The sequence below is a fragment of the Amblyraja radiata genome, chromosome 9 (genome assembly GCF_010909765.2).
Source record: "Amblyraja radiata isolate CabotCenter1 chromosome 9, sAmbRad1.1.pri, whole genome shotgun sequence".
Lineage (NCBI taxonomy): Eukaryota > Metazoa > Chordata > Chondrichthyes > Rajiformes > Rajidae > Amblyraja > Amblyraja radiata.
In genome coordinates, this window is record NC_045964.1 from 4902202 (window position 1) to 5190559 (window position 288358).

Below are 288358 nucleotides of genomic sequence, written 5' to 3' on the forward strand. Positions count from 1 at the left end.
GACAACGACCCTAAACATACAGCCAGAGCTACAATGGAATGGTTTAGATCAAAGCATATTCATGTGTTAGAATGGCCCAGTCAAAGTCCAGACCTAAATCCAATTGAGAATCTCTGGCAAGACTTGAAAATTGCTGTTCACAGACGCTCTCCATCCAATCTGACTGAGCTTGAGCTATTTTGCAAAGAAGAATGGGCAAAAATGTCAGTCTCTAGATGTGCAAAGCTGGTAGAGACATACCCCAAAAGACTTGCAGCTGTAATTGCAGCGAAAGGTGGTTCCACAAAGTATTGACTCAGGGGGGCTGAATACTTTTGCACGCCACACTTTTCAGTTTTTTATTTGTAAAAAAATTTGAAAACCACGTATCATTTTCCTTCCACTTCACAATTATGCGCCACTTTGTGTTGGTCTATCACATAAAATCCCAATAAAATACATTTACGTTTGTGGTTGTAACGTGACAAAATGTGGAAAAGTTCAAGGGGTATGAAAACTTTTGCAAGCCACTGTATATTGTAAATAGCTGCAGTCCCAGCACCGAGCCTTGCGGTACCCCACTAATCACTGCCTGCCATTCTGAAAGGAACCCGTTAATTCCTACTCTGTTTCCTGTCTGCCAACCAATTTTCTATCCATATCAGCACTCCACCGCCAATACCATGTGCCCTAATTTTGCCCACTAATCTCCTATGTGGGACCTTATCAAATGCTTTCTGAAAGTCCAGGTACACTACATCTACTGGCTCCCCCTTGTCAATTCTCCTAGTTACATCCTCCAAAAATTCCAGAAGATTCGTCAAGCATGATTTCCCCTTCGTAAATTCATGCAGACTTGGACCAATCCTGTTACTGCTATCCAAATGTGCCGGTATTTCATCTTTTACAATTGACTCCAGCATCTTCCCCACAACCTATGTCAGGCTAACTGGTCTATAATTCCCTATTTTCTCTCTCCTGCCTTTCTTAAAAAGTGGGATAACATTAGCTACCCTCCAATCCACAGGAACTGATCCTGAATCTATATAACATTGGAAAATTATCACCAATGCATCTAGAGCCACTTCCTTAAGAACCCTGGGATGCAGACCATCAGGCCCTGGGGATTCATCAGCCTTCAGTCCCATCAGTCTACCCAACACCATTTCCCGCCTAATGTGATTTCCTTCAATTCCTCTGCCACCCCAGATCCTCTGGCCACTAGTTGTTTGTGTCCACTTTAGTGAAGACAGATCCAAAGTACCTGTTCAACTCATCTGCCATTTCCTTGTTCCCCATAATAAATTCACCTTTTTCAGTCTTTAAGGGTCCAACTTTGGTCTTAACTATTTTTTTCCTCTTCACATACCTTAAGAAGCTTTTACTAAGCTCCTTTATATTCTTCATACCTCATCTTTTCTCCCCGTATTGCCTTTTTAGTTATCTTCTGTTACTCTTTAAACATTACCCATCCCTCTTGCTTCCCGCTCATCTTTGCTATGTTGTACTTCTCTTTTATTTTTATACGGTCCCTGACTTCCCTTGTCAGCCACGGTCACCCCTTACTCCTCTTGGAATCTTTCTTCCTCTTTGGAATGAACTGATCCTGCACCTTCTGTATTATTTTCAGAAATACCTGCCATTGTTGAAAAGAAGAGTGAAAGCACAGGCAGACTTAACTCAGAGCTCCCGTGGATTTTGAAGAAACAGGACCAAAGAGAAGCAGGGAAAAGCACTGATTGGCTGTAGCCCAAGTGGGAGGAGAGTTAGAAGTGAGTCAGAGGGGGAAAACAGTTAAAAACTGAGGAATTTTGTTTGTAAATTGGTAAATTAGGCCATTTATCAGTCAATATAAGCAAGACGGCAGTGAGTGAGCGACCCTGTGAGTAAAGTGTGAGTCTTTGGCTCGAGAGTCTTCGGTGAGGAGGCTGAGGAGAGGAGGCTACGCAAAACGCTGGAGAGGGAGAGACGAAAGAAGGAGATGTCAGGCAAGCTGATTCAGTGTGATGCTTGCAGTATGTGGGAGGTCAAGAACACTGCTGGTGCCTCTGGCTGCTACAAATGTGAGAAGTGCATCCAGGTACAGCTCCTGAAGGACCGTGTTGGGGAACTGGGGAAGCAAGTGGATGACCTCAGGTTCGTCCAAGAAACTGAGTCGTTCCTCGACAAGTCCTACAGTAAGATTGTTACACCTAAGGTACTGGAAGAGAGAAGGTGGGTGACGGTGAGAAAGGGAGGGAAACATGGAATGCAAACGTCCCCGCGTGTTGTACCTCTTGTGAACAGGTTCACCCACTTAGAAGCTGTTGGGACAGAAGACGTTATCACACTGAGCGGCGGACTGGCTTGCGAAGCAAAAAGGGCCCAACGTCAGGCAACGCCATTGTAGTTGGAGACTCCATGGGTTTTTGCAGGAACAGATGGGATTCGAGGATGGTGTGCTGCCTTCCTGGTGCCAGGATCCAGGATGTCACGGACAGAGTGCAGAAAATCCTCGACGGCGAAGGTGAACAGCCGGAAGTGGTAGTGCATGTCGGCACAAATGATGTCAGAAAGAAGGGGATGAATATTCTGCAGCTTGATTTTAGAGAGCTCGGAAAAATAATGAAAAGCAGGACCTCCAGGGTGGTTACCTTCGGTTTACTTCCAGTTCCTCCTGCTGGCGAGAGCAGATACGGGACCTGAATGTGTGGCTGAGGAACTGGTGCACGGGGCAGGGATTTAAGTTCTTAGATCACTGGGATCTGTTTTGGAGTAAGGGGGAACTGTACAAAAGGGACGGATTGCATCTTAACAGGTGGGGGACCAGCATTCTGGCAGGCAGGTTTGCCACTGCTACAGGGTGGTTTTAAACTGAATAAGGGGGGTGGTGTGTCAAATGGAATAGTCGAGGATGGAGTTAAAGGGAAAGAGAGTAAAGAGATAGTTAATGACGCCAGAATTAATGGGAAAGGAAGCTCACAAAGGAATAGGAGAGTATGGCCAAGTATAATAGGGGTCGATGTGAAAGGTGAGGCGCAAGGAATTAAAAGTATTGTATATGAATGCGCGAAGTATAAGAGGTAAAGTAGATGAGCTTGAGGCTCAGTTGGAGATTGGTAGATATGACATTGTGGGGATTACTGAGACGTGGCTGCAGGAGGATCGGACCTGGGAACTTAATATTCAGGGTTATACATCCTATAGAAAGGACAGGCAGTTGGGCAGAGGAGGGAGGGTAGCTCTGCTGGTGAGGGATGGAATTCAGTCGCTTGCAAGAGAAGACATATGGACTGACGAGGTAGAGTCACTGTGGATTGAGTTGAGGAATTGTAAAGGCAAGAAGACACTAATTGGTGTTATTTACAGACCCCCAAATAGTAGCCGGGATGTAGGGTGTAAGTTGCAGCAGGAGTTAAAACTGGCATGTAGCAAAGGTAGTGCCACTGTGGTGATGGGGGATTTCAATATGCAGGTAGACTGGGAAAATCAGGTTGGTTCAGGACCCTAAGAAAGAGAGTTTGTAGAATGCCTCCGAGATGGATTCTTAGAGCAGCTTGTAATGAAGCCGACCAGAGAAAAGGAAATTCTGGATTTAGTGTTGTCCAATGAACCAGATATGATAAGAGAACTCGAGGTAAAGGAACCGCTTGGAGGTAGTGATCATAATATGATTTGTTTTAATCTGCAATTTGAGAAGGAGAAGGTTAAATCGGAAGTGGCAGTGATGCAGTTGAACAAAGGGGACTATGAAGGCATGAGAGGGGAGCTGGCCAAGGTAGACTGGAAAGGGATCCTAGCAGGAATGACAGTGGAACAGCAATGGCAGGAATTTCTGGGCATAATCTGGAAGACGGAGGATCATTTCATTCCAAAAAGGAAGAAAGATTCTAAGGGGAGTAGGAGGCAACCGTGGCTGACAAGAGATGTTAGGGATAGAATAAAACTAAAAGGTTGGGTAAGGGGGAGGTGCAGCGAGACCTGGGTGTCCTTGTACACCGGTCACTGAAAGTTGGCTTACAGGTACAGCAGGCAGTGAAGAAAGCTAATGGAATGTTGGTCTTCATAACAAGAGGATTTCAGTATAGGAGTAAAGAGGTTCTTCTGCAGTTGTATAAGGTTTTGGTGAGACCACATCTGGAGTATTGTGTACAGTTTTGATCTCCTAATTTGAGGAAGGACATCCTTGAGATTGAGGTAGGTTCACGAGATTGATCCCTGGGATGGCTGGGACTGTCATATGAGGAAAGATTGAAAAGACTAGGCTTGTATTCACTGGAGTTTAGAAGGATGAAGGGGTTCTTATAGAAACATATAAAATTATAAAAGGACTGGACAAGCTAGATGCAGGAAATTTTTTCCCAATGTGGGGCTAGTCCAGAACCAGGGGCCACAGTCTTAGAATAAAGGGAAGGTAATTTAAGACTGAGGTGAGAAAAAACTTTTCACCCAGAGAGTTGTGAATTTATGGAATTCCCTGCCACAGAGGGCAGTGGAAGCCAAGTCACTGGATGGATTTAAGAGAGAGTTAGATAGAGCTCTAGGGGCTAGTGGAGTCAAGGGATATGGGGAGAAGGCAGGCACAGGTTATTGATAGGGGACAATCAGCCATGAACACAATGAATGGCGGTGCTGGCTCGAAGGGCTGAGTGGCCTCCTCCTGCACCTATTTTCTATGTTTCTATTGTTGTTCCACTGTCATCCCTGCTCGGGGGTCTCTTTCCAGTCAACTTTGGCCAGCTCCTCCCTCATGTCTCCAAGGTCCCCTTTGGTCAACTGTAATACTGACACCTCCAATCTACCCTTCTCCCTCTCAAATTGTAGATTTAAACTTGCCATATTGTGGTCAGTACCTCCTAATGACTCCTTTACCTCAAGTTCCCTTATCAAATACAGTTCATTACACAACACTAAATCCAGAATTGTCTTCTCCCTGGTAGGCTCTAGTACAAGCTGCTCTAAGAATCCAGCACGGAGGCACTCCACAAACTCCCTTTCTTGGGGTCCAGTACCAACCTGATTTTCCCAGTCTCCCTGCGTGTTGAGATCTCCCATAACAACCACAGCACTACGGTTACGACATGCCAATTTTAACTCTTGATTCAACTTGCACCTTATATCCAGGCTACTGTTTGGGGGCTTGTAGATAAGTCCAATTGGGGTCTTTTTAACCTTACAATTCCTTAGTTCTATCCATACTGACCGCATCTTTTGTTTCAATGTCACCCCTTGCAAGGGACTCAATTTCATTCCTCACCAACAGAGCTACCCACCCCCTCTGCTCACCTGTCTGTCTTTTTGATAGGAGGTATACCTTGAATATTCATTTCCCAGCCCTGGGCCCTCTTGAGGCCATGTCCCTGTTAATTCCCACAACATCATACTTGCCAATTTCTAACTGAGCTTCAAGCTCGTCCACTTTATTTCTTATACTTCGCGCATTCATATACAACTTTGATTTCGTTATCCACCTCCCCTCTCACACTGCTCACAATTGGCCCTGACCTTACTCTCTTTATCTCTTATTGAACTTTCCATCCCATTAATTCGGGAGTCTTTTGTAACTTTTCCTGTACTCAGTTCCCCTTTAACTCCATCTTTATACTCCCAATTTGTCAAATCCCTTTCCTCCCACTATTTAGTTTAAACCTAAACGTGTAGCCCTAGCAAACCTGCCTGCCAGAATGTCGGTCCCCCTCCAGTTAAGATGTAATCCGTCCCTTTTGTACAGGTCACCCCTACCCCAGAAGTGGTCCCAGTGGTCTATAAATCTAAATCCTTGCTCCCTGCACCAGCCCCTCAGCGAGACATTAAGACCCCTTATCTCCATAAGGGTGCGTCGGCCGCTACCACGTTGTATAACAGTCATTTCACTGCTTTTCCATATAGTTGATTTTTTTTTTTCCCCTGCAGTCCCTTCCTAAAGGGGGAGGGATGAACCATATTGTCACACAGTCCGTCGGTGTCGGTGCGCAGTCAGAGCGGGTTCTTTGCGCGTCACTCGTTCGGGGTCCGTCTGTACTCACGCACATGGTCCCCGCCGGAACTCTCACACGCATTTCCTTCTTTGCTGTGACTGAATAAACCAGCATTTTCATACGTGGTAGAAATGTTCACATTTTCCACCAAAACCACATCTTCATACGTGGTTTCACCTGCACCTCCTCCCACCTCATCTATTGCATCCGCTGCTCCAGGTGTCAGCTGCTCTATATCGGTGAGACCAAGCGGAGGCTTGGCGATCCCTTGGCCCAACGCCTCCGCTCAGTCCGCAATAATCAACCTGAAATCCCGGTGGCTCAGCACTTCAACTCCCCCTCCCATTCCCAATCCAACCTTTCTGTCCTGGGCCTCCTCCATGGCCATTGTGAGTCCCACCGCAAATTGGAGGAGCAGCATCTCATATTTCTCTTGGCTAGTTTACACCCCAGCGGTGTGAACATTGACCTCTCCAATTTTAGGTAGTCCTTGCTTTCTCCCTCTTTCCCCTCCCCTTCCCAGCCTTCCCACAGCCCTCTGTCTCCGCCTCTTCCTTTCTTCTTCCCGCACCCCCCCCCCCCATCCCCACATCAATCTGAAGAAAGGTCTCGACCCGAAACGTCACCTATTCCTTTGCTCCACGGATGCTGCCTCACCCGCTGAGTTTCTCCAGCATTTTTGTCTACCTTTGATTTTTCCAGCATCTGCAGTTCCTTCTTAAAAATATAATGCAGCCTGATACGAGCACTCATTTTTTTTCTATTGTAGCCCGTGTTAAACATTGGTATTTTGTGAAAGAGGCATGCATTTTGTATCATAATCATCCAGAAAATTGCCACTATTAGATTTTTCATATACAGTGGCTTGCAAAAGTATTCATACCCCTTGAACTTTCCCATATTTTGTCACGTTACAACCACAAACGTAAATGTATTTTATTGGGATTTTATGTGATAGACCAACACAAAGTGGTGCATAATTGTGAAGTGGAAGGAAAATGATACATGGTTTTCAAATTTTTTTACAAATAGAAAACTGAAAAGTGTGGCGTGCAAAAGTATTCAGCCCCCTTTACTCTGATACCCCTAAATAAAATCTAGTGCAACCAATTTCCTTCAGAAGTCACCTAATTAGTAAATAGAGTCCACTTGTGTGTAATCTAATCTCAGTATAAATACAGCTGTTCTGTGAAGGCCTCAGAGGTTTGTTAGAGAACATTAGTGAACAAACAGCATCATGAAGCCCAAGGAACACACCAGACAGGTCAGGGATAAAGTTGTGGAGAAGTTTAAAGCAGGGTTAGGTTATAAAAAAATATCCCAAGCTTTGAACATCTCACGGAGCACTGTTCAATCCATCATCCGAAAATGGAAAGAGTATGGCACAACTGCAAACCTACCACGACATGGCCGTCCACCTAAACTGACAAGCTGGGCAAGGAGAGCATTGATCAGAGAAGCAGCCAAGAGGCCCATGATAACTCTGGAGGAGCTGCAGAGATCCACAGCTCAGGTGGGAGAATCTGTCCACAGGACAACTATTAGTCATGCACTCCACAAATCGGGCCTTTATGGAAGAGTGGCAAGAAGAACGTCATTGTTGAAAAAAAGCCATAAGAAGTCCCGTTTGCAGTTTGCCACAAGCCATGTGGGGGACACGGCAAACATGTGGAGGAAGGTGTTCTGGTCAGATGAGACCAAAATTGAAGTTTTGGGCCTAAATGCAAAACGCTATGTGTGGCGGAAAACTAACACTGCACATCACCATCCCCACTGTGAAACATGGTGGTGGCAGCATCATGCTGTGGGGATGCTTTTCTTCAGGGACCGGGAAGCTGGCCAGAGTTGATGGGAAGATGGATGGAGCCAAATACAGGGCAATCTTGGAAGAAAACCTGTTAGAGTCTGCAAAAGACTTAAGACTGGGGCGGAGGTTCACCTTCCAGCAGGACAACGACCCTAAACATACAGCCAGAGCTACAATGGAATGGTTTAGATCAAAGCATATTCATGTGTTAGAATGGGCCAGTCAAAGTCCAGACCTAAATCCAATTGAGAATCTCTGGCAAGACTTGAAAATTGCTGTTCACAGACGCTCTCCATCCAATCTGACTGAGCTTGAGCTATTTTGCAAAGAAGAATGGGCAAAAATTTCAGTCTCTAGATGTGCAAAGCTGGTAGAGACATACCCCAAAAGACTTGCAGCTGTAATTGCAGCGAAAGGTGGTTCTACAAAGTATTGACTCAGGGGGGCTGATTACTTTTGGGACGACAGATGGCACAATGGGCTAAGTGTTCGGCTGGTGACCGGAAGGTAGCCGGTTCGAATCCCGCTTGGAGTGCATACTGTCGTTGTGTCCTTGGGCAAGACACTTCATCCACCTTTGTCTGTGTGTGAGTGATTGGTGGTGGTCGGAGGGGCCGTAGGCGCAGATTGGCAGCCACGCTTCCGTCAGTCTGCCCCAGGGCAGCTGTGGCTACAGAAGTAGCTTACCACCACCGAGTGTGACTGAGGAGTGAATGAATAATGCGATGTAAAGCGCCTTGAGTATTAGAAAGGCGCTATATAAATCCCATCCATTATTATTCATTATTATTACTTTTGCACGCCACACTTTTCAGTTTTTTATTTGTAAAAAAATTTGAAAACCATGAATCATTTTCCTTCCACTTCACAATTATGCACCACTTTGTGTTGGTCTATCACATAAAATCCCAATAAAATACATTTACGTTTGTGGATGTAACATAACAAAATGTGGAAAAGTTCAAGGGGTATGAATACTTTTGCAAGCCACTGTTGTTGCTTAACAGTAATGCTCAGCATGCCAGAAATGTTTATATATCTAGGAATAGCCATCTCAGACAAAAAGATGATCCTAAACGATTAAAATTCTGAAGCGAGAAGGGAGATGAGCAAAACAAAGTATTAATGTACTGAATAAGGCTCCCGACCTGAAATGTCACCTATGTTCTCCAGAGATGCTGCCTGACCCTCTGAGTTACTTCAGCTTTCTCTGTCTCTTTTGTAAACTAACATTTGCAGTTCCTTGCTACAATTACCTTTTATGCTACGATGTCGCAAAATACCTAACATTTAAAAAAGTGACTTCTGATGTGCTATCACTGTTATAATGCAGGAAACGACCTACTAAATAGATGACGAGAAGGAAAAAGGGATGCAGTGAAATATTTGCTGGCTAGATAAAGCATCAGTAAGAATGTTTTCAGTGTCTCAAGTATAAGTGGTTAGGTTAGGAAAGCAGAGATATAATCAAAATGAGCTTCTTAAATAAATTATGAATGACATACTAAGAGGGATCCTTGCTGAATTATATATGCAGTATCATTTAAATATATATATACAGTATTTAATGTATTTAAGGCAAGACCAAGCGCAGGCTCGGCAATCGTTTTGCTGAACATCTCCGCTCAGTCCGCCTGAACCTACCTGATCTCCCGGTTGCTGGACACTTTAACTCCCCCTCCTATTCCCACTGACCTTTCTGTCCTGGGCCTCCTCCATTGTCAGAGTGAGGCCCAGCGCAAATTGGAGGAACACCTCATATTTAGCTTGGGCAGCATACACCCCAGCTGTATTTAATATGACTTCTAACTTCAAGTAACCCTTGCTTTCCCTCTCTCTCCATCCCTCCCTCCCCCCTTCCCAGTTCTCCGACCAGTCAGACTGTCCTTGTTTACATTTTGTTTGTTTGCTTTGCTGTTGCCTTCTCCTATCTAACAATGATCTATTTAACATTTTCCTTGATCTCATCCCCCTTTGTCCCAATTTCACAACTTAAGTCTGTCTCCCTCTCCCGCCAACTCAGTCTGAAGAAGGGTCTCGACCTGAAACTGTATTGAACAATTTGTATAGCCTCCGAAAATGTCGGATGAATTTTTCGCACGGTCCACGCATTGTATATATTTATTACTTGAATAAAGTCTATTTTGAAATTTAAAAAATTCCTTCTATCCAGATATGCTGCCTGTCCCGCTGAGTTACTCCAGCGTTTGGTGTCTATCATCACAGCATTGTTGTAAATTGATGATTCAAGAGGAGTAAGTTGGAGGGCCAGGTCAGAAACTAAGAAATGACAAAATATGTAAGCAAGGAGAAAAACGCAGATGCAGTACAATCATATTCGAATACATCCCAGATCCAGAACTACCTTTATAGTTTTTATTTTTTGCCAGCTGCAGAATTTCCCTTGATGCTTTCTGTTACCGATGTGCGGAGCAAGAACGATCAAGTGCTGAGCCACCAGGAGATCAGGTTGATTATTGCGAACTGAGCGGAGGTGTTGGGCGAAGTGATCGCCAAGCCTCCGCTTGGTCTCACCGATGTAGAGCAGCTGACACCTAGAGCAGTGGATGCAATAGATGAAGTTGGAGGAGGTGGAGGTGAACCTCTGTCGCACCTGCATTAAATGATCTGTTGGAAAAATATGGTGTGGCAATATTCGAAGGCACATGAGGGAAGTAAATACATAGAAACATAGAAAATAGGTGCAGGAGTAGGCCATTCGAGCCTGCACCGCCATTCAATATGATCATGGCTGATCATCCAACTCAGTATCCTGTACCTGCCTTCTCTCCATACCCCCTGATCCCTTTAGCCACAAGGGCCACATCTAACTCACTCTTAAATATAGCCAATGAACTGGCCTCAACTACCTTCTGTGGCAGAGAATTCCACAGATTCACCACTCTCTGTGAAAAATGTTTTCCTCATCTCGGTCCTAAAAGATTTCCCCCTTATCCTTAAACTGTGACCCCTTGTTCTGGACTTCCCCAACATCGGGAACAATCTTCCTGCATCTAGCCTGTCCAACCCCTTAAGAATTTTGTAAGTTTCTATAAGATCCCCCCTCAATCTTCTAAATTCTAGCGAGTACAAATCGAATACTTGTTTCATTCACCAGTTTCTGTTCCCTGGAAGAGACAGCAGGCTTGCCTTATTGGGTGTAGTCATAACTTTATGTAATTGTGTAATGCAGTAATTATGAATCAACTGCCTGTTAACATCTCTTTCACTGACTGAGGTAATTGGTGGCAGAACTGTTTAATCTCTCTGACTTTACTTGTTGAAACCTGAACTCTTCTTTGTGAGAGGCCAGGAATGAGGACAGTTTGAACTATACTTTTACATTTCAGGATATCATGTTTCTCCTATTGAAAATAAACTATTCTATACTTTTGTCACTTAGCAATAGACTCGAGAGTCAACTTATTTTATGAGTGTGCATTACGAGAAATATATTACAGATGCAACTGTGGTGAACTAGATAAACTGTAAAGACCAGATCCAGGTTTGACCCTTTATCTTGAATGATGGCTTCTCCCAGTACATATGTGGAACGAGCTGCCAGAGGAAGTGGCAGATACAATTAACACACTTAAAAGGCACTTGGACGGGTATATGGATAAAAAAGGTTTAAAGAGTGTTTGGGCAGGCACGTGCAAGTGAGACTCAGTCAGGCAACTTGGTTGACATGGATGAGTTGGGCCGAAGGGCCTGTTTCCATGCTGTGCTGCTATATAACTCTATTCCCCAATACGTTGACCAATAAAGTCATGCTACAAGTACATTGCCTTCTCCTACAGTTGCTTCAGCCTGAGTTTGTAACAAAACCTGACCCCCTGTTGATTTGAGGACCCCTCCCCTCTTCACTAAATTCCCTGCGATTTTATTTGTGTCAAAAAGTTGGGGTGTCGCTGTTGCCCATGTCCTGACAGCACTGCCAGATAACTTTGGAATAATTTCTACCCTGTCCAGCTCTTGTACGCTTCCCCTTTAAGATGAGCAATTTGGCTTAAATCTGCAGAAAGCTATCTTAAACTCCTGAGTCATACAAAATTGGGTCACTTGAGAGACCCATTTGGCAGAACACCTTCCCTCAGTGTCCGCCTGGACCGATGCGATCTCCCGGTTGCTGAACACTTGAACTCTCCCTCCCATTCCCACACTGACCTTTCTGGCCTGGGCCTCCTCCACTGTCAGAGAGAGGCTTAATGCAAACTGGAGGAACACCACCACATATTTAGCTTGCGTAGCTTACACCCCAGCGGTATGAACATTGATTTCTCTAACTTCAAGTAACCCTTGCTTTCCCTCTCTCTCTCCATCCCTCCCCCACCCCCGTAGTTCTCCGACTAACTCTGTTGAGTTCTAGATTTCTCCCAGTCCTCCGGTTTGCTGCTTCCTCTGGCCAATTTATAATACTCTTCCTTAGATTTAATACTATCTTTGATTTCCCTTGTAAGCCACGGCTGAGCCACCTTCCCCGTTTTATTTTTACGCCAGACAGGGATGAACAATTTTTGGAGTTCATCCATGCGGTCTTTAAATCTTTACCATTGCATCTCCACCGTCAACCCTTTAACTATAATTTGCCAGTCTATCCTATCCAATTCCCGTCTCATACCTTCAAAGTCTCCTTTCTTTAAGTTCAGGACCCTAGTCTCTGAATTAACCGTGTTACTCTCCATCCTAATGCAGAATTCCACCATATTATGGTCACTGTTGCCCAAGGGGCTCTGCACAACAAGATCACTAACTAATCCTTCCTCATTATACAATACCCAGTCTAGGATGGCCCTCTAGTCAGTTCCTCTACATATTGGCTTAGAAAACCATCCCGTATACATTCCAGGAAATCCTCCTCCTCAGCGCTAACGATTTGGTTGGCCCAATTTATACGCATCCCTAATTTCCTGCTTGATGCTATTCCCAACCTCCCTACTGTTTGGTGGTCTGTACACAACTCCAACAAGCGTTTTCTGCCCTTGGCTATTTTGCAGTTTTACCCAAACTGATTCTACAGCATCCAAGCTTACGTCTCTCCTTGCTATTACATTAATCTCCTCTTTAACCAGTAATGCCACCCCACCTCCTCTTCCTTTCTGTCTATCCTTCCTGAATATCGAATACCCTGCATATTGAGCTCCCAGCCTTGGTCACCCTGGAGCCATGTCTCTGTAATTCTAACTATATCATATTCCTTAACTACTAACTGCACATTCAATTCATCCACCTTATTTCAATGCTCCTCGCATTAAGGCACAAAGCTTTCAGGTTTGTTTTTCTTATCTCCCTTCTACCTTTTGCTTCTGTCCTTTTGTGTCCCCCATCTCCTTGCATTGGTTCACATCCCCCTGTTGTTGGTTTAAATGTGACATTTCCTACACTCTCATTCCCGTTAACTGCACGCATACGCTTCCAAGTTATAGACTCCACTCTCCCACTGTTTTGTTTAAACCCACCCGTGTAAACCTGCCTGCCAGAATGTCAAGTACTTAGAAGTTCACAATAAAACAGGCCAAAGCCACCATGGCTTTGTGAAGGGGAGGTCTTGCTTGACAAATTTGCTGAAATTCTTTGAGGAAGTAAATAGGAAGACAAAGGAGGCAGTAGATGTTGTTTACTTAGATTTTCAGAAACCCTTTGATAAGGTGCCACACGTGAGGCTGCTGAGGAAGATGAGAGCCCATGGTATCAAAGGACAGATACTAGCATGGATAGCAGGTTGGCTGGATGGCAGAAGTGTGGCAATAAAGGGGGCTTTTTACTGGTTGGTTGCCATTGTCTAGCAGAGTTCCGCAGGGGTCGGTGCTGGGGCCGTTACTCTTCACGTTGTATAATAATGATTTGGACGAGGGGATTGCAGGCTTTATGTGTCCAAGTTTGTGAATTATATGAAAATAGGTGGAGGGGGAGGTAGTGTAGAGAAAGCAGGCACTCTGCAGAAGGACTTGGACAGATTGGGAGAGTGGGCAGATGGAATATAGTGTAGCAAAGTGTGGAGTCATGCATTTTGGTAGTAGGAATAAAGACAGACTATTTTCTAAATGGGCTGAGAATCCAGAAATCAGAGGTGCAAAGGGAGTGCTGGTGCACGATTCCCAAAAAGTTAATCTGCAAGTCGAATCGGTAGTAAAGAAAGCAAACGCAATGCTAGTCTTTATTTAAAGAGGGCTTGTATACAAAAACACGGATGTCATGCTGAGGCGCTAAAAGGCGCTGGTAAGGCCGAATTTGGAATATTGTGAGCAATTTTGGGCACCATATCTGAGGAAGGATGTGATGGCTCTGGAGAGGAGGAGGTTTACAAGAATGATCCCAGGAATGAGTAGGTTAACCTGTGATGAACGTTTGTAAGCATGGGGCATGTACTTGCTGGAGTTTAGAAGAATGAAGGGGGTCCTCCTTGAAACACACAGAACAGTGAAAGGCTTGGATGTGGAGAGGGTGTTTCCACTAGTGGGAGAGTCTAGAAGTCATAACCTCAGAATTAAAGGACGTTCTTTCAGGAAGGAGATGAGGAAGAATTTCTTTAGTCAGAGGGTGGTGAATCTGTGCAATTCTTTGCCACAAGGCTGTGGAGGCCAAGTCAGTGAATATTTTTAAGGCAGAGATTGATAGATTATTGATTAGTACAGGTGTTAGGGGTTATTGGGAGAAGGCAGGAGAATGGGGTTAGGAGGCCGAGATAGATCAGCCATGATTGAATGGCGGAGTAGACTCGATTGTCCGAATGGCCTAATGCTACTCCTATTCCTTATGACCTTGTGTAATACTGGAATTGCAGAGAATTGAAAGGAGAGTTTGGATTTGGGGCAGAACTATGCGGTAAGAAGAGCAATTGTTGGTGTGGGAAGGATCATTCACCGAAATGTCTGTATTTACCCTGAAGATTAAGTAGATTTTAGCACTACTTAGATTTGTCTACTAAGGTGACAATAGTTACTAGATTCTTCCAGTGGTGTTCCCAGTGAGGCACAACTTTTAAGGAAAGGACTGATGACTGATTGTCATGGGGGGCAGGTGGGGGAAGGACCTGATTCTTGATTTAATTCCAATGTGAATTTGCTAAATATAGTCAGTAGAAAATAGATGTGCATGGCAACAATAGTCAATCAGGATCCATCACAATTCTCTTCACGTCTATCCTACTACCTTCTCAAAATAAATAAATAGCAGGTCTTATCAAAGTGATTAATGTATGGGGAAGTCAAATTATTTCCTTGGAAAAAGTGATACAATTTGAAACTGAAATGAAATATAAATACACTTTAGAACCATTTTGAGTATCTCTTCTTTTTGAGTAACCATCTCTTCAGTTCACAAAAAGAATGGGATTTTCCTTTTATTTTAGGAGGCTGTACAATGAAATACAAAAAAAAAAATCCAACCAAGGCATTTTTATCTTTTAAAGTGTGGAGTTTCAGAGGAGCAGCAGTGTCTCAAACTCAGTGCATGAAGCAACACCAGTCAAGTCAGATGAACCCTATTAAATGCAATCACAGGGAAAAGGCATGCTGGTTATTTTAGACACAGTTGCCAACATATAAACAAAAACATTGCACTGCAGTAATATTTACAGATTTGCCATTTAAAGAACTGAACAGTTCCGTCGCCAAGATGTCAATATAGTAACATTTTCACATAGCCATTCTTTGGGTGTTTACTCTTTACTATAACTTCAGGAACTGTATAAAGCTTCATCTGTTTCCATCTCTGCAGTATAGTTGCAGATTCTGCTCTTGGATCTCTGGGTGTTTTGAGGGGTAAGCACTTTGAACTGCACAATAAAAGCACTTCCAGTTGCAGTTCAGCGCTTGCAGCAGAAGTAGCCTGGGTGATAAATTTATGATAATCACTTATACCACACATTAAGGCATGTTTAAAAAAAAATACAAAGACACTAAACAGCAGTGACAATGCTGGGTTTGTAAGCATCACTTGTAAAGTAAACCAAAATAAAGACAAATAACCTTTACAGCATTTGACTTCTTTGTCATCATATACCGTATTTCCCGGCAATGTCGAAGTCGCATCCCCATTTTGAGTCGCTAAATTTTGAAAAAAGGCTGGCGGGACAGGATCAAGGGTTTGGTTTAGTCAGTAGACAGGAAGATGTGAAACTCCTTCAAGCAGGCAATGAGGACTGGGGAGCCTCCATCTTCGCTGTCCCACAATGTGCTATGCGGTTCAGGTCTGAGGGACAGGGACTTCTTGGCTCAGGGAGATCACATAACGGGGAGAGAGAGAGAGCCCGGGGCAGAGCAGCCAGCCTTCCACCCAGTAGCGACCCGCCAACCACCACCTCCACTGGTTGTGCTGTGCCGAATGACACCGTGGCTGGCTGGCAGAAGGCGCTGAGGTAGCGGACCGGTTCTGCTGTCCGATCCCGGCGGGAGCTCGTAGCCACCCAAGCTACTGAGTGATTTGCTGGCATGATCCCCGACCCCCTCCTTCTCAACGCTCCTGCCCGCCCCGCAACTTTACCCATGGCGGCCCAGCCAAGTTTGGCGAACAATTTAACCTTCGGCCTCCAAGACACAGGTACATTTTCGGACCTTATTTTAGGTTAAGAAAATAGCGTCTTCATTGCCAGGAAATACAGTAGTTGCTTTCCCTCCTCTTCAATCGCCAGAACACATACAATAGGTTCAAGGAGCAATACAAAGAATGGCAACTCTTGCTAAAAGGGCTTGTTCTTTAAAAAGCAAATAAAAAACATTCGCTTTCCAGCTTCTTTTGTAAAGGCATTGACCGGCATACATTGTACCAGCATTCCTCCAGCACCTTATTCTTATCATCCAATGGTAATGGCAAGTGCCAAAAAGCTACATTGGCACGGGGACCTGAATGTTTCAGGCTTCATCAATTCTGCTCTCTTGTATAGTTGCTGACACTGATCAAAAGTGTATCAGAGGATGATGAATCCAATTGTAATATCCCCTACTGCAACCTTGGTTGGGACAAATTAATTCGAGTTAGGCCAAGCCCAGGACCCCCAGCCCATAATCTTCTATTGTATTTTAAATTTGAGCCGTAGGAGCAGCCACTTTTGATTGAAATCCAAAGATTGCATCACACAGTAGTTTGATTTTGTAACAGGGGAAATCTAAACTATCATAAACATGATATGGCATAAAATGTATCACATAATTACTGCAACCGACGATAACTTGCACAAAGTTCATGGTCCCTTATATCCCCCCAACCTCCATTTTTCACATGTGGAGTGATTGCACCCAATGGATAGACTTTGCTTATTGTCATTGTTTCTGGGAACAAATGCTGTGCATTGTTACTTAGAATTCTGTCTATTTTAGAAATTTCAACAGAGGGTGTGCAAGCTTTCTTGTGATGCATGCCACAATCACCAGAGTGGAAAATGCGAGGAGCTTCACAAACCATCACCTTCCAATACCGAGGCAAACAAGATACTGTTAGGTGCTGCAGTGTCCAATCCCAGTTATAGTCATCGTATTTGCAGAAAGCATCTGTGCATTCCATCAGTTTCTGGTAAGTCGCCCTGTCCATGGCCATGCCCATGTTATGCTTCTGTCGATCGCCAGGTTTTCACTTCAACTTTATTCGATTTGTCTCCGTAATCACCAACCCGCGCGTATGTGCCGAGGGACAGTACGTCGCAGTCGGGACAGTTTTCAGTCTTCAAGCTCCACATGGCTTTGAGGGCTGTGGTAAAAGTCGGGCGAGAGGTAGTGGTCCTCCTCAATGAAGAGCACCAGGCCCTTGTAATCCTGCAAGGCCTTGACTTTGTCCCAGACGAAGTGCAGCTTCCACCACCAGTGGTGCTTGGTCTGACTGAAGTGTGCCTCCCGGTAGTGTCCGAAGGAGTCGGGGAACTGGGCGTTGTTGCAGCCCATCCGCAGGGCGGCGGTGCGGCCCACATCCCGCGGGCAGTCTCGGGGGTCGTGGCCCGGGAACTCCCCTGGGTAAAGCTGCAGGCTGAAGGGGAAGAAGATCTGCAGCACGGGGCAGAAGTCGACGGAGTCCACGATGCGGTTGATGCGGGGCGACCACAGGTCGTGGCTAAAGATGAGGAGCAGACGCTGCAGGCCGCGGGCCCTGCGCAGTGACTCCACCAGCAGCTGCAGGTGCTCAGGCCGGTCGTGGACCTGGACCACCATCACCAGGTCATGGCCGGCGGCGGGAGCGGCGGCCCGCGTCCCCGGGGGCACTGACCCCAGGCCGTTCCTCACCACCTGGTCGAAGTTGAGCTGGTAGACCAGCGCCCGGTAGGTCAGCGTGTGGTTGTCGGGGGCGTCCGCCCGCGACTCGTTCACCGCCGGCCCAGGCCCTGCCCCTGCCGCGTCGCCGCCGCCGCCTCCTCCCGCACCACCGCCTCGGCCTTCCTCTGGCGGCCGCCCGTCCACAGGGCGCAGGCGGCCACCAACATGACCAGCGCCAGCAGCAGCACCTTCCTCTTGTACACGCGGAGCCTCATGGCGGCAGCGGCGGCGGGGTCGGGCCCCGCAACCGGCCGCCCGAGGCCCGCTGCCCAACCCGGGCAAGTCCCGCTCTCACCTGCCGCGCTTCTTCTTCTTCTTCTTCAGCAGCCGGCGCTCCCTCCTCTCCTCACCTCACCAGCGGACTCCCACAGCGCGCGCTCCCTCCTCTCCTCCGGTCTCCCGCTGTCCGTGAGCGAGCGAGCGGGCGCGCGCTCCCTCCTCCCCTCAACGTTCGTCCGCGAGCGAGCGCGCGCTCTTTGCTCCCTCCTCACCAACGGAATCCCACAGCGCGTGCTCTCGCTCCGCCCCTTGCCCCGTCCACACGAGGCGCCTCCTGATTGATCGGCCCGCCGGCGTACGCCGCGCCCCCTGGGACAGCGCATCCAATCACCGGGCCGACGGCTCATGGCGCGTCACGCCCTCCCCCCCACCCCGCCATCGGACACGCCCCCCCTCCTCATGTGCCGGTAGGAACTGCAGGTGCTGGTTGAAACCGAAGATAAGACGCAAAATGCTGGAGTAACTCAGCTGGAGGGAAGGGATGGGGCGACGTTTCGGTTCCAGACCCTACTTCAGAACAAATCTGCTGGAAAAAGTCTGGATGACCAGTCTGAGGAAGAAACGTCAGACAGTCATGTTGTCCAGAGTTACTGCTTGGCCCGCTCCAAGACTGTGAAGACACAAAGTGTCCACGTGACTGTTGGGTCCGGTATAAGGGGAGGGGTTGTAGCGGATGCCGGTCCAGTGTTCGAGTCAGGCAGCAACTCTGGAGAAATCCCCAGGGCCTGGTGGTCTGCATCCCAGGGTACTTAAGGAAGTGGCAGTGAATAAATCGAATGGTATGTTGGCCTTCATAGCAAGAGGAGTTGAGTATAGGAGCAAATAGGTCCTGCTGCAGTTGTGTAGGGACCTGGTGAGACTGGAGTATTGTGTGCATTTTCGGTCCCCAAATTTGAGGATGGGCATTCTTGCTATTGAGGGGAGTGCAGCATAGGTTCACAAGGTAGAGATGGGGACTGTCGTATGCTGAGAGAATGGAGCAGCTGGGCATGTACACTCTGGAGTTCAGAGGGATGACAGGGTATCTTATTGAAACATATAAGATTATTAAGGGTTTGGACACGCTAGAAGCAGGAAACATGTTCCCAATGTTGGGGAGTCCAGAACCAGGGGCCAGTTTAAGAATAAGGAGTAAGACATTTAGAACGGAGATGAGGAAGCACTTTTTCACAGAGTTGTGAGTCTGTGGAATTCTCTGCCTCAGAGGGCGGTTCTCTGGATACTTTCAAGAGAGAGCTAGATAGGGCTCTTAAAAATAGCGGAGTCAGAGGATATGGGGAGAAGGCGGGAACGGGCTACTGATCAGCCATGATCACATTGAATGGCGGTGCTGGCTCGAAGGGCCGAATGGCCTACTCCTGCACCTATTGTCTATAACATGGATAGGTGACGTTTCTTCTTCATAATGAATCCGTTTTGCTCCAGATTCCAGTAACTGCAATGTCTCGTCTCTTTTCATCCGCTTTCCATTTTATATTTGCCTCTCTGTCATTTTTCTCTATAACTTAGGACTGGTTTCCACTCTTGATCTGATTGATCTGAAATATTCATCTGTCCTTGGATGTTATGTAATATGATGAATATTCTCAGCAGTTTTTGTTCTAAATTGTAACTCTTTAAATAAGCCTACCTAACCACTCATGGGAAAGTGAGGGCTTTACATATACTGAAAAATATACAAAATGTTGCTGATGGAGCTACGACCAGAATGATTATGCAATTCTAGAAAATGACCGGCATGATCATCAGCTGATTTCAGTTGCAGCAGTAAAAAGGTAGAATTAGTTTTTACCTTTGAAGCTTAAATTATTTGCAGGCGCTTTTATACAGTAATGCACCTGTCCCACTGTGCGAGGTAATTCAAGAGTTCTCCCGAGTTTAAAAAAAAAACTTGTGGTAAGTACACAGAATGTACTTACGGGAACGTCGGAGCTCAGGACGTCTCTTAGCGGCTCGTAACGCTAACGGCAGGTACCCGGGAAACGCTGTAAACTCGTGAAGATTTTTCAACGTTGTGAAAAATTTCCACAAGAGTTTTGAGTACCCACGAACAGCCATTACCGTAAATCTCCGATTTCGAATCAGGGGAAACTCGGGAGAACTCTAGAATTACCTTGTACAGTGGGACAGGGGCTTAACTAATAATTGTCTACCAATTTAAGGTAAAGGACTGAACTTTATTGCCTTCCCTCACAGGGGAAACATTGAGTCTGCTGTGGGGATGTTCATGTTAAATTCTATCGTGTATTGTGTTCTTTTTTTTATTCGTATGGCTGTATGGTAACTCAAATCTCACTGTACCAATTGGTGCACGTGATAATAAATGTCTCTTGAACTAAAGAGAACAACCTTTTTCCTTTCAGTAGGATGTCTGACTTGGTTTCAAATATTAAATTAGGGTGCATTTCAGGTCTTTAAATAAATGATCTGAAGTAAATACCAAGCACATGTGCACATTTTTCATGTCCATGCTGACACTTTGTATCATCCTTTTATCTTAAGACACTTTTACATAAAACTTGTACATTCAGAACAATCTCCCTATACCATTTTGGCCAAATAGGTAACAAATACCAAAAGATTGGAATTTCCTCTATCCACCTTTACAGGTGCAGGAGCTAGAGTGTGGTTACCTGGTGTGGTTACTGTTCACCAGTGGAGTGCACCTGCCTTCACCAAGACTTCCTGTGAAATGTCACGCTTTGGTCAATTGACAAATCCAACGCAGGTGTCGCTGCCATTCACAACCTGGCGGTCGTTCATAGCTTTCCTGCCAATGTCTATGTTTCATTCATCCATCATCTCTTTGCTCGTTGACTCGCACTGGTTCTTAGTTACGCAATTCCTTGATTTAAAAAAATCTCTTCCTTGTTTGTAAATCCCTTTACCTCTTTCTTTCTTCAAGATGCTCCTTAAAACTAAGGCTATTGATCGTGCCTTTGTATATGTGGTTCATTGCAAATTATCTGATGCATTACATTTTATTGAGCTCAGAATTGGGCAGTTGCCTTCGATCTACATAAAAATTCAGATCTAGACCACATTGGGCCCAATTATTTCTTTCCCCACGAAATTTGATTAAATAAATATGCAAATTGTCATAAATAATTTTATGTTATTTGACAACCAAAGTGGCCCCTTGGTTTTGTGATCCATGATTAAAAATCGCTCCCCCAGGATCTGGGCAAAACAGTCATTGCAAAGGAGGAAGGATTCACACACACACCTTAATACAACCAACTCTTAACCACAAGTGCCTTTGAACTGGAAAATACAGAATGTTTTAGCACAGAAAGTAGAGCACAGGATGAGGGCCTAAAGCTCACAATGACCAAGCCAGCCATGATGCCAGAATAGATCAGTCTCCCCTGTCTGCATATGATCATATCCCTCCATATCCAAGCGCCTATCTATGTTTTTTTTAAGCCACTATCATGTCAGTCTCCACCACTACCTTTAACACCATGTTGCAGGCTTCCATCACTGTAAAATAAATTGCCCCACACACTTTCTTTAAACTTTGTTCTTGCACCTTAAAGCTATGGCCTCTAGTCTTTGATATTTCCACCTTGTGAGAAAAGGTTGACTGTCCATCTCCCATAATTTTATCACACTCCCCGCAGCCTCCAGCATTCCAACCTCTTGTTATAGCTAATACCTGCTAGATGCTTCTGCACCCTCCCGAAAGCCTCCACATCCTTCCTGTAATGATGTGCCCAGAACTGCGCACAATACTCCAAATGCAGACTATCAAAAGCTCTATAAAGCTGCAGCACAACTTCCTAACTGTTATATTCAATGGTCTGACTATGAGGGCAAGCATTACATATACTTTATTTACTACTCTATCTACTTGTGTTGCCACTTTCAAAAGTTATGGATCTGGACCCCGAGATCCCTCTGCACATTAACATTGAGGGTCTTTCCATCAACCATCTACCTTTCTCTTACCTTTGACCTACTAAAGTGGTCACACTTGCTCAGATTAAACTCCATCTACCATTTCTTTGCCCTTATCTGTAACTGATCCACATCCCACTGTGCATTTTGACAACCTTCCTTACAGTCCACAACCCCAGCAACCTCCCCATATATCATACACCAACACATTTAACCTCGCCCATACTTTGACAACTAGGCACCTGTCAAAGCAAAGCCACTGTTCGGTCTGAATGTCTGTTTTTATTTCAATTTTTAGGCCTATTTTAGATATGACAATTTTAATTTCTTAAAGCTATATGTATTTATTCTGTTTTTATTAACCGCACTGATGGGAACTGATTAAGAAACAATTTTTTCGTTTCATCTGTGAATGTAAGTACTCAGTTAAAATGACATTAAATTAAATACTGAATACTGAATTGATGTCAACTGAAAACCTACTATCTTCTTCTTCCTTCTTGTGTATGGCATGCACAGCCTAAAGTTGTACGACAACTTGTTCTATTTGATCTTATTTACCTACTAACTAAATCAACATTTATGTAGAAGACCTCTAGCCTCAATGTTGTCCTTCCACCGCACCCCTATCTTCCATCAGCAAACCATTTCTGAACCCATATCACCAAGTCAATGAATCCTGTGCATCTTACTTTGAGATACAGCGTAGAAACAGGCAGACCTTTGATCACTGGCATACTAGTTCCATGTTATCCCACTTTCTCATTTTACACATTAGGGGTAATTTACAGAAGCCAATGAAACCTGCACGTTTTGGGGATTTTGGAGGAAACCGGAGCACCTGGAGGAAACCCACGCAGTCACAGGGAGAACATATAAACTCTGTGCCGACAGCACCCAAGGTCATGATGGGACCCAGGTCTCTGACTCTGCGGGGCAGCATCTCCACCACTGCGCCATTGGATCAGTGAAATGGTCTTGAAATTGGGTGTCACTAAAGAACAGTAGATTGCGAGAAACAGATTTTCTAAAAACAAACGTGAAAGACAAAATTGTTAAAAAATAAATACAATTTCCAAGAACATACATTTTAACATACTGCTCTGATAATTTTAGTGAACACAATAACAATTTTTTTTAAATTAAATATAAATGAAAATACCACATATTGGAACAAATTCCTTTATACGTCAGTCTTCTCAATAAAAAAGATATGCATATTTAAGAGTTGCTATTGGAAAAAGGCAGCCAGCATTCTATATACACAGAATACTGCTGTGCCAGTTTATTTTAGAAACTTTAAATGTAACGTAATCTAGTCTCAAGGCCCACTTAAATTACTATGTTAACTAATGCAAGTTATCCTATCAAAAAATTATCGAAAGAGTACAAAATATGGTAGCAAAACTGCTAAACATCATATTATGCTTAAAATGGAAACCTTTTCCAGTTAAAGGCATTGTCCCGAAAAGACTGCAATACTGATGTGTGGTCCCAAACGACAGTGGTGTTCTTAGAGTGTACATTTTGTTTGGCCACTAAAGGAGTAAGCACCAATGTTAGATAAACTTGCCAACGTGAACATTGATTGTGGTGTTTGCGCATCACTTGAAATCGTTACACATTAACACAATGGCCAAATATCCCACAGCCTACCACGCAGCTTGATTATCTGTTGCGTTGATGGTACTTATCAAGGAACTCAGAGTAACAAGTTAGTGAACAGAAGTAGCAGAGAATGGGGGCCTCTGTGCTGCCCATGTTATCCACCAGGACGACCGTGTGGGAGACCTGGTGCAAGTTCAGATTGACAACGACTTGAATGAAGGAGTCCAGGCAAGGTCTTCGGCAAGGGCACGTTTTGATCAAGTCCAGATCTTGACTCAAGTGAGCTGGAAGGATGTGTGGTCCATAAGCAAGTCTTTACAAAAAAGGGGGGGAAAAAACACGTAATCAGTTAAAGCAGAAAGAGCCTGAACAACATACACAAACACAACACAACCATTTAGGTGATGGAAATAATTGATAAAGTAAATTTAAGACATTTGATCCTGCATAATATTAGATTTTACATAGTAAAATGCAGAACACTGACGGATTAGTAAATAAATGCAGTAAATTTTCATATCTATGTCTTGTTTTAAAAGCATCTATTCTTTTGAGACATCGGAGTGTCATTTGAAGATCATCCAAGCAGTGTATTTGAATCTATGTTTCTTCAAACTTTCAAGTTCATCTCTTTCATATCAATGTCATTAGGCTGCAGCTGAAAATGTAGGCACAAAATGCTGGAATAACTCAGCGGGACAGGCAGCATCTCTGGATAGAAAGAATGGGTGACGTTTCGGGTCGAGACCCTTCTTCAGACTGAGAGTCAGAGGAGGGGGAGACACGGTGTGAAAAGTAGAGATCAATGGGGAAAAAGTTCAAAGATCTCCCGTTTTCACACTTTACCCATCCATATCTCGTGTCTTCCTCTCCACTGACTCAATCTGAAGGGTCTCCACCCGAAATGTCACCCATTCCTTCTCTGCAGAGATGCTGCCTGTCCCGCTAAGTTACTCTGGCATTTTGTGTCCATCTTTGGCGTAAACCAGCACCTGCAGTTCCTTCCTACATTCAAAGTTGGATTGATGGTCAGCTCATTGCTTTGGATTATCGTTTCTCTTTGCTAACTTACATTCGTTGGGCATATAATCTTTCATCGGACTTTAACTTGCATTAGACATTATTCCCTTTATCCCAATATCTGTACTGTGAATGGCTTGATTGTAATTATGTATAGTCTTTTTGCTGACTGGATAACGTGCAACAAAAAGCTTTTCAATGTACCTCGGTGCACATGACAACAATAATAACAAACTAAACTATTCCACAGAGTATTTCTGAGGTTTTATCATTAAGGCGGCTTACTGGATGATAACCAAATAAATATATGCTTGGAATCAAACTGCAGGGAATTCGTGGAAATTTGTGAATCATTTGACCAAAGTTCGATAGTACAGAACAGTTGGAAACAAAACTAATGTTTGATGTTTTCCCAGAGCACTGCAATATTGCCTGTGTGTTCAAATTCTGTTCTTGGCTAAGCCCAAGGGAATCACATTGATAATGTACTACCTGTTCACTTAAAACCAACTGATGTTGCTGCTAAACTAATGGGAGATGCATTGGTAATCATTGTAATTTGAAAGAGTGTGAAAATATACCTGTACTTTATTGTTGCTCTTGCTGCAACCTCTAAGAGAGTCATTGGAATCTGTAAATGAATAGTCGGAAGCAGAGGGTTGGGGTGGTCAAATAGGTTTCCAAATAGATCCACATTCTCAAGGCACAGCAGTTGGAAATCGCACGGGAGGTAAGGCAACTTGTTGCGTGCTGCTGTAAGGAATCGCAGTTTGGTTAGCTGTCCGATCTTGGAAGGAAGCCGGAGCAACTCATTGTCATCAAGCTTTAGGTGAATCAGTTCTTGCAGTTGACAGAACTGAAGAGGGAGAGCGCGCAATCGGTTGTGGCTGAGGTCCAAAAACTGCAGAGATTTCTGCAACGTGGAATTACACAATCCAATGCTGAATATTTCTAAGTAGTTATTGTGCAAAACCAGCTCAGATAGGCAAGCCAGGTCCCCAATGATGGCTGGAAGTTTGCGTATGTGGTTGTTACTGAGATCCAGCTTCCGTAGTCTTCGTAGGCAGAGCATACGCATATCCACACGTGTCAGCCTGCAGTAGGACACCTGCAGCAACTCGAGAGAGTAAGGGAAATTTGTGGTCAGGGGATAATCCTTCCTGGATGTTATTACCATTTTGGCTTTTGGTTTTTCAATCTCAGAGGTTTTGGCAGGAGCCAGGTTTGACAATGGTATACTGTCTATTTCACTACCTCGGTGAGCCAGCCTTAAAGCGGAAAGGAAGTTCTTCAAATTATTCACATCTGCCTGTTAACAACAGAAAACAGTTGATGAAAGATTTGTTTGCGGTTTACATTGCACAGTTACATTTTTTTAAATGTCACTTTTGTTTGGTGATAAGACATTTCTGTTTAAGCTGTGTAATCAAGTAATTATTCTCCCAATAAAATACAATAGAATCTCAATGTAACAATACTGCCAGTTTATATCATTTGAGTTTCCCCAAAGCCGGGGAATTCCCCAAAGCCCCAATTCCACAAATTGGATTTTGTGTAGGAAGGTACTGCAGAACTGCACTGAAGAGAGACACAAAATGCTGGAGTAACTCAGCGGGACATCTCTGAAGAGAAGGAATGGGTGACGTTTCAGGTCAAGACCCTTCTTCGGACTTGACCCGAAATGTCACCCATTCCTTCTATCCAGAGATGCTGCCTGTCCCGCTGAGTTACTCCAGCATTTTTTGTCTACCCTTGGGATTTTAGTGTGCAGGATAGGCAGATTTTCCAATCATTGGATTTTGCTCCCATTTGCACACCATTTTGTTTTAGACATTGCATGGTAGCATAATAAATGCTCCACTGAACCAGGAGTTAAAGGGAACACAGGAAATAGTCACAGATATTTGCACAGACCACAGGCAGAGATCTGACCACCTGACCTCCCGATCTCCAATGAGGTAGATGGGAGGTCAGGACCTTTGAACTATCTTTAATCGGACTTTATCAGACTTCAATGTTATATCTTTGCATTTAAATTGTACCCTTTATCTTTGCACTGTGGACAGTTTGATTGTATTCATGTATAGTCTATTTTAAGAACTGGATAGCGTGCAAACAAAAGCTTTTCACTGCATCTCGGTACACGTGACAATAATAAACAAACAAATGGGGCTCTGGTGAGCTGATGCAAAACAATTGGGACTTCTGAACAATTTGATAAAGGATTATCAGAGCTTTATTGTATGGCAAAAGTTTAGTTTAGTTTAGAGATACAGCGCAGAAACAGGCCCTTTGGCCCACTGAGTCCGCACCGACCAGCGATCCCCATACACTAATACTATCCTACACACACCAGGGACAATTACATTTATATTAAGCCAATTAACCTAGAAACCTGTTGGTCTTTGGAGTGTGGGAGGAGACCAAAGCTCTCGGAGAAAACCCACGGGGTCACGGGGAGAACGTACAAACTCCGTACAGACAAGCACCCCTAGTCAGGATCGAACCAGGGTTTCTGGCGCTGTAGGGCAGCAACTCTACTGCCCTAAAGTTATTAATAATCTTGACATCATTTCTTAATATAACGTGCAACTGTAAAAACTAAATGGTTTAACCTTTTCTCAGAGGTGGTACATGACATCCAACACATTCAAGGCAGGAAAGCTGGCACATATTGATGAATAAATTATGTTACTTTCAAAAATTATCTGCTGGAGGAACGGCAGCATCTAAGAGGGTGGGGGAGGGGCTGAATGAACTATCAATTTTCAGGTCGAAATCTCTTCCTTCCCCTGCTGTCCTCTCTGTCAGGCAGCATCTCTGGAGAAAAGGAATAGGTAACCTTTTGGGTTGAGACCCTTCTTCAGACTGAGAGTCAGGAAAAGGGAAACAAGAGATATAGAGTGTGGATGTAGAGATATAGAACAAATGAATGAAAGATATGCAAAAAATTGAACGATGACGAAGGAAGAGGCCATTGTTAGTTGCGTGTTAGGTGAGAACGGGTTACAAACTAGACGACTTTTGTGTCTATCTTCGGTTTAAACCAGCATCTGCTGTTCCTTTCTTCACCACTCCCTCTCTGATGCCGAGACCCGTCCTCGGTGGGGGCCCTACCTTCCCACCTCTTCTTCCGATCCCTCCGCGCTCAGCAGACACACATCTCATTCGCTCTTCTTCCTCCGACTCTCCCTTCACACGTTCTGCCCGCTTTCTACCATTTCATTTCCAATTGCCATGGGAACATCACACCTTTCAGCTTCTCCGCACTGGCTCCAACTCACTCTTCCAGATGCACAGCACTCCACTCACATCACATCAATCCCAACCTACACACCCAGATCTGATGCTGGTTCTCCACAATTCCTTTCACCCCTTGGATGCTGTCTGGCCCACCCAGTTCCTCCAGCACTTTGTGTTTTGCTCCAGATTCAGCAGCCGCAGTCTTGATCTTTACTTTTACACCAGCTGAGCACATAATTAAACGTCCTGTTTCAAGTCTGCTTTGGCTACTGTGGTTAATGTGGTAGGCACTGAAGACTTGCACTGAAATAAAAGCTGATCTCAATGTTAACATAGAAAATAGGTGTAGGAGGAGGCCATTCGGCCCTTCGAGCCAGCACCGCCATTCATTGTGATCATGGCTGATCGTCCCCTATCAATAATCCGTGCCTGCCTTCTCCCCATATCCCTTGATTCCACTAGTCCCTAGAGCTCTATCTAACTCTCTCTTAAATCCACCCAGTAACTTGGCCTCCACTGCCCTCTGTGGCAGGGAATTCCACAAATTCACAACTCTCTGGGTGAAAAAGTTTTTTCTTACCTCAGTCTTAAATGGCCTCCCCTTTATTCTAAGACTGTGGCCCCTGGTTCTGGACTCGCCCAACATTGGAAACATTTTTCCTGCATCTAGCTTGTCCAATCCTTTTATAATTTTATATGTTTCTATAAGATACCCCCTCATCCTTCTAAACTCCAGTGAATACAAGCCTAGTCTTTTCAATCTTTCCTCATATGACAGTCCCACCATCCCAGGGATGTTAAAGCAGGATTAAGGCTAAGTAGGAAGTTTACGTAAATGTATTTAAAATAGTAATGAAGCTGTTTGTGTTGATCCTTTACTACACTGTAATAATAGAAATTACCAGCATCAAAATGGTTGGTGTGCACTTTCTATTTGTGAATCAAAATAAATACGTACACACCAGTTACTATAATTCCTTTCATCCCCTCCTGCAATGGATGTATCCACACTCAATCCTTAGAATGATTGGGTTAACATATGATGAGCATTTGACGGCACTGGGCCTCTACTCGCTTTAGTTTAGAAGGATGAAGGGGCGGATCTCACTGAAACTTACTGAATAGTGAAAGGCCTGGATAGAGAGGATGTTTCCACCAGTGGGAGAGTCTAGGACCGGAGGCCATAGCCTCAGAGTTAAAGGACGCACCTGTAGAAAGATGCGGAGGAATTGCTTTAGTCAGAGGGTGGTGAATCAGTGCAATTCATTGCCATTGACGGCTGTGGAGGCCAAATCATCGAGTACTTTTAAGGTGTTTAAGAAGGAACTGCAGATGCTGTAAAATCAAAGGGAGACAAAAGTGCTGGAGAAACTCAGTGGGTGCAGCAATATCTATGGAGCGAAGGAAATGGGCAACGAAGGAAATAGGCAATGAAGAAGGGGTTCGGCCCGAAACGTTGCCTATTTCCTTCGCTCCATAGATGCTGCTGCACCCGCTGAGTTTCTCCAGCACTTTTGTCTTCCTTCGAGTACTTTTAAGGTGCTGATTGTCAGATACCCGATTAGTAGGGGTGTCAGGGTTTATGGGGAGAAGGCAGGAGAATGGGGTTGAGAGGGAGAGATAGATCAGCCGTAGAGTAGATGGCAGAGTAGACTTGATAAACTGATGGCCTCATTCTGCTATCACTTATGAATCTCATTTTATGACATTCTGTTAATAATTTAGGCATGCCGGTTCATTTGATTTAGTTGGAGGCAAAGTTTTCCAATTAGGGTTAGGGTTGTAAATAGAGAACTGTGGAAGGCAAAATAGGTGGAATTGGTAGCAGAGGACATGCCAATATTCAACTTGCACGAATCATGCAGCAGTACAGTGGTAGACAAAAATGCTGGAGAAACTCAGCGGGTGAGGCAGCATCTATGGACCCTTAAAGGGCCTTTTCACGGGGCGAGTTGACGCAAGATGTCACCAGAGTGAAGAGGTCGTGGTCCAGCACGAGTCTCGCACGATATAACGGCAGTAGATAAAGAGTTCCCACGGTACTCGGCATTTATGTTATTCGTGCGAGTGACTTGGCCGTTTCCCGAGCTGTCGCGTTAAATCTTGAATGAACATCGTGAACTACACGTGACACAAATGAATAATTTGGGACCTCTGCTGAAGAAGGCTGACACTGTAATGAGAAAAGCACTGGAACCAGGGTTGCGCATAGCAATCACCCTCCGCTACTTGGCCTCAGGCGATTCTTATACTGCGACTTTTTTACTTTGCAGCTGCAGGGCAGACAGACAGACTTATAAGAGAAATTTAAGTTAACTGCAAACACAGCACTTTTACATCAATAGCAATGTATGTTTTTAAATCTTGGATAACATTAAATGGTTCTCCTCTTGATGAACTTATATATCGTTATATAAACTCACATGAGCACTCGGGAAACTCGGCAGCCTTCGTCTCCAGCAGGTTCCTTTTTCTCTCCCTGTTTCTATAATCCTCTCTGGATTTATCGTACAGAATCTCGTTAAATTGGAACCATTCTACAAGTTCCCCCTCTTGTTCCCTGGTGAAGTTATATGACTTTACCTTCTGCCATCTTCCCTTTACGTCTGTAGAGGCTATTCCTACAACGGCTACTGGGGAGGCAATCTGAATTGCACCTTGCTCACCCTCTCCCTGCTCCAAGGAGCCCACAGGCAGTGTTATCTGTGGCATCTCCTGTTGCCTCTCCACCTGTCTCTCTTGCTGCGTCTCCTCCTCATTCTCCTGCATGGCAAAAACATCTCTGACCCGCTTTACCCCCTTCCTTTGAGATTTTCTGGGAGCCATCTCTGCAAGTGTTCCTGTTAAAAAGATTATCCAACAATGACAATTAGGTGGGACGTCCTCGAAGGACACATGTTCCCATGTGTCCTTTTGAGACCACCTTTTTTAGTCACCCTCTGTCCCCTCTGTCCAGCTTCCGGGTTTACCGTTCGCAGGAGTTCCCACGCGCAATATCTCTAAAATCTGAAGTTATGTAATGTCTAAAGGAACTGCAGACGCTGGTTAATGCTGGTTAATATGCACAGAAGGACACAAAATGTTGGTGTAACTCAGCAGGTAAGTCAGATCTGGGAAGAAAAGCATAAAAAGCTGGAGTAAGTCAGCGGGTCAGGCATCATCTCTGGAGAAAAAGAATAGGTGACGATTCGAATCGGAGCCCTTCTTCAGACATCCTAATCGGAATTGAGTCTGAAGATGTGTCTCGTCCCGAAACATCAGCTTTTTTTCTCCAGAGATGCTGCTTGACTCGCTGAGTTACTCCAGCTTTTTGTGTCTGTCTTCGGTTTAAACCAGCATGTGCAGTTCACTCCTTACACGGGTCTCTGCACAACATTGATTGGTAGCGTTCCGGACCCCTGGACCCGAGGACTCCGACCTGTATCTCTCAAAGAAGTACATATGAAAAATATCTCACGGACCATAAAAATGCGTAACCTTTCAGTAAAGTCCCTTTTAAAGATTATAGTTATTTTCTTGAATCTCATTAACATAACTCATGAATAAGTTGATGTCCATATGCGGATGTAAATCTTTATTTTGATTTATTTTTTAAATTCAATCCCACTGAAGATAATTTGTAATCACCTTCTGTCCCCTCTGTCCAGCTTCCGGGTTCACCGTTCGCAGGAGTTCCCACGGTACCCGCAAGAGTTATTACGGATATCGCACGGATATCGCACTGGCCACTACGTTCATATAATGTTGCAATACTCAACCACAAGTGTACAAGTCACTCTTGGAGAAATTCAAATTTTCTTTAATTTTCTCCCGAGTGACCAAGTTACACGATGACCTGCCGTTAGCGCTACGGTGGTCCACGGTGGTCCACGAATGCCGCACTGTTATCGCACGAGGTTCCCACGATGTTGAACTCTGGTTAACTCTTGCGTCAAGTCGCCCCGTGTAAAGGTGCCATTAAGGGTGTCGACCTGAAATGTCGTCTATTTCCTTCGCTCCATAGATGCTGCCTCACCAGCATTTTTGTCTACCTTCAATTCTCTAGCATCTGCAGTTCCTTCTTAAACATGCAGTACAGCGAGTCACTTTGGAGCAGAGATTTGTGTTCAGCTCCTAAACAAGAGCAGCATACATGTATACAGATTCCTCACTATCGTAATACAGAGCCAAACAAAGAGGTATAAATAGGGGATATTAAAAGCTTACTCAGAATTTTGGGTGCTCTAAAGAACACAAGAGGCAAATACCTTTAAGAAAGCAATGTATGATCTTATGCAAAGGAGTTAAATTCATTTTTTACAAAATAATATTTTGGGCATTGCAGGAGGGAAGATGTTTGGTTTAGGGATAATTGGCCAAATCTTATTGTCCACAGTTTTATACATCAAACCCAGTTTTTCTCAGTGGACCTTTTTGATGCAAATCCTCTATCAAAGTTCATTCAGTGTTGAGACTCCATGTTAAAGTAATGCAGCCATTCGTCCTAGAAACTTATTTGGTTTACTTGTAAAATACACAAATGCTGATGAAGATCTGTATTGCAGAACCAGCCATCATGGTTTGCTTTAAATGTAGAGCATGTATACTTTTCTGTATGACATTTGGCTGTACAGTGACATATTATTTGCCTGCAACCAGGTACCCAAGGAAATGCTTCTTTCCAAAGCATCGAGATCTAGATTTTGCAGGTAAAGCAAGTCCATTATGAAGTGCGGCAAAGTGGCACAGCGGTAGAGTTGCTGTCTTACAGCGACAAAAACCCGGATTCGATCCCGACTACGGTGCTGTCTGTACGGAGTTTGTACGTCCTCACCGTGACCGCGTGGGTTTTCTCCGGGTGCTCCAATTTCCTCCCATATTCCAAAGATACGCAGGTTTGTGGGTTAATTGTTTTCTGTTTTCTGTAAATTGTCCATAGTGCATTGTATGGATGATCGCTGGTCGGTGTAGATTCAGAGGGCCGAAGGGCCTGTTCCCAAGCTGTATCTCTAAACTAAATTCTTATTCTTAAAGAAAAGTGTTGGAGTAACTCAGCAGGTCAGGCAGCATCTCTGGAGAATGAATAGGCAATGATTCAGAGACATAATTTATCCACGTTCTCCAATGATGTTGCCCAACCTGCTGAGTTACTCCAGCACTGTCTTTTTTTTGTAAACCTACACCTGCAGTTTCTTGTTCCAATATCACTCATTCTTTTCCATTTAAATGTATAAGGCAGCACGGTGGCACAGCGGTAGGGCTACTGCCTTACAGCACCAGAGATCCGGGTTCGATCCTGACGACGTGTGCTGTCTGTACAGAGTTTTTACGTTCTCCCTGTGACCTGCGTGGGTTTTCTTCAAGATCTTCGGTTTCCTCCCACACTCCACAGACGTACAGGTTTGTGGGTTAATTGGCCTGATATAAATGTAAATTGTCCCTAGCGTGTGTTAATGTGCGGGGATCGCTGGTCGGTGTGGACTCGTTGGGCTGAAGGGCCTGTTTCCACGCTGTATCTCTAAACTAAACTAAACTAAGTCTGCTAAATCTTTCACAATAACAAATCCACAATTTCACAAATAAATCTGGTGAAGTATTCTCTCTATTACATTTACTGCATTGCTCAGCATGTGCATAATATGTGAGATGTGATCTCATTGAAGCTCTTTAGAACGCAGTAAGACAACTTTATCCTTGTGTTCACACCCTTCTACAACACACACTAACATGCCGACTGTCTTCCAAATTGTTTGCTGTTCTTCACCAGCATATCATCTACAAGGACACTCTGGTCCCTTGGAATATTAATTCTGTTCAATTATTCATTTCAAACATAACTCTGCCGTTCTATTTTATCTACCAAAGTGGATGAGCACGCTTTCCCATCTGCCATGCATTTCTTATTCATTATTTTTGCCTGAAACCTCTCTACATCCAAGCATCACCTAGTTTTTCTATCAGCAACAAACATGGATTTTTTTTTTTTCAAACGTCATCCCTGAAGTCTGTTCATCCACAGTCACACTACTGTAACTCTAATCCATACAGTCACCTTGCCTTATCAATGGTTTCTTTATAGACACATGTACCAGGTCCAGTGAAATGCTTTTTTTTTTTTTGCATACAGCTAGCAAGACTATCCCTTTACATAAGTACAAACTCCCCAGTCAGTGCAGAACAGGCCACTGAGTTCACATGCAAGAGGCGCAATTTTACAGTCCCAGCTGCAGCTGGTAACAGAGGCCCGTTGTAGCCGTCACCTCCATTTCAGTCGTTCCCCTACCTGAGGTCCCTCTCCACACCATGATCCTCTCCACGCTTATATCGCTTAATATTCTTTTTCTACACACAGGGAACTGCAGATACTTACTCACTAAATAAAAAAACAAGGTGGTGGAGTAACACAATGGGGCAGGCAGCATCTCTGGAGAACAAGGGGATAAGTGATATTTCAGGCTGGGAGAAGATTCCGATCCGAAAAGTCACCTATCCATGTTCTCCAGAGATGCTGTCTGACCTGCCGAGTTATTCCAACATTTGTGTGATTCTTATGTTTTGTTTGAACACTGGCTTAGAAATAGCTGTGGGTCTGAGAGAAGATCAAGAGACGTTGGAGTAACTCAGCGGATCAGGCAGCATCTCTGGGGAGAAGGAATGGGTGATATTTCGGGTCTCGACCTGAAACGTTACCTATTCCTTCTGTCCAGAGAAGCCGCCTGTCCCGCTGTGTTACTCCAGCTTTTTGTGCCCATTTTCGGTGTGTATAACCTGCATCGGCATGTTCCTTTCTACGGGTGTTTCTTGGCTCAGGCAAGGCAGAAAGTGACTAGTTTAGGGTCTGTGCAAGACAAAGTTAAATCCTTCAGATAAGCGGGTTATTCTTGTCAGCAGATTTGATGACAATAACAGGTTTCTCGGAGAATGTGTTGAGAGCCCAAAAGCACACTGGCTGAAGCGCGTGGAGAAATGGGGACAACGAAGATTTAACGTGGGCAAAGGGTGAGAGAGACCACAGAGAATGGTAATCCTGAAGTGGGGATATGCAGGTCTGGTCTTCAGAAGAGCAAGTGCAGAGAATGGATGTGAATACAACAGAAGATGACTGAGCATCAGGTCAGGCTCAAAATATTGAGCTGGGGGGGGGCACGACCGAGGACATTTCATATCAAAGAGGCAGCTGAGAGAGCACGACAAAGGGCCAAGCAACGCATTGGCATTGCAGTGTAGGAAGGTACACAAAAATGCTGGAGAAACTCTGCGGGTACAGCAGCATCTATGGAGCGAAGGAGATAGGCAACGTTTCGGGCCAAAACCCTTCTTCAGACTGATAGGGGGTGGGGGAGGGGCGGGGTGAAGAAAGGAAAAAGGAGGAGGAGCCCGAGGGCTGAGGTAGGAAGGGGAGGAGACAGCAAGGGTTAACAGAATTGTGAGAATTCAATGTTCATGCCACCAGGATGCAGACTCCCCAATGCGAGGTGCTGTTTCTACAATTTCTGGCGTTGTTCACTCTGGCTGTGGAGGAGGCCCAGGACAGAAAGGTCGGATACGGAATTGGAGGGGGAGTTGAAGTGCTGAGCCACAGGGAGATCAGGTTGGTTAGTGCGGACCGAGCGGAGGTGTTCGGCGAAACGATCGCCAAGCCTACGCTTGGTCTCACCGATATAGATCAGATGACATCTAGAGCAGCGGATGCAATAGATGAGGTTGGAGGAGGTGCAGGTGAACCTCTGTCGCACCTGGAACGACTGCTTGGGTCCTTGAATGGAGTCGAGGAGGGAGGTAAAACGACACGTGTAGCATCTCTTGCGGTTGCAAGGGAAAGTGCTCGGGGAAGGGGTGGAGCGGGAGGGAAGGGAAGAATTGACAAGGGATTTGCGGAGGGAACGGTCTTTGCGGAAGGCAGACAGGGGGAGAGATGGGAAGATGTGGCGAGTGGTGGGGTCACGTTGGAGGTGGCAAAACAGTGCAGGAAGGACTGGTTTACACTGTTGCTAGACACAAAATGCTGGAGTAACTCAGTGGGACAGGCAGCATCTCTGGAGAGAAGGAATGGTTGACGTTTCGGGTCGAGACCTTCTTCAGACTCAGCATTGGTATTACAGTGTGGGGTAGTTAATGCCTTTGCATTTTTTTTTTTTAAATGGCACAGTGCATATTTATTTTATTCGCACAACCCACGTTAGACAAGTGGAACAGTAAAAATAAACCACACCCCCCTCCTTCCCCCATACAATCCCTTCTTCCCCCCCCCCCCTGTGCTCCACCTGGACCCACATCTATTTCTCCCCTCCCTCGTCCATTCCACCTAGATTTATTTCTCCAGCTTTACAATTTGTAACTCTTCAATGCTTTTATCTCACATCCTCCTTTTTTTAGCCTTTGTCCAACCATCTGTCTATCAAACATGCTCCCCCCCGCGTCTATGGTTACCTATCACTCGCCAGGCTTTGTCCTGCCTCTCCTCTCTTCCAGCTTTCCCCCTGTGCTCAGTCTGAACGAGGGTTGCAACCTAAAGCATCATCTATCTGCGTTTGCCAGAGATGCTGCCTGTCCCGCTGAGTTACTCCAACACTGCCATCAAATGGAGACCACTATTTTTTCCATCTGACTTTTCCAGATACCACACAGTGCATTGTGCAGGAACAGTCATGGGTAGTTTATTTTTGACTGACTGCTTTCCCATGTGTAAAGGATGTCCAGCACCATTCCACTCTTTCCACTGGGTGGCGCTGTCAGCAATGTCAGCCTCGCCTACTGTCTGTCTGTCCTTTTCTTTTTTTGTTGTTATTTTTAGTTAGTTTAAAAAGTATGTGTTAATGTTATCTGGTTTATTTTATGTGGGGGATGGGTGTGGGGGGGGGGGGTGGCAGGAGAATTTTTTCCCCCAATCTTTGACCTTGCTGGAGATACGATTGTTTTCCGGACCTTATCTCCGGTCGCTCTGTGGCCTCATCATGGAGCTGTAGGCCTTACTCGGGACTGACTTTAAGCCCCACCGTGGGGCGTGGACTTACCATCGGAGCCGATCCCTTGCTTGGGATCGATGCTCCAACTGCGGCCTGCAGACTTTAACATCGAGGAGCTCGCAGTCGGGGAGCTCCAAAAGCCGCACGACGTTCGACTAGCCCCGACCAGGGGTAGATCAATCGGCGCGGGGGAGCTGAGAATTCCCCCCCCCCGCCCGATGCAGGAGCTAATTGCCCCGACGAGGAGGCCCGCCGCCGGCTACGGGTGTAAGATCGTCCCTTCAACAGAAGGTTAGAAGCCCCCGACCGCTGGAGGACAAAGAAGGGAGATTGAACTTTTTTTTTTGCCTTCCACCACAATGAGGAATGTGGAGGAGTCACTGTGGTCGATGTTCATGTTAAAATGTATTTTGTGTGTTCTGTTACTTTTTATTGATATGACTGTATGGCAAATCAAATTCTTCGTATGTTGCAAAACATACATGGCTAATAAAGTATGATTATGATTATTAAATTATTTTCGCCTTCCAGATTCACTGCCTTTTCTTTTAGCAAATTCTGAACTAGGCAAATCTTTTCTCCTTTGTCTGCTTGTGCCACATTAAAACTACTTGGAACCATTTCCAAATGCTGTCTTCACCATTCTACTTTCACTGAAATATCTCAGCAATAAAAGTGCTGACTACACGGAAGTCAAGTGACTACATCCTGGAACACAACAACTTTCCCTTGTATCAAAATGCGTGCCGAATACTCTTTCATTTGGGAACTGCATAAATAACAAAAGATACAATGCCCAGTGAGTAACTACCAGACTACACTAACACACTTCAGATGTGACAGAATGAACTCATGTATTACATTTCGTACATTACTGAGAGATCGTGCTAGGCTAAATGAAGTCAGAGCGATAATGAAATCTTTCCTTTGTTTAAATCGTCCTAGTTCAAAACCAAAACCCGTAACAAGCAATTTCCAGCATTTGTCCCTCAATACACACTGCCGAACAACATTGTCCAAAAATGAAACTTTACTAATGACATTTGCTTAAATGTTAAAGAAGAATTAACGTTCCAGTTAGGAGCGGGAGAATGCCTTTGGCCCCTTGAGACTATTCTATTAAGATGCAACGGAGCAATTTCAACTTCACGTTCCTGCTTGCTCCCAGCGACTAGACTTCAGATACAGCGCGGAAACAGGCCCTTAGGCCCACCGAGTCTGTGCCGACCAGCGATCACCCCATAAATTAGCACTGTCCTACACACTAGGGACAATTTCTATATTTTTTTTACCAAAGCCAATTAACCTACAAACTGTACTGCTTTGGAGTGTGGGAGGAAACCAGATCACCCGGAATGTACAAACTCCCCTTACAGACAGCAGCCATAGTCAGGATCAAACCTGGATCCCTGGCAAAGTAAGGCAGCTCCACTGCTGCGCCACACTACTGTCCTCCTTGTTGTTCATCAGGAAGCTGTTTTAAGTCTTTCTCAAAAGGCAGTGGAGTTGAGGTGGTGTTGAGGTAAAGACATCGGAAGAGAATGGCAAAGTACAGGTCTGAAGTCTCCACCATTGTTTTATGAGTCACAGGCAGTCAGGAAGGAAGAGCTTGTCTTGGGGCAAAGCAGCAAAGATGTTTGGAGCAGTTATGAAAAAATAAATCAATGATGTAAAGCTTATGGCTGATATCTTGGGAATGTCAACATTCGGCTTGGACTACGGCAAACAACTTTGTAGAACAGGTTTTGCTGCACAAGCTGAAAAAGTTTAACTTATTTGAAATGTGTTTAATTGTAGAGCGGTTGCAAGTAAGAATTTTGAAGGAACTAGCTAAACTATGAATTAGATTGTCACGAATATTGCAGAATATTGCAGAATATTGCAGGGTGTTAAAACGGAGAAGTGAAAGTTTCTGCCGATATATGATATGAACATTGGCTTTGGTGGTTTAAAGTATGATATGAAAATCGATAAGTTCTCTGCACAAAATTAATAAAGTGGTGGATGAATGTAGTGCCTAAGGATGCCTGGTTTCTGAAATAAAGTAGAAAATGCTGGATTTATTCAGCAACCGTAGAGAGAAAAACTCAGTTGATGATCTGTCAAATAGGAAAAGCTGGACACTAAACATGTTTTAAGTTACAAAGAACAAAAGGGATCATCCATAATAGGGTGGAGCCTCAGCGAGACTGAATGGCACGTGGTGGAAAGAGGCCAACAGAGACTGATTAACTCCAGCCAACACTGGAAGAGATGTAAATAGAAGGACAAAAGTGTTCAGAAGAGGGAATAAAAAAACTGAAACAGAGAGAAACTCAGCAGTTGCTGGATGCAACTAAATAAAAAGAATGGCGTAAATATTCAACAGGTCAGGAAATATCTCAGTGGAGAGAAAACTCCAATTAACCCATTGATTAAACAAAAAATGAAAACATTGGTTATCTAAAATTGTTGAATTTAATTACAGACTCTAAAGGCTGTAAGGTACCAAGTCAAAGAGTGAGATAGACTCAAAAACCTGGATTAACTCAGCAGGTCAGACAGCATCTATGGAGAAAAGGAATAGGTGACATTTTGGGTTGAGACCCATCTTCAGGACCCTTGGGTCTCGAGCCAAAATGTCACCTATTCCTTTTCTCCAGAGACCTGCTGACTTACTCCAGCTTTTTGTGTCTATCTTCGGTTTAAACCAGCATCTGCAGTTCCTTCCTACACATCGAAGAATGACATACTGTTTCCCGAGCCTCCGTTGGGCTTTCCTGGGGCACTGCTGTAAGAGACCGGAGTGAGAATGGGATGGGAACTAAAATGACAGGTAAAGGAGAACACGGCCAGTTTTGCAGACTGCTCAGATGCATTCGCAGAACGGTGACACCGACTGTGCTTGGACTGGGTGGCAAGGATTCATTGTGAGCTCCACATACCAATCTTCTCGTGGACCTCTGCAATCTTGCTGATACCATATTTACCACTTTTAAATCACAGCACCAAACTTCTGAACACGTGCACAATTGCTTCTTGAACTTGGCCTATTAGCATTGGTCAGCAATGATCCATTTCAATGTACAGTCACACAACACAACAGAGAAGGGAGAGCTACCACAGGGTTGACTGTATAACGTTTACATATTGAGAAAATCCCAGCTTCTACCTTATTTAGACAGACGTCCACTGCTGGTTCTTTAAGTCGGATGGTCGCTTTTCCTTCGTCCACGAATTTAGTGAAAAATTGCTCTATATTTTCTTTTAGCTGCGAAAATATGTTTAATTAAAATGCATTGCAAGCTTCATAAAGTTAAATTGGTAAGTTGGGGGGGGGAAAGAGTGACCACGCACCTTGTATTTGCTACCCGATTTGTCTTTCAAGGTGCAGATCAAGAGATGTATGGTTGCCGCGCTGTTTTTGATGCCCCGGTCGTGGTGTTTCCCGATCGACAGAACGGCTCGGTTGCCTTTGCCCCTGTTCCTCATACCGAAGGTCGGCAGCATCCGACTGATCACTTCCACCTCGCACTGCAGCTTCATGGTGTCTAGGATGAAATAATCGCCCACTGTAGACATAATTCTGGTCTGTCGGGAGAGCAGCATTCCTCGGGCGCCCAGCACATAAACAAGTTGGCAGTGTGGATGCACGGTGTGTTTTTACCATCGCAATTGGCCGATTCCGCGTTTAAACTGGTCGTGTCACACAATAGGGAGAACGCCCCTGTCCTGCCCCTCGCCTTCACTCAACCCACTAACGCTCTGACCCATTGGCAATTACACCAGGCAGGCAACTGGCAGCTGGAAACACATGCGGGGAGGGGGAGAGAGATCCTGCAGGAGGGAGTGGAGCTGAAAGGCGGCCCCGCAGTGATGGGGGGGGGGGGGGGGATAAATAACATCGGGGAGGTGGGGGAAGTACTCGCTGAAGTTCACGTCATTCACCTTAAACCGTGCGAACTGCGTTTCTTTTTTTTTTTAAATGATGTACAGGGTTCAGTGTAAAAGTGTGGGACGCGCCAACTGGGGGAAAGGTCACATGCATCCATCTATCAAGGATTCATGTTCCCAGTCCCCAGTCTCTGTCGCTGCAATGTTGCTGTTTTGCCGGTGCGACAGACAGGGTTTTAATCCACTAAAGTTTTAATCCATTCCCGCACATATAATTATTATTTTTTAATGCAGGTTTGGTTATTAAACGGCAAAGATGAGCTGGTTTGTTAGCGAGGGGTTAGTTGTGCAGGCGGCCGCGTGTAGCAGTGTGTGTGTGAGGCTGGGATGTGTTTACAAGCTACGCCGCCATGAGCAGCAGGCGCCGAGGCACGTAGTGTGTCCCAGCCCACAGTGGCAGCTCCAGGGGGCTGGGCCAGCTCTGTACTCTACTGTACCAGGGAACATCCTGAACGGCAGACAGTCACGTTCAGCGTGTTCCACACAACACCATTGGAAATCAGCGTTGGGGAGGAGCGGAAAACAAACCAGTTCACCATCCACACGCACAATGCAAGCGAGAAATCATTCTGCTGCTACTACAATTCACCCGTGACCATGTTTACCCGCATCAATCATGACCCATTTATGGCTACCACACCGTTGCGCCATTTCCCAGAATTATTTGAGAGTAGAAATACCGAAGTGTATACACAATGTGACAATGTAATCGTTATATCCGAGGAGGTTTCGAAGCGAAATGACAATGTAATTCTGTTGTATCGAGGGACGTTTCGATGCAAAATGGCAATATCATTCTGTTATATCCGAGGAACTTTCGACGAAAAATGACAATGTAATTCTGTTATATCGAGCCAGGACGTTTCGATGCAAAAGCCAACATTTCCTGCAAATGGTCCACATGTTTTAAAGCGCTACAAACATGCAACAGGAAGGATTTACCTCAAAGGTGCCTTTATCCCCTGAATAGAACATCTATACATTGCACACTTAGCAAGGGAAATACTATAGAACAGAAATTTTAGCTATATAACATGCATTTCCAAAAAAAAGATTAAAATTTGTATATTTAAATATACACCAGGCAACGATTAGAAATGCAATATTTCTGGCGCGAGTCAGATTCAATCCGTGAACAGCCAGAAACCTGCTTTGTTCAAGCAATTACAGCTTTGCTACACTAGCTTCAGTGATTTGCCCGTAGATACGGTAAATACTCAAGCGAAAATCTGCTTTACATTTCAATCTTTTCACAGGAATTATTGTTTGGAGACAAATATGGGAACATTTTACAACATGCTTTTTACTCTTGGTTCGTGAATCTTTGCACTCAGCGAAATTAGTTTTATTTCCAAATTGACGTGTTTTTGCACATGGATGTTGCAAACACGCACTAAAAGACATGAGGACTGTCCATTTGCCATACACGCCGGATATGAGCCAGAACAGTGAAACACAGCAGCTGTGCAAATGACATGCAGTGTAGTTCAACAAAACGTCACGAATTGCCCTGCAATAAACTTGCCCTTTGTCTTCAGTGTCGACACACTATAGAGTTACTCCAGCTTTTTGTGTCTATCTTCGGTTTAAACCAGCATCTGCAATTCCTTCCTACACATTTTGTCTGCTTCACTGCTAAATCTCTAGGTATGCCCACACTGAAGAAGTTCTTCTCCTCTTTCCAACCACTGCTTTGCAACAACTTATTTTGCTGCCTTCATACATTTGTTCTATATCTCTCTATATCTCTCATTTCCCTTTCCCCTGACTCTCAGTCTGCTGAAGGGCCTCAACCCAAAATGTCACCTAATCCTTTCCTCCAGAGAAAATGCCTGACCCGCCAATAGGGTTGCCAACTGTCCCGTATTAGCTGAGACATCCCGTATATTGGGCTAAATTGGTTTGTCCCGTACGAGACCGCCCTTGTCCCGTATTTGACTGCTACTACTCGGGTTGAGGGGACTGTCGGGTCGGAGCGCCGCGTCCAGCGCCGCGTCCGGCCCCGCCTCACCCGGCCCGACGTAGTGCAGCCCATGGAGTGCAGCAGCAGCGCCTCGCCCGTGGCCCTATCGGTCGGCAGCCCGGCCAGCTGTCCGACCTTCGGACCTTCGCTTACCGCCGACACCACCACCCCTCCTTCTCATGGCCGATCATCGGTTCATGAGTTGGACGGGGCGCCGGACTTTGCGCACGATGTCGCGCTGGCCAAAACTCCTCAGCTGGCCCGCCGGCTGGGCTTTGTGTACAGTCCAGCACCCGGGCCAACTCATCATTCACCCAGACACGGCCGAGTCGGTCAACGAATTGCCGTCGGGAATTTTCCCTTATTTTGACCGTTTGTCCCTTATTTGGGAGTGAGAAAGGTTGCAACTCTACCCGCTGAGTTACTCCAGCTTTCAGTGTCTATCTTCTAATTAGAGGGTGTTTTTGTTTGGATAATATTGGAAATTTGGGAGCTCTGTTAAGAGTCCATTCCCGGAGACTCGGAAACATGCACTCCTCTTCCATGACTGATGAGCAACGGTGTGGTTGTTAGAAATGCAAAATAAGAGTGTAAACACTGGAAGCATGTGTGGTGAGAGAAAAACAGTTAACATTAAATACCAAGATTCTGACTGTGTACCCTATCTATGCAGGGCTCGAAATTAATGCTTGCCCGGGTTGCCCGCCGGGTAACCTAAAAGCCGTGCTATTTTGCCCGGCTTGGCAAGTACCCGGGACACCTGCCGTTCAACTCTGAGTGGCCCCCCCTCTCTATCTCTCTCTGTCAATCTCCGTCTCCGCCCGCCGTGTCTGGGCTGCCGGGCTCTGCTCTATGATCTTTGGCTGGGTTTCGGGTCTCGGGCCGCTCCTCATCTGCCGGCACGGCCGGCCACCTGGCACATGCGCACTGCCACAGCCTGCACATCCTCCCCCTGCACATGCGCACAACCACGGCCAGCACATCATCGGCCGCCCTGCACATGTGCACTGCCACGGCAACTGGTCGGCGCTGGGCACTTTCTCCCTCCTTTTGCATTGTGGGAGATCTGGCCGCCATTGTTGTCCGGTCACCGCCTCGCCGCGACCGCTGAAAACCAACGCAGAATCACTCCCTGCAGTAACTATTGCTTCCTGGTTTCCTGGAAACCAAGAAGCAATAGTTACTGCAGGGAGTGATTCTGCGTTGGTTTTCAGCGGTCGCGGCGAAGCGTATGGTATATAGACACACTGAACTTTTATCTCCTGTTCTGTATTATGTTTACAAATTCTGTTGTGCTACAGCAAGCAAGAATTTCATTGTCCTATCTGGGACACATGATAATAAAACTCTCTTGACTCTTGATTTGGTCTTAAGCAAAAAAGGGTTCTTGGGATTAAAGAGCTACCTTAAATGTAGTTGCGTCTGGTTGGGTAACTATGGTAGGGTGAAGATTATTACTTGCTTTAATTGTGCGGGGGAATTCCATGGAGCAGCCAGGATCTCTGGATAGAAGAAATTGGGTGACGTTTCTTTAGACTCCCTCTGGCTTTAGTGTTTTTAGTTTAGTTTAAAGATACATCGTGGAAACAGGCCCTTCGGCCCACCGAGTCCACGCCGACCACCCGTACACTACTTCTATCCCACACATTAGCAACGTAACTCAAGAGTCAAGAGTGTTTTATTCTCTCACGTACTAGTTAGAACTATGAAATCCTTACTTGCAGCAGCACAATAGAATATGTAAACATGGTACTCTGTAAACAATGTTATAAACGAGAAAACAAAACAGTGTATATTTATATATGAATATATAATGTGTGTGTGTGTGATATATATATGCCCACACACGCACACGTTATTATGTGTGTAGGAAGGAACAGCAGATGCTGGTTTAAACAGAAGATAGACACAAAAAGCTGAAGTAACTCAACAGGTCAGACAGAATCTCTGGACAAAAGGAAAATATAACGTTTTGGGTTGGGTCTGAAAAAGGTTCCTGCACACCTTTAGAATGTGGAAGAAAATAAACCTGGAGAAAACCCATGCGATCAAAGGGAAAAGGAGCAAACTCCATACAGACAGCACCCATATTCAGGATTAATTCCGGGTCTCTGGCACTTTTAGGCAGCAACTTTATGGCCAATGTACTGCCCCATAGTCTTGAACTGAATTAAAACATACAGTAGCTGTAATGGGGGACATAGCGTCACTTAGAGATTTAAGACTGAAAATGGATAGTTTTTTTTAGTAACCAAAGTTATCAACGTATAGTTTTTGTGTGTTGGAAAACATAATATAGTGGCACAGCTGGTAGACGTGCTGCCTCACACACCAGAGATCTGTGTTCGATCCTGTCCTCGGGCACTGTCTGTGTTGAATTTGCACATTCTCCCTGCAAGCGTGTGGGTTTCCTCCCACATCCCAAAGACGCATTGGCTTTGTAGATTAACTTATCTTTGTAAAATTGCCCCTAATGTGTAGGGAGTGGGTGAGGAAAGTGGGATAACAGAACTTGTGTGAATGGGTAGACAAAAATGCTGGAGAAACTCAGCGGGTGAGGCAGCATCTATGGAGCGAAGGAAATAGGCGACGTTTCGGGTTGAGACCCTTCTTCAGACTGATGTGAGGTTGGAGGTGCGGGGAAGAAGAAAGGAAGAGGCGGAGACAGTGGACTGAGGGAGAGCTGGGAAGGGGAGGACAAAGCATGGACTACCTGAAATTGGGGAAATCAATGTTCATACTGCTGGGGTGTAAACTGCCCAAGCGAAATATGAGGTGCTGCTCCTCTAATTTACAGTGGGACTAACTCTGGCCATGGAGGAGGCCCAGGAAAGAAAGGTCGGATTCAGAATGGGAGGGGGAGTTGAAGTGCTGAGCCACCGGGAGATCAGGTTGGTTATTGCGAACCGAGCCGAGGTGTTGGGCGAAGCGATCGCCAAGCCTACGCTTGGTCTCATCGATGTAAAGCAGCTGACACCCAGAGCAGCGGATGCAATAGATGAGGTTGGAGGAGGTGCAGGTGAACCTCTGCTGCACCTGGAAAGACTGTTTGGGTCCTTGAATGGAGTCAAGGGGGGAGGTAAAGCGACAAGTGTAGCATTTCCTGCGGTTGCAAGAGAAGGTGCCAGGAGAGGGGGTGGTTTGGGTGGGAAAGGACAAATTGACCAGGGAGTTACGGAGGGAGCGGTCTCTGCGGAAAGCCGACAGGGGAGGAGATGGGAAGATGTGGCCAGTGGTGGGATCCCGTTGGTAAACAAAAATGCTGGAAAAAAATCAGCGGCTGAGGCAGCATCTATGGAGCGAAGGAATAGGTGACCTTTCGGGTCGAGACACTTCTTCAGACTGATGTCGGGTGGGGGGGGGAGGAAAAAGAAAGGAAGAGGCGGAGACAATAGGCTGTGGGAGAGCTGGGAATGGGAGGGGAAGGAGGGAGAAAGCAAGGACTACCTGAAATTGGAGAAGCCAATATTCAAACCGCTGGGGTGTAAACTACCCAAGCAAAATATGAGGTGCTGTTCCTCCAATTTACTGTGGGCCTCACTCTGGTCATGGAGGAGGCCCAGGACAGAAAGGTTGGATTCGGAATGGGAGGGGGTGCTGAGCCACCGGGAGATCAGGTTGGTTATTGTGAACTGAGTGGAGGTGTTTTGCGAAGCATTCGCCAAGCCTACGCTTGGTCTCACCGAGGTTGATCATTCGCTGAATAATCCAACCACATTTTTGTTTGGAAAGAAATAATAGAAATTGCATTCACTGCAACGTGTAAAAAGGGTTGAGATACTGTATTATAATTTTGCTGCATGTCATTGTGGTATATATCATGTCTTGATTGGTGAATATGTTTAGTTTGTGACTTTATTTGAAGCAGAAATAATATGTGAATGCTTCATTGAGTATAATTCCGACAGGTAACTACACTCTTTGTTCAAGCACATTATCGCACGCGTTATGCAAGCCATCTTAGATGACCACCTACTGTCATTTGGCAACTTACAAAGCTGCCTAAGTTGTCCAGCTGACAACAGAGAAAAAAAGTTAAGTGAGAGCCCTGTCATACTATGCCTTTCATAATTTTGTATATCCAATTTAGTTTAGAGATGCAGCACGGTAACAGCACGGTGCCCACTGAGTCCGCACCGACCAGCGATCCCCGCACACTAATACTACCCTACACACACCAGGGCCAATTTACAATTATACCAAGCCAATTGACCTACAAACCTGTACGTCTTTGGAGTGTGGGAGGGAACCAAAGATCTCGGAGAAATCCCACGTAGTCACAGGGAGAACATACAAACTCTGCACGGACAGCACCCGTAGTCGGGATCGAACCCAGGTCTCTGGTACTGCAAGCGCTGTAAGGCAGCAACACTACCGCTGTGCCACCGCACCGCCAAATTATGAGAGGGTGCCTGGAATGCGCCTCCAGGAGTGGTGGTGGAGGCAGTTTCAAAAAGGGATTAGGAAAGCAAAAATGTGAGGTATAATAGCGGTGGAGCTATTGCCTTACAGCACCAGATCTTGACTACGGGCGCTTGTCTGTACGGAGTTCGTACGTTATCCCTGTGACCGCCGTGGGTTTTCTCTGAGATCTTCTGTTTCCTCCCACACTACAGGACGTACAGGTTTGTGGATTAATTGGCTTGGTATAAATGTTAAATTGTCCCTAGTGGGATAGTGTTAGCGTGCGGGGATCACTGTGTGGTGTGGACTCGGCGGGCCGAAGGGCTTGTTTCCAGCCTGTATCTCTAAAAAACGAAACTAAAAGAAAACTACAGAATTTAAAAGGAAATAAGCATTACAAAAGAAAGTAAAAGCCCTGTCCCACGGTATGAGTTCATTCCAAGAGCTCTCCCAAGTTTGCCCTGATTCGAACTCGGAGATTTACGGTAATGGCCACTTGTCGGTACTCGGGGCTCTCGTGGACATTTTTCAACATGTTGAAAAATCTTCACGAGTCTTCCCGTGCTTACCTGCCATTAGCGAGTCTTCCCGAGTATCTGCCGTTAGCGTTACAAGCCGCTAAGAGACGTCCCCGAGCTCCGACGTACCCGCTACGTTCATTCTCCGTGCTTACCACGAGTTTGATTTTTTTTAAACTCGGGAGAGCTCTTGGAATGAACTTGTACCATGGAACAGGGCTATTAATATATTAGAATGATAAAAGGCAACAGAGATGGCAACATGAGCAAGTCGGTAATATTTATGATACAGACACTGCAATTAAGGAGGAAGAGTGCAAAATGGTGGATATGCCAGAGATTAGTGACTTGGAAATTGGAAAATACAATTGTACAAGAAATGTAAGCAAGCTGTATGATCTATCAGCACCTTGAATACATTCAGTAATCCACAGGTACACAAAAATGCTGGAGAAACTCAGCGGGTGAGACAGCATCTATCGAGCGAAGGAATAGGTGACGTTTCGGGTTGAGACCCTTCTTCAGTCTGAAACGTCACCTATTCCTTCGCTCCATAGATGCTGCCTCACCCGCTGCATTTTTGTCTACCTTTGATTTTTCCAGCATCTGCAGTTCTTTCTTAAACATTCAGTAATCCACAACTCTCTGGATAGAAAATTGTAAAGAATTGTAAAAAATTCCTCAATCTCATATTTTAAATGCACAAAATTTAAAACTGTGCCCTCAAAGAAACAATGCCCCCTTGTTCTAGATTATTCCACAAAGGGAAACATCCTCACAATATCTACTTTGTCCCCTCAGAACTTTTAAGGTTTCAATGAGACCACCTTTCATTTTTCTAAATTCAATGAACATGGCCCAGTCTTTCTGCACACAACAATTTCTTCATCCCCAGAATCATCTGGGCAAATCTTCTCCAAAGTAAATATATTTGCTTTTAAATAAGGAGGCTAGCGCTGTACACAATACTCCAATTGTTGCCTCACTAGGGCCTCTATTCAGTGGTGAGTGTCAGGGTTCGGTGCTGGGCCCATTACTGTTTGTCATCTATATCAATGATTTAGATGAGAACATTCACGGCAAGATTAGCAAGTTTGCAGATGAAGTGGGTGGTTTTGCAGATAGTGAAGATGGTTGTGAAATATTGCAGCAGGATCTTGATCAATTGGCCAGGTGGGCTGAGGAATGGTTGATGGAATTTAATGCAGAAAAATGTGAGGTGTTGTATTTTGGGAAGTCTAACATGGGCAGGACCTACACAGTGAATGGTAGGGCTCTGTGGTGTGTTGTAGAGCAGAGGGATCTAGGTGTGCAGGTGTATAGCTCCCTGATGGTGGAGTTGCAGGTAGATCTGATGGTCAAAAAAGCTTTTGGCACATTTGCCTTCATCAGTCAGAGTATTGAGTATTGAAGTTGGGAGGTCATGTTGCAGTTGTATAAGACATTGGTGAGGTCACATTTATAGTATAGTGTTCAGTTCTGGGCACCATGTTATGGGAAAGATGTTAAGCTGGAAAGGGTACAAAGAACATTTACAAAAATGTTGCCAGGACTAGAGGGTCTGAGCTATAGGCAGAGGATGAGTAGGCTGGGACTATTCCTTGGAGCGCAGGAGGATGAGAGGCGATGTTATGGAGGTGTATAAGCTCACATGAGGAAATAGATTGGGTGGATGCACAGAGTCTCTTGCCCAGAGTAGGTGAATCGGGGACCAGAGGACACTGGTTTAAGGTGAATGGGAAAAGATTTAATAGGAATCTGAGGTATAACTTTTTCACACAAAGGGTGGTGGATGTGTGGAACAAGCTGCCAGAGGAGGGACTATCCCAACATTTAAGAAACAGTTAGACAGTTACATGGATAGGACAGGTTTGGAGGGATATGAACCAAATGCTGGCAGGTGGGACAAGTGTAGCTGGGACACTTTGGCCGGTGTGGGCAAGTTGGGCCGAAGGACCTGTTTCCACACTGTAACACTCTATGACTTCCTTAGTTTTATTTGCAATAAATAACATGATTTCCCATATTAATTCCTTGCTGGACTTGCATGCTAACCTCTATGAGAATACCCAGACCCCTCCTTCCCCACAGAGCTTTGGCGTTGGCTGCACCAAGCAAGTACTCAGCATGTACTCCTGCAGTCTGGAGCGGGCTAGGCAGCAACATTCCCTGATGGACATCTCGCTCTGCTGGGAGGTCAACATAGTTCTTGCAGACCACAGAGCGTCTTTCACAGAGTTGATGACCTTCCAGCAGCACTTGATGTCCATCCCTGAATGCGTCCCTGGGAACAGTCCGTAGATCAGAGAGTCCTCTGTGACGGAGCTCTTTGGGATTAACCGTGAGTGGGATCCTTGCAAACTGCTCCAGACTCTCTTTGCAAAGCCACACTCTGTGAAGAGGTCTCCTCGCCGTCCCGAGGGCAGCGTGCGCTGGTAGTGAGGTTCCGACGGTGCGGGAAAGATCTGACGGAGAGCTCCCCTCACCGCCAGCCAAGCCAGGTCTTGGTGCTTGTTGGGGAGTTGTGGCGATGAGGTAGTTCGCCAGACAAGCTGGGCAGTCTGCTCTGGGAACCACACCACAGGATCCATGGAGTCATTTCCCTGCAGTGCCTGCAGGATATTCCGTGCTGACCACTGCCCGATGGACTTGTGGTCAAAGGTGTTGGTTCGGCAGAATCTTTCCACAAACGGCAGCCATCAAATAAGGGAAGGGATATCACCCCAGGGGGGCACATGAGTGGCAAGGGTGTCAGGTTAACATTTTGTGAACACTATGAATCGACGCAAATCCTCAGCCTCCGAGTGTGTCAGAAGAAATTTTGCAGTTGTATATATTCTTTACTATGAATTATGTTTATTGTGATTTTTTTTTTTTAAGATGGGAAAGCAGGTTTTGAGAGGCATGTTGACTGGGTGAAAATTTGGCAAGTCAAGAACAATGCAGTTAACTGCAAAGTTTTCGTAAAATAGAAAAGCAGAATGCATAAATGCAGAGATTTAAGAATACTGCTGTACAGGAGGGTCTGGGTGGTCTCGTAGAGGTTAGCATGCAAGTACAGAAAGGAATTAAAATGGTAAATAATGTTATTTAATGGCAAGTGTCGGTGCTTAAAACTAAGGAGGTCATGCTAGCAGTGAATAGAGCCCTAGTTAGGCAACAGTTGGAGTACTGCAGAATGCAGACAGGACCAAAGGCCCCTTGGGTTCACTCCAGTCATCAGCACACACTCAAACCAATCCCACTTTTATTCTCTTCACACACCCTTCATCTCCCCTCACATTCCACCCCTCACCCTACAAATGAGGGCAATTTACAGAGGTCACTTACCAACCCACGTCTTTGGAATGTGGGAGGAAATCGGATCGAACGGAGGAAACCCACACGATCACAGGGAGAACATGCAAATTTTCACACAGACTGCACACAAGGTCAGGATTAAACCTGGGTTCTCTAGAGCTGTGAAGCAACAGCTTTGTTAACTCACAACTGCGCTGCCAAAAACATGAACAAATTTGGTTACAAGCAGCCCATGACTTTCATTGGGTCAATGGACATAGGATATTCAAATGTACGGGGATCTTAAATGCATGCCAGAACCTTGTCAAGAAGATAATTAATGGGGCATATGAGATTCGTGCTTGTATTGGAGGGTGGTAATGCTAGAGCTGTTAGGCTAATAAAGTACTTAGGTTTTCAGACAGAGAACTGTGTACCTTGCCAGTCCATATGTTGTAGGAGAGAAGAGATAACACCCAGAAGGTTGCAGAAGACATTTACCAGAAATAGACACAAAATGCTGGAGTAACTCAGCAGGACAGGCAGCATCTTTGGAGAGAAGGAATTCTTCATTCTGAAAAAGGGTCTCGATCTGAAACGTCACCCATTCCTTCTGCTGCCTGTCCCGTTGAGTCACTCCAGCATTTTGTGTCTATCTTCGGTGTAAACCAGCGTCTGCAGTTCCTTCCTTCATATTTAGCAGATTGTAGCAATGGCTGAAGCCCAATTCTATGAATCGGAAGGAACTGCAGATGCTGGTTTACACCAAAGATAGACACAAAATGCTGGAGTAACCCAGCGGGACAGGCAGCATCTCTGGCTAGAAGGAATGGGTGACATTTCGGGTCGAGACCCTTTGGAAAGGTTGGGAATGTTTCATATCGTATAACGGAGACAAGGAATATATTTAATCAAGATGTATTAGAAGTACAACATCCCTGGGAACGCTCAAAAATAAAGGATTATTCGTTTTGCAAAGAAGACAACAAGTTGTGAGCACTGGAAGGAAGAGGGGAGATGAGAAATGTTTCTTTCTTCTTCTTCCTCTTGCGTATGGCGTACACAGCCTAAAGTTATAGGACAACTTGTTCTATTTGATCTTACTTGATTGTGCATGCCAGGTTGATTGCATTCGTCGAAACAGGGCGGACCACATGGAGGTTGCAATCTCCCACCCCAGAAATGTTTCTTTCATCTGAAGAGTAATGCTAATGCAGAAACCTTCACCACATTCACAAGCACTTGGATCAGGAGTTGAGTGAGCTCTCTCACCTGCATTGTTATGGACCCAGTGCTGAAAAGGGTGATTAGACCAAATCATTTTTTTCTGGCCAACATGAGCACAATGGTTCAAGCTGCCTCCTTCGGTGGTGGTGTACCAAAGGAGAATCTAAGGATTGTAGGGTTTAAGATTGTAGAGTTTAAAGAAGGATATGAAAGGAAAAATAGTATATTATTTTGAAAATCAAGGAATCAATGCAGGTTCGGACCACAAGTTGAGGAATGAATGAGATTGTGCAAGTGGGTATCCAAATTTGAAAATACTAGTTCAAAAATTTGAAAATCACGAGTGAAATCAACAGCTTGAAAAAGGGACGATTTTATTTCACTGATTTGTGTAATGGGCTGTCCAAATTTACTATAGTTTATATTGTAAAACTAATTGGCTACTGTAAAACAAACAAACGAAGCCGTCTCTTTAAAAAAAATAATTCTGCTCATTAAGAATCAGTCCTGACGTTGTCTTCAAACTTGCCAACACGTAGAGGCCAAATATCAGATCCTAGACATCAGATCCTAGACACCCTCATACCTCCCTTTGGACCATTGGTACATCAAACATTTCCTGGATGTGAAGAAAGAACTACAGATGCTGGAAAAGTCAAAGGTAGACAAAAGGAGAGTGGGATCAGCCATGATTGGATGGTGGAGTAGACTTAATGGGCCGAATGGCGTAATTCTGCTCCAACGTCTTATGAGCATTAAGGCATTTCTCCCCAACAGTCACAAACTTTGTTTCAGTACAGTTTCCCTCCTTTACCTTCCAAATCAGACAAGTCCCACATTTTCCTTCTGCTCAAGATGCACAAGCAGGACCAATGTTTCTGCCGGCTCTCGTCCCATCAAACTTACTTTTCCAACCGTGACTCCATCCTTTCCTCTTTGATGCTCTTCGATAGTTCAGTTCCCTGGCCACAACGAGTTCAGCTTCACCTCCATTCCCTGAAGGCTCTCTGCTCCTTCCCTGAACAGAGAGAGGCCCAGCCAGTTCCCCTCCTCCAGCACTCAGTCACCTAGTCAAAGTGAACTATTTCTCCTTCAACTTCTCTCACTTCCTGCAGATGGACAGTGCAGCTGCAGATATTTTTTGTGGGCTCAAGCTATACTTGTCCTTTCCATACGTGGCAGACCACTCCTTCCACTCTGTTTCCACTGCATCGACCATTGCATTTGATTGACGCTGCCTCCAGCACTCAGAATTCAAAACGTTCTTCACTGATTTCCACTCTGCCCTCATTTTGATGTCCATGCCCGACTGCCCTTTTTTCTCTCAGTCTCAGAGGCAGACGAGACAGAAACATCCATTTCAAGCCTGCAGATGCCGTGCGATCCTGACACTACCTCTCCCATCCCACTTCCCACAAGGACTCCATTCCACTTTCCCCACTTCCTCAGTCTGTTGCATTTTAGACATCCCTCAAAGATGCCTTGGGAATCCTCTGTCTTGCATATCCACATACCATTGGGCAGGGGGTACAGAAGTCTGCGGTCCCACACCAACAGATTCAGAGATAGATACTTTCCTACAACTACCACATCCCTGAACTAACCTGCACTACTCTAAAGATAGACACAAAATGTCGGAGTAACTCAGGGGGACAGGAAGCATCTCTGGATAGAAGGAACGGGTGATTTTTCTGGTTGAGATTCTTCTTCAGACTGAAGACACAACCCCAATTCCATCTCAGTAACAAAACACCTCTGACACTGACTTGGTCTCGTTTCCCAATAGCGTTTTAGCTCAAATATTTTGTTGGTTTTTTTTTTGGCAGTCTTTGTCTACTGTCTACTGTCTTATATAATTTGTCTTGTGCATTGTCAGAGTTTATGTGCCTATAATGCTGCTGCATGCAAGAGTTTTCATTACACCTGTACCTCATCTCTTTGGAGTACTTGTGTCTTCTGACCATCAAACAAGAAACAATTTGCTCTTTACTAAACCATCGTTCATCCTTAGTACTAAATCTTAGTTTGTCTGTATTAGCAAATTGATTGCATGTCCACAAAGCAATCACCATAATCACAATGAGATGATAATTTAATCTGGTAAAACAAATCTGGGACTTGCAGATATTCCATTTGCCACACGTTATCCCATGAGCCTTGGTCCTGACAATCTATAGACGAGTATGAATCAGACAAGGTCCAGAACATCAAACATTGACAGGGCTTCTACTGAAACCTATCTTACTAAAACTTGATTATATAGGGGTGTATAAAATCATGAGAGGAATAGATCGGGTAAATGCAGTCTCTTGCCCAGAGTAGGTGAATCGAGGACTAGAGGACATACTGTAGGTTTAAGCTGAGGCAGGGACTATCCCAACATTTAAGAAACAGTTAGTCAGGTACATGGACCAAACACGGGCAGGTGGGACTAGTGTAGTTGGGACATGTTGGCCAATGTGGGCAAGTTGGGCCAAAGGGCCCGTTTCCACGCTGTGTCACTCTAGGGCTCCATGACTCTAAAACCAACAGTTTAAGGAGTAGCAACAACCAGTATCACTCACTGCACATTCTATTCAATCTCTTCATCACCAGCGGAGCTTGTCTTCAGTCCGCGTCATCTACGAAATGCACTTGTCCTTCAGCCAGATGACTCTAATAGTCCTTTGGGTGAAGGCACCCCATGAAAATGAGGTGGTGTTGGGGATAGTGAGGAAGATAGTTATAGGCAACAGGATGATATTGGATACATCATGGATGGCAAGGCCATCAGCATGACAGTCCAAGGATCCACACAGTGAACAGCACAAGGAGATAAGGCAATGGGTGCATTCATGAACAAAGGCATTGAATCTACAGCAGGGAGGTAATGTACAACTTCACAAAACATTGGTTAGGCATCAGCTGGAGTACTTGGGACAGTTCTGGTGACCAGGCTGTGTGACTTTGAAGAGACCGCAGAGGAAATTCACCATGGTGTTGCCTGGAATTCCAGGGTGTTGCCTGGAATTAAATATTTCAGTTGTGAGGAGAGAAGGCTGGGAAACCTTTCCCCTCACAGTAGCATCTACATTTAGATGGTATAGGTTTCGGGGAAAAGGTTTTGAGGAGATGCAAGGAAGAATCTTTTCACCTAGAGGGTGGTTGGAATCTGGGGAAACTGTCTGATGGGGATTAGTACTCTCAATATTTAACAAATTAGGCAAACACTTCAATTGCCAAGGCACTGAAGGCTGCAAAGTCTCAGTAATTGAAATTAGTGTAGATGGGTACGTAAAAACAAGGAATTGCAGATTCTGGTTTACAAACACAAAAGACACAAAGTAATGGTAACTCAGTGAGTCAGGCAGCGTCTGAAGAAGGGTCCTGACCCTAAACATCACCTATCATGGTTTTCCAGAGGTGCTGCCTGACTTGCTGAGTTACTCTAACATTTTGTGTGTCTTTTAGTTTAGCTTAGTTTTAGTTTAGAGATACAGCATGGAAACAGGCCCTTCGGCCCACACTGACCAGCAATCCCCGCATATTAACACTACCCTACACACACTAGGGACTATTTTACATTTATAACAAGCCAATTAACCTTCAAACCTGTACATCTTTGGTGTGTAGGAGGAAACCAAAAATCTCGGACAAATTCCACTCAGGTCACGGGGAGAAGTACAGACTCCATACAGTCAGGATCGAACCTGGGTCTTTGGCGGTGTGAGGCATTAGCCCTACTGCTGCACCACACGTCGCCCTTTAGATGAGTACTTAATGGGCCACATGTACTCGCTAGGCTGAAAGGCTCGATTCTGTGCTGACTCTATAGGGGGGTTGCACGTAAGGTCACTGGGTCAGAGGGCTTGACGCACGGAGCCGCTCAATCCATCTGGAGGACATCCGTCACATGTTATTAATGCAAGAAACGCGTAATTTCCTGCCTGTTAAAAACCGCCAAAATGTTGATGTTTTACGCTGATAAAAATTGTGGAAGCCGGGGTAAGTGTGAGAGACATGTACCCAACTTTAGAATTCCAAACGTGAAGTGAAATGAAGGTAAAGAGAAGCAAGAGCTGAAGGGACAACAGCAGCTAAAGTGCTTGGTAAACATTGGCTGTGCAGATATCGTAATTGAAAATAATGGGAATTATCGCGTTTGCTCACTGCATTTCATCAACCGTAAGGCATTATTTGTGTTTTTTCTTGATTCCTTTGGTATCTAAAAAGTCTCAGAAGTGATCAATCTGGCTGTAAATTTTTCTTCAGATGCATTTTCATTTTGTATGTAAAAACCCACTTGAGAACCGTGAGCGATTTAAATAAATTTACAGCCAGATTTATCACTTCTGAAACTTTTTAGATGCCAAAGAAATCAAGAAAAAACACAAATAATGCCTTAGTTGATGAAATGCAGTGAGCAAACGGCCAATGTTCGCTAAGCACTCTGTCTGTTGTTGTCCCTTCAGCTCTCACTTCTATCTACCGCCATTTCTCCTCACTTTTGGAATTCTGAAGAAGGTTAAATGTCTCACACGCTTATCCCGATTTCCATAATTATTTGCAGTGCAAAAATTGACATTTTCGGCGGGTTTTAACGGGCCCGCTACGTTGGAAACAATGGTAAGTACCTACCTGCAGTACATCGCCTGTACTCCATTTGGAGTAGCGTAGCAACAGTACAGGTCATGGGTCATGACCCGACTGCCGTGAAACCCCCCTATAACAGCACCTCCCAAACTTGCAACCTCTGCCATCATGAATGCCAAGGAAGATCACCATCATCAATTTTTCCTCCAAGTTACAGAAAATTCTGACTTAGAAATATCACTGTCACTGAACATGAGTCTAAATAATGGAACACCGTCCCCAACAATAGTCTGGGGGGCTCAATCATCCATAGTTCATGACCAGCTTCAAAGACAATTAGCAATGGATAATAAATGCTGAATGTGCCAGCAAATATCCATATTCTAAAAAAAGAAACGAAGAAACATACTTCTGAGGCAAACATCATAGAACCGGACACTGGATATCTGAAGAAGCATTCAGCAGATTGGGGAGCACCTGCAAGCTCTCTCACTTGTCCGGGTGTTATACAAGATCACTGACTCAAACCGCCAGTTGTTTCTCTCTCCACAGATGCTGCCTCACCCACCGAGTAGTGCCAGCCTTCTGTCTTTACTGACATTTTGTAACACATGGGGCAGATTCAAAGCCCTGTCCCACGGTACGAGTTCATTCCAAGATGCGGAGATTTACGGTAATGGCCACTGGTCGGTACTCGGGGCTCTCGTGGACAATTTTTAACATGTTGAAAAATCTTCACGAGTCTTCCCGAGCTAACCTGCCGTTAGCGAGTCTTCCCGAGTACCTGCCGTTAGAGTTACGAGCCGATAAGAGACGTCCCCGAGCTCCGACGTACCCGCTACGTTCATTCTCCGTGCTTACCACGAGTTTGATTTTTTTTAAACTCGGAAGAGCTCTTGGAATGAACTCGCACCGTGGGACAGGGCTATAACTCCAACTTTGGGGAGAGAACCTTATTGAAATGTACAGAATAATGAAAGGCCTGGATAGAGTGGATGTGGAGAGGATGTTTCCACTAGTAGGACAGTCTAGGACCAGAGGTCGTAGCCTCAGAATTAAAGGACTTTCCTTTAGGAAGGAGATGAGGAGTAATTTATTTAGTCAGAGGGTGGTGAATCTGTGGAATTCTTTGCCACATAAGGCTGTGGAGGCCACGTCAGTGGACATTTTTAAGGCAGAGATAGATAGGTTGTTGATTAGTGCAAGTGTCAGGGGTTATGGGGAGAAGGCAGGAGAATGGGGTTAGGAGGGCGAGATAGATCAGCCAGTGTTGAATGGCGGTGTAGACTCGATGGGCCGAACGGCCTAATTCTATACCTGCCAGTTATAAACTTTGTTCCCTTCTGTAAGGAGAGCGATGGGATGGGGTTAAGTACATGGAGATTTCAACCAGGGACCGGCGGGGCAATGTCCTCCGCAACCGAAGGCCGCTTACCGTGAGGTCCCGGAGCCCCGGCACTGAGCTGACAATGAAAGCCGGGCTCTGGCGATGCCGGTCACTCGCCGACAACAAGCCGCCGGCCTTCCGGCCTTCCAGTCTCCCGCCCAGACACACATTGGTCCACACACCGCCACCAATGGCAGCAGCAGTAGCAGTGACTGGCCGCGGCCACAGGCGGCGCTGTAGTTGGTGTACTGACCGGCCGCGGCCACAGGCGGCGCTGTAGTTGGTGTAGTGACCGGCCGCGGCCACAGGCGGCGCTGTAGTTGGTGTAGTGACCGGCCGCGGCCACAGGCGGCGCTGTAGTTGGTGTACTGACCTGCCGCGGCCACAGGCGGCGCTGTAGTTGGTGTAGTGACCGGCCGCGGCCACAGGCGGCGCTGTAGTTGGTGTACTGACCTGCCGCGGCCACAGGCGGCGCTGTAGTCGGTGCAGTGACCGGCCGCGGCCACAGGCGGCGTTGTAGTGGGTGTACTGACCTGCCGCGGCCACAGGTGGCGCTGTAGTTGGTGTAGTGACCGGCCACGGCCACAGGCGGCGCTGTAGTTGGTGTACTGACCTGCCGCGGCCACAGGTGGCGCTGTAGTTGGTGTAGTGACCGGCCGCGGCCACAGGTGGCGCTGTAGTTGGTGTAGTGACCGGCCGCGGCCACAGGTGGCGCTGTAGTTGGTGTAGTGACCGGCCGCGGCCACAGGTGGCGCTGTAGTTGGTGTAGTGACCGGCCGCGGCCACAGGCGGCGCTGTCGTCAGGGTGTAGTGACCGACCGTGACCACAGGCGGCGCTGTGGTCACACAGATTCCAGATTCCAGATTCAAGTGAGTTTATTGTCATGTGTCCCAGATAGGACAATGAAATTCTTGCTTTGCTTCAGCACAACAGAACACAATAGAAGGCATAAATAAATACAGAACAGATCAGTGTGTCCACATACCATTGTATAAATATATAAACATATCAATAAATAAAACAAATAATGTGCAAATAAACAGAAAATGGGCTATTAGTCTGAAGAAGGGTTTCGGCCCGAAACGTTGCCTATTTCCTTCGCTCCATAGATGCTGCTGCACCCGCTGAGTTTCTCCGGCATTTTTGTGTACCTATTAATGTTCAGAGTTTTGTTTGAGTTGAGTTCAATAGCCTGATGGCTGTGGGGAAGGAGCTGTTTCTGAACCTGGACGTTGCAGTCTTCAGGCTCCTATACCTTCTACCTGAAGGTAGCAGGGAGATGAGTGTGTGGCCAGGATGATGTGGATCCTTGATGATACTGCCAGCCTTTTTGAGGTAGCGTGGGTTTTTTGAGACAGAGTGGGTTGTGGGCAAAGATCTTGCTCTAGTATCTTTGGTTGTGGGTATCCGGAACAAGGAGGAGGTAGTTGATATGCATAGAAGGAACGGCAGATGCTGGTTTAAACCGAAGACAGACACAAAATGCTGGAGTAACTCAGCGGGACAGGCAGCATCTCTGGAGAGAAGGAATGGGTGACGTTTCGGGTCATCACCCATTCCTTCTCTCCAGAGATGCAGCCTGTCCCGCTGAGTCACTCCAGCTTTTATGCCTAAGGAGGTAGTTGGGGCAGGTACTATAACATTTCAATGACACATAGACAGGCACATGGATAGGAAAAGTTTAGAGAGATATAGGCCAAATACAGGCTGGTCAGAGTGGTGTAGGTGGAGCAACTCGGTTGGCATAGGCAAGTTGGGTCGACACAGGTTTGCTTTGGTACCCTACATCTAATTCGCTCTTTTAATGTAATGAAACATTCCAAGGAACTTCATGTACATTATCAAAAAGCTTTTCACTGAACCTCGGTACACATGACAATAAACAAAACTAAACTAATCAAATACATTCAACACATGGATCATACTGTATGTGGATGGATGTTTAGTTTAAAGAGTTCCTTAAAGGAAGGAGAAGAACAGAAATGGCTTAAGGAAGGGATTCCAGAACTCAGGGGAATCAAGTCTTGTCCAGCAGTGGTGGAGTGACTAAAACAGGGCGAGCATGAGGACAGTAATGAAAGTCCACAGATAATTTGAAAAACAATTATGATCTCAATTTCAGTTTAGATTATTGTCACGTGTACCAAGGTACAGTGAAAAGCTTTTGTTGCATGCTATCCAGTCAGCAGAAAGACAATACATGATTACAATCGACCCATTTATAGTGTATTGATACATGATAAGAGAATAAGTAAATGTCTCGATTGTAATCTTTCTGTTGATAAGATAGCAGGCAACAAAAGCTTTTCACTGTACCTCAGTACACGTGACAATAAACTAAACTGAACTGAACTGAACACAAGAGAGTGCAGATGCTGTAATCTTGAGGAGAAAACTGCTGGAGGTACTCAGCAGGTCAAGCAGCATATGGGAAATGAAATGGACAGATTACTTTTCTGGTCAGGTTCGTTCTTCCCATAATCTTGTCTGTCTATTTCCCTCCACAAATGCTGTGTAACCCACTAAGATTCTCCAACAGATAATTTGAAAGTCTGTAGGAGCAGATTTCCAATATGAATTAGAAATAGGACACTTGGAGACACGAGAAACAGCTGATGCTGAAATGTTTGTTAAAAAGCAAATGCTTGGAGGAACTCTGCGAGTGAGGCAGCATCTGTGAAGTGACAGTTGATGGTTCTGGTTTGTGTCTATCTTTGGTGTAAACCAGCATCTTCAGTTCACTTCCTATGTTCACATGATCTTTTTTGGACTGTGTCTTTGGCTACACTATTGACTTTTGTTTTGCACTGTTTTGGTCACCTGGCATTACTGATTATTGAGTGATTGTATTATTGATTATTGTATATTTATCTATGTGTTATTGTGTTTATGGGCCTGATAACCTGTAGAAAGTAAAAATGTCAAAATTCCATTGCCATTACATATGACTATCTTCGTTGGTGAATCTGCAGAATTCTTTGCCACAGGCTGTGGAGACCAAGTCAGTGGATATTTATGGCACAGATAGATTGATTTTTGATTTGTACGGGTGTCAAAGGTTATGGGGAGAAGGTAGGAGAATGGAGTTAGGAGGGAGAGGTAGATCAACCATAATTGAATGGCGGAGTGGACTTGATGGGGCCGAATGGCCTAAATTCTGCTCCTGTGACTTTTGAACTTATGTGACTTTTGAGCAAACCAAAGATCATATCAAGAAAGCACATCAGCGCCTCTACTTCCTGAGAAGATTACGGAGAGTCGGTATGTCAAGGAGGACTCTCTCTAACTTCTACAGATGCACAGTAGAGAGCATGCTGACCGGTTGCATCGTGGCTTGGTTCGGCAACTTGAGTGCCCAGGAGCGGAAAAGACTACAAAAAGTTGTAAGCACTGCCTAGTCCATCATCGGCTCTGACCTCCCTACCATCGAGGGGATCTATCGCAGTCGCTGCCTCAAAAAGGCTGGCAGTATCAAAGACCCACGCCATCCTGGCCACACACTCATCTCCCCGCTACCTTCAGGTAGAAGGTACAGGAGCCTGAAGACTGCAACGTCCAGGTTCAGAAATAGCCACTTCCCCACAGCCATCAGGCTATTGAACTCAACTCAAACAAAACTCTGAACATTAATAGCCCATTATCTGTTTATTTGCACTTTATCTGATTTATTTATTGATGTGTGTATATATTTATATAATGGTATATGGATACACTGATCTGTCTTGTATTTATGCCTTCTATATTCTGTTGTGCTGAAGCAAAGCAAGAATTTCATTGTCCTATCTGGGACACATGACAATAAACTCTCTTGAATCTTGAATATACCGCTTGTGGCACAAACCAAAGATACTATAGGATCTTTGGTACAGACCAAAAATACTAGAGGAGCTCCTCTAGTATCTTTGGTATAAACCAAACCATCTGTGGTGCAAATACAGGCGCTGCATCTGACGTCAGCACGCATGCGGGGTCAGGGTCCCGACGTGACGCCACGGCGCAGGGGCGTGCGTGGTATGCAGATGGCGCGGGCGGGGTAAAGCGCATGCGCGGGCCCGTCCTCCCCCTCTCTCTCTCGCCGCCATCATGGGTCACCAGCAGCTCTACTGGTCTCACCCGCGCAAGTTCGGACAGGGCTCCCGCTCCTGGTGGGTCCTCGCTCCCCCCCACCTCACACCCCCTCACACCGTGCACGGCCACCGGCTCCCGCCCCCGACCCCGCGGCCCGGCCCGGCCTGGCCTAACGCGTGGAGCCCGGGGCCCAGGCCGCGGTTTGGCGCCCAGTCCCGGGGCCCAGGCCGCGTCTATCTCTCTCTATCCATCCCCGGGGGCTCTCTCTTTCAACAGCGCGTTAGAGGAAATCCTCGCGGAATCAAGGATGCGGGGAGAAGGCAGGGACGGGGGGAGCAGTGTGTGTGGGTGATCACAGTGCATGGTGGCGCTGGCTGTGAAGGGCCGAATGGCCTCCTGCCCCAGCCCCTGCTGCTGCTGCCCCTGCTGCACCTTGTCCCCGTCTGGTCTGTTCTATCCCTGGGGTCGGGCCTATCTCTGGCCGCCGCTAACTCACTCTCTCTGTGTCTCTCCCGCAGCCGGGTTTGCGCCAACCGCCACGGGCTGATCCGCAAGTACGGCCTCAACATGTGTCGCCAGTGCTTCCGCCAGTACGCCAAGGACATCGGCTTCGTCAAGGTGAGTGAGCACCGGCCACTCACTCACACACACACACACACACACACCACGGCCACTCCTATATACACTCACCCCGCACCCATCCCCCGCGTGTGGCCTTCAGCCGGCTCCCCGAGGAATCCATCCCCCGTGGGCAGCACAAAGCAAAACGCTGCCGTGGAGATGGTGGCCTCTGATCCCATGTCTCTGGGGTACCTCTCATCTGGGTCCCCCTCCGTCTTGTAGAGGTTAGGGCAGGCTAACTTCTCTCAACATTACACTGTAATTGCACCCCCAGGTTATGGTAGGCTAACTTCTCAGCGTTATACTATAATTGCACCGGTGTTCATAAGTGACAGGGGCAGGATTAGCCCGTCAAGTCTACTCTGCCATTCAGTCATGGCTGGTGTATTTCTCCCTCTCAACCCCAATCTCCTGCTTTCTCCCTACAGCCCCTGACACCCATACTAATCAAGAACATCTATCTGCCTTCAAAAAAAAATCTACGGACTTGGCCTCCACAGCCCTCTGTGGCAATGAGTTCCACAGATTAACTATTCTCTGACTAAAGTTCCTCTTCAACTTAGTAGCCCCCTCACCTCCTAAAAGAGAGCCCTTTAATTCTGAGGCTCTGACCTCTGGTCCTAGACTCTCCCACTAGTGGAAACATCCTCTCCACATCCAAGCCTTTCACTATTCTGTATGTTTCAATGAGGCCCCCCCCCCCCCTAACTCCAACGAGTACAGGCCCAGTGCCATCAAACACTCATCATATGTTGACCCACTCTTTCCTGGGATCATTCTGGCAGCTGCATCAGCTCCTGTTGATGGCCATTACAGTGGGTGCTGGAAATGTGTCTGCCTTGTGCTGTTGATTTGACATGAATGCCTTTGTCACAGAAATGTCTAATCTAGCATTTTCTTTTTAACAGTTGGACTAGATTATGAATGGAGCTGAAATGAGAAAAGGAATACTCAGTGGCACGCAGCTGTGATCATCTGACAAGCAAACTTTGTAATGCTCCAATTTTGTAAATAAAGTTGACTTGCCATTAGCACTCAGACCTGTTTTTCATGATATGAGATATATTGGATGTGACTGACATTTCCTTTCAAACATAATATTTTTCCAGGCAGCTACGGGGCTTCCCATAAAACGTGTTAATGTGATAAACAAAATGGAGTGATGCCGCTCCATTTAGATGCCATTAAAACAACGTTGATAAGGATGAGGGGCAGCATACATGGGGCAACATGTACACAGTGGCGCAGCAGTGGAGTAGCTGCCTTACAGCGCCAGGGAGCCGGGTTCGATCCCGACTACGGGTGCTGTCTGCAAGTTCTCCCACGTCCCAAAGACATTCGGGGTTGTAGTTAATTGGCCACTACATTTTCTAGAATAGAGCTGGTGTATAGGTGATTGCTGGTCGCCGTGACTCGGGCCAGAGGGCCTGTTTCCGCACTGTATCTCTAAACTAAACATCTTGGCATGAACATCGTTGTGGAACTGTCAGAATTGGGGATAGACATAAAATGCTGGAGTAACTCAGTGGGACAGGCAGCATCTATGGAGAGAAGGAATGGGTAACGTTTCGGATTGAGACCCTTCTTCCTAGATGCCAGTCGATAGTCTATCTCAGGGGTGGGGAACCTGCAGTCTTTTGAATGAATCCAAATTTTGTAGAACAAAACCTTTTTTTAAATTAATGTTCGTCTTATTGTTTTTATTTTAATCTTAAAATGAACGTATTTAAAATACCAAAGAGTAAAAGAAGATTTAACTAAATAATCCTTACTGCATGAAAAATGCTTTCTTGCTTTTCAACCACTTATTGTTGCGAATCTACATTCTCCTACCTAACCCAAATCAAGAGGCCCTTAAGGTCACAAATGACAGATACCCATCCAGAGGATCAGCTGAAACTGCGTACCTCCATGTTGCAACTAAATATTCAAATGCTTTCCCACAAAAAGCAGTCACACAAGTCATTAAAAAGTTAGTTAACTTTAGAATGAACCATTTTTTTTTCATTTTCCTGAAGTTAGTAGATAGTAGTTAGATTTTTACAAAACAATATACATTTTGAAGTATATCTAATTGAAGTTTAATGGATGCAGCCTTATTAGATTACAGCTAACTTAATGCGGCATTCCAACATGAAAAGGTTCCCCACCCCTGGTCTATGTCCTGTCATTGCCTATGACAATCAGACACTGGAGGAAAGCAGGCAGAGAAGCTGGTTTAATGTCTAATCCATGTTCAGGTGCAAGTGTGTGGGTTGGTGGTTGGCTGGAGCATGTATCGAATATGCGACCCAAAAAAACTGACACATGGGCACCCGACCGGAAACTACGCCTGTCCATTCCCCCCTCCCCCCGATGCCTGACCCAGTGAGTTCCTCCAAGCACTCAGCGTTTTACCCAGTAACAGGATAGAAATTGGTAGTGAAGTTAATGAAATCCATGAGTACTACATGGGTGCAGGAGGTAGCCCCGATGCAGTCATCAATGTAGCAGAGCTAGAGGGCCAGTGTACACCTGGAACGGATTGTTCAACGTACCCAACAAAAAGGCAGGTATAGCTGGTGCCCATGGTTATGCCTTGGATTTGGAGGAAGTGTGGAGTCAAAGGAGAATTTGTTGAGAGTAAGGACCAACTCTGCTAGGCGGAGGTGAGTGTCAGTAGAGGGAATTTGGCTGATTCTGTGGAAGAAACAGGACTTTAATGTCTTCCGGGTGGGAGATGGATGTGTAGAGTGACTGAACATCCAGATGAGGGAGTGGGGGCTCGGAAAACGGAAGTAATTGAAGAGACAAAGGGTGTGTGAGTTGCCTTGGATATAGGTCAGGACGGATCGGACAGGTGGGATAGGATTGAGTCGAGGTACGTGTAGGATATATTTGCATATGTTGAATATGCAGATTCCACACCTGCAGTTGCTTGTGTGTCTTAACAATCGGCCAACAATGGGATGGAGGGGTTAATGGGGTTAGGAGGGGAAGAGATAAGCCATGATTGAATGGCAGAGTAGACTTGGTGGGCCGAATGGTCTAATGGTCCATCTGGTGCTGGCTCAGTCCCCCTGCAAGGCAGCCGTTGGTGAGCCGGGTGGGTCCGCTGGTGTTTCACAATGCAGTGAAAATCTGTTGTGTCAGCACAGGCGGACAGCCGCATCGGTAGAACCGCTTTGACAGCCCATGAATCTTTATCCTTGGCCTATGCTGCTGTAAAAACAGTCACTGGGAATTTGCTGAAAACTATTAGACGTTGGTGCCACATATCTGGGGAAAAAAAGCTCACAATGAAGTTGCAGTTGTTACCTTTTCTCCATACAGTATGTACTGACTTTTAAAGCTGTTGGCCAGGGCTGACAGGTTCTGGGTTGACTTGCAAACGGACATTACCTTGTCTCCCTGTTACTTCAAAGCTGACATACTGTAAGCAAGACTTTAAAACTGCCTTGTGCCTACTGTGCTTTGGGATCTGGATCCATGCGAAGCTTCCAGTCACGGTAGATCCTCAGATCCACACTGAACTTAAAAACATATAAGAAGGTACACAAAATTGCTGGAGAAACTCAGCATCTATGGAGCGAAGGAAATAGGCGACGTTTCGGGCCGAAACCCTTCTTCAGACTGATGGGGGGTGGGGGGGAGAAGGAAGGAAAAGGGGAGAAACATATAAATTAGGTGCAGGAGTAGGCCATTCGTCCCTTTGAGCCAGCACCACCATTCAATATGATCATGGCTGATCATCCAGAATCAGTACCCTGTTCCTGCTTTCTCCCCATATCCCTTGATTCCGTTAGCCCTAAGAACTACTGTAAGACACTGAAGAAGGGTCTCAACCCAAACGTCACCCATTCCTTTTCTCCAGAGATGCTTCCTGTCCCGCTGAGTTACTCCAGCACTTTGTGTCTATCTTTAGTGTAAACCAGCATCTGCAGTTCCTTTTGATAATCCGTATCAATAGTTGGGCTGCATGGACAAGCGCGATATTCGGAGGAATCTTTTGTTTCGGTCATGTAACTCTGCACGTGAAAGGAGTCGAGAGTGTTTTAATTGTCATATGTCCCAAAAGGGAACAATGAAATTCTGAAAAAGGGTCTCGACCCAAAACTTCCTTCCAGAGATGCTGCCTGTCCCGCTGAGTTACACCAGCACATTGTGTCTCTAACTTCAATACCATTCTTACTTGCAGCAACTTAACAGATAGGTAAACACAGTACTGAATAGACATCATAAAAAAACAACAAAAATAAGTTCAATATATAACAAAAAGGATTCAGTGCCAATTCCAGTAAAAACAGAAGATAAACTGAATGAATTGTGTGTGCATGGCATTTTAGGTGAGCTGCATATAATAAAAAATGTTGATAAATAACATTCATTTGTATCATGGCCTGGTGTGTCAATTACAACGCACGAGATCACAAGAGGTTGCAGAGAGTGTGGACTCAGCCCGGTCCATCATAGGCACAGCCCTCCCCACCATCGAAAGCATCGACACCGGGCGCTGCCTCAAGAAGGCAGCATCTATCATCAAGGATCCCCACCATCCGGCCCGTACCTTCTTCTCACTGCTACTGTCGGGCAGGAGGTACAGAAGCCTGAAGCTCCACACCACCAGCTTCAGGAACAGTTACTTCCTTACAACCGTCAGGTTCCCGCACAACTCAAATCCCACCACGTCCACGGAACACCACGGACTTCTCGCACTCCCATAGACATTTTGTGCAGTTATTCTTTGAGAGATTTTTGTGTGTAATTTATATTATTGTTTGTTTGTTCTAGTTTAAGTATCTGTGATGTTACTGCAAGGAAGAATCTCATTGTACCTATACCTCAATGTACTTACCTCACACTGCCTCGGCAAGGCCAGCAGCATAATCAAGGACGAGTCGCACCCTGGCCACTCCTTCTTCTCCCCTCCCATCAGGCAAAAGGTATAGAAGTGTGAAAATGCACACCTCCAGATTCAGAGATAGTTTCTTCCAAAGATCCTATAGCAAGCAAGATAGACCACTCCTGCTAAATGCAATGGGCTGACGTGTAATACGCAACGGAGCGGAACGTGGGCCTTTTTTTCATCCATTTCCGTAACCCGACCCGACTCGCAGTGTAATCAGTTTGTGTTAATAAATTATCATTCTGAAAGTGAGGAGAAGATTTTTCCTAGATAACTTTTATTTTTACGAGGATGTTTCCGTAACCGGCTTCCGTCTCCGCACTAGTATCTTTGCTCCGCTACGGGAACTTTTTTTTAATTTTTTTTTAAATATTTTATTTTATTAGAAGTAAGTACAGTCATATGGCACCAAAGTGCCTAATATATATTTTCATAATACATTTTATGTACAACTTCTTTTTTTTTTTTTGTTACATTGAAAAAAGATTAGAATAAGAAAAGGAAGTTAGATAGTAAAGGATAGAAAGATGTGAAATATATAGTGTGTGAAAAAAGAAAATGAGTAAATGAAGAAAGTTGAGAGAGAAAATAGAGAAAATAAAATAAAATAAAAAAGAAAAGGAAATCATTATTTATAATCTTGACCAACCCTCGTCCAGTCCTGAAACAGTTATTTTTTACAATTGTGTTGCACCATATGATTCCAAAAAAAACGACGAATGGAGACCAACTCGTTATGAATTGGTCTGATTTTTCCATTAGGAGGAATCGCATTTCCTCAAGATGAGCGGTGTCCAACATACTTGCAATCCACATTTTAAGCGTTGGTATTGATGTACCCTTCCAAAATTTAAGAATTAATTTTTTTGCTATTATTAAACCATAGTTAAGGAATAGATTTTGAGATGTGTTCAATTTATTCCCATCTTCCATTACGCCAAATATAATCATTTCAGTATTAGGTTCCATTCTTGTCTTGAATAATTTTGTAAATATTTCAAAAATATCATTCCAAAATCTATAAAGTTTTATGCAGGAAACTAAGGAGTGTGTTATAGTTGCCTTTTGGGCTAGACATTTATCACAAGTGGCGGATATATTTGGATAAAATTTGTTCAATCTTGTTTTTGAATAATATAATCTATGTACAATTTTAAATTGAATTAGATTATGTCTTATATTGATTGAACGGGATCTTTGGTGCGGAGACGGAAGCCGGTTACGGAAATGGGGCCGAAAATTACCCATGAATCTGCCCATGACCGTACTACGTCTTTTTCGTCGAGTGATCCATCTTGCTTGCTATAGGATCTTTGGTTTCTTCCCAGCTGTTATCAGGCAACTGAATCAGCCAGAGAACAGTGCTGAACTACTGTCTACCCATAGGTGACCCTTGGACTATCCTTGTTAGGACTTTGCTGGCTTTACCTTGCACTAAACGTTATTTCCTTATCATGTATCTATACACTGTAAATGGATCGATTGTAATCATGTATTATCTTTTCGCTGACAGGATAGCACGCAACAAAAAAGCTTTTCACTGTACCTTGGTGCATGTGACAATAAACTAAACTGTAAACTGTTGTGCATCTAACATATGGAATGGCACATGGATATGGAGGGATGTGGATTATATGCAGGCAGATAAGTGTTGATGTTGGCATAATGTTCTGCACAGACATGGTGGGCTGCACTGTCCTACGTTCTGTAATAAACTCAATAAGCTTGTTTTACAGGAAGTAGTTTGGCACTCGAAAATGCAATGTATTTGAGTATAGGAGCAGGGGGGTTCTACTGCAGTTGTACAGGGTCTTGGTGAGACCACACCTGGAGTATTACGTGCAGTATTGGCACAGTCAATTGACACAGTCAATCTGGCCATTCATCACACTCTGCAACACCTGGAAACCGCCAACACGTACGCCCGCATCCTGTTCATGGAATTCAGTTCGGCATTTAACTCCATCAACCCGGTTAAACTCTTCCATAAATTAACGGACATGAACATCGACCCCTGCATCTGTCACTGGATCTACAGCTTCCTTTGGAACAGACAACAGAGGGTGAAGATACATAACACAATATCTCACCCCCTGCACCTCAGCACAGGAGCCCCTCAGGGCTGCGTCTTGTCACCCTGGTTATTCTCACTCTACACAAACCAATTCACATCCCAGCATAGTTCAGTTAAAATTTATAAATACGCAGATGACACAACCATCATAGGTCTCATCTCGAACAATAATGAAACAGAATACCGCACTCAAACACACAAAGCAGTCACTTGGTGCACAGATAATAACCTCTTACTCAACACATCAAAAACACACAAACTCATCATTGATCTCAGACGTAAGGCACAACCCAAGACCCCCCTACTCATCTCAGGCGAACCCATATCCACCACTGACTCATTCAAATTTCTTGGCACTCACATAAGCAATAACCTCAAATGGAAAATCAATTCAAATCACATCTACAAAAAAGCCAACCAAAGACTCTTCTTCCTCCGCCAGCTCAAGAAGTTTAGAGTAAGGAAACACCTCCTAATCAAATTCTACACAGCCATCATCCAAAGCATGCTCACTTCATCAATTACAGTCTGGTTCAGCAGTTTAGACACTCACTCCCGTAATAAATTACAACGCATAGTTAACAAAGCATCCAAAATCATCAGCACTCCCCTTCCATCAATAGAATCACTCCATCACAAACGGTCTGTGTCAAGGGTGAAGAAAATCATCTCTGATCCCTCCCACCCAGCTCACCACATCTTCCACCTGCTGCCATCAGGAAGGCGCTACAGCTCACTGCCCGCCAAGACATCTCGATTTAAAAACAGTTTTTACCCACACGCAATCCGAATTCTGAACACACTATGATAACAGCACATATCCTCCCCATGCATGTACTGTATATTGTATGATGTTGTGTTTTATGTTATGTTTGACGGGAATCAGCCTACCTTGTAACATCCTGTACTGAACCTGAATTCCACCAGCTTGACTGTGTGGTCATTAAATAATCTAATCTAAATCTAATCTAATCTGAGGAAAGACATTCCTGCCATAGAGGAAGTACAGAGAAGGTTCACCAGACTGATTCCTGGGATGTCAGGACTTTCATATGAAGAAAGACTGGATAGACTCGGCTTGTACTCGCTAGAATTTAGAAGATTGAGGGGGGATCTTATAGAAACTTACAAAATTCTTAAGGGGTTGGACAGGCTAGATGCAGGAAGATTGTTCCCGATGTTGGGGAAGTCCAGAACAAGGGGCCACAGTTTAAGGATAAGGGGCAAATATTTTAGGACCGAGATGAGAAAAAAAAAATTCACACAGAGAGTGGTGAATCTGTGGAATTCTCTGTCACAGAAGGTAGTTGAGGCCAGTTCATTGGCTATATTTAAGAGAAGGTTAGATGTGGCCCTTGTGGCTAAAGGGATCAGGGGGTATGGAGAGAAGGCAGGTACAGGATACTGAGTTGGATGATCAGCCATGATCATATTGAATGGCGGTGCAGGCTCGAAGGGCCGAATGGCCTACTCCTGCACCTATTTTCTATGTTTCTATGTATTATGTAACGTTTTATTTGGACACTTGGTGGCGCTGCTGAGCTGAAAATCCTTCCTGCTGAACTAATTAGCAGCCAGCTAGTGAACTAATCACCAAAAATCATAGAGCGGAGCAAGATGGTTCACTCCGCAAAAAAGCCGTAGTAGGTGATGGCTAAACTTCAGCGCCATTTCTGTAACCGGCTTCCGTCATGGCGTCAAGCTAATTCAGGGTGATTCTGCTATATCAGGCTGAGAGATTAAAGGATAGACACAAAATGCAGCGGGTCGGGCGGCATTTCCAGGACAAAAGCAACAGGTGACATTTTGGGTGGAGACCCGTCCTCAGACTGAGTTGGGGGAAAGAGGAACTCAAACCATCCTCCTCCTCCTCCCCCCCCCCCACCCTTCCCTCCGACACGGACACGGAGCGATCGCTGGCCCCCCTTTTTCTTTGGGTATTTTAAAAATTTCCTCTTACCATTTCCGTACTTTTTCGATAGCTGCCATGATTCGTTTGATGCCATCCTTCGCCCTGCGCCTGGTCTCGGCCCACACCGATCTGCCGGACATGCTGTGTGTGCGTGTGTGTGTGTGCCTGATCCGCTGATTTACTCCAGTCTTTTGTGTCTGTCTTCGATTTAAACCAGCATCTGCAGTTCCTCCCTGTACAAGGTGTGTGCTGTTTTTGTGTGTATTAGCGTCTGTCCAGTCAAATTTGGCTTCCACTCAGATTAACAATCGCGCAAGTTTCCACACACGCACTTACTTCAGCAAATAACGACCAAGGCAGTGCTGACTGATGGGGGAAATTGATGAGGTTTTACTGTGTTTAAAAAGAAAATTAAAAAAACATTTAAAAACACACAAACTGTTCCCCCGCAACGCTCATTACACAGCAAGAGGCATAACTGAAGTCGGGTCGGGGTTACTGAAATGGCGGAAGTTACGCTCCAGTGCGTACTACACGTCAGTCCATTGGATCTCGCAGGAGTGGACCATCTTGCTCCGCTCTATGATCTTTGCTAACCACTGTGCCAAGAATGGAAAAGCATTTTAGTGGAACTGTAAGAAGATCAACAAGAATTGTCTGAGCAAAACACAAAGTGCTGGAGGTGGACATAAAATGCTGGAGTAACTCAGCGGGACGGGCAGTGTCTCTGGAGAGAAGGAATGGGTGACATTTCGGGTCCCTTTTTTGGGACTGGGAGTCGGGGGAGAGGGAGGCACAGAGATAAGGAAGTGTAAAGTGTGAAAGCAGGACATCAACGACAGATGGCACAATGGGCTAAGTGTTCGGCTGGCAACCGGAAGGTAGCCGGTTCGAATCCCGCTTGGAGTGCATACTGTCGTTGTGTCCTTGGGCAAGACACTTCACCCACCTTTGCCTGTGTGTGAGTGATTGGTGGTGGTCGGAGGGGCCGTAGGCGCAGATTGGCAGCCACGCTTCCGTCAGTCTGCCCCAGGGCAGCTGTGGCTACAGAAGTAGCTTACCACCACCGAGTGTGACTGATGAGTGAATGAATAATGCGATGTAAAGCGCCTTGAGCATTAGAAAGGCGCTATATAAATCCCATCCATTATTATTATTATTATCAACAGAGATGAGGGTCAAGGAAAATGTGGAATAGATCATTGTTTGCTCAAGGAAGGTGATGATAACGCACAGAGATAAAATGTAATCGGGGCGACAGTCAGACTGGTTGGAGAACTGTGAAGAGGGAGGTATAGAGAGTGAGAGAGAGAGAGAGAAAGCAAGGGTTACTTGAAGTTAGAGAAGTCAATATTCATACCGCTGGGGTGTAAGCTGCAAATTGTTCCTCCAATTTGCGCTGGGCCTCACTCTGACAATGGAGGAGGCCCAGGACAGAAAGGTCAGTGTGGGAGGGGTAGTTAAAGTGTCCAGCAACCGGGAGATCAGGTAGGTTTAGACGGACTGAGCGGAAGTGTTCCCACACGTACACACTTCCTACACAAAGTGGTCAAGCAGCGTCTGTTGAGGGAATGGACAGGTGACATTTTGGGTCAGGACACTTCCTCAGACTATGCAGCCCAACTATGGACAAGGTGTGTCGGAAGGAACTGCAGATGCTGGTTTACACAAAATGCTGGAGTAACTCAGCGTCTCTGGAGAGAAGGAATGGGTGACGTTTTGGGTCGAGACCTGTCTTCAGACTGATGGGGTAGTGGGGAGAGAAAGCTAGAATAAAAGTTGAGGGTGGGACACAGCTTGGCAAGTGAAAGGTAGATATAGGTGGGGGGGGGATTAGTAGATGGGTGGAGTAAGTAATAAAGGCTGGAGGTGTAATGCCCCTGTCCCACTTAGGAAACCTGAACGGAAACCTCTGGAGACTTTGTGCCCCACCCAAGGTTTCCGTGCAGTTCCCGGAGGTTGCAGGTGGTTGCCGGAGGTTGCAGGTAGTGGAAGCAAGTAGGGAGACTGACAAAAACCTCCGGGAACCGCACCGAAACCTTGGGTGGGGCACAAAGTCTCCAGAGGTTTCCATTCAGGTTTCCTAAGTGGGACAGGGGCATAAGGGAGACAAAAGGGTGTCTGAAATGGAGAGAAAAGGAGTAAAAGGGGAGGGGAGGGCAAAATATATCCTGTGATCCTTAGTCCACACCAGTATATTACTTCATATCAATTATACTCTCATTTTGTTTAGTCATTTATAGTGCGGCACTTTATTGAAGGGTTTCTGAAATTGCAACTGCAGCACATCCACTAGTTTCGCCCTCATCCACTCTGCTGGTTGCAACTTCAAAGTTATTCTAACGGATCCGTCACAAGTGATTTCCCTTTCATCATTCCACATTTTAGTTTCGAGATACAGCGCGGAAATAGGCCCTTCGGCCCACCGAGTCCACGCCGACCAGCGATCCCCGCACAGTAAAGGGCCTGTCCCACTTTCACGACCTCTGCCGAGTCTGCCCTTGACTTATACTCGCAGCATGGTCGGTATGAGGTCGTAGGGAGGTCGTAGCATGCCGTGATGCTAGTCGTAGGTACTCGTGGCATCAAGTAGGTCACGGCGTTTTTTCTAACCTGATGAAAAATGTCCACGAGTAAAAAAGGTCGTGAATTAGGTCGTGAAAGTGGGACAGGCCCTTAACACTACCCTTTCCGCACTAGGGACAATTTTACATTTATAACCAACCCCAATTAACCCACAAACCTTTGTTTAAGAAGGAACTGCAGATGCTGGAAAATCGAAGGTAGACAAAAATGCTGGAGAAACTCAGTGGGTGAGGCAGCATCTATGGAGCGAAGGAAATAGGCAACGTTTCGTGCCGAAACGTTGCCTATTTCCTTCGCTCCATAGATGCTGCCTCGCCCTCTGAGTTTCTCCAGCATTTTTGTCTAACCCACAAACCTGTATGTCGTTGGCGTGTGGGAGGAAACCGAAGATCTCGGAGAAAACCCACACAGGTCACGGGGAGAACGTACAAACTCCGTACAGACAGCACCCGTAGTCAGGATTGAACCCGGGTCTCTGGAGCTGTAAGGCAGTAGCTCTACTGCTGTGCCGCTCAATTTTCATCAGTACTGCTGTTATTTTGTCAGTGTCCTACCATCACTTACTTACTAATAAATTCCAGCATTTGCTTCCTACTGACCACGTCACTAGCTGGGCGCTGTCACCCCAGTTCCTCTCTTACTCCTTCCTTAAACGGTGAGGGCTTGTTTACTCTGACAATCTGCGGGGAAATAATCACCAGTGTACCCACTCTCTCACCCACTAATTCTTTCTCGCGCTGTTCAAATCTCCTTTCAATGAGGAAAGTGCTCTGTCATGGGAATCACACAGTACAGAAACAGGCCCTTCAGCCCTTCAGCCCAACTCTTCCATGCTGACCTACATGCCCCATCTAAGCTCATCCAATTTTGGCCACAACCTTCTGAACCTTTCCTATCCATGTATCTGTTCAAGTGGCTTTTAGACAATAGACAATAGACAATAGATGCAGGAGTAGGCCATTTGGCCCTGCGAGCCAGCAACGCCATTCAATGTAATCATGGCTGATCATCCCCAATCAGTACCCCGTTCCTGCCTTCTCCCCATATCCCCTGACTCCGCTATTTTTAAGAGCCCTATCTAGCTCTCTCTTGAAAGCATCTAGAGAACCTGCTTCCACCGCCCTCTGAGGCAGAGAATTCCACAGACTCACCACTCTCTGTGAGAAAAAGTGTTTCCTCGTCTCCATTCTAAATGGCTTACTCCTTATTCTTAAACTGTGGCCCCTGGTTCTGGACTCCCTAAAACATCGGGAACATGTTTCCTGCCTCTAGCGTGTCCAAGCTCTTAACAATCTTATATGTTTCAATGAGATACCCTCTCATCCTTCTAACCTCCAGAGTGTACAAGCCCAGCTGCTCCATTCTCTCAGCATGACAGTCCCGCCATCCCGGAAATTAACCTTGTATTTAAACACTGTTATAGTACCTGTCTCAATTGCTTCCTGTGGCAGGTCGTTCCATAAACCCCCTGCCCTCTGTGTGAAAAAGTTGCCCCCCAGGTTCCTATTACATCTTTCTCCTCTCACCTTCAAGAGTTCAAGGGAGTTTATTGTCATGTGTCCCTGATAGGACGATGACATTCTTGCTTTGCTTCAGCACAACAGAATATAGTACCTTAACACCTTAAACCTATGTCCTCTAGTTCTTGATTCACCTACCCTAAGCAAAAGACAATGCCTGCCCCTCATGATTTTATACACCTCTATAAGATCAATCCTCATCCTCCTGTGCTCCAAGGAATTAAAATCCTAGCCACCAAACCTCTCCCTGTAGCTCAGGCCCTCGAATCTTGGCAACATCCTCGTAAATAAATCATCTCTGCAATCTGTCCAGCTTAACAACTTCCGGTCTATAGCAGGGTGACCAAAATTGAACATAAACTCCAAATGTGGTCTCATCAGCATCGTGTACATCTGTAACATAATGTCCCAACTTTTCAGGTCATAAGTGATAGGAGCAGAATTAGGCCATTTGGCCCATCAAGTCTACTCTGCCATTCAATCATGGCTGATCTATCTCTCCCTTCCCTCAGTTCCCTGACTGATGCGGGCCTATCCTCCAAAAGCCTTCATCACCACCCTGTCCATGAGAGCTCTCAGAATAAAACAACTTCCCTAAAACCTTGGGATGCAAGTCATCGGGAACGTGGATCCATTGGAATATGGTTACCTTATAATAATAATAATGGATGGGATTTATATAGCGCCTTTCTAATACTCAAGGCGCTTTACATTGCATTATTCATTCACTCCTCAGTCACACTCGGTGGTGGTAAGCTACTTCTGTAGCCACAGCTGCCCTGGGGCAGACTGACGGAAGCGTGGCTGCCATTCTGCGCCTACGGCCCCTCCGACCACCACCAATCACTCACACACATTCACACACATTCACACACAGGCAAAGGTGGGTGAAGTGTCTTGCCCAAGGACACAACGACAGTATGCACTCCAAGCGGGATTCGAACCGGCCACCTTCAGGTTGCCAGCCGAACACTTAGCCCATTGTGCCATCTGTCGTCCCAAAACCTTAGGGTTCTCCTTTCTTAAAAACAAATCAAAATTTCTTTTTATGCCCTCTCTGGAACTTTTACATCCTTCCTGAAATGAGATGCCCAGAATTAGTTGCTGTGCTCCAACTATGACCTAGCCAGAAAAAGACACAAAGTGCTGGAGTAACTCAGCGGGTCAGGCAACATCTCTGGAGAACAGGGTGGCACGGCGGCTCAGCGGTAGAGTTGCTGCCTTGCAGCGCCAGAGACCTGGATTCAATCCCGACTACGGGTGCTGTCTGTACGGAGGTTGTACGTTCTCCCCGTGACCGTGTGGGTTTTCTCCGAGATCTTCTATGTCCTCGCACACTGCAAAGACGTTTAGGTTAGTAGGTTAATTGGCTTGGTATCAATGTAAATTGCCCCTAGTGTGTGTAGGATATTGTTAATGTATGGTGATCGCTGGTCGGTGCGGACTTGGTGGGCCGAGGGGCCTGTTTCATCCTCCACTTCAAGGGCCTGCACTTCATCCTTCAGCACCTAGACCACCAGGGGACCTATGCGAGGATCCTGTTTGTTGATTTTAGCTCTGCATTCAACACCAATGTGCCAGAGCTACTATGCACCAAACTTTCCGAGTTGACTGTGCCTGAACCCCTCTGTCGGTGGATCACCAGCTTCCTGACAGACAGGAAGCAGCATGTGAGGCTGGGAAAGCTCATCTCGGACCCGCAGACCCTCAGCATAGGATCACCGCAAGGCTGCGTACTCTCTCCTCTCCTCTACTCTCTCTACACCAACGACTGCACCTCAACCAACTCCTCTGTCAAGCTTCTCAAGTTTGCAGACGACACAACCCTGTTTGGACTGATCAGGATGGGGAGGAATCGACCTACAGACAGGAAGTGTCACAGCTGGCGTCCTGGTGCCATTGCAACAACCTGGAGCTCAATGCTCTTAAGATGGTGGAATTGGTTGTAGACTTTAGGAGAGCTCCCCCTCCCCTCACCCCACTCACCATCAACAACACCACAGTCATGGGAGCAGAAGTAGGCCATTTGGCCCATCGAGTCTACTCCACCATTCAAACATGGCTGATCTATCTTTCCCTCTCCACCCCATTCTCCTGCCTTTGCCCCATCACCCTTGACACCCGTACCAATCAAGTCTTTTTCTTGCGTATGGCGTGCACGGCCTAAAGTTGTATGTGAACCTCTTCAATTTGATCTTGTTTGTGCACGTCAGGTTGATTGCGTTAGTCGAAACTGGGTGGACCACTGAAGGTTGCAATCTCCCACCCCACCAATCAAGTATTGGCCAATCACCGCCTTAAAAATGCTAAATGACGCGGCCTCCACAGTTCTCTGTGGCAATGAATTCCACAGATTCACCACCCTCTGACTAAATATATTCCTCCTCCTTTTATTCTGAGGCTATGGCTTCTGGGTCTAGACTCTCACACTAGTGGAAACATTCTCTCCTCCTCCACTCTATTCAGGCATTTCGCTATTCGGTACGTTTCAATGAGGTCCCCCCTCAACCTTCCAAGCTCCAGCGAGTGCAGGCCCAGTGTCGTCAAACGCTCATCATATGTTAACCCAGTCGTCCCAGGGATAATTCTCAAAAACCTCCCCTGGATCCTCTCCAATGCAATTAATAGAATGCTGTGGTTACTCCCTGGGAAATAGGGGGTAATTCAAAACATTTAAACCATGTAAAAATGGGGAAGTCACATTGAAACTTTATAACGCAATAATCCATCTGTAACCAGAATACTGTTTGATTTTTGTCCTCCACAGTAGAGGAAGGATGTAAAGGCATTAGAAACATAGAAACATAGAAATTAGGCGCAGGAGTAGGCCATTCGGCCCTTCGATCCTGCACCGCCATTCAATATGATCATGGCTGATCATCCAACTCAGTATCCCGTACCTGCCTTCTCTCCATACCCTCTGATCCCCTTAGCCACAAGGGCCACATCTAACTCCCTCTTAAATATAGCCAATGAACTGGCCTCGACTACCCTCTGTGGCAGAGAGTTCCAGAGATTCACCACTCTCTGTGTGAAAAAAGTTCTTCTCATCTCGGTTTTAAAGGATTTCCCCCTTATCCTTAAGCTGTGACCCCTTGTCCTGGACTTCCCCAACATCGGGAGCAATCTTCCTGCATCTAGCCTGTCCAACCCCTTAAGAATTTTGTAAGTTTCTATAAGATCCCCTCTCAATCTCCTAAATTCTAGAGAGTATAAACCAAGTCTATCCAGTCTTTCTTCATAAGACAGTCCTGACATCCCAGGAATCAGTCTGGTGAACCTTCTCTGCACTCCCTCTATGGCAATAATGTCCTTCCTCAGATTTGGAGACCAAAACTGTACGCAATACTCCAGGTGTGGTCTCACCAAGACCCTGTACAACTGCAGTAGAACCTCCCTGCTCCTATACTCAAATCCTTTTGCTATGAAAGCTAACATACCATTCGCTTTCTTCACTGCCTGCTGCACCTGCATGCCTACTTTGAGTCCAAAAGGTTTTGAGAAAGAGGTTATTGAAATATGCTTCTACAGCTTCAAGGATAGATATTTGCAGCTATAACAACTTTCCACGGGGAGTCGTATGTAAGATGATGAGGGGGTCTGAACAGAGTGGACAGAGGGAGCTTGTTCCTTGTGGTGGAGGGGGTCAGGGACCAGAGGCCACGGGTATAAAATAGAATGAAAAGAGAATTAAGAATGAGAAGAGCTTTTAAGCAGTGCAGTCAAAAGAGGAATGCGTGGATACGGTTGGGGCAGGTTAAGGGATATGGGGAGAAGGCAGGAACTGGGGTACTGATTGGGGATGATCAGCCATGATCACATTGAATGGCGGTGCTGGCTCGAAGGGCCGAATGGCCTACTCCTGCACCTATTGTCTATTGTCTAGTCACATCTGTGGAGCATTTTAGGAACCATCATCTCCAAGGACCTTAAATGGGGAGCCACCATCGACTCCACAGTCAAAAAGGCGCAACAGAGGATGTACTTCCTACGGCAGATGAGGAAGCACAATCTGCCACAGGCAATGATGGTCCAATTCTATACGGCCATCGTAGAGTCAGTCCTCACCTTCTCCATCATGGTCTGGTTTGGCTCAGCCACCAAGCACGACACCTGGAGGCTGCAGCGAATTGTCCGATCAGCTGAGAAGGTTATTGGCTGCAACCGTCCCTCCATTGATGAACTGTACACTGCAAGGGCCAGGAAGCGAGCGGGCAAGATCATCTCTGACCCCTCTCACCCTGGCCACAAACTCTTTGAATCACTTCCCTCTGGAAGGCGACTCCGGGCTGTCAAAGCTGCCACAGCTTTTTTCCACGAGTAGTAGCTCTACTCAATAACCAAAATCTGTAGCCTCCTTTTGCTGTGTAATTTATTTAATTCACATGTTTAATCGATAATGTTTTATTATTCCTCATTATTCCTTTATTACCCCTTCCTCAGCCCTCCTGCTGTCTCCTCCCATCCCCCAGCGTTCGGGCTCCTCCTCCTCCTTTTTCCTTTCTTCTCCCCGCCCCCCCCCACCCCCCATCAGTCTGAAGAAGGGTTTCGGCCCGAAACGTTGCCTATTTCCTTCGCTCCATAGATGCTGCTGCACCCGCTGAGTTTCTCCAGCATTTTTGTGTACCTTATGTTTTATTATTAATGTTTAATGTTTAATGTTTCATTCTTAATTATCACTTACGAGCGGAGCATCAGGGCAAATTCCTTGTATGTGAACATACTTAGCCAATAAACATTCATTAGTCATTCATTCATTTGTTTCCGTGCAGTATCTCTAAACTAAACTAAACTAAACATGGAGAGGTGACGTTTTGGGTTGGGACCCTTTTTCAGACTTTCAGCTCCTTGTGTCTGCATGACCTAGCCAGCATCCCATGCAGTTCAGACTCCTCACTGCCTGGCTGTTTAATGTTCTATTAATGAGATCTAATCACTCTCTTAACATGTGTCTTGCTATTTTTTAAAGATTTCTATGCATATGCATCAGGTGTTCTTGTACAGCCATTAGAATGGACATACACAAAAATGCTGGAGAAACTCAGCAGGTGCAGCAGCATCTATGGAGCGAAGGAAATAGGCAACGTTTCTGGCCGAAACCCTTCTTCAGATATTTGGTCTAAATTGTCTTTCCTCAATTGTTCTAACGTGCCAAAAGCTATTGGAACTTGCTGAAGATGTAATTTTCTGCTGCCTACCCTCTCTCCAGTCTTTCTCGCAGTGAAAATTGAGGCCTGATAATTAAACTGTTTTAAGTGTCTTTCTCATCACATTTGTTTTAAAACACAAATTGGAGGAACAGCACCTCATATTTTGCTTCATCAGTCTGAAGAAGGGTTTCGGCCCGAAAGGTTGCCTATTTCCTTCGCTCCATGGATGATGCCTCACCCACTGAGATTCTCCAGCATTTTTGTCTACCTTCATATTTTGCTTGGGCAGTTTAAATTATTATTATTTTTTGGAGATCTGTAGATTCTCATCTTGGTCCTGCGCCTCACAGATAAACACAAAACGCTGGAGTACCTGAGTGGGACATGTTGTGCCTATCTTTGGTGCATCTGCAGTTCCTTCCTACACATTTGGCCCTGTGTCTCACTTGGAATCCTGAGAAAGGGAGCCCCACCCAGTTCTCCAGACCTGCCATACTTTGTCCTGCCCCTCCAATCTTCCAGCTTCTTTCCCATCCATCCCCCCTATCCACAATCAGTCTGAAGAAGGGTCCCAACATGAAACATTACCTATCCATGTTTTCCAGAGATGCTGCCGCCTGACCCGCTGAGTTACTCCAGCACTTGGTGTCTTCCCCTAATTCTATGTCTGGTTCCTAGTATTATTGATTAATTTACAGCACTACTTATTACATATATTTATCTGTGTGTTAGCATTGATAGGACTGTACAGCTGCAGCAGGTAAACCTGCCACTGTTCCATTGCTAATACAACTGACAATAAAACACGTTTGACACAGGGAACTAAAATACTCTCCCTACATCCAGATTATTGAGCCCAATGAGCATTTTGTATGTGAGATCTCTTCTAAGCTCCATTAAATATAGGCCAAGTTGGCCCATTGCCTTCTATTAGGACAGCCTAGGACAGAATATTTGTTACATAGAAACATAGAAAATAGGTGCAGGAGGAGGCCATTCGGCCCTTCGAGCTAGCACCGCCATTCATTGTGATCATGACTGATCGTCCCCAATCAATAACCCGTGCCTGCCTTCTCCCCATATCCCTTGATTCCACTAGCCCCTAAAACAGTTAACACCTGTTTTAAACCTAGTTAACACAGGCTAAACCTAGCTAATATCTGTTTTGTGCCAAGTCTATACTCACTCTATACTCATGACTGCGTAGCCGGCCATAGTGCGAACTCCATCATCAAGTTCACTGACGACAACACTGTTGTGGGACGTATCACTGATGGAGATGAGTCAGAGTATAGAAGTGAGATCGACCGTTTGACCTAATGGTGCCAGCACAATAACCTGGCTCTCAACACCAGCAAAACCAAGGAACTGATTGGGGACTTTTGAAGGGGTAGGATGGGGACCCATAGTCCCGTTTATATCAATGATGGAGAGGGTCAATGGTGGAGAGGGTCAAGAGCTTCAAATTCCTGGGCGTGCATATCTCTGAAGATCTCTCCTGGTCCGAGAACACGGATGCAATTATAAAGAAAGCACATATAACCATATAACCATATAACAATAACCATATAACAATTACAGCACGGAAACAGGCCATCTCGCCCTTCTAGTCCGTGCCGAACACATAATCTCCCCTAGTCCCATCTACCTGCGCTCAGACCATAACCCTCCATTCCTTTCCCATCCATATAACTATCCAATTTATTTTTAAATGATAAAAACGAACCTGCCTCCACCACCTTCACTGGAAGCTCATTCCACACAGCTACCACTCTCTGAGTAAAGAAGTTCCCCCTCATGTTACCCCTAAACTTCAGTCCCTTAATTCTCAAGTCATGTCCCCTTGTTTGAATCTTCCCTACTCTCAGTGGGAAAAGCTTTTCCACGTCAACTCTGTCTATCCCTCTCATCATTTAAAAAACCTCTATCAAGTCCCCCCTTAACCTTCTGCGCTCCAAAGAATAAAGCCCTAACTTGTTCAACCTTTCTCTGTAACTTAGTTGCTGAAACCCAGGCAACATTCTAGTAAATCTCCTCTGTACTCTCTCTATTTTGTTGACATCCTTCCTATAATTAGGCGACCAAAATTGTACACCATACTCCAGAATTGGCCTCACCAATGCCTTGTACAATTTTAACATTACATCCCAACTTCTATACTCAATGCTCTGATTTATAAAGGCCAGCACACCAAAAGCTTTCTTTACCACCCTATCTACATGAGATTCCACTTTCAGGGAACTGTGCACAGTTATTCCCAGATCCCTCTGTTCACCTACATTCTTCAATTCCCTACCATTTACCATGTATGTCCTATTTTGATTTGTCCTGCCAAGATGTAGCACCTCACACTTATCAGCATTAAACTCCATCTGCCATCTTTCAGCCCACTCTTCCAACTGGCATAAATCTCTCTGTAGACTTTGAAACTCTACTTCATTACCCGCAACCCCACCTATCTTAGTATCATCTGCATACTTACTAATCCAATTTACCACACCATCGTCCAGATCATTGATGTACATGACAAACAACAGTGGACCCAACACAGATCCCTGTGGCACCCCACTCGTCACTGGCCTCCAACCTGACAAACAACCATCCACCATTACTCTCTGGCATCTCCCATTCAGCCACTGTTGAATCCATCTTGCTACTCCACCATTAATACCCAACCATTGAACCTTCTTAACCAACCTTCCATGAGGAACCTTGTCAAAGGCCTTACTGAAGTCCATATACACAACATCCACTGCTTTACCCTCATCAATTTCCCGAGTAACATCTTCAAAAAATTCAAGAAGATTAGTTAAACATGACCTTCCAGGCACAAATCCATGTTGACTGTTCCTAATCAGACCCTGTTTATCCAGATGCTTATATATATTATCTCTCCTACATCAGCGCCTCTACTTCCTGAGAAGATTACGGAGAGTCGGTTTGTCAAGGAGGACTCTCTCGAACTTCTACAGGTGTACAGTAGAGAACATGCTGACCGGTGTCATCGTGGCTTGGTTCGGCAACTTGAGCGCTCAGGAGCGGAAAAGACTGCAAAAAGTTGTAAGCACTGCCCAGTCCATCATCGGCTCTGACTTCCCTACCATCGAGGGGATCTATCGCAGTCGCTGCCTCAAAATGGCTGGCAGCATCATCAAGGACCCACACCATCCTGGCCACACACTCATCTCCCCGCTGCCTTCAGGTAGAAGGTACAGGAGCCTGAAATCTACAACGTTCAGGTTCACGAATAGCTACTTCCCCACAGCCATCAGGCTATTACTCAACTCAAACAAAACTCTTTCCTGGTCCGAGAACACTAACGCAATTATCAAAAAAGCTCATCAGCGCCTCTACTTCCTGAGAAGATTACGGAGAGTCGGATTGTCAAGGAAGACTCTCTCTAACTTCTACAGGTGCACAGTCGAGAGTATGCTGACCGGTTGCATCGTGGCTTGGTTCGGCAATTTGAGCGCCCTGGAGAGGAAAAGATTACAAAAAGTAGTAAACACTGCCCAGTCCATCATCGGCTCTGACCTTCCTTCCATCGAGGGGATCTATCGCAGTCGCTGCCTCAAAAAGGCTGGCAGTATCATCAAAGACCCACACCATCCTGGCCACACACTCATCTCCCTGCTACCTTCAGGTAGAAGGTACAGGAGCCTGAAGACTGCAACAACCAGGTTCAGGAATAGCTACTTCTCCACAGCCATCAGGCTATTAAACCTGGCTCGGACAAAACTCTGATTATTAACAACCACTTTCTGTTATTTGCACTTTACCAGTTTATTTATTCATGTGCGTATATATTTATATCATGGTATATGGACACATTTATCTGTTTTGTAGTAAATGCCTACTATTTTCTGTGTGCTTAAGCAAAGCAAGAATTTAATTGTCCTATACAGGGACACATGACAATAAACTCACTTGAACTTGAACTCTGATCATTAATAGCCCATTGCACTTTGTCTGCTTATTTATGTGTGTATATATATATTCAATGGTATATGGACACACTGATCTGTTCTGTATTTATTTATGCCTACTATATCCTGTTGTGCTGAAGCAAAGCAAGAATTTCATTGTCCTATCTGGGACACATGACAATAAACTCTCTTGAATTTTGAATCTTAAAGTCCATCTGTTTAAGCCTAGTTAATATCCATTATGCCTAGTAAATATCTGTTTTATGCTTAGTTAATGTTTTAGAACTAGTTAATGAATGTTTTATGCCCAGTTAATATGCTTTAAGCCTAGTTAATATCGGGTTGAAGCCTAGTTAATGTCTGTATGAAGCCTAATTAATGTTTTAAGACTAGTTAATGTCTGTTTGAAACCTAGTTAATTGTTTTAAGATCAGGAATAAAGGAAATTTCGTTCATAACTCAGGATAGCTGATCTATTTGCTGGAGCTTGTGATCGGGATTGTATTTCATATTTTTAGTGGGAAGGGGGGAAGCGGGAGTAAGGACCGAGAGTGCAGCGTTGTTGCTACCGCTTTGGTCTTCCCGGCTGCAGAAGGCGCTGAGATAGATGCGGGGAGGAAGTATATTGGGGGCGAGTGTCATATGTTGTTGCTGTCGCCGCCCACTTTCACCACGGTGCCGGGAGCCGCCTCCTTTCACACGGGCTGAGGAGAGAGAGAGGCTGCAGAAAGCAAGCCGGGCTGGGGCAGTGTCAGTGCCTGAGAGACCTGTCCCGTCCCACAGCCCAGCCTGTGAGTGTGAGTGTGAGTGCACCAGGAGCCGATCGCTGCCAATCTTCCCGGCTGCAGCCCTGAGCCCAGCGAGGGGACCGGCGCTGGTTACCGGTGAGTGTGACATAGAGCTGCTGGCGTGAACCGCAGCTTCACCGCTCCAAGCCTGGTGAATGTCTGATACAAACCTGGTGAATGTCTGATACAAGCCTGGTGAATTTCTCCCACAGCCCAGCCTGTGTGTGTGAGTGAGTGCACCGGGAGCCGATCGCTGCCAACCTGGTGAATTTCTGGTGAATTTCTGATACAAACCTGGTTAATGTCTGATATAAGCCTGGTTAATGTCTAATTTAAACCCGGTTAATGTCTAATTTAACACTAGTTCATGTCTGATTTAACACCAGTTCATTCCTCATTTAACACTAGTTAATTCCTCATTTAACACTAGTTAATATCCAATTTAAACCTAGTTAATGAATCATTTAACACGAGCTACTGACTAAGTCAATGTGTATGGGTGGTTAGGGTCTGATTTGAAACCTAGTTAATGTCCGATTTTAAACCTAGTCATTGCCTGATTTAACCCTCGCTCATGTCTATAGCTAGTTGACGTCTAATTTAATTCTAATTACTGCCTGATTTAACCCTAGTTAATGACAAAATGAATGTCTTAGGCTAGTGAATGTCTGATTTTTAACCCTAATGTCTAAGGCAAGCTAATGCATGAAGTAAACCTAGTTAATGTCTAGTTAATCTGTTTTAAGTCTAGTTAATCTGTTTTAAGGCTAGTTAATCTGTGTGTTAACCCCCAGTTAATATCTGTTTTGAGGCTAGTCAGTGTCTGCTTTAAGCCCCATTTTATTTCCTATGACACGTATGATTTGTATTGTACCGGCTTGATGTTGAGAGACGGCGGCGGTGCGGGTTGTGAAGGGCGGATAGGGCGTTATAGAAGCCCTGTCCCTCCAGCTGATGCCTCGCTGTTACTGCACCGTTTACTGGGCGTTACATGTTTACTGCGGCTGGCGGTTCCCCTGCGTTTGAATGAACAGGGGGATTGCATATATTTGTACTTTTAAAAACATCGCCGCGGATTTAGATTGGAGACGCCAGGAACTGCAGATAACTGGTCAAAGTCAAACACACAAATGGACACAGGGTGCAGGGAGTGACTGCAGATGCTGAGTTACTCCAGCACAGAAAGCTGGAGTAACTCACTCAGTGGGACAGGCAGCATCTCTGGAGAGAAGGAAGGAAAACAAAGTGCTGGAGTAACTCACTCAGTGGGACAGGCAGCATCTCTGGAGAGAAGGAATGACACAAAGTGCTGGAGTAACTCAGCAGGCCAGCCAGGCAGCATCTCTGGAGAAGATGGATAGGTCATGTTCTAGGTCTTCTCTGATAGCTGCATTTTGGGAGGGAGCTAGTTTCTGGAAGGTTCCTTCCTCCATCCGTGTGTTTTGACTGGCCTTGCTTCAGCCACACCCACCCCTGGTGTGGTTCACCATCTCCTTGTCTCTTGGCTCCAGTGCCAGTGTTGGCTGGTGGGGTGGACTCGGTGTAAACTGAAGACCACCCTCCGTGGAGATCCTTCACCTCCACAAGTGACTGCGCTGTTTTTGTTTGTTCCACCTGCAATGAGATTCGAGCCAGTTTCTAATCTGTAATGGTTGATCTGTTCTTGCATTGATGGAGTGGTTGCACTGTAGACTTTGGCATGTACTAGAATGATGCTTGGATTACGGGCTAACACCCAGGTTAGATAGATTGTCAGAGTGAGGCCAAACACTAACTGGAGGAACAGCACCTCATATTTCACTTGGTTAGCTGACAACCCAATGGTATAAGTCTTGATTTCTCTAACTTCAAGTAACATCCCCTCTCTCTCTCCATCCCTCTCCCACCCTAGTTGTTGTACTAGTTTCACTGTCGTCCTGGTGAGTCTCATTGTCTGTAACTCATTTTCACCCAGCCCACAGACTACAATGACCTCTATCATCATTACCTTTTTGCATATCTTTCATTAATTTGTTCTATATCTCTCTCCATCACCATCTACATCTCTCGTTTCCCTTTCCCGATGTTGGGGGAAGTCCAGAACAAGGGGTCACAGTTTAAGGATAAGGGGGAAATCTTTTAGGACCGAGATGAGAAAAACATTTTTCACACAGAGAGTGGTGAATCTGTGGAATTCTCTGCCACAGAAGGTAGTTGAGGCCAGTTCATTGGCTATATTTAAGAGGGAGTTAGATGTGGCCCTTGTGGCTAAAGGGATCAGGGGGTATGGAGAGAAGGCAGGTACAGGATACTGAGTTGGATGATCAGCCATGATCATATTGAACGGCAGTGCAGGCTCGAAGGGCCGAATGGTCTACTCCTGCACCTATTTTCTATGTTTCCCCTGACTCTCAGCCTGAAGAAGGGTCTCGACCCGAAACGTCACCCATTCCTTCTCTCCAGAGATGCTGCCTGACCCGCTGAGTTACTCCAGCACTTTGTGTCTATCTGAGAGGTTGGACAGACTTGGATTGTACTCTCTGGAATGCTGGAGTTGGCTGAGAGACCTGATATAGCTATGAGAGGAAGAGATAACATAGACAGCCCCCCCCCCCCCAGATGAAAAACCATCAAATACCAGTGGGGAAAGTTTAAAGGAGATGTGCATGGCACATTTTTTTAACACAGAGATGTGTGGGTGCCTGGAAGGTGCTGCTGGAGGCTGTGGGGAGACAGAAAATGACAGTGGCATTTAGTATAGGCATATGGATATGCAAGGAATGGAGGGATATGGATCATATCAGACAGATGAGATCAGTTTAACTTGGCATTGTGCTCGGCACAGACACTGTGGGCCGAAGGGCCTGTTCTTGTGTTAGTCTTGTTTATTGTCACATGTACTGAGGTACAGTGAAAAAGCTTTTTCACTGCCTGTCCCTGTGCTGTACTGTTCTATGTAGGAAGGAACTGCAGATGCTGGTTTAAACCGAAGATAGACACAAAAAGCTGGAGTAACTGAGCGGGTCAGGCAGCAAGGGGTAGGCGACGTTTCGGATCGAGATCTGAGGTCTGAAGAAGGGTTTCGACCAAAAATGACACCCATACCTTCTCTCCAGAGATGCCGTCTGACCCACTGAGATGCTCCAACATTTTGTGTCTATTCTTGACCCGAATTGTCATCATCTCGTTTTCTCCAGAGATGCTGTCTGACCTGCTGACTTACTCCAGCTTTGTGTCTGTACAGTTAGTTCTATGTCTAGTTACCTAGCATCGCCATTATTAATAAATTGTACATTTGATTATTATGCATTTATCCGTGTGTATTCCTGCGTTGACGGGCCTGGTTGCGGCGGCTGATAGGATGCACGAGCGGTGGTGCCAGCGCATTGTGTCGCAGAGCTTACTTACACCAGGAACAATGCATGGGACAGCTGAGGCTGGTGAGCAGCCGCCCCCCCCCTGCTCAGCTGCCTGTCGATTGTCCCCAGTCCCCGGGGTCCTGACCCGAGGATGACTCCACCACTCTGGCAAGACTGCTTCCCTGAGCCAGGCTGCTGGCTTGTGGACAAATTTACATCTGAATGGGGCATGCGTGAGCCATCAATGCTGTGGGATGAGTTCATGCCAGCATGTTTCTGAGCAAAACACAGAGTGCTGGAGGAACTGAGTGTTTTATTGTCATATGTCCCAGATAGACCAATGAAAATCTTACTTGCAGCAGCACAACAGAATATGTAAACACAGTACATTGTAAACAATGAAATAAACGAGAAAACAAAGTTGTATGTATACCCATACTTACACACTATATATATGTATATATATATGTGTGTGTGTGTATAATAATAATAATAATACATTTTATTTGCGGGCGCCTTTCAAAGTCTCAAGGACACCTTACAGAAATTAACAAGAGTAAAAAAAACATAGTCGGAGTAAAATAAATAATAAAGACATCACCAAAACACAAATTAAAGACAGAATTCGCTCCAAAGACAAAAAAATCAAAAACACAATGTGAAGAGAGAGCAGCGGCAGCTAAAGCGCGCCAGCGTCCACTCTCCCTTCCGACAGCCATCTTCGACACAAACTAAAATATTCACTTACACACAAAAAATCAGCCCCCCACAATGGTTACCACTGTGGGGGAAGGCACAATGTCCAGTCCCCATCCCCAGTTCTCCCAAAGTCTGGCCTATTGAGGCCTCCGCTATTGCCTCTACGGAGGCCCGATGTTCCTGGCCGTTCTGGCCGGGTGCTGTATATATATATATGTATGTATATATGTGTGTGTGTTTATATATGTATATATACATATATATATGTGTGTATATATATGTGTATGTGTATATATATGTGTATGTGTATATATATGTGTGTGTGTGTGTGTGTATATATGTATGTATATATGTGTGTGTGTATATATATATATATATATATATATATATATATGCACATATGTGTGTGTGTATATATATGTGTATATATATGTGTATGTGTATATATATGTGTGTGTGTGTATATATGTATGTATATATGTGTGTATATATATATATATATATATATATATATATATATATATATATATATATATATATGCACATATGTGTGTGTATATATATATATGCACATATGTGTGTGTATATATATACATACATATAAAGAACAAACATTAATAGTGCAATAATAGGCTGATCTCTCATTTTCACACCTTACCCTTCCTTATTTCTGTGTCTCCCTCTCCCCTGACTCTCAGTCTGAAAAGGGTCTCGACAGAAACGTCACCCATTCATTCTTTCCAGAGATGCTGTTTGACCCACTGAGTTACTCCAGCATCTTGTGTCTGTCTGCAGTTCTTCCCTACGCAATAATAATCGATGTAGTTCAGAGCTTATTGGAGGTTGTGGTGTTTAATAGCCTGATGGCTGTAGGGAAGAAGCTGTTCCTGAACCTGGATGTTAGTTTTCAGGCTCCTGCACCTTCTTCCAGAAGGCAGGGGTGAAATGAGTGTGTGGGTCTCTGATGATGCTGGCTGCCGTTTTGGGGCAGCGACTCCTGTCGATCCCTTCAGGCAGCATCTGGGGAGGGAATGGACAGGCGGCGTTTCCATGACGACCCCAGGTTTAACATTTTTGGGGTGTATATTTGATGGGCTTGTGCTCCTGCCTGCCACAAACCTCCCTGTGCCACTTCCTGGTCCAGTGAAGGGCGTGGAGATGACAAAGACTAACTACTTCCCTTGTAGTGCCATCTCTGCCCTTTTATATCAATAATAGAATATTACCGGGTGAAGGCACGCACTGAGCCCTTTGCCCTGTGTGGGGGAATCTAGAACCAGAGGACATGGGTTTAAGGTGAGAGGCAAAAGATTTAATAGGAACCTGAGGGGCAACATTTTCGCACATAGGTTGGTGTGGGCCTATGGAATGAGCTGCCAGAGGAGGCAGTTGAGGCAGGGACTATCACATTTAAAAATACACTTGGACAAGGTTTAGAGGGTTGTGGGCCAAAGTGAGCAGGAAGGGACTAGTGTAGATGGGGCATCTTGGTCGGCATGGGTGAGTTGGGCCGAAGGGCCTGTTTGTCTGCTGTGATCAAGTGTAGCTCTGGCACTGGAACAAATGTCATGCAGTTACCTGCGAGAGTTCACCACGAGGTCACCGGTCGATGCAGTTACTGACGGCTTGGCAAATCCCATCAGCCGCATACGTAATTATACTCAAGTCAACGGTTCATAGTTTCAATGCAAATTCTAGACTGCAGTGTGGGAAGGAACTGCAGATGCTGGTTTACACCGAAGATAGATGCAAAATGCTGGAGTAACTCAGCAGGACAGGCAGCATCTCTGGAGAGAAGGAGCGGGTGACGTTTTGGGTCGAGACCCTTCTTCAGACTGGAACTTCAGCATTGAGACTCCAGAGTTTTTAATTCATTTACTTGGTGTTAAAATGGTTAAAGCCTGACAGCACTTGTTTCTCGATGTCTTGAGGGGTGGGTCCACAGTTCCAGTGGATGGAGGTTCTGTGTTTCTAGTCATCCATGGTACACTAATTGGCAGAACAACAGGAAATAAAATCCCATTCAACCTGATTCCATCTGCTATAAACAAACCTTTGCATATCTCCTAAAACCCTTAAGTTCATAAGTGATAAGGTAGTGCAGCGTAGGTTTACAAGGTTAATTCCCGGGACTGTCATATGCTGAGAGAATGAACTGGCTGGGCTTGTACACTCAGGAGTTTAGAAGGATGAGAGGGATTCTTATTGAAACATATAAGATTGTTAAGGGCTTGGACACGCTAGAGGCAGGAAACATGTTCCCGATGTTGGGGGAGTCCAGAACCAGGGGCCACAGTTTAAGAATAAGGGGTAAGCCATTTAGAACGGAGGCGAGGAAACACTTTTTCTCACAGAGAGTTGTGAGTCTGTGGAATTCTCTGCCTCAGAGGGCGGTGGAGGCGGGTTCTCTGGATACTTCCAAGAGAGAGCTAGATAGGGCTCTTAAATATAGCGGAGTCAGGGGATATGGGGAGAAGGCAGGAGCGGGGTACTGATTGGGGATGATCAGCCATGATCACATTGAATGGCGGTGCTGGCTTGAAGGGCCGAATGGCCTACTCCTGCACCTATTGCCTATTGATAGGAGCAGAATTAGGTCATTCGGCCCATCAAGTCTACGCCGCCATTCAATCATGGCTGATCTATCTCTCCCTCCTAATGCCATTCTCCTGCCTTCTCCCCATAACCCCTGACACCTGTACTAACCAAGAATCTATCTATCGCTGCCTTAAATATATCCACTGACATGGGCTCCACAGCTTACTCTGGCAAAGAATTCCACAGATTCACCTCCCTCTGACTAAAGATATTACTCCTCATCTCCTTCCTTAAAGAATGTCTGTATTTCTGAGGCTGTGACTTCTAGTCCTAGACCAGGGGTCGGCAACCTATGGCCCACGGGCCAGATCCGGCCCGTAACCCGAAATCATCCGGCCCGTAGACGTAATTGTTTTTTTTGTTCTGAGGACTTCCGTCATCTAGTGCATTTCTCAATAATACACTTGAGCTGCGGCTGGTGTGTCTGTACGTTCCCCTCAGCCACTGGTGCGGATTTGGGTGAGAGTCGAGTAACATGCATCTACAGTCGCCTCGCAGTGTTTCTTGTCTTGGTATCACCGTGTGTGTGTGTGCGTGTCACTAACGCCGTCTCTCGTCCCACAGTCCGTCAAATACGTCAAATATCTGTGACAGACAATGGCCGCCTCCTTCACCACCACCTCCACGTCCGACCACTGTGAGGCAACACCACTAAATTACTAAAACCACCTCTTCCTTCCTTCTCCACTTCTTCCTCTTCCAGAGAGAGAGAGAGAGAGAGAGATTCTTATATTTATTTTTAATACTGTTCTTCTGATAAACATAGATCATGTGATCAGAAGATATAGGAGCAGAGTTAGGCCATTCGGCCCATCGAATCTCACCAAATTACCTACTGAAAAGTGAAAGGTCTGGATAGAGTGGATGTGGCGAGGATGTTTCCACTAGTGGGAGAGTCTAGGACTATAGGTCATAGCCTTAGAATTAAAGGACGTTCCTTTAAGAAGGAGATGAGGAGGAATTTCTTTGGTCAGAGGGTGGTGAATCTGTGGAATTCATTGCCACAGAAGGCTGTGGAGGCCGTTGATGGATATTTTAAAGGTAGAGATAGATAGATTCTTGATTAGTACAGGTGTCAAAGGTTATGGGGAGAAGGCAGGAGAATGGGGTTAGGAGGGAGAGATAGATCGGCCATGATTGAATGGCGGAGTAGACGTGATGGGCCGAATGATGTAATTCTACTCCTATCACTTATGACGTTATGAATCTGCTCCGCCCTTCGTGGCTGATCTATTTTGCCTTCTCCCCACAACATTTAGCGCCCTCACCAATCAAGAATCAAGTGTAGGAAGGAACTGCAGATGCTGGTTTAAACCGAAGATAGACACAAAAAGCTGGAGTAACTCAGCGGGTCAGGCAGCATCTCTGGAGAGAAGGAATGGGTGACGTTTCGGGTCAAGACGAGATCCTACCTTCTGTCAAGAGAAGGGTCTCAACCCAAAAAGACTGAAGAAGGGTCTCGACCCCAAACGTCACCCATTCCTTCCATCTCTGGAGAAGTAATGGATGCCGTTTCGGGTCGAGACCCTTCTTCAGAATGAGAGTCGGGGGAGAGGGAAACGAGAGATATAGATGGTGATGTAGAGAGATATAGAACAAATGAATGAAAGATATGCAAAAAAGTATCGATGATAAAGGAAACAGGCCATCAAGGCCACTGTGTACAGTTTTGGTCTCCTAATCTGAGGAAGGACATCCTTGTGATTGAGGCAGTGCAGCGTTGGTTCACGAGATTGATCCCTGGGATGGCAGGACTGTCATATGAGGAAAGATTGAAAAGATTAGGCTTGTATTCACTGGAGTTTTGAAGGATGAGGGGGCATCTTATAGAAACATATAAAATTATAAAAGGACTGGACAAGCTAGATGCAGGGAAAATGTTCCCAATGTTGGGCGAGTCCAGAACCAGGGGCCACAGTATTAGAATAAAGGGGAGGCCATTTAAGACTGAGGTGAGAAAAAACTTTTCACCCAGAGAGTTGTGAATTTGTGGAATTCCCTGCCACAGAGGGCAGTGGAGGCCAAGTCAATGGATGGATTTAAGAGAGAGTTAGCTAGAGCTCTAGGGGCTAGTGGAATCAAGGGATATGGGGAGAAGGCAGGCACGGGTTATTGATTGGGGATGATCAGCCATGATCACAATGAATGGCAGTGCTGGCTCGAAGGGCCGAATGACCTCCTCCTGCACCTATTTTCTATGTTTCTAATGTATCAATCTCTGCTTTAAAAACACCCAATGGACAATGAATGAAATAATGTTGGTTCTACAAAAGGGAGGAGAGCACTGGCCTTCTGAGCACTGGTCCTCTGCTGAGGTGAAAGATGAGACAAAATAAATGGAGCGTTGGAAGTGAAAGGGGAAAGGGGCCACACTCACAGAGGAGCAAGGTCATTGACAAAGAACCGAGGAGGTGTTGGATGGCAGGAGTTAATGATGAGAGAAATCAAAGAGGCCGAGACTATAAATAAAGGAGGCACAGAAAACCTATGCATTTTTTACAGCCCCACAAATGGTTACAACCCAAGGTTCCATGAGCGAGTTCCATCACATCTTCGAGATGTTTAAGAGGCTTTTGGATCGGCAGATGGATATGCAGGAAGTGGAGGCATCTGGATCACATGCGGGCAGAGGAGATCGGCTTATCTTGGTGTGTTTGGTTTATTGTCGCGTGTATAGGGATACAGTGGAGAGTTTTTGTTTGTTGCGTGCCATCCAGTCAGTGGAAAGACTAGACATTGATTGCACACACGGTGCCTCAGGAAGGCCGCCAGCATCCATAAAGACTCCTCACACCCTTGTAATGAACTGTTTGAACTACTTCCCTCCGGCAGACGTTACAGGGCCTTCTACGCCCGAACCTCCAGACTCAGGAACAGCTTCTTTCCCAGAGCTATAGCGGCTCTGAACCGGCCCTGTTGAGTGCCTCCCATCCCCCCTTGGACTGTCTCCCTCAGATGGTCACGTCGCACAGACATATCTGCACTTTCGGCCCAAAATGTTGCCTATTTCCATCGCTCCATAGATGCTGCTGTTGCACCCGATGAGTTTCTCCAGCATTTTTGTGTACCTTCGATTTTCCAGCATCTGCAGTTCCTTCTTAAACACATCTGCACTTTAGTCTGTTTGAGCTGTTTTATTGTTGTAATGTTCTTTTTACAAACCATGTTCTCGGGGTATCTAAATCTAAATGTTATTAGTTATTTAAGTTATGATGGAAGCTGCAAACCAAATCTCGTTGCACTTATGTGCAATGACAATAAAATATATTATTATTATTATTATTATTATTATTATTATTAATCAAGTCGCCCACATGTATCACTCAACCACATGTGCCAATGAAGCATTCATTCATTCAAGGCAAAGTCCGATTAAAGATAGTCCGAGGGTCTCCAGTGAGGTAGATGGGAGGTCCGACCTGCTTATGTTTGGCATGGTGTTCAAGAAGGAACTGCAGATGCTGGAAAATCAAAGGTACAAAAGTGCTGGAGAAACTCAGCGGGTGCAGCAGCATCTATGGAGCGAAGGAAATAGGCAACGTTTCGGGCCGAAACCCTTCTTCAGCTTCGGAGGGAGGAGGAGAACTTCTTCAAAGTAGGCATACCTTGAGGAGATATCGCAGTAGAGTAGATAAAATGTTCAAGAAGGAACTGCAGATACTGGAAAATCGAAGGCACAAAATTTTCCTCCCTCCGAAGCTGAAGAAGGGTTTCGGCCCGAAACGTTGCCTATTTCCTTCGTTCCATAGATGCTGCTGGAACCGCTGAGTTTCTCCAGCAATTTTGTACCTTATGTTTGGCACGGGCCTTGTTAGCTGAAGGGCCTGTTTCCCTTGTGTACAGTTGATTGTGGCGATTTCCAGTTTGTGGGCAGATAGCTCTAAGCTTGGATTAATTTTAGGATCAATTCTGCATGGGAGCAGTTAGCAGTTTGTCTGGCAAAATGAGTTTAGTTTTTTTGTTTAGTTTATTTTTGACTTTTTAGTTTAGACTTTTTTTAATAGTTTCGAGATGCAGTGCAGAAACAGGCCCTTTGGCCCACCGAGTCCACACAGACCAGCGATCCCCGCACACTAAAGGGCCTGTCGCACTTTCACCACCTCTGCCGAGTTTGCCCTTGACTCGTACTCGCAGCATGGTCGTCACGAGGTCGTAGGAGGTGGTAGGAGGTCGTAGCAGGCCTTGATGCTAGTCGTAGGTACTCGTGGCATCAAGTAGGTCGGGCAGTTTTTCTAGCCTGATGATAAATGTCCACGAGTAAAAAAGGTCATGAGTTAGGTCATGAAACTGGGACAGGCCCTATACACACTAGGGACAATTTTACATTGATACCAAGCTAATCAGCCTATACACCTGTACGTCTTTGGAGTGTGGGAGGAAACGCATGTTGGTCATGGGGAGAACGCACAAACTCCATACAGGCAGCACCTGTAGTCAGGATCGAACCCGGGTCTCTGGCGCTGTAAGGCAGTAGCTCCTACTGTTACGCCATCATGCCTGCATATCCATCTGCCTGCATCCAAAAGCCTCTTAAACATCTTGAAGATGAAACTGAACTCACTTATGGGAGTTATTCCCAGCACAGTGTAATGGGGAGAGATTCTACACTGGCACATTTCAGTCTGCTTCTTCTTCTTGCGTATGGCGTGCACAGCCTAACGTTGCGGGACAACTTGTTCTATTTGATTGTGCACGCCAGGTTGATTGCATTCGTGGAAACAGGGCGGGCCACGTGAAGGTTGCAATCTTCCCACCCCCACACTTCAATAATGCCAGTGACAAGCAGCTTGGAAATTGTCCCTTCCACTGAATCAAGATAAAAGTGATCCTCCTTTATGTTTTGGACAAAGGCGACGGAGTGGTTCTGATGTTGCAGGGAAGCTTGTTGAGGACAGGGTAACAAATGGCCGCTAATTAATGGTCACCTTTGTGTCGCTGCTGCCTGCTGGCTGGCTGTGGACAACAATAGTGATGCCCATTCTCCCTCTGAAGTCAAAACAATAACGGTCATTGGAAGTTGGAAGCCAGCGGGAGATGTAGATCATTTGTTAAATACAAAGTGTGTGAAGCTTGAGATTGTTCGTGACCCGTTTAACTAACTTGGCCACGGCCCCATGTTTAACCTGCCCGACAGTAAACCTCCATTTATACCTCGCGTTGCCTCGGCAAGGCCAGCAGCATAATCAAGGACGAGTCGCACCCTGGCCACTCCCTCTTCTCCCCTCTCCCGTGGTGTAAATGGTATAGAAGTGCGAAAACGAACACCTCCATATCCAGGGGCAGTTTCTTCCCGCCTGTTATCGGTTAACTGAATCATCCCACCGCAACCAGAGAGCAGTCCTGAACGGCTGCACGGTGGCGCAGCGGTAGAGTTGCTGCCTTACAGCGCTTGCAGCGCCGGAGACCCGGGTTCGATCCCGACTACTGGTGCTGTCTGTACGGAGTTTGTACGTTCTCCCCGTGACCTGCGTGGGTTTTCCCCGAGATCTTCGGTTTCCTCCCACACTACAAAGACGTACAGGTTTGTGGGTTAATTGGCTTGGTGTAAATGTAAATGAATGAATGAAAACGTTATTGTCACATGTGACAAGTCACGGTGAAATTCTTTACTGGCGTACCCTAGGTATGCAAATAGTCGCCACATAAAGGGCACTGACAAAGTTACATATTCCTCCCCCCCCGCGCCGGGTCCTCCTTTGTTCCTGCCCCCAGCAGCGGCGTCCTCACTTCCACGTGTCCGTTCTCGTCCATCGGTCGGCGCCATCATCGACCGCCGCACCGACCTCTCCATTAACGCTGCCGGGTCCTCTCCGGATGCCTCCATGTCACCGTCCCAGGCCCCAGCCACGGGCTCCGCAGACCCTGGGGCCGTTGGCCACGGGTTTTGTCAACCCGCGAGGCTCTGGCCCATGCGGCTGTGTAAACTGTCCCTAGTGTGTGTGGGATAGCGTTAATGTGCGGGGATCGCTGGTCGGTGCGGACTCGGTGGGCCAAAGCGCATGTTTCCGCGCTGTATCTCCAAACTAAACTACTATCTACCTAATTAGTGACCCTCGGACTATTCTTGATCGGACTTTACTGGCTTTACCTTGCACTAAACGTTATTCCCTTGTCATGGGTCGATACACTGTAAATAGCTCGATTGTCCGCTGACTGGTTAGCACGCAACAAAAGCTGTACCTCGGTACACGTGGCAATAAACTGAACTGGTTAGAGGGGAATTTAATTTACTGGTTGAGCTGCAGGTGAACAAACCACTCTAATAGATTAAAGCTTCATTGTAATGCGCGTCAGGATAATTATGGTTTTTGAAAGCTGTGACTTCCCAAGGATAAAATAGCTTCAAAACAACTCTATGGCCGTTGCTTATGATATAATAGTGACGCCGTCAAAAATGTGGCTTGCTCTGATTGAGCGACTTACATGCAAGTTTCACATTATCCTTGCCAATAAAACCTGTTTATTGGCGGGTTGTAAATATGGAGTTTGGATTGAATTATGCACGTTGACCGAGGAGTGTTAAAGCTATTTTTAACTCCACATCCTGGCCTTGTTCTGAATGGTGTTCGGTGCATCTATGTGGTGTTGCTGTTTTATTTAAAACATTGGTGTGCAAACGATTATACATTGAAGCATCAATTAAAAGTTAAAAAACAATTGTATTACAGACAATAGATGGGACAGGCAGTCTGAACCTTTTCCCCAGGCTATAAACGTCAAAGGTTAGAGGGCATAGAAACATAGAAACATAGAAATTAGGTGCAGGAGTAGGCCATTCGGAAAGGGTCAAAGATGAAAGGAGATTTGCTGGGCGTACGTTTCTTGTTTGCACAGAGAGTGGCGAGTGCCTGGAACGCGCTGCCAGGGGTGGTGGTGGAGGCAGATACGATAGTGGCGTTTATGAGGCCTTTGGACAAGCACATGGATATGTAGGGAGTGATCTGGATCGCATGCAGGCAGAGGAGTTTCGTTTAAAGGGCCTGTCCCACTTTCATGACCTAACTCACGACCTTTTTTACTCGTGGACATTTTTCATCAGGCTAGAAACAACGCCCCGACCTACTTGATGCCACGAGTACCTACGACTAGCATCACGGCCTGCTACGGCCTACCTACCACCTCGTGATTGCGTACAGTTTTGGTCTCCTAATCTGAGGAAAGACATTCTTTCCATAGAGGGAGTACAGAGAAGGTTCACCAGACTGATTCCTGGGATGTCAGGACTTTCATATGAAGAAAGACTGGATAGACTCGGCTTGCACTCGCTAGAATTTAGAAGATTGAGGGGGGATCTTATAGAAACTTACAAAATTCTTAAGGGGTTGGACAGGCCAGATGCAGGAAGATTGTTCCCGATGTTGGGGAAGTCCAGAACAAGGGGTCACAGTTTAAGGATAAGAGGGAAGTCTTTTAGGACTGAGATCAGAAAAACATTTTTTTACACAGAGAGTGGTGAATCTCTGGAATTCTCTGCCACAGAAGGTAGTTGAGGCCAGTTCATTGGCTATATTTAAGAGGGAGTTAGATGTGGCCCTTGTGGCTAAAGGGATCAGGGGGTATGGAGAGAAGGCAGGTACAGGATACTGAGTTGGATGATCAGCCATGATCATATTGAATGGCGGTGCAGGCTCGAAGGGCCGAATGGCCTACTCCTACACCTATTTTCTATGTTTCTATGTGACGACCATGCTGCGAGTATGAGTCAAGGGCAAACTCGGCAGAGGCCGTGAATTAGGTCGTGAAAGTGGGACAGGCCCTTTACTTGATATTATTATCTGTGCAGACACTAGGCCGAACGGCCTATTTCTGCACTGCACTGTTGTATGTTTTAAAATGCAGTACTTTGGTAAAGGTTCAATTAAAAAAGTTTTGTAGCCAAGTTCAATGTGCATAATTCAACGTATTTATTATTCCAGTGTTTAATTGTCTTGTGTCAACAATTAAACCATGAAATTCCTGCTTAACAGGCCCATAAATGCAAAATAACACAGATAACTATTTCATCAATATTACAATGAATTATGAACCCAGAGTGCATCGTTTTTGATAGCTTACCGATTCTTAGAAGCCTTTATTACTGAATAGGCTTAGGGAGAGGCTTTTTTTTAATCAAATGGATATTGTGTGACAAAGATTAGCATTAATAAAAGGAAATTTCCAGCGAATACTTTGAGCCTCGGATCATCTTTCCTGGCAAGCGTATTTTGAGCGAGTTAAGACTTTAAGGCAATTCAAACTGTTAAATGGCAATTAAAACATCTGTCTGCAATGCACAGCTGTCAGGGTCTCTGTCATCTGTCAGTGGGTGATGGCATGTGCAGGAAGGAACTGCAGATGCTGGTTTACACCGAAGACAGGCACAAAATGTTGGAGTAACTCAGCGGGACAGGCAGCATCTCTGGAGCGAGGGAATGGGTGACGTTTTGGGTTTGAGACTCTTCCTCAGACTGAGAGTCAGGGGAGAGGGAGACAGAGAAATGGTAGGGCAAGGTGTGAAAATGACACATCAAAAGAGATGAAGTTCAAGGAAAATGTAGACTGAATCCGTGTCAGCTGGGGGAAGTTGACAATGAGGCATACAAACATAAAATGTAATCAGGAGGACATGCAGACTGATTGGAGAACTATGATAGGCGAGGGATGGAGATCGAGGGAAAGCAAGGGTTACTTGATGTTAGTGAAGTCAATATTCTTACCGAAGATAAACACAAAAGGCTGGAGGAACTCAGCGGGTCAGGCAGCATCTCTGGAGAAAAGGAATAGGTGATGTTTTGGGTGGAGACCCTTCTTCAGACTGAGAGTCAGGGGACATAACGCTGGGTTGTAAGCAGCCTAAGTGGAGTCTGAGGTGCTGTTCCCATCCCCATCTCCAGACTTCATCACTGCCGGCCCTCTATGTTCATGAAAGTCTAATCAAGGATGACATGCTCCATTTCATATTAATCTGAATAACTTGTACATGATAAGGAAGACTTTCAAACTCTTAGCAGGAGGTAGATCAGATGTGTCTGAACTTGTGGCATGTTTCGAAATTAGCATTTCACCCATTCAACCATAACATTCAATTTCATGTCTTTGATATTGAACTGACATTCCACACAGGGACACCTTCATATGTGGGTGTCTGTGTGGTAATTATGAGACCTAGGGATTTAAGACTGGAAAATCAGGTTACCATTTTGAATATTTTAGAATAGAATAGAATCTTTATTTGCTACGCAACCAGGGTTGGTGGTATTTGGGTTCGGTACATGATGGTACACTGCTTTAGTCACATTAACACATATAACAACACAGATCATAGTAATAAAGTGCATCCATACCAAATCACAAATCTCACCAACAGAACATAGTGCAAAAGAACAGACAAAGACCATAGACAAGACACTATATACATCAAGAGTCCTTAGTGTTGTCTGTTATTGGAGGGAATTGAGTGTTCTTATTGCTGAGGGGAAGAAGCTGTTTTTAAAGCGGGTGGATTTTGTGGCAAGTGACCTGAGGCGCCTCCCTGAAGGGAGAGACTGGAAAAGGTGGTTTGCTGGGTGGGAGGGGTCCGAGATGATCTTTATTGCCTGTTTTGAGGTGCGTTGGAGGTAAATGGAATGGATTGAGGGGAGGGGGGAGTTGATGGTCCTGGAGGCCTTGGAGACAATGCGCTGTATTCTGTGTAGTGAGTGTCAATGTTTCCGTACCAGACTGTGATTGAGGAGGTGATGATGCTTTCGATAATGGATTGATAGAAACGGACCAGGAAGGTGTTTGTGGACTCTGAACTTTTTGAGCTGTCTGAGGAAGTATAGGCATTGTTGTCCTTTCTTAATGATGTGGTCTCCATTGATGTGCCATTTTAGATTATTGCAGATATAGGTGCCCAGAAACTTGAATGAGTTCGTGGAGGTTATGGGATGGGAGTTGACATGGACCGGGGGTTTGGGGTTTTGTTTGCGTCTGAAGTCTATGGTGATTTCCAAGGTTTTTAATGTATTAAGCTGGAGGTTTCATCATCACTTTATATATTAATATCCTGCACTGACCTTTTATTCCATGGGGCGTAGGAGGCTGAGGGGTGACCTTATTGAGGCGCACAAGATCAAGGGGGGCATGGATAAAGTGAACACTCAGTGTTATTCCCAGGGTAGAGGGTTCTAAAACTAGAGGGCACAGGCTTAGGTGAGAGGGGAAAGATTTAAAATGGATGTCCAGGGGGGGCAACTTTTTCACTCAGAAGATAGTCTGTATCAGGATCAAGCTGCCAGAAGAAGCTATAGAAGTGGATGCAATTACGGACAGACTATGTGGGTAGTTTAAGAAGGACCTGCAGATGCTGGAAAATCGAAGGTAGACACAAATGCAGCAGCATCTATGGAGCGAAGGAAATGGGCAACGTTTCGGGCCGAGACCCTTCTTCAGACTGATGTGAGCTGAAGAAGGGTCTCGACCCGAAGCGTCGCCTATATCCTGAGTTTCTCCAGAATTTTTGTCTACCTACAGTATGGATAGGAAGGGTTTCGAGGGATATGGGCCAAATGCAAGCACAGGGTTGCACGGTGGCACTGCAGTAGAGTTGCTGCCTTAGAGTACCAGAGACCCAGATTCAATCCTGACTACGGGTGCTGTCTGTACCTAGTTTGTACGTTCTCCCCGTGACCAGCGTGGGTTTTCTCTGGGATCTCCAGTTTCCACCCACACTCCAAAGACATACAAGTTTGTAGGTCAATTGGCTTGGTGTAATTTAAAAAAAGTTCCTTAGATGTGTAGGATAGTGTTAATGTGCGGGGATCGCTGGTCGAAGTGCTTGGTTCCACGTTGAATCTCTAAGCTAAATGAAGGTTAGCTCAGTATGTCAATTTGGTCGGCATGGACAGGTGGTAAACACAAAAAGCTGGAGTAACTCAGCAGATCAGACGGCAAAGGAGACTGAAGAAGAGTCTCGACCCAAAACATCACCTCTTCCTTTTGGTTTAGTTTAGAGATACAGAGATACAGCGCGGAAACAGGCCCTTCGGCCCACCGCGCCGACCAGCGATCCCCACACATTAACACTATCATACAGCCACCAAGGACAATTTTTACATTTACCAAACCAATTAACCTACAAACCAGTACGTCTCTGGAGTGTGGGAGGAAACCGAAGATCTCGGAGAAAACCCACGCAGGTCACGGGGGGAACTTACAAACTCCGTACAGACAGCACCTGTAGTCGGGATCGAACCCAGGTCTCCGGCGCTGCGTTCGCTGTAAGAGCCCTGTCCCACGGTACGAGTTCATTCGAGAGCTCTCCCGAGTTTCAAAAAAAATCAAACTCGTGGTTAGCACGGAGAATGAACGTAGCGGGTACGTCGGAGCTCGGGGACGTCTCTTAGCGGCTCATAACTCTAACGACAGGTACTCGGGAAGACTCGCTAACGGCAGGTAAGCACGGGAAGACTCGTGAAGATTTTTCAACATGATGAAAAATGTCCACGAGAGCCCGGAGTACCGACGAGCGGCCATTACCGTAAATCTCCGAGTTCGAATCAGGGCAAACTCGGGAGAGCTCTTGGAATGAACTCGCACCGTGGGACAGGGCTTTTAGGCAGAAACTCTATCGCTGTGACACTGTGACCTTTTCTCCAGAGATGTTGTCCGCCTAGCGGAGTTACTCCAGCTTATTGTGTCTATCTTCGGTTTAAACCAGCATCTGCAGTTTCTTCCTGCACAAGTGGGCCGAAGGGCCTGATTCCGTGCGGCACAGCTCCGTGACGGTAAAAGGTGAAGCGTAGCTGAAAGGGGTTGTTCCCAGGGCGGGAGCTAGCTGTCCCTGGTGGGCAGACTGCCTGCCTGCCTGCCTGCCTGCCTGATGATCAACAGTGGGACCCCAGCTGTTCATCGCCCATGTCAATGATGTGGATGACGGCATCAAGTACAATACACTTGGAAATACATTGAACATTTCAAATGAAACAGCAGGTGCTTGAAATCTGAACGAAAGAAAGAAAGCGGGATCAGGTCAGGGTGCGTTCGCGAAGAGACTCACGGGAGAGTCAAGCGTGTTTTATCGTCATCTGTCCCTAACCAGAACAATAGGCGTCTCAAAAGGGAAACCGAATTAACATTTTGGGCTGAAGAATCATCATCTGACATCTTGCGGAATTAGTTATAGTGAGACTGCTCCTGGCAGTTCACACTTTACACGACCCCTTGTCTTCCTAAAGGGGCTGTCCCATTGTAGAGTTTCTCCAAGAGCTCTCCTGAGTTAAAAAAATCGTGGTAAGTACCTAGAATGTACGTAGCGGGTACATCGGAGCTCGGGACGTCTCTTAGCGGCTCGTAACGCTAACGGCAGGTAAGCTCGTGAAAATTTTTTCAACATGTTGAAAAATGTCCACGAGAGCCCCCAGTACCTACGAGCGGCCATTACCGTAATTCTCCGAGTTCGAATCAGGGGAAACTCGGGAGAACTCTGGAATTACCTCGTACAGTGGGACAGCCCCTTAAGAAAGCCTGCAGTGCAAAGAACATTCACTGGATTGATTCATGTCATCAATTATTTACTTTTTATCCCATAAGAAATTGCATCTTCATAAGTTTCAATGTGGTCGGAGTAGAATTAGCCCATTCAGCCCATCTAGTCTACTGAGTTATTCATTCATGGCTGATGTAACACTCCCCCTCAGCCCCATCCCCCTGCCTTCTCCCTGTAACCCCTGACACCCGTACTAATCAAGAATCAATTCATCTCTGCCGTTAAAAAATATCCATCGACTTTGCCTCCGTGGCCGTCAGCTCCTCGTAAACTGGATCGAACCTGGGTCTCCGGCGCTGTAAGGCAGCAACTCTGCCGCTGTACCACCGTGACGCACACGCAAACATCCCACAGTTTGAATACTGGAGATATCTCACGAAGAAAGACTCAGTGGAACAGGCCTGCACTCTCGGATTTGTCATTGTCTTGAGCACTGACACCGAAATTCTTCCCTGCCCTTGGGAGATCGCAAATAGATGCCTAGTTGTTTGTTTTAACTTGCGTGCTATATGACTATATTTGATCTTGATCTGTTCTGCTGCGTACAAAATGTTGCCAGAGTCCGGTGTCATCTTTGAATTTGTTGAAACCTATTGAAACCCACAAAATTCGTACAGGCTCCCTTTTTTTGTAAACCAGCATCAATAGAAAATTGGTGCAGGAGTAGGCCATTCGGCCCTTCGAGCCAGCACCGCCATTCAATGTGATCATGGCTGATCATCCCCAATCAGTACCCCGTTCCTGCCTTCTCCCCATATCCCCTGACTCCGCTATTTTTAAGAGCCCTATCTAGCTCTCTCTTGAAAGCATCCAGAGAACCGGCCTCCACCGCCCTCTGAGGCAGAGAATTCCACAGCTGGGGACCCACTGTTGATCGTCAGGCAGGCAGGCAGTCTGCCCACCAGGGACAGCTAGCTCCCACCCTGGGAACAACCGCTTCACCTTTTACCGTCAGAGCTGTGTCGCACGGAATCAGGCCCTTCGGCCCACCTGTGCAGGAAGAAACTACAGATGCTGGTTTAAACCAAAGATAGACACAAAAAGATGCTGGGTTGTGTCGTCCCTAACTCTGCAGTGTGTTGCAGCTGGTGCTTGATCAGGAACCTCGTTGAACTTGGACGGCATTGGTAATTGCAGTCAGGACGGTGAACGGCCCTTGTATCATTACACCGAGCTTAGCTCCAGCTGACGCCGTCTCTTTGTATTGCGATGAATGGAATATTTACCTGCAGCTGGGCGTGCTCCATGCAACAGGGACATGTTTCTGTGTGGCTTTAACGTGCTGCAGCTACTGAGAGTTTACACAAAAGGAAGAAAAAGGAGAACACTGATGCTATTATTAAGAAAGCACATCAGCGCCTCTGCTTCCTGAGATGATCACGGAGAGTCGGGACTCTCTCGAACTTCTACAGGTGCACAGTCGAGAGCATGCTGACCGGTTGCATCGTGGCTTGGTTCGGCAACTTGAGTGCCCAGGAGCGGAAAAGACTACAAAAAGTAGTAAACACTGCCCAGTCCATCATCGGCTCTGACCTCCCTTCCATCGAGGGGATCTATCGCAGTCGCTGCCTCAAAAAGGCTGGCAGCATCATCAAGGACCCACACCATCCTGGCCACACACTCATCTCCCCGCTACCTTCAGGTGGAAGGTACAGGAGCCTGAAGCCTGCTTTGTCCAGGTTCAGAAACAGCTACTTCCCCACAGCCATCAGGCTATTAAACCTGGCTCGGACAAAACTCTGAACATTAATAACCCATTATCTTGTTATTTGCACTTTATCAGTTTATTTATTCATGTGTGTATATATTTATATAATGGTATATGGACACACTGATCTGTTCTGTATTCATGCCTACTATGTTCTGTTGTGCTGAAGTAAAGCAGGAATTTCATTGTCGACACATGACAATAAACTCTCTTGAATATTGAAATTAGTTAGCTACATTCAGGGGAACATGCATTACAGATTTGTAAACTTCCCTATCAGTGTCAGGGATTCGGTTGACAGAATCCCAATTGGGGTGGCACGTTGGCGCAGCGGTAGAGTTGCTGCCTCACAGCGCCAGAGACCCAGGTTCCATCCTGACTACGGGTTCCATCCCCGTGACCTGCGTGGGTTTTCTCTGGGCGCTCTGGATTTCCCCCACACTCCAGGGTTGTAGGTGAATTGGCTTCATGTAAAATTATAAATTGTTACTTGTGTGTAGGATAGTGCGAGTGTACGGGGCGATCACTGGTCAGTACGGACTCAGTGGGCCGAAGGGCCTGTTTCCACTGTATCTCTAAAGTCTAAAAGTCTGAAGGTGGGTCTCGACCCAAAACGTCATCTATTCCTTCTCTCCAGAGATGCTGTCTGACCCGCTGAGTTACTCCAGCGTATTTGTGTCTATCTTCAAGAGTAGAAGGGATCTTGGTCGGCGCGGACTCTGTGGGTCAAAGTGCCTGTTGCCGTGCTATCTCTAAAGTCTACAGTAAAGTCTACAAGTGTAGGTGGGATCTTGGTTGGCATGGACATGTGGGCTGAAGGGCCTGGCTCCATGCTGTATCTCTAAAGTAACGTCTAGTGGTGAAGATTGCTCTGGACATGTGGGCTGAAGGGCCTGTTTCCATGCTGTATGACTCTCTAGCTCGGCTCTACAGGTCATGTGATGGGCAGAATTGGGCCATTCGGCCCATCAAGTCTACTTCGCCATTCAATCATGGCTGATCTATCTCTCTCTCCTAACCACATTCTCCTGCCTTCTCCCCATAACCCCTGACACCCCTACTAATCGTTTTCTCCGTGACCTGCGTGGGTTTTCTCCAGATGCTCTGGTTTCTTCCCGCACTCCAAAGACATAGAAACATAGAAGGCATAGAAAATAGGTGCAGGCGTAGGCCATTCGGCCCTTCGAACCTGCACCGCCATTCAATATGATCATGGCTGATCATCCAACTCGGTATCCCATCCCTGCCTTCTCTCCATACCCCCTGATCCCTTTAGCCACAAGGGCCACATCTAACTCCCTCTTAAATATAGCCAATGAACTGGCCTCAACTACCTTCAGTGACAGAGAATTCCACAGATTCACCACTCTCTGTGTAAAAAATGATTTTCTCATCTCAGCCCTAAAATATTTCCCTCTTATCATTAAACTGTGACCCCTTGTTCTGGACTTCCCCAACATCGGGAACAATCTTCTTGCATCTAGCCTGTACAACCCCTTAAGAATTTTGTAAGTTTCTATAAGATCCCCTCTCAATCTTCTAAATTCCAGCGAGTACAAGCCGAGTCTATCCAGTCTTTCTTCATAAGAAAGTCCTGACATCCCAGGAATCAGTCTGGTCAACCTTCTCTGCACTCCCTCTATGGCAAGAATGTCTTTCCTCAGATTAGGAGACCAAAACTGTACGCAATACTCCAGGTGTGGTCTCACCAAGACCCTGTACAACTGCAGTAGAACCTCCCTGTTCCTATACTCAAATCCTTTTGCAATGAATGCTAACATACCATTGGCTTTCTTCACTGCCTGCTGCAAACTAAGAGCCGATCTTCTATTATTATTCGCAGCCACAAGGCTTGGAACAAAGTCTGTGTACTTCTGAAAACATCAAGTGTAGTCTGGAAGTCACGAGTGTGGAAAGGGCTGGTTGCCGGGGTAGGCCCGGGTGTTCTTGCTCCGCCAATCAGCCACTGATTCCGACCGGCAGATGCAAGCACAGAACAAGGTTACAACGTGTGATGGGCCCACTCACACTCCGTGGTTTAACGACATCTTTCCTTCAGCAGGGCACAGGCAGACAGTGAGGCAGGCTTGGCTAACAGTGTTGTCTTGTTTTGTTTCTCGTGCAGGTGCGGCTGTCCGCGTGCTATGGGATGGACGAGGACGAGCAGGATCAGTATGAGGTGCGCCTGAAGGAAGTGTTCGACAGCTTTGACGCCATCGGCTGCGGGTCGCTGGGCCACGAGGAGCTGACTGACCTCTGTCACATGCTACAGCTGCAAGATGCAGCTCCACTGCTGCTGCAGACTCTCCTGCAAGAAGACCTCTCTGGCCGGGTAAGAGTGCGCTCTGTGCTGGCATCATTCTTGGGGGAGGGATTCCCACAATGAGTTGGCGTTGAATAGTATCGCTCTCACACGCGCTCGACATCTTTGGTGTAACCCAGTCAGATCGCACTGCACACGAGTAGGAAGCAACTGCAGATGCTGGTTTAAACCGAAGATAGACACAAAATGCTGGAGTAACTCAGCGGGACGGGCAGCATCTCTGTAAAGAAGGAAAGGGTGATGTCTTGGGTCGAGACCCTTCTTCAAACTGAGCGTCCAGGGGAATGGGAAACGAGAGTTATAGACGGTGATGTAGAGAGATATAGAACAGGAGGAATCACAGAGGGATGGAGTAGATCTCTTGTCGGAGAGAGGAGAAGAACTTCTTCGAAGTAGACATAACTGAGGAGATTTCGCAGTGGGGCAGACATAATGTGTAGGAAGGAACTGCAGATGCTGGTTTTAATGGAAGATAACCACAAGAAACTGGAGTACGTCAAGATTTGAAGAAGAGTCCCGACCTGAAAAGTCACCTATTCCCTTTTTCTCCAGAGGCGCTGAGTTACTCCAGCTTCTTGTGTCTATCTTCACACCATACCTGAGGCTACAGCATTGTAGCATTGTAGCCAGAGTCATAGAGTGTTACAGTGTGGAAACAGGTTCTTCGGCCCAACTTGCCTACACCGGCTAACAATGTCCCAGCTAAACCCGTCCCACCTGCCCATGTTCGGTCCATATCCCTCCAAACCTGTCCTATCCAGGTACCTGTCTAACTGTTTCTTAAACATTGGGATAGTCCCTGCCTCAACTACCTCCTCTGGCAGCTTGTTCCATACACCCACCACCCTTTGTGTGAAAACATTACTCCTTAGATTCCTATTAAATCTTTTCCCCCTTCACCTTAAACCTGTGTCCTCTGATCCTCAATTCCGCTACTCTGGGCAAGAGACTCTGTGCATCTACCCGATCTATTCCTCTCAAGATTTTATACACCACTATAAAATCGGCCTTCATCCTCCTGCACTCCAAGGAGTAGAGTCCCACCCTAGTCAACCTCTACTATAGCTCAGACCCTCTAGTCCTGGCAACATCCTTGTAGATCCCTACCTTTTCTAGCTTGACAACATCTTTCCAATAATATTGTGCCCAGAACTGAACACAATACTCTAAATGTGGCCTCACCAATGTCTTACACAACTGCAACATGACCCAGAGTACTCAATACTCTGACTGATGAAGGCCAATGCACCAAAAGCATTTTTGGCCACCTTATCTACCTGTGACTCGACCTTCAAGGAACCATGCACCTGTACTCCTAGATCCCTCTGCTCTACAACACAACTCAGAGGCGTACCATTCACTGTGTAGGTCCTGCCCTTGTTCGACGTACCTAAATGCAACACCTCACATTTTTCTGTATTAAATTCCATCAACCATTCCTCTGCCCACCTGGCCAATCGATACCAGATCCTGCTGCAATCTTTCACAACCATCTTCACTATCTGTAAAACCACTCACTTTTATATCATCAGCAAACTTGCTAATCTTACCCTGTATGTACTCATCCAAATCATTGATATAGATGACAAACAGTAACTACAGCATGGATTTACAAAAGGTAAATCATGTCTGACGAATCTTATAGAATTTTTCGAGGAGGTAACTAGCAGAGTGGATAAGGGAGAACCAGTGGATGTGTTGTATCTGGACTTTCAGAAGGCTTTCGACAAGGTCCCACATAAGAGATTAGTATACAAACTTAAAGCACACGGTATTGGGGGTTCAGTATTGATGTGGATAGAGAACTGGCTGGCAGACAGGAAGCAAAGAGTAGGAGTAAACGGGTCATTTTCAGAATGGCAGGCAGTGACTAGTGGGGTACCGCAAGGCTCAGTGCTGGGACCCCAGCTATTTACAATATATATTAATGATTTGGATGAGGGAATTGAATGCAACATCTCCAAGTTTGCGGATGACACGAAGCTGGGGGGCAGTGTTAGCTGTGAGGAGGATGCTAGGAGGCTGAAAGATGACTTGGATAGGCTGGATGAGTGGGCAAATGCATGGCAGATGCAGTATAATGTGGATAAATGTGAGGTTATCCACTTTGGTGGCAAAAACAGGGAAGTAGACTATTGCCTGAATGGTGGCCGATTAGGAAAAAGGGAGATGCAACGAGACCTGGGTGTCATGGTACACCAGTCATTGAAAGTAGGCATGCAGGTGCAGCAGGCAGTGAAGAAAGCGAATGGTATGTTAGCATTCATAGCAAAAGGATTTGAGTATAATAATAATAATAATAATAATAAATTTTATATTTAATGGGCGCCTTTCATACAAAATCTCAAGGACACCTTACATAGTAATCGGAATAAAAACATATAATCGGAGTAAAACAAGTAATTAAAGACATCACAATGACACAAATTAAAAACAGAATTCAATCCAAAAACAGAAAATCAAAAACACAGTATGAAGAGAGAGCAGCGGCAACCAATTCGTGCCAGCGTCCACTCTCCCTTCACGGCAGCCATCTTGGACACAGACCTACAAGACTACAGTTAGACAAGAAAAAATCATCCCCCCACAGTGGATAGCACTGTGGAGGAAGGCACAATGTCCAGTCCCCACCCCATGTTCACCCCAAAGTCAGGCCTATTGGGGCCACCGCAATTGCCTCTACGGAGGCCCGATGTCCCTGGCCGTTCTCACCGGGTGGTCTTGCCCCGGCGTCGGGAGAGTCCTATCAGCGGCTGGGCCACTTGGAACGGCCGCTTTCTGGTTGGAGCCCGCGGCTGCCGAAGCCGACAAGGCCGCGCCGGTTTGGCGCTCCCAGGCTCCAGATGAAAAAGTCGGCGCCCGCTCTCCTCACTGCCGCCTTGCCGCCTCTACGCACGCCGTCTCTCCGCTCCGCAAACCCGCAGCCCAGGGTATAGGACCAGGGAGGTTCTACTGCAGTTGTACAGGGTCTTGGTGAGACCACACCTGGAGTATTGCGCACAGTTTTGGTCTCCTAATCTGAGGAAGGACATTCTTGCCATAGAGGGAGTGCAGAGAAGGTTCACCAGACTGATTCCTGGGATGTCAGGACTTTCATATGAAGAAAGACTGGATAGACTCGGCTTGTACTCGCTAGAATTTAGAAGATTGAGGGGGGATCTTATAGAAACTTACAAAATTCTTAAGGGGTTGGACAGGCTAGATGCAGGAAAATTGTTCCCGATGTTGGGGAAGTCCAGAACAAGGGGCCACAGTTTAAGGATAAAGGGGAAATCTTTTAGGACTGAGATGAGAAAAACATTTTTTACACAGAGAGTGGTGAATCTCTGGTATTCTCTGCCACAGAAGGTAGTTGAGGCCAGTTCATTGGCTATATTTAAGAGGGAGTTAGATGGGTATGGAGAGAAAGCAGGTACAGGATACTGAGTTGGATGATCAGCCATAATCATATTGAATGGCGGTGCAGGCTCAAAGGGCCGAATGGCCTACTCCTGCACCTATTTTCTATGTTTCTCTGTTAACGGGCTGAGCACCGAACCCCGAGACACACCACTTGTCACAGGCCTCCAGTCCAAGAAGCATCACCATCTCCTTCCATGGAGTCAATTTGCTATCCATTCAGCTATCTCTCCATGGATCCCATGCGATCTAACCTTCCAGAGCAGCCTACATGAGGAACCTTGTTGAATGCCTTACTGAAGTCCATGTATACAACATCTACAACTGTCCTCATCGACTTATTGGTGACGCCTTCAAAGAACTCAATCAGATTTGTGAGACACGACCTCCCACGTACAAAACCATGCTGACTATCCCTAATCAGTCCTTGCCCATCCAAGTGCCTGTATATCCTATCCCTCAGAATACTCTCCAGTAACTTTCCAACTACAGATGTTAAGCTCACCGGCCTATAGTTCCCACCATTTTCCCTGCAGCCCTTCTTGAAACGAGGCACAACATTTGCCAACCTCCCGTCTTCTGGCACCTCTCCTGTATTTAAGGACGACTCGTAAATTTCAACCAGGGCTCCCACAATTTCCTCTCTAGTTTCCCGAAATGTCCTCGGATATATCTGATCAGGCCCTGGAGATTTGTCTATCTTCAAACACGACAGTACCTTCAGCACTTCTTCGATGGTAACCCTGACTGCTCTAAAGACACTTCCAGTGACTCCTCCAAATTCCTCCGTCCTACTGTCTTTCTCCTCGGTAAATACAGAGGAGAAATACTCATTGAGGACCTTGCCCATCTCCTGTGGCTCCACACAGAGGTGTTGGCTTGTATTCCTGAGAGGTCCCACTCTCTCTCTAGTTACCCTTTTCCCCGTTATGTATTTATAGAATTTCTTGGGATTGTCCTTAATGCTACCCGCCAGAGCCCCTTTTTGCCCTTCTGATTTCCTTTTTCAGTTTACTCCTTAGTTCCCGAAACTCCTCCAGGGATGCACTTCTTCACCAATGCCTCAATTTCCCTTGTCAGCCAAGCTTCCTTACATTGAAGAAGGGTTTCGGCCCGAAACGTTGCCTATCTCCTTCGCTCCATAGATGCTGCTGCACCCGCTGAGTTTCTCCAGCATTTTTGTGTACCTTCCTTACATTTACCTGCCTTGCCCTTCACTCTAGTAGGGACATGCATATCCTGAGTTTTACAGCACACTTTTAAAAACATCCCACTTGGCCGATGTCCTTTCCCCCTGAAACAACCTGCTCCAGTCAACTTGAGCGAGACCTTCTCTCATACCCTCAAAGTTGGCCTTACCCCAGTTGAGTAATTTAACACGTGGGCCCTCTCCGTCCCTATCCATAACTATCTTAAACCTAATCGAACGTTATTCCCTTATCATGTATCTGGACACTATGAGTGGCTCGATTGTAATCACGTATTGTCTTTCCGCTGACTGGTTAGCACACAACAAAAGATTTTCACTGTACCTCGATACACGTGACAATAAACTAAACTGAAACTGGGCTCCCCTCCCTAGGACTAGGCTAGGGCTTTATTCCTTGGAGCGCAGGAGGATGAGGGGTGATTTTACATAAGATGCATAAGACCATGAACACCTTGAAGATCTCCTCAAGCGAGTCAGTTATGGGTGTGAGTGTCCTTGGCTACATTGTACCGTGCAGGAGTAAGGCTTTGGACATATTTCCCCGTGGTCCTCTGGTCCACAAGGTGAAGCCACAGAACATGGCAAAGTGGCTCCAGAATTTGGGGTGGCACGGTGGCGCAGCGGTAGAGTTGCTGCCTTACAGCACTTGCAGCACCGGAGGCCCGAGTTCGTTCCCGACTACGGGCGCTGTCTGTACGGAGTTTGCACGTTCTCCCCGTGACATGCGTGGGTTTTCCCCGAGATCTTCGGTTTCCTCCCACACTCCACGGACGTACAGGTTTGTAGGTTAATTGGCTTGGTATAAATGTAAATTGTCCCTAGTGTGTGTAGGATAGTGTTAATGTGCGGGGATCGCTGGTCGGTGCGGACTCGGTGGGCCGTAGGGCCTGTTTACTCATTGTATCTCTAAACTAAAGTAATTGACCTGGAGATTGGAGGCAGAGGACGTTGGTGGAAGTCTGTGGAGCAGTGGGATCATGCAAGGATTGGTGCTGGACTCTTGTTTCTGGCGATATATATACAGGAACCGTATTAATGACTTGGATGTAATGCAGTGGGCATGATTGAGTGGGTTTGTGGACACGGGGAGGTTGGTGTTGAGGACTGTGGGGAAGATTGTTAACGCTGCTGCAGGTTCTATATCAGATGTATGGCATGGGCTGGTATGTTATTTGTCACCTGTACTGAGGTACATTGCAATTCCTTTTTGTATACATTTCAGTACAAGTACAATTACGTATAAAAGCATCTCAGATACGTATCTAAACGGGCAGAGCAATGGCAGATGGCATTTAGTCCTGGTGGGTGTGCGGTCATGCAAGTCAAATATAGAAACATAGAAAATAGGTGCCATTCGGCCCTTCGAGCCAGCACCGCCATGGCTGATCGTCCCCTATCAATAACCCGTGCCTGCCTTCTCCCCATATCCCTTGACTCCACTAGCCCCTAGAGCTCTATCTAACTCTCTTAAACCCATCCAGTGATTTGGCCTCCGCTGCCCTCTGTGGCAGGAAATTCCACAAATTCACAACTCTCTGGGTGAAAACGTTTTTTTTCACCTCAGTCTTAAATGACCTCCCCTTTATTCTAAGACTGTGGTCCCTGATTCTGGACTCGCCCAACATTGGGAACATTTTTCCTGCAATATGGGTAGAATATGAAGCATAAATAGCCCAGCCCAAAGGAAAATAGACGAAGTGTCATGTCTAAGAAAGGAACTGCAGATGCTGGTAAAATCTAAAGTAGACCCAAAATGCTGGAGAAACTCAGCGGGTGAGGCAGCATCTATGGAGAGAAGGAATTGGCGACGTTTCGGGTAGATACCCTTCTTCAGACTGATATTAGGGAAGGGGGTGAGACAGAGAAAGAAAGTGGGCAGAGACAGTGGGACTAGTGGGAGGATTAGGAAGGGGGAGGGAGAGAGAGCAAGGGCTACCTGATGTTAGAAGTGTCATGTATGTACGTGTGGTCCAGTCAGGAGAAGAAGATCGGTTGACATAGATATAACATGACGCAAGACAGGCACAAAAACCTGGAGTAACTCAGTGGATCAGACAACATCTCTGGAGAATAGGAAAAGGGTCTCAACCCGAAACGTTACCTATTCCTTTTCTCCAGTTTGACCGGCTGAGTTACTCCAGCATTTTTGTGTCTCCCTTGTTCTCTAGGAGTGTTGGACGTTCCCTCATGCTGTGCGGGGAAGCCAGAAAGCGTCCATCTTCCTTGCACTTCGTCTCCTTTGATGTCTCATTTTCACACCTTGCCCTTCCACGTCTCTGTGTCTCCCTCTCCCCTGACTCTCAGTCTGAAGAGGGGTCTCGACCCGAAACATCACCCATTCCTTCTCTCCTGTGTCCCGCTGCCTGTCCCGCTGAGTTACTCCAGCATTTTGTGTCGACGGTTTAAACCAGCACCTGCAGTTTCTTCCTACATATAAAACAACGCATATTGGGATAAAATTGTTGTTCTGCCCTTATCATAAAACACATGTGAACGTTGACAAAGGAACGATGCCTTCAGTGGGAAGGCTGCTTCTATGTTCCTGGAACCCCGGACATTGTACTCTCTACAGATGGCCTTGACCGAGGGTGTATGGATGTGATGATACAAAGATGATTTCAGAAGGGCTGTGCAAGCAAAAGCTTTGTGCGTGAGACCTTGGGGAAATATCTTTATTGCTACAGAGTTTGACATATTGTACTGAGTGCACAGCCTTTATACATCATCTCATGCTCGGTACTTGACAGAGAGAAATGCACAGCTTTTGATCTCTGTTAGATAGTCCTGGCTTGAAGGGCCGAATGGCCTACTCCTGCACCTATTGTCTATTGTCCTTACTACATAATTCCCGGGATGGCGGGGACTGACATATGATTGGGTCGACTGGGCTTGTAGTCACTGGAGTTTAGAAGGATGAGAGGGAATCTTATAGAAACATATAAAATTCTTAAGGGATTGGACAGGCTAGATGCAGGACAAATGTTCCCCATGTTGGGGGGAGTCCAGAACCAGGGGGTCACAGTTTAAGAATAAGGGGTAAGCAATTTAGGACTGAGATGAGGAAAAACATTTTCACCCAGAGAGTTGTGAGTCTGGAATTCTCTGCCACAGAAGGCAGTGGAGGCTAATTCACTGGATGTTTTCAAGAGAGGGTTAGATTTAGCTCTTGGGGCTAACGGAATCAAAGGTTATGGGGGAAAAAAGCAGGAACATGGTACTGATTTTGGATGATCAGCCATGATCATATTTGAATGGCGGTGCAGATTCGAAGGGCCGAATGGCCTACTCCTGCACCTATTTTCTATGTTTCTATGTATACATAGAGTCATACAGTGTGGAAACAGGCCCTTCAGCCCAACTTGCCAACATCGGCCAACATGTCCCATCTACACTAGTTGGCCCATATTCCTCCAAGCCTATCTTATCCATGTACCTGTCTAAATGCTTCTTAAACGTTGGGCTAGTCCCTGTCTCAACTACTTCCTCCGGCAGCTCGTTCCATATACCCACCACCTTTTGTATAAAAAAAAGTAACCCCTCGGGTTCCTATTAAATCTTTCCCCCCTCACCTTAAACCTATGTCCTCTAGTTCTCGATTCCCCTGGTTAGTTTTCTTTAGATATCCAGGCCCTTCAGCTCACCTAGTCCGCTCCGACCAGCGATCCCCGCACACTAACACTATCCTACACACACTAGGGACAATTGTTACATTTATACATTGATTCCAAGCCAATTAACCTACAAACCTGCACGTCTTTGGAGTGTGGGAGGAAACCGAAGATCTCGGCGAAAACCCACGCAGGTCACGGGGAGAACGTGCAAACTCCGTACAGACAGCACCCATAGTCAGGTTACTCTGGGCAAATGGCTGTGACTCAATACGGGGAAATAATTCCCAAACTTTAGTGGGAGGAATGCATGGATTTTGTTTTGTTATTGTCACGTCTGCTGCCTAATGTAAATAATTTCCTGAAGTGGCTGTTGCTCCAGTTCATCAAAGGTGGACTTCTAAAGATGGATGTTCCCATGTGCTGCCTCTCTTGTCCTGCCTGTACATCAGGAGGTGCAGATCCAGAGCCAGCAACATTATGGGGGACCCCTTCCACCCCAGCAACGAACTGTTCCAGCTGCTACGGTCAGGCAAACACCTCCGCTGTCATGCTGTGAAAACAGAGAGGATGAGAAGGAAGTTTCTTCCCACAGGCCATCAGGACTGTAAACTCTTATCTCACCAGGGACTAATTTTTGTGTTGTCTTTTAAAAAAATTTAATATTTTTTTATAACATGTAAATACTGATTCCGTTCTGTTCTGTAGTTTTTGCACAATCCGCAGGCATTGCCACTTCCACTTCACTGCACATCTTGTATGTGTATGTGACAGGTAAACTTGACTTGACTTGACATCTAGTGCACTAATGTAAGTTGGTTGGGTGTGAAGTGACAACTGTAGGTGGCTGAGTACCCAGGTACCTTGAACAGCAGTGAGGTGAGCCGGTGATTCTGTGATCTCCTCGGCCCGCTTAGCCAAGCCACTCATCACTATGGAGATGTAACTAGATACCGTAGTCAACAAATAATCCCTGGTTGACTGTGAGTTGAAGGTGCGACTGAGTTTTCAGCATCAAAGGATTATCCGTGCTGTGCCTCCAGTGTTTGAAGCCTGGCATTGGTGCTCATTGACGTGTTGGAACTGCGGCTCTCCCTACACCTGTTGCCGACAATGTACCTGCACACTGCTGCGTATTTAAAAAAAAATCAAAACTAAATTTAGTCAATCGTTTTCAAGAATAATATTTACAAATCAAAGCATGGTGGCGCAGCGGTAGAGTTGCTGCCGAGTGGGCCTGTCCCACTTAGGTGACTTTTTAGGCGCCTGCAGGAGACTATGCAATCGCCACATGTTCGCGGGTGGTTGCCGGGTTGTACATATACACACTTAACACAATTTACACAAACATCCATCACAGTGAATCTCCAACACCTCCTCACTGTGATGGAAGGCAAAAGTCTTATCTCTTCCCTTTGTTCTTCTCCCGCGGTCCAGCAGTCCAACTGCAGCATCGAGGCGACTGGGGCTCACGATGTTAAAGCCCCCTGGCGAGCAATGGTAAGTCTCGCAATGTTAGGGTGATGTTAGGCCCCGCTCCGAGTCATTTAAACCCCGCGATTCCGGCAGGAGAAGTTGCCGTTGCGGGAGCTCCGAAAAGCGGCCTCCCACCAGGGACCTGCGAGCTCACGATGTTCCTGTCCACCGGGCCTGTGGCCGGAGCCTCCGAAGCTCCGAAGTCGGGTCGCAGCCGCACGCCAACACAGCTCTCCCCGCTCCGAAGTCGGCCAGCTCCGGGATGGCGAGTCCGCAGGCTCCGCGACTGGAGCCCTCAGGTTGGTTCTGGTTGGAGGCCGCCGCCGGCTCCACGATGTTAGGCCCAACGACACTGGAGACCCGACAGGGAAAAAGTCGGGTCCCCGTACGGGCAAGAGATTAAACGATTTCCCCCCCTCCCCCCTCATTGAAATTTTTTTTTTAAAGACAGAAGGACTGCAGTCGCTGATAGCAATTATCTTTTGCACGTTGTTCAGTGTGGAATTCTGTAAATATGTTTGGTGGAATAATGTTCTAGGTTGTGCTGCGTTGGTGCTAAATACAGTCCAGCCAACCTGACATGGCAGACCTGCAGACAGACACAGAATGCTGGAGTAACTCAGCGGGACAGGCAGCATCTCTGGAGAGATGGAGGAATGGGTCACGCTTCGGGTCGAGACCCTTCTTCAGACCGATCTGGATTCTCTCCAGCATCCCATTGGGAAAATCAGTGACAGAATATTAGATTGTCCATGTGCAGCGGAGAAGCCGCACGGACGCGCAGCGCCAGGTGACCCGGGTGAGATCCTGACTACGGGCGCTGTCTGTACGGAGTTTGTACGTTCTCCCTGTGACCCGTACGGGTTTTCTCCGGGTGCTCCGGTTTCCAAGCACACTCCAAAGGCGTACAGGTTTGTAGGTTAAATGGCCCTAGTAAATTGCCCCGAGTGTGTGGATAGTGGATGAGGATGTGGGATAATGTAGAACTAGTGTGTGCTAGCTGGGTGGGTGGGTGCTTGGTGGGACGGGGGTGGGTGAGTGTGTGCTGGGTGGGTGGGTCGGAGAAAACCCACGCAGGTCACGGGGAGACTGATTAGTGCGGGTGTCAGAGGTTGTGGGGAAAAGGAAGAAAATGGGGATTAGGAGGGAGAGACAGATCAGCCATTATTGAACGACGGAGTAGATTTGATAATAATAATAATAATAATGGATGGGATTTATATAGCGCCTTTCTAATACTCAAGGCGCTTTACATCGCATTATTCATTCACTCCTCAGTCACACTCGGTGGTGGTAAGCTACTTCTGTAGCCACAGCTGTCCTGGGGCAGACTGACGGAAGCGTGGCTGCCAATCTGCGCCTACGGCCCCTCCGACCACCACCAATCACTCACACACATTCACACACATTCACACACATTCACACACATTGTGTGTCCATTGATGGACCGAATGACCTGATTCTGATGAGCATTGAAACTGCACAGACAGCCCTCGTAGTCAGGATGGAACTCGGGCCTCTGGTGCTGTGAGGCAGTAACTCTACCAGTGTGAATGAATGTGTGCGTTGAAATGTGGCGAGGTGGTTGCCGGGCAAAGTCCTTGGTGGGGTGTGGCTGGGGACGGTGCTGCCGAGGTTTGCCGCTGGGGCAGAGGACCATCTGTCGGTGAGCAGCTGCCTATCCCAGGCCTGGGCCGAGCCTGGCACTGGCCTGCATCCATTGTGCTGTGAATATACACACACACACACACTCCGCGCACGGCCCCATTGTGACCAACAATAGGCGCTGCTCCACAATGGGGAGGACACACACACACAATCTGCTGTCCTGGCTGTAAACGGTGGGATCAGTCGCCCCTTCGTCACAGCCCTGGGTCCGATTCCTTGACCTTGCCTGTGATCCGTCACCTGCAGTGAACGCCCCAGCTGTGTCCACGGACCTGTCATCCCGCACAAGGGAACGTCACCCAGAGAACAAGAGAGATGCAGAATGCTGGAGTAACTCCACGGGACAGGCAGCATCACTGGCGGGAAGCAATGGGTGACGTTTCGGGTCGAGACCCTTCACAGTCTGAGAGTCAGTCTGAAGAAGGGTCCCAACCCGAAATGTCACCTATTCCTTTTCTCCAGACTGACTCTCAGTATGAAGAAGGGTCTCGACCCAAAACGTCACCCATTCCTTCTCTCCGGAGATGCTGCCTGTCCCGCTGAGTTACTCCAGCGTTTTGTGTCGGTTTAAACCAGCATTTGCAGTTCCTTCCTACACTCTTATAGAACACACTGGAGCTGGGGTTGCAGTAAATACATTTTTTAGTTTGGAGACACAGCGCAGAAGTTGGCCCTTCGGCCCACCCTGCCCGTGCCGACCAGCGATCACCGCACATTAACACTATCCCACACACCAGGGACAAATATACCAAGCCGATTAACCTTCAAACCTGTTCGTTTTTGGAGTGTGGGAGGAAACTGGAGCACCCAGAGAAAACCCACACTAACGCTGTACAGACAACACTCGATGTCAGGGTCGAACCCGGGTCTCAGGTGCAGTGTGAGGCAGCAACTCTACCGCTGCGCCACCGTGCCACCATTGTTGCATCTTCTGTAGCAGTGTCTCTACAATGAAGTGACCATTTATAACTCATCTACTCTTATCTTATCGCAAAGGGAACAAATGATATTTCTTTAATATTAAATTCCTGGAGGCAAACCTCTCCCTGTGATTACTGAACAGATGTTTGCCAGTATCATGAACCACACAAGATGGTGCACACATCTGCATTAGTATGTGTTCTGTACCTTACACAACATATGGCTGCTGAAAATAGACAGCTGATCTACATCGGTGAGACCAAGCGTAGGCTTAGCGATCGTTTCGCCGAACACCTCCGCTCGGTCCGCTTTAACCAACCTGACCTCCCGGTGGCTCAGCACTTCAACTCCCCCTCCCATTCCGAATCTGACCTTTCTGTCCTGGGCCGCCTCCATGGCCAGAGTGAGCACCACCGGAAATTGGAGGAGCAGCACCTCATATTCCGCTTGGGCAGTCTGCACCCTAGCGGCATAAACATTGACTTCTCCAATTTCCGGTAGCCCTTGCTGTCTCCTCCCATTCTCAGCTCTCCCTCAGCCCTCGGGCTCCTCCTCTTCCTTTTTTCTTTCTTCTCCCCCCCCCCCACCCTACATCATTCAGATGAAGGGCTTCGGCCCGAAACGTTGCCTATTTTCTTCGCTCCATAGATGCTGCTGCACCCGCTGAGTTTCTCCAGCACTTTTGTCTACCTATAAAATGCTGGAGTAACTCAGCGGGACAGGCAACATCCCTGGAGAGAAGGAATGGGTGACGTTTCGGGCCGAGACCCTCCTTCACAATTCTGAACAAGCTTATTTCTCTCATTATCCTATTCTTGTTATTTCTTTGCAATTCTGAGCAAACATATTCCTCGTTTTGTCATGTTCCTTGTTATCTCTGTGTTGCCTTTTGAAACACTTAAAATTCCGGTGGATGAGATCAGTTTGTGCCTGTCTCATTAATCAGGGCAGATTATTGCATTCAGTCCTGGCAACGATATCCACTGTCCTTATTCCTATGGTAACTTCAGTCTGCAATTAAAGATTTTTATTAAAAATCTACTGCAGTTAAAATAAATCGAACTGTTTTAAGACATTGAAACCTGGTGCTGTGTGCCAGAACAGTGATGGGTTTGGATAGAGTGGATGTGGAGAGGATATTTCCACTTGTGTGAGAGTCTGGGACTAGAGGGCATAGTCTCAGAATTAAAGGACGTTCCTTTAGGAAAGAGATTTTAGTCAGAGGGTGGTGAATCTGTGGAATTCATGTAGGATTGTTCACCTTGATGTGGCGATGAGATCTAAGAAAATCCAGGAAATAGACACAAGATGCTGGAGTAACTCAGCGGGACAGGCAGCATCTCTGGAGAGAATGAATGAGTGATATTTCGGCTCGAGACCCTTCTTCAGACTGCTTTCTATTTCCTGTGATGGAGACGGTGAGATTAAGAAAGAGGAGGGAGGTGTCGGAGATGGTCCAAGTAAATTTGAGCGCGGGATGTAAATTGGTGGTGAAGTTGATGAAGTCCATGAGTTCTGCATGGGTGCAGGAGGTAGCACCAATGCAGTCATCAATGTAACGGAGGTAGAGTTCGGGGATAGAGCCAGTGTACAAAGGTAGACACAAAATGCTGGAGTAACTCAGCGGAACGGGCAGCATCTCTGGAGAGAAGGAATGGGTTGCGTTTTTCAGACTGAGAGTCAGGGGAGTGGGAGACACAGAGATATGGAAGGGGAAGGTGTGAAACGACAGATCAAAGTGGGATGAAGCACAAGGGAAATGTAGACTAGATCATTGTTAGCTGAGGGGAGGGTGGCAAGGAGGCAGACAATCAGTAAATTAATCAGGAGGACAGTGAAACTAGTCGGAGAACTGGGAAGGGGGAGGGATGGAGAGAGAGGGAAAGCAAGGGATACATGAAGTTAGAGAAGTCCATGTTCATACCGCTGGGGTGTAAGCTGCCCAAGCGAAATATGAGGTGCTGTTCCTCCAATTTGTGCTGGGCCTCTCTCTGACAATGGAGGAGGCCCAGGACAGAAAGGTCAGTGTGGGAATGGGAGGGGGAGTTAAAGTGTCCAGCAACCGGGAGATCAGGTAGGTCTAGGCGGACTGAGCGGAGATGTTCAGCAAAACGATCGCTGAGGAGAACCAGGAGACTGGGATGTGGCAACTCGGCACTGGAACATGGCGACACTCTGCGTGCTGTTGCAGAGGTGGATCTAAAGTACTCGGTCAGGGTATATGAATTAAACATTAAATAACACAGTCTTAGAATAAAGGGGAGGCCATTTAAGACTGAGGTGAGAAAAAACGTTTTCACCCAGAGAGTTGTGAATTTGTGGATTTCCCTGCCACAGAGGGCAGTGGAGGCCAAGTCACTGGATGGATTTAAGAGAGGGTTAGATAGAGCTCTAGGGGCTAGTGGAATCAAGGGATATGGGGAGAAGGCAGGCACGGGTTATTGATTGGGGACAATCAGCCATGATCACAATGAATGGCGGTGTTGGTTCAAATGGCTGTGCATAGTTCCCTGAAGGTGGAATCTCATGTAGATAGGGTGGTAAAGAAAGCTTTTGGTGTGCTGGCCTTTATAAATCAGAGCATTGAGTATATATGAGGCCAATTCTGGAGTATGGGGTACAATTTTGGTCGCCTAATTATAGGAAGGATGTCAACAAAATAGAGAGAGTACAGAGGAGATTTACTAGAATGTTGCCTGGAATTCAGCAACTAAGTTACAGAGAAAGGTTGAACAAGTTAGGTCTTTATTCTTTGGAGCGCAGAAGGTTAAGGGGGGACGATAGAGGTCTTTAAAATGACGAGAGGGATAGACAGAGTTGACGTGGATAAGCTTTTCCCATTGAGAGTGGGGAAGATTCAAACAAGAGGACATGACGAGAATTAAGGGACAGAAGTTTAGGGGTAACATGAGGGGGAACTTCTTTACTCAGAGAGTGGTAGCTGTGTGGAATGAGCTTCCAGTGGAAGTGGTGGAGGCAGGTTCGTTTTTATCATTTAAAAATAAATTGGATAGGTATATGGACGGGAAAGGAATGGAGGGTTATGGTCTGAGTGCAGGTAGATGGGACTAGGTGAGAGTAAGTGTTCGGCACGGACTAGAAGGGCCGAGATGGCCTGTTTCAGTGCTGTAATTGTTATATGGTTATATGAAAGGCTGAGTGGCCTCCTCCTGCACCTATTTTTTATCTATCTATCTATCTTCTTAAAAACCCTGCGGTGGTCTCAATGCTGCAGTTCCAGTCTGAAGAAGGGTCTCGACCCGAAACGTCACCCATTCCTGTTCTCCAGAGATGCTGCCTGTCCCGCTGAGTTACTCCAGCATTGTGTGTGTCTGGTATGATTTGACTGGATAGCTTGCGGAACAAGCTTTTCGTTGTATCTCTATACACATGATGATAATTAACCAACTCATTTAAGATACACATTGAGCTTCTCAGAAATCGTTGCCTTACAGAATATTCATTTGGACTCCTCATTGTGTGTGACTTTGTGGAACGCAATCTCTGGAAGTGAAACTTAGACTCTCAATAAGTTCTCTTTACAATCTGGATGCACTGATTGCTGAATAATCATTTGTTTTATTTCCTATGAAATGTCTTTCGTTTCACTTTGCATCAATAGACAATAGGTGCAAGAGGAGGCCATTCGGCCCTTCGAGCCAGCACCGCCATTCAATGTGATCATGGCTGATCATCCCCAATCAGTACCCCGTTCCTGCCTTCTCCCCATATCCCCTGACTCTGCTATCTTTAAGAGCCCTATCTAGCTCTCTCTTGAAAGCATCCAGAGAACCCGCCTCCACCAGGCAGAGAATTCCACAGACTCACCACTCTCTGTGAGAAAAAGTGTTTCCTCGTCTCTGTTCTAAATGGCTTGTGCCTTATTCTTAAACTGTGACCCCTGGTTCTGGACTCCCCCAACATCGAGAACATGTTTCCTGCCTCTTGTGTGTCCAAACCCTTAACAATCTTATATGTTTCAATACGAATCCCTCTCATCCTTCTAAACTCCAGAGTGTACAAGCCCAGCCGCTCCATTCTCTCAGCATATGACAGTCTCGCCATCCCGGGAATAAAAGCTGCCCAAGTGAAATATGAGGTGCTGTTCTTCCAATTTGCGCTGGGCCTCACTCTGACAATGGAGGAGGCCCAGGACAGAAAGGTCAGTGTGGGAATGGGAGGGGGAGTTCAAGTGTCCAGCAACCGGGAGATCAGGTAGGTTCAGGCGGACTGAGCGGAGATGTTCAGCAAAACGATCGCCGAGCCTGCTCTTGGTGTCGCTGATATACATGAGTCCACGCCTGGAACAAGCGGATACAGTAGATGAGGTTGGAGGAGGTGCATGTGAACCTCTACAAGGGTTTCCTTTTTGCTTCAGCTTCCATCCACAGCCACCTTGTATGTTTATTTAGCTTTCCTGCTCTGTTGGACTGCAGTCTACACTGTGATCCTTTCAGGTACAAGGGCTGTGAGCGCTACAAAATATGTCAGCTGTCCAAACAGGTATAATGTCAAACGTAGGCATAACTCTGGGAAGTTTGTTTCTCAAAACCCAGTCTCCATTGTAACGAGAGTGAGTCCACTGACTGTGTTCTTGTGGGTTCATTAGAATGTAGTTGGGGAAACTGCCAGTGAGGCAGTGTTCACATACTATCCGTTAACAGCAAATATCCACACAATAGTTTTACTTTTAGAAATGACTTGTCGCCCAGTATTCTGGATTCAGTGACCATTATTAACCTCTCGTCCTTTAAGAAACTTCCTCTTCATAAGTTCATGTTCATAAGTTATAGGAGCAGAATTGGACCCCGTTCCTGCCTTCTCCCCATATCCCCTGACTCTTCCGTTGTCCCCAGTGTGTGTAGGGTAGTGTTAATGTGCAGTTTCCTGTTTCCACGATATATCTCTAAACTAATCGGCCCATCAAGTCTACTCCTCCATTCAATCATGGCTGATCTATCTCTTCCTCCGAACCCCATTCTCCTGCCTTCTCCCCCAAAACCCCTCACACCCGTGGTGATCAAGAATCTATCTCTGCCGTAAAAATATCCATTGACTTGGCCTCCACAGCCTTCTGTGACAACCAACACTCCATCCACACTTCACGCTGCCTCAAGAAAGCAGCCAACATAATCAAGGACCACTCACACCATTCCCTATTCTCCCCTCTCCCGCCAGGGCAGAAGGTACAGAAGCTTGAATGCACGCACCACCAGACTCAGAAACAGCTTCTTCCCTGCTGTTATCGGACGAATAAACGGTCCTCCTATAAGCTAGGGTGCAGTCCTGATCTTCCAACCTACCTCATTGTGGGCCTTGCACTTTTTCTCTGTACCTGTAACACTATAACGTTGTGACACTATATTGTGCACGCTGGTATTTGCCTATGTGCACTATCTATTGTACTTGTGTGTGGCGTGATTGTACTTGTGTATAGTGTGATTTATTCAAGATTCAAGAGAGTTTATTGTCATGTGTCCCTGATAGGACAATTAAATTCTTGCTTTGCTTCAGCACAACAGAATATAGAAGGCACTGACTACAGAACAGATCAGTGTGTCCATATACCATTGTATAAATATATACACACCAATAAATAAACCGATAAAGTGCAAATAAACATATAATGGGCTATTAGTGTTCAGAGATTTGTTTCCGTTGAGTTTAATAGCCTGATGGCTGTGGGGAAGTAGCTATTCCTGAACCTGGTTGTTGCAGTCTTCAGGCTCCTGTACCTTCTACCTGAAGGTAGCAGGGAGATGAGTGTGTGGCCAGGATGGTGTGGGTACTTGATGATACTGCCAGCCTTTTTGAGGCAGCGACTGTGATAGATCCCCTCGATGGAAGGAAGGTCAGAGCCGATGATGGACTGGGCAGTGTTTACTACTTTTTGTAGTCTTTTCCGCTCCTGGGCGCTCAAGTTGCCGAACCAAGCCACGAGACAACAATGAACCACAAGCTTTACTGTGTAAAGAATTCATGTTTTCATAATCATCATAATAACCATAATCATACTTTATTAGCCAAGTATGTTTTGCAACATACGAGGAATTTGATTTGTCATACAGCCATACCAATAAAAAAGCAACAGCACACAGAAAATACATTTTAACATAAACATCCACCACAGTGACTCATCCACATTCCTCACTGTGATGGAAGGCGAAATTTTAAAGTCATATCCGCCTATTTTAAATGAAGTTTTGGAAGTGGGGGATTATTGTATCTTGTGAGTGATAACTGGCTCTGCTCCCTGAGGCTGCACCACCCTCTCCTGAGCAATATGCCCCCAGATGACTAGTGGGGCATTTCATTATGGAGACCCCACTGTGTGGTAAACCTGGACATGCGATCAGGATGCCTACACATCCTTTCCCATCATTTTGTACCATTTTCTTTTTTTTTAAATCAAAAAAATAAGTTTTCAATTAGTATAAAATTGATATTTACAACCGTGATAACACGCCCACTGCCATATTGCTGACTCATCAAATTGTCCCAGTCACTACATTTTTAAATAACGATATCACCATCGACGTTAAGGATGCATTCCACCCCACCTGTTTGTACATAGAGCAGTACAGCAGAGGAACAGGCCCTTCGGCCCTCAGTGTCCATGCTGAACATGACGCCAACCATCCCTTATTCACCTACACATAACCCATATCTCTCCATTCCCTGCATATCCATGTGTCTCTTTAAAACCCTTTTGAATGCTACTAATGTATCTACCTCCACCACCACCCCTGGCAACCTGTTCCAGGCATCTCCACTCTGTGTGTGTGTGTGTGTGTGTGTGTGTTGGTGTATGTGTGTGTGTTTGTTTGTGTCTCTCTCCCCCTCTCCCCCTCTCCCTCCCTCCCCTTTGCTTTCTGACGTTAAAGCTATGCCCGCTAATATTTACACACAAATAGCTGCAGTAACTCAGTGGACCAGAGGAATGGGTGGTGTTTCTGGTCGAGACATATTGATATTTCCATCCTGCGGGGAAAAGGTTCTGACTGTCTACCCTGTCTTATGTATCATATGTATATCTTATGTTTCATATACATGATGTGCCTGTATATCTGATTGGTTTTTGTAATTGTGTTCAATTTATCTATTTTATTTTCTTCCTGTCTTTCAGGTCCATTTTGAACAGTTTAAAGAGGCACTGATCTTTATCTTGTCAACGACCATAGAAGGGAATTTTTCGGGCGAGGATGGCTACCAAGAGCTAGGTAGGTGGTCAAAGAGACGGCAAGAAACACAACCTGAGTGGGTGCGTCTGCGCTGGGTTCACCGTGCTCCGGGTGAGCCCGCACCTGGAGCACTGACTGAAGGAGTGAATACTCTTTCATCATATCTGATGGGTCGCGGTGATATTGTGAGTGTCGCATACGTGAGGTATGCATAGAGTGGCCACGTAAAGGGCGTCGACAGAGTTACAAAGTATTCTGTTACAACACAAAGTATTCCATTCGTGACCCCCTTTGTTCCCGGCGTTCCCCCTACGCCGGGACCCCCTTTGTACTTCCTCTCGGTGGCCCGCCTGACCTCTGGCGCCCACTGCCGACACATCCTTGATTGCCGGCTCGCCCCTGGCCTCCACCGTTATGAGCAGCCCTGGTGCTCAGCTACAGGAGGGATGTCAGTAAAGTTGGAAAGGGTGTGGACGAGATTCACCAGCAGATGACCTGGGCCTGCGGCCGTGAGTCATAGGTTTGTCTTTGGCGCGTAGGAGGCTGAGGGGTGACATTATTGAGGTGTACGAGATCATGACAGACATGCTTCCAAGATGGCGCCCAACCTGGGCGACTATTTGCCTGCTAGCCTCAGAAGCAGATTTACAATTCCATATTACAATCGCTCCACACTCCTCAATCTCTACTCCTACAGCAACATTTCTTACACTAAATGTTATTCCCTTATCATGTGTCTATACACTGTGAATGGCTCGATTGTGATCATGTATTGTCTTTCCGCCGACTGGTTAGCACGCAACAACAACTTCTCACTGTACCTTGGTACACGTGACAATAAACTGAACTGGATAAAGTGAATGCTCACTGTCTTTGTCCCAGGGTAGAGGATTCTTAAAGCTAGAGGGCGCAGGCTTGAGGTGAGAGGGGAGAAATTTAAGAAGGACCTCGGGTGCCAACTGTTTCACTCAGAGGGTGGTCGGTATCTGGAATTAGCTGCCAGAGGAAGCTGTAGAAGCAGCTATAAGAACAACTTTTACAAATACAACAGATATATGGATGGCAAGGGTCCAGAGGACTGTGGGGCAAAGGCATCTTTCTCTGCCATAAAAATTCGGATTAGAAAGGCATCAGGTTGGCATGGGTGAGTTGGGCCGAAGGGCCTGTTTCCGTGCTGTAGTCTGGGTCAATTTAAAGCAGCACATCGCAGCCTATTCTCTCCATTCTTTCCTCATTGGACAATCTGCCCAGACCAAGTTTCACTTGTAGAAACTCTAATCTGAATTGCTTCCAAAACAATTAATAAATGTTTCTAAATAAGGACGTTAATAATCTCCGCGATTGTGGACTCACTCGTGCTCTGTATTGGGATGCGTAAACTCATCATTTTTAACTTCAATTCCCTGACAATGAACAATAACATTGGGTTAGCTTTCCGCGTAACTCGCTCTGTATAGAAACAAAATGGTGGAATAACTCAGCGGGTCAGGCAGCATCTCTGGAGAGAAGGAATGGGTGACGTTTCGGATCGAGGCCCTTCTTCAGGCTTCAGAAGGGTTCTCAATACCCTTCCCAAGAAAGGCAAATCTTTACTTTCTATCCTCTCACCAAATTTCTTAACACTTGCATTGTTTAGTTTAGAGATATGGCCCTTCGGCCCACCGGGTACGCACCGACCCGGGATGGCAGGACTGTCTGAGAGAATGGAGCAGCTGGGCTTGTACACTCTGGAGTTTAGAAGGATGAGAGGGAATCTCATTAAAACATATAAGATTATTAACGGTTTGGACTCGCTAGAGGCAGGAAACATGTTCCCGATGTTGAGGGAGTCCAGAACCAGGGGCCACAGTTTAAGAATAAGGTGTAAGCCATTTACAATGGAGATGAGGAAACACTTTTTCTCACAGAGAGTGGTGAGTCTGTGGAATTCTCTGCCTCAGAGGGCGGTGGAGGCCGGTTCTCCGGATGCTTTCAAGAGAGAGCTAGATAGGGCTCTTAAAGATAGCGGAGTCAGGGGGGAGAAGGCAGGAACGGGGTACTGATTGTGGATGATCAGCCATGATCACATTGAATGGAGGTGCTGGCTCAAAGGGTCGAATGGCCTCCTCCTGCACCTATTGTCTATTGACCAGTGATCCCCACACATTAACACTATCCTACACACACAGGGAACAATTTACACATACACCAAGCCAATTAACCTACAAACCTGTACGTCTTTGGATTGTGGGAGGAAACCAAAGATCTCGGAGAAAACCCACGCTGGTCACGGGGAGAACATCCAAACTCCTTACAGACAGCACCCATAGTCTGGATCATCCCTGGGTCTCCGGCGCTGCAAGCGCTGTAAGGCAGAAACTCTGCTGCTGTGCCACTGTGACGCCCTTTTTCTATTCCATGTGTTTCCTTAATTGGTTTTTGATGTGGTTTATATGTTTCCCCTTGTCCGTTGATGCAGACTAAGTGGGACCCATTGGGTACCGTCCCCTCAACGCGCGGTTGTGGGCGGCCTGTGATGTCACGCACACACACTAACCACCCCCCCCCCCCACCACACACCAATCACCCCCCCACACACACACACACACTAACTACCCCCCTTGATATTATATTAATATTATTCATTCACTCCTTTTACCCCATCCCCCGCCCTATCCACTCACGCATAGCCCCCAACTCGCAAACGCGGCTAGTGTTAGAGGGGGAGAGGGAAGGGGGTAGAGAGAGAGGGCAGAGACAGAGAGCGAGAGGGGCAGAGAGAGAGAGAGAGAGGGAGAGGGAGAGGGGCAGAGAGAGGGGCAGAGAGAGAGAGAGGCAGGGAGAGAGAGAGAGAGAGCAAGAGAGAGGGGCAGAGAGAGAGACAGAGAGAGACAGAGAGAGAGGGACCGAGCTACCCGAGCGCTCGAGTACAGACCCCGACCTGTTCCTTCTTTCTGCGTCTTTTGAATAACCGGGGGGGGGGGTGACGTCACTCACAGCGCGGAGCAGAGCCATTGTAACGTCATCAGCGAAAGGCAGTCGTTTTTAAATTGAAAGTCTTGCCAGATTTTTGAATATTTTCAGTAATAACTTGGGAAATAAATCACAACATTTTCAGATAAGGCGACTGGAATCCACGGGGGACAAATGTCAACCGGAATATGTAAAAATTTTACCGTTACCGCATCGTTTTTTCGAGAAGATATGATTACACACAAACAAACACGCACACAAATAAATAAATACACATCCAAGATCAGACTTTTAAATATATAGATATGCTGTGATTTCTCAATAAAATTAATTAGTCAAGCAGAGCTTTGACATTTGCTGCCTGTCCCTCCTCCTCCTCCATGGTTTGTACACTTTAGAAGATTTGTGAAGAAAGTATTATTTGTGAAGAGCATATTATTGGATTGTATTTCGTGCTTCATTCGCTACCCTTTTACCATGCATGTAACATTTTCCAGTCTCCAGTATTTCATAAGTTCATGTTCATAAGTGATAGGAGCAGAATTAGGCCATTTAGTCATAGTCAAGTTTTATTCGACACATGCTCATAAAGTGCAGTGAAATGAATTTGGCCCATTAAGTCCACTCCGCCATTCAATCATGGCTGATCTATCTCTCCCTCCTAACCCCATTCTCCTGCTTTCTCCCCATAACCCCAGACACCCGTACTAATCAAGAACCTACCTATGTTTAAGAAGGAACTGCAGATGCTGGAAAATCGAAGGTAGACAAAAATGCTGGAGAAACTCAGCGGGTGCAGCAGCATCTATGGAGCGAAGGAAATAGGCCCGAAACGTTGCCTATTTCCTTCGCTCCATAGATGCTGCTGCACCGCTGAGTTTCTCCAGCATTTTTGTCTACCAAGAATCTATCTATCTCTGCCTTAAAAATATCCACTGACTTGGCCAAGGTAGACCACCTTGTGAGGACTTAAACTGAGCCAACGTGACCATTGGCCAAGGAGGGTAAAAGGGAGTAGTACATGTGGGAAGGAGGTGCCGTTCCTGATAACTGAAACTATTATACAAGTGAAGATTCGGAGTCATTTCTATAATCGAGGCGAGTTAGAGTTCAGAGTAATGTTGCAGCAACTGGTTTAGCTGCTTTGTTTAGTTTAGTTCAGTTTAGTTTATTGTCACACACACCGAGGTACAGTGTTTTGTTGCGTGCTAACTAGTCAACAGAAAGACAATACATGATTACAATCGAGCAATTCACAGTGATACATGATAAGAGAATATTGTTTAGTGCAAGATAAAGCCTGTGAAGTCCGATCAAAAATAGTCCGAGGGACTCCAATGAGGTAGATAGTAGTTCAGTGCTGCTCTCTGGTTGTGGTAGGATGATTCAGTTGCCTGATAACAGCTGGGAAGAAACTGTCCCCGAATCTGGAGGTAGGCAAAAATTCTGGAGTTTAAGAGGGAACTGCAGATGCTGGAAAATCGAAGGAACCTTTTTTGTCTACCTTCGATTTTCCAGCATCTGCAGTTCCCTCTTGAACAACTGAATCTGGAGGTGTGCGTTTTCACACTTCTATACCTATTGCCCGATGGGAGAGGGGAGAAGAGGGAGTGGCCAGGGTGCGACTGGTCCTTGATTATGCTGCTGGCCTTGCCGAGGCAGCGTGAGGTGTAGATGGAGTCGATGGAAGGGAGGTTGGTTTGTGCGATGGTCTGGGATGCGTCCACAATTTGCTGCAATTTCCGGGCTGTGAATTTACAGGCTGGGTTGCAGTGAACAGTAGCAGCAGGGGATTTGATCGGTGTGTAATCCGACTAAAAATACATTTATTGACATCAGGCCGCACCTTTTCTCAGTGGCTAGGGAACCCAAAGGCTTTTCAAACCCAACCTTGCCTGAATCTTTTAATTAAGAGGAAATAAAGACGTGTTCTGGAGAAGCATGTGTATAGGCCCAAATTAGACAAACATGGTGTTTGTCTTTCAAAAAATAAAACTGGGAAGGCGGCTCAACCGTGGCTAACGAGGGAAATTATGGATCATGTTAAATCCAAGGAAGAGGCATATAAATTGGCCAGAGGAAGCAGCAAACCAGAGGACTGGGAGAAATTTAGAACTCAACGGAGGAGACAAAGGGGTTAATTAAGAGGGGGAAATAGAGCATGGAAAAAAAGCATGTGGGGAATATAAAAACTGACTGTAAAAGCTTCTTTAGATATGTGAAGAGGAAAAGATGAGTGAAGACAAATGTAGGTACCTTACAGTCAGAGACAGGTGAATTTATAATGGGGAACAAGGAAATGGCAGAACAGTTGTAAACAAGTACTTTGGTTCTGTCTTCACTAATAAGACACAAACAATCTCCCAGAAATACCAGGGGACCGAGGATCTAGTGGGAGGGAGGAACTGAAGGGAATCCACATTAGTCAGGAAATTGTGTTAGGTTAACTGTTGGGACTGAAGGCAGATAAATCCCCAGGGCCTGATGGTCTGCATCCCAGATACTCAAGGAGGTGGCCCTAGAAATCGTGAATGCATTGGTGATCATTTTCCAAGGTTCCATAGACGCTGGATCAGTTCCTGTGGACAATGTAACCCCACTTTTTAAGAAAGGAGGGAGTGAGACAACGGGGAATTATAGACCAGTTAGCCTTACATCGGTAGTGGGGAAGATGCTTGAGTTGATTATTAAAGATGTTATAGCAGCGCATTTGGAAACCAGTGACAGGATCGGTCAAAGTCAGCATGGAATTATCAGGGGAAATCATGCTAGACTAATCTTATGGAATTTTTTGAGGATGTAACAAGTAGAATGGATAAGGGAGAACCAGTGGATGTGATGTATCTGGACTTTCAAAAAGCCTTTGACAAGATTCCACACAAGCGATTAGTGTGCAAAATTAGAGCACATGGTATTGGGGGTAGGGTATTGACATGGATAGAGAACTGGTTGGCAGACAGGAAGCAAAGAGTAGGAATTAATGGGTCCTTTTCAGAATGGCAGGCAGTAACTAGTGGGGTGCCGCAAGGCTCGGTGCTGGGACCCCAGTTATATACATATTAACGATTTAGACAAGGGAATTAAATGTAAGATCTCCAAGTTTGCGGATGATACAAAGCTGGGTGGCAGTGTGAGCTGTAATGAGGATGCTATGAGGCTGCAGGATGATTTGGATAGGTTGGGTGAGTGGGTGATCTACTTTGGTGGCATGAACAGGAAGGCAGATTATTATCTAAATGGTGTCAGATTAGGAAAAGGGGAGGTACAACGAGACCTGGGTGTGCTTGTACATCAGTCACTGAAAGTAAGCATGCAGGTACAGCAGGCAGTGATTAAAGCTAATGTAATGTGGCCTTCATTGTGAGAGGATTTGAGTTTAGGAGCAAGGAGGTCCTACTGCAGTTGTACAGGGCCCTGGTGAGTCCGCACCTGGAGTATTGTGTGCAGTTTTGGTCTCCTAATTTGCGGAAGGACATTCTTGCTATTGAGGGAGTGCAGTGTAGGTTCACCAGGTTAATTCCCGGGATGGCAGGACTGTCATATGATGATAGATTGGGTCAACTGGGCTAGTATTAAATGGAGTTTAGAAGGATGAGGGGGAATCTTATAGAAACATATAAAATTATTAAGGGATTGGACAGGCTAGATACAGGAAAAATGTTCCCCATGTTGGGGGAGTTGAGAACCAGGGGTCACAGTTTAAGAATAAGGGATCGGCCATTTAGGACTGAGATGAGGAAAAACTTTTCCACCCAGAGAGTTGTGAATCTGTGGAATTCTCTGCCACAGAAGACAGTGGAGGCCAATTCACTGGACGTTTTCAAAGAGTTAGATCTGCGCTTAGGGCTAATGAAATCAAGCAGGAACGGGGCACTGATTTTGGATGTTCAGCCATGATCATATTGAATGGCGGTGCAGGCTCGAAGGGCCGAATGGCCCTCTCCTGCACCTATTTTCTATGTTTCTAATTAATGTTAAATAGTTCATAAGATCAGTTTAGTTTATTGTCACGTGTACCGAGGTACAGTGAAAAGCTTTAGTTGCGTGCTAACCAGTCTGCGGAAAGACAAAACATGATGACAATCGAGCCATTTACAGATACATGATAAGGGAATAACGTTTAGTGCAAGGTAAAGCCAGCAAAGTCTGATCCAAGATAGTCTGAGGGTCACCAATGAGGTAGATAGTAGTTCAGGACTGCTCTCTGGTTGTGGTAGGATGGTTCAGTTGCCTGATAACAGCTGGGAAGAAACTGTCCCTGAATCTGGAGGTGTGCTGTTTTCACACTTCTGCATCTTTCGCCTGATGGGAGAGGGGAGAAGAGGGAGTGGCCGGGGTGCGACTGGGCCTTGATTATGCTGCTGGCCTTGCCGAGGCAGCGTGAGGTATAAATGGAGTCAATGGAAGTGAGGTTGGGTTGTGTGATGGTCTGGGCTGCGATTTGACCACAAGGGATAGGAGCAGAATGAGGCCATTCGGCCCACTGAGTCCACTCTGCCATTCAATCATGGCTGATCTACCTCTCCATCCCAACCCCATTCTCCTGCCTTATCCCCATAACCCCTGACACCCGTACTAATCAAAAATCTACCTTAAAAATATCCAATGTCTTGGCCTCCACAGCCGTCTGTGGCAAAGAATTCTACAGAATAGAGAATTATCATAGTGGTGATGTTTTCTGAATCCGTTTTAAAATAAATTGTAACGTTTAATGAAGATGTTTTAAGGACGGGTGTAAATTAATAATCAGTGCGGGGAAATAAGATTATAATCTCGTGTGTCTAACTTGTGATCTGAGCTGAGAAATACACTGATGATGCTAATGTTGTTGTGAAACTAATGTGAGACTTAATCACCATTAAAATAGGTGACATTTCAGCCATATTGTCCTTTCATCCTTAGACTAACGCCTTGTTTGTCTAATTTGGAACCACCTCGGTCTCCGAAGGATGGTCTCAACCCGAAAAACCGTCTGTCCGATTCCCTCCACAGATTTTTTTTGAGTTAAGGTTGGAATCAGATCAGCAGTTATGAAAGAGCAGATTCAAGGGGCTGGTTAGCCCGCAACTTTCCACTGTACCTCGGTATATGTGAAGATAAGTGATAGGACCAGATAAGTGACCAGACTGATTCCTGGGATGGCAGGACTTTCATATGAAGAAAGACTGGGTAGACTCGGCTTGTACACGCTAGAATTTAGAAGATTGAGGGGGGATCTTATAGAAACTTACAAAATTCTTAAGGGGTTGGACAGGCTAGAGGCAGGAAGATTGTTCCCGATGTTGGGGAAGTCCAGAACAAGGGGTCACAGTTTAAGGATAAGGGGGAAATCTTTTAGGACCGAGATGAGAAAATCATTTTTTACACAGAGAGTGGTGAATCTGTGGAATTCTCTGTCACAGAAGGTAGTTGATGCCAGTTCATTGGCTGGATTTAAGAGGGAGTTAGATGTGGCCCTTGTGGCTAAAGGGATCAGGGGGTATGGAGAGAAGGCAGGTATGGGATATTGATTTGGATGATCAGCCATGATCATATTATATAACCATATAACAATTACAGCACGGAAACAGGCCATCTCGGCCCTTCTAGTCCGTGCCGAACACGTATTCTCCCCTAGTCCCATCTACCTGCACTCAGACCATAACCCTCCATTCCTTTCCCGTCCATATAACTATCCAATTTATTTTTAAATGATAAAATCGAACCTGCCTCCACCACTTCCACTGGAAGCTCATTCCACACAGCTACCACTCTCTGAGTAAAGAAGTTCCCCCTCATGTTACCCCTAAACTTCTATCCCTTAATTCTCGTCATGTCCTCTTGTTTGAATCTTCCCTACTCTCAGTGGGAAAAGCTTATCCATGTCAACTCTGTCTATCCCTCTCATCATTTTAAAGACCTCTATCAAGTCCCCCCATTAACCTTCTGCGCTCCAAAGAATAAAGACCTATCTTGTTCAACCTTTCTCTGTAACTTAGGTGCTGAAACCCAGGCAACATTCTAGTAAATCTCCTCTGTACTCTCTCTATTTTGTTGACATCCTTCCTATAATTAGGCGACCAAAATTGTACACCATACTCCAGAATTGGCCTCACCAATGCCTTGTACAATTTTAACATTACATCCCAACTTCTGTACTCATTAACATTACATCCCAACTTCTATACTCATATTGAATGAGAATTCTATATTGAATGGCAGTGCTGGCTCGAAGGGCCGAATGGCCTACTCCTGCACCTATTTTCTATGTTTTCTATGTTTCTATGATAAGCTAAACTGAACAATAAACAAAACTGAACCGATGGTCAAGCTTAATGGCTATTGTGATGATAAGTTGGTTTGTAGACGTAAGGAACTGTAGTTGCTGGTTTATTACAGAGAACACATGGTAATTCAGGAGGTCAGGCAGCATCTCGGAGAACGTAGAAAGGTGACGTTTCGGGTCGGGGACCCTTCTTTGGATTGATAAACGGTCCCAATCTGAAACGGCACCTACCCATGTTCCCCAGAGATGCTGCCTGACTCGCTGAGTCACTCCAGGACATAGTAACTTGGTTTTGGCACGCTTTGTTTTTGCAAATTTATTTGCACCTCGGGGCTGTTTTCACGAGTTCCTTTCTCGTGAGGAAGCTGCATTTTTGCAATATATTAGATCATATCATCATCCTTCCTTCCTCTGTAGTCGTGCTGTTTGAATGGGCGCGGCTATTAAAGATCTACTAGACTAAGTGGGTCCCTTTGGGTCCCAGTCACACAGGAGGCTTGGTTCCCCAACGCAGGGCGGGAGGGGGGGGAGGTGGGATGTGCGAGGGGGGAGGTGTGGGTGGGTAGGAAGGGGGTGTATCAACGGGGGAGGGGGGGTGTTGTGGGGGAGGGGGTGGGCGGGGGGGAGGGGGTGTATGGGCGGAGGTGTGTGGGAGGGTGGGAGGGTTGTTGGGGGGATGTGGGCGGGGTGATGGGGATGTGCGCGGGGAGGAGGGGGGAGGGTTGGCGGGGCAGGGGTGTGGGGGCGGGGTTGGTTGTCGGGGGTGTTGTAGGGGGAGGGGATGTGTCGGGGGGAGGGTTGTAGGGTGTGGGGTGGTTGGGGGGGTTGTGGGGGGAGGGAATGTGGGGTGGTTGTGGGGGGAGGGGATGTTTGGGCGGGGGAGGGGGTTGTGGGGAGAGGGGGATTTGTGGGTGGGGTGGAAGAGAGCTCGGAGAAAAGACACGGTTGTGGGGGAGAGGGGAATATCACGGGGGGGTGGGTGAGGGGGCAGGAGCCAGCGAGGCAGACCAGAGGGGAAGGGGCTGGAGCTGGCGGAGCGATGGGGACTCACAGCGGGCGCTGGACATTCTCCCTCACCGGGATCAGATTCTCCGCTTTCTATTTGGCAATATTTCCCGCGCTGGGCCGCGCCGCTTCCGGTCCCTCCGAAAATTGTGTCCGGTTGGAGTCCTCCGCCGGTCTCCCTCAGCTCCAGTAAAGACACGATGGCGCAGGAAGGGGCGGACCGTCCCGGGGAGTGACAGGAGAAGAGACTAATCCGCGCGGCGCTGACTGGCAGGAGAGAAGATCGATCTGCTCACGCGTGGTTTTTAAGATTTTTAAACCTTGCTAACTTTTACAATATAGCACCAATCGGAACGAAACTTGGTGCACGCGCAGCACAGGAGAACGGTGAGTGAGCTGGTGTCGTACCGTTTTTGCGCAAAAAGAAAGACTGCACAAATCGGAAGAGCACAAGATCAGAGCTTTAGTTATGTACTAGACCAAGGGGGACCCATTGGGTCCCGTCCCCCAACTCGCAGTTGCGGGGGGGAGGGGCCTGCGGCATCACACACACACTAACCACCCCCCAAACACACGGGGGGGGGGTGAGGGTGGGAGACGGCAGAGTTTTAGTTATGTATAGATAGATAGAAGATATCCCTCTGTGTGTGTGTGTGAGCGTGTTCCTTGGGTGTGGGATGTTACGCCCGTTCACAGTGTGCACTGTACTTGCAGACTCCACCGAGGTGCAGCCCAAATACGTCAAGGATGGGAAGCGTTACGGACGGAAGACAGTGCCGGAGTTCCAGGGTTCGCTGGAGGAGGTCACGGGGACGGTGACCTCTGATGGGAGGCAGCCCGAGCAACCTCCGCCTGGCGATGGCATTGAGGTGGGATTTCTTTCACTTCCCTTTCCCTTTTGTGGCACAACCACATTTTCAGTCTTATATTGTTTAGTTTAGTGATACAGCGCGGATTAGGCCCTTGGGCCTACTGGGTCAGCACCAACCAGCGATCCCCACACATTAACACTATCCTACACAAACCATGGACAATTTTACATTTTACAATTATACCAAGCCAATTAACCTACAAACCTGTCCATCTTTGGAGTGTGGGAGGAAACCGGAGCACCCGGAGAAAACCCCCGCAGTCACGGGGAGAACGTACAAACTCCGTACAGACAGCACTCGTTGTCAGGATTGGACAAACTCTGAATATTGCACGTTAACTGTTTATTTATGTGTATATATATGATCTATGCTATATAGATACACTGAACTGTTCTGTATTTATTTATGCTTACTATATTCTGTTGTGCTGCAGCAAGCAAGAATTTCATTGTCCTATCTGGGACAATAAACGCTCTTGACTTGACTTGAACCCGGGTCTCTGGAGCTGTGAGCCAACATATCTACTGTTGTATCACTGTGCTGATCCATATTACTAAATATCTCTTCGACGTACATCTAAAAATGCGGAGAATATTGCTTTTCTGGTTTCTAGCGTAGTTTGATAATTTGTGAACTTGTGATTGGTTTGCAACTGAAGAGAAGTTGCAGAATTGTGGGTTGGGCAGGAGATGAGTTTCATGGAATGACAGTACTGTTTCCACACAGACACTGCACAGGGTTTTCACATCCACCTAACTCCTTTCATAGAATGATGCAGCGTGGAAACAGGCCCTTCAGCCCAACTTGCCCACGCCACCCAACAATGTCCCCGCTACACTAGTCCCACCTGCCTGCGCTTGGTCCATATCCCTCCAAACCTGTCCTATCCATGTACCTGTCTAACTGTTTCTTAAATGTTGGGATAGTCCCAGCCTCAACTACCTCCTCTGGCAGCTTTCTCCATACTCCCACCACCCTATGTGTGAAAAGGTTCCTATTACATCTTTTCCCCTTCACCTTAAACCTTTGTCCTCTGGTCCTCGATTCCCAGACTCTGGGTAAGAGACTCTGTGCATCTACCTGATCTTTTTGAATCGTGATTTTATACATCTCTATAAGATCACCCCGCATCCTCCTGTGCTCCAAGGAATAAAGTCCTAGCCTGCCCAATGTCTCCCTGTAGCTCAGACCCTCTAGTCCTTGTAAATCTTCTCTGCACTCTTTCCAGATTAACAGCATACCTCCTGTAGTAAGTTGACCAAAACTGAACATAAAACCTGAGTGTGGCCTGTAAAATTGTAACATAACATCCCAACTCAGTGCCCTGACTGATGAAGGCCAATATACTGAAATTCTTCATGACCATCCTATCTACTGTATCTGTGATGCCACCTTCATGGAACTATGTACCTGCACTCCCTAGAGCTCTGCTAGTCACAGTGAAGGTCCTGCCTTGGTTTGACCTCCCAAAATGCAACACCTCGCACTGATCTGCATTAAACTCCATCTGCCATTCCTCAGCCCACTTGCCCAACTGATCAAGAATCTGTTGTAATTTTTGATGACCATCTTCAAGTGCAGGAAGGAACTGCAGATGCTGGTTTAAATGGAAGATAGACACAAAAAGCTGGAATAACTCAGTGGGTCAGACAGCATCTCTGGAGGGAAGGAATAGTCTGAAGAAGGGTCACGATCCAAAATGTCACCTATTCCTTTTCTCCAGAGATACTGTCTGACCCGCTGAGTTACTCCGGCATTCACAATCTATAATACCGCCTACTTTAGTGTCATCTGCAAACTTACTAATCATGTTTTGTAAGTTATTATCGTATTGCTACATTCCTAAAGGGCCTGTCCCATTTTCCCGAGTTATTCATGAATTTTCCCGAGCTATTCATGAATTTTCCCGAGCTATTCATGAATTTTCCCGAGCTATTCATGAATTTTCCCGAGCTATTCATGAATTTTCCTGAGCTATTCATGAATTTTCCCGAGCTATTCATGAATTTTCCCGAGCTATTCATGAATTTCCCCCAGTTTTCCCCTTGATTCAAACTCACAGAATGTTCGTAACGGGTCCGTAGGGGTCCGTAGATATATCGTAGCGGCTCGTTATGCCAGCTGTAGGCATTCGGGGCATCCTCCCGACTATTTTTTTTACTTGTGGACATTTCTTATCGGGCTGGGAAAAATGTCCCGACTTACCTGATGCCCCGAGTAGCTACGGCTGGTATAACGAGCCGCTACGATATATCTACGGACTCCTACGGACCCGTTACAAACATTCTGCAAGTTTGGATCAAGGGGAAAACTCGGGAAAGTGGGACAGCCCCTTAAGTTTATCTCTGATTCAAGAAATGTAGATCTGCAGTAACCAATATTTACAACAATCAAAAATTAAAAGTTTCAAGTAAGTAAGTAAGTTTATTGGCCAAGTATTCACATACAAGAAATTTGCCTTGGTGCTCCGCCCACACGTAACAACATGACAAACAGTGACAGTTACGAATGACTCAGAAAACCCTAAATATCAAGTCTCTCTAGTTTCTTTCCATATCTCCAGACGTGGAAGTGTTCAGTTCAGTTTCAGTTTAGTTTATTGTCACGTGTACCGAGGTACAGTGAAAAGCTTTTGTTGCGTGCTAACCAGTCAGCGGAAAGACAACACATGATTACACTCGAGCCATCCACAGTGTACAGATACACGATAAGGGAATAACGTTTAGTGCAAGGTAAAGCCCGATGAAAGATAGTCCGAGGGTCACCAATGAGGTAGATAGTAGTTCAGCACTGCTCTCTGGTTGTGGTAGGATTTGATGCATGCACGGCCCTTTGTTAGTGCAGTGTGATGTTAATGAGCTACTGACAAAAGCTAGCGTTTAGTAACAATTATTTGCTATCCCTGACTTGTGAATGAAGGCCTGCTTCTATGAAACAGATGGTGAAGCTAGGGCAGCGGTATGAATATTGATTTCTCTAACCAAGTAACCCTTGCATCCCCTCTCTCTCCAACCCTCCCCCACCCAAGTCGTACCAGCTTCAGTCGTCTTGTTGTCTGTAACTCGCTTTAAACTAGCTCTGGCTAACAATGGCCTATTTCCTTCATCGTCATAACATTTTTGCATCTTTCATTCATTTGTTCCATATCTCTCGACATCACTGTCTATATCTCTCGTTTCCCTTTCAAGATTCAAAATTCAAGAGTTTATTGTCATGTGTCCCAGATAGGACAATGAAATTCTTGCTTTGCTTCAGCACAACAGAACATAGTAGGCATAAATAAATACAGTGTGTCCATATACCATTGAATATATATATATATATATATACACACATAAATAATCTGATAAGGTGCAATGGGCTATTAAAGTTCAGAGTTTTGTTTGAGTTGAGTTTAATAGTCTGATGGCTGTGGGGAAGCAGATATTCCTGAATCTGGATGTTGCAGATTTCAGGCTCCTGTACCTTCTACCTGAAGGCAGCGTAGAGATGAGTGAGTGGCCAGGATGGTGTGGGTCCTTGATGATGCTACCAGCCTTTTTGAGGCAGCGACTGCGATAGATCCCCTCGATGGTAGGGAGGTCAGAGCCAATGATGGACTGGGTAGTGGTCACTACTTTTTGCGGTCTTTTCCGCTCCTGGGCGCTCAAGTTGGCGAACCAAGCCACGATGCAACCGGTCAGCATGCTCTCTACTGTGCACCTGTAGAAGTTTGAAAGAGTCCTCCTTGACATACCGACTCTCCCCCGACTGAAGAAGGGTCTCGACCCGAAACGTCACCCATTCCCTTTCTCCAGAGATGCTGCCCGTCCGGCTGAGTTACTCCAGCTTTTTGTGTGTGTCTCTGATTGTATGTGCGTTTGTTTTGGTGCTGGGGACATGGTGCAGAATACTAAAGTGTGCCATCTGTACTCCCTGTGTCAGCTGTGTGTGTGTGTGCGTCTGGATCATGTGGATGGCAGTGATGATGACTATCACACACCATGCACTGAATCCTTCATCCTCTTGTGAAAGAAAGAACAGCAGATGCTGGTTTAAATCAAAGGTAGACACAAAATGCTGGAGAAACTCAGCGGGTGACGCTTCAGCTTTGGAGAGAAGGAATGGGAAATGTCTCAATAGACAATAGACAATAGGTGCAGGAGTAGGCCATTCGGCCCTTCGAGCCAGCACCGCCATTCAATATGATCATGGATGATCATCCCCAATCAGTACCCCGTTCCTGCCTTCTCCCCATATCCCCTGACTCCGCTATTTTTAAGAGCCCTATCTAGCTCTCTCTTGAAAGCATCCAGAGAACCTGCCTCCACCACCCTCTGAGGCAGAGAATTCCACAGACTCACCACTCTCTGTGAGAAAAAGTGTTTCCTCAACTCCATTCTAAATGGCTTACTCCTTATTCTTAAACTGTGGCCCCTGGTTCTGGACTCCCCAACATCGGGAACATGTTTCCTGCCTCTAGTGCGTCTAAGCCCTCGACCCAAAACGTCGCCTATTCCTTCTCTCCTTCATCCTCTTCCCTACACCAGCCCCGCACACTATCAGCATTCAAACGCCAATTTGTTCTTGCACTGTGTATTTTACATCGGACACAAAGTGCTGGAGTACTAAGGGCGTCTCAGGCAGCATCTCTGGAGAACTTGTGCAGGAAGGAACTGCAAATGCCAGTTTACACTGAAGATAGGTACAAAATGCTGCAGTGACACTTTTTGGGGTCTGAAGAAGTTCTCCGCAGAGAGAGACACAAAATGCTGGAGTGACTCAGCCGGGGCTGGCAGCATCTCTGGAGAGAAGGCTGCGTGTCCTCTGTGTGTGTGTGTGTGTGTGTGTGTTGTTCTCGATTCCAGCATCTGCAGTTCCATGTGCCTCCGCTTATAAAAGGCACACCGTTGCACTGCTGTTGAAAAGGCAACGCTAGGTTTTATTTGTGTAGCCTCACCCCCACAAAAACATGATGCAGATGTTAAACCAGAAGGCCAGGAAGTGTGAGCAGGTGGGAGAGCTTTGTCGGAGGGACAGAGAGGGGGCGATGTCTGCGGAGGGACTTCCAGAGATCACAGAGCGGGTTCTAAAGCATGAACCAGTGACGGAACAATTACATCTAGACTCGCTCCAGAGGGCAGAATATAAATATCCAAGCAATGGGCAGAGATAGGGAGGATGCTGATGTAAGAAAACTGATGGAAATAGATGATAGTTAATAATTCAGTGAAATTGTGGAATTAGTCCTACAACAGTTAACCAATTTAGATTAAAAACAAAAGGCATGTTATTAGAAAGCACGAAAAGAAGAGTAATTGGGTTATAGCCACTAGGGGCGCTGCATGATGGCAGCCTCTGCCAACAGTCTGTCTGTTTTTTCATCTTTTTTTAATTTTTAGTCTGTTTAAAAAGTATGTTGTGGAGGTTTCTTTAGTATTTCTATGTGGGGGAGGGGGGTAGGGTAAGGGGGAAACCGTTTCCCAGTCATTTCATGGCAAGGATGCGACTATTCTCCGAGTCGCGTCTTCGCCCCCCTCCTCCCTCGCGGCCTACCAACTGGATTGGCGAGTCCTTTCCTGCCGGGGACCGGCCAAAGCTTCAGCGGCGGCGCAGCGCTGGATTCACCACGGAGCAGGCGATGCCTTACCTGGGATCGCCGTTTGAAGCTCCGGGGTGTTGGGCCTGCTGCTTCAACATCGTGGAGCCGTGGTTTGCGGAACTCAGCCGCGGGCAGCGCTGACTTGAACATCGAGGATCCCTTTACCGAGGGTCACCAGCGTGAATCTCCGCCCAGCTCGACCTGTGGACTTCGGGAGCCACGGACTCCAGTAGGAAGTGGCCGATTCGGAAGTCCAAGCCACTGAGGTTGTCCACCCGTTCCGACTTCGGAGTTCCATCATCCCGGCGAGAGGGCCTGAACATCGGGCCGCCCGTAGCAGCGACTGCGGGAGGCTTCGGGAGGCCCCGACCACGGGTAAACATCATAAAGAACATCAAAGAGGAGGATGACTGAACATTGGGGCCTTCCCTCACAGTAGGAAACTTTGATTCCGCTCTGTGGGGATGTTTATGTTAAAGACTGTGTTCTTTTTATTCGTATGGCTGTATGGTGACCACAAATGTCACTGTACCATGTGACAATAAATGTCTCTTGTCTAAAATCTTGCCTCAAAATGTCATGCTCCAATCTCACACAGCATGGTAAATTGATGGATTGAGTTTAGTAAATCTAATAATTTATAAACAGTCTCACAACTGTTTCTTCGTGTGAGAGTTACCGTATTGTCCTTAAATTGCAGCGGGCTTTTGCCTGGTAAAGGAATTTAATTGGGAGATACAGTGTGGAAACAGGGCCTTCGGCCCACCTAGGCCATGCCGACCAACAACCACGCATACACTAGCACTTGCCTACACATTCAGGACAATTTACAGAAGGCAATTAACTTACAAACCCACATGTCTTTGGAGTGTGGGAGGAAACCGGAGGACCCGGAGAAAACCCAAGTGGGATTTAGATTAGAAAATCCATGTTTAGTTTCGAGATACAGAGCGTAAACAGGCCCTTCTGCCCACTGAGTTTGCACCGGCCCGTGATCCCCGCACATTAACGCTATCCTACACACATTCAGGACAATTTACACGTATACCAAGCAAACTAAGCTACAAAGTGTACGTCTTTGAAGTGTGGGAGGAAACCGAAGATCTCGGAGAAAACCCACGCAGGTCACGGGGAGAACGTACAAACTCCATACAGACAGCACCCGTAGTTGGGATCGAACTCTGGGTCTCTGGTGCTGTAAGGCAGCGTGCCACTCTATGGACCATCCACCTTCCTGTCCTGGCCGTGGATGGAGTCTGTCGCCTTTAGTTTGGTGCTTTGTTGCCTCCTGGGGATTAAAACTCGGTTGTAAGAATAGTCACTGCATATCAAGAAGGCTTCTTGGAGAGATGAAACGTGAATGCGATCCAACCGGTAACCCAATGAACCATTCTACATTTCCTTGACCATTGTCTGCTTTGATCTGTCCTTTTCACACCTTACACTTCCATATCTCTAGTGTCCCCTTCCACTAGCTCTTACTCTGAAGAAGGGTCTCGACCCACAACATCACCCATTCCTTCTCTCCAGAGATGCTGCCGGTCCCCCTGAGTGACTCCAGCATTGTGTCTTATCTTTGGCAGAACCAAGCTCTTGATTCATGAATAGTATGGCCCAGAGATTGACTGAAAGATAGAGCATGGATACAGGCCCTTCGGCCCACCGAGTCCACGCCAGCCTTTGATCACCCATTCTCACTAGTTTTATGTTAACCAACTTTCCCACCTGCTCCATACACAATAGGGCAATTTTCATTCATTCCATTCCAAGTAATCCGTTCAGTGTTCTCCCTACGACAGCGTGGGTTTGCTCCGAGATCTTCTGTTTCCTCCCACTCTCCAAAGACGTACAGGTTTGTAGATGAATTGGCTTGGTATAAATGTAAACAATTGTCCATAGTGTGACTGCATAGCGTACGTAGTGTGTTGCCGCGGCCCGGGTAGGCCGAAGGACCAGTTTCCACACCGTATCTCCAAACTAAACTAAACGTACAACCCCGCGGACAGACACAAAGTGCCGGATCAACTCAGCGGGACAGGCAGCATCTCTGGAAAGAAGGAATGGGTGACGTTTCGGGTCGAGGCCCTTCTTCAGGCTGAATTCACAGGAAAGGGAAGCGGGAGATATGCCTTTGGGATGCGGGAGGAATCCGGAGCACCCGGAGTGGTCACAGGGAGAACGTGCAAACTCCACACCGGCAGCAGCGGAGGTCAGGATCGAAGCATGCATGGTCTCTGGCGCTGTGAGGCAGCGGTTCTACCCGCTGTACCACTATGCCGCACTTGCATGTCTCCTATTGGCAGGCAGCTTTGGGCACAGCTGGACCGGGTGGTGCTGGTTCGAAGGGCCAAATGGCCTACTCCTGCACCTATTGTCTATTGACAAATGCCCCAAGTTCTATCATTCCAACGATAACGGCACCTTTCCTGTACACGGGACGAGTTCCAAATTCCACCGTATCCTTTGCGAGAGTCTCATCCTCAACATGAAGCAAAACTGGAGATTTTCCCTTGTTCTGCTCACTCAAATCAGTCCTGCATTGTAAGCGTTTCACGGCTTGAGGTTGCGGAATAGAAGTGAAGTTGAGGTGGGCCACAAAGTGGTGTTGAAGTACTGCTTAATGTTATAATTCCAGAAACAATCTTTCTTTGCCTCGCTTGCAAACTAGAGAGACAGGAGACATTTATATCTCATATGAGGAAGGACATTCTTGCTATTGAGGGAGTGCAGCGTAGGTTTACAAGGTTTATTCCCGGGATGGCGGGACTGTCATATGCTGAGAGAATGGAGCAGCTGGGCTTGTACACTCTGGAGTTTAGAAGGATGAGAGGGAATCTCGTTGAAACATATAAGATTGTTAAGGGCTTGGACACGCTAGAGGCAGGAAACATGTTCCCGATGTTGGGGGAGTCCAGAACCAGGGGCCACAGTTTAAGAATAAGGAGTGAGCCATTTAGAACGGAGACGAGGAAACACTTTTTCTCACAGAGAGTTGTGAGTGTGTAGAATTCTCTGCTTCAGAGGACGGTGGAGGCAGGTTCTCTGGATGCTTTCAAGAGAGAGCTAGATAGGGCTCTTATAAATAGCGGAGTCAGGGGATATGGGGAGAAGGCAGGAACGGGGTACTGATTGGGGATGATCAGCCATGATCACATTGAATGGCGGTGCTGGCTCGAAGGGCCGAATGGCCTACTCCTGCACCTATTGTTTATTGTCTATGCACCAATTGGTACAGTGAAATGTGTGGTCACCATACAGCCATACGAATAAAAAGAGCACAGAACACGATAGTCTCTAACATAGACATCCCCACACGGCAGAATCAAAGTTTCCCCACTGTGAGGGAAGGCACCAAAGTTCAGTCATCCTCCTCTGTTCTCCTCTGTTGCTCACCCGTGGTCGGGGGGGGGGGGGGGGGGGGGGGGCCATCCCGAACCCCTCGCTGTCGCCGCTACGGGCGGCCCGATGTCCAGGCCCGCTCACCGGGATGATGGAACTCTGACGTCGGAACGGGAGAACATTCTCAGCGGTTCTCCCCCACCAAAGCTGTTTGCTGTACTCTATTTCTTTTGCCGACCTCTACATCTTCCTTGCACTTTGATCTGTCCTTTTCACACCTTGCCCTTCCATATCTCTCTGTCTCCCCTGACTCTCAGTCTGAAGAAGGGTCTCGACCCGAAACGTCGCCCATTCCTTCTCTCCAGAGATGCTGTGTTACTCTGAGATGCATTCTGTGTCTTATCTTCAGTCGAAACCAGCATCTGCAGTTCCTTCCTGCACATGAGGCGACTTGCTCTTTATCCACTCTCTGCATAAAAGAGATAAACATTGCTCACAAATAGAAGTTCCTCGTTGTGTTAGGAAGCATAGCTAATTTCTTTTCCTAAAGGAAATTAATAAGGCTTGATCGTGGCACCATGAAACACTGTGTAGATTAGTACAGAGAGGTACCAAGGACTCCAATTATATGGCTTTCAAATTGCTTTCTCGGTTAGAGCTCAGTCAGAGAGTAATTGAAATACTCCACCAGCTGCTGTCAGCTTTAAACCACTGTGTTTAATCTTGTAGCTATGGAAACCCCCTCCCCTTCCATTTTCATTTAGATTAGCACCCCCATCCATTGACACATTATGGCTATAATTCCACGGGTCAGGGAATTATTATATACGCCGCTGTCAAGGATGCAAGTTACTTAAAGTAAAGTCACTATCACCTACAGTGTGGCACGGTGGCGCAGCGGTAGAATTGCTTGCAGCGCCAGAGACCCGGGTTCGATCCCGACTACGGGCGCTGTCTGTACGGAGTTTGTACGTTCTCCCCGTGACCTGCATGGGTTTTACATACAAACAAAGAAAATAGCTGCAGGAGGAGGCCATTCGGCCCTTCGAGTCAGCACCGCCATTCATTGTGTTCATGGCTGATCGTCCCCAATCAATAACTCCTGCCTGCCTTCTCCCCATATCCCTTGATTCCACTAGCCCCTAGAGCTCTATCTAACTCTCTCTTAAATCCATCCAGTGACTTGGCCTCCACTGCCCTCTGTGGCAGGGAATTCCTCAAATTCACAACTCTCTGGGTGAAAACGTTTTTTTTCGCCTCAGTCTTAAATGGCCTCCCCTTTATTCTAAGACTGTGGCCCCTGGTTCTGGACTCGCCCAACTTTTTCTCTGAGATCTTCAGTTTCCTCTCACACTCCAAAGACGTACAGGTTTGTAGGTTAATCGGCCTGGTAAATGTAAAAATTGTCCCCAGTGTGTGTAGGATGGTGTGAATGTGCGGGGATCGCTGGTTGGAGCGGGCTCGGTGGGCCGAAGGGCCTGTTTCCACCCATATCTCTAAGCTAAACTGCAGTGATATCGTTTTGTCAAAGCAGCACTATCACCAGCATAATAACATGAGGAATGTGTAGGAAGGAACTGCAGATGCTGGTTTACACTGAAGATAGACACAAAATGCTGGAGTAACTCAGCGGGACAGGCAGCTTCTCTGGAGAGAAGGGATGGGTAACGTTACAGGTTGAGACTCAATCAAAACGAGGTGTTCTGCTCAGAAACGGCATCACTCTCAACATCGGATGGATGCCTCGATTTGTCAAAGGAACTCGGAGGTCAGGAAGCGAGGAGGTCAGTAGAACGGAGACGAGGAAACACTTTTTCTCACAGAGAGTGGTGAGTCTGTGGAATTCTCTGCCTCAGAGGGCGGTGGAGGCAGGTTCTCTGGATGCTTTCAAGAGAGAGCTAGATAGGGCTCTTAAAAATAGCGGAGTCAGGGGATACGGGGAGAAGGCAGGGATTTAGATGTGGCCCTTGTGGCTAAAGGGATCAGGGGGTATGGAGAGAAGGCAGGTACAGGATACTGAGTTGGATGATCAGCCATGATCATATCGAATGGCGGTGCAGGCTCGAAGGGTCGAATGGCCTACTTCTGCACCTATTCTCTATGTTTCTATGTCTATGTCTAAGGCAGGAACGGGGTACTGATTGGGGATGATCAGCCATGATCACATTGAATGGCGGTGCTGGCTCGAAGAACCAAATGGCCTACTCCTGCACCTATTGTCTAATGTCTATTGTCTATTGACATGGGATTAAGGTGATGGGCAACATTTTCACACAGAGGGTGTATGGAATGAGCTGCCAGAGGAGCTGGTTGAGGCAGGGACTATAACAACATTTGGACAGGTACATGGATGGGACAGGTTTCGAGGGCAGGTGGGACTAGTGTAGATGAGTCGGCATGGAGGAGCTGGGCTGAAGGGCCTGTTTCAGTGTCGTGTGAGTCTGAATACTTCACGATTCATCGGTGATCAACATCACAGGTTATTAATGTCGGCTTCTGAACCCATGATGTGAGCAGTTGGACTATTTTATTCCGATCTGGGATTATATTTAGAAATGTTCTTCAATGGCTACAGTACACTAACAATGTGTCAAAGGTGCTATACTTCAGAAGTGTGAGAGACGTGTTTGTGGCTGGCGTGCCGTGTAAGGGCGGCACGGTGGCGCAGCGGTAGAGTTGCTGCCTCACAGCGCCAGAGACCCAGGTTCGATCCTGACTACGGGTGCTGTCTGTACGGAGTTTGCACGTTCTCCCCGTGACCTGCGTGGGTTTTCTCCGAGATAACCATATAATATAACCATATAACAATTACAGCACGGAAACAGGCCATCTCGACCCTTCTAGTCCGTGCCGAACACATATTCTCCCCTAGTCCCATATACCTGCGCTCAGACCATAACCCTCCATTCCTTTCCCATCCATATAACTATCCAATTTATTTTTAAATGATAAAAACGAACCTGCCTCCACCACCTTCACTGGAAGCTCATTCCACACAGCTACCACTCTCTGAGTAAAGAAGTTCCCCCTCATGTTACCCCTAAACTTCAGTCCCTTAATTCTCAAGTCATGTCCCCTTGTTTGAATCTTCCCTACTCTCAGTGGGAAAAGCTTCTCCACGTCAACTCTGTCTATCCCTCTCATCATTTTAAAAACCTCTATCAAGTCCCCTCTTAACCTTCTGCGCTCCAAAGAATAAAGCCCTAACTTGTTCAACCTTTCTCTGTAACTTAGTTGCTGAAACCCAGGCAAACCCAGAGATCTTCGGTTTCCTCCCGCACTCCAAAGACGTACAGGTTTGTAGGTTAATTGGCTTGGTGTAAATGTAAAAATTGTCCCTAGTGTGTGTAGGGTAGTGTTAATGTGTGGGGGTCGCTGGGCAGCACAGACCCGGTGGACCGAAGGGTCTATTTTCGCGCTGTATCTCTAAACTAAAAAACGAAGAAAAACTAAGCAAGTGACAGGTTGGATTGCTTGACTCACGTTTGGTTTCTCTATTTAGGACTGGAAGACCTCGACTGACGGGGATGAGTACGAGGCTGAAGGTAAGAGGCAGCTTCATCTGTTGTCCTGCAAACACTGACTCCACCAACACACACGTCTCCCACAAGCAGGTTCGTCAGGGTGATGTCAGGCAGAATAACCCCAACACTATCAGGCTTCTGAACGCCCCTTCCATCAGCTAGGGTAGCGTACGATTCACCTCTACCCCTTTGCGGACATTGCACATTGTCTATGGAACTGATGCACCACAACGCTGAGAATTATACCCCCTCAAACTATCCTTGATCGGATTTTACCTTGCACTAAACGTTATTCCCTTATCATGTACCTATACGCTGGCTTTACCTTGCACTAACATAGAAATATAGAAACATAGAAAATAGGTGCAGGAGTAGGCCATTCGGCCCTTCGAGCCAGCACCGCCATTCAATGTGATCATGGCTGATCATCCCCAATCATTCCTGCCTTCTCCCCATATCCCCTGACTCCGCTATCTTTAAGAGCCCTATCTAGCTCTCTCTTGAAAGTATCCAGAGAACCGGCCTCCATCGCCCTCTGAGGCAGAGAATTCCACAGACTCACCACTCTCTGTGAGAAAAAGTGTTTCCTCGTCTCCGTTCTAAATGGCTTACTCCTTATTCTTAAACTGTGGCCCCTGGTTCTGGACTCCCCCAACATCGGGAACATGTTTCCTGCCTCTAGCCTGTCCAAACCCTTAATAATCTTATATGTTTCAATGAGATGCCCTCTCATCCCACATGTTAAGGTTGTCTATCTGTATTCCAGGTCAGCTGGGACTCTGGAACCCCGACGAACTGACGACCCCCCAGACTGTGTGTGGTGCTGACCCCCAGTGCATGGAGGAGAGGCTGCGGGCGGTGTTTCAGGAGCTGGGAGTCACCAAGGACAGCTTCCTGAGCAGCAACGAACTGATCTCCATCTGTGACCAGTGTGGCCTTCAGAACGTCGATGCACAGGTGACCAGCTCTGACCTTGCACTTATTTACAGTCTTAAGCCCCTGTCCCACTTACGTGTCCTTGGCATGCAAATTACGCGACCTCGTGGTCGCACTGAGGCGCGACGATCCCGCGCGACATCATGTGTCCGCTCAGCCGTCTGGAGCGCGTGACGTCATTTGTAGATAGACACAAAATGCCGGAGTAACTCAGCGGAACCGGCAGCATCTCTGGAGAGAAGCAATGGGTGATGTTTTGTGTCGAGACTCTTCTTTAGTCTGAAAGAAGGGTCTTGACCCAAAACGTCATCCATTCCTTCTCTCCAGAGATGCTGCCGGTCCCGTTGAGTTACTCCAGCATTTTGTGTCTATCTTCAATTTTCTTGGCCCAGCTCTGGGAGTAGAAGTGGGGGCGGATCCGGACCGCAACGGACGTGAGCCCCAGGCCGAGCTCGGCGATCGTTTGCCTGCTTCTGCTGCTGTTGAAGGGGAGACGTTGCGTCGTGCCAGGGTCTTGGGCCTGTCCCACTTTGGCCGTCAGTTCCGCGACAGGCCGTTGGCGCGCGAAGATTTCATTCGTCACAAAAATTTCGGAGCCCCGCGCGATGTCGCGCACAACTACATACCCCTCCGTGCTTCTAAGTGGGACCGGCCCCGCGCTGCCACACGATGCCGCGTAATTTGAGGTCGTGTAATTTGCGTGCCAAGTGGGACAGGTCCTTAACTTTACATCAGTCTGAAGAAGGGTCTCGACCCAAAACGTCACCCGTTCCTTCTCTCCAGAGATGCTGCCTGTCCCGCTGAGTTACTCCAGCATTTTTGTGTCTATCTTCGGTTTAAACCAGCATCTGCAGTTCCTTCATACAATCTTACTTTAGTTTAGTTTAGAAATACAGCGCGGAAACAGGCCATTCGGCCCACCGAGCCCGCACCGAGCAGCGATCCCTGCACACCAACATTGTCCTAAACACACTAGGGACAATTTCTACATTTCACCAAGCCAATTAAGCTACAAACCTGTACGTCTTTGGAGCGTGGGAGGAACTGAAGGTCTCGGAGAAAACCCACGCAGGTCATGGGGAGAACGTGCAAACTCCGTACAGACAGCGTGGGCTCGAACCCGGGTCTCCGGCGCTGTAAGGCAGCAACTCTACCGCTGCGCCACTGTGCCGCCCTGGTCAGAGCCATACAATACGGAAACAGGCCCTTCGGTCCAACTTGCCCATGCCGACCAGCACACCCCATCTACACTAGTCCCACCTGCCTGCCTTTGGTCCATATCCCTCGAAACCTTTCCAATCCATGTACCTGTCCCAGCACAGACAGGGCGATCGTTTTGCGAACATCTCCGCCTGAACCTACCTGATCTCCCGGTTGCTGGACACTTTAACTCCCCCTCCTATTTCCACACTGACCTTTCTGTCCTGGGCCTCCTCCATTGTCAGAGTGAGGCCCAGCGCAAATTAGAAGAACAGCACCTCATATTTTGCTTGGGTAGCTTACACCCCAGCGGTATGAACATGGACTTCTCTAACTTCAAGTAACCCTTGCTTTCCCTCTCTCTCCATCCCTCCCCCACCCTAGTTCTCCGACTAGTTTCACTGTCCTCCTGTTAATTTTACTGATTGTGTGCCTCGTTGTCACCTTCCCCTCAGCCAACAATGAAGCATCTACATTTCCTTGATCATCGTCCCCTTTGATCGGTTCTTTTCACACCTTACCCTTCCTTATCTCTAGTTTCCCTCTCTCCTGACGCTCAGACTGAAGAAGGGTCACAATAGACAATAGAGACGCAGGAGTAGGCCATTCGGCCCATCGAGCCTGAAGGAATGGGGTCATTCACTGTGATCATGGCTGCTCATCCACATTCCTTCTCTCCAGAGATGCTGCCTGTCCCGCTAAGTTACTCCAGCTTTTTGTGTCTATCTTCGGTGTAAACCAGCATCTGCAGTTCCTTCCTACATATTTCAAATTGACTTGCCTATCCAAGTGGATACAATTGCACAGACAGAGCGCATGGAGATTTAACGAGGTTGTTGCCAGGACTCGAGGGCCTGGCAACAGGGAGAAGTTGGGCAGGCTAGGACTTAACCCCTTGGAGAGCTTGAGGCTGAGGGGTGATCTTGTAGAGATGTATAGAATCATGAATGGAATAGATTGGGACCGATGCACAGAGCCTTTTACCCAGAGTAGGGGAATCCAGAACCAGAGGGCGTATGTTTAAGACGAGAGGGGAAAGATTTAATAGGAACCTGAGGGACTACTTTTTCACACAGAGGGTGGCGGGTGTATGGAACGAGCTGCTGGAAGAGGTAATTGAGGCTGGGACTATAAAAACATTTAAAAAACGCGTAGACAGGTAGATAGACACAAAATGCTGGAGTAACTCAGCGGGACAGGCAGCATCTCTGGAGAGAAGGAATTGGGGGACACAAGATGTGGAAGGGGGAGAATTTGAGGGATATGGGCCAAATGCAGGCAGGTTGGGCTAGTGTCGATGGTCGGTGTGTGGGGCCTGTTTACGTGCTGTGTGACTCTGTGACGGTGAGAATGACCTTGTGATGTTGGCTCCCCCCAGTGGTGGTGGCAGCTCTGTGCAGCCAGATGACGTGGACAATTGCCGATCCATCGGGAGATCACCGCACTGTTACTCTGGGACATGCACGTTCACCAACGACACAAAGATATTCCCTCTCTGCGCAAACAAAGCCGTCAATCCTGGATGAGTGCAGAGAATGTTAACAAGCATGGTGCCGGGACATACACATGATTTGAGAATATTCACTATTTGAGACTGGTGCACCCAGGCCCTTCAGCCTGAAGAGTCAGAAAAGGGTCTCGACCCGAAACGTCACCCATTCCTTCTCTCCAGAGATGCTGCCGGTCCCGCTGAGTTACTCCAGCATGTCTTGTGTTTTTTCGGTGTAAACCAGCACCTGCAGTTCCTTCCGACACTCTTTGTGGATGTTGACCAAGATGACCATCCACCAGCCCCATCTGCCCGTGTTTGGCCCATATCTTTCCAAACCGTTCCAAACCATGTACCGGTCCAAATGCCTTTTAAATGTAATAATAGGTTTCAAGGTTTCAAGGTCAATTTATTGCTACATGTACCAGTTAAGGTACAGTGAAATTTGAGTCACCGTACAGCCATACAAAGCAACAAGACACACAACCACATAAAAGTTAACATAAACATCCACCACAGTGGATTCCCATTACTCACTATGATGGAAGGCAACAAAGTTCAAACTTCTGATTAGACCACACCTGGAGTATTGTGTACAGTTTTGGATTGGATTGGATTGGATTGGATTCAATTTATTGTCATTATCTCATAAGAGACAACAAAATGGATTTTCCTTACAATCAAGTAACATAAAATAAATAATAAATAAATAAATTTAAAAAAATTTAAAGCACAAACACAGCAGTCCATGACACAACATGTGTCACCACAACATGACCCCACAGTGGCACCAAAGTTGAGGAAGGTCCCATAGTCCAGCCAGCCTCCCCGCCGATCTTCCCAGATGTTCACCCGTGGTCGGGGCCTCCCGAGCATCCGCAGTCCCCGCTACGGGCGGCCCGATGCTCAGGGCCTCTCGCCGGGATGATGGAACGCCGACGCCGAACCCCGATGGAGAACATCCTCAGTGGCCCGGACCTCCAGATCAGCCACCTCCCACCGGAGTCCGCGGCTCCCGAGTCCACAGGTCGCAGGACTCCGCGTTGTTGACCAGCGCCGCCCGCGTTGGAACCACAGCTCCGCGATGTCGGTGCAGCAGGCCCAGCACTCCGGGGCTCGAAACAGTGATCCCCGGTAAGGCATCGCCAGCCCCGCGATGTATCCAACGCTGCGCCGCTGCTACTGCTGCTGGAGCTCTGGTCGGTCCTGGTAGGAAAGGCCGCGCCAATCCAGTAGGTAGGCCGCTGGGGGGGGGGGGGGGGGGCGAGGACGCAACTCGAATAATAGTCGCATCCTCTCCAGGAAGCGACTGAAGTACGGTATCCCCCTCTTCCCCCACAAAAGACATTAAAAAAAACCCACAAAAAACACACTTCAAACATAACAAAAAAAAACAAAAAATACCAGACTGAAGGCGGAGGCAGCTAGCACCAGCGCCACCGGATTTTGGTCTCCTAATTTGAGGAAGGACATCCTTGTGATTGAGGCAGTGCAGCGTAGGTTCACGAGATTGATCCCTGGGATGGCGGGACTGTCATATGAGGAAAGATTGAAAAGACTAGGCTTGTATTCACTGGAGTTTAGAAGGATGAGGGGCTATCTTATAGAAACATATAAAATTATAAAAGGACTGGACAGGCTAGATGCAGGAAAAATGTTCCCAATTTTGGGCGAGTCCAGAACCAGGGGCCACAGTCTTAGAATAAAGGGGAGGTCATTTAAGATTGAGGTGAGAAAAAACTTTTTCACCCAGAGAGTTGTGAATTTGTGGAATTCCCTGCCACAGAGGGCAGTGGAGGCCAAGTCACTGGATGGATTTAAGAGAGAGTTAGATAGAGCTCTAGGGGCTAGTGGAGTCAAGGGATATGGGAAGAAGGCAGGCACGGGTTATTGATTAAGGACGATCAGCCATGATCACAATGAATGGCGGTGCTGGCTCGAAGGGCCGAATGGCTTCCTCCTGCACCTATTTTCTATGTTTCTTCCTCTCGGTCGGGGCAGTCAAAATATTCGCAGTCGGAGCGATCAAAGCCCCCGCAGCCAATGATCGAAGCCCCCATCGGGGTGATCGAAACTCCCACGTCGGGGCAGTTGAAACTCTCTCCTGGAGCTCCCGAGTCGGCCTCTTCCTACCAGAGACCGCGGGCTTCACCATGTTAAAGTCCACAGGCCCCGCGGTTTGAACTTCGATCCCCGGCAAAGGGATCGCAAGCTCCGCGATGTTAAAGTCCCGCAGACTCCCACGGCTTGGAGCGCCGGGACGGTCTCCAGGAAATGCCGCCAACTCCACGATGTTAGGCCGCAGTGGGGACGGAGATACCACTCAGAAAAAAATCGCATCTCCATCAAAATAAGAGACTGAAAAAAAGCTTCCCCCAACCCCTTCCCCACATAAAACAAACCAAGGAACACTAAAACATACTTTTTAACACATACTAAACATAATAAAAATAACAAAAAGAAGAAAGGACAGACAGACTGTTGGCGAGGCAGCCACTGCTGGTGGCGCCACCTGGTGTTTTATAGACAATAGGAGCAGGAGTAGGCCATTCAGCCCTTCGAGCCAGCACCACCATTCACTGTGATCATGGCTGATCATCCACAATCAGTACCCCGTTCCTGCCTTCTCCCCATATCCCCTGACTCCGCTACCTCCTCTAGCAGCTCGTTCCATGGACCCACCTCTGTGTGGAAAAGTGTCCCTTGTTTATCAGGGTAAATTCTAATTCGCACTCATTTCATATCTGAGCACTTGGAACTTGTGATTTTAAGAGAATGAAAGAGATGGAGGATTAGCTAGTTGACACTAAATGATGGAGTAACTCAGCGGGTGAGGCAGCATCTCTGGAGAAAAGGAATGGGTGACATTTTGGGCCGAGACCCTTCTTCAGACTGAACTTTGGAGATGAGCTGGGTGCTGTATGCTGGAAGCGGCTGTTCTCGCCTGTCCGCAGGTACCGCAGTGCTAACGTTACTTCTTGTTTCTCCATCCAGCTTCTCGATGACATATTCCAGAAACTGGACCAGGACGGGCTAATGCGACTCGAGGACTTCCTTCACGGCATCTTTAAAAGACCGGCACCTTCCTCGGCGTCCACTCCCTACCGGCAGCTGAAGAGGCACCATTCCTTGCAGGTACTTGTTCTGCAGGCTGTGACCTCACATTGTCACCATCTCATCTCCAACACGCTGCTCCTGTCTCATTTTAGGCCCCAAAGCTTCTTTAAGCTTTATTTAAAAATTGATCGCAATGGCACAGCGGTAGAGTTGCTGCCTCACAGCGCCAGCGGCCCGGGTTCGATCCTGACCACGGATGCTGTCTGTACGAAGTTTGTACGTTCCCCCCGTGACCTGTGGGGATGATCAGCCATTGAATGGCGGTGCTGGCTCGAAGGGCCGAATGGCCTACTCCTGCACCTGTTGTCTGTTGTCTATTGTCTGTGTGGGTTTTCTCTGGGATCTCCGGTTTCCTCCCACACTCCAAAGACGCTCAGGTTTGTAGGCTAATTGACTTGGTAAGATTGTAAATTGACCGCCGACCAGCCTGATGCCTCCGGCTACATTTTATCTCTGTTTGCTTCGTTGTCACCTTTGACAGATGGCACAATGGGCTAAGTGTTCGGCTGGCAACCGGAAGGTAGCCGGTTCGAATCCCGCTTGGAGTGCATACTGTCGTTGTGTCCTTGGGCAAGACACTTCACCCACCTTTGCCTGTGTGTGTCCTTGGGCAAGACACTTCACCCACCTTTGCCTGTGTGTGTCCTTGGGCAAGACACTTCACCCACCTTTGCCTGTGTGTGTGAATGTAATTATGTGAAGCACTTTGGGGTCAATGCAAGTTGACTAAAAATGTGCTATATAAATAAAGACATTTAAAAATTTAATTTTCTCCCAGCTAACAATGATCCATTCGACATTTTCTTTGATCTCCATTCCCTTGGCCCTGTTTTCACACCTTACACTTCCTTATCTGTACACTTCCTTATCTTTGTAGCACACACTCCCCTGACATCGGTCTGAGGAAGGGTCTCGACCATTCCTTTTCTCCGGAGATGCTGCCTGTCCCGCTGAATTACTCCAGCATTTTGTGCCAAGCTTTGTCAAAAGCAGTCACAAAAAGCTGGAGTAACTCAGCAGGTCAGGCAGCATCTCCGGAGAGAAGGAATGGGTGACGTTTCGTGTCGAGACCCTTCTTCAGGCTGAGAGTCAGGGGAAAGGGAAACGAGAGATATAGATGGTGATATGGAGAGATATAGAACAAATGAATGAAAGATATGCAAACTAGTAATGATGATAAAGGAAACAGGCCATTGTTAGCTGTGGGCCAAGTGAGAACCAGTTACAGACAATGGGACACAACGCTTCCGCAGACTGCTGGGGATGTGAGCGTTGGAAGCAGCACACGTCACGTTGTGTTTTCTCCCTGCGTTCCCGTGGCAGCCCTTTGATGAGAGTGGACGCCGCACGGCCTGCCCATCCACCTTGACCAGCACCATCGGCCTGCGCCTCCTCTCCTGGCTGGACGACGGCTCGGGACACGCCGCGGCCGAGATGATCCTCGACGTCTGGCAGAGTGAAGGCATCGACAACGGTCTGGAGATCCTGAAGGTACGGCCTTGACGGAGCTGAACGTCTGTCTGTGTCTGAGACACGCACGGCTGTGTGGCACATGGGGGGTGTGGGGGGTGTGTGTGTGTGTGTGTGTGTGTGTGTGTGTGTGTGTGTGTGGGGTGTGTGTGTGGTGTGTGCGTGCGTGTGTGTGCGTGTGTGCCTGTGTGCATGTGTGGGGGTGTGTGTGTGTGTGTGCGTGTGCGTGCGTGCGTGCGTGTGTGGGGTGTGTGCGTGCGTGTGTGTGCGTGTGAGGTCTAGCAGTCCCTGTAGCAGTCCGGTGGGCGGCGCAACTCACGTCGCAGCTGCCTCTGCAGTCCGTCTGTCTTTTTGTTATTTTTTGTCCCGTTTTAATGTAGTTTTTATTTTTTTTTGATGGGGTATGTGTGTGTGTGGGGGGGGGGGCGGGGAAACTTTTAAAATCTTTCCCCTGCACGGAGAACCCGACCTTTTCTCTGTCGGGTCTCCGTTGTCATTGGGGCTGCAACGTGGAGCGGCCTCCAGCAGGAACGCCCTGGGGCTCCAGTCGCGGAGCTGCGGACCTACTCCGAGCGGGAGGAGCGGTGGTGGCGCGCTGCTGCGACCCGACCCCGGGGATTCGGAGGCTTACCGCAGGTCCGGAGGATAGTGACACCGGGAGCCCGCGGATCCCTGCTGGGAGACCGACCGAGTCGCGGGGTCGAGGAGTGCCTGGAGCGGGGCCTTACATCATCGCCCGGCGCGGCTTCAACGGCTGCGGGACTTTGCTAGAGCCCGCCGGGGGCTCCAACAACAAGACCTGGAGCGCGGCCTTGCATCACCCGGCGCGGCGTTAATGGCCGCGGGACAATTGCCATCGCCCGCCGGGGACTTTGACTCTGACATCGGGAGGGGAATGGCGAGTGCAGGGGAGAGATAAGTTTTTTTGCCTTCCATCACAGCGAGGAGGAGATGCGCTGTGATGGATGTCTGTGTAAATTGTGTTGTGTCTTGGGTCTTTTTTTCTTGTGTGTATGACTGCAGAAACAACATTTCATTTGAGCCTCTATGAGGTTCAAGTGACAAATACATTGTATTGTGTGTTGTGTACAATGATGGTTCTGACACTGTTTACAGACTCTGGAGTTTGCCGTCTATGGGAAGGTGAATCTGTCAGAGTTAACCCTGGCTCTGGAGAATGAGCTCCTCGTATCAAAGAACGGCATCCACCACGCAGGTCTGGCCACCTTCAAAAATGAGATTAGACACTTGATGTAAGTTGATTGTTTCCTCTTCAGTTACACAGTCACAGCTGTACTGCACTGAAACTGGCCCTTCAGCCCAAATTATCTATGCTAACAAAGTTGCCAATACTGGGATCCATAATGTTTGGGACAAAGACCCATCATTTATGTATTTGCCTCTGTACTCCACAATTTGAGATTCGTAATAGAAAAAAATCACATGTGGTTAAAGTGCACATTGTCAGATTTTAATAAAGGCCATTTTTATAAATTTTGGTTTCACCATGTGGAAATTACAGCTGTGTTTATACATAGTTCAGGGCACCATAATGTTTGGGACACAGCAATGTCATGTAAATGAAAGTAGTCGTGTTTAGTATTTTGTTGCATATGCTTTCCATGCAATGACTGCTTGAAGTCTGCGATTCATGGACATCACCAGTTGCTGGGTGTCTTCTCTGGTGATGCTCTGCCAGGCCTGTATTGCAGCCATCTTTAGCATATGCTTGTTTTGGGGGCTAGTCCCCTTCAGTTTTCTCTTCAGCATATAAAAGGCATGCTCAATTGAGTTCAGATCAGGTGATTGACTTGGTCACTCAAGACTTTACCATTTTTTAGCTTTGAAAAACTTTGTTGCTTCAGCAGTATGTTTGGGATCAATGTCTTGCTGTAGAATGAACCGCCGGCCAATGAGTTTTGAGGCATTTGTTTGAACTTGAGCAGATAGGATGTGTCTATACACTTCAGAATTCATTATGCTACTACCATCAGCAGTTGTATCATCAATAAAGATAAGTGAGCCAGTACCTTCAGCAGCCATACATGCCCAGGCCATAACACCCCTGCCACCGTGTTTCACAGATGAGGTGGTATGCTTTGGATCTTGGGCAGTTCCTTCTCTCCTCCATACTTTGCTCTTGCCATCACTCTGATATAAGTTAATCTTCATCTCATCTGTCCACAAGACCTTTTTCCAGAACTGTGGTTGCTCTTTTAAGTACATCTTGGCAAATTGTAACCTGGCCATCTATTTTTGCGGCTAACCAGTGGTTTGCATCTTGCAGTGTAGCCTCTGTATTTCTGTTCAAGAAGTCTTCTGCGGACAATGGTCATTGACAAATCCACACCTGACTCCTGAAGAGTGTTTCTGATCTGTTAGACAGGTGTTTGGGGATTTTCCTTTATTATAGAGAGAATTCTGTCATCAGCTGTGGAGGTCTTCCTTGGCCTGCCAGCCCCTTTGTGATTAGTAAGCTCACCAGTGCTCTCTTTCTTCTTAATGATGTTCCAAACAGTTGATTTTGGTAAGCCTGAGGTTTGGCTGATGTCTCTAACAGTTTTATTCTTGTTTCTCAGTCTCATAATGGCTTCTTTGATTTTCATTGGCACAACTTTGGTCCTCATGTTGATAAACTGCAATAAAGGTTTCCAAAGGTGATGGAAAGACTGGAGGAAAGACTAGGTGCTGAGAGCTCTCTTATACCTGCATTAAGGAGGCAATTAAACACACCTGAGCAATTACAAACACCTGTGAAGCCATGTGTCCCAAACATTATGGTGCCCTGAAATGGGGGGACTATGTATAAACACAGCTGTAATTTCTACATGGTGAAACCAAAATGTATAAAAATGGCCTTTATTAAAATCTGACAATGTGCACTTTAACCACATGTGATTTTTTTTCTATTACAAATCTCAAATTGTGGTGTACAGAGGCAAATAAATAAATGATGGGTCTTTGTCCCAAACATTATGGAGGGCACTATGTACCTGTCCATATGTCTTTAAAATGTTTCCCACTTCTATAGCTTCCTCCAGCATCTTGTTCCAGATACCGACCACCCTCTGAGTGAAAAAAAATCCCCAAAGTCCCTCTTAAATCTTTCTTCTTTCATCGTAAACCTGTGTCCTCTGATCCTCGATTCCCCTACTCTGGGATAAAAGACTGTGCATCGACCCGATCTATTCCCCTCATGATGTTATTATACACCTCTATAAGATCACCTCTCATCCTCCTGAGCTCCATGGAATAGAGACCCAGCCTACTCAACCTCTCCCTATAACTCACATCCTCTAGTCCTGGCAACATCCTCGTAAATCTTCTCTGTACCATTTCAAGTTTGACAATATCTTTCCTATAACATGGTGCCCAGAACTGTACACAATATTCTAAATGTAGCCCCACCAACGTCTTATACAACTGCAACATGATCTCCCAACGTCTATGCACAATACCAGGGGTCTCCAAACTATGGCCCGCGGGCCACATCCGGCCCACCTTGAGATTTTATTCGGCCCACAGCAAGCTCAGGGCTCCCCCGGGTCCTAAAGCCCGGCGACTCAGATAATTTGTAGCATTTTTGCAGCATTTGCTCTCCACACAACAGATTTGTTTTCTTCGGATCAGATCTTTGGAAGAATGGGTTCAAACCCATTCTTCCCGGTTCTAGATGGGAGCCCGTTGTGTTCAGGCTCTGTCTCTCTCCCTGTAGAATACCTAGATCATTCCTTGTTTCAGTCGCCGCCAGACCTTTCGCTCACCTCTCTCTCAGGTGCATCATGTCTGTATCGGTGCTGCTTCCTGCTCTCGTTCACCGCCTTAACGCTTCAACCCCCTCACTGCCAGCTTCCAACCAGTTCCCACTTTCCTCTGCTCGAGCCTCGACTCTTCCCTTTGCTTTCTCGACGTCTCAATCTCCGATTCAGAGAAAACGCGAGTGACCTAAGTCCATCCCAAGCCTGCAGACGCTATCGGCTGCCTTGTCTATCCACTATCCCTGTTTGTGCAACGGAACGGGAATATTCCCTCCAAGATCGAGCCCGTACAGCAAAACTGACATTTCTTTCCTTCTGCAGTTGTACAGAGCCCTAGTGAGACCACACCTGGAGTATTGTGTACAGTTTTGGTCCCCTAATTTGAGGAAGGACATTCTTGCTATTGAGGGAGTGCAGCGTAGGTTTACAAGGTTAATTCCCGGGATGGCGGGACTGTCATATGCTGAGAGAATGGAGCAGCTGGGCTTGTACACTCTGGAGTTTAGAAGGATGAGAGGATATCTTATTGATAGCGGAGTCAGGGGATATGGGGAGAAAGCAGGAACGGGGTACTGATTGTGGATGATCAGCAAAAACAGGAAAGCAGACTATTATCTAAATGGTGGCCGACTAGGAAAAGGGGAGATGCAGCGAGACCTGGGTGTCATGGTACACCAGTCATTGAAAGTAGGCATGCAGGTGCAGCAGGCAGTGAAGAAAGCGAATGGTATGTTAGCTTTCATAGCAAAAGGATTTGAGTATAGGAGCAGGGAGGTTCTACTGCAGTTGTACAGGGTCTTGGTGAGACCACACCTGGAGTATTGCGTACATTTTTGGTCTCCAAATCTGAGGAAGGACATTATTGCCATAGAGGGAGTGCAGAGAAGGTTCACCAGACTGATTCCTGGGATGTCAGGACTGTCTTATGAAGAAAGACTGGATAGACTTGGTTTATACTCTCTAGAATTTAGGAGATTGAGAGGGGATCTTATAGAAACTTACAAAATTCTTAAGGGGTTGGACAGGCTAGATGCAGGAAGATTGCTCCCAATGTTGGGGAAGTCCAGGACAAGGGGTCACAGCTTAAGGATAAGGGGGAAATCCTTTAAAACTGAGATGAGAAGAACTTTTTTCACACAGAGAGTGGTGAATCTCTGGAACTCTCTGCCACAGAGGGTAGTCGAGGCCAGTTCATTGGCTATATTTAAGAGGGAGTTAGATGTGGCCCTTGTGGCTAAGGGGATCAGAGGGTATGGAGAGAAGGCAGGTACGGGATACTGAGTTGGATGATCAGCCATGATCATATTGAATGGCGGTGTAGGCTCGAAGGGCCGAATGGCCTACTCCTGCACCTAATTTCTATGTTTCTATGTTTCTATGATCACATTGAATGGCGGTGCTGGCTCGAAGGGCTGAATGGCCTACTCCTGCACCTATTGTTGAAAAGTTTGGAGGCCCCTGTTCAATACTCTGACTGATGAAGGCCAATGTCCCAAAAGTCTATTTAACCACCTCATCTACCTGTGACTCGACCTTCAGGGAACGATGTACCTGAGACTCTGTGCCTTCGTCCGTCCTATTCCCCTCATGATGTTATAATACACCTCTATAAGATCAACCCTCATCCTCCTGCGCTCCATGGAATAGAGACCCAACCTGCCCAACCTCTCCCTACAGCTCAGACCCTCTGTTGAGATTAAAATCATGATTTTCTTTCTGTAAAATGCTTCTTGTGTCAAAATTCAGTGGGTCAAAGCGTGCTTTGGTAAACAGACGTCAATTCTGGTTTTTTTTTCTCCAGGGAATGTGTTGATCAGGTTTTAAGGGAAAAAGAGAAGCTTCGAAGTGACTTGGAGAAGGCGGAGAAACTGAAACATCTGATGGCTTCCGAGGTGGATGACCGGCACGCTACGATAGAACACCTCAACGAATGCAACCTCCGGTACCACTCCACACCTCCCCGGCAACCACACGCCCGCCTGCCCGCCAAAAATCACCCACACCAACATACCTGCATCGCCACAGAGTCACACAGCACGGAAACAGGCCCCTCGGCCCAACCTCCCCACACCCACCAACATGTCCCATCTACACTCAAGATAGACACAAATACTCAGCGGGACCGGCATCATCTCTGGAGAGAAGGAATGTGAATGAGACCCTTCTTCAGACAGCCACTCCCTCATCTTTACTACTGCCTGTGTCTAAGACACCTCACCCCCCCCCCCCCCCCTTTGTCTCTTCAATGACTTCTGTTCCCCAGGCCCCCACTCCCTCATCTTTACTACCTTCAGCGTTGCCATCTACACTAGTCCCACCGGCCCATGTTTGGCCATAACCCCCCCCGCCCCCCCCCAAAAGGGACGAATGGACTCCTCCTGCACCTAATTTCTATGTTTCTATAGGAAAAATGTTCCCCATGTTGGGCGAGTCCACAGTCTTAGAATAAAGGGGAGGCCGTTTAAGACTGAGGCGAGGAAAAACGTTTTCACCCAGAGAGTTGTGAATTTGTGGAATTCCCTGCCACAGAGGGCAGTGGAGGCCAAGTCACTGGATGGATTTAAGAGAGAGTTAGATAGAGCTCTAGGGGCTAGTGGAATCAAGGAATATGGGGAGAAGGCAGGCACGGGTAATTGATTGGGGACGATCAGCCATGATCACAATGAATGGCGGTGCTGGCTTCGAAGGGCCGAATGGCCTCCTCCTGCACCTATTGTCTATGTTTTCTACCTGTCCTGTCCTTGTACCTGTCCAACTTTCTAACCAAATATATCTTGCACCCTTTCATTTATGGCCATTTTAGTTTTTTTTTAAATCCACTTTAAAGATGTTTCCTGGTTATGTTAGTCTATGAAACCTGGAGCCCTTGACTCCGCTATCTTTAAGAGCTCTGTCTAGCTCTCTCTTGAAACCATCTGGAGAATCGGCCTCCACTGCCTTCTGTAATAATAATAATAATAATAATAATGGATGGGATTTATATAGCGCCTTTCTAATACTCAAGGCGCTTTACATCGCATTATTCATTCACTCCTCAGTCACACTCGGTGGTGGTAAGCTACTTCTGTAGCCACAGCTGCCCTGGGGCAGACTGACGGAAGCGTGGCTGCCAATCTGCGCCTACGGCCCCTCCGACCACCACCAATCACTCACACACATTCACACACAGGCAAAGGTGGGTGAAGTGTCTTGCCCAAGGACACAACGACAGTATGCACTCCAAGCGGGATTCGAACCGGCTACCTTCCGGTTGCCAGCCGAACACTTAGCCCATTGTGCCATCTGTCGTCCCGAGAATTCCACAGATTCACAACTCTCTGGGTGAAAGAGTTTTTTCCTCATCTCAGTTCTAATTGGCCTCCCCCTTCATTCTTATTTGTGTATTTGTGAAATGTGTGAAGGCCCCCAGACGGCGAGCCTTTATCTGTGTCCTTGTTGTTTGTTCAGTAAGGTGGAGCAGGAGCACCAGAAGCGGCTGTGTGCCCTGAAGACGGACGTGGCGAGGGAGAGTGAGCAGCTCCTGCAGCGGACTAGCCTGCAGAGGCTGCAGCTCGAGAAGGAGATGGAGAAAGTGAAGGCAGACGAAGGGTTCCTCCGCGACCGGCTGGCACTGGCCGTGAAGGTGACAAAATGGCCACCGTGTGCCTTCCAAACGCACCCGAGTCTGTCCCACTCAGGCACAACATGTTGGCAGTAACTCCACGGGACAGGCCCTTCTTCAGGATCTTCCACCTTCAGGGTCCGAAGAAGGGTCTCGTTACCCGAAACGTTGCCTATTTCCTTCGCTCCATAGATGCTGCTGCACCCGCTGAGTTTCTCCAGCTCTTTTGTCTATCTTTCACCTTCATGTTTTGAAGAAGGGTCTCGAACCGAAACGTCACCCATTCCCTCGCTCCAGAGATGCTGTCTGTCCCGCTGAGTTACTCCAGCTTTTTATGTCTATCTTCGGTGTAAACCAGCGTCTGCAGTTACTTCCTACACAAGACTATCTCACTTCTCCTTGTAGCGTATCCCCCCCCAATCCAGTCAGCATGCCGTATCTGCAGACGTTAGAGATTGAGAGACGTTAGAGAGATGCTGACCAGCGATCTCTGCCTCAGAGGGCGGTGGAGGCCAATTCTCCGGATGCTTTCAAGAGAGAGTTAGATAGAGTTCTTAAAGATAGCAGAGTCAAGGGATATGGGGAGAAGGCAGGAACTGGGTACTGATCGTGGATGATCAGCCATTATCACAATGAATGGCAGTACTGGTTTGAAGGGCCGAATGGCCTCCTCCTGTACCTATTGTCTATTGTTTATTGTCACACTCGGGGCAATTTACAATTTTCAACAAAGCCAGTTAACCTACAAACCTGCACGTCTTTGGAGCGTGAGAGGAAACGCATGAGGTCGATCACAGGGAGAGCGCACACATTCTTATCTTTCAATCAATCCCATTCAATCAATAAAGTTCCTGAATCAATAAATCCCCGACCACATAAATCAGGGGTTACCGTAGTAATCCCTCAACTCCCTGCTTTTCTCAATGATCAAGTATTGAATGTAAATACGCAATATCTCAAGCCAATGTCTGGCCCTGTATCGTTCACCCTTGCGTTAAAGTGTTCTTTGCCGAAGTGTGTGTTTGGACATCACTAAAAAACTCGGAGTTGTTCACCCGGCTCTTCTTGTCTCCAAGGAAAACTGTCGGCTGGAGAAGGAGCTTCTGGAAAACTCCGAGAGGTTGTTTGACTCCGAGAGACTTGCAAAGAAGCTGCAGAGCAACCTGGAGGCGGTTTTAAAAGAGAAGGTAGTCGGCCGCTGAGATTTGCCCGAATCCGCCCCCCCCCCCCCTCCCCTCATCCCCCCCCCCCCCCCCCCTCCCTCCCTCCTCCTTTGCAACTTGCCAGAAGTTTAATATGGTTTACATAGAACGGTAGCGCACAGGGGAACAGGCCCTTCGGCCCACAATGTATGGGGGGGGGGGGAGGAGGCGAGGCGTGAGAGGAGTGGCGGGGGAGGGGTGGTGATCGGGGAGGGGTGGGTTGCGGGGGGAGGGAGGGGTGGGGGTGGGTGGGGGGGGGGAGGGTGGGTGGGGTGGGGGAAGGGGGGGGTGGGGGCTGGTGGGTAGGGGGGAGGAGGAGAGGGTGGAGGTGGGGGGGGAGAGGGGGGAGGGGAGGGGAGGGGCGGGGCAAGGAGGAGGGGGGTGGGAGAGGGATGAATGGCAGTCAATGACAGAGCCTTTTATCCTCTTGGTTTCTCCCCTCAGTTCGTACTACATTCAACTTTATTCTTTCTGGGCAGGTACATGGACAGTGAGAATGGGGTTTAGAGCAGGGGGTTCACAACACATTTCGTCCCGTTGACCCCTGGCTAACTTTAATAGCCACATAACAATGTTACTTCAGTTATTTATGATCAACTAATGATGAACAGATACCGGTAGACCAGAACCAAACACAGTCACAGTCAATGAAAGAAATATATATACAAATCCACAATCAGCAAATGTACCCTCTGGGGGTAAATATACCCCAGGTTGGGAATTCTTGGTTTAGAGGGATCTGGGCCAAACGCGGGACTAGTGTAGTTGCAGCATGTTGGGCGGCATGGACGTTGGGCCGAAGGGCCTGTTTCCTAGTCGTAGTCGTTCTCTATGACTCGGTGAAAGTTGTGCGCATGGACAAATAAATAGATTTCTATTTAACGTTGTGATATTAAGATAAGGTGTTGCCTTTGTTGTCCCACAGTTTGGCGACATGGACCCGACGGGAGGCCAGTTCTTCCTGCAGGAGGAGAGGTTGTCACGGCTGCGAGAGGTCTATGAACAGCAGCTCAGGGTCAGTAATGTGGGGATTGTACTGGCTGTGAAACAGTGGGCTGCAAACTGTGCCCAAACACACCTGGGAAAGATAGTGTGGGAAGGAACTGCAGATGCTCCTTTACACCGAAGATAGACACAAAATGCTGGAGTAACTCAGCGGGGAAGGCAGCATAGAAACATAGAAAATAAGTGCAGGAGGAGGCCATTCGGCCCTTCGAGCCTGCACTACCATTCAGAACCCGTGCCTGCCTTCTTCCCATATCCCTTGATTCCACTAGCCCCTAGAGCTCTATCTAACTCTCTCTTAAATCCATCCAGTGACTTGGCCTCCACTGCCCTCTGTGGCAGGGAAAAGCAGCTCTGGAGAGAAGGAATGGGTGACGTTTCGGGTCGAGACCCTTCTTCAGACTGAGAGTCAGGGGAAAGGGAAACGAGAGATATAGACGGTGATGTAGAGAGATATGGAACAAATGAATTAAAGATATGCAAAGAAGGAACGATGATAAACAAAACAGGCCATTATTAGCTGCAGGCTAGGTGAAAATGGATTACAAACAATGAGACTCAACAAGACAACGTTGGAGCTAGGGTAATAGGACTCAACAATGGCCCCGTTTCAACAAATGCAAAATGAAAAGCATTTCCTATTTTGCTTGGGCAGCTTACAGCCAAGTGGTATAATGTTGATTTCTCTAACTTCAAATAACCCCTGCATTCCCTCGCACTCCATTGGTCCCCCACCCAAGTCGCACCAGCTTCTCGTTCTCGCCTAGCTAACATAGAAACATTAAAAAATAGGTGCAGGGGTAGGCCATTCGGCCCTTCGAGCCAGCACCGCCATTCAATATGATCATGGCCGATCATCCAAAATCAGTACCCCGTTCCTGCTTTTTCCCCATATCCCTTGATTCCTTTAGCCCTAAGAGCTAAATCTAACTCTCTTGAAAACATCCAGTGAATTGGCCTCCACTGCCTTCTGTGGCAGAGAATTCTACAGATTTTCAACTCTGGGTAAAAAGTTTTTCCTTATCTCATTTCTAAATGGTATACCCCTTATTCTTAAACTGACCCCTGGTTCTGGACTCCCCCAACATCGGGAACATTTTTCCTGCATCTAGCCTGTCCAATCCCTTAAGAATTTTATATGTTTCTATAAGATTCTATAACGAGGGACTGTCGGTTGTTGACTGCTGCGTCCTGGTTCTATCATCGCCCTCCGGCGTCTCTGCAATGCCCTGTTTGATTGGGCAGCAAGGCTCGCAATGGAGCGGTGAAGGCATAGCATGTAAAGTTTGCTGGTCGGAGCCCTGCTCCGGCACCATTTCACGTTCTGTTCAAGATCCCCGCTGACGTTTCACGAGAAGGGGCCGAATCCCTTCCCCGGCGGCGAACGCATTTGTCAGGGGAATGTTGCCGGCCCGCCCCCGTCAGTAGGAGCCAGGGAGTGAGCAGAGTCCTCGACGTGGCCCATGGGGGGGCAGGCTTCCCTTGGCCTGTACGGAACGGATCCTTAAGGGTCATTGGGAGGTTGGAAGGCCAGACTTTGCGCACGGATGTCGCGCGGCCATGGGGGGGGGAAAACGGGCGCTTTAGGAATGCAGCCATGTCTTGGATGCAGTCCCTGGGATGGGATCATAGACCAGGGTCTGATCTGTTACCCTGCATCTTAACCTGCCCGTAAGGACACTGCTGGAGGAACTCAGAGGGTCAGGCAGTATCTATGGAGAGAAGGAATGGGTGACGTTCCGGGTCGAGACCCTTCTTCAATTGTGACCCTGAAATGTCAACTTGTCCTTCTCTCCAGAGATGCTGCCTGACCCGCTGAATAACTCCAGCTGTTTGTGTCTGTCTTCAGTGTAAACCAGCGTCTGCAGTTCCTTCCTCCACGTATCACCTGCTGGTCTTTGTTTCCCTCCACCTCTCAATCCCAGCTTCCCCCCCCGCCCCCCCACCCCCCCCAGACTGAAGGAGGGTCTCGACCTGGCAGGCCGTCTGAGCGTTTCCTCCACAGCCGCTGCCTGTCCCGCCAGCGCTGTGCGTTTTGCGTGAGTCCGTCACCGATCCGCGAGCGGCGAGTCTCAGTCTGTACCATCATCTCCAAGGACCTTAAGTGGGGGGCTACCATCGACTCCACAGTCAAAAAGGCACAACAGAGGATGTACTTCCTACGGCAGCTGAGGAAGCACAATCTGCCACAGGCAATGATGGTCCAATTCTACACGGCCATCGTAGAGTCTGTCCTCACCTTCTCCATCATGGTCTGGTTTGGCTCAGCCACCAAGCACGACACCTGGAGGCTGCAGCGAATCGTCCGATCAGCTGAGAAGGTTATTGGCTACAACCTTCCCTCCATTGATGAACTGTACACTGCAAGGGCCAGGAAGCGAGCGGGCAAGATCATCTCTGACCCCTCTCACCCTGGCCACAAACTCTTTGAATCACTTCCCTCTGGAAGGCGACTCCGGACTGTCAAAGCTGCCACAGCCAGACATAAAAACTGTTTTTATCCACGAGTAGTTGCTCTACTCAACAGCCAAAAATCTGTAGCCTCCCTTTGATCTGGTATTTTGTTGGTTCACATGCTTGATCAATGGTGTTTTATCATTAATGTTTTATTATTATTAATGTTTAGTGTTTTCTGAGTCATTCGTAACTCACTGTATGTCATGTTGTTACTTGTGGGCGGAGCACCAAGGCAAATTCCTTGTATGTGAATACTTGGCCAATAAACTTACTTACTTACTTACTTTACATTGTGTGCTCAATGCAGGAGCTCCAGGACCGGGTGGACGAGTTGCAGTCACAATTACAGGCAGACCAGGCACCGGGGAAACGCCTGCAGCAGTTGATACAACCTTCTTTGTCGGAAGAACTGGAGTGCAAGAGCGATGCGGAAGACGGTGATGAAGGTAACGAGCCTTCAGGCTGGGGCAAGAGATCCAGCGTTTGTTGGAGTTCCGCCATTTTGTTGCTCGTAGCTACGCATTAAAGGATATTACATTAAAAGGCAGCTTCTTCCCAGTTGTTATCAGGCGACTGCACCATCCTATCACCAACTCGAGAGTGGTACTGACCACCCATCTACCTCATTGGAGACCCTCAGATTATCTTTAATCACTTATAGCCCTGTCCCACTGTACGAGTTCATTCCAAGAGCTCTCCCGAGTTTAAAAAAAAAATCAAACTCGTGGTAAGCACGGAGAATGAACGTAGCGGGTACGTCGGAGCTCGGGGACGTCTCTTAGCGGCTCGTAACGCTAACGGCAGGTACTCGGGAAGACTCGCTAATGGCAGGTAAGCACGGGAAGACTCGTGAAGATTTTTCAACATGATGAAAAATGTCCACGAGAGCCCCGAGTACCGACGAGTGGCCATTACCGTAAATCTCCGAGTTCGAATCAGGGCAAACTCGGGAGAACTCTTGGAATGAACTCGTACCGTGGGACAGGACCACTACTTACTTACTTACTGCCTATAATGCCTCCTGGCATGTAGGGCAGCCACAAAGGTCCTCCACCCAGTAGTGTTGACTCCTTCAGTTGCTGTTTCCGTAACATATGTGTTTTACGAGACAGGGTTGTTAGCCCAGTGCTCAACCTCCAACCTGGAGGACCAGTGCATCGCTCTTCGTCTCGCCTCTACCCTTCGACCCGTCCAGCACGGGAGACCCTAACAGGAGACGAATCTCAATCTGGCATAGCTCTAGGGGTCACTGAGACACACAAGCTCCCCGACCACGACAAGGTTGCATCCCAACCTTTCTTTAATCAGATTGGACTTTATTTAGTTTAAAAAAAGAATAATTTGGAGATACAGTGTGGAAACAAGCCCTTCGACCCACCGAGACAATAGACAATAGGTGCAGGAGTAGGCCATTCGGCCCTTCGAGCCAGCACCGCCATTCACTGTGATCATGGCTGATCATCCCCAATCAGTACCCTGTTCCTGCCTTCTCCCCATATCCCCTGACTCCACTACCTTTTAAGAGCCCTATCTAGCTCTCTCATGATAGCCTCCACCACCCTCTGAGGCAGAGAATTCCACAGACTCACCAGTCTCTGTGAGAAAAAGTGTTTCCTCGTCTCCGTTCTAAATGGCTTACCCCTTATTCTTAAACTGTGGCCCCTGGTTCTGGACTCCCCCAACATCGGGAACATGTTTCCTGCCTCTAGCGTTTCCAAGCCCTTAACAATCTTAAGTCCGCACCGACCAGCGATCCCCGCACATTAACACTATCCTACACCCACTAGGGACAATTTACATTTATACCAAGCTAATTTACCTACAAACCTGTAATGTCTTTGGATTGTGGGAGGAAACCGAAGATCTTGGAGAAAACCCTCGGGGAGAACGTACAAACTCCGTACAGACAGCACCTGTAGTCAGGATCGAACCCGGGTCTCTGGTGCTGTAAGGCAGTAGCTCTACCGCTACGCCACATTTAATTACATTTTTAGTTATTTATTAAATTGAAAGTTGATTGGTTATAAAATCAAAGCAAAGAGATGTTGAAATATTAATATTGTTGAGAACAATTGTCGATAAATGTAGACACAAAATGCTGGAGTAACTCAGCGGGATAGCGGAATGATGTTGATGTTTCGGGTCGAGACCCTTCTTCAGACACGTATAATTTATAGATCCTCGGACTATCTTTAATCGGACTTTACCGGACTTTATCTTGCACTAAACATTATTCTCTTTATCTTGTATCTATACTGTGGACCGTGGTCTATAAACGTAGCCTCATTTTAACTTGATCTAGTACAGGACATGCATAAAGTGAACGCTCATAGTCCTTTTCTCAGGGTAGAGGATTCTAAAACTAGAGGGCACAGACTTAAGTTAAGAGGGGAGAGATTTAAAAGGCAACCTCTTCACTGAGAGGGTAGTTTAAAAAAAATCTGGATCGAGCTGCCAGAGGAAGTTGTAGAAGAAGATACAATTGTGACTTTTAAAGGACATTTGGACCAATATTTGGATAGAAAACGCACACCTCTAGATTCAGAGACAGTTTCTTCCCAGCTGTTATCAGGCAACGGAATCATCCTACCACAAGCAGAGAGCAGTGCTGAACTACTATCTACTTCATTGGTGGCACTCAGACTTGATCGGACTTTGCTGGCTTTACCTTGTACTAAACGTTATTCCCTTATACACTGTGAACGGCTCGATTGTAATCATGTGTTGTCTTTCCGCTGACTGGTTAGCACGCAACAAAATCTTTTCACCGTAGCTCGGTACATGTGACAATTAACTAAACCAGACCGAATGGTTTAAGGGATATGGGTCAAATGCAGGCAAATTATACCAGCCCAGTATGCCTCACCTTTCACCCCACTAGCCGTCACATACAACAAGTAATCCTCCGTCAATTTCGCCACCTCCAACGTGACCCCACCACTCGCCACATCTTCCCATCTCCCCCCATATCTGCCTTCCGCAAAAACCGCTCCCTCCATAACTCCGTTGCCAATTCTTCCCTTCCCTCCCATACCACCCCCTCCCCGGGCACTTTCCGTTGCAACCGCAAGAGATGCAACACTTGTCCCTTCACCTCCCCCCTCGACTCCATTCAAGGACCCAAGCAGTCGTTCCAGGTGCGACAGAGGTTCACCTGCATCTCCTCCAACCTCATCTATTGCATCCGCTGCTCTAGATGTCAGCTGATCTACATCGGTGAGACCAAGCGGAGGTTGGGCGATCCGCAATAACCAACCTGACCTCCCGGTGGCTCAACACTTCAACTCCCCCTCTCATTCCCCATCCGACCTCTCTGTCCTGGGTCTCCTCCATGGCCAGAGCGAGCAACACTGGAAATTGGAGGAACAGCACCTCATATTCCGCTTGGGGAGTCTGCATCCTGCGGGCATGAACATTGAATTCTCCCAATTTTGTTAGCCCTTGCTGTCTCCTCCCCTTCCTCAGCCCTCGGGCTCCTCCTCCTCCTTTTTCCTTCTCCCCGCCACCCCCCATCAGTCCGAAGAAGGGTTTTGGCCCGAAACGTTGCCTATTTACCTTAGCTCCATAGATGCTGCTGCACCCGCTGAGTTTCTCCAGCTTTTTTGTGTACCTTCGATTTTCCAGCATCTGCAGTTCCTTCTTGAACACTATGCCAACTTGTTCGGCATGAACACGGTGAGCTGGTGGTGTGTGTAGGAAGGAACCACAGATGCTAGTTGACACCGAAGATAGACACAAAATGCTGGAGTAACTCAGCGGGACAGGCAGCATCTCTGGAGAGAAGGAATGACTCCATGACAAGAAACAAACAGTAACACGAAATCATTCTCGGGTGTCTGATTCTGTGTCCTTGTGTTCCAGCGTTGGGCCTGGAGGAATGCAACCAACTAAACCTGAGTCTGGAAACAGAAATGGCCATCGAGCAGCTGAAGGAACAGCATCATCAGGCAGTCCTAACTCTGAGAGCCGACATTGCAGAAAAGGCAAGTGAACTGGTAACTGAATCGCTGGTCATTGTGACCAACAGACAATAGGTGCAGGAGTAGGCCATTCGGCCCTTCGAGCCAGCACCACCATTCAATGTGATCATGGCTGATCATCCACAATCAGTACCCCGTTCCTGCCTTCTCCCCATATCCCCTGACTCCGCTATCTTTAAGAGCCCTATCTAGCTCTCTCTTGAAAGTATCCAGAGAACCGGCCTCCACCGCCCTCTGAGGCAGAGAATTCCACAAACTCACCACTCTCTGTGAGAAAAAGTGTTTCCTCGTCTCCGTTCTAAATGGCTCACCCCTTATTCTTAAACTGTGGCCCCTGGTTCCGGACTCCCCCAACATTGGGAACATGTTTCCTGCCTCTAGCGTGTCCAAGCCCTTAACAATCTTATATGCTTCAATGAGATACCCTCTCATCCTTCTAAACTCCAGTGTGTACAAGCCCAGTCGCTCCATTCTCTCAGCATATGATAGTCCCGCCATCCCCGGAATTAACCTTGTAAACCTACGCTGCAAGAATGTCCTTCCTCAAATTATGGGACCAAAACTGCACACAATACTCCAGGTGTGGTCTCGTTAGTGCTGTGTACAACTGCAGAAGGACCTCTTTGCTCCTATACTCGACTCCTCTTGTTATAAAGGTCAACAATCCAGAACCATATTGGCACAATAAAAAATGTCAGCAAAATTATTCAGATTCAGATTCAGATTCAATTTTAATTGTCATTGTCAGTGTACAGTACAGAGACAACGAAATGCATTTAGCATCTCCCTGGAAGAGCGACATAGCAAATGATTTGAATAAATAATAATGTGATAATAAGTGTCCGGGGGGTGGGGGGGTGATTGGCAGTCACCGAGTCAGGTCATCTGATATACATCTCATCGGGTCAGATTCCTTCCTCCTTTGATATCTAGCGGTTTGGCAGGTCGATGTTAGTTTACTTAGTAAAGGTTAAGATCAGTTGGTGAGGCCGCACATGGAGTATTGTGTCCAGTTTTGGTCACCCTGCTATAGTAGGATGCTTTTATGCTGGAAAGTGTGCAGAGAAGATTTCCAGGGCTATTGCCAGGTCTTGAGGACCTGTGCTATAGGGAGAGGTTGGGCAGAATAGGACTCGGAGCGCAGGAGGCTGCGGGCCGATCCTCTAGAGGTGTATAAAAATCATGAGGGGAATAGATCGGGTGGATGCACAGTGTCTTTTACCCAGAATAGGGGAATCCAGAACCAGAGGACACAGGTTTGAGATGGGAAAGATTTAATTGATACTTGAGGGACAACTTTTTCACACAGAGGGTGATGGGTGTATGGAACGAGCTGTCAGAGGAGGTAGTTGAGGCTGGCATTATAACAATATTTTAAAATAATTTGGATGTGGATAGGAACGACTTAGAGGGAAATGGGCCAAGTGCAGGGAGGTGGAGCTAGCTTGGTTAGCATGGATGCTTTGGGCTGAAAATGCCTGTTTCCGCGCTAGTGACTCCATTTAAGAGTTTTTCCGCAGTGCAACACATTGATGAGAATACCATCTGTTTCATTTCTGGTTCATTATTGTGCGATATTCTTCGACCCGATCTTTCTGACTCTTGCATCAGGCAGAGGTTGGGGAGCTGGAGTTGGGATGGATAGGGAAGAGCTGGAAATGTGTGCGTGCGTGTGTGTGCGCTAGTGTGCGTGTGCATGCTTGTGTGTGTGTGCGTGCATGCGTGTGTGTGTACGTGTTTGCGTGTGCACGTGAGTGTGTGTGCACGTGTGCATGCCTGTGTGTGCATGCGTGTGTGTCGTGCGTGTGTATGTGCGTGCGTTGTGCGCGTGTGTGTTCATGCGTGTGTGCTCATGCGTGCGTGTGTATGTACGTGTGCGTGTGCATGCGTCTGAGTGCGCGTGTGCATGCTTTTGTGTGTGCGCGTGTGAGTGCGTGTGTGTGTGCGTGTGTGTGCTCATGCGTGTGTGTGCATGATTTTGTGTGTGCGCGTGTTAGTGCGTGTGTGCTCATGCGTGTGTGCATGTATGTGCGCACGTGTGTGCGTGCGTGTGTGTGTGTGCGCGTGTGTGTGTGCATGCACGTGCCTGTGTGTGTGCGCGAGCATGTACCTGTTCCTGGGTCGGAACGTACAGTGTGCCAAATGTCTCTGATATTTCTCCTCTGCAGGTAAATGATCACGAGGAACAACTGGATGAGGTGAGGGTCAAATATGAAACGGAGAGAGAGGGTTCCAACCAGATGCACCAGAAGGAGATCGCAGCGATGCACCAAGAGGTCACGCAACTCAAAAGCCACATCTCAGACCTTCAAGGAGAAATTGAGATCATTAAAACGTTGCAACAGTCGGCAGAACGTAAACACAGCGAGGAGCAGAAGGAGTTGCAGGACAGGTTTCACGTAGACAGAGCACAACTGGAGCAGAGGTGGAAGCAGGAGGTTGAGGAAGCTAGCCAGTCTCAGAGCACCCAGAGGGAGGAGCTACTGCAGAGGCTCAACGCCACAGAGACGCAGCTACACGTCCAAAGGAAGGAGCTGGCGGAAGGACTGGCGAAGGAGAGGGTGGAGCAGGAAGAGGCTCACTCCAGGCAGCTTGCTGACGTCACGGAGCGCTTGCAGCAAGAGAGGGATGAGCTGCAACGGAACCTCCTTCATCAGAGGCAGCTCGAGCTGCAGCAGGGCAGGTGGGAGCCTGGTGGTGGTGGTGATGATGGTACTTTATTGCCACTTGTACCTAGCCAAGTGCAGTGAAATGATTTGTTCTTGCGTGCAGAGTACACAAAAGAGTCGCCACAAAGGCGCGGACAAAGTTACTAAAAAATATCCATCCGTTCTTCACCCCACCTGTCCCGGCCCACTGGTCACCTTTTAAAAAAAAATTAACAAACAGCTTTTATTCAAAGAAACACAAATACAGAGCAGTAACAAAAATCGAGACTGCCATTTTTTTTTTTCTTTTCCAGAAAGGTTTTTTTAATTAGATTTTTAAACAAATGTACAATTTACAAGGGAAGGTAGAAAGCTCGAACAATTTAGAAAACACTTAAACAAAATTATCAAATTAAAATATTACCATTTTTATCTATAATATATTCAACCTCCTGCGGTGCCCAGCGTTCACAGAAGGCCTCCACAGTCCCCGTGGATACCGCGTGTGTGTTCCCTCTCCAGGGACACGCGAGCACGGACGTAGGCCCGGAAAAGGGGCAGGCAGCCGACTCTGGCGTGACCATCGACCGCCCGCTGCCTGGTCCCGCGAGCGGCCATCTTGGCCAGGCCCAGGAGCAAACCGACAGGGAGATCCCACCCCACCCCCGCTCCCTCCCGACCCTCCCCACTCCATACCAGGTGACCAAAGATCAGGAACGGAATGTCCCTGCTCACCGGGAGTGTCCCGGCCCGCTGTAAGGTGAAAGGTCCAACGTTTAAAGGAGATGTGCGGGGATGTTTTTATTTCTACAGGGGATGGTGAGTGATCGAAGCTGGAGTAACTCAGCGGGAGGGGCAGCATCTCTGGAGAGAAGGAATGGGTGACGTGTCAGGTCCGAACTCAAAAAGAGTCTGAAGAAGGGTCTCGACCCGAAACGTCACCCATTCCTTTTCTCCAGAGATGATGCCTGCCCGCTGAGTTACTCCAGCATTTTGTGTCTCTCGGGTGAAGCTGTTGAAGCAGCTTGTCCTGGAGGATAGTTCTGGAGTTTTGTAGCACTGGAATCATGGAAACATACACAATAGGTGCAGGAGTAGGCCTCCTCGGCACTTCTATAAGATACCCTCTCATCCTAAATTCCAGGGAATACAAGCCCAGTTGAATCCATTCTTTCATCGTATGTCAGTCCCGCCATCCCGGGAATTAATCTGGTGAACCTACGCTGCACTCCCTCAATAGCAAGAATGTCCTTCCTCAGATTAGGAGACCTAGAATCAGTTCCAATGCATTAGAAACATAGAAATATAGACAATAGGTGCAGGAGGAGGCCATTCGACCTTTCGAGCCTGCACCGCCATTCATTGTGAGCATGGCTGATCGTCCCCAATCAATAACCCATGCCTGCCTTCTCCCCATATCCCTCGATTCCACCAGCCCCTAGAGCTTTATCTAACTCTCTCTTAAATCCATCCAGTGACTTGGCCTCCACTGCCCTCTGTGGCAGGGAATTCCACAAATTCACAACTCTCTGGGTGAAAAAGTTTTTCTCACCTCAGTCTTAAATGGCGTCCCCTTTATTCTAAGACTGTGGCCCCTGATTCTGGACTCGCCCAACATTGGGAACAATTTTCCTGCATCTAGCTTGTCCAGTCCTTTTATAATTTTATATGTTTCTATAAGAACCCCCTCATCCTTCTAAACTCCAGTGAATACAAGCCTAGTCTTTTCAATCTTTCCTCATATGACAGACCCGCCATCCCAGGGATCAATCTCGTGAACCTACGCTGCACTGCCTCATTCACAAGGATGTCCTTCCTCAAATTAGGAGACAAACGTACCATTCCAACTGGACCATGCTGGGAAATCTGACTTTGTAGAGACAGTCTTTGCTTGTCCTCTTTTTTTAACACTTGTCATTATTTATGGTGTAGGAAACGTGTGGAGGATGAATTCAACCGGAAGATCGTTGAGATGGAAGCCCAGTTTGCGAAGGAGCGGCAGTCGTTCCTCGTTAGGCTTGCCGCGCAAACGGGCGAAGTGGAAGAGAGACTCCAGCAGGCGGTGGCGGGCCTGGAGAGGCAGCTGCGTGAGGAGAAAGGCCAGTGGGAGTTTGAGAAAGAGGAGCTGCTGCAGGAACACGAGGAGGAAATGGAGGAGCTTGGAATGACGCTGGCCCGGGAGAAGGCCGCGTTGGCTCGGACGCTGGCCGAGGAGCGGGAGAGCCTGGAGACGACGTGCAAAGACGAGTTCGATCAATTGGCCGTGAAACACCAGCAGCTGCAGAAGGAGACGGAGGAATTGAAAGCGGCGGTGGCCACCTCCGCTGGGAAGGAGAGTATTTTGGCAAATGAAGCCATCGCCTTGATTGATCGGACCGAAGATCGGACCCCGGCGTGGCCCGGCGGAGCAGCGTCCGAGGGGGGAGAAACTGCGCAGAAATCGCAGGACGTCCGATTGGAAGAGAAACTCGGGATGACTTGTCATCGGCCGGAGATTTCACAGGAAGGATCTGGAATTACAAGGAAGGGACGTGGTTCTGAAGGCTGTGGTGATGATGTGGATGCTGGGACGGGCCCCTTGGATGAGGAGCTCCCTGATGAATCTGAGATAAACAGGCGCGGGGAGATGCCTCAGGTGGAGGAAGAACCAGTGCCTCAGTCACCGATGGTGCATGGGGAAAGCGGAAAGGGAAGTACAGAGGTAAGGAGCGAGCATTTTGAGCTTCGGGTACCAACAGAGGAATTGGGAAACGAGGTGCCCGACTGCACGAGTCTACAGGAGGCTGAGGAGATGTTCGAGAGAGAGAAGGCCGAAATAATGAGGGCGAGGCTAGAACTTGAACAGAGGGTTGAGCTACTGCAGGGCAAGGTCACCGCGCACACGGGCGCAGAGGCGGAGTGGAAGCACCGCGAGGAGGATCTCCGATCGGAAAAAGCCGGGCTGAGAGAGAAGATCGAGGAACTGGAAGATAGAGTGGTGGATGCCTCCCATTTGCAGAGCACAATCGAACTGTTAAGCAGTGAAAAGATCGGCGCCTCAAGGAGGCAGCTGGAACTCCAAGAAAAGGTTGAGGAGCTGCAGGTGCGAATGGACCTCCTCACAAAGGGGAGTGAAGAGCGTCAGAAAGAGTTGGCAGAGGCGCGGTTGCGAAATGCGTGCTTGCAAGAGGATAAAGCGGTCTTGGAAGAAAAAACTCTGGCGCTCCCAACCTTACAAGCAACCCTTGAGATGTTCAAAAACCAGAGGGTGGAGATGGAGAAGAGGTGCGAAGAACTTGAAGAGAAGCTGGGGGGCAAATCAAAGACTCTCACAGATCTGGAAAGGGGGAAGGAGGAGTGCGAGAGGGAAGTGGCGAGACTGAAGGCCGTGACCGCAACTCTGGAGGGCAGGACCCAACGCCTGGAAGAGGAGGTAGCCTCCGCTTCAGACGTCCACAAGCAAAGTTCTCAATTGCAAAGGGAGAATGCTGAATTGAGAGCCTCCGTGGCTGCACTGCAAGAGCAACTCAGCCTCCTGCCCGCTCAGACCAACAGGTAACGGCGGCTCCAGTTTTGTGTCATTTTCTTTCAGTGAATTCTCAGTCCTTGTGATGAACGCCTCTTGATTAAATTGCAAAATTAAACATTTCCAATGCTTTCTCCTCCCCACCATGCACGGACACAGCTGACGTCTGTGAGATGTGGTAAGCTGGACACAATAATGGCTTAAGATGCGGCGGTTTTTGTAGCTAAAATTACATTGAAATGCATTTTTGTTTCTCATAATTTTGCCTGGACCTGCGAGGTTTTGCATCCATTGAATGAGTGGGGGGTGTGACTCACTTGGGCGACCTAACCCGCGAGTTCTGGCGAGTTTGCCCTCGACTCATACTCGCAACATGGTCGACGCGAGGTCATAGGAGGTCTTCGTAACTCTCCTTCATGCTCGAGAGTGGTCTCCGCGTACTCGAGGCCTCGCGGCGGTTTTTCCGATATGTTGGGGAAGTCCAGAACAAGGGGTCACAGTTTAAGGATAAGGGGGAAATCTTTTAGGACCGAGATGAGAAAAACATTTTTCACACAGAGAGTGGTGAATCTCTGGAATTCTCTGCCACAGAAGGTAGTTGAGGCCAGTTCATTGGCTATATTTAAGAGGGAGTTAGATGTGACCCTTGTGGCTAATGGGATCAGGGGGTATGGAGAGAAGACAGGTACGGGATACTGAGTTGGATGATCAGCCATGATCATATTTAATGGCGGTGCAGGCTCGAAGGGCTGAATGGCCTACTCCTGCACCTATTTTCTATGTTTCTATGTTACAAAATGCCCGCGAGTAAAAAAAGGTCACCATGGAAAAAATCGATACTTTTTTTACTCGTAGGTTTAGTCGTAGTAGGTCGGCATGTTAGTCGTAGGTAATCGAAGGTAGTCGTAGATAGTCTTCATCATAGTCGAAGGGAGGTCGAAGGAGGTCGTCTTCACTCTCCACTATTCGGTGTCCAATTTTCCCGAAGTTAGTCGTAGCTAGTCGAAGCTGGTCTTCAACATAGTTGAAGGAGGTCTTCTACATAGTCGAAGGAGGTCTTCAACATGTCATTTTTTCAAACTCTTCCAAACTCGCCAATTAGGTCGCCCAAATGGGACAGCCCGTTCAGTTAGAGGCATGTTGTGTTGTGTTGGTAGTGATGTGCAAACCATGGCAATGCTAACGCTGCTTTAAGGTGCTTCCGTTTTCAACAGATGTAACCCTATCATTTCCAACCTGTGGTGAAATATTGTCGTGTAGGTAGTACCTCCATCTAGATATCAAATCATTTCATTTTGTGCCATATTATTTTTTATTTTGTTTTACACTTTTACTGATAGGACTCCCATTTTGAAATTAAAAGGCCCCTTTCAGATCTTTCAAACTAACTTGAGCACTATCTTCACAATTATTTTCCTGTAACTTTGTTCAATATTTCAAGTATGTTTGCAACGTTGGCACAAGACATTATATTAATAATTGTTCAAACATTATGGTTAGAAAGAAACAGTTCCATGAAAATTTGAATTGGAAATTAATATGATTTCGCAAAGTGTTTGATAAGTTTTACGCTATTGCAAAAATTTTTTGTTTTCAATCATAGAGTCATAGAGTGATACAGTGTGCAACAGGCCCAACTTGCCCACACCGGCCCACAATGTCCCAGCTACACTAGTCCATCTGCCTGCGTTTGGCCCATATCCCTAGAAAACCTGTCCTATCCATGTACCTGTCTAACTGTTTCTTAAATGTTGGAATAGTCCCTGCCTCAACTACCTCCTCTTGTTCCATGCACCCATCACCCTTTGTGTGAAAAGGTTACCCCTCTGATTCCTATTCAATATTTACCCCTTCACCTTAAACCTCTGGTCCTCGATTCCCCTACTCTGTTCAAGAGACTCTGTGCATCTACCCGATCTCTCATGATTTTGTACATCTCTCTAAGATCACCCCTCATCATCCTGCACTCCAAGGAATAGAGTCCCACCTATTCAACCTCTCCCTATAGCTCAGACCCTCTAGCCATTCGGCCCATCAAGTCTACTCCACCATTCAACCATGGCTGATCTATCTCACCATTCTAACTACGTTCTTTTGCCTTCTTGGTTCTTGGTCCTCCAAAATATTCCAAATGGAATTTAAACTGGAGGTGGCGGAGGGTGGACTTAAGCAAAAAAGGATTCTTGGAGATTCTTGCCTTCGACCCATAACCACCGACACCCGTACTAATCAAGAATCTATCTATCTCTGCCTTAAAAATATCCATTGACTTGGCCTCCACAGCCTTCTGTGGCAATGAATTCCACAGATTTATCACTCTCTAACTAAAGAAATTCCTCCTCATCTCCTTCCTAAAGGAAAGTCCTTTAATTCTGAGGCTACGACCTCTGGTCCTAGAAACATCCTCTCCACATCCACTCTGTCCAGGCCAGCACATCAGCCAGTAACTAATCCACATCCATTCATTCCCTCTATATCCATCCACTCCCTGCACTTGCAGCAGCCCATCCAAACCTCCCTTCAACATCACTATCATATCTGTCTCACCTCCACCCCCAGCAGCGCATTCCAGGCACCCACCTGTGTGTAAAGAAATAACTGCCCCGCACATCTCCGTTAAACATTGCCCCTCTCTCCTTAAAGCTGTGCCCTCCAATATTGGATCTTTCCATCCTGGAGAAAAGGTTCTGACTGTCTATCGTATCTATGCCTCTCGTAATTTTATATTTTTGTATCAGCTCTCCCCCACAATCTTCAGTGTTCCAGTGAAAACAAACCAAGTCTGAATTTGCTTTAGTTTGAGTAACGCTTGGTGGTGTACTGTGCTATATAAAATGCAGCATCTTGTCGGGCTGGTGAATGCTGATGTCTTCTTGCATGGTCGGTGAAATGCAACATCGCATGCCTGATCACCCTGCACACTCCTCATCACCCATTGCATGTTCACACCCTGTCGCAAAATGAATCGGTAGAGTTGCTGCCTTACAGTGCCAGAGACCCGGGTTCGATCCTGACCACGGGTGCTGTCTGCGCAGAGTTTGCACGTTCTCCCCGTGAATGCGTGGGTTTTTCTCCGAGATCTTTGTTTTCCTCCCACACTCCAAAGCCGTACAGGTTTGTAGGTTTAATAGGCTTGGTATAAATGTAAATTGTCCACAGTGTGTGTAGGGTAGTGTTAGTGTGCGGGGATCGCTGGTCGGTGCGGACTCAGTGGGCCCAAGGGCTGTTTCCGTGCTGTATCTCTAAACTATGAAATCTTCTTCTTCTTTCGTGTGGCATGCACAGCCTAAAGTTGTTGGACAACTTGTTCTATTTGATCTTCCGTTTGTGCACGTCGAGTTGATTGCATTAGTCGAAACAGGGCGGACCACGTGAAGGTTGCAATCTTCCATCCCAACTATGAAATGATAATCTTACCTTTGTTAATCTTACCTTTTCCATTTCCCCCTGAGTCTGTGTTGCCATTTACCAGTGTGTTCAACCTCTCCCTATAGCTCAGACCCTCTAGTCCTGGCAACATCCTCGTAAATCTTCTCAGTACCCTTTCCAGCTTGACAACATCTTTTCTATAACATGGTGCCCCGAACTGAACACAATACTCTAAATGCGGCCTCACCAACATCTTATACAACTGCAACATGACCTCCCAACTTCTATACTCAATACCTCCCATGTTCAATACTCAGACTAGCCTCCCATAAGAAACCTAGTTCAAGGCCTTGTTCAACTAAATTTGAACTGTGTGCCATTTCCCAGGACCGTGACAGCCTTCTGAGAATATACGATATTAAAATTGGATCATTGTAATATAATTTAATTTAAACCGGCGAGTTACAGAAGTTTACTTCTAGATATTTTACTTCCTCATCCTTACTTTTTGCCCGCCTGCCCACTCCACACAACCGCACTGCCCGAGTAACTGCAGCCTCTCCTGTTTGACCCCTCGCAGTGAATCTGAAGCACTCGCCGATGAAAGTGACGCGCCGGGAACCCAAACGACCACACAAACGCGGGAGGAGGAAGGAGCATATCGTTCACAGATCCTAGCAATGAATGAAGCACAGAGGGAGTTCATGTAAGCTGCAGCAGAGGTTTCAGTATTGTGTTCATTATGTAGCAGCATCTGTACATAGACCCGTGTGTCCATGTCCACGGGTACCTCAGTACGTGTCAGACCTCTGTACATATACCCAGGTGTCCATGTACCCGGGTACCTCGGTACATGCCAGATCTCTGTACACAGACCCATGTGACCATGTACCCGGGTACCCCAGGATCTCACTGCCCAATCTTGGATGATGTTTTCACCTCATAGAGTAACACAGCATGGAAACAGGCCCTTCAGCCCAACTTGATTCTTGATTGTCCTTGATTCCCCTACTCTGGGTAAAATACTCTGTGCATCTACCCGATCTATTCCTCTCATGATTTTAGACACCTCTATAAGATCCTCCTGCGCTCCAAGGAATAGAGACCCAGCCTACTCAATCTCTCCCTATAGCTCACACCCCCTAGTCCTGGCAACATCCTTGTAAATCTTCTCTGTACCCTTTCCAGCTTGATAACATCTTTCCTATAACATGGTTTTCTTTCCTGTAACGTGGTCCATGGACATTCACGGACTGTGTTTACTCAGGTTTATTTACATTATAACCATATAACCATATAACAATTACAGCACGGAAACAGGCCATCTCGGCCCTTCTAGTCCGTGCCGAACACGTATTCTCCCCTAGTCCCATCTACCTGCGCTCAGACCATAACCCTCCATTCCTTTCCCGTCCATATAACTATCCAATTTATTTTAAAATGATAAAATCGAACCTGCCTCCACCACTTCCACTGGAAGCTCATTCCACACAGCTACCACTCTCTGAGTAAAGAAGTTCCCCCTCATGTTACCCCTAAACTTCTGTCCCTTAATTCTCAAGTCATGTCCTCTTGTTTGAATCTTCCCTACTCTCAGTGGGAAAAGCTTATCCACGTCAACTCTGTCTATCCCTCTCATCATTTTAAAGACCTCTATCAAGTCCCCCCTTAACCTTCTGCGCTCCAAAGAATTATTACAACATATATTTCTATTTTAACCTACGGTGAATAATAATGTCAAATTTTTTATGAATTTTATTTAATTATGATAGGAGCAGGCTGTATTTAAGAGTGGATCTCATAGTTGATGAATCCGAATTGATCAGTGAGATCCAAGATGAGCAGGTGTGGACATACACTGAACAACCAGAATTGATACAATGCACTACAAATATCTTATACAACGGCAATGTGTGTAGGAAAGAACTGCTCATGCTGGTTTAAATCGAAGGTAGACACAAAATGCTGGAGTAACTCAGCGGGACAGGCAGCATCTCTGGAGAGGAGGAATGGGTGACGTTTTGGGAGAAGAAACGTCTCGACCTGAAGAATGGATATTTTTAAGGCAGATTCTTGATTAGTACGTGTGTCAGAGGGGGTGTCAAACTACAGTGTTACACTGTCTCAACAAACACATTAGAGCATTAGGGCGGCACGGTGGCGCAGCGGTAGAGTTACTGCCTCACAGCGCCAGAGACTCCGGTTCGATCCTGACTACGGGTGCTGTCTGTACGGAGTTTGTACGTTCTCCCAGTGACCTGCGTGAGTTCTCCTCTCCCCAAGATCTTTGGTTTCCTCCCACGCTCCAAAGATGTACAGACGTAATTAGCTTGGTATAAGTGTAAATTGTCCCTAGTGTGTGTAGGGTAGTGTTAATGTGCGGGGATCGCAGGCCCTGTGGGCCGAAGGGCCTGTTTACGTGCTGTATCTCTAAACTAAACATAGAACAGTACAGCACAGGAACAGGCCCTTCGGCCCACAATGACTGTGCCGAACATGATGCCAAGACCATCTCATATGTCTGTGTAAATGATCCACCTCCCTCCAATCCCTACACATTCATTTGCCTCTCCAAAAGCCTCTTAGTATTATATCTGCCTCCACCACCACCCTCGGTCTTGGCCCACACATCTCCTGTAGACCTTGCCCCTCTCATGCTACAGTTACGCCCTCTAGTGGTGGACATTTCCACCGTGGGGTGAGAGGTCCCCCATTATTGATCAGCTAACATCACAAAGCCGTCCCCAGCTGGTGATTAGTTTTACTTTCTGCTGAACATGAAGCGTTGCCCCATGTAAATGCCTGTGTGTCCGGCCTGCTCCACTCTTGAAGATGCTGGTTTAAATCGAAGGTAGACACAGAGTGCTGGAGTCAGCGGGTCAGGCAGCACCTCTGGAGAACATAGATCGTTAGTGTTTCAGCTCGGGACCCTGCTTCAGACTCAAGAAAGGTCCCAGCCCAAAACGTCGCCTATCCAAGTTCTCCAGAGATGCTTCCATCAGTCTGAAGAAGGGTTTCGGCCCGAAACGTTGCCTATTTCCTTCGCTCCTAGATGCTGCTGCACCCGCAGAGTTTCACCAGCAGTGTACCTCCAGAGATGCTACTGAGTTACTCCAGCACTTTGTGGCTTTTTCTGCAGTTTCTTCTGTTTGTTTTTGAGGCTACTGTAGCTCTTGGCTGTTCATTGGGGAGACGTTGACAACATTCTGGCCTCTGATCCTACACTAAATACTGGAATAACTCCAGGATTATGAGGATGTTGCCAGGACTAGAGGGTGTGAGCTCTAGGGAGAGGTTGAGTAGGCTGGGACTCTATTCCTTGGAGCGCTGGAGGATGAGGGGTGATCTTATAGAGGTGTATAAATCATGAGAGGAATAGATCGGGTTGATGCACAGAATCTCTTGCCCAGAGTAGGTGAATCGAGGACCAGAGGACATAGGTTTCAGGTGAAAAGGGAAAAGATTTAATAGGTATCTGAGGGGTAACTTTTTCACACAAAGGGTGGTGGGTACATGGAACAAGCTGCCGGAGGAGGTAGTTGAGGCTGGGACTATCCCAACCTTTAAGAAACAGTTAGACATGTACATGGCTAGGACAGGTTTGGAGGGATATGGACCAAACGCAGGCAGGTGGGACTAGTTGGGACATGATGGCCAGTGTGGGCAAGTTGGGCTGAAGGGCCTATTTCCACACTGTATAACTCAGTGGGACAGGCAGCATCTCTGGAGAGAAGGAATGGGTGACGTTTCGGGTCGAGACCCTGGGCAAAACCAGACTGGTCATACTGCAGGTGCCTTGGTGAATTTGGTGATGAAATGTGGGCACATTTTCCGATTTAAGATGGAACGTGGAGCTAATGTGTTTTTTCTTTAACAGGAAACAATTGGAGATCTTGAAGGGAGACAAAATGAGTGCTCAGAAAATGATAGAAGCTCTGAACAAACAGGTAGCCTCTCCTTCCTTCCCACAGTTCAGTTGTTTTGTAAATCTGGTTAATAGGTTGGTTGTGGATGCAGCAGGGAAACAGGCCCTTCAGCTCAACGTATCCATGACAACCAAGATGCCCCATCTATGCTAGTCCCACCTGCCTGTGTTTGGCCCATATCTCTCGAAACCTTTCCCATCCATGTACCTGTCCAAGTGTCTTTTAAATGTTGTTGGCCTGGCAGCTCGTTCCACGCACCACCCTTTGTGTATAGTTCTTTCGGGGGACACACACACACGCGTTCTCCCTCTCATGAGAATCTAGAAACATAGACAATAGGTGCAGGAGGAGGCCATTCGGCCCTTCGAGCCAGCATCGCCATTCATAGTGATCGTGGTTGATCGTCCCCATTCAATAACCTGCGCCTGCCTTCAGTCCCGTATTAGCCGGGACATCCCGTATATTGGGCTACATTGGTTTGTCCCGTACGGGACCGCCCTTGTCCCGTATTTGACTGCTACTACTCGGGTCGAGGGGACTGTCGGGTCGGAGCGCCGCGTCCAGCCCCGCCTCACCCGTCCCGACGTAGTGCAGCCCATGGAGTGCAGCAGCAGCAGCGCCTCGCCCGTGGCCCCGTCGGTCGGCAGCCCGGCCAGCTGTCCGACCTTCGGACCTTCGCTTACCGCCGACACCACCCCCCCTCCTTCTCATGGCCGATCATCGGTTCATGAGTTGGACGGGGTGCCGGGCCAAAACTCCTCAGCTGGCCCGCCGGCTGGGCTTTGTGTGCAGTCCAGGACCTTGTGTGCAGAGACCCTGGGCCTCCTCCACTGTCAGAGTGAAGCCCAGTACAAATTGGAGGAACAGCACCTCATATTTTGCCTGGGTAGTTTACACCCCAGCGGTATGAACATTGACTTCTCTAACTTCAGATAGCCCTTGCTTTCTCCCTCCATCCCCTTCCCAGTTCTCCCACTAGTCTCACTGTCTCCGACCACATTCTATCTTTGTCCCGCCCCCTCCCCTGACATCAGTCTGAAGAAGGGTCTCGACTCGAAACGTCGCCCATTCCTTCTCTCCAAAGATGCTGCCTCACCCGGGCCAACTCATCATTCACCCAGCCACGGCCGAGTCGGTCAACGAATTGCCATCGGGAATTTGTCCCGTATTTTGATTTTTTGTCCCTTATTTGGGAGTGAGAACTTTGTCAGCCCCACTTAGGACCCACAGGGTAAGATGTCTCTACCAGGATACTTCCTAGTTTCTCATGAACTCCCTGCTGCTCTGGTGCTGACAATGTTGTAAAACAGACACAACATCATGCATATATTTCCTTTCCCTTTCTACTAACTAAAGCAGAGTTGTCTCTTTCTCGTTCTAATCCTGAACATTTTACAAAGGCACTATGGACACGACCAATGGAATTCCCAAAGTCCTCGCCTTGCTTCTGAACAATATGATAAAACTGTCCCCAGTCTATTACACCTGGATAATATTCACAGAACGCAGTTCAAAAGAGTCCAAAAATCTGCAATATCTTCCCAATTAAATTTAGTGTGAATTATTTTCCATTTAGTTGAATCAAGCATCGCATCGAGGGCCACATCAACACCACCTCTAGTTGGTTATAAAAATTGTCCAATATATCTAATTGATTAATTAAATCTTCAATATCATCAATATCAAAACCCCTCCCATTCCCACACTGACCTTCCTGTCCTGGGCCTCCTCCATTGTCAGAGTGAGGCCCAGCGCAAATTGGAGGAACAGCACTTCATATTTCACTTGGGTAGTCTACACCCCAGCGGTATGAACATTGACTTCTCTAACTTCAGATAGCCCTTGCTTTCCCTCTCTCCATCCCCTCCCCCTTCCCAGTTCTCCCACCAGTCTCACTGTCTCCGACTACATTCTATCCTTGTCCTGTCCCCTGAATCTGGAGGTGTGCGTTTTCACACTTCTGTACCTTTACCTGAGGGGAGAAGAGGGAGTGGCCAGGGTGCGACTCGTCCTTGATGATGCTGCTGGCCTTGCCGAGGCAGCGTGAGGTGTAGATGGAGTCAATGGAAGGGAGGTTGGTTTGCGTGATGGTCTGGGCTGCGTCCACAATTCTCTGCAAATTTCTTACAGTCCTGGATGGAGCTGTTCCCAAACCAAGCCGTGATGCATCCCTGCCTGTCGGGGAGTAATTTGTAACCGGGATCGCCCCTGAGTCCGAAGAAGGGTCTCGACTCGTAACGTTACCCATTCCTTCTCTCCAGAGATGCTGCCGGTCCCGCTGAGTTACTCCACAATTTAGTGTCTCTGTTCTTGTCCCTCATCAGGTGTCGGGGCTGGCTTTGCGGAGCGAGCAGCTGGATGCTGAAAACGAGGAGCTGTGCTACAAGAACTCCAAGCACCAGGCGGAGGTGCTGCAGCTCCAGCAGGGTCTGGCCCAACTCACCCGGCTGAAGGAGAGAACGGCAGGGGGGCGATGGCAGAGGTGGGAGGAAGAGAAGAACCATTTCATGCACGGGATTGAAGGCAGCCAAGTAAGGGCCGACCAAACCTCTGGCAGTGAATATAATTGGATTGAAAACAAGACACAAAGTGCTGGAGTACCTCAGCGTTCCGGTTGCCAACTGTCCCGTATTAGCCGGGACATCCCGTATATTGGGCTACATTTAGCAATGTTACAAAATTTTGAGATTTAAAAAATCAAGTCTGCAATCTATCCCATCAGATAAAGCATAAAAATAAGTTTAATTTGACACCTAATTCACTTTCATATCTCAATTATTTAAAAAGTTATGGCCATTTTCATACTCGGAAATTAGCATCTTGTTCCCTATTGATTTTCTATGGACATAACAAAAAAGCTGTGATCGTGGACAGTCAAAAGCCCATAACTTTCTTAAAAATTAAGAGAACTGAATGAAATTTTCAGTTATCATAGATTGAAGCATTCTGAAACAAATATAAAATAATCTTACTTGGATGATCTGAAATTAAAGCATATAATTAGTTAGTTACCTAATTGTAGCTAATTCCAAACTTCAATTACTAAACATCTATCCATTTCTTAATAAATTATTAACATTTTTAAATAGCCAAAGTGTCCAAATAATATTCACAAATAATTCACAATAAAACATGATTTTTAAATCTCATTTACATTAATTTATAGGCCAAATGGAAGGAATTTAGTGTTTAATTGCTGTAAATTAAAGTCCATTTAAATCACTTTCTAGTGGGATCCTGTGAACGCGCTGGTTTAGAACGTTCCCATTGCGGTAGATTTGTGCCCCAAATGCCCAGAAAAATACTGCGGGATATAATGGGCCCAAAATTAGCTACTCGCAACATTAAACTTTGTATAAAGGGATCTTAAGAAGCCCTTTTTAACGTAAAAATAAACAGCCTACCTTCCGTTTTCCCCTGTATGAAATCTGGCCCGTTGTCGGCGGTCGGGGGTTTAGAGGTTAATTTTTAACCTACTATAACAATTAAATAAAGCCCTTAAAACTAATAATAACTCAAGCGAGGGAATCTTCCAGCGATTTTTCGTTAATAATTAACTAGGCTGAAAAACCTCGATTTGAACAGCCTAGGGAAAATCGCGTTTTAAACCCGCCCCCCTCTAAACGGCGCCAAAATCGCGCACACGGGCTGGGACAGATTTTCAGCGACGCTTCAGGTACGTTTTGCAACATACCTACTACATTGGTTTGTCCAGTACGGGACCGCCCTTGTCCCGTATTTGACCGCTACTACTCGGGTCGAGGGGACTGTCGGGTCGGAGCGCCGCGTCAGGCCCCGCCTCACCCATCCCGACGTAGTGCAGCCCATGGAGTGCAGCAGCAGCAGCACCTCGCCCGTGGCCCCGTCGGTCGGCAGCCCGGCCAGCGGTCTGACCTTCGGACCTTCGCTTACCGCCGACACCACCCCCCCTCCTTCTCATGGCTGATCATCGATGGGGTGCCGGACTTTGCACACGATGTCGCGTGCCCCGGGCCAAAACTCCTCAGCTGGCCCGCCGGCTGGGCTTTGTTTGCAGTCCAGCGCCCGGGCCCACTCATCATTCACCCAGCCACGGCCGAGTCGGTCAACAAATTGCCGTCTGGAATTTGTCCCGTATTTTCACCTTTTGCCCGTTATTTGGGAGTGAGAAAGTTGGCAACCCTACTCAGCGTGTCAGGCAGCAACTCTGGGGAACATGGATAGGCGACGTTTCATGTCGAGACCCTTCCGTCTGATTGTGGTGCGGGTGTCAGGGTGAAACTGGAAGAGAGAAGGGGGTAGGACAAAGCCTGGCATGTGATGGGTGGATACAGTTGAGGGAAAGCATCATCTTTCTTGCTGTAATTACACCTGAACAATCGTCCCGTTCCGAAACATAGTCACCTACCCAGGTTCTCTGTAGGTGCTGCCTGACCCACTGAGTTACCCCAGCACTCTGTGTCTGTTTTTGTCAACCAGCATCTGCAGTTCCATGTTCCTCATAATCTTGGTATTGACTCTAGTTTTCAGGACCATGTAGAGACTGCACCAGAAAACAGACTGATTCGATGTGAATGACCATTAGATGTGGTACTTACGTAATCATAAAACCAAGAGAGACACAAAATGCTGGAGTAACTCAGCGGGGCAGGCAGCATCTCTGGAGAGAAGGAATGGGTGACATTTTGGATCAAGACCCTTCTTCAGACAAGAGTCAGGGGAAAGATAAACAAGAGATATGGACGGTGATGTGGTGTGGGGCCAACTCAGAGGCAAGAGAGCTACCAGCAATAAACTAAACGGAACCATACTTCGACGGAGATGCGATTTTATTCCGTATCGTATCTCCGTCAGCACTGCGGCCGAATATCGAGGTGTTGGCGGCCTTTGCTGGAGACCGACTTCGGGAGCTCCATCGTGGGTGCCTGCGGACTTACCATCACGGAGCTCGCGGTCTCTGGTTAAAGACGGGAACTCCAAGCCGCAGGAACTTCGACCGCCCCGACTGTGGATGGTTCGACCGCCCCAACCACGGGAGAATAAAAGCGGAAGGAGATTGGACTTTGTTGCCTTCCATCACAGTGAGGAACGTGGGGAATCCACTGTGGTGGATGTTTATGTTGACTTTTATGTAGTTGTGTGTCTTGTTGCTTTTTTGTTTGGTATGGCTATATGATAATTCGAATTTCACTTGACCTTAATTGGTACACGTGACAATAAACTGACCTTGAAACCTTTGAAGTTAGGGTCATACCACTGGGTTGTAAACTGCCCAAGAGAAATATGAGGTGTTGTTCCTCCAATTTGCATTTGGCCTCACCCATCCCACCCAAGTTGTACCAGCTTCAAAGTCGTCTTGTTGAGTCTCATTGTCTGTAACTCATTTTCACCTAGCACACAGCTAACAATGGCCTGTTTCCTTTATCATCGTTAATTTTTTGCTTATCTTTCATCAATTTGTTCTCTCTCTCTCGATATCTCTCGTTCCCCTTTCCCCTGACTCTCAGTCTGAAGAAGGGTCCCGACCTGAAACGTCACCTATTCCTTTTCGCCACGGATGCTGCCTGACCCGCTGAGTTACTCCAACTTTTTGTGTCTATCCGGTTTAAACCAGCATCTGCAGTTCCTTCCCACACATTTGTTCTGGATTACTTGTCGTTTGTTTTCAATGTCGACGTATGTATTTTACTGACACAAACAGTGTGCGGGCAGCCGCTGGGAAAGTAAACACAAAGTTTTTGTGCTTTAGACAAGGTCAACGTCAACATCGCAAAAATCCAAGATGGCGCCCATCAGGTGGCGCCATCGTGTGTGGCAGCCTCGCCAGCAGCTGTCCGTCCTTTCACCCTTTTTGTTATTTTTAGTGTCTAAAATTATGTTGTAATGGTTTCTCAGTCATTTTTATGTGGGGGGTGGGGGGTGGGGGGGAATAGGGGGAAATCGTTTCCCAGTCACTTACCTGGACGGAGATGTGTCTTTTCTCCGAGTCGCATATTTGCCCCCCCCCCCCCCCTCCTCGCGGCCTACCAACTGGATTGGCGCGGCCTTTCCTGCCGGGGACCGGCCAGAGCTTCAGCAGCAGGCGCAGCACTGAATTACCATCGCGGAGCAGGACTATACCTTGCCGGGGATCGCCAGTGTTGGAGCTCTGGAGTGTTGGGCCTGCTGATTAACACCGTGGAGCTGTGGTTTGTGGAGCTTCCAGCCGCGAGCGCGGCGCTGACTTTAACATCGCGGAGGTCTGGGACCCATTGCCGGGGGTCGCCAGTGTTGGATCTCCGTCCAGCTCGGCCTGTGGACTCCGAAATCCATGGTCGGAAGCGGCCGATTCGGAAATTCCCAAGCTGCAAGCTCCAATCCATTCTGACGTCAGAGTTCTGATCATCCCGGCGAGAGGGCCTGAACATTTGGCTTCCGTAGTGGCGACTGCGGAGGGCTCAAAGGCCCCGACCATGGGTGAACAAAGAGGAAGATGACTGAACTTGGGTACCTTCCCTCACAGTGGCAAACGTTGATTCCGCTGTGTGGGGATGTTCGTGTTAAACTCTATCGTGCATTGTGTTCTTTTTATTTGTGTGGCTGGACGGCAACTCAAATCTCACTGTACCAATTGGTGCATGTGACAATAAATGTGATGCTTGGTGGACTGTGTGGGGTGGGAGGACCCGTTGCTCCTCCCGTGCAGCAGGTGGCGCTGCACAGGACAAAGGGAGATGTTTTGTATATAGTCTATCCTGTCAGTGAGTGTGTGCAGTCAGATTCTGTGTGTGCAGTCATGTTAGAGTTGTCTTGCTGCAAGCATTGATTAATGTAATGAAGACTGTTGTTGTACCTTGAAGACTCTCAAGTACTTGTGCAGACCTAGAAGACGGACACGAAAGTAGTAACTTGAACTTGAACCCAGGCGACTATTTGCGTGCGACCCACGGAAGCAGATCTACACTCACACATTACAATCGCTCCACACTCTTAAATCTCTACTCCTACAGCAGCGACATTTATTCCCTGATTATGTATCTATACTCTGTAAATGGCTCGATTGTAATCAGGTGTTGTCTTTCCGCTGGCTGGTTAGCACGCAACGAAAGCTTTTCACTGTACCTCAGTACACTCAGTGACAATAAACTAAACTGAACTGATTCCTTCCAGTTGTCCAGGTGTAACGAGCTGGGGGAAGAAGTTGCTGCTCTGAGGCACATCAATGAGGAGTTGGTGAGAGAGAGGGAGTCGCTGAGTGATGAGGTGAACCGATGCGTAAACAAGGTGGGATATGTTTAGTGTCGGGTGCCTTTGGCAGTGTTGGCGTTGTGGACAGAGGTGCGGGATCACAGAATACAAAATAGAGAGAGTACAGAGGAGATTTACTAGAATGTTGCCTGGGTTTCAGCAACTAAGTTACAGAGAAAGGTTGAACAAGATAGGTCTTTATTCTTTGGAGCGCAGAAGGTTAAGGGGGGACTTGATAGAGGTCTTTAAAATGATGAGAGGGATAAACAGAGTTGACGTGGAAAAGCTTTTCCCACTGAGAGTAGGGAAGATTCAAACAAGGGGACATGACTTGAGAATTAAGGGACTGAAGTTTAGGGGTAACATGAGGGGGAACTTCTTTACTCAGAGAGTGGTAGCTGTGTGGAATGAGCTTCCAGTGAAGGTGGTGGAGGCAGGTTCGTTTTTATCATTTAAAAATAAATTGGATAGTTATATGGATGGGAAAGGAATGGAGGGTTATGGTCTGAGCGCAGGTATATGGGACTAGGGGAGATTATGTGTTCGGCACGGACTAGAAGGGTCGAGATGGCCTGTTTCCGTGCTGTAATTGTTATATGGTTAATTGTTATATGGTTATATACCTCGCTCATCATCGTCCCATCAGCTGCTTAAGGGCCTGACCGCCTTATTTGTTCAGGCGATTGCTTATGCCCCTATCCCACTTAGGAAACTTGAACGGAAACCTCTGGAGACTTTGAGTCCCACCCAAGGTTTCCGTGCGGTTCCCGGAGGTTTTTGTCAGTCTCCCTACCTGCTTCCACTACCTGCAACCTCCGGCAACCACCTGCAACCTCCGGGAACCGCACGGAAACCTTGGGTGGGGCGCAAAGTTGCCAGACGTTTCCGTTCAGGTTTCCTAAGTGGGACAGCGGTATTAGAGGCACAGGATGCAAACAGGCCCATTCAGTCCACCGAGTCCACGCCGTCCAGCGATCACCCGTTCACACACTAGTTCTACGCCATCCCGCTTTCGCATCCACTCCCGACACACTAGGGGTCAATTTGCAGAGGGCCAGTTTAGCCTACAAACCCGCACGCCTTTGGGATGTGGGAGGAAACCGGAGCACCCGGAGGAAACCCATGTGATCACAGGGAGAACGTGCAAACTCCACACAGACAGCGCCCGAGGTTAGGATCAAACCCGGTCTCTGCTGCTCGTGAGGCACCAGCTTTGCACCACTGTGCCGCCTGAGTAATACATTTTATTTTTTAAACCTTAAGCAATGTTTTGTAATATTAAAAATTCTTATAAAATTTGCAAATCTATTTTTTAATGTTTCAGAGGTGTCAGTCACGTGTCATGGCACAACACTGCCACTGAGGAGCTATTTATAATAATAATAATGGATGGGATTTATATAGCGCCTTTCTAATACTCAAGGCGCTTTACATCGCATTATTCATTCACTCCTCAGTCACACTCGGTGGTGGTAAGCTACTTCTGTAGCCACAGCTGCCCTGGGGCAGACTGATGGAAGCGTGGCTGCCAATCTGCGCCTACGGCCCCTCCGACCACCACCAATCACTCACACACATTCACACACATTCACACACAGGCAAAGGTGGGTGAAGTGTCTTGCCCAAGGACACAACGACAGTATGCACTCCAAGCGGGATTCGAACCGGCTACCTTCCGGTTGCCAGCCGAACACTTAGCCCATTGTGCCATCTGTCGTCCCATAAATATAGTCATGCAGGATGGAACAGACTCATCAACCCAACTTGTCCACACCGACCAACATGCCCCATCTACACATGGTCCCACCTGCCTGCATATGAGTTGGCCCATATCCCTCTAAACCTATCCTGCCCACGTACCTGTCCAAATGTCTCTGTAATGATATGTTCCTGCCTCAACTACCTCCTCCAGCAGCTCGTTCCATGCACGCACCACCCTTTGTGGGGTGAATTAGGGTGGCACGGTGGTGCAGCGGTAGAGTTGCTGCCTTACAGCGTCAAGGACCCGGGGTTCATTCCTGACTGCCTGTACGGAGTTTGTACCTACTCTCCGTGGCCTGTGTGGGTTTTCTCCAAGATCTCCTGTTTCTTCCCACACTCCAAAGACGCGCAGGTTTGCAGGTTAATTGACTTGGTATAAATGTAAAAATTGTCCCTACTGGGTGTAGGATAGTGTTAATGTGCGGGGATCGCTGGTCGGCACGGACTCGGTGGGCAGAAGGGCCTGTTGCCGCGCTGCATCTCCAAACTAAACTAACTTTAAACCCTCACCTTAAACCGATGGCCTCTGGTTCTCGATTCCGCTACTCTGGGTATAACATTCGAATGTACTTTGTTGACCAGACTAGTTGGAAATACGTCGGTAACGGTACCTCTGTAACTCTTGCACGCAGATTGCAAAAATGAACATGGTGGAGATGCAGGCAGAACATCTGAGAGAGGATTTGCAGGCTTCACTACAGGAAGTTCACAGGCTGACTGCCCAGCAGAGCACATGGCAAGAACAGGTACAGCAGTTGGATGGGGAGGGGAGGGGAGGGGGCTGGATACTGTCATTTATACATGTAAGCAGGAACTGCAGATGCTGGTTTACCCCAAACATAGACACAAACTGATGGAGTAACTCAATGGGCCAGGCAGCATCTCTGGAGAAAAGGAAGGGGTGACATAGAAACATAGAAAATAGGTGCAGGAGGAGGCCATTCGGCCCTTCGAGCCAGCACCGCCATTCATTGTGATCATGGCTGATCGTTCCCAATCAATAACCCGTGCCTGCCTTCTCCCCATATCCCTTGATTCCAGTAGCCCCTAGAGCTCTATCTAACTCTCGTTTAAATCCATCCTGTGATTTGGCCTCCACTGCCCTCTGTGGCAGGGAATTCCACAAATTCACAACTCTCTGGGTGAAAAAGTTTTTTCTCACCTCAGCCTTAAATGGCCTCCCCTTTATTCTAAGACTGTGGCCCCTGGTTCTGGACTCGCCCAACATTGGGAACATTTTTCCTGCATCTAGCTTGTCCAGTCCTTTTATAATTTTATATGTTTCTATAAGATGCCCCCTCATCCTTCTAAACTCCAGTGAATACAAGCCTAGTCTTTTCAATCTTTCCTCATATGACAGTTTCGGGTCGAGACCCTTCTTCAGAGCGAGAATCAAGGGAGATGGAGACTAGAGATATGTGGAAGGGTAAGGTGTGAAAACAACAAATCAAAGCAGACGATGATCAAGGAAATGTAGAATGGTTCATTGTTGGCTGAGGGGAAGGTGACAACGAGGCACACAATCAGTAAAATGAATCAGGAGGACAGTGAAACTAGTCGGAGAACTAGAAGGGGGAGGGATGGAGAGAGAGGGAAAGCAAGGGTTAGAGAATCAGTTAGTGAAGTTAGAGAAGTCAATATTCTTATCGCTGGGGTGTAAGCTGCCCAAGCTAAATATGAGGTGCTGTTCCTCCAATTTGTGCTGGGCCTCACCCTGACAGTGGAGGAGGCCCAGGACAGAAAGGTCAGTGTGGGAATGGGAGGGGGAGTTAAAGTGTCCAGCAACCGGGAGATCAGATAGGTTCAGGCGGAGATGTTCAGCAAAACGATCGCCATGTCTATGCTGGGACAGGTACATGGATTGGAAAGGTTTCGAGGGATATGGACCAAAGGCAGGCGTGTTGAGCAACCGGGAGATGATGTAGGCCTAGGCGTTCAGCGAAACGATTCAAATGTATAAGGGCCGCTGCGTGTCTGCAGTTATAACAGGCAGGTGCAAGTCCTCATGGACCCGGACTTGAGGTTGCTTTGGAGAAACTTGGGACCCGTCATTTCTCTCCTCTGTGGCATTGGGGACTCCCTGCTTGCTGCCCATCGCACCTTGTCTGACGAAGGGCCCCGACCCGAAAGGCTGGTTGTCCGTTCCCTCCACAGATGCTGTCTGACCCGCTGAGTTCCTCCAGCACTACTCCAGATTCCAGCTTGTTGGGCAGTATTGTGCAGCTTTAGTTGCTACCAGATCGTCCACTCGAAACCGTACAGCGCAATGAGCTTTGGCAGAGTCACTCAGCACAAAATCAGGCCCTTCGGCCCATCCAAGGTGCCCCATCCACACTCGTCCCATTTGCCCACAGTTGGCCCATATCCCTTTAAACCGTTCCTATCCATGTACCTTCCTCCTTCGGCAGTTCATTCCATACTCCCACCACCCTCTGTGTGAAAATGTTGCCCCTCAGGTCCCTATTAAATCTTTCCCCTCTCACCTTAAACCCATGCCCTCTGGATTCCCCATTCCTGGTTGTAAAAGGCTGTACATTCACCCTATCTATTCCCCTAATGATCTTATACACCTCGACAAGATCACCCCTCAGCCTCCTGTGCTCCAAGGAATAAACTCCTAGCCTGTAAGATGAAAGCTTAAGAACAGGAGGCATGGTTGTGCCTTTCACATGCCATCACCACTGCCAGCTATGATCAATTTTCACAGCAGATCATTTCCATTGATAAATCTGACAGAATAAATGTTGTTACACTGGAGGTAGACACAAAATGCTGGAGTCACTCAGCGGAGTGGTTGACATCTCGGGTCGAGAGCCTTCTTCAGACTGAGAGTCAGGGGAGAGGGAGACACAGAGATATAGACACACACACCACACACACACCACACACACACACACACACACACACACACACACACACACACACACACACCACACACCACACACACACACACACCACACTCCACACACACACACACACACACACACACACACACACACACACACACACACACACACACACACACACACACACACACACACACACACACCACACTCCACACACACACACACACACCACACTCCACACACACACACACACACACACACACACACACACACACACACACACACACACACACACACACACACACACACACACACACCACACACACACACACACACACACACACACACCACACACACACACACACACACCACACACACACACACACACCACACACACACTCCACACACACACACACACACACACACACACACCACATACACACACACACACACACACACACACACACACACACACCACATACACACACACACACACCACATACACACACACACACACACCACACACACACACCACACACAGACACACACACACACACACACACACACACACACCACACACCACACACACACACACACACACACACACACACACACACACACCACACACCACACTCCACACACACACACACACACACACACACACACACACACACACACACACACACACACACACACACCACACACCACACTCCACACACACACACACACACACACACACACACACACACACACACACACACACACACCACACTCCACACACACACACACACACACACACACACACACACACACCACACTCCACACACCACACACACACACACACACACACACACACACACACACACACACACACACACACACACACACACATACACACACTGGTTCAATAGGATAGGACTTTATTTATCCCAGGAGGGACTTGATCTGCCAACCGTTATAACAACATAAAATACATGAAATATGAAATTTACGTGATAAGGATTGGGGATGTGCAATGATTGGGGGGGGGGGGGGGGTTCAGTCTCAGTCTACCCCATGACAGAAGGGGAGGAGTTGTACAGTTTGATAGCCACAGGGAAGAACGATCTCCTGTGGCGTTCTGTGCTGCATTCTTTGCTGTAGGTGCTCCTCAGGTTGACCAGTGTGTCATGGAGGGGGTGAGCTGTATTGTCCAGGATGCTCCGCAGTTTTGAGGAGCATCCTCCCCTCCAAGACCAACCTCCCATGAATCCAACTCAGCCCCCATGATGGAGCCAGCCTTCCTGATGAACTTGTTGATCCTGTTGGGGTCTGCAGCCTTCGTGTGCGTAGTTCAGAAACACTTTTCATGCCGCTGGGGTGTAAGCTGCCCAAGTGAAGTACGACGTGCTGGTCCTCCAATTTGCAGCGGCTGCTTTATCTGTGCAGGTGCAGAGACTGGAGGAAAGTTTACAAAGTTTCAACCTCCAGACGGCAAAATTGAGATCGGACTTGCGCGTCGCTGAGCAGGAGAAGGAGGCGCTGAGAAAGGAGGTGATACTGTTACACAAACAGCTCCAGACCAGCAAGGACAAGGTGCGACTTCACCCAGAGCACAGAACTGTACAGCACAGGGACAGGCCCTTCAGCCCACAATGTCCCTGCCAAACACATCCTCTCTGTCTGCATGCGACCCATGTCCCTGCATTGCCCTGCACTACAACACTGGGAACTACAGTCTACACTCTATATCTGACCCTTTGCCCTGATGTGACTGGGTAGCACACAACACAAAGCTCTACCTGAGTGAAAACCCTCTTACATCTCTCCCCTCACACCTTAAACCCGTGCCCTCTCGTTTTGGATAAACTAGCCTGGATAAAAGGCAGTGAGGTGTTCAGCGTGTCCTGATCCTGTACACCTACCCTCACTGTGTACACACACACTGAGCCCACTGTCTTTGCTCATGTTGCTGTTCCCTGTGTCCATACGCACTGACGGCCACTCTCTTCGTTCATGTTGATGTTGGTGTTGATGGTGATGTTGGTGCTGATGTTGGTGTTGTTGTTGGTGTTGATGTTGGTTTTCATGTTGATGTTGGTGTTGGTGTTGGTGTTGATGTTGATGTTGGTTTTCATGTTGATGTTGGTGTTGATGTTGGTGTTGATGTTGGTTTTCATGTTGATGTTGGTGTTGATGTTGGTGCTGATGTTGCGTTGGTGTTGATGTTGGTGTTGATGTTGGTGTTGGTGTTGATGTTGGTGTTGATGTTGCGTTGGTGTTGATGTTGGTGTTGGTGTTGATGTTGGTGTTGGTGTTGATGTTGATGTTGGTGTTGGTGTTGATGTTGGTGTTGGTGTTGGTGTTGATGTTGATGTTGGTGTTGGTGTTGATGTTGATGTTGGTGTTGATGTTGGTGTTGGTGTTGATGTTGGTGTTGGTGTTGATGTTGGTGTTGGTGTTGATGTTGGTGTTGATGTTGGTGTTGGTGTTCACATTGGCGTTGGTCTTCACTGTGTCCGCGCTCACTGACGGCCGCTCTCTGTGCTCGGGGATTTGCAGACTCAGACGCTGGAGGACAACCTACATTGTGCCGATCTCCGGCAGCGGCAGAAGCTGTCCTACGGCCACGACCTGGCTCAGCTGGTGGAGCAGGAGCAGAGATTACTGCGGGAGGAAAATGAGAGGCTGCATCAAGAGGGGAGGCACACGAGAGGGGAGCTGCACCTTGCCAGGGAGAAGGTAACTGAGAGAAGAAGCGTGCTCCCGATGCGTCCCTCCCAATGTTTTGAGAGGTGGAGGACAATCCCCCCCATGTTTTGTAATCCGGATTTTGAAATTTGGTGAAAAAAAATCTATTAAAATCTCCGCTTTCCGCGAAACAGTGGGGGTGTCACTTTTAAGCGCTTGTTAAATGTCTCTATTAACATCGTATTAACACGATGTGTCACCAATTGTGTTTTGACCTTCAAGTATTACTGAAGGTATTCACAGAGAATTTCTTAAAGCAGTCTGATGCGGGTACAATTACCATTTGAACTAATTGGATGTATTGGTGGATGGGAAAGATTTAAACGAGTATGGGATTTAAACAGGTCAGGTCATCAAGGGTTCCGGTCGAACGGGTTTCCTGGCTGGCTTGCAGGTAAGTCCCTCATTCACGGTCACTCACGCTATTTAGTATTTTTTCCCATCTCTCTCTCTCTCTCTCTCTCTCTCTCCCCCCCTCCAAGGTTGGTTCTTCTGTTTGCCTTTATTTGCTTCAGTTTTATTTGTTTAAGTGTTATTTATCACATTGTAGCTTTTGAAAGATTCAATCGGGTATCAGACGCTTTCTAAGGGCTGAATCGGCTCGTTTGCGGGGCCTTTCATCGCCTGGCGCAGCTTAAAATCAAACTGCTGCGTCAAGGTGATCGAGGCTCCCGATGTTGAAGCCCCCGCCGGCCGATTTTAAGCCGCGCCGGGCGATGAAAGGACCAGCGAACGGGCCGATTCAAGCCCCACGATTCGGGGCAGACGAAGCTGCTGTTGCTGGAGTTCGGAGTCGGTCGCCAACCAGGTCAGCTCCCGATGTTACCGTCCACAGGGCCCACGGCCGAAGCCTCCAAAGCCTCGCGTGCGTGTGTGTGCGCATGCATGCGTGTGTGTGTGTGTGTGTCTGCGCATGCGCATGTGAGAGTGCGGGCATGCGCAGCTACCAAGCAATTGTGTCCCCCCCATGTTTTGATAGCGATTTCCACCCCTTTCATTGTCTCTACCACCCTTTGTGTAAAAACATTTATCCCTCAGATTCCTATTAATCTTTCCCCCCTCGGATGAAACCTATGACCTCTGCTTCTTCATTTCCCAACTCTGAGCAGAAGTCTGTGCAAAAGTTGCGATGGGTTGCTGGTAAGAAGCTGTTCCTGAACTTGGAGGTCACAGTTTAAGTTCTTGTGCCACCTTCTGGATGGCAGCAGTGAGATGAGAGCGCGGCCAGGGTGGTGCGGGTCTCTGATGATGCCGGCTGCCTTTCAGGGACAGCACCTCCTGTAGATCCCTTCGATGGTGGGGAGGTCAGCAACCGTGATGGACCAGGCAGTGTCCACCACTCTCTGTAGATCGCCTCGATAGTGGGAAGCGGGAGCAGAGCAGTTTGCTGCTGTGGGCAGACTCCACACCACTGATTTATTTTCCAGGCACTTTGATAAGTTCCTGCTCAAGGTCACGTCCCCCAGATGCTGATTATAATCGAGCACAAGAAGAAGGATCGACACAAAATGCTGGAGTAACAGCGAGACAGGCAGCATCTCTGGAGAGAAGGAATGAGTGACGTTTCGGGTTGAAACTGAAGTCTGAAACATAGAAACATCGACAATAGGTGCAGGAGTAGGCCATTTGGCTTTGCGAGCCAGCACCGCCATTCAATATGATCGTGGCTGATCATCCACAATCAGTACCCCGTTCCTGCCTTCTCCCCATATCCCTTCTTTCCTTTAGCCCTCAAAACTAAATTAACTCTCTCTTGAATACATCCAGTGAATTGGCTTCCACTGCCTTCAGTGGCAGAGATTTCCACAGATTCACAACTCTCTGGGTGAAAAGGTTTTTCCTCATCTCAGTCCTAAATGGCCTCCCCCTTATTCTCAAACTGTGACCCCTGGTTCTGGACTCCCCCAACATCGGGAATATTTTTTCTGCATCTAGCCTGTCCAATTCTTTAAGAATTTTATGTGTTTCTATAAGATCCTCTCTCTTCCTTCTAAATTCCAGTGAATACTAAGCCCAGTCGACATTCTTTCATCATATGTCAGTCCCGCCATCCCGGGAATTAACCTGGTGAACCTACACTGCACTCCCTCAATAGCAAGAATGTCCTTCCTCAAATTAGGAGACCAAAATTGCACACAATACTCCAGGTGCGGTCTCACCAGGGCCCTGTACAGCTGCAGTAGGACCTCCTTGCTCCTAAACTCAAATCCTCTTGCTATGAAGGCCAACATGCCATTAACTTTCTTCACTGCCTGCAGCACCTGCATTCTTAATTTCAGTGACCGGTGTACAAGCACATCCAGGTCTCGTTGTACCTCCCCTTTTCCTAATCTGCCACCACTCAGATAATAATCTACCTTCCTGTTCTTGCCATCAAAGTGGATAACCTGGGTTTCGACCTGAACCTCCATCCACTCCTTCTCTCCAGAGATGCTGTCTGTCCTGCTGAGTTACCCCAACAATTTGTGTCTATCTTCGGTTGAAACCAGCATCTTCATTACACACAAGAGGAAAGTCCGTGTAAGAATCAGTTTGTTTCAGAGTAAACTGGATTTTACATGATTTTGTAATATGATAAATTTACAAAAATTTACAAAAAATGTCAATCAAGAAAGCTGAGTTCATGTGTTCTCTTCCCACAGGTGAAACAACTGGAGTCTGCAATGTTAACTCTCAAACACCAGAAACACTACTCCAAGTCCACGGTGCTTAAAGCAGCTGAGCAGGAGAGACTCTGCATGAAGAGAGAGTACGATCAGGTCCAGAAGGATCTCGCCACGAAGGTTGGTGTGTTGGCAATGAAACCAGCAAATTCACTCCTGCAGAATATTAACAAGATGAGGTGGGGCTAGTGTTCCTAAGGTTGCAAGTTCACAGAGACCCGAGTTCGATCCTGACCTCGGGCGCTGTCGGCGTGGAGTTTGCACGTTCTCCCTGTGACCGCGCGGGTTTCCTCCCACATCCCAACGACGTGCGGGTTTATATGTTCATACGTTCTAAGAGCAGAATTAGGCCATCGAGTCTTCTCCCCCATTCAATCATGGCTGATCTATTTCTCCCTCCTAACCCCATTCTCCTGCCTTCTCCCCATAACCCCTGACACCCTGAATGGAGCCTTCCCTCGCAGTGGGAATTTAATCCCGCTGTGTGGGGATGCCTGTGTTAAAAAAATGCCCCTCTTCCCACCCCCACCCGTGTGCACACATTTCCCACACCACCCCTCTCACCTTGCTCCCTGCCCCCCTCCTCTGTACGCTCAGCTCCCATCCCCAAATTCCAAACCTCCCTTTTATCCCCCCCTCTATCTCCTCCTCTTCTCTCCTTTGCTCACCTTTTCATCTCTAGCCTTTGTCGCTTACTCCACCCATCTGCCCGTCACCTGTATCCAGTGGCGGACTGGGTCTAAAAATATTGGTTGCCAGGAGACAAAGGGGGCCCACTTCATCAGGGGCCCACTTGCCATCGGGCAAGCTGACACCCTGGCCAGTCCGCCACTGCCTGTATCCACCTGTCACTTGTCAGAGGAGACCCAAGGTCACGGTGGCACAGCGGTAGAGTCGCTGCCTTACAGCAAATGCAGCGCCGGAGACCCGGGTTCGATCCCGACTACGGGTGCTGCCTGTACCGAGTTTGTACGCTCTCCCCGTGACCCACGCGGGTTTTCTCCGAGATCTTCGGTTTCTTCCCACACTCCCACACAAAGAGATACAGGTTTGTAGGTTAATTGGCTTGGTAAATGTAACAATTGTCCCTAGTGCGGGGATCGCTGGTCAGCGCGAACCCGGTGGGCTGAAGGGCCCGTTTTCACGCTGTATCTCTAAACTAAACTGCAGATGTTGGTTTTCGATGAAAGACACAAAGTGCTGGAGTCAGACAGTATCTCTGGAGAAGGTGGAGAGGCGAATGTTTCTGGTCGGGACCCTTCTGATAGTGTGTGGGGGGAAGGGGGGTGAAACTCTGCCCCTCCCCCACCTCTCGTACAGCTTTCTCCCCACGATCCCAGGAGGGTCTTGACCCGAAACGTCGTCTGTCCATTCCCTCCACAGATGCAGCCTGAGCCCGCTGAGTCCCTCCAGCACTCTGTGCCTTGGCGAGAGGTGGATTGGAATGATTTTGTGTTGAGCTTCATGCAGAGTGATGGCAGTGACCCAGAGAGCTAACTGTGTTCCCCGCAGATGAGCCTCTTGTCCTCGCTTGAACATGAGCTACAAGTGGAGTGTGCGGAGAAGGAGAGTCAACGGGCGAAGGTGATCCAGTTGGAGAGCCAGCTGCTGGAGACCAGCGAGCAGGTGAGGCCCAGAGAGATCGACCACCCCCTGCACTGGATTCCAAGATGGCGCCCAACCCAGGCGACCATTCCCAAGATGGCGCCCAACCCAGGTGACCATTCCCAAGATGGCGCCCAACACAGGCTACAATTCCCAAGATGGCGCCCAACACAGGCGACAATTCCCAAGATGGTGCCCAACCCGGGCAACCATTCCCAAGATGGCGACCAACCCAGGCGACAATTCCCAAGATGGCGCCCAACCCAGGCGACAATTTCCAAGATGGTGCCCAACCCGGGCAACCATTCCCAAGATGGCGACCAACCCAGGCGACAATTCCCAAGATGGCGCCAACCCAGGCGACAATTCCCAAGATGGCGCCAACCCAGGCGACAATTCCCAAGATGGCGCCCAACCTGGGCGACAATTCCCAAGGTGGCGCCCAATCCAGGCGACATTTCCCAAGATGGTGCCCAACCTAAGCGACACTTTGCCTGCCAGCCGCAGATCTACAATCACATATTACAATCACTCCACACTCTTAAATCTCTACTCCTACAGCAACATCTCTTACTTCAACTATGATGCCTTATCATGTATCTATTCACTGTAAATGGATCGATTGTCTTTCCACTGACTGGTTAGCACGCAACAAAAGCTTTTCACTGTACCTCGGTACACGTGGCAATAAACTAAACTGAAATTGAACAGAAACTGAACCACTGTGGACAATGCCGCCCTTGCTTGCTGAAGCTTTACAGACCTGTAAACACAGTAACAACCAGAGAAATGAACAATCATTATGATTCTATGTGTCACCTGTGGGGTGGCATGGTGGCGCAGCGGTAGAGTTGCTGCCTTACAGCACCAGAGACCCAGGTTCAATCCTAATTACAGAGTTTGGACGTTCCCTCTGTGACCGTGCGAATGCTCCGGTTTCCTCCCACACTCCAAAGACGTGCAGACTTGTAGGTTAATTGGCTTCAGTAAAAACAAAATTGTAAATAGTGTATAGGATAGCGCAAGTGTACGGGGTGATCGCTGGTCGGCGCGGACTCGGTGGGCCAAAGGGTCTGTTTCCGCGCTGAATCTCCAAACCAAACTAGTTCAAATGAGTTGATTGATTGAAAATATACAGCATAGAAACAGGCCCTTCAGCCCACCGAGTCCACGCCGACCATCGATCACCCGTCCACACTAGTTCCATGTTCTGCCACTTTCGCATCCACTCCCTGCACACTCGGGGCAATTTACCACAGGGACAATCAACCTACACACCCGCACGTCTTTGGGATGTGGGATGAAACCGGAGCACCCGGAGGAAACCCACGTGGTCACACAGGGAGAACGTGCAAACACCACGCAGACAGCACAGGTCGAAATTTGGGCAATAAGCAGATGAGATGGAGCGATGCTTGCAGCCAAGTGCTCTGGTGAGATGAATAGCCATGTTACAGTAACTCCCCTTCCCCCATCCCACACTGACCTCTCTGTCCTGGGCCTCCTCCATTGAGGCCACACACACAAACAGAAGGAAGAGCACCTTGTATTCTGCTTGGGTAGCTTATCACCCAATGCTAGGAACATTGAAGTCCCCAATCTCAAATAAACCCCAATACACCCCCTCTCAGTGTGTACACGTTATATGCACCCCTGGCCACTCCCTCTTCTCCCCTCTCCCATCAGGCAAAAAGTACAGAAGTGTGAAAACTCACACCTCCAGATTCAGGAACAGTTTCTTCCCAGCTGTTATCAGGCAACTGAATCATCCTACCACAAGCAGAGAGCAGCGCTGAACTACTATCTACCTCATTGGTGACCCTGGGACTATCCTTGATCAGACTTTGCTGGTTTTACTTTGCACTAAACATTATTCCCTTATCATGTATCTATACACTGTAAATGGCTCGTTTTTAATCATGCATTGTCTTTCTGCTGACTGGTTAGCACGCAACAAAAGCTTTTCACTGTACCTCGGTACACGTGACAATCAACTAAACTGTACACCCCCCCCCCCCCCCTCCCTGTAAGCTCATCTCCCAGTCTCCCCGCATGTGACTGGTTGCATTTCTCTCTGCAGCTGCTGCAATCAAAGTCCAGCCTGTCGTGCAGCCAGACGCACACAGCCGGGGAGCTGCAGCAGATGCGGGAACAGATGTTGTCCATGGTGCCCAAGGAACAGCTGGCGCAGCTGCAGGAGCAGCAGCATGTGAGCGCCGCGGAGAGCAGCACGCAGCAGGTGAAGTTGGAGGGAGAGAGATAGAGAGAGCGTTTGTTGCATCCACCACTGCATGTCCACTCTCACCAATGGCTAACAGCAGCGTAGATAGACACAAAGAGCTGGAATAACTCAGCAGGTCAGGCAGCATCTGTCATGTGTTCGCCATCCCCCTCCGACCTCCCCCTTTCTGATACAGAACGGTCTGTCCTGAGCAGAGGCCTCACCTTTGTTCCCCTCCGACCCCACCTCAACGAGTCCCGGGTCCGCCACTATGTAGAGCTCTTCTTCCGTCACCTCTGCCTCCGTGCCTTTTTCCATGGGAAGGAGTCCTCACCACCCAGTGATGACCCCTTCTCCCATCTCCAACGGACCCCATCCTCTTGGACTCCCCCGGATGTTCTTCTATCCTCTTTAGACTTTTTTATTTCTAACTGCTGGTGTGACACTTGGTTTGCATCTGTGACATCTTGAAGGAGCCCAGGGCAGGGGAGTGAGGAGCCTGTGGCAGAGTTGGGATAAACCAGGAAGCATGCTTGTTTACCTCTCCCCCAGGAACAATCACATGGAGGAAATTGGTTCCTTCCAACAAGAGCCAGCAGCACTATGAATGTTGGCCACAAAGACTATGCTGATTGATACTTGCATGTGACTATAATTATAACTAGGAACAACTTGCGTGACTGGGTAGATGCACACCGTGAATAGTTGGCTGAGACTGACACACAGAAAGGTTTATATTCGTATGCCTTGTTGACACCTTCCCCTAGCTAAAGGGGTTGTCCCACTGTACGAGGTCATTCAAGAGCTCTCCACAGAGTTTAAAAAAGAATCAAACTTGTGGTAAGTACGCAGCGGGTACGTCGGAGCTCGGGGGCGTCTCTTAGCGGCTCGTAACGCTAACGGCAGGTACTCGGGAAATGCGGTAAGCTCGTGAATATTTTTTCAACATGTTGAAAAATGTCCACGAGAGCCCCGAGTACCTACGAGCGGCCATTACCGTAAATCTCCGAGTTCAAATCAGAACTCTTGAATTAGCTCGTACAGTGGTGAAAAAGCTACTTATTAACTACTAAACCAGGTTCACTTCTTAATAAACAGACACCATACAAACTGTTTGGTAGACCAGTTCAAAACTTTACTTAACATCGGCCGATGGAAGGGAGCGAGAATTCCAGTCAAGTGACCAATATAGACACTTGACCGTCCTCCGTCCACTTCTCTGAACAACCGAATTACATTGCATTAAATAGGGTTTTTTTGTCCCCTTAGCACATTCCACAGACATTAGTCATGGTCAGAGGTACAGGAAAAGGTTTCTACAGAATGCATCACATCAAAGGCATTTTGTCACATGGTACAAGATAACATTGGCCATTTGGTTTACGACATTTTATCTTCAAAGAGATCACCCTAGCTCTTTCGCTGCTTCCTCTCTGTCACTTGGTCCCTCATAAACATAGGCCATTTGGTTTATGGCATCTTACTTCAAAGATATCTAGCTCCTCTCTGCTTGTCACTTGGGAGACAATGTTATAGGATTTATTATCTCACACACAGCAACCTGAGGCAAGCCTAATTTGAGACTAAATATAAGCTGTAAGCTAGCCCAGAAGCCAATTTAATATCTTCTTATATTTTAACTAAAATTCAGCTTCATCAGTGGGACAGGCCCTTAACAATGATCTTTAGTTTAGTTTGGAGATACAGCGTGGAAACAGGCCCTTCGGCCCACCGGGTCCGCTCCGACCTGCGATCCCCGCACATTAACACTACCCTACACACACTAGGGCCAATTTTACACATACACCAAGCCAATTAACCTACAAACCTGTAGGCCCTTGGAGTGTGGGAGGAAATCGAAGATCTCGGAGAAAACCCATGCAGGTCACGGGGAGAACGTATAAACTCCGTACAGCCAGCAGTTAGTCAGATCAAACCCGGGACTCCGACGCTGTAAGACAGCAGCTTTATCGCTGCGCCACCGTGCCCCCCTATTCTGCATTTATATTCTACATTTTCCTTGATCTGCATCATCTTTGATGTCTCGCTTCACACCTTGTCCTTCCATGTCTCTGTGTCTCCCTCTTCCCTGACTCTCAGTCTGAAGAAGGGTCTCAACATGAAACGTCCAGGTTGAAACAGCCTGAAAATTCCTTCTCTCCAGAGATGCTGCCTGGCCCGCTGAGTTACTCCAGCGCTTCCTTCCTACACTCTAGGTTTAGAGGGACGTGGGCCAAGTGCAGGCAGGTGGGACTAGTGTAGATGGAGCATGTGGGTCGGGGTGGGCAAGTTGGGCCGAAGGGCCTGTTTCCGTGCTGCGTGACTCTCTGACTTTATCCAAGTGGCCTCACACATTCAGTCCCTAGAGTGAATATCGTGGGTGAAGAACAAGTTTTCACCATCGTATAACAATATGGCTGTCAATTATCGTGTTCCTTTAGACCCTTTTCTTTCTCAAGGAAAGTATTTTTAATTTGCCTGGCCTTCAGTAGTATTTGTAGTGTCTGTGTGGCACTGTGAGAGATGTGCGAAGTTGAGTCCATTCCTAAGAGCAAACCGTGCCCTTGCACCTCCTCCAACCTCATCTACTGTATCCGCTTGTTCCAGGTGTGGACTCATGTATATCAGCGACACCAAGCGCAGGCTCGACGATCGTTTCACTGAACTTCTCCGCTCAGTCTGCCTGAACCTACCTGATCTCCCAGTTGCTGGACACTTGAACTCCCCCTCCTATTTCCACACTGACCTTTCTGTCCTGGGCCTCCTCCATTGTCAGAGTGAGGCCCAGCGCAAATTGGAGGAACAGCACCTCATATTTCACTTGGGTAGTTTACACCCCAGCGGTAAGAACATTGACATCTCTAACTACAAGCAACCCTTGCTCTCCCTCCCTCTCCATCCCTCCCCCTTCCCAGTTCTCCAACCAGTCTGACTTTCTTCCTGATTAAATTTTATCTCTGTATGCTTCGTTGTCAGCTTCCCCTAGCTAACAATGATCTGTTCTACATTGTCAATCAATATCAATCAATATTTATTACATGTCATTTGAACCTCAGTGAGGCTCAAACTAAACTCCGTTTCCACAGCCATACAAACAAAGACAATATCCTACAGACATACACACAATTTAATTTACAAAAACATCCATCACAGTGAACCCACTGTGATGGAAGGCAAAGTCTTTTCTCTCCCCTGTTCTCCATTTCTCTCCCGATGTCGAAGCCCCAGGCGGGCGATGATAAGTCCCACGGCCATTTTAGGCCGCGCGGGGCGATGTACGGCCCCGCTCCCGGTCTAAATGTCACAAAATTGGAGCCCACGGCGGGCGCTGGAATGTCCCACGGCCATGAAGCCGCGCCAGGCGATGAACGGCCCCGCTCCGGGTCGTTCCAACCCCCGCGACACGGGCTAGAGAAGTCGCGTTGCGGGAGCTCCGGAAAGCGGTCTCCAACCCGGACCCGCAAGCTCCCGATGTCCCGACAGTCCACCGGACCTGCGGCTGCAGCTGGAGCCTCCGAGCTACGTGGTTGGGTCGCAGCAGCGAGTCACCACCCCTCCCCACGCTCCGATGCCGACCAGCCCCACGATGGTAAATCCGCAGCTCCGCAGGCTCCGTGACTGGAGCCTCCTGGTCGTTCCAGCTGGAGGCCGCTCCACGGTGCTAGGCCCCAACGACAATGGAGACCCGACAGAGAAAAAGGTCGGGTCTCACGTACAGGGAAGAGAGATTTTAAAAAGTCTCCCCCTTCCCCCCCCCCCCGCCCCCCACATATACGCAGTTAAAAACACTATTAAAAAACACAAACAACTACATTTAACTAGACAAAAAAGAAAAAAAAGACAGACAGGCTGTAGGGGCCGCTGCAACAGTGAGTCGCGCCGCCTCTCACATGGTGTCCTTGATCACCATCCCCTTTGATGTCGTTTTCATACCTTGCCCTTCCTTATCTCTGTGTCTCCCTCTCCCCTGACTCTCAGTCTGAGGAACGACCTCGACCCAAAACGTCACCCATTCCTTCCCTCCAGAGATGCTGCCTGTCCCGCTGAGTTACTCCAGCATTTTGTATCTATCTTCGGTGTAAGCCAGCATCTGCAGTTCCTTCCTACACAATGTCAAGCGCCTACTTCTTACCGGTGGAGCAGAGGGCAGTGAATGCTCACAATTACGGTGCGGTCACGGTGGCGCAGCGGTAGAGTTGCTGCCTTACAGCGAATGCAGCGCCGGAGACCCGGGTTCGATCCCGACTACGGGTGCTGTCCGTACAGAGTTTGTACGGTCTCCCCGTGACCTGCGTGGGTTTTCTCCGAGATCTTCGGTTTCATCCTACACTCCAAAGACGTACAGGTTTGCAGGTAAATGTAAAAATAAATGTTCCTAGTGGGTGTAGGATAGTGTTAATGTCCCAGTGGGTGTAGGATAGTGTTAATGTCGGCGCAGACCGAAGGGCCTGTTTACGCATTGTATCTCTAAACTAAACTAAACTTACAGGAACATGGGCACTTGTGAAAACTATTTATCAAAGGGAGAAAATGCTCTCAGCTTTGACATTCTAGTCACATTTTCTGCAGAAAAATTATGGTGTTATGAATTATTTAATGTAAAAATAGAAATCAGATCAGCGGGTGGAAAAAACATTAAGTGTGACCTATGTAAAATTTGATGTAACATTTAATTTTTCTTAGAATCCTCTACCCTGGGGAAAAAAGACTGAGTGTTCACTTTATCCAGCACACTTGTCAATTATGTAGCTGAAGTTCCAAAATAAGATTGTTGTACTTGGTGTTTTGGGAACAAATGGTTCCTGTTGTTAGTTGTGCCCTGTTTCATGTCTGAGTATCACTCCCGGCTCCCAGCCATGGGAACGGTAGAAATATCCAGTGTTTGGATTGTTAGCTGAGTGAGAGAGAGATGGTCCTAATGTCCAGGTTTAGGGAGCACTTCCATGAATGGCAAACATCTAGTCTCTTGATTTTAGTTTGGTTCAGAGATACATCGTGGAAACAACGGGTCCACACAAACCAGCGATCCCCGCGCACTAACACTATCCTACACACTAGGGACAATTTACAATTTTAAGGACCTGTCCCACTGTACGAGGTAATTCACGTGTTCTCCCGAGTTTTCCCCTGATTCGAACTTGGAGAATGTCCGTAGGAGTTCGTGGATGTCACGTAGCGGCTCGTACGAGTAACGGTAGGTACTCGGGAAATCCGGTAAACTCGTGACGTTTTTTCAACACTGTGAAAAATGTCCACGGGTAAAAAAATACACGTGATGAAAAATATTGTTGCTTTTTACCCGTACGAGCCGCAACGTGACATCCACGGACTCCTACGGACCCGCTACGGACATTCTCCGAGTTCGAATCAGGGGAAAACTCGGGAGAACTCTTGAATTACCTCGTACAGTGGGACAAGGGTTTTACCAAGCGAATTAACTTACGTCTTTGGAGTGTGGGAGGAAACAGGAACTCCCGGTTTCAGGGCGGCACGGTGGCACAGCGGTAGAGTTGCTACCTTACAGCGCCAGCGACCCGGGTTCGATGCTGATTAAAAGTGCTAGTCTGTACGGAGTTTGTACATTCTTCCCGTGACCGCATGGGTTTTCTCCGAGATCTTCAGTTTCCCCCCACACTCCAAAGGTGTACGAGTTTGTAGGTTAATAATTGGCTTGGTGTAAATGTAAATTGTCCCAAGTGTGTGTGGGATAGTGTTAATGTGCGGGGATCACTGGTTGGTGCGGACTCAGTGGGCCGAAGGGCCTGTTTACACACCTTATTTCTCAATTAAACTAAACACCCGGAGAAAACCCTAGCAGGTCACAAGGAGAATGTAACAACTCCGTACAGACAGCACCCGTAGGCAGGATCGAACCCAGGTCTCTGGCGCTGTAAGGCAGCAACTCTACTGCTGCGCCACCGTGCTACCCTTAAATGTTCCTTTCATATATTTACTTAGAATTTTTTTAAATAATATATATTTGTTGGAATAATTTAGTTTTTTTATATATGTTTTGCACACCCACCCTAAATGAAAGAAAGATTTCTAATGAAGATTTTACCGTTTTCTAAGTGAAATGTTTGTTATCAGATGTTGGTTCTCGTATCCATGCCAACCAAGATGACCTATTGGGCTAGTCCCATGTACCTGCATTTGGCCCATAGCCCTCTGAATCTTTCTTATGTCCAAATGTCTTTTAAACAGAGTAATTGTATTAGCTTTGATAGCTCCCTCTGGCAGCTCGTTCCAGATACGGTCTAACTCTCTGAGTGAAAAAGTTGCCCCTGAGGTCCCTCTTAAATCTCTCCCCTCTCATCTTAAGTGTTTGCCCTCTAGTTTTAGAATCCTCTACCCTGGGGAAAAAGACTGAGCGGCAGAGTTACAGCCTTTCAGCGCCAGGGATTTTTTCCGTTTATCTGGAATCCTCTACCCTGGCATAAAGACTGTGAGCATTCACTTTATCCATGCCCCTCACCATATAACCATATAACCATATAACAATTACAGCACGGAAACAGGCCATCTCGACCCTTCTAGTCCGTGCCGAACATATAATCTCCTCTAGTCCCATATACCTGCGCTCAGACCATAACCCTCCATTCCTTTCCCATCCATATAACTATCCAATTTATTTTTAAATGATAAAAACGAACCTGCCTCCACCACCTTCACTGGAAGCTCATTCCACACAGCTACCACTCTCTGAGTAAAGAAGTTCCCCCTCATGTTACCCCTAAACTTCAGTCCCTTAATTCTCAAGTCATGTCCCCTTGTTTGAATCTTCCCTACTCTCAGTGGGAAAAGCTTATCCACGTCAACTCTGTCTATCCCTCTCATCATTTTAAAAACCTCTATCAAGTCCCCCCTTAACCTTCTGCGCTCCAAAGAATAAAGCCCTAACTTGTTCAACCTTTCTCTGTAACTTAGTTGCTGAAACCCAGGCAACATTCTAGTAAATCTCCTCTGTACTCGCTCTATTTTGTTGACATCCTTCCTATAATTAGGCGACCAAAATTGTACACCATACTCCAGAATTGGCCTCACCAATGCCTTGTACAATTTTAACATTACATCCCAACTTCTATACTCAATGCTCTGATTTATAAAGGCCAGCACACCAAAAGCTTTCTTTACCACCCTATCTACATGAGATTCCACTTTCAGGGAACTGTGCACAGTTATTCCCAGATCCCTCTGTTCACCTACATTCTTCAATTCCCTACCATTTACCATGTACGTCCTATTTTGATTTGTCCTGCCAAGATGTAGCACCTCACACTTATCAGCATTAATCAGCATTCACGATCTTGCACACCTCATTAAGGTCATGCCTATGTTCTTAATCATTTGTGGACTAAAATGGCTTAACTAATACATAGAATTTTGTCATTTAAGAAACATTCCTGGATTAAATTTAGTTTAGTTTAGAGATACAGCGCGGAAACAGGCCCTTCGGCCCACCGGGTCCGCGCCGACCAGCGATCCCCGCACATTAACACTATCCTACACCCACTAGGGACAATTTTTACATTTACCGAGCCAATTAACTTACAAATCTGTACGTCTTTGGAGTGTGGGAGGAAACCGAAGATCTCGGGGAAAACCCACACAGGTCATGGGGAGAACGTACAAACTCCGTACAGACAGCATCCGTAGTCGGGATCGAACCCGGGTCTCCAGCGCTGCATTCGCTCTAAGGCAGCAACTCTACCGCTGCGCCACCGTGACCGATGTTATAACTTGTATCAATGCTCTATAACTCAGTCAAAAACAAATGAATCTGCAGTGTTTATTTTAACTGTAAACACCCAATTACAATGAATTCCTCTTCTTCCAGGAGGCGTATGAGCAGCTGCTGAAAAAGATGGAGGAAAGAATGCATGATGTTGAAAATAAGTTAAGAAATATAAAGTTACTACTCCAGGACAAAGTTATTCAACTCAAGGAACAGGTATGCTGTGCTGTGTGTGTGTGGTCTATTGATTTTTTTAAAAATTATCTCAAAATAGACTTTATGCAAAAAATACATACAAAACAGAAACTGGGCAAAAAACACTTTGTACATTCTTGGTGTCAATAGTGTCATACTCACTAGTTTTTGTACCTGTCCTTAAACTATCCATGTTCTCCAGAGATGCTGCCTGACCCGCTGAGTTACTCCAGCACTTTGCACCTGTCCACGTTCTCCACAGAGATGCTGCCTGACATGCTGAGTTACTCCAGCACTCTGTGTCTTTTTTTTAAACAAAACACCCTTGCCATTCATTTGGACCCTGGGCCAATGTCCAAAATATGTATTGCCTCACTAATTTGTGTGTCATTTATTGTGGTTAGTTTGCTCTTTGCTCCAGTTACATTGAAAGCAGGAGACAATTTGGACCGGTCCAGCATGGAAACACCTTAACCCTAAGCCCTCTAGTTTTGAAACCCTCCGCCCTCTAATTGTGGTATCCTCTGCCCTCTAGTTTCAGAAGCCTCGGCCCTCTAGTTTCAGAAGCCTCGGCCCTCTAGTTTCAGAAGTGTCGGCCCTCTAGTTTCAGAAGTGTCGGCCCTCTAGTTTTAGAAGCCTCTGGCCTCTAGTTTTAGAAGCCTCGGCCCTCTAGTTCCAGAAGTGTCGGCCCTCTAGTTTCAGAAGCCTCTGGCCTCTAGTTTTAGAAGCCTCGGCCCTCTAGTTTCAGAAGTGTCGGCCCTCTAGTTTTGGAAGCCTCTGCCCTCTAGTTTTAGAAGCCTCAGCCCTCTAGTTCCAGAAGTGTCGGCCCTCTAGTTTTAGAAGCCTCTGGCCTCTAGTTTTGGAAGCCTCTGGCCTCTAGTTTTGGAAGCCTCTGGCCTCTAGTTTTGGAAGCCTCTGCCCTCTAGTTTTAGAAGCCTCGGCCCTCTACCCTCGAGGTTCCTGTTTTGTAAACACTAAATACATTCTTCCTCAACTAGATTTTTTTAATTAAAAATTTACTTATTTTTAATTGAAAATAAATATACAGAGAGGGATAACAATCAAATTGATCTAAATTATACAAATAATGATTGTAATGAAACAGAAGTTTATGTATGAAAGAAGAGGTGTGTGTCTGTGATCTCACACTTGTTTCGAAGCAGCTATGAGTGGATTGTCTCAGGTGTAACTAACTCCTATAACTCCTGTAATGCTGAGGCTCCATAAGGCGCTGGTCAGGCCGCATTTGGAATATTGTGAACAATTTTGCGTGCCATATCTAAGGAAGGATGTGCTGGCTCTGGAGAGGGTCCAGAGGAGGTTTACAAGAATGATCCCAGGATTGAGTAGGTTAACCTATGATGAGCGTTTGTCAGCACTGGGCCTGTACTCGCTGGAGTTTAGAAGAATGAGGGGGGACCTCATTGAAACATACAGAACAGTAAAAGGCTTGGATAGAGTGGATGTGGAGAGGATATTTCCACTAGTTGGAGAGTGTAGGACTAGAGGTCATAGGCTCTGAATTAAAGGATGTTCCTTAGGAAGATGAGGAGGAATTTCTTTAGTCAAAGGGTGGTGAATCTGTGGACTTCTTTGCCACAGAAGGCTGTGGAGGCCAAGTCAATGGATATTTTAAAGGCAGAGATAGATAGATTCTTGGATTAGTACAGGTGTCAGGGGTTATTGGGAGAAGGCAGGAGAATGGGGTTAGGAGGGAGAGATAGATCAGCCATGATTGAATGGTGGAGTAGACTTGATGGCCTAATTCTGCTCCTATCACTTATGACCTCATGACCTGTTGATTCCCTTTAATAAGGTGCCACTCGTTAGGCTGCTAATGAAGCTGAGAGTCCACGGTATCAAACAGCAGATATTTTTTGCACATCTTTCATTCATTGTTCTTTATCTCTCCACATCACTGTCTATATCTCTCGTTTCCCTTATCCATAACCAGTCTGAAGAAGGGTCTCGACCCGAAATATCACCCATTCCTTCTCTCCAGTGATGCTGCCTGTCCTGCTGAGTTACTCCAGCATTTTGTGTCTATCTTCGGTTTAAACCAGCATCTGCAGTTCCTTCTTACATACTTGAAATAGATAGCAGGTTGGCTGGATGGCAGAAGAGTGGCAATAAAGGGGGCTTTTTCTGGTTGGTTGCCATTGTCTAGCAGAGTTCTGCAGGGGTCGGTGCTGGGGCCGTTACTATCACGTTGTATAATAATGATTTGGACGAGGGGATTGCAGGCTTTATGTGGCCAAGTTTGTGAATGATATGAAAATAGGTGGAGGGGGAGGTAGTGTAGAGAAAGCAGGCACTCTGCAGAAGGACTTGGACAGATTGGGAGAGTGGGCAGATGGAATATAGTGTAGCAAAGTGTGGAGTCATGCATTTTGGTAGTAGGAATAAAGACAGACTATTTTCTAAATGGGCTGAGAATCCAGAAATCAGAGGTGCAAAGGAAGTGCTGGTGCACGATTCCCAAAAAATTAATCTGCAAGTCGAATCGGTAGTAAAGAAAGCAAACGCAATGCTAGTCTTTATTTAAAGAGGGCTTGTATACAAAAACACGGATGTCATGCTGAGGCTCTATAAGGCGCTGGTCAGGCTGCATTTGGAATATTGTGAGCAATTTTGGGCACCATATCTGAGGAAGGATGTGATGGCTCTGGAGAGGAGGAGGTTTACAAGAATGATCCCAGGAATGAGTAGGTTAACCTATGATGAGCATTTGTCGGCACTGGGCCTGTACTTGCTGGAGTTTAGAAGAATGAGGGGGGACCTCATTGAAATGTACAGAATAGTGAAAGGCTTGGATAGAGTGGATGTGGAGATGATGTTTCCACTAGTGGGAGAGTCTAGGACAAGATGTCATAGCCTCAGAATTAAAGGACGTTCCTTTAGGAAAGAGATGAGGAGGAATTTCTTTAGTCAGAGGGTGGAATTCTTTGCCACAGAAGGCTGTGGAGGCCAAGTCAGTGAATATATTTAAGGCAGAGATAGATAGATTCTTGATCAGTACAAGTGTCAGAGGTTATGGGGAGAAGGCAGGGGAATGGGGTTAGGAGGGAGAGATAGATCAGCCATGATTGAATGGCGGAGTAGACTTGATGGGCCGAATGGCCTAATTCTGCTCCTATCACTTATGACATTATGACGTGTTGATTTTCAGCTGTCGAAGAACATAAAGACAGATGAAATGGTGAAGGACTTGTACATTGAAAATGCTCAGCTCTTCAAGGCCCTCGAAATGTCAGAGCAAAGACAGCAGACGACGGAGAAGAAGAACTACCTGCTGGAGGAGAACATCGCGGGCCTAAACAAACTGCTGAAAGACCTGACCGCTCCCTCGCTGTCTGCAACTTCCACCTGTTACTCATCGTAACACAGCCACTAAATGAAGCTGTGCACAGCAGGACAAAGCTTGAAACACTACAGCACTTTATCGATCCAATATTTAGCCCAGTGTGTGCCTGCGTTCCCCACAACACCAGCATCTTGCCGAATTCGGAAAGCACTGGGCACTTGCAGATATTCCGTCCCCAACGCAGCGCTTCGAAAGGCTGGGAATCCTTCAATCCCTCAAAACGCAGGAGTAACTCAGTGGGTCTAGCAGCATCTCTGGAAGAGAGGAAAAGGTGGGGGAGGGGCGGAGAGAGGGGGTGCAAGTTGGAGGAGGCCCAGGACACAAAGGTCAGGATGGGTGTGGGAAGGGGAGTTAAAGTGTGTGGCAACCGGGAGATCGTGTAGGCCTAGGCAGGCCTCAGTCCTGGGCCTCCTCCATTGTCAGAGTGAGGCCCAGCGCAAATTGGAGGAGCAGCACCTCATATTTAGCTTGGGGAGCTTACACCCCAGCGGTATGAATATTGACTTCTCTAACATCAAGTAGCCCTTGCTCTCCGTCCCTCCCCCACCCTAGTCTCGTACTAGTTTTACTGTTGTTCTGTTGAGTTCCGATGTCACCTATCCCACAGCCAACAATGGACCATTGTGGGCTCCGCATTTCCTTGATTATCAGTGCTTTTGGCATATCTTCCATTAATTTTTCCCAAGCACTTGTCCATATCTCTAGTCTCCCTCTCCCCTGACTCTCAGTCTGAAGAAGGGTCTCGACCCGAAACGCCACCCATTCCTTCTCTCCACAGATGCTGCCTGTCCCACTGAGTAATAGCCCTGTCCCACGGTACGAGTTCATTCCAAGAGCTCTCCCGAGTTTGCCCTGATTCGAACTCGGAGATTTACTGTAATGGCCGCTCGTCGGTACTCGGGGCTCTCGTGGACATTTTTCAACGTGTTGAAAAATCTTCACGAGCCTTCCCGTGCATACCTGCCGTTAGCGAGTCTTCCCGAGTACCTGCTGTTAGTGCTACGAGCCGCTAAGAGACGTCCCCGAGCTCCGACGTGCCCGCTACGTTCATTCTCCGCGCTTACCACGAGTTTGATTTGTTTTTAAACTCGGGAGAGCTCTTGGAATGAACTGGTACCGTGGGACAGGGCTTTCCTGCTTTTTGTATCTGTGGTTTCAACCGGCACCTGCAGTTCCTCCCTGCACACATGTAAACAACTGACTGGTGGTGGGATTTCTGCTCAACGATTCCTCGAACATTGTAGGCCAAAGACTAAATGCTGTAACTGAGCGCAGATGAGCCAACCCGAAGCTGTATTCAAGGAGATAAGCCAAACAGAGCCAGCAGCGTTCCACCATTGCAAATTGTGTACATATTGACATTTAGCTTATTTTTTAACCAAAGTATTAACTGTGATAATTTAACTGTAAGATATGCATTATTTTTAACTTATGAAATTTGTAAGCAAGAATATAAAGTGGTACAATGAAGAAGTTTGGGGGGGGGAAAGTATGTGTTTATATTTATGATTCTCCTGCGATGAAACATGTCACAGTATTAGTGTTTCAAACTTCTGGAAACCCCATTAACCTGCAAAAGTACCCGGAGTATCATATTATCTAATATTTAATTTTGTACAAAATAAACATTGTCGTGTACAGAAGCCAATCTTCTTTCTTATAGAAACGTGTAAAATGATAAAAGCACTGGACAAGCTAGATGTAGGAAAACTGTTCCCAATGTTGGGAGGGTCCAGAACCAGGGGCCACAGTCTAAGCATAAAGGGGAGGCCATTTTACTTACAAAATTCTTAAGTGGTTGGACAGGCTAGATGCAGGAAGATTATTCCCGATGTTGGGGAAGTCCAGAACAAGGGGTCACAGTTTAAGGATAAAGGGGAAATCTTTTAGGACCGAGATGAGAAAAACATTTTTGTGTGTGGAATTCTCTGCCACAGAAGGTAGTTGAGGCCAGTTCATTGGCTATATTTAAGAGGGAGTTAGATATGGCCCTTGTGGCTAAAGGGATCAGGGGGTATGGAGAGAAGGCAGGTACAGGATACTGAGTTGGATGATCAGCCATGATCATATTGAATATGGGACAGGCTCGAAGGGCCGAATGGCCTACTCCTGCACCTAATTTCTATGTTTCTATAATTGCATATGGAGTGATCCATTCGGGTCTTGCTAAACTCTTGTGTGTAGGGAGTGGATGCGGAAATAGGATGATGGTGATCTAGGGTGCTCGATGATCGCTGTGGACACGGTGGGCCGAAGGGCCTGTTCCCCTACAACACCCCCCTTTTCTCACCCCCTTCCCCCCCCTCCCCCCCCCCACTTCTTGACAATTTTCAGTTTGAGGAAGGGTCCCTACCCGAAACGTCACCCATCCTTTTTCTCCAGAGAAGCTGCCTGTCCCACTGAGCTACGCCCGCACTTTGTGTCTATCTTCAGAATAAAGTAGCATCCTATCTACACAAAATATGGGACAGGCAGCATCTCAGGATAGAAGGATTGGGTGATGTTTGGGGTCGAGACCCTTCTTCAGTCTGAAACCTCGCCCATTCCTTCTATCCTGAGATGCTGCCTGTCCCGCTGAGTTTCTCCAGCATTTTGTGTCTAATTTCGGTGTAAACCAGCATCTGCAGCTCCCACCTACACTGTCCTTTCTACCCATGTACCTGTCTCCATGCTGTATCGTTAAAGTCAACCAAACTTGTAAGTTTTGTTTGTTATTGTCACGTGTTTCGAGGCAGAGTGAGAAGGTTTTTTGTTGCGTGCCATCCAGTCAGTGGAAAGACTAGACATGATTACAATCCACAGTGTACAGATAGAGGATAAAGGGAATAACGTTTAGTGTAAGATAAAGTCTACAGGACATGATGAGACAAAAGGAAATGCAATGAAAAAGTATCAGAAACTAAAAGGGTAACATATGTGGAGGTGGAGGCGTTCCAAGGATATGGGGGAAAGTTTTTAAGGTATATTTAATGGCTGCCCTCCCTAAAATGAGGGCGAATACCAACATTGGAAATCTGTGAAAAATCAGATGATGAACACAGCAAAAGAATAAGCGTTGAGTGGTTTGACGTGTGTGAAGTGGATGAACTGCCAAGCTGCCATTAAATGTCGCGGGTTGCATCGCGGCATGGTTCGGCAACTCGAACGCTCAGGGACGAAGGAAAACACGAAGGGTGGTGTACACTGCCCGGCCCATCATCGTTACTGACCTCCCCACCACAGATGGGATCTACAAGAGCTGCTGCCTCAGAAAGGCAGCCGGCATCGTCAGAGGCCCACACCACCCTGGCCACGCTCTCATCTCGCCGGTACCATCGGGGAGAAGTTACAGGAGCCTGAAAACCATGACCTCCAGGTTTAAGAGCAGCTTCTTCCTAGCAACCTTCGGGCGCTTAAAGCACATTACAACACTAACTTCAACAAACTGTGTCTTTGGTTGCACTACTGACTTTGGTTTTGCACGATTATATTTACCTTGTATTACTGTTAGTCTTCCCGTGCTTACCTGCCGTTAGCCGGTCTTCAGTCAGTCAGAAGTGACCCACATAATTACAGGCAGATAAAATTTAAATGTAACTGGTTATAGTTATAACATACTGAGTTAAGCTAAATGGCTACAACATATCGGCCCCTAATTGTTCTGAGCATATAACGAGGCAATTACTAACAAGACATTAAAAAAGGAGCTATAAAAGCTTAACATTTATCAAAAAACAACAAATAGCATGCAATATATATCAGCATTCAGACTTCTTTAGCGATTCTTCCATCTTCACCTTCGCCATTTAGAAGCAAGCACAACTTGGTTATTAGTCTTATTAAAACATTCTTCTTCTTCTGAAGTTGTACTGTCCGCACAAAACCCTTAACATCTGGCATGATACCCAGTATATAGTCCAAAACTCAAAAGTCCAAAGTTTTGACAGCATGAAACGTCTTCCTCCATGTCCGATCAACTCATGGATATGGAGAGACCAGTGGAAGTCAGCGGAACCATCTAGGCTACACCAGTGCATCGATGACCCCATGGACGTCCCTGGCCATGACCTGCCCCGAAAGCAGTGGACAACCCTCAACCACTTGAGGACAGGCATCGGACGCTATGGAGTAGCGATGAAGAGGTGGGGCCTCGTGGACAGCGAGCGCCTCCTGCAAGTGTGGGGACCCAACACAGACAGTGGAGCACATCGTCACCAGTTCCCCCAAACAGCGGCCAGCGAATGCTGGACGAGGTCTGATTAACCTGGACGATGACAAGTTGGCCTGGCTCGCCTCAACGGAGCTGCAGGTCTAAAAGACACACGACAGAAGAAGAAGATGGATATGTCGTAACAATACTGTTGATATGTGAAAGTCCTTAGAGAGATGATAGGATGATAATAGGATTTTTAGCAATAACGTTCACTGTGATGTTTTGTTTACTTTCCGGATCATTAGCAGAGATTTCAAATCCCAGCTCAATTTTGGCCATTCTCTGTCTGGCTCACAGAGAAATTCCAGTCCATTGATACATCTCTTATTGCTTAAGAAGCGGTCGGCTGTTAGTCCTCTAGAAGCTTCATCCGCAGGATTTTCCTTTGTGTTAACATATTTCCATTGTGAAACATTAGTAGCTCCCAATACAAAAGAGATTCTGTTCGCTACAAATGTCAAAAAACATTTGTTCTCATTGTTGAAGTATTTAAGCACCGTAGTACTATCAGTCCAGAAGATAGATTATTCCAATTGAAGCTGTAATTCATTTTGCAGCTATATGTCAATTTCACAGCTACTAGACCAAGTGCAGACCCGCTGGGTCTGTTTCCACAACGCGCGTTTGCAGGATGGGGGGGGGGGGGGGGGGTTGCTGCGGCTTCACACGCATACTAACCACCCCCCACACACACGGAGGTGAGAGAGGGGGGGAGATGGAGGATACAGGAAGAGGGCGAAGGAGAGGGGAGATGGAGAGGTGGAACTTCAACTCTGACCTTTCCCATTAAGAATGCAACATGTGCTTCTTTGTTATCATTTGATCATCAGATATGAAAGTACCGTAGCCACTTTCACTGGCCTCTGAGAAATGATGCTTCAGTGCACTTCTGATCTTACCAAAGCTTGGAGGCTTCATGCACCGGTCCACTTTGAATTCTGAGATCTCGTTGCCGTCTGCTAACCTTTCTGTCCATCGGTGAGAGGAAGTTTGTGTTATACTCTCATCCCATCCAAGATTTTCCTTACAAAGATCCTGCAAAATCAACTTGGCTGGCAGTGTAAATGGTGCAAGAAATCCCAGTGGGTCATAAACAGAACCAACCACGGATAGGATACCCCTTCTGGTCGCTCTTGAATCGAGATTCTGAACTTGAACACATCTGTTTCAACGCACCAGTGCAGTCCCAATGCCCTTTCCATTGGCAGATTGTATTTGTCCAAATCCAACTCCCTGGTCTTCTTGGCTCTATCATCCGGTGGAATGCTTTCCAATACAACACGGCTGTTGCTGATCCACTTGGAAAGCATGAATCCTCCCTTATTGCAGAGGGAAGTCAGGTGTTTCACCATTTGAATTGTTTCCTGCTCCGTAGACATGGATTTTAAGCAATCATCCACATCGAAATTATTCTTCACAGAGGTTATCACTTTTTCTGGAAAGTCAGCTTTATTGTCCACTGCGTTCTTCTTTAATGCAAAGTTTGCACAACTTGGTGATGACATTGCTCCAAAGAGATGTACCTTCAACAAGATCACCATCAGGCCACCATAGGAATCGCAAGTAGTCAATGTGTTTTTCTAATACTTTGACTTGATGAAACATCGCTCTGATATCAGCCCTCAAAGCAATCGGTTCTTGTCTGAATTTAATGAGGACTCCAATGAGTGAGTTGGTAAGGTCTGGACCTTGTAGTAGTTGACAGTTACGTGATGTTGCTTTGAAGATTGCAGCACAGTCAAAGATCGCCCTCAAGGTCCCTTTCTTAGAAGGATACATCCCATGGTGCGGAATGTACCAAAGCTCTCCGTCACTTCGATTACAGTTGGTACCATTTCGGCATAATCATTGTCAATCATATCCTTTAGGAAAGACGTATACTCCTCAAGAAATTTTGTATTCTTGCCAAACTTGCGTTTCAGATTCTGGGTGCGTTGCACTGCCATACGACAATTATTCGGTAGACTAACACTTCTTGTTTGAAAGGTAAGTCCAGACAATAGTGTCTGTCTATCATCTTTACTGAGTAGTTCATAATATCCAATAACTTTACCTCTTCCCTGGCCATTTCTTCTGATTCCTTACTGGTACTTTTCATTGAAGTCATGATTGTATTGCTTGATCAATAACTTTTCTAATTTACCAGTAGATATTTCATTAACAGCAGCGGCAGGGTAGTTCTTCTGGTTCCTGCTCTCGTTGTTCCTGCTCAAGGGGGCATAGATAACCCATCCTAGTAGGGTTTTCACAGCAAACCATAGCTCCTCACAATCTGTATAGGTTCCAATGCCTTCAAAGCATTCGTTCTGATAAGTAGGTCGATGCCAGAATTTATTTTAGGTATCTTGACATCCTTCAAGTAAGGCCATTGTTTCAAGTCCTCATGTCTGGGTATATTTTGATGACAAACAGGCATGGTCTCGTGTGTAAACACCTCAGATATTGGTATAAAATTGTCTGAAGATATGTGAAAAGAAAGAGATTAGTTAAAACAAATGTAGGTCCCTTGCAGTCAGAAACAGGTGAGTTGATCATGGGGAACAAAGATATGGCGGACCAATTGAATAACTACTTTGGTTCCGTCTTCACTAAGGAAGACATAAATAATCTGCCGGAAATAGCAGGGGACCGCGGGTCAAAGGAGTTGGAGGAATTGAGTGAAATCCAGGTTAGCCGGGAAGTGGTGTTGGGTAAATTGAATGGATTAAAGGCGGATAAATCCCCAGGGCCAGATAGGCTGCATCCCAGAGTACTTAAGGAAGTAGCTCCAGAAATAGTGGATGCATTAGTAATAATCTTTCAAAACTCTTTAGATTCTGGAGTAGTTCCTGAGGATTGGCGGGTAGCAAACGTAACCCCACTTTTTTAGAAGGGAGGGAGAGAGAAAACGGGGAATTACAGACCAGTTAGTCTAACATCGGTAGTGGGGAAAATGCTAGAGTCAGTTATTAAAGATGGGATAGCAGCACATTTGGAAAGTGGTGAAATCATTGGACAAAGTCAGCATGGATTTACAAAAGGTAAATCATGTCTGACGAATCTTATAGAATTTTTCGAGGATGTAACTAGTAGCGTGGATAGGGGAGAACCAGTGGATGTGGTGTATCTGGACTTCCAGAAGGCTTTCGACAAGGTCCCACATAAGAGATTAGTATACAAACTTAAAGCACACGGCATTGGGGGTTCAGTATTGATGTGGATAGAGAACTGGCTGGCAAACAGGAAGCAAAGAGTAGGAGTAAACGGGTCCTTTTCACAATGGCAGGCAGTGACTAGTGGGGTACCGCAAGGCTCAGTGCTGGGACCCCAGCTATTTACAATATATATTAATGATCTGGATGAGGGAATTGAAGGCAATATCTCCAAGTTTGCGGATGACACTAAGCTGGGGGGCAGTGTTAGCTGTGAGGAGGATGCTAGGAGACTGCAAGGTGACTTGGATAGGCTGGGTGAGTGGGCAAATGTTTGGCAGATGCAGTATAATGTGGATAAATGTGAGGTTATCCATTTTGGTGGCAAAAACAGGAAAGCAGACTATTATCTAAATGGTGGCCGACTAGGAAAAGGGGAGATGCAGCGAGACCTGGGTGTCATGGTACACCAGTCATTGAAAGTAGGCATGCAGGTGCAGCAGGCAGTGAAGAAAGCGAATGGTATGTTAGCTTTCATAGCAAAAGGATTTGAGTATAGGAGCAGGGAGGTTCTACTGCAGTTGTACAGGGTCTTGGTGAGACCACACCTGGAGTATTGCGTACAGTTTTGGTCTCCAAATCTGAGGAAGGACATTATTGCCATAGAGGGAGTGCAGAGAAGGTTCACCAGACTGATTCCTGGGATGTCAGGACTGTCTTATGAAGAAAGACTGGATAGACTTGGTTTATACTCTCTAGAATTTAGGAGATTGAGAGGGGATCTTATAGAAACTTGTAAAATTCTTAAGGGGTTGGACAGGCTAGATGCAGGAAGATTGCTCCCGATGTTGGGGAAGTCCAGGACAAGGGGTCACAGTTTAAGGATATGGGGGAAATCTTTTAGGACCGAGATGAGAAAAACATTTTTCACACCGAGAGTGGTGAAGCTGTGGAATTCTCTGCCACAGAAGGTAGTCGAGGCCAGTTCATTTGCTATATTTAAGAGGGAGTTAGATATGGCCCTTGTGGCTAAAGGTGATCAGGGGGTATGGAGAGAAGGCAGGTACAGGATACTGAGTTGGATGATCAGCTATGATCATATTGAATGGCGGTGCAGGCTCGAAGGGCTGAATGGCCTACTCCTGCACCTAATTTCTATGTTTCTATGTTTCTATGTTTCATCCAGACTAGATATTTCCATACTTGTAATGTAATGACTATTGCGTAATGTATTGCGTAACATGAATGAGGATTTCTCCTCATTCATGGGACGCAATAGAATCTTAACCTCTTCTCCTGTGATGTCCAGCCTTCTCATCAAGCTTTCTGTACAAACTGTAGCCAAACTTCCATGATCCAAAAAAGCATATGTTTGCAACACTGTATTCCCCTTGCTATTCCTTACCTGTACTGGTAAGATAGAGAAGATACAGGTTTCTACCCCGGCCCCAATATGGGCAGTTATCTGAGGTGAGGTGACAGCATCACTAGTAGTATCACTATTCTATTTGCCCCGGCCTTTTCTGCTCAGTGTGAAGTGCTTCAAGATGATCTTGCTTGCACTTATCACCAGTTATAGGACTCTTACAGTCTTTAACCATGTGTCCTTTATTTCAAACAACCAAAACAGGTTCCCTTCTCCTTTAAGAAATCCATCTTTTTTTTATATTCCTTCTTCTTGAATCTTCGACACCACCTTATGGTGTGACCAACCTTATCACATGACAAACAAAATCATTTTTGCTTGATACTACGTACATCTCCTTTCATTCCTCCTGCCATTTCCACAGGTATTATAGCGGTATTATGCTTCCTCCCTTAGGTCCTAATCTTCCTTTTGTTTTAGTAAAGGTAGAACCTTTGACAGTTGCAATTGGTTTAGGATCTTGAATACTCCCATGGCGTGGATCTAACATGAACCGTACTTAGAAACATAGAAACATAGAAAATAGGTGCAGGAGGAGGCCATTCGGCCCTTCGAGCCAGCACCACCATTCATTGTGATCATGGCTGATCGTCCCCTATCAATAACCCGTGCCTGCCTTCTCCCCATATCCCTTGATTCCACTAGCCCCTAGAGCTCTATCGAACTCTCTCTTAAATCCATCAGTGACTTGGCCTCCACTGCCCTCTGTGGCAGGGAATTCCATCAATTCACAACTCTCTGGGTGAAAAAGTTTTTTCTCACCTCAGTCTTAAATGACCTCCCCTTTATTCTAAGACTGTGACCCCTGGTTCTGGACTCGCCCAACATTGGGAACATTTTTCCTGCATCTAGCTTGTCTAGTCCTTTTATAAGTTTCTATACGATCCCCCCTCATCCTTCTAAACTCCAGTGAATACAAGCCTAGTCTTTTCAATCTTTCCTGATATGACACTCCCGCCATCCCAGGGATCAATCTCGTGAACCTACGCTGCACTGCCTCAATCACAAGGATGTCCTTCCTCAAATTAGGAGACCAAAACTGTACACAATACTCCAGATGTGGTCTCATCTGAACCCTATACAACTGCAGAAGAATTCAGACAGTTCCTTTTGATTTAGAGGTGATCTACTGTAAACAATTTGTCCATAAATGATTGAAAATGATTAATTCCACAAACTTTTCTCACCAAATCACCTACTGCAAGTTCTAATCTGTGATAAAGACAGTGCCAAATTATCACATCAGGGTAATAATGTTCCTTGAGAAATGTAGCAACAGCAGATTTGACACCAAGCATTACGCTTGCACCAGCACTAGCAAATGCAACAAGGCTCTGTTTCAAGTCAGAGTCATCAAACCCATGGCTACTGAGACAGTTCAATGGATGCTTAGCAATAGTTGCAGCTTTCTGATCAGGCAGTTCAACTAGATCTGGAAACCTAAAATGGGGATCACTTTCACATTTCAATTAAATTATTGGGGCGGTCTTGATGCTCAGGCTTGTTGTTTCATCAATGACAACAGAAATTTTGCCATTTAACCGCTTGATATGCTGGCAAATTTTATTTTTCACTAGACCAAGTGCAGACCCGTTGGGTCTGCTCCCCCAATGCAGCCGTTCCCTACCCGTAGCCCCCACGGGAGACGTGGTCCTCCAACTCAAGCGGCTCAGGAATCAGCAGTGCGGCTGTTTTTAAATGGCGTCTTTGAGGCGAGAGGCGGGCGCCAGCAGCCGTTATGGTCGCAGGCCAGCAGGAGGCGACAAAATGAGTGAGTGGTGGGGGGGGAGTGTGACAAGAATAAAGTACAAGAGACCGATAATAGTAAAAGTGACAAAAGCTGTGTTTCGCCTGCTTCTAGTTCAAATTTTCCAACCAGGTCCAAAAGGATTTTATTAAAAATGTGTACATAAACACGACGAAATTTAATGAGGAGTGGATACTTGGAATGAAAAGTGAAATCTCTACCGAAATGGAAAAAATCATGGCGTTTGTAGGTCGGGTGTTGGCGTAGCAACGAATCAAAGGTTGGCAGCCACAAGTCAGAAACACACACAGCCACACAGCCAGACACACACAGAGTTTTAAAGATAGATAGATAGATAGATAGATAGATAGATAGATAGATAGATAGATAGATAGATAGATAGATAGATAGATAGATAGATAGATAGATAGATAGATAGATAGATAGATAGATAGATAGATAGATAGATAGATAGATAGATAGATAGATATTAATGGCTATGTGGTTAATGATCTCTGTAGCACTAGTGCGGGAATGCAGTCCAATTCCAATGTCAATACCATTTTTGTTTTGAATTTCCAGTAAGCCAAAGTGATCAGAGTATGGTCTGTCATTTCTGAGGTAAATAATATGCAGAACGAAAAAGCTTTCTTTTTCTTCCACATTTCTTCAGTCCAAACACCTGAACAGAGATCCAAGGCTGACTTCGAAACATCATTACTTTCAAAACTACATTTGGACCTGGTTGGAAAATTTGAACTAGAAGCAGGCGAAACACAGCTTTTCTGGGTGCGTTGCTCTGCCATACGACAATTATTCGGCAGACTATCACTTCTTGTTTGAAAGGTAAGTCCAGACAATAGTGTCCATCTATCATCTTTACTGAGTAGTTCATAATATACAATAACTTTACCTCTTCCCTGGCCATTTCTTCTGATTCCTTACTGGTACTTTTCATTGAAGTCATGATTGTATTGCTTGATCAATAACTTTTCTAATTTACCAGTAGATATTTGATTAACAGCAGCGGCAGGGTAGTTCTTCTGGTTCCTGCTCTCGTTGTTCCTGCTCAAGGAGCCATAGATAACCCATCCTAGTAGGGTTTTCACAGCAAACCATAGCTCCTCACAATCTGTATAGGTTCCAATGCCTTCAAAGCATTCGTTCCGATAAGTAGGTCGATGCCAGAATTTATTTTAGGTATCTTGACATCCTTCAAGTAAGGCCATTGTTTCAAGTCCTCATGTCTGGGTGTATTTTGATGACAAACAGGCATGGTCTCGTGTGTAAACACCTCAGATATTGGTATAAAATTGTCTTCATCCAGACTAGATATTTCCATACTTGTAATGTAATGACTATTGCGTAATGTATTGCGTAACATGAATGAGGATTTCTCCTCATTCATGGTATGCAATAGAATCTTAACCTCTTCTCCTGTGATGTCCAGCCTTCTCATCAAGCTTTCTGTACAAACGGTAGCCAAACTTCCATGATCCAAAAAAGCATATGTTTGCAACACTGTATTCCCCTTGCTATTCCTTACCTGTACTGGTAAGATAGAGAAGATACAGGTTTCTACCCCGGCCCCAATATGGGCAGTTATCTGAGGTGAGGTGACAGCATCACTAGTAGTATCACTATTCTATTTGCCCCGGCCTTTTCTGCTCAGTGTGAAGTGCTTCAAGATGATCTTGCTTGCACTTATCACCAGTTATAGGACTCTTACAGTCTTTAACCATGTGTCCTTTATTTCAAACAACCAAAACAGGTTCCCTTCTCCTTTAAGAAATCCATCTTTTTTTTATATTCCTTCTTCTTGAATCTTCGACACCACCTTATGGTGTGACCAACCTCATCACATGACAAACAAAATCCTTTTTGCTTGATAGTAGGTACATCTCCTTTCATTCCTCCTGCCATTTCCACAGGTATTATAGCGGTATTATTCTTCCTCCCTTAGGTCCTAATCTTCCTTTTGTTTTAGTAAAGGTAGAACCTTTGACAGTTGCAATTGGTTTAGGATCTTGAATACTCCCATGGCGTGGATCTAACATGAACCATACTTAGAAACATAGAAACATAGAAAACAGGTGCAGGAGGAGGCCATTCGGCCCTTCGAGCCAGCACCACCATTCATTGTGATCATGGCTGATCGTCCCCTATCAATAACCCGTGCCTGCCTTCTCCCCATATCCCTTGATGCCACTAGCCCCTAGAGCTCTATCTAACTCTCTCTTAAATCCATTCCCTCTGTGGCAGGGAATTCCATCAATTCATAACTCTCTGGGTGAAAAAGTTTTTTCTCACCTCAGTCTTAAATGACCTCCCCTTTATTCTAAGACTGTGACCCCTGGTTCTGGACTCGCCCAACATTGGGAACATTTTTCCTGCATCTAGCTTGTCCAGTCCTTTTATAAGTTTCTATACGATAGCCCCTCATCCTTCTAAACGCCAGTGAATACAAGCCTAGTCTTTTCAATCTTTCCTCATATGACAGTCCCGCCATCCCAGGGATCAATCTCGTGAACCTACGCTGCACTGCCTCAATCACAAGGATGTCCTTCCTCAAATTAGGAGACCAAAACTGTACACAATACTCCAGATGTGGTCTCACCTGAACCCTATACAACTGCAGAAGAATTCAGACAGTTCCTTTTGATTTAGAGGTGATCTACTGTAAACAATTTGTCCATAAATGATTGAAAATGATTAATTCCACGAACTGTTCTCACCAAATCACCTACTGCAAGTTCTAATCTGTGATTAAGACAGTGCCAAATTATCACATCAGGGTAATAATGTTCCTTGAGAAATGTAGCAACAGCAGATTTGACACCAAACATTACGCTCGCACCAGCACTAGCAAATGCAACAAGGCTCTGTTTCAAGTCAGAGTCATCAAACCCATGGCTACTGAGACAGTTCAATGGATGCTTAGCAATAGTTGCAGCTTTCTGATCAGGCAGTTCAACTAGATCTGGAAACCTAAAATGGGGATCACTTTCACATTTCAATTAAATTATTGGGGCGGTCTTGATGCTCAGGCTTGTTGTTTCATCAATGACAACAGAAATTTTGCCATTTAACCGCTTGATATGCTGGCAAATTTTATTTTTCACTAGACCAAGTGCAGACCCGTTGGGTCTGCTCCCCCAATGCAGCCGTTCCCTACCCGTAGCCCCCACGGGAGACGTGGTCCTCCAACTCAAGCGGCTCAGGAATCAGCAGTGCGGCTGTTTTTAAATGGCGTCTTTGAGGCGAGAGGCGGGCGCCAGCAGCCGTTATGGTCGCAGGCCAGCAGGAGGCGACAAAATGAGTGAGTGGTGGGGGGGGAGAAGGATTTTATTAAAAATGTGTACATAAACACGACGAAATTTAATGAGGAGTGGATACTTGGAATGAAAAGTGAAATCTCTATCGAAATGGAAAAAATCAGGGCGTTTGTAGGTCGGGTGTTGGCGTAGCAACGAATCAAAGGTTGGCAGCCACAAGTCAGAAACACACACAGCCACACAGCCAGACACACACAGAGTTTTAAAGATAGATAGATAGATAGATAGATAGATAGATAGATAGATAGATAGATAGATAGATAGATAGATAGATAGATAGATAGATAGATAGATAGATAGATAGATAGATAGATAGATATTAATGGCTATGTGGTTAATTATCTCTGTAGCACTAGTGCGGGAATGCAGTCCAATTCCAATGTCAATACCATTTTTGTTTTGAATTTCCAGTAAGCCAAAGTGATCAGAGTATGGTCTGTCATTTCTGAGGTAAATAATATGCAGAACGAAAAAGCTTTCTTTTTCTTCCACATTTCTTCAGTCCAAACACCTGAACAGAGATCCAAGGCTGACTTCGAAACATCATTACTTTCAAAACTACATTTGGACCCGGTTGGAAAATTTGAACTAGAAGCAGGCGAAACACAGCTTTTGTCATTTTTACTATTATCGGTCTCTTGTACTTTATTCTTGTCACACTCCTCAGCTTGTTTACGAAAGAAGGAAGTTAACGTTGTTTGCGTAGAAGCCAAAGGGATTTAGTGAGAAAATTTAACTTTAGTATTAGAGAGTAATCTACAGAGCGGCACGGACTACCACAGAGATAGCCTTACTAATGCGACTGAGTCAGAGCAGACAGCAGGGCCTGTAATGCTTACCAGTGTTGCGAAGCTGCAGTTATAAAAGTAACAGAATTTACTGAAATAAAGCAAATACTTTTTTTGCATTTTAGCCACCCAAATTGTAACCAACTCGATCAAGTCATCAAGTATGAAAAAAGAACGTCTAATTTTACTTCGGAGTCACGTGAGTGACTACGTGAAGAAGCCCGCCAGGACGCATGCGTGTCATTGCGCTACACGCATAGCAACTCGTCATTGTTGGGAGGAAGGACGTTCCTCCCAAACGGCAGAGTTTCGAACCTGCAACAGAAAGGTAAGGGAACGTCGTTATTTACTTACCTTTTCCTACAGGAAGGCTGTTGAAAGCTGGCAAGGGAGGAATCTGCAACAGCAGGTAGCCAGCAAACGGCCACTAGCACGACAGTCCCTTAGCGGGAGTTCGTGCGACTTCAGCTGGGGGGAAAAGAACGCCGACAGGAGTACCCTGGAGTCGTCAGCCCGACATCTCGGCAACAGCCCAAGGACCTACGCTACGGGGTCCGTGGGGCTGCGGGAGGAAGGACGTTCCTCCCAAACGGCAGGCTGAGAACCAGCAAATTCTCCTTACCTTTTCTTAACAGACGTCGCTGCCGTTTCTGAACAACAGCAGGCAGCAACTAATGTCGGCACCAGCATCTCCCATAAGGGAGCAAGTGCCAAAACTTCACCCCAAACGGGTAGAGGATCAGAGCCAACAACCCACAGAGACAGTGGGTTGTATTTATGTTCTGTCCCCTTTTTTAAAACAAGGGGACATAGGAGAATAGAAGGCGGCCCGGAAACTCCAGTAAGGCATTTGTGGTCAGCTATGCGTAGAATGTCAGGAGTATACAAAAGAAGTTTGTTACCAGTGTTGCAGAAGGGTGAGGTGGTAGCAGTCTCCAATAAGGAAAAAGCAGACATGTGTGTTGACAGTTTTCAAGCAGTGCATAGATCAGAGAGCATGGGAGTGGAGAGGTGTAGAAAGAGAACTGAGCTGATGGCAGTTAATCAGTGGAAGCTGGAGAGGAGTTTAGTAAATGATAATACCTTTAATCTGTTTTTTACCATAAAAGAGTTGAAGGATGCAATGATGTCTGGGGCAAATACCACCCCGGGGAGAGATAGGTTGTCGTATGAGTTATTTAAACATCTGGATGATATAGTACTTGATGAAATCTTAGCTTTGTATAATACTGTGTGGGCAGAGGGTTATTTACCAAAGGAATGGAAACATGCAGTCGTGGTCCCTATTTTAAAACCAGGCAAAGAGGCATCTGACCCTAGTTCATATCGCCCTATAGCGCTCACAGCAGTGCTCTGTAAAATTATGGAGAGGATGGTAACCAACAGACTAGTTTATTTTTTAGAAACCAGAGGACTACTTGTTGATGTACAGAATGGCTTTAGGAATGGAAGGTCTACAATGGAGTCTGTATCAGTTTTGGATCAGGATATTAAAAGGGCATTTAGAAGCAAGGAAACAGTAGTGAGTGTATTCCTTGATATTGAGAAGGCATATGATTCTTTGTGGAAGGAGGGATTAATGATTAAAATTTTTGACTTGGGAGTCAGGGGACGAATGTTCAACTGGATTAAGGATTTTTTATTGAATAGAACAATACAAGTAATGGTTGGTAGTGTCAGCTCAGAGACTGTAGAAATAGAGAATGGAACCCCGCAGGGAAGTGTTATCAGTCCAGTTTTATTTAATATCATGATAAACGACATATTTTGTAAATTAGAGAGAGGATTTGGTCTGTCTTTGTTTGCAGATGACGCGGCCATCTGGAAAAGAGGTCGTAATGTAGAGTTTGTTTTAAAACAGATTCAAAGAGTGTTAGTGTCTGTAGAGGAATGGGGGAACACATGGGGCTTTAAAATCTCTGCCTCTAAGACTAAATATATGGTATTTGGTTTTAAAAGAAAGTTACCAAAGTTAGGGCTGTATATGTATGGGTCTCTATTGGAAGTTTATGTATGAAAGAAGAGGTGTGTGTCTGTGATCTCACACTTGTTTCGAAGCAGCAATGAGTGGATTGTCACATGTGTAACTGTAACTCCTGTAACTCCTGTAATGTTGAGGCTCTATAAGGCGCTGGTCAGGCCGCATTTGGAATATTGTGAACAATTTTGCGTGCCATATCTAAGGAAGGATGTGCTGGCTCTGGAGAGGGTCCAGAGGAGGTTAACAAGAATGATCCCAGGAATGAGTAGGTTAACCTATGATGAGCGTTTGTCGGCACTGGGCCTGTACTCGCTGGAGTTTAGATGAATGAGGGGGGACCTCATTGAAACATACAGAACAGTGAAAGGCTTGGATAGAGTGGATGTGGAGAGGATATTTCCACTAGTTGGAGAGTGTAGGACTAGAGGTCATAGGCTCTGAATTAAAGGATGTTCCTTAGGAAGATGAGGAGGAATTTTTTTAGTCAAAGGGTGGTGAATCTGTGGACTTCTTTGCCACAGAAGGCTGTGGAGGCCAAGTCAATGGATATTTTAAAGGCAGAGATAGATAGATTCTTGGATTAGTACAGGTGTCAGGGGTTATTGGGAGAAGGCAGGAGAATGGGGTTAGGAGGGAGAGATAGATCAGCCATGATTGAATGGTGGAGTAGACTTGATGGCCTAATTCTGCTCCTATCACTTATGACCTCATGACCTGTTGATTCCCTTTAATAAGGTGCCACTCGTTAGGCTGCTAATGAAGCTGAGAGTCCACGGTATCAAACAGCAGATATTTTTTGCACATCTTTCATTCATTGTTCTTTATCTCTCCACATCACCGTCTATATCTCTCGTTTCCCTTATCCATAACCAGTCTGAAGAAGGGTCTCGACCTGAAATGTCACCCATTCCTTCTCTCCAGTGATGCTGCCTGTCCTGCTGAGTTACTCCAGCATTCGTGTCTATCTTCGGTTTAAACCAGCATCTGCAGTTCCTTCTTACACACTTGAAATAGATAGCAGGTTGGCTGGATGGCAGAAGAGTGGCAATAAAGGGGGCTTTTTCTGGTTGGCTGTCAGTGACTAGCAGAGTTCCGCAGGGGTCGGTGCTGGGGCCATTACTCTCACGTTGTATAATAATGATTTGGACAAGGGGATTGCAGGCTTTATGTGGCCATGTTTGTGAATTATATGAAAACAGGTGGAGGGGGAGGTAGTGTAGAGAAAGCAGGCACTCTGCAGAAGGACTTGGACAGATTGGGAGAGTGGGCAGATGGAATATAGTGTAGCAAAGTGTGGAGTCATGCATTTTGGTAGTAGGAATAAAGACATAGACTATTTTCTAAATGGGCTGAGAATCCAGAAATCAGAGGTGCAAAGGGAGTGCTGGTGCACGATTCCCAAAAAATTAATCTGCAAGTCGAATCGGTAGTAAAGAAAGCAAACGCAATGCTAGTCTTTATTTAAAGAGGGCTTGTATACAAAAACACGGATGTCATGCTGAGGCTCTATAAGGCGCTGGTCAGGCTGCATTTGGAATATTGTGAGCAATTTTGGGCACCATATCTGAGGAAGGATGTGATGGCTCTGGAGAGGAGGAGGTTTACAAGAATGATCCCAGGAATGAGTAGGTTAACCTATGATGAGCATTTGTCGGCACTGGGCCTGTACTTGCTGGAGTTTAGAAGAATGAGGGGGGACCTCATTGAAATGTACAGAATAGTGAAAGGCTTGGATAGAGTGGATGTGGAGATGATGTTTCCACTAGTGGGAGAGTCTAGGACAAGATGTCATAGCCTCAGAATTAAAGGACGTTCCTTTAGGAAAGAGATGAGGAGGAATTTCTTTAGTCAGAGGGTGGAATTCTTTGCCACAGAAGGCTGTGGAGGCCAAGTCAGTGAATATATTTAAGGCAGAGATAGATAGATTCTTGATCAGTACAAGTGTCAGAGGTTATGGGGAGAAGGCAGGGGAATGGGGTTAGGAGGGAGAGATAGATCAGCCATGATTGAATGGCGGAGTAGACTTGATGGGCCGAATGGCCTAATTCTGCTCCTATCACTTATGACATTATGACGTGTTGATTTTCAGCTGTCGAAGAACATAAAGACAGATGAAATGGTGAAGGACTTGTACATTAAAAATGCTCAGCTCTTCAAGGCCCTCGAAATGTCAGAGCAAAGACAGCAGACGACGGAGAAGAAGAACTACCTGCTGGAGGAGAACATCGCGGGCCTAAACAAACTGCTGAAAGACCTGACCGCTCCCTCGCTGTCTGCAACTTCCACCTGTTACTCGTCGTAACACAGCCGCTAAATGAAGCTGTGCACAGCAGGACAAAGCTTGAAACACTACAGCACTTTATCGATCCAATATTTAGCCCAGGGTGTGCCTGCGTTTCCCACAACACCAGCATCTTGCCGAATTGGGAAAGCACTGGGCACTTGCAGATATTCCGTCCCCAACGCAGCGCTTCGAAAGGCTGGGAATCCTTCAACCCCTCAAAACGCAGGAGTAACTCAGTGGGTCTGGCAGCATCTCTGGAAGAGAGGAAAAGGTGGGGGAGGGGCGGAGAGAGGGGATGCAAGTTGGAGGAGGCCCAGGACAGAAAGGTCAGGATGGGTGTGGGAAGGGGAGTTAAAGTGTGTGGCAACCGGGAGATCGTGTAGGCCTAGGCAGGCCTCAGTCCTGGGCCTCCTCCATTGTCAGAGTGAGGCCCAGCGCAAATTGGAGGAGCAGCACCTCATATTTAGCTTGGGGAGCTTACACCCCAGCGGTATGAATATTGACTTCTCTAACATCAAGTAGCCCTTGCTCTCCGTCCCTCCCCCACCCTAGTCTCGTACTAGTTTTACTGTTGTTCTGTTGAGTTCCGATATCACCTATCCCACAGCCAACAATGGACCATTGTGGGCTCCGCATTTCCTTGATTATCAGTGCTTTTGGCATATCTTCCATTAATTTCTCCCAAGCACTTGTCCATATCTCTAGTCTCCCTCTCCCCTGACTCTCAGTCTGAAGAAGGGTCTCGACCCGAAACGCCACCCATTCCTTCTCTCCACAGATGCTGCCTGTCCCACTGAGTAATAGCCCTGTCCCACGGTACGAGTTCATTCCAAGAGCTCTCCCGAGTTTGCCCTGATTCGAACTCGGAGATTTACTGTAATGGCCGCTCGTCGGTACTCGGGGCTCTCGTGGACATTTTTCAACGTGTTGAAAAATCTTCACGAGCCTTCCCGTGCATACCTGCCGTTAGCGAGTCTTCCCGAGTACCTGCTGTTAGTGCTACGAGCCGCTAAGAGACGTCCCCGAGCTCCGACGTGCCCGCTACGTTCATTCTCCGCGCTTACCACGAGTTTGATTTGTTTTTAAACTCGGGAGAGCTCTTGGAATGAACTGGTACCGTGGGACAGGGCTTTCCTGCTTTTTGTATCTGTGGTTTCAACCGGCACCTGCAGTTCCTCCCTGCACACATGTAAACAACTGACTGGTGGTGGGATTTCTGCTCAACGATTCCTCGAACATTGTAGGCCAAAGACTAAATGCTGTAACTGAGCGCAGATGAGCCAACCCGAAGCTGTATTCAAGGAGATAAGCCAAACAGAGCCAGCAGCGTTCCACCATTGCAAATTGTGTACATATTGACATTTAGCTTATTTTTTAACCAAAGTATTAACTGTGATAATTTAACTGTAAGATATGCATTATTTTTAACTTATGAAATTTGTAAGCAAGAATATAAAGTGGTACAATGAAGAAGTTTGGGGGGGGGAAAGTATGTGTTTATATTTATGATTCTCCTGCGATGAAACATGTCACAGTATTAGTGTTTCAAACTTCTGGAAACCCCATTAACCTGCAAAAGTACCCGGAGTATCATATTATCTAATATTTAATTTTGTACAAAATAAACATTGTCGTGTACAGAAGCCAATCTTCTTTCTTATAGAAACGTGTAAAATGATAAAAGCACTGGACAAGCTAGATGTAGGAAAACTGTTCCCAATGTTGGGAGGGTCCAGAACCAGGGGCCACAGTCTAAGAATAAAGGGGAGGCCATTTTACTTACAAAATTCATAAGGGGTTGGACAGGCTAGATGCAGGAAGATTATTCCCGATGTTGGGGAAGTCCAGAACAAGGGGTCACAGTTTAAGGATATGGGGGAAATCTTTTAGGACCGAGATGAGAAAAACATTTTTCACACCGAGAGTGGTGAATCTGTGGAATTCTCTGCCACAGAAGGTAGTTGAGGCCAGTTCATTGGCTATATTTAAGAGGGAGTTAGATATGGCCCTTGTGGCTAAAGGGATCAGGGGGTATGGAGAGAAGGCAGGTACAGGATACTGAGTTGGATGATCAGCCATGATCATATTGAATGGCGGTGCAGGCTCAAAGGGCTGAATGGCCTACTCCTGCACCTATTTTCTATGTTTCTCTCACACTGACTGGAACAATGCAGAGATAATTTATGGATTATAATTGCATATGGAGTGATCCATTCTGGTCTTGCTAAACTCTTGTGTGTAGGGAGTGGATGCGGAAATAGGATGATGGTGATCTAGGGTGCTCGATGATCGCTGTGGACACGGTGGGCCGAAGGGCCTGTTCCCCTACAACACCCCCCTTTTCTCACCCCCTTCCCCCCTCCTCCCCCCCCCCCCCCTCCCCCACTTCTTGACAATTTTCAGTTTGAGGAAGGGTCCCTACCCGAAACGTCACCCATCCTTTTTCTCCAGAGAAGCTGCCTGTCCCACTGAGCTACGCCCGCACTTTGTGTCTATCTTCAGTATAAAGCAGCATCCTATCTACACAAAATATGGGACAGGCAGCATCTCAGGATAGAAGGATTGGGTGATGTTTGGGGTCGAGACCCTTCTTCAGTCTGAAACCTCGCCCATTCCTTCTATCCTGAGATGCTGCCTGTCCCGCTGAGTTTCTCCAGCATTTTGTGTCTAATTTTGGTGTAAACCAGCATCTGCAGCTCCCACCTACACTGTCCTTTCTACCCATGTACCTGTCTCCATGCTGTATCGTTAAAGTCAACCAAACTTGTAAGTTTTGTTTGTTATTGTCACGTGTTTCGAGGCAGAGTGAGAAGGTTTTTTGTTGCGTGCCATCCAGTCAGTGGAAAGACTAGACATGATTACAATCCACAGATAAAGGATAAAGGGAATAACGTTTAGTGTAAGATAAAGTCTACAGGACATGATGAGACAAAAGGAAATGCAATGAAAAAGTATCAGAAACTAAAAGGGTAACATATGTGGAGGTGGAGGCGTTCCAAGGATATGGGGGAAAGTTTTTAAGGTATATTTAGTGGCTGCCCTCCCTAAAATGAGGGCGAATACCAACATTGGAAATCTGTGAAAAATCAGATGATGAACACAGCAAAAGAATAAGCGTTGAGTGGTTTGACGTGTGTGAAGTGGATGAACTGCCAAGCTGCCATTAAATGTCGCGGGTTGCATCGCGGCATGGTTCGGCAACTCGAATGCTCAGGGACGAAGGAAAACACGAAGGGTGGTGTACACTGCCCGGCCCATCATCGTTACTGACCTCCCCACCACAGATGGGATCTACAAGAGCTGCTGCCTCAGAAAGGCAGCCGGCATCGTCAGAGACCCACACCACCCTGGCCACGCTCTCATCTCGCCGGTACCATCGGGGAGAAGTTACAGGAGCCTGAAAACCGTGACCTCCAGGTTTAAGAGCAGCTTCTTCCTAGCAACCTTCGGGCGCTTAAAGCACATTACAACACTAACTTCAACAAACTGTGTCTTTGGTTGCACTACTGACTTTGGTTTTGCACGATTATATTTACCTTGTATTACTGTTAGTCTTCCCGTGCTTACCTGCCGTTAGCCGGTCTTCAGTCAGTCAGTCAGAAGTGACCCACATAATTAAAACATTCTTCTTCTTCTGAAGTTCTACTGTCCGCACAAAACCCTTAACATCAGGCATGATACCCAGTATATAGTCCAAAACTCAAAAGTCCAAAGTTTTGACACCATGAAACTTCTTCCTCCATGTCCGATCAACTCATGGATATGGAGAGACCAGTGGAAGTCAGCGGAACCATCTAGGCTACACCAGTACATCGATGACCCCATGGATGTCCCTGGCCAGGACCTGCCCCGAAAGCAGTGGACAACCCTCAACCGCTTGAGGATAGGCGTCGGACGCTATGGAGTAGCGATGAAGAGGTGGGGCCTCGTGGACAGCGAGCACCTCCTGCAAGTGTGGGGACCCAACACAGACAGTGGAGCACATCGTCACCAGTTCCCCCAAACAGCGGCCACCGAATGCTGAACGAGGTCTGATTAACCTGGACGATGACACGTTGGCCTGGCTCGCCTCAACGGAGCTGCAGGTCTAAAAGACACACGACAGAAGAAGAAGATGGATATGTCGTAACAATACTGTTGATATGTGAAAGTCCTTAGAGAGATGATAGGATGATAATAGGATTTTTAGCAATAACATTCACTGTGATGTTTTGTTTACTTTCCGGATCATTAGCAGAGATTTCAAATCCCAGCTCAAGTTTTGGCCATTCTCTGTCTGGCTCACAGAGAAATTCCAGTCCATTGATACATCTCTTATTGCTTAAGAAGCGGTCGGCTGTTAGTCCTCTAGAAGCTTCATCCGCAGGATTTTCCTTTGTGTTAACATATTTCCATTGTGAAACATTAGTAGCTCCCAATACAAAAGAGATTCTGTTTGCTACAAATGTCAAAACACATTTGTTCTCATTGTTGAAGTATTTAAGCACCGTAGTACTATCAGTCCAGAAGATAGATTCTTCCAATTGAAGCTGTAATTCATTTTGCAGCTATATGTCAATTTCACAGCTACTAGACCAAGTGCAGACCCGCTGGGTCTGTTTCCACAACGCGCGTTTGCAGGATGGGGGGGGGGGGGGTTGCTGCGGCTTCACACGCATACTAACCACCCCCCACACACACGGAGGTGAGAGAGGGGGGGAGATGGAGGATACAGGAAGAGGGCGAAGGAGAGAGGAGATGGAGAGGGGGAACTTCAACTCTGACCTTTCCCATTAAGAATGCAACATGTGCTTCTTTGTTATCATTTGATCATCAGATATGAAAGTACCGTAGCCACTTTCACTGGCCTCTGAGAAATGATGCTTCAGTGCACTTCTGATCTTACCAAAGCTTGGAGGCTTCATGCACCGGTCCACTTTGAATTCTGAGATCTCGTTGCCGTCTGCTAACCTTTCTGTCCATCGGTGAGAGGAAGTTTGTGTTCTACTCTCATCCCATCCAAGATTTTCCTTAAAATCAACTTGGCTGGCAGTGTAAATGGTGCAAGAAATCCCAGAGGGTCATAAACAGAACCAACCACGGATAGGATACCCCTTCTGGTCGCTCTTGAATCGAGATTCTGAACTTGAACACATCTGTTTCAACGCACCAGTGCAGTCCCAATGCCCTTTCCATTGGCAGATTGTCTTTGTCCAAATCCAACTCCCTGGTCTCCTTGGCTCTATCATCCGGTGGAATGCTTCCCAATACAACACGACTGTTGCTGATCCACTTGGAAAGCATGAATCCTCCCTTATTGCAGAGGGAAGTCAGGTGTTTCACCATTTGAATTGTTTCCTGCTCCGTAGACATGGATTTTAAGCAATCATCCACATCGAAATTATTCTTCACAGAGGTTATCACTTTTTCTGGAAAGTGAGCTTTATTGTCCACAGCGTTCTTCTTTAATGCAAAGTTTGCACAACTTGGTGATGACATTGCTCCAAAGAGATGTACCTTCATCCGGTATTCAACAAGATCACCATCAGGCCACCATAGGAATCGCAAGTAGTCATAATGTGTTTTTCTAATACTTTGACTTGATGAAACATCGCTCTGATATCAGCCCTCAAAGCAATCGGTTCTTGTCTGAATTTAATGAGAACTCCAATGAGTGAGTTGGTAAGGTCTGGACCTTGCAGTAATTGACAGTTAAGTGATGTTGCTTTGAAGACTGCAGCACAGTCAAAGATCGCCCTCAAGGTCCCTTCCTTAGAAGGATACATCCCATGGTGCGGAATGCACCAAAGCTCTCCGTCACTTCGATTACAGTTGGTACCATTTCGGCATAATCATTGTCAATCATAGCCTTTAGGAAAGACGTATACTCCTCAAGAAATGTTGTATTCTTGCCAAACTTGCGTTTCAGATTCTGGGTGCGTTGCTCTACCATACGACAATTATTCGGCAGTCTAACACTTCTTGTTTGAAAGGTAAGTCCAGACAATAGTGTCCATCTATCATCTTTACTGAGCAGTTCATAATATCCAATAACTTTACCTCTTCCCTGGCCATTTCTTCTGATTCCTTACTGGTACTTTTCATTGAAGTCATGATTGTATTGCTTGATCAATAACTTTTCTAATTTACCAGTAGATATTTCATTAACAGCAGCGGCAGGGTAGTTCTTCTGGTTCCTGCTCTCGTTGTTCCTGCTCAAGGAACCATAGATAACCCATCCTAGTAGGGTTTTCACAGCAAACCATAGCTCCTCACAATCTGTATAGGTTCCAATGCCTTCAAAGCATTCGTTCTGATAAGTAGGTCGATGCCAGAATTTATTTTAGGTATCTTGACATCCTTCAAGTAAGGCCATTGTTTCAAGTCCTCATGTCTGGGTATATTTTGATGACAAACAGGCATGGTCTCGTGTGTAAACACCTCAGATATTGGTATAAAATTGTCTGAAGATATGTGAAAAGAAAGAGATTAGTTAAAACAAATGTAGGTCCCTTGCAGTCAGAAACAGGTGAGTTGATCATGGGGAACAAAGATATGGCGGACCAATTGAATAACTACTTTGGTTCCGTCTTCACTAAGGAAGACATAAATAATCTGCCGGAAATAGCAGGGGACCGCGGGTCAAAGGAGTTGGAGGAATTGAGTGAAATCCAGGTTAGCCGGGAAGTGGTGTTGGGTAAATTGAATGGATTAAAGGCCGATAAATCCCCAGGGCCAGATAGGCTGCATCCCAGAGTACTTAAGGAAGTAGCTCCAGAAATAGTGGATGCATTAGTAATAATCTTTCAAAACTCTTTAGATTCTGGAGTAGTTCCTGAGGATTGGCGGGTAGCAAACGTAACCCCACTTTTTAAAAAGGGAGGGAGAGAGAAAACGGGGAATTACAGACCAGTTAGTCTAACATCGATAGTGGGAAAATGCTAGAGTCAGTTATTAAAGATGGGATAGCAGCACATTTGGAAAGTGGTGAAATCAGTGGACAAAGTCAGCATGGATTTACAAAAGGTAAATCATGTCTGACGAATCTTATAGAATTTTTCGAGGATGTAACTAGTAGCGTGGATAGGGGAGAACCAGTGGATGTGGTGTATCTGGACTTCCAGAAGGCTTTCGACAAGGTCCCACATAAGAGATTAGTATACAAACTTAAAGCACACGGCATTGGGGGTTCAGTATTGATGTGGATAGAGAACTGGCTGGCAAACAGGAAGCAAAGAGTAGGAGTAAACGGGTCCCTTTCACAATGGCAGGCAGTGACTAGTGGGGTACCGCAAGGCTCAGTGCTGGGACCCCAGCTATTTACAATATATATTAATGATCTGGATGAGGGAATTGAAGGCAATATCTCCAAGTTTGCGGATGACACTAAGCTGGGGGGCAGTGTTAGCTGTGAGGAGGATGCTAGGAGACTGCAAGGTGACTTGGATAGGCTGGGTGAGTGGGCAAATGTTTGGCAGATGCAGTATAATGTGGATAAATGTGAGGTTATCCATTTTGGTGGCAAAAACAGGAAAGCAGACTATTATCTAAATGGTGGCCGACTAGGAAAAGGGGAGATGCAGCGAGACCTGGGTGTCATGGTACACCAGTCATTGAAAGTGGGCATGCAGGTGCAGCAGGCAGTGAAGAAAGCGAATGGTATGTTAGCTTTCATAGCAAAAGGATTTGAGTATAGGAGCAGGGAGGTTCTACTGCAGTTGTACAGGGTCTTGGTGAGACCACACCTGGAGTATTGCGTACAGTTTTGGTCTCCAAATCTGAGGAAGGACATTATTGCCATAGAGGGAGTGCAGAGAAGGTTCACCAGACTGATTCCTGGGATGTCAGGACTGTCTTATGAAGAAAGACTGGATAGACTTGGTTTATACTCTCTAGAATTTAGGAGATTGAGAGGGGATCTTATAGAAACTTGTAAAATTCTTAAGGGGTTGGACAGGCTAGATGCAGGAAGATTGCTCCCGATGTTGGGGAAGTCCAGGACAAGGGGTCACAGTTTAAGGATATGGGGGAAATCTTTTAGGACCGAGATGAGAAAAACATTTTTCACACCGAGAGTGGTGAAGCTGTGGAATTCTCTGCCACAGAAGGTAGTCGAGGCCAGTTCATTTGCTATATTTAAGAGGGAGTTAGATATGGCCCTTGTGGCTAAAGGTGATCAGGGGGTATGGAGAGAAGGCAGGTACAGGATACTGAGTTGGATGATCAGCTATGATCATATTGAATGGCGGTGCAGGCTCGAAGGGCTGAATGGCCTACTCCTGCACCTAATTTCTATGTTTCTATGTTTCTATGTTTCATCCAGACTAGATATTTCCATACTTGTAATGTAATGACTATTGCGTAATGTATTGCGTAACATGAATGAGGATTTCTCCTCATTCATGGTATGCAATAGAATCTTAACCTCTTCTCCTGTGATGTCCAGCCTTCTCATCAAGCTTTCTGTACAAACTGTAGCCAAACTTCCATGATCCAAAAAAGCATATGTTTGCAACACTGTATTCCCCTTGCTATTCCTTACCTGTACTGGTAAGATAGAGAAGATACAGGTTTCTACCCCGGCCCCAATATGGGCAGTTATCTGAGGTGAGGTGACAGCATCACTAGTAGTATCACTGTTCTATTTGCCCCGGCCTTTTCTGCTCAGTGTGATGTGCTTCAAGATGATCTTGCTTGCACTTATCACCAGTTATAGGACTCTTACAGTCTTTAACCATGTGTCCTTTATTTCAAACAACCAAAACAGGTTCCCTTCTCCTTTAAGAAATCCATCTTTTTTTTATATTCCTTCTTCTTGAATCTTCGACACCACCTTATGGTGTGACCAACCTTATCACATGACAAACAAAATCATTTTTGCTTGATAGTAGGTACATCTCCTTTCATTCCTCCTGCCATTTCCACAGGTATTATAGCGGTATTATGCTTCCTCCCTTAGGTCCTAATCTTCCTTTTGTTTTAGTAAAGGTAGAACCTTTGACAGTTGCAATTGGTTTAGGATCTTGAATACTCCCATGGCGTGGATCTAACATGAACCGTACTTAGAAACATAGAAACATAGAAAATAGGTGCAGGAGGAGGCCATTCGGCCCTTCGAGCCAGCACCACCATTCATTGTGATCATGGCTGATCGTCCCCTATCAATAACCCGTGCCTGCCTTCTCCCCATATCCCTTGATTCCACTAGCCCCTAGAGCTCTATCGAACTCTCTCTTAAATCCATCAGTGACTTGGCCTCCACTGCCCTCTGTGGCAGGGAATTCCATCAATTCACAACTCTCTGGGTGAAAAAGTTTTTTCTCACCTCAGTCTTAAATGACCTCCCCTTTATTCTAAGACTGTGACCCCTGGTTCTGGACTCGCCCAACATTGGGAACATTTTTCCTGCATCTAGCTTGTCTAGTCCTTTTATAAGTTTCTATACGATCCCCCCTCATCCTTCTAAACTCCAGTGAATACAAGCCTAGTCTTTTCAATCTTTCCTGATATGACCATCCCGCAATCCCAGGGATCAATCTCGTGAACCTACGCTGCACTGCCTCAATCACAAGGATGTCCTTCCTCAAATTAGGAGACCAAAACTGTACACAATACTCCAGATGTGGTCTCACCTGAACCCTATACAACTGCAGAAGAATTCAGACAGTTCCTTTTGATTTAGAGGTGATCTACTGTAAACAATTTGTCCATAAATGATTGAAAATGATTAATTCCACGAACTGTTCTCACCAAATCACCTACTGCAAGTTCTAATCTGTGATAAAGACAGTGCCAAATTATCACATCAGGGTAATAATGTTCCTTGAGAAATGTAGCAACAGCAGATTTGACACCAAGCATTACGCTTGCACCAGCACTAGCAAATGCAACAAGGCTCTGTTTCAAGTCAGAGTCATCAAACCCATGGCTACTGAGACAGTTCAATGGATGCTTAGCAATAGTTGCAGCTTTCTGATCAGGCAGTTCAACTAGATCTGGAAACCTAAAATGGGGATCACTTTCACATTTCAATTAAATTATTGGGGCGGTCTTGATGCTCAGGCTTGTTGTTTCATCAATGACAACAGAAATTTTGCCATTTAACCGCTTGATATGCTGGCAAATTTTATTTTTCACTAGACCAAGTGCAGACCCGTTGGGTCTGCTCCCCCAATGCAGCCGTTCCCTACCCGTAGCCCCCACGGGAGACGTGGTCCTCCAACTCAAGCGGCTCAGGAATCAGCAGTGCGGCTGTTTTTAAATGGCGTCTTTGAGGCGAGAGGCGGGCGCCAGCAGCCGTTATGGTCGCAGGCCAGCAGGAGGCGACAAAATGAGTGAGTGGTGGGGGGGGGAGTGTGACAAGAATAAAGTACAAGAGACCGATAATAGTAAAAGTGACAAAAGCTGTGTTTCGCCTGCTTCTAGTTCAAATTTTCCAACCAGGTCCAAAAGGATTTTATTAAAAATGTGTACATAAACACGACGAAATTTAATGAGGAGTGGATACTTGGAATGAAAAGTGAAATCTCTACCGAAATGGAAAAAATCATGGCGTTTGTAGGTCGGGTGTTGGCGTAGCAACGAATCAAAGGTTGGCAGCCACAAGTCAGAAACACACACAGCCACACAGCCAGACACACACAGAGTTTTAAAGATAGATAGATAGATAGATAGATAGATAGATAGATAGATAGATAGATAGATAGATAGATAGATAGATAGATAGATAGATAGATAGATAGATAGATAGATAGATAGATAGATAGATAGATAGATAGATATTAATGGCTATGTGGTTAATGATCTCTGTAGCACTAGTGCGGGAATGCAGTCCAATTCCAATGTCAATACCATTTTTGTTTTGAATTTCCAGTAAGCCAAAGTGATCAGAGTATGGTCTGTCATTTCTGAGGTAAATAATATGCAGAACGAAAAAGCTTTCTTTTTCTTCCACATTTCTTCAGTCCAAACACCTGAACAGAGATCCAAGGCTGACTTCGAAACATCATTACTTTCAAAACTACATTTGGACCTGGTTGGAAAATTTGAACTAGAAGCAGGCGAAACACAGCTTTTCTGGGTGCGTTGCTCTGCCATACGACAATTATTCGGCAGACTATCACTTCTTGTTTGAAAGGTAAGTCCAGACAATAGTGTCCATCTATCATCTTTACTGAGTAGTTCATAATATACAATAACTTTACCTCTTCCCTGGCCATTTCTTCTGATTCCTTACTGGTACTTTTCATTGAAGTCATGATTGTATTGCTTGATCAATAACTTTTCTAATTTACCAGTAGATATTTGATTAACAGCAGCGGCAGGGTAGTTCTTCTGGTTCCTGCTCTCGTTGTTCCTGCTCAAGGAGCCATAGATAACCCATCCTAGTAGGGTTTTCACAGCAAACCATAGCTCCTCACAATCTGTATAGGTTCCAATGCCTTCAAAGCATTCGTTCCGATAAGTAGGTCGATGCCAGAATTTATTTTAGGTATCTTGACATCCTTCAAGTAAGGCCATTGTTTCAAGTCCTCATGTCTGGGTATATTTTGATGACAAACAGGCATGGTCTCGTGTGTAAACACCTCAGATATTGGTATAAAATTGTCTTCATCCAGACTAGATATTTCCATACTTGTAATGTAATGACTATTGCGTAATGTATTGCGTAACATGAATGAGGATTTCTCCTCATTCATGGGACGCAATAGAATCTTAACCTCTTCTCCTGTGATGTCCAGCCTTCTCATCAAGCTTTCTGTACAAACGGTAGCCAAACTTCCATGATCCAAAAAAGCATATGTTTGCAACACTGTATTCCCCTTGCTATTCCTTACCTGTACTGGTAAGATAGAGAAGATACAGGTTTCTACCCCGGCCCCAATATGGGCAGTTATCTGAGGTGAGGTGACAGCATCACTAGTAGTATCACTGTTCTATTTGCCCCGGCCTTTTCTGCTCAGTGTGAAGTGCTTCAAGATGATCTTGCTTGCACTTATCACCAGTTATAGGACTCTTACAGTCTTTAACCATGTGTCCTTTTTTTCAAACAACCAAAACAGGTTCCCTTCTCCTTTAAGAAATCCATCTTTTTTTTATATTCCTTCTTCTTGAATCTTCGACACCACCTTATGGTGTGACCAACCTTATCACATAACAAACAAAATCCTTTTTGCTTGATAGTAGGTACATCTCCTTTCATTCCTCCTGCCATTTCCACAGGTATTATAGCGGCATTATACTTCCTCCCTTAGGTCCTAATCTTCCTTTTGTTTTAGTAAAGGTAGAACCTTTGACAGTTGCAATTGGTTTAGGATCTTGAATACTCCCATGGCGTGGATCTAACATGAACCATACTTAGAAACATAGAAAATAGGTGCAGGAGGAGGCCATTCGGCCCTTCGAGCCAGCACCACCATTCATTGTGATCATGGCTGATCGTCCCCTATCAATAACCCGTACCTGCCTTCTCCCCATATCCCTTGATTCCACTAGCCCCTAGAGCTCTATCTAACTCTCTCTTAAATCCATCCAGTGACTTGGCCTCCACTGCCCTCTGTGGCAGGGAATTCCATCAATTCACAACTCTCTGGGTGCAAAAGTTTTTTCTCACCTCAGTCTTAAATGACCTCCCCTTTATTCTAAGAATGTGACCCCTGGTTCTGGACTCGCCCAACATTGGGAACATTTTTCCTGCATCTAGCTTGTCCAGTCCTTTTATAAGTTTCTATACGATGCCCCCTCATCCTTCTAAACTCCAGTGAATACAAGCCTAGTCTTTTCAATCTTTCCTCATATGACCGTCCCGCAATCCCAGGGATCAATCTCGTGAACCTACGCTGCACTGCCTCAATCACAAGGATGTCCTTCCTCAAATTAGGAGACCAAAACTGTACACAATACTCCAGATGTGGTCTCACCTGAACCCTATACAACTGCAGAAGAATTCAGACAGTTCCTTTTGATTTAGAGGTGATCTACTGTAAACAATTTGTCCATAAATGATTGAAAATGATTAATTCCACGAACTTTTCTCACCAAATCACCTACTGCAAGTTCTAATCTGTGATTAAGACAGTGCCAAATTATCACATCAGGGTAATAATGTTCCTTGAGAAATGTAGCAACAGCAGATTTGACACCAAGCATTACGCTCGCCCCAGCACTAGCAAATGCAACAAGGCTCTGTTTCAAGTCAGGGTCATCAAACCCACGGCTACTGAGACAGTTCAATGGATGCTTAGCAATAGTTGCAGCTTTCTGATCAGGCAGTTCAACTAGATCTGGAAACCTAAAATGGGGATCACTTTCACATTTCAATTAAATTATTGGGGCGGTCTTGATGCTCAGGCTTGTTGTTTCATCAATGACAACAGCAATTTTGCCATTTAACCGCTTGATATGCTGGCAAATTTTATTTTTCACTAGACCAAGTGCAGACCCGTTGGGTCTGCTCCCCCAATGCAGCCGTTCCCTACCCGTAGCCCCCACGGGAGACGTGGTCCTCCAACTCAAGCGGCTCAGGAATCAGCAGTGCGGCTGTTTTTAAATGGCGTCTTTGAGGCGAGAGGCGGGCGCCAGCAGCCGTTATGGTCGCAGAGGCGACAAAATGAGTGAGTGGTGGGGGGGGAGAAGGATTTTATTAAAAATGTGTACATAAACACGACAAAATTTAATGAGGAGTGGATACTTGGAATGAAAAGTGAAATCTCTACCGAAATGGAAAAAATCAGGGCGTTTGTAGGTCGGGTGTTGGCGTAGCAACGAATCAAAGGTTGGCAGCCACAAGTCAGAAACACACACAGCCACACAGCCAGACACACACAGAGTTTTAAATATAGATAGAAGATAAATAGATAGATAGATAGATAGATAGATAGATAGATAGATAGATAGATAGATAGATAGATAGATAGATAGATAGATAGATAGATAGATAGATAGATAGATAGATAGATATTAATGGCTATGTGGTTAATGATCTCTGTAGCACTAGTGCGGGAATGCAGTCCAATTCCAATGTCAATACCATTTTTGTTTAGAATTTCCAGTAAGCCAAAGTGATCAGAGTATGGTCTGTCATTTCTGAGGTAAATAATATGCAGAACGAAAAAGCTTTCTATTTCTTCCACATTTCTTCAGTCCAAACACCTGAACAGAGATCCAAGGCTGACTTCGAAACATCATTACTTTCAAAACTACATTGGGACCCGGTTGGAAAATTTGAACTAGAAGCAGGCGAAACACAGCTTTTGCCACTTTTACTATTATCGGTCTCTTGTACTTTATTCTTGTCACACTCCTCAGCTTGTTTACGAAAGAAGGAAGTTAACGTTGTTTGCATAGAAGCCAAAGGGATTTAGTGAGAAAAATTAACTTTAGTATTAGAGAGTAATCTACAGAGTGGCACGGACTACCACAGAGATAGCCTTACTAATGCGACTGAGTCAGAGCAGACAGCAGGGCCCGCAATGCTTACCAATGTTGCGAAGCTGCAGTTATAAAAGTAACAGAATTTACTGAAATAAAGCAAATACTTTTTTTGCATTTTAGCCACCCAAATTGTAACCAACTCGACCAAGTAATCAAGTATGAAAAAAGAACGTCTAATTAACTATTGCTAATGCCATGAATATTATAGAATATTAGTATCAAAAGCGGCAGGTTGGCAACTCTGCCTCGTACCGTTTCTCTCGCTGAAATGTTTGGGCAGGAAGTGTACGTGTCGATACTCACAATAAGCAAGTTCGGTATTCCGAAAAACGCAAGGTCAAACTCTATAAATAAAAATCGAACAAAGCGCTGTAGATACAGTGAGTATAGTTTGGGCTGATTTTTTGTCTTTTTTCAAGTTTGTATTTGTCAGGGAGCAGATAGCGGGGGCAGATGCGAGAGGGAGTCCGGCAGGGGGGGGGGGAGACTGGACCGGCGGAGACATTCTCAGCAGCTGCACGCAAGCGCTGCAGAACTGCCACTGGACCGTCCTCGTCCCCACACTCGGGTGTCCATTCCCCACCCAGGGGGCGGACGGAGACATCCGGACCGATGGGACACCGGCTTCCAGGCCCACAGCCAGCGCGGAGAAGCGCCAACTCCAGCCCAACCCCCATCCAACTCTAGAGGAACCCGCTGCCCGATGGGCCGCTACGGCGACAAGTGCCAGTTCGCCCATGACCTGGCCGAGCTGCGCTTCCTCAGCCGCCATCCCAAGTACAAGACGGAGTCGTGCCACACCTTCCACACCACCGGCTTCTGCCCCTACGGTACCCGCTGCCACCTCATCCACAACCCCGAGGAGGAACGAGGGCCCCGGCCTCGCCTGTGCCAGAGCGCCAGCCGGGGATCGGCCTCCACCGGCCCGACGCTCGACTGTGCCGCACTACTGGTGACCTTCAGCCCCGACCTGGAGTTGGAGCTGGCCCGGACTCTCGGCTTGGGGCTGGGCATGGGAGGGGGAGGAAGTTGCTGCTGTCGCCAGCACCACCATCGCCAACAGCACCCACAGCTCCAGTGGGCGCCCGACCTGCCCATGGCCGGCAGGAGCCTGTCTGCAGACTCTCTCTCCAACCGGGACGACTCCAGCAGCAGCAGCTCTGAGTCGCCTGTCCGAGCAGGGCCGGCGGCTGCCCATCTCAAGTTCAAGTGAATTTATTGTCATGTGTCCCTGTATAGGACAATGAAATTCTTGCTTTGCTTCAGCACACAGAACATAGTAGGCATTTACTACAAAACAGATAAGTGTGTCCATATCTTATATTACTAAATCTCTGATCTTGACCGCTTTTGGCCCACTATGCTGCGATTTCCGACAGAACGCCGCCACCTACGGCCGTCATTTTTGGCCACCTCGCTCAGAGCCCCCATCCGCCTTACGGGTGCGGAGGATATTTCCCATTTATGACAAATCAGAGAGATATTAATGTTTTAATGGCTTGGGAGCATTGGTTTAAAGTTCAAAAGGCACTACTTACTGCAAATGGTGGCTTGGGAGCTTTGGCTTGAAGTTTAAAAAACTCACCATTCTCTCTGCTGCACCTGCTGGAGGGAGGGGGAGGGACTATAAAACCAGGAAGTGGTGTGCCTCACTCACTCTCTGCAAGATGGATGAAGCCAAGGGTCACGTCTCTCTGAGCTCTGAATGACACTGAACAAATGTCTACACAACTGTGAGTACCCTTAATGTAGTTTGAAAATGAAAATATGGATTGTTTGAAGTAATAAGGCACTGCCTGCAAATGGTTGTTTGGGTGCTTTGGCTTGAAGTTGAAAGGCATTACTTACTGCAAATGGTGGCTAGGGTGCTTTGACTTGAAGTTGAAAGGCACTACTTACTGCAAATGGTGGCTTGGGTGCTTTGGCTTGAAGTTGAAAGGCACTACTTACTGCAAATGGTGGCTTGGAAGCTTTGGCTTGAAGTTGAAAGGCACTACTTACTGCAAATGGTGGCTTGGGTGTTTGGCTTGAAGTTGAAAGGCACTACTTACTGCAAATGGTGGCATGAATTTGAAAGGCACTACTTACTGCAAATGGCGGCTTGGGTGCTTTGGCTTGAAGTTGAAATGCACTATTTACTGCAAATGGTGGCTTGGGAGCTTTGGTTTAAAGTTCAAAAGGCATTACTTACTGCAAATGGTGGCTTGGGAGCTTTGGCTTGAAGTTGAAAGGCACTACTTACTGCAAATGGTGAAGGGTGCTTTGGCTTGAAGTTGAAAGGCACTTCTTACTGCAAATGGTGGCTTGGGAGCTTTGGTTTAAAGTTGAAAGGCACTACTTACTGCAAATGTTGACATGAGGTTGAAAGGCACTACTTACTGCAAATGGTGGCTTGGGTGCGTTGGCTTGAAGTTGAAATGCACTATTTACTGCAAATGGTGGCTTGGGAGCTTTGGTTTAAAGTTGAAAGGCACTACTTACTGCAAATGGTGCCTTGGGAGCTTTGGCTTGAAGTTTAAAAAAATCACCATTCTCTCTGCTGCCCCTGCTGGAGGGAGGGGGAGGGACTATAAAACTAGGAAGTGGTGCGCCTCACTCATTCTCTGCAAGATGGATGAAGCCAAGGGTCACGTCTCTCTGAGCTCTGAATAACACAGAACAAATGTCTACACAACTGTGAGTACCCTTAATGTGGCTTGAAAATATGGTTTGTTTGAAGTAGAAAGGCACTGCCTGCAAATGGTTGTTTGGGTGATTTGGCTTGAAGTTGAAAGGCACTACTTACTGCACATGGTGGCTTGGGTGCTTTGGCCTGAGGTTGAAAGGCACTACCTACTGCAAATGGTGGCTTGGGTGCGTTGGCTTGAAGTTGAAAGGCACTACTTACTGCAAATGGTGGCGTGGGTGCTTTGGCTTGAAGTTGAAAGGCATTACTTACTGCAAATGGTGGCTTGGGTGCTTTGGCTTGAAGTTGAAAGGCATTACTTACTGCAAATGGTGGCTTGGGTGCTTTGGCTTGAAGTTGAAAGGCACTACTTACTGCAAATGGCGGCTTGGTGCCTTGGCTTGAAGTTAAAAGGCACTACTGCAAATGCACTTCCTGTTTGCACTTTATATTGATTTTAGATAAAACGCTACACTTACGGCTGTGATTTTTGGCCATTTTACTCAGTCCCCCCTCCGCTGAGCAGGTGCAGAGAATTCTTCCCATCAATGAAAAATAAAAGTGTTATTAGTGTTTAAAAAATGTTGAGAATCTCTCTCCTGTCAATCACGCCCTGAAAGCCACACCTTTTCCGGTGGGAGGGGGAGGGGGTTATAAAACCCGGAAGTGTGGGTGTTGCTCAGTTTCTGCATGATGGGGGAGGGAGAGGTCATGACTCTGTCTGAGCTGTGAATCAACTGAACACACTGAATGTCTACTGAGCTGTGTGTTTGGTGTTTTGTGTGGTTTTATGGTGGTTTCACCCTGCATGAAATGGTATGTAGCTGCATTTGAATTTGGTGGCCTTGGACCCTGCTTGAAGTGGAATAAAACTGCACTGAATTTGGTGGCCTTGCACCCTGCTCATATTGGTAAGAAACTGCACTTGAATTTGGTGGCCTTGAACCCTGCTTGAAATGGTAGGAACATGGACTTGAATTTGGTGGACTTGCACCCTGCTTGAAATGGTAGGAACATGGATTTGAATTTAGTGGACTTGCACCCTGCTTGAAATGGAATTTCAAGGAATAGTCATGAGTCAACTGCCAGCCCACCAGCCGTGAGTGAGCTGCCAGCAGATCAGGCTTGATGGACTGAGCTGCCACCCCAAGAACCCATACCAGCACTCCAGAAAGCCCCCCCACTGGCCACCAATATTGGAATTTGTGGAGAGGTGGAATATTGCGTCGGGGGACCAGCCCTCCCGTGTGAACATGGGACCCAACGGGTCCCACTTAGTCTAGTACCATAATATAAATATATACACACATGAATAAATAAACTGATAAAGTGCAAATAACAGAAAATGGGTTGTTAATAAATCAGAGTTTTGTCCGAGCCAGGTTTAATAGCCTGATGGTTGTGGGGAAGTAGCTATTCCTGAACCTGGTTTTTGCAGTCTTCAGGATCCTGTACCTTCTACCTGAAGGTAGCAGGGAGATGAGTGTGTGGCCAGGATGGTGTGGGTCTTTGATGATACTGCCAACCTTTTTGAGGCAGCGACTGCGATAAATCCCCTCGATGGAAGGAAGGTCAGAGCCGATGATGGACTGGGCAGTGTTTACTACTTTTTGTAGTCTTTTCCTCTCCAGGGCGCTCAAATTGCCGAACCAAGCCACGATGCAACCGGTCAGCATGCTCTCTACTGTGCACCTGTAGAAGTTAGAGAGAGTCTTCCTTGACAAACCGACTCTCCGTAATCTTCTCAGGAAGTAGAGGCGCTGATGAGCTTTCTTAATAATTGCATTAGTGTTCTCGGACCAGGATCTCGGTGTCGGACACCGGGGAGGGGGGTGGAGGTGGTGGGCTGCTGGCCAACCCGACGGGACAGGCAGAGCCGAGCTGGAGCCAGCGGCTGCAATGCCAGCTGCAAGCTCGGGGCCGCCCTGCCAGCCCAGGGCCACCCCGGACACATCCGGACAGGGACGGGACACCGGGGAGGGATGGGAACGCCCCAACAGCAACTCAATAGCACCCACAGCAACAGAGAGCTGGAGCGAGAGCCGGCCGCCGACCCCCGACCCCCGACCTCGGACGAAACGCAAGTCTGCGCACAATGCAGCTCCACCGTTGCCGATGTAGGTCAAAATGTTTTTTTAGGACACCTAGAGCAGCGGATGCAATAGATGAGTTTGGAGGAGGTGCAGGTGAACCTCTGCCTCACCTGGAAAGACTGCTTGGGTCCTTGGATGGAGTCGAGGGGGGAGGTAATGCGACAAGTGTAGCATTTCCTGCAGTTGCAAGGGAAAGTACCAGAGGAGAGGGTGGTTTGGGTGGGAAGGGACAAATTGACCAGGGAGTTACGGAGGGAACGGTCTCTGCGGAAAGCCAAAAGGGGAGTAGATGGGAAGATGTGACCAATGGCGGGATCCTGTTGGAGGTGGCGAAAATGTCGGAGGATTATCTGTTGTATGTGACGGCTGGTGGGGTGGAAGGTGAGGACAAGGGGGATTCTGTCCTTGTTACGAGTGGGGGGTGGGTAGTGAGAGCAGAGCCACGGGATATAGAAGAGACCCTGGTGAAAGCCTCATCTATACTCAAAGAGGGGAATCCCCGTTCCCTAAAGAATGAGGACATCTCCGATGCCCTGGTATGGAACACCTCATCCTGGGTGCAGATGCGGCGCAGACAGAGGAATTGGGTGTAGGGGATAGAGTCCTTACATGAAGCGGGGTGGTAAGAAGTATAGTGCAGATATCCATGGGAGTCAGTGGGTTTGTAGTTTGTAGAACCAACCCGATCTGCCAGTGGCTCAGGATTTTTGAGTCTGAAGAAGGGTCTCGACCTGAAACATCACCTATTTCCTTCGCTCCATAGATGCTGCCTCACCCGCTGAGTTTCTCCAGCATTTTTATCTACCACTGATGCTGAGACTGTTTATAACAAGTGACCTATGACCTGGGCATGCGCAGTCGGAATACCGAACTGGCTGATATCCTCACACGTGGCTAGTGAACCAATATAAATCATGTTTATTTTTTAGATAATATGAGAAGTTAAAGAAGGTTGAATCTTTACATAAATTATTATCTTATCCAGCCCAACAATAAAATACCCTTTATTGAATATGCGGCCGCTGTTAATTTCCCCGCTGTGTTGATTCACAGAGAGAGAGAGAGAGAAGTGCCGGACCCGTAGCCGGGACCCGGCCGGCCGGCAGCCTCTCACTGCGCATGCGGGCGCGTCGGCGGGGGCGGGGCCTGGTGCTGGGCGCGGGCACGAGCGGGGCCTGGTGCTGGGCGCGGGCACGAGCGGCGGGGGCGCGGGAACGAGCGGCGGGGCCTGGTGCTGAGCGCGGGCACGAGCGGGGCCTGGTGCTGGGCGCGGGCACGAGCGGGGCCTGGTGCTGGGCGCGGGGCCGAGGCCGGGCTGCGGGGAGCCGGGAGCGGGCGGGAGGGGAGCGGGGTCGGGGTGGGGGTGGGGGCGGGGATGCGGCGCCGCTGAGATGCTGTCGCGGAAGAAGAGCAAAGCGGAGGCGTCGAAGCCGCTGGAGGTGCAGGGGAGGTACGTGAAGAAGGAGACGTCGCCGCTGCTGGGCGGTGAGTGCCGGCCCGGGGGGGGAGGGGGGGGGGGGGGGGTTGGTAGGGGGAGAGTAAGGGGGGGGGGAGGGGGTGTATGAGGGGTAACGGGGGGAGACAGGATGTGGGGGCAGTGGGAGGGGGTGCAGTGTTAATCTAGCCCAGGGGTGGGGGGAGTGGGTGGGTAGGGGGAGTAAGGGGGGAGGGTGTGGTAGGGGGAGTAAGGGGGGGAGGGGGTGGGTAGGGGGAGTAAGGGGGGAGTGGTGGTTAGGGGAATAAGGGTGGGGTAGGGGGAGTAAGGGGGGAGGGTAGTGGGTAGGGGGAGTAAAGGGGGGGGAGGGTGTGGGTAGGGGGAGTTAAAGGGGGGAGTGGGTGGGTAGGGGGAATAAGGGAGGGAGTGGGTGGGTAGGGGGAGTGAGGGGGGACGGTGTGGGTATGCGATAAGGGGGGAGGGTGGTTGGGGTATGCGATGGGAGGGGGAGTAAAGGGGGGGAGTGGTGTGGTAGGGGGGTTGAGGGGAAGGGGAGGATGGTGTTGTGTAGGGGGGGGTGATGGATACCGGGGTGGGAGACTGTGGGTATGGGATGGGAGGGGGATTGAGGGGTAAGAGGGGGGGGGCACAGGATTTTGGGGCAGTGGGAGGGGGTGCAGTGTTAATCCAGCCCAGGGGGTGGGGGTTGGGGGGGGGGGAAGAGAGTGGTGTTGGGGAGGGGTGAGGGGTATATAGGGAGAGGGTCAAGGCTTGGAGAGGATCTGTGGGGTCGTGGCCAGCTGGGTGGGAGAGGGGGCTCGGCCATGCTGGAGAGGGTGGCGGGTAAGACCAGAGCAAGCTGGGGACCAGAGTGTTTACAGTTCCCCCGGTGGGGCACTCACTGCCGACTGACCCCATAGTGAGCAAGGACCGATGTCCCTCAGTACGCTGTTTGATGCAGGGTGAGCAGGACTGGGTCAGGCAGCAGATGTGATGCAGATGCTTAATCCCGGATGTTTTTCAGAGAGAACATTCTTGTGTATGTGCTTTGTTGAAAGTATGCCAAACAGGGTTACATTTGAATCGTTATTGATACCAGCAGCAATGTGGCAGGTTATTTTCAGTAGAGGGAAATTGCTCTTCAGGTTTGGGGTGGGGGGGGAGGATGATTATGCCAGATATGTGGTGAACCATTTGTAGTTGTGCCTCGTTTATGATCTGCCTTGGCCTTTTCTCGAGGTCGCCACAATTGCAGAAACCAGTTCTGTTCGCGTCCAGTTTGATATCCAGTAGTGGACGCAGGGACTGGGCGCCGTAAAGCTAGGGACGCAAGAAACTGTAGGTGCTGGAATCAAGGGAAACGCACAAAGTGCTGGAGTAACTCAGCCGGGCAGGCAGAGTCGGTGGAGGGAATGGACAGGTGACATTTCTGGCTGTGACCCTTCTCCAACAGAAGGAACAGCAGACGCTGGTTTGAGGAAAGGTCCCGACCCGAAACATCGCCTGTCCACTCCTTCCACAGATGCTGTCTGAGCCGCTGAGTGCCTCCAGCACTCCCTGTCTTGACAAACTTCTGAATTTACTAGTCTTCCAGAGCCAGAGGTCCTTCATTATTCCAGCAGCCCCGGACAAAGGGCCTGTTCCTGTGCTGTACTGTACGATGTAACCCTGTGGACACTTCTGTCAGCCCATCTCACCAGGCCTTGCACTAAAACAGTTTTCCTAATTTTACACTTCGTCAAATCTTACTTGAATAATTGGTAAAGTTTATATTGTAAGCAAGGCATGTTGATGCAACATTGCCGAACTTTATATGACACTTGGTGGTGCTCCTTATTGTGGGCTGGTCAACTGAGTGGTGTAAATCTGTCACAGAGTAGTATATGGTCAGAACTGACCTGTGGAATCCATTGCCACAGAAGGCTGTGGAGGCCAAGTCAGTGGGTATTTTTAAGGCAGAGATAGCTAGATTCTTGATTAGTACGGGTGTCAGGGGTTATGGGGAGAAGGCAGGAAAATGGGGTGAAGAAGGAAAGCTAGATCAGCCATGATTGAATGGCGGAGTAGACTTGATGGGCCGAATGGCCTAATTCTGCTCTTATTAGAAGTAAGGCTTAGTGAATGTGCACTATTTTTAGAGAAAGCTTATGTGCTTTGTCACAACTGTTTGTGAGCCGGTAAAAGTAAACCCTTCAGTCTGAAGAAGGGTCTCGACCCGAAACGTCGCCAATTCCTTCTCTCCATAGATGCTGCCTCCTCACCCGCTGAGTTTCTCCAGCGTTTTGTGTCTGTACACTGCACCATTATTGAGTCTGTTTGTGATTCCTGCACTCCTTGCCAATTGACATAATGGGGTATGTGAGAAATCAGGAGCAGGGGACAAGCCCTGGGTGATCAGTGTACCCTGGGTAGCAGGGTGGTGCAGCGGTAGAGCTGCTGCCTTACAGCGCCAAAGACCCAGGTTCAATCCTGACCTCAGGTACTGTCCGTACGGAGTTTGTACCCTCTCCCTGTGACCACATGGGTTTACTCTGGGCACTCGGGTTTCCTCCCACCATCCAAAGATATGCGAGTTTGTAGGTTCAATGGCTTCTCTAAATTGCCCCTAGTGTGTGTGATAGTACTAGTGTGAACGGACGATCGTTGGTTGGCGTGGACTCTGCTGCCCGAGGGCCTGTTTCCACAGGGTATGTCTAAACTAAACTAGATTATCCATGATGATATTGATCTGATGAGTAAGTTGTCTCTTCCTGCTCCTTTTTTGCTGTTTCTACAATTTCACGATTTTTGATCAAGTTTCCAAATTTTAATTTAGGTGCCTCTTAAATGTTGTGTTTAGAATGTAACTTTATTGTAGGAAGTTCGTGTGGCATTTATCTGTTTTTGTTTGAAAAGGTTGGCACTTGCTCTATTGTTGTCCATATGCTTGAGTTTAGTTTATTGTCACGGTACAGTGAAAAGCTTTTGTTGTGTGCTAACCAGTCAGCAGAAAGACAATACATGATTTCAATTGAGCCATCCACCGAAACACAATGAGGGAATAACGTTTAGTGCAAGGTAAATCCAGGAAAGTCCAATCGAAGATTGTCCGAGGGTCACCAATGAAGTAGATAGTTCAGGACATGAATTCAGGGTCATCTAAGGTGGCACAGTGGCATAACGGTAGATTTATTGCCTTACATCGCCATAGACCCGGGTTTGAACCTGACCATGGGAGCATGTCTGTTCGCAGTTTGCCTGAAGAAGGGTCTCGACCCGAAACGTCACCCATTTCTTCTCTCCAGCGATGTTGCCTGTTCTGCTGAGTTACTCCAGCTTTTTGTGTCTATCTCCGGTGTTTGTACGTTCTCCCTGTGACCTACCTGGGTTCTCTCCGAGAATTTTGGTTTACCCCCACACTCCAAAGACGTACAAGTTTGTAGGTTAATTGGCTTGGTAAAATTGTAAATTGTCCAGAGTGTGTGTGAGGGATAGTGTTAATGCGTGGGAATCGTAGGTTGGTACGGACTCGGTGGGACGAAGGGCCTGTTTCCGCGCTGTATCTCCAAACTAAAACTAAACTGATTAGTGACATATGTTTTAACGTGAAACTGGCAAATTACAGGATGCTGGATTAGAGGTTTGATTGCAGTCACTGTCCTGGTGTTTATTATCAATGCTGCTCAATTTTGTCCCTTTTCAATTTGAAATGAAATATAGTCAGTGCTTTTATTACACTGCTACTCATTAATGTCTGCTGAAGTTTTTAGATCACAGCTGTCCAAGAGGAATGAGTTGCAAGGTTTGAGCACTTCTCAGTGTTTTGATGTCTCAAATTAGATTCCAAAGGAAACTGAATTTGACCTGTCTAAATTATTGGTTCCAAAGTTTGCTGCTAATCTTGCGGAAACAATAATTCTGTGTAAATTGCACATTTCAAGGATCAACATACCATTCCTCGGTTTCTGTTCGGCATCCCCACTGCCACCCATGTGGCAGAGCAGAGGCTCTTTAATGGCCAGGAAGGCATTGATAAAAAATATTGATGCTCCTGAACACATCATCAGTGATGTAACCTGGGGTCATTGGGTGTTTTGGGTCTTTCAACATCAGACACCCTCGCCCAGACGACCCAGCCATGGTTGATCAGACCACGACTTGTGTTCAGGTGGCATTCGCTCCTCCCCATGGAGCTTGTGCAAGCATGATGTTCTGTGGAAGACTGCAGTCATCATTGCTCACAATTCCAGCATCCGCACTCCCTTGTGTCTGCAGTCACATAAGCCAGTTGTGCCCCTATTTTATTTTAGTTTTCGAGGTACAGCGCGGAAAAAGCCCGTTCGACCCATCGAATCCACACCGATCAGTGATCCCCGCACATTATCCGACACTGGGGACAATTTTTTACACATATACCAAGCGATTAACCTATATGTCTTTGGACTATGATGAAACCGAAGTTCTTGGAAAAAAGCCCCACGCAGTTTACGGGGAGAACGTACAAACTCAGCACCCGTAGTTAGGATGAAACCCGGATCTCTGGTGCTGTAAGGCAGCAACTCTACCACAACGCCACCGTGCTGCCCTAATCCGTACAGATGATTGTTCCTTGATCAATAGCTTTTCCTCTTGTTTGAGCAAACAATGCCAAGACCAAAGACAATCTCCAGCCTTTCTTGATCCATATTACTTCTGATGTCTTCTTCTTGCGTATGGTGTGCACAGCCTAAAGTTGCAGGACAACTTGTTCTATTTGATCTTATTTGATTGTGCATGCCGGGTTGATTGCATTCGTCGAAACAGGGTGGACCACGTGAAGGTTGCAATCTCCCACCCCCACTTCTGATGTAGCATTCCACATTCTACACTCACAAATCTAAATTAGGTTTGGTAAACAAACGTGGCTAAAGAATATAATTACTGACATTCTCACCATTCTTATCTGCTTACCAAGATGCCCCATCTAATAGTGCCATTTGCCTGCATTTGGATTATATCCCTCTAAACCTTTCCTATCCATGCACCTATCCATATGTTTTTTAAATGTTATTATAGTACCTGCCTCTTCCTCTATCTCCTCTGGCAGCTCGTTCCATACACCCTCCACCCTCTGAGTGAAAAGACCACCTGTTAGGTTCCTATTAAATCTTGCTCCTTTCACCTTAAACATATGTCCTCTTGTATTTTATTCCCCTACTCTGGCTAAAAGACTCTGCATTCATCTTCTCTATTCTCCTTGTGATTTTATACACCTCTATAAGATCACCCCTCAGCCTCCTGCATTCCAAAGAATAAAGTCATAGCCTGCCCAATCTCTCCCTGTAGCTCAGCTCATGGTAACATTCCTCTCAGCCAACAATGAACCATTCTACATTTCCTTGAACATTGTCTGCTTTGATCTGTCGTTTTCACACCTTACCCCTCACACAGAGAGTGGTGAATCTCTGGAATTCTCTGCCACAGAAGGTAGTTGAGGCCAGTTCATTGGCTATATTTAAGAGGGAGTTAGATGTGGCCCTTGTGGCTAAAGGGATCAGGGGGTATGGAGAGAAGGCAGGTACAGGATACTGAGTTGGATGATCAGCCATGATCATATTGAATGGCGGAGCAGGCTCGAAGGGCCGAATGGCCTACTCCTGCACCTATTTTCTATGTTTCTATATCTCTAGTTTCCCTCTCCCCTGACTCTCAGCCTGAAGAAGGATCTCGACTCGAAACATCTTGCAGTTTGCATTCTACAGCATCACCCGAGTTTGAATTCCACATCCTACACTCACAAACCTAAATTAGTTTGTAGGATAATTAGCTTGGTATGAATGTAAAACTGTCCCTAGTGTGTGTAAGATAGTGTTAATGTATGGGGATCGCTGGTTGGTGTGGACTCGGTGGGCCGAAGGGCCTGTTTCTGCACCGTATCTCTCAATTAAAATAAAACTAAAATACATAAAATAATGAGAGGCATAGATAGGACAGTCAGAATCTCTTTTTCCAGGGTGGAAATGTCAAATAGAGGGCATAGCTTTAAGGTGAGAGGGACCCAGTTTAAAGGAGTGCGGAAAAAAGGACGGTGGGTGCCTGAAAACCAATGTTAGGGTTGGTGGTGGAGGCAGATACGATAGTGGCATTTAAGAGGCTATTCGGTAGGGACATGGATATGCAGCCAATGAGGGATGTGGATGACACGGAGGCAGAGGAGATTAGTTTAACATGCATCGTGTCGGCACCGACATTGTGTGCCCAGGGTTGTATTCTATGCTTTATGCAATTGTGTTTGTGTAATGGTGAATAATCATTCTTTGATAGGAATGATTACCATCTAAAGTAAATATCTATGCCATTTGTTTAAGAAGAGTTACTGGAAGAGAAATTGAAAAATCTAATTATTTATCTTGCCCGACCTCTGTAGAACATGTTGACACTTTGAAGAAATCGAGTGAACATAATTCAACACACTTGGCCTATTGGTCAACATCAGACGTCGTTCCTATTAGTACCCTGACAAACTTCCCCTGAACTCTTGGGGAAGATTTTCCAGTAAACATTGGCAAGTTTAAAGGGAACTTGTGCCATAGAACCGGGTGGCATTAAGGGGAGCGTGGAAACCAGACTCTAGTGATCTATCCAGCATTCTGATTATTGGAGTCTTGCCCTGACTGGATCAAGTTCAACTTGTCCCCAAATCATTTTTGAACTGGCTGTAAACAGCTGAACCATGTTGAATGTTGCACAAAACATTCCCGGGATGGCGGGGCTGTCATATGCTGAGAGAATGGAGCGGCTGGGCTTGTACACTCTGGAGTTTGGAGGTTTAGAAGGATGAGAGGGAATCTTATTGAAACACAAGATTATTAAGGGTTTGGACATGCTAGAGGCAGGAATCATGTTCCCGATGTTGGGGGAGTCCAGAACCAGGGGCCACAGTTTAAGAATAAGGAGTAAGCCATTTAGAACGGAGACGAGGAAACACTTTTTCTCACAGGGAGTTGTGAGTCTGTGGAATTCTCTGCCTCAGGTGGAGGCCGGTTCTCTGGATGCTTTCAAGAGAGAGCTAGATAGGGCTCTTAAAAATAGCGGAGTCAGGGGCTTTGGGGAGAAGGCAGGAACGGGGTACTGATTGGGGATGATATGCCATGATCACATTGAATGGCGGTGCTGGCTTGAAGGGCCAAATGGCCTCCTCCTGCACCTATTGTCTATTGTCTAAAACCTTTAGTATTCTTGCTTTTTAAAGTTATAATTGTAATGCTGCTCTCTGTAATTACAGATTTAATACCTTCGTTTATTCGTCACGGGCCAACTATTCCAAGGCGGACTGATGTTTTAGTTGAGTCGGGAACATCTGCCTATGCCTCAGCTGATGTGGTTTCCCGAAACCAAAGCTTCCTGCGAGGTCCCGTCCAAAGGCCGGCACGCGAGATCGTCCGACGTGAGAGTAACCGACCTCCGGGACCTTCCTACGTCCCACGCAACATATCTGAGGTGCCTCGAGAGTATGGCGTCTCGACACAGACTTTCTTAGCTGAAGCCACCTCTGAAAACGGCGATGCCAGCCAGCCGGCTCAATACTACTACCCTGACCCATATTACGAAGATGGGCAGAGGCGGCGGCATTTAGCTGAGCGTTTCCGCGATGACTATAGATACTACGACCACACACCTGATCCTTTTGCACGGATACCACAGGGGCAAGGGAGATTTCCAGCAGGTAAGCCTTCTGAGCGAGTGCAGGTAGATTCTCCACGCAGATGAAGACTTCTTTGCCTTAGGATTATTATCATCACGTATAGGTTCAGTGAAAAACATGGCTTGAATGCCATCCAATCAGATATACCATTCATAGATACAGTCAATGCAAACTCCAGTACATAGGCAGCACGGTAGAGTTGCTGCCTGACAGCGCCAGAGATCCGGGTTCCATCCTGACTGCGGGTGCTGTCTGTACGGAGTTTGTACGTTCTCCCCGTGACCCACGTGGGTTTTCTCCGAGATCTTCGGTTTCCTCCCACACTCCAAAGACATTCAAGTTTGTAGGTTAATTGGCTTGGTATGATTGTAAATTGTCCATAGTATGTGTATGGTAGTGTTAATGTGCGGGGATTGCTGGTCAGTGCGAACTCGTTAGACCGAAGAGCCTGTTTCTACGCTGTATCTCAAAAACTAACACTAAGAAACTACGATAGAGCAAAGGAGAAGATACAGGGTGCAAAATTGTAGCATTGTAGAACATCAATTCCATTGGCAAAGTCCAATGAACTCAATGGGGTAGAGGTGTATCAGACAGGAACGCATGAAAAGACCGTATAGAAGCCTGATAATAGAGGAGGAGGGAAGCTGTTCCTGAGTCTGGTGGTCCGCACTTTCAAGCTTCTGTATCTTCTGCTGGACGGGAGCAAAGAGAAGAAAGGATGACCAGGGTGGGACAAGTCTTTGATTATGTTGGCTGCTTTTCTGAGCCAGTGTGAAGTGTTGATGGAGTAGATGGTGGGATGTCTGGGACTGATCGATGGACTGGGTTACTTCCATAACTCTCATTTCTTTCAGTCTTGGGCAGAGCTGTACCCAAACCAAGTGGCGCAGAGGTAGAGTTGCTGCCTTACAGCGAATGCAGCGCCGGAGACCCAGGCTCGATCCCGACTACGGGTTCTGTCTGTACGGAGTTTGTACGTTCTCCCCGTGACCTGCGTGGGTTTTCTCCGAGATCTTCGGTTTCCTCCCACACTTCAAAGACGTACAGGTTTGTAGGTTAATTGGCTTGGTAAATGTAAAAATTGTCCCTAGTTGGTGTAGGATGGTGTTAATGTGCGGGGATCACTGGTCGGCACGGACCATGCTGTCCGTGCTGTCTCTCTAAACTAACTAAAGTATGCTTTCCATGGTGCATCTGTGGAGGTTTGTTGTGCAACTCAAGGCATGCTGAATTTCCTCAGTCTCCTCAGGAAGTGGAGGCGTTGGTGCGTTATCTTGGCTGTCGCATCAATGTGGTAGGTTTACGACAGATCATTGGTAATGTTAACGACGAGGGTCTAGAATCTCTTAACCATTTCAGGTCCTATAATATGGTGTATCTCTCATTACTTCATACAAAATAAATTTAATTTTGTGAACTTTTGGGCATTGCAGCCTCAAGTTTAATTAAATGTAATTGCCACACCCCTCGTGACCATTCCGTAGGATGCCAAGACTTGAACCTCTACAATTTCCTGCAGTCTTCCCAAACCAAGCTGTGATGCATCTCGATAAAATGGTGCATGTGTAGAAGTTGGTGACCTTGATGTGAGGTGGAGCCAGATGTGATGTCGCTTGAAGTGTGCACTGCCATATAGGTTCAGGGAGATTGGAGAGCCCTTCCTGTGATGCAGTATTGTAGCAGCACACTCTGAAAACTAGTGTCATTATGCAGTTCAGTCCACCCCTGGCCAAGCCTGCGGCAGTCCTTTGTGCGATTTTTGAAATGCTATAATTTGAACACATTTTTAGCTCTCTTTGGACTTGTTTTAACTATTTTGGTCAGTGACATCATGTTCAGTTTAGTTTATTGTCACGTGTACCGAGATACAGTGAAAAGCTTTTTGTTGCGTGCTATCCAGTCGGCAGAAGGACAATACATGACCACAATCGAGCCGTTTACAGTGTATCAATACATGATAAGGGAATAACGTTTCGTGCAAGATAAAGCCAGCAAACTCTGAACAAGGGAGGTAGGAGGGACACCATTGAGGTAGATAGTGGTTCAGCACTGCTCTCATTCAATTCAATTCAATTCAACTTTATTGTCATTGCACAGATACAAGTATAGGTACAACGAAATGCAGTTTAGCGTCTGGTCATAGTCATAGTGCAAGATAGGAATTTAAAAAAAATACAGAACAAGCATACATTAGAGTAAGAAGAGTACTGGTTAACAATGTGGATGGAGAGACCAAAGATATCTAGCGACGGGACTCCGAGTTCAGCAATGTAAGTGTGTTGTTGAAAAAGCTGTTCCTCATCCTTCTAGTTCGAGACCTGAGGCTCCTGTATCGCCTCCCTGATGGGAGGAGGGCAAATAGTCCATGGTTAGGGTGGAAGGGGTCTTTGATGATCTTCCCGGCACGTCTCAGACACCGTTTTTGGTGGAGGGCATCCATGGCAGGGAGCGGGGCACCGATGATGTACTGAGCGGTTTTCACCACCCGTTGTAGTGCCTTCCTATCCGCTACGGTGCAACTGCTGTACCATACCGTGAAGCAGGTGGTCAGGATGCTTTCGATGGTACAGCGGTAAAAGTTGGTCAGGATCTGGGGGGACAGGTGAGCTTTCTTGAGCCTCCTCAGGAAGTAAAGGCGCTGCTGCACCTTTTTGATCAGTTTGGTGGTATTGAGGGACCAGGACAGATCCTCCGAGATGTGTACCCCGAGGAATTTGTAGTTGGAGACGCGCTCCACCTCAGTCCCATTTATATGGATGGGGGTATGTCTGCCCCCTCTGTTCTTCCTGAAGTCAACAATAATTTCCTTCGTCTTCTTGGAGTTGAGGACGAGGTTATTGTTGGCACACCAGGTTGTCAGGTGCTGGACCTCCTCCCTGTAGGCTGACTCGTCGTTGTCACTGATCCACCGTGGTGTCGTCGGCAAATTTAATGATGGCTTTGGAGCCATACTTAGGGATGCAGTCATGGGTGAAGAGGGAGTAGAGGAGAGGGCTGAGCACACAGCCCTGTGGCACGCCGGTGTTCAGTGCAGCTACTAGTACAGTTTATCCTATTTATTTGCCAAATAACAGAGTTATTGATGTATAGTGTGTCCAACTGTGCTGGTGAAGTTACTATCTATATCTTAACGAGGCCAGTAGCAATCACATAGAACAGTACAGACAGAACGGGACCATCCTCTAAACCTTCCTCCCCACCCACCTTGAAGCCAAGTACGGGAGTCTGATCAGTGGCACCACATCCTCTGGCCCATCAGCCTTGATCTGACTTGTGGGTCACGCAGCATCTCTGGAGAAAATGGATGTGTGACATTTCCCGGTCGGGAGTAGACACAAAATGCTGGAGTAACACAGCAGGACAGGCAGCCTCACTGGATAGAAATGATGGGTGGCGTTTCAGGTCGAGACCCTTCTTCCGTGTCCCTTTTCAGAGTCTGAAGATGGGTCCCAACACAAAACGATGGGTCCCGACCCTTTTTCGAGAGAGAGAGACTGTCTGACCCGCTGAGTCACTCCAGCACTTTGTGTCTATCTTTGGTTTAAACCCAGCATCTGCAGTTCCTTGTTTCTACATTGTAATCTGACCCGTAGTTTGACAGTAACGCATATCGTCTTTCCACAAGAGGGAGTCAGGGGCTGGATGATTTATGGCAAGTTCCCCTGGTGATTCTACAGTCCGTCCCGCCCCCACCCGCACTCGGCTGATTTGGATGAGTGTAGGTGATTTGAGAAACTCCCTCCGCTCTAGGCCACAGTATTCTGCAGGATTGGTGTACTGTCTGCCACTGTAAATGTGTACTGTTTCAGTAACAAGTGCACTACAGCTGCAAAATGCAGAGTACACCGCGAGAACTTGCCCAGATCACCATCTCAAACCTCATGTTTACCGTAACAATGAGGCAGTAGGTGTTCATAAGTGATAGGAGCAGAATGAGGCCATTTGGCCCATCATGTTTACTCCGCCATTCAATCATGGCTGATCTCCCTCTCCCTCACACCCCCATTCTCCTGCCTTGTCCCCATAACGCCTGATACCCATACTAATCAGGTGTGTGGCTGCCACAATTTGCAAGCTTCCCTTCCCAAGTCACATACTCTTCCCCCTCTCTCCTCCCCCTCCCTCTCTATTAATCTCTCTGAATCAATCTCAGCTTTGAATAAAATAAGATAGACACAAAAAGCTGGGGTTACTCAGTGGGTCAGACAGCATCTCTGGACAGAATAAATAGGTGAGAGTCTTCTTCAGACTGAGAGTTGGGAACGACAGATAGACGGTGATGTAGAGAGATATAGAACAAATGAATGGAAGATATGCGACAGAGGTTCACCTGTACCACATCTATTGCATCCGCTGCTCTAGATGTCAGCTGATCTACATCGGTGAGACCAAGCGTAGGCTTGGTGATCGTTTCGCCAAACACCTCCGCTCGATCAGCATTAACCAACCTGATCTCCCTGTGGCTCAGCACTTCAACTCCCACCCCCTTTCCGAATCCGACCTTTCTGTCCTGGGCCTCCTCCGTGGCCAGAGTGAGCCCCACCGTAAACTGGAGGAGCAGCACCTCATATTCCGCTTGGGCAGTCTGCACCCCAGCGGCATAAACATTGACTTCTCCAATTTCCGGTAGCCCTTGCTGTCTCCTCCCCTTCTCAGCTCTCCCTCAACCCTCTGGCTCCTCCTCTTCCTTTCTTCTTCCCCCCCCCCCCCCGGCCCCACCCTACATCAGTCTGAAGAAGGGTTTCGGCACGAAACGTTGCCTATTTCCTTTACTCCATAGATACTGCCTCACCCGCTGAGTTTCTCCAGCATTTTTGTCTACCTTCCATTTTCCAGCATCTGCAGTTCCTTCTTGAGCATGAGACTGAACATGATGACTTTGAAGCTGGAACAATTTGGATGGGGGAGGAAAGGAGAGAGGGGGATGCAAGGGTCACTTGAAGTTAGAGTAATCAATATTCATACCGCTGGGTTGTAAGCTGCCCAAGCGAAATATGAGGTGCTGTTCCTCCAATTTGAATAAGCTTTTACTAGCTCCTCCCCCCGCACTGCCCCAGACAGCAGAGAATTGCGTTTGTTTTCAATGCATTGTTTAACTATTCCAGTCTTGAAACAGTCAGTCTCTATCCTGTGACTTCTCCCTAGTTCTCGACTTCCATGTTAGTGGAAGCAGTTCTGCAGAGCAACTTTGACAAGCTCTTCAACCTGAAGCAGTAAGCATTCCACTTTGCACAAATGTTTAAGAAAAAACTGAAGATGCTGGAAAAATCAAAGGTAGACAAAAATGCTGGAGAAACTCAGCGGGTGAGGCAGCATCTTTGGAAACATAGAAAATAGGTGCAGGAGTAGGCCATTCGGCCCTTCGAGCCTGCACCGCCATTCAATATGATCATGGCTGATCATCCAACACAATATCCTGTACCCACCTGCCTTCTCTCCATACCCCCTGGTCCCTTTAGCCACAAGGGCCACATCTAACTCCCTCTTAAATATAGCCAATGAACTGGCCTCAACGACCTTCTTTGGCAGAGAATTCCACAGATTCACCACTCTCTGTGTGAAAAATGTTTTTCTCATCTCGGTCCTAAAAGACTTCCCCCTTATCCTTACACAGTGACCCCTGGTTCTGGACTTCCCCAACATCGGGAACAATCTTCCTGTATCTAGCCTGTTCAACCCCTTATGAATTTTGTAAGTTTCTATAAAACCCCCCCTCAAATTTCTAAATTCCAGTGAGTACAAGCCGAGTCTATCCAGTCTTTCTTCATATGAAAGTCCTGACATCCCAGGAATCAGTCTGGTGAACCTTCTCTATACTCCCTCTATGGCAAGAATGTCTTTCCACAGATTAGGAGGCCAAAACTGTACGCAATACTCCAGGTGTGGTCTCATCAAGGCCCTGTACAACTGCAGTAGAACCTCCCTGCTCCTATACTCAAATCCTTTTGCTATGAATGGAGCGAAGGAATAGGTGATTTTTCGGGTCGAGGGGGTCTTTCGACCTTCTCTTTGCACAAATGTTGTCTGACCTGTTCAGCTTTTGTCGAATGAAAACCTCTGGGCCTTGCCTTTCAATGAGGCCATCCCTTATTCTGCTAAACTCTGCAATAACTGTGTGGAGAAAGTAGAATCCATTTACCCAGCAGTGTCCTCGCTTTGGAAAGTTCCAGTTATACCCAGCGTTAGTCTATTTTACTGTCGATTTGATTCAGTCCACATAATACCAGGAACTGCAGGAAGTCACAGGAAATGATCTGGGGTGACGGATACAGCATGGAAACAGGCCCTTCGGCCCACCGAGTCCATGGCAACCGTCAATCACCCATTCATACTAGTTCTATGTTAGAAACATAGAAACATAGAAATTAGGTGCAGGAGTAGGCCATTCGGCCCTTCGAGCCTGCACCGCCATTCAATATGATCATGGCTGATCATCCAACTCAGTATCCCGTACCTGCCTTCTCTCCATACCCTCTGATCCCCTTAGCCACAAGGGCCACATCTAACTCCCTCTTAAATATAGCCAATGAACTGGCCTCGACTACCCTCTGTGGCAGAGAGTTCCAGAGATTCACCACTCTCTGTGTGAAAAAAGTTCTTCTCATCTCGGTTTTAAAGGATTTCCCCCTTATCCTTAAGCTGTGACCCCTTGTCCTGGACTTCCCCAACATCGGGAGCAATCTTCCTGCATCTAGCCTGTCCAACCCCTTAAGAATTTTATAAGTTTCTATAAGATCCCCTCTCAATCTCCTAAATTCTAGAGAGTATAAACCAAGTCTATCCAGTCTTTCTTCATAAGACAGTCCTGACATCCCAGGAATCAGTCTGGTGAACCTTCTCTGCACTCCCTCTATGGCAATAATGTCCTTTCTCAGATTTGGAGACCAAAACTGTACGCAATACTCCAGGTGTGGTCTCACCAAGACCCTGTACAACTGCAGTAGAACCTCCCTGCTCCTATACTCAAATCCTTTTGCTATGAAAGCTAACATACCATTTGCTTTCTTCACTGCCTGCTGCACCTGCATGCCTACTTTCAATGACTGGTGTACCATGACACCCAGGTCTCGCTGCATCTCCCCTTTTCCTAGTCGGCCACCATTTAGATAATAGTCTGCTTTCCTGTTTTTGCCATGTTGTCCCGCTTTCACATGCATTCCCTCCACCCTCGGGGCAATATCAAGAGTCTTAATAACCAACACACCCTGCACACCAGACCCAATATTGTCACCTCTCCATTCCCTCCACCGATGTTGCCTGACCCGCTGAGAGTTCCTCCAACTTTGTGCTTTGCCCTCTGTTTCACTTGGGGAATTTAGGTGGCACCGTTGGTGAAGTCACTGCCTCACAGCGCCAGAGACCCGGGTTCCGTCCTGACCTCGGCTGCTGCTGTGTGAAGTTTGTGCAATCTCCCTGCGATCGCGTGGGTTCCTTCCGGGTGCTCCTGTTTCTTCCCACATCCCAAAGACGTGCGGGTTTATGTGTAGGTTCATTGGCCTCTGTAAATTGCCCCTAGTGTAGGGAGTGAACGTGAAAGTGGGATAACATAGAACAAGTGTGAAAGGGTGATCGATGGTTGGGACGGACTCGGTGGGCAGAAGGGCCTGTTTCCACGCTGTCTCAATCAAAACTAGCAGAACCTTCTTCAGTGAAGCAGACCAAGTACAGTTATCATGCCAGCATCTACTGACGATGGAGAAAATGATTCACTTGTGCTGTGTCTACTAAAAGCAGGACAAATCCAACCTGGAGTTTAAGAAGGAACTGCAGATGCTGGAAAATCGAAGGTAGACAACAGTGCTGGAGAAACTCAGCGGGTGCAGCAGCATCTATGGAGCGAAGGAAATAGGCAACGTTTCGGGCCAAAACCCTTCTTCAGATGACCCGAAACGTTGCCTATTTCCTTCGCTCCATAGATGCTACTGCATCCGCTGAGTTTCTCCAGCACTTTTGTCTAAATCCAACCTGGATTTGATTTCAGATCCTTTCAGGAAGGACAAGGAGGCTTTGGAGAGGGTGTGGAAGAGGTTCACTGGGATGTTGCCTGGACTTTGCTCTTAGCATAAAGAGTGTTTGATTTCATTACAAAAACAGACACACAAAGCTGGAGTAACTCAGCGGGTCAGACAACATCTCTGAAGAAAAGGAATAGGTGGCGTTTCGGGTGGTGACCCTTCTTCACATTTCATTACCTGTAGTTGTAATGCAGGATTTCCTGCAGAATAAACCTCCAAGAGGATTCGGTTTTGGAAAGATCCATTTCTGCATCAAAGATGTCAACAAAATATAGAGAGTACAGAGGAGATTTACTAGAATGTTGCCTGGGTTTCAGCAACTAAGTTACAGAGAAAGGTTGAACAAGATAGGTCTTTATTCTTTGGAGCGCAGAATGTTAAGAGGGGACTTGATAGAGGTCTTTAAAATGATGAGAGGGATAGACAGAGTTGACGTGGATAAGCTTTTTCCATTGAGCGTAGGGAAGATTCAAACAAGAGGACATGATTTAAGAATTAAGGGACAAAAGTTTAGGGGTAACATGAGGGGGAACTTCTTTACTCAGAGAGTGGTAGCTGTGTGGAATGAGCTTCCAGTGGAAGTGGTGGAGGCAGGTTCGATTTTATCTTTTAAAAATAAATTGGATAGGTATATGGACGGGAAAGGAATGGAGGGTTATGGTCTGAGTGCAGGTAGATGGGACTAGGTGAGAGTAAGTGTTCGGCACGGACTAGAAGGACCGAGATGGCCCGTTTCCGTGCTGTAATTGTTATATGGTTATATCGTTACATGCATCAGTGTGATGACGTGAATGTCGTGTGCGTTTCAGGTATCGGGCGAGTTGCGTCGACGTCGGCAGGGAACCTGACGAGCCACGCTGCGGACGAGCTGGCGCTCCCCCTGGGCTGGTCGGCCGACTGGACCATCCGCGGCAGGAAATACTACATCGACCACAACACCAACACCACGCACTGGAGCCACCCGCTGGAACGGGAGGGATTGCCGCCTGGCTGGGAACGCGTGGAATCACCAGAGTTTGGTGTTTACTACGTGGATCATATCAACAAACGGGCCCAGTACCGGCATCCCTGTGCTCCCAGGTACAGTCACGAGTGTTTTATCGTCATAGGTCCCCAAATAGAACTACTTGCAGCAGCACAACACATATGTAACACATAGCACTCCGCAATACCCATAATAAACAACAAAAACAACGTTTTTAATATATATAACAATGTCCCCAAGTCTACAGATTTCGGAGCCTATTTGGAGGTTGCGCTGTTTAATAGCCTGGTGGTTGTAGGGAAGAAGCTGCTCCTGCTTTCACTTTCTAGGCTCCTGTACCTTCTTCCCGATAACAGAAGTGAAAAGAGAGCATGGCCAGGGTGGTGTGGGTCCTCTGATGCCTGCTGCCTTCTTGAGGCAGCGACTCTTGTAGGTGCCTTCAGTGGTGGGGAGGTCAGGTGGACTGGGCAGTGTTCACCAAAGATCCTACTAGCGGAGCAAGATAGTCCACTCCTTCTAAATGCAATTGGCTGACGTGTAGTACGCAACGGAGCGGAACGTGGGCCTTTTTTTCATCCATTTCAGTAACCGGACCCGACTCGCAGTGTAATCAACGTTGCGGGGGAAAAGTTTGTGTTAATAAATTATAATTCTGAAAATGAGGAGAAGATTTTTACCAAAGAACTTTTATTTTTACGAGGATGTTTCCGTAACCGGCTTCCGTCTCCGCACTAGTATCTTTGCTCCGCTACGGGAGCTTTGGTGCGGAGACGGAAGCCGGTTACGGAAATGGGGCGGAAATGGGTCCTCCACACATTTCCTTATGAAATCAGTAACAACCATGGCATATTGGTTCGGGTCCGTTGCAAATTCTTTGAACATCACTCTATCTACTAACTCCAAACAATCCCAGAGTCGTTCCTCTGCCTCCCCTGACCAGCTCTGTGCAGTCCTCACCACTGGACATGTGCTCTTCAGTCGCTGCCTACACATAGGAAGAAGGGGCATAGCCAGGCAGTTGGATTTCCCAAAGTGAGGGCAATAGGCATCTTTGATTGGGGAATAGTTGTGGCCAAGGGTTGATGCTGCCAGGTGCAGAGAGCAAGAGATGAACAGGGACCCCACTGCATGTGAACACCACCACATGTTGGCCATGAGGCAGACGCCACCACCTCTCCCTCTACCCTAATCTAATTTGAGGAAGGACATCCTTGTGATTGAGGCTCACGAGATTGAACCCTGGGACCAATAGGCTTGTATTCACTGGAGTTTAGAAGGATGAGGGGGTATCTTATACAAACATATAAAATTATAAAAGGACTGGACAAGCTAGATGCAGGAAAAATGTTCCCAATGTTGGGCGAGTCCAGAACCAGGGGCCACAGTCTTAGAATAAAGGGGAGGTCATTTAAGACTGAGGTGAGAAAAAACGTTTTCACCCAGAGAGTTGTGGATTTGTGGAATTCCCTGCCACAGAGGGCAGTGGAGGCCGTCACTGGATGGATTTAAGAGAGAGTTAGATAGAGCTCTAGGGGCTAGTGGTATCAAGGAGATATGGGGAGAAGGCAGGCACGGGTTATTGATAGGGGACGATCACAATGAATGGCGGTGCTGGCTCGAAGGGCCGAATGGCCTCCTCCTGCATCTATTTTCTATGTTTCTATGTTACCCGATGCCTCTGTTGTGTCCACACATTGACGGTGTTGAACCCTCTTGTTGCAGCGTCCCCCGGTACGATCAGCCTCCTGCCCTCCTCCCACCCGTCACCTACCAGCCACGGCAGACCCAACGCAACCAGCTGGTGCCCGCCAACCCCTACCACACGGCAGAAATCCCAGACTGGCTGAAGGTCTACGCCAGGGCTCCGGTCAAGTGAGTATACATGAGAAACGGCCTTCTCTGCTCTAACATCTATCTATATTTAAAACTGTGTGTGTGTTTCTGCCTGTCTTGTGGGTGCCAGCCTTTGATTCGTTGCTACGCCAACACCAGATGCAGAAACACCGAGATTTTTTCAATTTCGGTAGAGATTTCACTTTTCATTCCAAATATCCACTCCTGATTAAATTTCGTCCTGTTTATGTACACATTTTTAATAAAGTCCCCCCCCCCCCCCCCCCCCACTCACTCATTTTGTTGCCTCCTGCTGGCCAGCGACCATGGGTGTCATGGTACACCAGTCATTGAAAGTAGGGCATGCAGGTGCAGCAGGCAGTGAAGAAAACGAATGGTATGTTAGCTTTCATAGCAAAAGGATTTGAGTATAGGAGCAGGGAGGTTCTACTGCGGTTGTACAGGGTCTTGGTGAGACCACACCTGGAGTATTGCGTACAGTTTTGGTCTCCAAATCTGAGGAAGGACATTATTGCCATAGAGTGAGTGCAGAGATGGTTCACCAGACTGATTCCTGGGATGTCAGGACTGTCTTATGAAGAAAGACTGGATAGACTTGGTTTATACTCTCTAGAATTTAGGAGATTGAGAGGGGATCTTATAGAAACTTACAAAATTCTTAAGGGGTTGGACAGGCTAGATGCAGGAAGATTGCTCCCGATGTTGGGGAAGTCCAGGACAAGGGGTCACAGCTTAAGGATAAGGGGGAAATCCTTTAAACCGAGATGAGAAGAACTTTTTTCACACAGAGAGTGGTGAATCTCTGGAACTCTCTGCCACAGAGGGTAGTCGAGGCCAGTTCATTGGCTATATTTAAGAGGGAGTTAGATGTGGCCCTTGTGGCTAAGGGGATCAGAGGGTATGGAGAGAAGGCAGGTACGGGATACTGAGTTGGATGATCAGCCATGATCATATTGAATGGCGGTGCAGGCTCGAAGGGCCGAATGGCCTACTCCTGCACCTAATTTCTATGTTTCTATGTTTCCATAACGGCTGCTGGCGCCCGCCTCTCGCCTCAAAGACGCCATTTAAAAACAGCCGCACTGCTGAGTGCTGGAATCTTATGTTCGGGAAAGGCTTGAGTTGGAGGACCGTGGGGGCTACGGGTAGGGAACGGGTGCGTTGGGGGAGCAGACCCAACATTGCGTTTGCCTTCCTTGCTACCGATTTAGACTTGAAGATTAACTTTTTGGGAATCCTGCACCAGCACTCCCAAGTCCCTTTACACCTCCTCGGGTCTTGGGGAATGAAGGGTCTTTCTGTCCAAGTGCACAGATCTGTAGATGTGGCAGCACTGGTAGATAAGGTAGGGGGTGATGGAGAAGGCATGTTTGCCTTCAGTAACCAGGGCACAGAGGACAAGTGCAGGGCGGACTAGGTGTAGCTCTATAGTACCTGTGTGAGGCCGCACCTTCAACACTGTGAGCGGCTCCACAGTGGGCGGCAATGCTCCCTCAGCACCAGTGGCCCAGGATCACTCATGCTCTCTGTGTGGAGTTTGCATGTTTTCCCCATGAATATAGATCATAGTCACACAGCACAGAAACAGCCCAACTTATCCATGCCCACCAAGATGACCCATCTTAGCTAGTCCCATTATCCCGCGTTTGTCCCATTTCCCTCCAACTCTTAATATCCATGGTATGTGTCAGGGATATGGGAAGAAGCAGGAGACTGAGGTTGAGAGGGAAAAATAGGTCAGCCACGATTGAATGGCGGAGTAGAATTGATGGGCAGAATGGCCTAGTTCTACTCCTACAACTTATGAATTACCCGTCCTAATGTCTTTTAAATGTTGTTATAGTCCCTGCCTCAACCACCTCTGGCAGCTTGTTCCATACACCCACCACCCTCTGTGTGGAATAGGTCACCCCTCGGGTTCCTATTAAATCTTTCCCCCTCATCCTGAACCTAAGTCCTCTGGTTCTTGATTCCTCCGACTCTGGGTAAAAGATTCTGTGCATTCCCTTCATGATTTTATACACCTTTATAAGATCAGCCTTCTGCGCTCCAACGAATCAAGTCCCACCTTGCTCAACCTCTCCCTGTCCCTCGAATAGTGGAAACCACATTGTAAAACTTGTCCGCACTCCCTCCCTCCAGCCGGCTGGCTGATTAATTAGCCACTAAAGCACTGCAAGTGTGGAGGTAAATGTGGGAATCTGATGGAAACACGAGAAGAGAATGGGATGAGTGAGTGTGAATGGGTTGTTGGTCGTCAGTATGGACAGAGTGGGACAAGTCCCCTGCTTTGTGTTGTATGACTAATTCTCATGAAAATACTTCCTTTGGTGGAGGCAAAACTCTGTCGTTGAGTTGAGTATTAAATGGATAGAAATTCTGAGTTCACTCAGAAGCCCTTGTTCAATATTTTGTTATTGATAAAGTGAGTGACCTGAATGAAATTAGTTTTATAAAGTCTGGGTAGCCTCCCCCACCTCTTTGTTTCAAATGCACAATGTTCTGGAAGTCAATAGACAATAGGTGCAGGAGTAGGCCATTTGGCCCTTTGAGCCAGCACCGCCATTCAATGTGATCATGGCTGATCATCCACAATCAGTATCCTGTTCCTGCCTTCTCCCCACATCCCCTGACTCCGCTATTTTTAAGAGCCCTATCTAGCTCTCTCTTGAAAGCATCCAGAGAACCAGCCTCCATCGCCCTCTGAGGCAGAGAATTCCACAGACTCACCACTCTGTGAGAAAAAGTGTTTCCTCGTCTCCGTTCTAAATGGCTTACTCCGTATTCTTAAACTGTGGCCCCTGGTTCTGGACTCCCCCAACATCGGGAACATGTTTCCTGCCTCTAGTGTGTCTCCAAGCCCTTAACAATCTTATATGTTTCAAGTCATTCGGCAGTGTCTGTTCATCTATAAACCATCTGTGGTCGCGAGTCTGCATCAGGTCATAGTCAAAGAGCAGCAGGAATCACAGAAGGTGGGCAATGAGAGAGGGTCTCACAGAACTCACAGCAGTGAGTGGAGAACTTCTGCAAGGCAGACATACCTTGAGATTTTGCAGTGGAACAGTAAAGTGGAGATAAAAGGAACTACAGATGCTGGAAGAACGGTCCCGACCCCGAAACACCATCTGTCCATTCCCTCCACAGATGCTGCCTGACCCGCTGAGTTCTTCCAGCACTTTGTGTTTTGCTCAAGATTCCAGCATCTGCAGTTCCTTTTGTGCTCTATATTCCATCACCCAGAGATATGATGCACTCTCACTCACCCTGTTCACTGTACCAGACATGCTGGGCACACAAAGACAGACACAAAAAGCTGGAGTAACTCAGCAGGACAGGAAGCATCTCTGGAGAAAAGGAATGGGTAACATTTCAGGTCGAGACCCTTCCTCACACTGAGTCAAGGGAAAGGGAAACGAGAGATATAGATAGTGATGTAGAGAGAGATATAGAACAAATGAATGAAAGATATGCAAAAAATATATATGCGATGATAAAAGACACAGGCCATTGGTGAGTCTCGTTGTCCTAGCTTCAAAGTCGTCTTGTTGAGTCTCATTGTGTTCCTTTTTTGCATATGTTACATTCATATATCTCTCTATATTATATTCTATCTCTCTATATCGCCGTCAATATCTCTTAATAATAATAATAATAAATTTTATTTATGGGCGCCTTTCAAGAGTCTCAAGGACACCTTACAAAAATTTAGCAGGTAGAGGAAAAACATGTAAGGGGAATGAAATAGATAGTAGAGACATGACTAGTACACAAAGTAAAGACAGAATTCAATTCAAAACACAATATGAGGCAATTAATGCACAGATGAAAAGGGAGGGGGACGTGGGGCTAAGGATAGGCAGAGGTGAAGAGATGGGTCTTGAGGCGGGACTGGAAGATGGTGAGGGACACGGAATTGCGGATCAGTTGGGGGAGGGAGTTCCAGAGCCTGGGAGCTGCCCTGGAGAAGGCTCTGTCCCCAAAACTGCGGAGGTTGGACTTGTGGATGGAGAGGAGACCGGCTGATGTGGATCTGAGGGACCGTGAGGGTTGGTAGGGGGAGAGGAGGTCAGTGAGATATGGGGGGGCCAGATGGTGGAGGGCTTTGTAGGTGAGGACCAGGATTTTGTAGGTGATCCGGTGGGAGATGGGAAGCCAGTGAAGTTGTTTGAGGACTGGAGTGATGTGATGCCAGGATTTGGTGTGGGTGATGAGTCGGGCGGCTGCGTTCTGGACCAGTTGGAGTCGGTTGATGTAGGTGGAGCTGATGCCAAGGAGAAGTGAGTTGCAATAGTCCAGTCGGGAGGAGATGAAGGCATGGATGAGTCTTTCAGCAGCGGGAGGTGTGAGAGAGGGTCTGAGTTTGGCAATGTTGCGGAGATGAAAGAAGGAGGTTTTAATGACATGGCGGATGTGAGGCTCAAGGGAGAGGGTGGAATCAAAGACCTCTTGTTTCCCTTTCCCCTGACTCTGTCTGAAGAAGGGTCACAACATGAAACGTCACCTATTCCTTTTCTCCAGAGACCCTTCTTCAATCCTCCTCCTACCTGTCCAGTTATACTCCACCCAGTAACCTCATGCATCTGCAATGCAAGTTGTGTTTAAATATAGAACGTGTATGTACGTATGTGTGTTCTGGCTCGAATCGTGTGAGTGTTCCTTTTGGAAGTGTGATTTGATCAAGTCTAACTCCATTGGCGTTTGGTGCCGCCGCTGCAGATATGATCACATTCTGAAGTGGGAGCTCTTCCAACTGGCAGACCTGGACACTTACCAAGGCTTGCTCAAACTGCTGTTCATGAAGGAACTGGAAAGGATTGTCAAGTCCTACGAGGCGTACAGACAAGCTCTCCTGACAGAGCTTGACAACCGCAAGCAGAGACAGCAGTGGTACGCACAGCATCATAGCAAGAACTTCCCCCCAAACGTCTGACTGTGTGTGACTTGTCACTTGACCTTCCTGCTACTTATCAGACTCTTGCTGTGTTTGCAGTGAAGATGCCATTCGCTTGGAGATGATGGCCTCTACATGTCAGCCCCTTTCACCAAGTGTGTAGAGTTTGTTTCTGTATATGTTGGACTTTCTCTCTCCAGGTGATAGACACGTACACACTGCGGCAGGCATCCAGGAGCGCCCGCATAGCTTTAAACGTGGAGAGTTTGGTTAAATTAGCTAAGGCATCCAACACTATAACTCCAAACGAGAACACTAACATGTTTACAGATGAAGCCAAACACTCGAGGGTTTTGTGGTGACCATTTGATCTCATGGCATGGTTATATGCCGATTTTAATGGTCATTGCCACATTTTTAACACTACAAGTTTGACATTACACTGTGCTCCCATGGGCTTTTTCTTCTTCTTACTTTAGCTCCACATATTGCATCCAGTGAGAACACTTTGTAGCCCGGGTGTTATGTGACACTTTCATTCGGCTTGTTTAGCAGCTGGTTTATTTAACTGACTAGACACTCATTACTTCAGCATTCTCTTGCAAGTAAATCAGGGAAACGATGAAGCTTATTTGAACTCTTTACTCACGAACTGAAGCATTTTGTACAAGTAACGTTTTGTACAATTACAGACTGGTTAGCAAGTCTGAATGTTCATAGATGCCAGGCTTTTCATACAACATTGAAACTTCACACTGTATATATGGTTCAGCATTTCAGCAGTATAAAGATTGCTATTTATTAATTATTTTAGTGCAATAATATGTATAAACTTGCATAAATTCCAATAAACTTTTTATAAATGATTCAATATTATTCATCGGTTCATTCCTCGTAATTGAGAATTTTTCCATCATTTTTTGATTATTAGACTTGCTTATTGTCTTATGCAAAACCAAGGGAAAAAATATATATTTCTGTTACTGTAATACTTTGTGGCGAATGCAGTTGTAAATTCTTTTTATTAAAAATTGTGTTATTCTTGCAGTTTTACTGTAATTCCAAGTTCCAGTGTTTTCTTTGGCGAAGACTGCTCCTAAGTTCAATCTAAGTACCGAACTATCTCTGATTGTTGCTGTAGGAATTCGTAAAACAATCTGGGATCTGGTCTGGTCTGAAGAAGGATCCCGACACAAGTTCCAGGAGTAGAATTAGGCCCTTCGGCCCATTGAGTCTACTTTACCCTAAACAGTAGCCTGGATATAAGGTGCAAGTTGAATCGGGAGTTAAAATTGGCATGTCCTAAAGGTAATGCTACGGTTGTGATGGGAGATTTCAACATGCAGGTAGACTGGGAAAATCAGGTTGGTACTGGACTCCAAGAAAGGGAATTTGTGGAGTGCCTCCGCGATGGATTCTCAGAGCAGCTTGTACTGGAGCCTACCAGGGAGGCAATTCTGGATTTAGTGTTGTGTAATGAACCAGATTTGATAAGGGAACTCGAGGTAAAGGATCCATTAGGAGGTAGTGACCATAATATGATGTTTTAATCTACAATTTGAGAGGGAGAAGGGTAAATCGGAGGTGTCAGTGTTACAGTTGAACAAAGGGGACTATGGAGGCATGAGGGAGGAGCTGGCCAAAGTTGACTCGAAAGAGACCCGAGTAGGGATGACAGTGGAACAACAATGGCAGGTATTTCTGGGAATAATACAGAAGGTGCAGGATCAGTTCATTCCAAAGAGGAAGAAAGATTCCAAGAGGAGTAGACTGTGGCTGACAAGGGACGTCAGGGACAGTATAAAAATAAAAGAGAAGTACAACGTAGCAAAGATGAGCGGGAAGCAAGAGGATTGGGTAATGTTTAAAGAGCAACAGAAGATAACTAAAAAAGCAATACGGGGAGAAAAGAAGAGGTATGAAGGTAAGCTAGCCAAGAATATAAAGGAGGATAGTAAAAGCTTCTTTAGGTATGTGAAGAGGAAAAAATTAGTTAAGACCAAAATTGGACCCTTGAAGACTGAAAAAGGCGAATTTATTTTGGGGAACAAGGAAATGGCAGATGAGTTGAACAGGTACTTTGGATCCGTCTTCACTAAGGAGGACACAAACAATCTTCCTGATGTACTAGTGGCCAGAGGATCTAGGGTCGAGAGTGTTTTATTGTCATATGTCCCGGATGGGACAGTGAAATTCTTACTTGCTGCAGCACAACAGAATATGTGAATATGTAAACATTGTACATAACGGGAGAAAAAAGTTCAATAAATAACAAATATAGTGCAAATAACAAATAGTAATATAGTCTTTTGCAGTTCAGAGCTCATAGCTTATTCGTTGTGTTTAATAGTCTGATGGCTGTGGGGAAGAATCAGTTCCTGAACCTGGACGTTACAATCTTCAGGCTCCTGTACCATCTTCCTGATGGCAGTGGTGAGATGAGTGTGTGGCCAGGATGGTGTGGGTCCTTGATGATTTTGGCTGCCTTTTTGAGGCAGCGACTATGATAGATCCCTTCGACGGTGGGAGGTCAAAGCCGGTGATGGACTGGGCAGTTGCCGAACCAGGCATCGATGCAACCAGTCAGTATGCTCTCTACCGTGCACCTGTAGAAGTTTAGGAGAATCCTCTTCGACATGCCGAATCTACGTAATCTTCTCAGGAAGTAGAGTCGCTGATGTGCCTTCCTTACAATTGCATCGGTGTGCTGGGTCCAGGAAAGATCTTCGGAAATATGCACGCCCAGGAATTTGAAGTTATTGACCCCCTCCACCATTGATATAAACAGGATTGTGGGTCATCATCCTTCCCCCACTAAAGTCCACAATCAGTTCCTTGGTCTTACTGATGTTGAGAGCCAGGTTGTTGTGCTGGCACCATTTGGTCAGTCGGTTGATCTCACTTCTACACTCTGACTCTGACACAAATGGTGTTGGATAGACTGATGGGACTGAAGGCTGATAAATCCCCAGGGCCTGATGGACTGCATCCCAGGGTACTTAAGGAAGTGGCTCTGGAAATTGTGGACGCATTGGTGAAGAAGGGTCTCGACCCGAAACGTCACCCATTCCTTGTCTCCAGAGATGCTGCCTGTCCCGCTGAGTTACTCCAGCATTTTGTGTCCACGCCAAGTTCAAGGCAAGTAAGTTTTTTTTTTAGCCAATTCTACTTTTGATAAAATGCTATTCATTATTAGCCTTACGATTGAAAAGCTATGAAGGCAATAATGGTCTTATTTATGTAAGAAAGAACTGCAGAAGCTGGTATAAATCGAAGGTAGACACAAAATGCTGGAGTAACTCAGCAGGACAGGCAGTATCTGGAGAGAAGGAATGGGCGACGTTTCGGGTCGAGACCCTTTTTCAGACTGATGTTAGGGGAGGGGGCGGGACAGAGATGGAATGTAGGCGGAGACAGTGAGACTAGTGGGAGAACTGAGAAGAGGAAGGGGATAGAGAGAGAAAGCAAGGGCTATCTGAAGTTAGAGAAGTCAATGTT

At 46.8% G+C, this 288358-nt stretch overlaps 5 protein-coding genes and 2 long non-coding RNA genes across 8 annotated transcripts; 3 read left to right on the forward strand and 4 right to left on the reverse strand.

Moving 5' to 3' along the window:
- Positions 1–15027: 15027 nt before the first annotated feature.
- On the reverse strand, positions 15028–18392 carry mgat2 (alpha-1,6-mannosyl-glycoprotein 2-beta-N-acetylglucosaminyltransferase). Its single transcript, XM_033026550.1, is given in 4 exon segments — positions 15028–17289; positions 17291–17428; positions 17430–18037; positions 18040–18392. Coding segments are annotated over 4 exon segments (1302 nt in total). The 5' UTR covers positions 18200–18392; the 3' UTR covers positions 15028–16893.
- Positions 18393–23273: 4881 nt separating this feature from the next.
- Positions 23274–58421, reverse strand: lrr1 (leucine rich repeat protein 1). Of its 2 annotated transcripts, XM_033026552.1 has the most exons (5): positions 58311–58421; positions 40316–40509; positions 40131–40229; positions 25373–26100; positions 23274–24084 (listed from the first exon to the last, which is right to left on the reverse strand). In XM_033026552.1, the coding sequence occupies exons 2-5, from the start codon at positions 40502–40504 to the stop codon at positions 23832–23834; spliced, it is 1269 nt and encodes a 422-aa protein (XP_032882443.1). In that variant the 5' UTR covers positions 40505–40509; positions 58311–58421; the 3' UTR covers positions 23274–23831. The 2 variants fall into 2 exon arrangements, with proteins under 2 accessions (XP_032882443.1, XP_032882442.1); XM_033026551.1 differs by lacking the exon at positions 58311–58421 and having other exon boundaries at positions 40316–40781.
- A 3856-nt stretch (positions 58422–62277) lies between these two features.
- Positions 62278–63990, forward strand: rps29 (ribosomal protein S29). The gene is made up of 3 exons (XM_033026553.1): positions 62278–62408; positions 62850–62949; positions 63861–63990. The coding sequence occupies exons 1-3, from the start codon at positions 62347–62349 to the stop codon at positions 63867–63869; spliced, it is 171 nt and encodes a 56-aa protein (XP_032882444.1). The 5' UTR covers positions 62278–62346; the 3' UTR covers positions 63870–63990.
- Positions 63991–85698: 21708 nt separating this feature from the next.
- On the forward strand, positions 85699–222226 carry nin (ninein). Its single transcript, XM_033026554.1, has 29 exons — positions 85699–85889; positions 108770–108976; positions 128376–128469; positions 139367–139521; positions 151947–151989; positions 152735–152925; positions 158588–158728; positions 160034–160201; positions 161297–161433; positions 165740–165880; positions 167386–167560; positions 168616–168726; positions 169667–169756; positions 172511–172649; positions 176065–176186; positions 178352–178866; positions 180764–182365; positions 186286–186411; positions 189583–189652; positions 191956–192162; positions 196760–196873; positions 199231–199344; positions 202873–203019; positions 203986–204165; positions 206817–206957; positions 208350–208463; positions 210523–210681; positions 218501–218614; positions 221763–222226. Exons 2-29 carry the CDS (start codon positions 108794–108796, stop codon positions 221973–221975), a joined length of 5706 nt encoding a protein of 1901 aa, XP_032882445.1. The 5' UTR covers positions 85699–85889; positions 108770–108793; the 3' UTR covers positions 221976–222226.
- A 5923-nt stretch (positions 222227–228149) lies between these two features.
- Positions 228150–229176, reverse strand: LOC116977306. The gene is made up of 3 exons (XR_004413164.1): positions 229165–229176; positions 228500–228502; positions 228150–228344 (listed from the first exon to the last, which is right to left on the reverse strand). It is a non-coding gene; the product is annotated as an uncharacterized LOC116977306 (long non-coding RNA).
- Positions 229177–246815: 17639 nt separating this feature from the next.
- On the reverse strand, positions 246816–247853 carry LOC116977307. Its single transcript, XR_004413165.1, has 3 exons — positions 247842–247853; positions 247178–247180; positions 246816–247022 (listed from the first exon to the last, which is right to left on the reverse strand). It is a non-coding gene; the product is annotated as an uncharacterized LOC116977307 (long non-coding RNA).
- Positions 247854–261357: 13504 nt separating this feature from the next.
- sav1 (salvador family WW domain containing protein 1) lies at positions 261358–285919 on the forward strand. The gene is made up of 5 exons (XM_033026555.1): positions 261358–261496; positions 268690–269130; positions 277937–278207; positions 279835–279984; positions 284686–285919. Exons 1-5 carry the CDS (start codon positions 261403–261405, stop codon positions 284897–284899), a joined length of 1170 nt encoding a protein of 389 aa, XP_032882446.1. The 5' UTR covers positions 261358–261402; the 3' UTR covers positions 284900–285919.
- Positions 285920–288358: the final 2439 nt, after the last annotated feature.

What these genes read in the sequence shown, in the direction of transcription:
- lrr1 (XM_033026551.1), bottom strand. Translation starts at nt 40,567, where the DNA reads ATGCTGCTCTCCCGACAGACCAGAATTATGTCTACAGTGGGCGATTAT. An exon ending in AATCGGGTAGCAAATACAAG is followed by an intron (nt 40,230 to 40,315) that starts GTGCGTGGTCAC and finishes ATATTTTCGCAG; the next exon opens with CTAAAAGAAAATATAGAGCA. An exon ending in TGGACGTCTGTCTAAATAAG is followed by an intron (nt 26,101 to 40,130) that starts GTAGAAGCTGGG and finishes TGTTGTTAACAG; the next exon opens with GCAGATGTGAATAATTTGAA.
- nin (XM_033026554.1), top strand. Translation starts at nt 108,794, where the DNA reads ATGGACGAGGACGAGCAGGATCAGTATGAGGTGCGCCTGAAGGAAGTG. An exon ending in TGCACCTTGCCAGGGAGAAG is followed by an intron (nt 204,166 to 206,816) that starts GTAACTGAGAGA and finishes CTCTTCCCACAG; the next exon opens with GTGAAACAACTGGAGTCTGC. An exon ending in TTATTCAACTCAAGGAACAG is followed by an intron (nt 218,615 to 221,762) that starts GTATGCTGTGCT and finishes GTTGATTTTCAG; the next exon opens with CTGTCGAAGAACATAAAGAC.
- rps29 (XM_033026553.1), top strand. Translation starts at nt 62,347, where the DNA reads ATGGGTCACCAGCAGCTCTACTGGTCTCACCCGCGCAAGTTCGGACAG. An exon ending in GGACAGGGCTCCCGCTCCTG is followed by an intron (nt 62,409 to 62,849) that starts GTGGGTCCTCGC and finishes TCTCTCCCGCAG; the next exon opens with CCGGGTTTGCGCCAACCGCC.
- sav1 (XM_033026555.1), top strand. Translation starts at nt 261,403, where the DNA reads ATGCTGTCGCGGAAGAAGAGCAAAGCGGAGGCGTCGAAGCCGCTGGAG. An exon ending in GACGTCGCCGCTGCTGGGCG is followed by an intron (nt 261,497 to 268,689) that starts GTGAGTGCCGGC and finishes CTGTAATTACAG; the next exon opens with ATTTAATACCTTCGTTTATT. An exon ending in GCAAGGGAGATTTCCAGCAG is followed by an intron (nt 269,131 to 277,936) that starts GTAAGCCTTCTG and finishes TGTGCGTTTCAG; the next exon opens with GTATCGGGCGAGTTGCGTCG.